General features: G+C 38.0%; 1 protein-coding gene across 2 annotated transcripts; it reads left to right on the forward strand.

Moving 5' to 3' along the window:
- Positions 1-12,954: 12,954 nt before the first annotated feature.
- KLHL1 (kelch like family member 1) lies at positions 12,955-241,842 on the forward strand (the record flags this gene model as incomplete). Of its 2 annotated transcripts, XM_080614309.1 has the most annotated exons (11): positions 12,955-13,451; positions 77,404-77,586; positions 92,325-92,461; positions 106,306-106,502; positions 153,996-154,208; positions 190,309-190,495; positions 209,758-209,982; positions 222,031-222,193; positions 235,521-235,733; positions 239,147-239,318; positions 241,783-241,842. In XM_080614309.1, the coding sequence occupies 11 exons, from the start codon at positions 12,955-12,957 to the stop codon at positions 241,840-241,842; spliced, it is 2,247 nt and encodes a 748-aa protein (XP_080470435.1). The 2 variants fall into 2 exon arrangements, with proteins under 2 accessions (XP_080470435.1, XP_080470436.1); XM_080614310.1 differs by lacking the exon at positions 77,404-77,586.
- Positions 241,843-288,358: the final 46,516 nt, after the last annotated feature.

Consider the following 288,358-nt stretch of genomic DNA (forward strand, 5'->3'; position numbering starts at 1 on the left):
ATGGTGATCAGTTCAGACCCAATCAGAAAATATTGTAACCTGGGTTGCATAGCTGAACAATAGTACAGGAAAGGAAAAGTCAAAGGGCTCAATTATACTCGTGTATGAAAGCAAACAAGGGAAAGATTCTTACTCCTAATAACCTACAATGCTTAGCTGCTAATTTACTATTGGCTCTTTTTCTTGCACATCTGTCATTAGTTATCTTAAAGACTAATCTGTCATTAAAATGGGTAAGTTTAAGCAATCTTTTTTTTTTCACTTGACCACTGGTCTAGTATTCATTCCCTTGCCTTTAGTAAATTAACAGTAGCCAGGATAGCCAAGGCACAGGAAAAAAATCTAACTAGGAAGGGAAAACATACTATCAGTTTATTGGAAGCAAAAGGATAGGCAAGAAAGAGCTGAGTTATTACCTAAAGAGCACAAAACACTATTGAGTAAGCTGAGAAGGATGAAGTCTTAATACTTTTCCTGCTTCAGTTTATATTAAGGATGTTATGCATGAATGGACATCACATCAAGACAGACTAAGAAAAAAAAATCTTAGATAAGTCAGGTGAAATTTCATCAGGTTGATCAAATTTTTTGCAGAGTATAAATGATATTCCAGAAGATTAGAAAAAATAACAAAAATATATTGTTTTAAAAAAGGAGAAAAGTGACCACAGTTATCAGGCTCCAGTTGATGAAAAATATTAGTACAAAAATATGGAAAATAAAAAGGTGTTTATTGCCAGCCAATAAATCATGTCATAACAAAGAAATTTCATTCAACAGGATACTTAATCTCATTAGTATGTTAGAAATACTACATGTTTCAGGTAGTGTCTAGTACTAATTTCTTAAATGAACTAGAATATAACAGTGAAGAAAAATCTGCTGCAAGGTGAGTGGAATGGTTGGAAAACTGTACTCAGCTGTTATTCATTGCTCACAGTAGAACAAGAAAAAAACGTTGAGTATGTTTACATATGCATTTTTCTTTACTTCAGTACTGTTCAATACAGTTATCATTTTATAACAGAAAATAGAGTACCCTATTCAATTTGCAGAACGCTTCAGGCTGGATTAGGCTTTCGAGACCACATTAAAATTCAAATGTTATTGAGAAACTGAAGTAGTTTATCTTAACAAAAAAAAAAAAAAAAAAAAAAAAAAAACCACACAAAAAAAAAAAACAACTCAAACAGAATGTTTAGTGAGAGTAATACAATTTTATCTTAAACGAGTACAAAAGATTGTTGTTATCTTCAATTAAAACCTACAGCCTGATTGTCAAACAGCATATGTGAATGTCTGGGGCAAATAAAAAACTTTATCAAAAGGTTACCAGAGTGATTCTATAAATTAGGATTTTCTTCAGTGTCTTCCTTTAGAGCACCAAAAATATTTTTTATTTTTTTGTATGTTTCTTCCTACTAAAGCATATCTAAAGATACTACTTTGTAACTGCTCATATAACTCCTGCTGAATAGATAACACATGTTCTGGCCATCACATCAGCCCAATTACTGACCTTTGTTAATTATGTCTCCTTATTAATTATACGCTGTAGCAATCCAACTGACTAATTCAAGTTATACCAAAATAAAATTATTTCAGTTCTTATTTCATATACTTGCAGCTACAAACAATATATCACACCTGAATTTTACATATACATTTAATTTATATGCAGCCTTAGGTAGCTGCTAAAAAGTATGGAATAAATTAGGGAAAAAGATAAATTTTCTATAATCAGCATTGTTTAAAAAACCTAAAATATCTGTCAGAGTTCACTCAGCTTTGAGGAGAAAGTTTAGATTAATTTCTTTACTTAAATTAATCATTATTTTTTTAGGTTCTGTCTCTAATTCTACAATGTAATTTATGTCTAGGCTTTTCTTGACAAACCAACTATGTCAAAACATGAAGTTACAACATATTTGCCATGTCAGCAGTTATAGTCCCATGACACTGAAACCTATGACATTCTATCAGTATAAAAAACTGTGGCCAAGGGACTAAATATATACTGTAGTTCATTAGTTAAAATCAGAGAAAACACTGTAGGAAAACAATTCTGCATAAAATAACAACTATGAGTATGTGAAATGTCAACTACATAAAACATGAAAAAAAAGTTGTTCATAGAGTCAAATCTTTCTGCTTTTGTACCATGTAGTTAAAAAGAGAAAATTTCAAGCAATCTGTAATCCTATATTGTGATGTTAACACTTACTACTGTAGGTGTCATGGTATTTGTCGTGGTTTAAGCCCCGGCTGTAAATTAGAACCACGCAGTCTGGTTGTCGCCTTGCTGGCAGCAGCACACACCGGAGCACCCGTGCCAGCCCCCATTGGAGGGGTGAGTCCAGCCCCTGCAGCCTCCTGTGCCTGCTGGGTGCCAACGCCGCTCACCAACCGGTACCTCACCCCCACCCTGCCATGATCCAGCCCTTCCGGGAACTCTCAGTTCTACATCCTGCGCATGACGTGCTATGGTATGGAATACCTCTTTGGCTAGTTTGGGTCAGGTGTCCTGTCCCTGCTTCCTCCTGGCTTCTCCTCCTCCCTGGCAGAGCATGAGACTCACAAAGTCCTTGGTCAGGGTAAACATTCTGACCAGCAACTGAAAACATCGGCTTTATCAATATTTTTCCCAGGCCAAAAGTCAAAACCACAGCACTGCACCAGCAGAAAAAAATGACTGCTACTGCTAAACCAGGACAGTATTTCTATGCAAAAATATCCTCTCAAATTGTTCAAGCAATTACAATAATATCATCTGAATTATAAAATATTTTCAAGTGGAAAAAAACCCCACCTTGTATACTCTTTGGGACACTCAGTTCAACTGAAAGGGTGAGTAAGTAGATTAAACAAAGCATTATCAGGTATTTGTTTTTTTAATTTGGCCCGACACTGCATATAAACAAATAAAAGAGCGTTTGTACACATAATCATAAACAAAGCTCCACTTTTACTTTTTGAAAGGAAAGACAAGTATACAAGAGCTCATTTTGTTGCCTTATTCTAAGTGCTGAAGAATTCTTTTACAGAAATAACACATTTCTGCAAGAAATACTGTAACTTCTTGCTGAAGTTTTGAAAGAGTTATTTGACTGTGATGTAAGACAGTGTCGTGGTTTAAGCCCAGGCAGTAAATTAGAACCACGCAGTCCACTTCCCCCCCACCTTTCTTCCCTCCACTCCTGGAGGGACAGGGAGGAGAATCGAAAGAATGTAACTCCCACGGGTTGAGATAAGAACAGTTTAGTAACTAAGGTATAACACAAATCACTACTGCTACCACTAATAGTAATAATGATAAAGGAAATAACAAGCAAGAGAATACAACCGCTCACCAACCGGTACCTCAACCCCACCCAGCAGTGATCTAGCCCTTCCAGGAACTCTCAGTTCTACATCCTGGGCATGACGTGCTGTGGCATGGAATACCTCTTTGCCTAGTTTGGGTCAGGTGTCCTGTCCCTGCTTCCTCCAGGCTTCTCCTCCTCCCTGGCAGAGCATGAGACTCACAAAGTCCTTGGTCAGGCTAAACATTCTGACCAGTAACTGAAAACATTGGCTTTATCAGTATTATTCCCAGGCCGAAAGTCAAAACCACAGCACTGCACCAGCTACTAAGAAGGAGAAAAACTGACTGCTGCTGCTGAACCCGGGACAGACAGGAAACAATAATATGCATAGTAAATGAAGATTTCAGTGTCATTAAAAGTTACTTTAAATATAAAAGTCTTCAGAGATTACTATGCGTGTATTTTCATATTAGATTTCCCAAAAAGGAAGATTCCTGTATATAACTTTGAAGCCAGAATCTGCCCAAACATTCACCATTTCCTGAGAACAACAGATGAAATGTCCATGTCTCTGCAGTGTAAAATTTTCAACTAAACTTAGTAATGTGATATTAAGGCAATTGGTAGCTGCAACAGGTATCTCAACTGCAAAATGAAAGTTGAATTTTCATGGGAAATAAAAAAGAACAAAAAAACAAAAAAATTGGAAGCATACATTTTTTTTCAGTCTTGGAATCTGTTCACTGAGACCAGAAAATATAGGAAGCATAAGGCAGCAGAAACACTAAAAATAACTTACGTGACAGAATACACATCTTTTAGGACTGGGGTCTTATATACCATGAGAAACACCTGAAAACAGGGAAATGCTTCTCCTGTAAGCACATGTATTCATAAGAAATTAAAGCAGTATGGACTGGAAGCTATATCCAAAGGGCAATTGAGACTGAGCTGGAGAAAATGTGAGAAGACATCAAGATCATCATATGTTACTCGTTTCAATATTCAGTGTCACTAACAGGCATTTAAAGAGCAGCAAGGTTTATGTCTTAAGTAATTGCATGCAAATGAGATGTAGAGAAATTTCTACATTATTTTATTTTATCTTGACTCAGTTTAATTGCAGAAGTTTTGCTTATACTTTTCAGTGGCAAAATAAAAAATGCAAGTTCATATATAACACTAACAGAAGTTAATTGCAGGTCTGTACTTAAAAATATTTAATTGTACACTGCAGGAGGAAAATATTTATTTAGAAATGCATGCAACACTTATTTCTGAAATAGTGAAAATTTAATATAAAATTTTAAGATTATTACACTTGTTACTAAACATAAACCTTAAAAGGTTTTAAGGATGAAATGCCCCTGAAATATATATTTTTTTATATATATATATTTACTTAAAAAGAGCCTATAAGCTGAAATATATGCATCATAAGGTCATGTTTTGAACAATAAACAAAATCTTTCAACGCCTATTCTCTTCTCTGTTCAGGCTCTGGGACTCAGGCCAAATGGCACAGCACAATTTACCTCAATATGGTTAAATGCTCTTATCATAAAATCATAGAATAATAGAATCATAGAATGGTTTGGGTTGGAAAGGACCTTAAAGATCATCTAGTTCCAACCCCACTGCCCTGAGCAGGGACATCTTCCACAAGACCAGGTTGCTCAAAGCCCCATCCAACCTTGGCCTTCAACACTTTCAGCTATGGAACATCAAACTTTTCTGGGCAACCTGGTCCAGTGTTTCATCACACTTACAGTAAACAATTTCTTCATGATAACTAATCTAAACCTATCTTCTTCCATTTAAAGCCATTCCCCATGTTCTATCACTACATGCCCCTGCAAGAAGATCCTCTCCATCTTGTAAACCCCTTTAAGGACTGAAAGGCTGCAACACGGTCTCCCTGGAGTCTTCTCCAGGCTAAATAACCCCAACTTTCTGTGCCTGTCTTCACAGAGAGGTGCCCCAGCCCCTGATCATCTTTGTGGCCTGGACTCAATCAAGCAGGCCCACATTGGAGGCCCCAGAGGTGAACACGGTACTTCAGATGGGGTTTCGCAACAGTGGAGTAGAGGGTGAGAATCGCCTACCTTGATCTGCTGGTCATGCTTCTTTTGATGCACCCCAGTATCAGAAAGGCTGACTTTCTGGGCTGCAAGCTCACATTGGTGGGTCATGCTGGGCTTCTCGTCAGTCAGTACTTCGGGATCCTTTTCCACAGAGCTGCTCTCAATAGTCTCCACCCAGCCTATAGCTGTATTTGGGATTGTCTCAACCCAGGTGCAGGGCCTTGCACTTAGCCTTGTTGAACTTCATGAGGTTGGTATTGGCCCATCTCTGAATGGCATTTCTTCCCTCCAGGGCATTGACTGCACCACCCAAATTGGTGGTGTCAGCAACCTTGCGGAGGGCGCACTCAATCCCGCTGTCCATGTCACTAACAAAGATTTTAAATAGTGCTAGTCCCAATATTGGCCCCTGAGGAATGCTGCTCGTCTCTGATCTCCATTTGGATATTGAGCCATTGACCACAACTCTTTGAGCGTAACCATTCAACCAATTCCTTATTCACCAAGAGGTCTATCCATCAAATCCATGTCTCGCCAGTTCAGAGAGAAAGATGTCATGTGGAACAGTGTCAAATGCTTTGCACAAGCCCAGGTAGATGACATCAGTCCTTAACTTGTCCACCAACGCTATCATCCTATCACAGAAGGCCACCAAATTTGCCAGGCATTGCTTAATGAAGTGATGTTGGCTGTCACAAATCATATCTTTATTGTCCATGTGCCTTAGCATACTTTCCAGGAGGATATGCTAGGCAATGCACTGCAGTTCACTGGCCTGCAGCTCCCCAGGTCTTCCTTTTTTTTCCATTTTTAAAATTTTAAAAACGGGTGTTAAAATTCCCATTTTCTAGTCAGTGGAAACTTCATTGGACTGCCATGACTTCTCAAAGATCATCTAAAACTTTAGCTATATCTAAAGTGCCTATTGAGAGTGTTTCCTGGCTTATGCTAATTCCTGAACTAATTTGAGAGATGATAGTTTATACAACCCAAAACCATTTTAATGATTGTGATAATGCCTTATCAGTATTGACCATCTTATGCCAGTTACATTGGCTCTGTTTAATTTAATAAATCAAATTTAATTCACTGGTATATATAGTGGTAAAATCCTAGATACTTCATTTTTATATAGTCTGTTTTGCAAACTATGTGTGTCTCCATTGTTGTGATTTGCTAATATATAATATTTGAAAGAATTTTTCACTTCATAGTGAAAAATAAATGTTAAATAAAAAATCAGCAGGAAATTGCATATTTTTTTTAACAGAATAGGAAAGTAAACCAATTCTAAGAAGGCACGGAAAAAAATGACAGCAACTATTATTGAATCTAACTAACAAAAATAATTCCTATTTTCTTTTCATCACCAGAATTTCCACTGAGAAGAGAGACTGATATGATATAATTCATAGAAGCACTGCTAAAAGTGATTGTTTTGTTTTGTTTTGCTTTGTCTAACACTTTTCTTATTGGTGATTTGAATGAGAAATTCGATAACCTAAAATAGATAGTAACAACTTTTGTGTGAATCAGCAAGTGGGAGACATGAGTGACTTTCAAATGTTAAGGTCTAGGAATACTATGTGGAACATGGCATAGGAGCTCAAAGGTGTGTGTGCTCTTTCTAGTGTGTACTAGATAGAGTTTAAGTGCTTCTTTCAACCATAACTTTGAAAGAAAGGTACTTTTTTTAGTTAAGTGTAATCTAACACCACCTTTGGAACTGCAAGTAAAAATTACATATTTCTCAAGAGAACTGACAACCATTGCAAAGAGAGAAACTATGGGAACTGATTTTAGAATTGAAGAACCTTAATAGTCTTTATTTTGCCTACTTTTCTAAATTTAATAATTACTTTTCTGGTTTAATAATTTTATGTTCTCTAGCCTTCATTTACTTATGAATCTTTATCCATGACAAATCATGTAGCATTTACTCTTCCTAAGTGAAAGTTTACACCCGTTTAAAAACTGCTTTAGGGTGTGTTTATACAACTGCTTGTGATCTTAATAAAACTGTATAAGAAGTGACTGTCCCTCAAGCTAATATAACTGACAGTGCTCTTCTAGGCTCCTGCAATGCAGAACAAAATATATCTGATCAAATCACCAGTGGGAGCAATTCATGTATCATTATTTTATCCAGCATTACTATGGAGGCAGTAACCAACAACTATGGAGAAGCAATTTTTGTTACTGTCTGAAATAAATGTAGCAGGGTTATGTCACCACACTTACAGAAATCTATCCTGTGCTGTGCTAGCTCACTGTTAAATTTGAGAAATAACGTTTAACCTTTTAACTTATTACAGGCATACTAATTCTCAGAATTTCAATCTCAGTTGAAAACTCACTACAAAAACACACACAAGATCTGACAAGTGAATCAGGTCTGGTTTACTGTCTGTCTGGTTTTGTTATTCTTTTCTTGCCATTAGAAAACAATCATTGTTAATAAATGTAGACATATTTATAGTATTTTAAGTATGTTTATATATACTATTATGGAAGGAAAATCAGCTCAAAAACTTGAAACTCCACTTCCTGACTCACAGCATTATTATGTATACATTACAAACAACCTAACAGTTTAGTTTCCCACTACTACCATCTTTTCCCTGTGTTTCACAGTTTACTTATCTAAACCAACTCAGAATATACGTGCATTTCACAAAGCTTGTTCAAATGCTTTGCACACAATAGAATTTTAAAGAACAAGTCTAATATATTATTTATTTGTATATCACTTAGCACACTGCCAGTTTCTTTTCAGTAAGTTTTGACCTCTCAATGGATGTCTAGTCCCATCAATTTCTTTCTCTACTCTCTTTAGCTTGAGTATTCTATAGATCTGTTTCACAGCACCTTTATAACCCCCTCAGATTCTTGCTTCTAAATGTCTAATTAACCGCCCACAAAACCAGCATCTTTACAGTTGAAGTGCATGTTCGTTCATTCATTCATTCATTCATTCATTCATTTATTCATTCATTTATTCATTCATTCATTCATGTGAGAATTCCCACATTCAAGTGAGACTTGGTTTAAAACCATTCATTCTAGTATTATCCTTATCCGAAGCATAGTGATTTATCTTGTGGTTTTTTTCTGCTTTTTTTCATAAAATTTTAGTGTCTTCTGGAATAAAAGGCCACACAGATTAAAATTCATCAACAGAATTACCCCTTATTCTTTTAATTTGCTGATAAGTATATATCTTCTCTTATTAATAACTATCATTCCATAGTAACACATATGCTCATCACCTTCAGACTCGTTGTTTATCTTTTGACTTTATGTAATGTGAAGACTCACACTGACTGTAGACTAGGACTATACATAACTGTAAGGGTACTGCTAGGAAATTACTTTGCATGATGGTTCCTTTGTTGTTTGTTTTAGCAATCACTAACTGCAACTATGACTTTATTCCTGATCCACCAGTTCTCCCTGGGGTACAGAGTACAACATGTAAATAGTTTAATGTAATATAGCTGAAACCTAAAAATAAACAATACTCCAAAGCTTTGAAATGGAAAGAAGGGAAAAAAAGGGTTAATAAAATCTGACCGGTTTGGATACCTACTTCAAGGTTCTTCTCTTTGGAAGTTCTTTTTTACTACTTGGAGGACTTATTAAAAGAAGATACATATCCCCGAGCTATTTCTCCTGAAAAAAAATGAGCATGATACTTCCTTAGAGACATGACTATATGAATTTAATTCTTTTGAAGAGCATCAGAAAGATAGAAACACAAAGAAAAAGTATCAGGAATCTGACTCATAACAGAGACATAAAGATTAATCACTTTCATCTGTTTGCCTAACTAACAGATAAAGAAAAAATAGCTATAAGTACTTTCAAACAAAGTATGCAAAAGTATTCAAGATTTCAGTGGCTATGTATAAAATGGGGAAACTACAACAGATGAGGAAGTTCAGAAACTTGCTGTTTAATAAACAGATATACAGTGTGACTCACTATGTTCCAATGTGCAACCAACAGACACAGGAAAGATTAAACGTGTTTATTATAACCTTGGAGACACTTCATGGAATGTCTGAGATACGGATGGAAGGCAGTTAGGCATCAAAATGTTTTCCTTCAACAACTTAGCTACATGTGTTCATGTTTGTATCAACCCCATACAAGTAGACTAAGACATATTTGAATAGTAATTATTTTGTTGTAATTCCTATGAGCAAGGTCCCTAGAACTCCAGCAGAGAATTTCTTTTTTTTTTTTTTTTCTCTCCTGATGGATAAGCAAGTCTGGCCAACCTATAGAGTTAAGTTACTCTTTCTATGTGTCAGAAGTTTCAACTGAAACTCAAAAGACATTTCTGTTCATCTTTTTGTGTGATAGCCTAGACTAGATTCTTTGCTTCACTGGCATATGTCAAATGTATTCACATTGAAACATAAAGACAAGAAACAATGGAAATCCAAGTAAACCAAACCTTTTCATTCTTTTAGTTTATGCTCAGGAAACCAACTTATTCATTAACTATATGTAGTGATATTGGCTACTTCTTCAGTGTAGCTTTTTTTTTGGGAGTAGCTCTGTTTTACTGTAAATTGAAAAAATAATTGTGACTGTGATATGAATGAAGAAAATCAAGAGACCTTTCCTGAGTTCATTTTATGATAGAGAAGTGCTCATATACCTTCATACATGAAAAATCAGGTATACATACCAAATGAATGGATCTCTTACTTAAAAAAACCTGGATATGTAATAAAAAGTGAAAGAATAAAGATAAAAAGTATATGGAAGCCAATACACAATATATTGAAGAGCTGAGATTTTAATTATTAAAAATAAATCCAAGAGTATTTATTTCAGTTACTGCCATAACTGAAGTAAAGAAGCATGAATAATAACCTTTTTTTTTTTTTTTTCTGTTATGATTGCTTGCAAGTGTATACAGGAAAGGTGATAAAAAAAAATAATCACTTTCTTGGATGATACTGTAATATACTTATTTAATACCATCCAACATATATTTACAGAAACATTTTTTTAATATACTGTAATTTATATTTATCTATGCAACAGAAATAAACCTAGAAAATCTAACTTGTCAACCGCTCACATCAAATGATCAACTAAAATATTAATGCAGATTTTGAAACATCTGGGATTTATAATATGGCAAGGAAATTACATAATTCTCAGCACGTTTCTGAATTTTCCTAATCAGTTAAGAGGTATTAAAACCAGAACAGATAGCATGCTATTGTCTGTTTATGTATTCCTTGATTAAATCTACTTTATATGTACATACCCACATCTCTTAGAGCTTGTAACTAGACATTAAGCAACCAGAATTCACACATATTTTCACAACAGATGCATTTCTTAAGTGTCTGAAAAGATGAATGCTTCCTTTGTCCAATTCTAGGTGAAGAGTTTTAGGTTTTTCTTCCTACTCCTCTCCCAAGCAGCATGCATTCTCTCAGATCACTTCCTGAATAAGAAAGAACTGTCTTTTCTGTTTGCTTAAGAATGTTTTTTGTCTTTTTTTTTTTTTTAATCACTGAATACTGAAAGCAAAATTGAAGCACTAGAGAGTTTGCTGTCCAGCTGTTGAGGCATAAATCAATATTTAAAATACACAGTGGCTATTTTTCTTCCTTTGAAAGTAGGACTTTAGGTCCTGAATTTCTTGTTCTTTTAAAACCAGAACTTTATTGATGTTAAACACAAACCCTAATATTGGTTTGTAGCCAGAAGCACTACTTCAGTAGTAAATAAAACAGTAATATACTTCAGTGATAAAGTAAACAAAACAGTAATAAAATTGTTAATTAATGTTTGACTTCTGTTTTTCTCTGGAGTAATTTTCAGGTTCTAGTGTTTTATCAATAAGGAGCTAATGCATTCCAGCTTCAGGGAAAGAATTCCTTCAACTTTATTTCTTGATTTCACAAAGAGTTAGTATAACAAACTTTTGTGATAGCTCACAAGTGCATGGATAAAGCTGGCCAATGCAAAGAGGAGTACCTGACGGAAAATACAGCCTTTTTAATAATTTTCCTAGAGATAAATCTTCTTCTAAAATACTACTTTCTAAGAGACAGGTGGATTGCAGGCATTCAGAATATCATCTTATTGCTGCCAACTTTTTATGCCTGGGGATTTATGAGCTAGCAGATGATGGTATACAGTTTTGCTTCTGTATCCCTCTCCTACTTTTCGCCGTGAAGCTCTTAACTCTGTAATTATGTCCCAGATGCACAGTGGACTTCGTCACACTCCTCCCCAGTGGGCAGATGTTTCTAAGTAGATCTCTCTGTTGTAAAGCAACCTCCCTTGGGTTTAACACCATCAAAGTGCATTAAGAGCACATATAAAAGGTAAGAAGCAGATGTGCAGTACTATTTCTGTTTGACACACTGTCCTATCCAGTGTTTTCTACTGGTACATCAACACTAAGCCAACAGAATAAATTGTTAACCTGTAACCTCACCCAGTCTGCATGAAGTCTATTAAGTCTGTACCCCTGTGATTCACACTCTCGTGTTTACTTTGCTGCTGCATTTGTTGTTTCACTTTATTTTGCTCCCAGTTTTACATTGTGCTCTCAGAACCAAAATACCAAGGTGAGGAGGCCTTCACTGGAGGGAGGGGAGGAGGAAGATGCAAGGGACGGTTAGTGACCTGACAACTTACTTGCACGAAGTAAACCAAAGCATTTCTTTTTCCCTCTGCCTCTTCACACTGACAGCCCCAGAGCACATCTGCGTCACATACAGGGGAGGGGGCGGCTTGGTGAGAGGCGCTGAGATGGATAGAAAATTGTACACTGAGAACCTTGACAGCCTCACGGAAGTGATTTTTTTTTTTTTTTCTCTTTCCCTTTCTTTCCTACGTACAGTGTATATAAAGAAGCCTCTCTTTCTCTCTGTGTGCCAGCTCTCAGCCTTTGCCACCCCAGATAACTGCAGGCATGGGACTCCCCTGAGAAACAGGATGGGAAGCCGGGAGGTGGAGACAGCCTTCCATACTACTTTTTCCCCTCTGGCTGCACTCGGTCACGGATCCCTGAGAGAGGGAGGAAGAGCCACCTGCCTCCCGCTGTGGCTGCTGCTGCTGCAGGTCCTCTCCGGGCTGTAGCTCTCTTCCCCGCTAATCAGATTAGCGCGTCTTCTCAGCCTCCCTCACCCGCTCTTCCCTCGCAAGTGCCTGTTTCCCCTGAGAGATGTCTCTCATTCCTGCCTTTCTCTCCTCCCCTTTCCGTTGATCACCGTGTAATTCTCGTCAGCTTTGGGCATCTTTGTCTATCCCCCTTTCCTGCTGGCTGTCTACCTCCTCTCGGCTCCGTGCATTGCTCCATCCATCCATCCCCTCTCTCTGCACGGCTGTGTGCTCGCATCTCTCTCCTCCCGCCGGCTGCCACTCCTCGCCCTACAGGCGCAGCGCTGCCCGGAGGAACCGCCGCCGCCGCCGGGAGCGGAGCCACACCGAGCTGCTGCTGCGACCGCCGCCGCCACGCGGCCCTGCCTGGCCGCCGTGAGTCCCGCCTCAGCCCGCGCCCGTACCCTGCCCGCCGCAGCACCATGTCCGGCTCCGGCAGGAAAGACTTCGACGTGAAGCACATCCTGCGCCTCCGCTGGAAACTGTTCAGCCACCCCTCGCCGGTGGGCGGCCCGGCGGGGGGCGGCTGCCTGCCGCCCGACAGCAGCTTCGAGCACTGGGGGCCCAGCCAGAGCCGCCTGTTGAAGAGCCAGGAGAGAGGCAACAGCATCTTCTGGAAGAAATCCGCCTCCTCCGCCTCCTCCTCCTCAGCTACCACCGCCAGCCCGGCCAACGGGACACTGCTGTCCGCCTCCAGCCGGCCCGGCGGGGGGCACGGGCTGGGGCACGGGCACGGGCCGGGGCCGCCGCCGCCCCGCACTGTCTTCTACGTGGAGTCCCTGGAGGAGGAGGCGGTGCCCGGCGAGATGGAGGTGGCCCGGGAGCCCGAGAAGCCCCTGGCGCCCCCGGAGCGGGAGGAGGCGCCGGGGGGATGCGCGGATGGATGCAGCCGGGCAACAGGTGATGGAGACGGACACAGGTAAGGGAACCGCGGCGGATCCGGCGCAATCTGCGCGGTGTCCAAAGGTCAGGGTACGTCGGAGAGTCCCTGCCCCGCGCCCGCAGCGGTGGGCTGTCAACCGCGGGTCCGCGAAGGGGTGGGGCACAGATGGGCTGGTATGCGGACATTTTTGAGGGAGGGTCGTGGGACTGGGGTTGGGAGGGCTTTTCCGTTTGAAATGGCAGGGTTTGGGGGCGGAAGGGCTCCCCGCCGCGCGGGAAGGGCGGGCGCCGGGCTGCCTGAGGGTCTCGGGAGAGACCGGGCATTCGCGGGGTCGGGGTGCTGCGGGCAGAGGATGCTGCCGTTGCCCCTGTCCTACTGCTGTCCTGCCCCTGCCTCTGCCCCTGTCCTGCTCTTTCTCTGCCTCAGCTCCTGCCCGCGGGGCTGGCCTGGGCATACTCATACCTCAAAGCCGGTGCTCCGCGCTGGGGATCGTCAGCACTCAACTTTCTCAGAAGCTCATTAAAATACTAGCGGGAAGCGATGTTCTGAGTATTGGGATGGCAGGTGAAAAGCTCAAAAGTAAAACCGTTCACTTTCAAGGAGCTCGGCGACTAAATCGTGTCAGAGCCTACCTCAGAGAAATTATTATTTTTACGAATCATCAACTGAGTGACTTCTGAGAAGATGTGAAAACAAGCAAGACACATCTAGGTGCTTGTGTCTCATATGAAAGTTCATATGAGTTGAATTGCTTTTCTTTCTCAGTCCTTGTCCCTTCTTCTTCCACTAGCCCAAACAGAAATTAAAATCCTTAGAAGGAAATGTAGCGAAGACAGAGCTATCAGAAATACTGTGACACAAATAATCCTGAGGATGAAATGCTTCATTGCTTTAACTCTGCTTGCCCCCACCTCCCCATGGTTAAAATAATTGCATTTTCATTTCCCTTGTAATTTACTACTTTTCCTATAGAAAAAAAGTATAGTTCTGTTTCTAAGCAGAAAAGAATTATTTGTGTTCTTTGTATTGACAGTAAAGCATATGGTATTAAATATTTTATTATATTTTATTTGATAAAGAGACATCACTGTGCATGTGTTTGATTTTAATGCAGTTGTAGATAAATATACATGTGCGCATAACTTTAAGCATGTTAAGCCTTTCAGACAGACCTAAAAGCATATATTCTGTATTTGAAACTCATAAATTGTTTTGTCAGCTATCATAGTTAATTTCATAGAAACTACATGATTTAAAGAAATGTGGAATCGTTGATGAATGAATTAGGTAACATTTTTAAAGAAAAAGCAATGCTGAAGTTTTCATGAACATTGGAAGTTATTCTGAGCAACATGATGCTTATTGTAGGATTCGATACAAATTGTTATTGAAATATACTACAGACAGGTAAAACAAGATAAAATTATCTTTTCAAGTTTTCTGAACTGAATAGAAGAGGTTAAAAACTGGCACAAATATAATCTCATTCTATAGATTTTACATTATGTGTGTCGCAGATCTGAGAAACTTCAGATATCTGCAATGCTGACAGAAGCTTACTGAGTTTTAATGGCACCGCTTAATTTGTCCATAAGAATTGTCTTGCTAGAATGAAGTTCCTCATCACATATGTATTCTGTGCTAATATATATATAATTTATTCTTACTGCTTTTTTTTTTTTTATAATCCATTTATTCCACGTTCTTCATTCTCTGCTACTGAAGCTACACACCAATCGTCAGTAGCTCCTCATCTTGTTGAAGAAATATGCTAAAATTGTTCAGATTTAGAATAACTAAGACAGGGAGATATCGTTTTATTATTAATGAAAATGCCACCTTTTTGATATTTAAATGAGATAGTGTTAGGGTCTGAGACTTTCTCTTTTTCTATCCAAGATTCTTTTATTTACCTATATGAATTTTGAACGCTGTGGCAAGAGATGGTCAAGTGATGCAAAAATGTCAGTGCTGTGCTTGAAAGCTCTGTGATCCAACAAACTTCTAATGCCCTTGCAAGTTATGTCTCACTGCTTCTGTAGAAATTAGTCTTTTTATAAATCCCATATGCCATGGGAAGGGACACTTTCCACTAGACCAGGTTGCTCAAAACCCTCTCCAACCTTGTCTTGAAAAATTCCATCTACTTCCAACCGCCTACCGGGGCAGGGACGCTTCACACTAGACCTGTCACTCAAGGCTTTGTCCAACCTGGCCTTGAACACTACCAGTGGAGCATTCACAACTTTCTTGGGCAACCCATTCCAGTGTCTCACCACCCTCACAGTAAAGAACTTCTTCCTTGTATCTAACCTGAACTTCCCCCGTTGAAGTTTGAACCCATTGCCTCTTGTCCTATCACTACAGTCTCTGATGAAGAATTCCTTTCTGGCATTCTTGTAGGCCCCTTCAGGTACTGGAAGGCTGCTATGAGGTCTCCACACAGCCTTCTCTTTTCCAGGCTGAACAGCCCCAACTTTCTCAGCCTGTCTTCATATGGGAGGTGCTTCAGTCTCCTGATCATCCTCACAGCCTCCTCTGGACTTGTTCCAACAGTTCCATGTCATTTTTTTGTTGAGGACACCAGAACTGTACGCAATACTCCAAGTGAGGTCTCATAAGAGCAGAGTAGAGGGGCAGGATCACCCCCTTCGACCTTCTGGTCACGCTCCTTTTGATGTAGCCTAGGATACGGTTGGCTTTCTGGGCTGCAGGCAACACGTTGCCGGCTTATGTTCAGTTTCTCGTTGACCAACTACCTCCAAGTCCTTCCCCGCAGGGCTGCCCATTGGCATTAAGTAGAATGAAGGGTTGGACTTCACGCATGACATAAAGTACTGACATAATGGTTCTACATTCCATTTTGCATTTGTAAAAGCAAAACAATTAATGTTTCAAAGTTAACGGTTAGTATTAAACCACTATTTGATTGCATGAAATTGCTTGAAAATTTGCATATCAAATTGTTTTATACCCTGTATGACAAATCTGACAATAACTATGTTAGATAGTTAAACATAGATTCTATTTTTATCTTAATTTTGTAAGAAAAAGCTGTTAGAAATAAAAATCTGTATGCTGAATTTACAATTAGTATTTATAAATCAATCACAAAAATGCTTGGAAAATAGCAGTGGCTAAGATTTTCTATGTAGCCACTCGCAAAGAGTTTATAATGGAGTTTATCATAATAGCTTTTTTCACGACACATTAATCATCCCTCAACATGAAAATTATTCACTTAATAAGCAAAGAGTCAGTATTTTCTTTCCTCATTCCTCAGGGAATGATAGTATGCTTTGCTTGGTTTACACTGTCTGAATCCTATGAAGATGTAATTACTCATGAGCCCTCAGCACCGTTCACCACTACACTCAGTATGTGCATCATAGAGTTCATGGGTTTATCTTTACAATTGTCCTGTTTTACAATGGCGTGGTAAGTCAGAGAGAGGTATAAAAGCAAAAAAAAGATTGAATTGCTTGTTTCAAAGCATATAGCTTTTTTGTCCTTCTACTTTCTGTGTTCTCAGTTGCACCCATAAGTAATGAGCCCTTCTGCAAACCAGCCCCAGACTCCTTTGGCTGCATGCAAGAGGAGTAAGGAGCACAGGATTCAATAAACATTTTGTTTAAGAGGCAACTCGAAGTAGATATGCCTAGTCCACACAAAACAAGCACTGACAGTGTGGAAGTCTTTCATAAAACATACAAGTGTTGAAAAATCAGCTTCTGAAATATGGCAAGTCCTCCCACCATTAGATGCTGTTTAATAGTATACTGTAAAGCAATAAGTGAAAGGACTGAGTACTGTGCCCTTCCTACACAGCAGTTTCACACTCAAATCTTGCTTTACTAGAAAAAGTCATGAGGAAGAAGCTTTTTCTACCATTCCTGCCAAATTTGTCAAGTGGGAAGCAAAAAAATTCAGTATTAATGGGAATCCAAAAGGTTAAAAAATAAGAGCATAATTTTGTAATTCAAACATTAACTGAGCAATTTAGTTTAGAAGTTTCTACACTCAGAAATTTTTATTTAAAGTAAATAATTATTTTATAAGAAACAATAATGATCAATGTAAAACCAGGAACATAAAAATGTGTATTTTTAAACTAGAAAATCAAAACAGTTGGATAAGCATTTCTTCAGTATTTTTCTGTTCTGATCCCACAAATATTGTATTTTATGTTTTTGATCATTAATCTCTCCCACTTTCAAGTCTTCCTCCTTTTCTCTTAGCAGCCTACCACCTTGTGGTTAACACAATGATATAGAAGGTTACGAGTTTGAAACCTGTCAGGATAAGCCAGAATTTCAATGCAGTTTTCTAATTTAATAAGAAAACATTCTGATAATTTTAGAAAATGTAGATAAAATTGCCATCAAAGTTTAGAACTTAAGTACTTAGTATACTGTTCTATGTGTACCTCACCTCAAGAGAGGATCCTGGGCTCTGTTTTCTAAGTAAAGGAAGTTCTCTGTTTGCAGCTGTGACCTTGGTACCTGAGCTTACAAAAAAAGGGCGATTAAGACAGTCTTCTCGTGTCTTAGTCTGTCCTGTAAACTCTCACATCTTTAAGTATTTTCTCAACTGAACATAGAGAATCTTCAACTCAATGCCTTTCTGTGGTGCTATCTTCTTTGTATTATTTAAATGTCAAAATATGAACTGTGGGTACTACTGTGATAGCCAGATGCTAAAATTAGATACTGTAGATGTCAAATTTATAGCTGTTTGCATTTCCCATTGACTTGGCTATCTCATATACACTGCTCTGTTAGCTGTGTTCTGTTAACTGTGCACTGTTAGGAATGTAATTTAATGCTAGAGGTGAAATATAGATCACACAACTCTGCATTTTTAGGTTATGGAATCAGAAGAGAATAATTAATTTTCCTTTACCATGAGCTGGCTTTTCCTCAGTTATAAAACTTTAAAAAATAGTTACATAACTTCTATGCTTTTATACTTATACTTTTGACTTTCATTAAAAAAAAAGAGGCAGGGTTCATACACAACACAGAACACAGACCTTTTTCTTCCAAAGTACTGGTTAATTCTCAGAGGATGCATGTTCTGTGCCTGGGATGCAAAAGAATGTTGTGATAAAAAAATAGTGCATGATCATAGCGAGACTGTAGGTACACATAGATGGAATTAAAGTTACAAGGAAAATCTAGTTCTAGAATTTCTTGTGTCATCTTCAGCTTTGCTATCTGTAGAACATAATTTCTAATGTGGGTTGTTTAGGGTTTTTTTGTTTTTAACAAAGGAAGAAGAGCAACACACATCATTTCATGTGCTGTTACTTTTTGCATCCACCACTTGGATGCAGGGCTGAAACTTGAGAATTCACTGTATATATCTCACTGCCACTTGAACTGACAGAATAACTAATGGCAAAAAGAAGTTGTTAATTTTTGTGTGGATAATTACACAAGTGATTGTATACTTTCTGTGCAGAAACATTGGAGTAGATGATAGCTGAAGGGATAGCAAGCCTTCAGTGTCTTCTGCTGCATTTGGGAACCTAGTAGTAAGGCCAGACTCATACACTTTTCTTCTTGGTGCTCCCAAAATTACTTCCTTTTGTTCCATCCTCTTTAAGCTTTTGTAGTCTTAATTATGTGTTCACTTTCTGGTTCTTATTCTAACTTTTTTTTCTCCTTTCCACAGTCTAAAACTATTCCTGACTGCACTGTTCAAATCGTAGGTTCCTCAACCAGTGTCGTGAAACTTAATGTTCCAGGTCACTAAAAGAATCACTGTCAGACATATTAGCAAAAGTAATTTTAATAGAAATTTATGAATGTGTGGTTCAGCAGAATTTGATGGCAAGGTTCACTCAATTACATTCAGAAAGAGTTTGTGTCAAAATTGGCAATGATTTATATGGGATTGGGTTAATGTGATTTTTACAGAATTGAAATAATGTGTATGGAAACCAAAAATACAAAGGAATAAGGGAGACCTTCCTGTTGAGTCATGAGGTTCAGACTAGACAATCCTTATAAATTGACAGAGCCTAGGTGCAGCTGGATTTAGTCCTAGTCTCAGACTTTGACACCACTTTATGTTTAAAGGAATTTAAAAGGAAATTGAGGTAGGAGTTTTGAAAGTGAAAAGTGTAAGGGAAACCCTCCCACTGAGTCACAAGTTTCAGATTTGAACTGCTTGCTTCCTAAACTTCCTCTCGGAGAAGAGCCTGAATGCAGCTGGACTCAATTTTAGTCTCAGAGTGTTCAATGGTTTATGTCTAATGAAAGAAATAAAGGGAATAAGGACATCCTCCTGTTAAGTCAGACTCAGCTGTCAAGGTTCAGACCAGACCCCCTTGCTTTGGAGAGCAGTCTAGGTGCAGCTGGATCAAGTCTAGTATCAGACTTGGACAATGGTTTATGTCTAGAAGATTCCAAGTGTAATTTAGGAGCAGTTTGTGTTAAAATGAATCATGAGATTTCTAACAACACTTGGCTATTGAAGCTAATATATATACATTTAAAATTAAGTATCTAAGCTAAAACAACATACCAACATGGAGATGTATGAATATATAGATGTATTATATATATACATGTACATATGTTAAAAATTTCCCTCTGGTGCAGTACAAGTAATTTCCCTCAGGTGCAGTGAAAAGTAATATACTCACATCACCTTTCTCAGCACTCCTCAATGGACAAAAGGTTGGGTGTCAGTGAGCAGCAATAACAGCCCAGGCAGATAATCCCCCTATTTCATAAACTGAGAATTTACTGACTCTGAGAGGTGTGCCACTTGGAGGGAGGTGACTGGTCCCAGCCCGCTTGGGTCTCAGAGAGCTCACTCTCTCTTGGACTACTATTTATAGGATCTTAAGATGATTTGCTTTAGTCAGTAAATTTTCATCTTGGCCTCAAAACTTTTCCAGGGAATGAGTTACCATCTCAAAAGAATTCCTGATATGATCAGGGAGTATGTGACCTTTCTAATATCTGCATGGCCCTTCCCACCTTTGTTAGGCAGTTGCAGTTAATGGTCAGGGGTGCCCAGCTGTCTAACTCCTTGCATTTGGGCAAAGTCTGTGGCCTAACAGTAGCTGCCTGGGGAAGCAGAGGTGTCCAGGAAAGAGGAAGGGAGGAGGGTGCACCATCACATTCACATAGTGTTACCTGATTTTACTGGCTTCTCTTAAGATCTGCCTCCTTGGTTTACTCAACAGGTTACTTACTGTAATGCAGAACTGTCTATTCTTTCCTGTATCTTGTCCTAGATACTTTCACAAATCAAGTGCAATTGTCCTATAGTTCCTTAACAGCTTGTCTGATCTCTCATTCTTCCGTTTCTCTGTCACTAATTTTTGAATTTCAGTATCATTTACATCTTCCTCCAACTCATTTGTCAGTTTTAATGGAATCTGAATAGAATTACCATTCCTGTATTTTCTCTCCAGCTCCTAGTTTTACTGTGTTTCTCTGACCTGTTTCCTCAGCCATTGCCAAGTTGATGATACCATTTGCTATGTTTAATGGGTCACTAAGACACCTAAGTTTGAGTATTTCATTCTGCCAATGATGAGGATTTATCTTATCTCTTTCTTAGATGCACATTTTTTAATAAGGTGAATTGTCTTCTGGACATGCCTATTCCTCTTCACTGAGTGTAAGAGTAGTCTAAAGTGGCTAGTTCAAATTTAAATGTTCAATTTAAATGTTTAATGTTCAATTAAGTTTGAGAAAATGAGCACCATCTGGAGTCTACATTGCAAATTTAACTTTTAAAAGGATAGAATTAAATTAATTAAATGCATTGTCATAGCATTAATAAACAGTGTATCTCTCATCCTAATAAATGTAGGGGTGCTGCTTTGAAACATTGACTCACTAAAATCACTAGAAATCAAGATCTGACAGTTAATTTTGTTGTTGTTATCCATGTACTTCAGATACTAGCTAAAACATCTTTTTTTCCAGACTAATTTTCAGAAATGCTTGCACTGTTTTCCTGGAATGTTTCCAAAAGGTTCAACATAAAGAAAACATTTGGCAATGAGAATATCAGCTGCACAGAGAGTGGCTAAATCAGTAAAATACTTTTGAAACTATGGTTGTCATACAGGTAACATCAAACAGCATTAGAAAAGGGAAATGCTGTTCAGTCTTTCTGTAATAAAAGCAAAAGCATATACAGAGAAGAACAGCTGGAAAATCTAATTGATGTTGAATCTGTAGATAAGCCTCCAGAAATAATGCTGGCTTGAATAGGTTGTTTTTTTTGTTTGTTTGGTTTTTTTTTTTTCCTGTTAAAAACCAGTTTTTTAATAATGGTAATATCAACACATATAGGTCTGTATGTGCACACAGACATCTAATCTGTATCATCAGTGTTTCTCTCCTAATATAAACATCATAATGCATATATATAAAAAATGGTATGTATGCATATTTTTTGTGCTTATGCATATACACATAGTTTTAATCTTTAGATTCCTACTCAGTTATTAATAAATAAATTTTAGTTGATTTTCCCATGCAATTTTTGTGAGCAATAAAGTTCACTTAAATGGTATAGATGAAGAAAAGATAGAGCATATTGGTGGAATCTCTGCTAGATTCAGAGGTATGGTGCTGCTACATATAAGTTTACATGTTCTTAACACATGAACATTGCTTTCTAATAGCTATTTCTTATCCTTGTGACACATTTTGGTTTTATACCCTGTTGCAAGTGGATTAAGAGATTGCTGTTTTATATCTCAAACTGCCATTTTTTAGGTGAAATCTGCTTCTTAAATATTATACTATGATGTCTTGGCAGAACTTTGGAGTAGACGTATTTCCTGCTGATGTTTGAACAATTTTTTTAAAATACCAGATTGGTGACCTAAAATAATCTGTTTGCACTAGGGAAATAGTTAGATGTGTCCCATTAAAAGCTTCAGAAAGGAAATCTGTCCTGTAAAAAGCTGAGAACTGCTGCAGCTTCCACAGTAAGGTAAGTGTGTAGTCATCCCTAGTAATACTGAATAAACCCCAAACTAAGTCCCCAATCCCAAACTTTACCAAACATGTAATCTCAGTAGTGCCTAAATTTTTAGATTTTTATTTCAAAAAGTCATAACTTACCAAGAATTTAACCCACAGATCCAATATATTAAAGTATTGTGATTTTACATTAAAATGTTCAACATTTTATAACATTTGGATTTGCATTTGTCACCTGTTTTTACCCTTGCTCTCACTCTAACCATATGGAAAAAGCAGCATCGTTTTGACCTTATGATATCTTTTTGCTGCTATTGTAGTGTTGCTTTGTGCAAAGCTCAGAGAGAAACCTCAAACCAAGTCAAATCAAAGAGCACAAAAGATCCTTCTATCTGAATGGGTATAATCACACATTTATACCTTCTTTTCTGAATGTAGCCCTAGAATTAATCCAGCTTTGGCTCCTAATTGTTTCTAGTGATTCTTAAACTATGTAAGTGCGTAGGTGATTCATATCTCTAAATAGGGTTCAATATACAACAATATGCAAAGAGGGAAAATACGGAATGTATATCTAATGCATTGTTTTCTTGTATTGTGTGGTTTTGTTGAAACTATCTGCTACTGGAATATCTTATAGTTTACCAATGAAGAAGTTCTTTCAGAGCATAGAAATTGTCTTGTGTTTCTTGGGCAAATGTTCTAAGTATGAAGAAAACATGCAGAAAGAACAGTCCAGCTATATTTGCAACAGTATGTGGCGCTTCAGATGTCAGCTTTCTGTTCTTAGACTTCTGACTCTCTGTGGAGATAGATAGCAGTTCTTTTTATGCATTAGACAAGTTAGGTGTATCACTAATTCAGGCCTTCAGGCCTGGGTCACTACTTTTTCTCAAATTCCATGTTATTTCTCTACGTATAAATTGCAATCTAGAATAATATTAGTATACCTCCATTCATTATTAATCTCCACATACAGTCATACATTTTTATGCATGCAATTGAATTATGATAATTTGGGTGTATCAGGAAGATTATTTTTATAAAGTTATTACATAATTTTATAGTACTAACCATCATGCTAAATGTGTGCCTTCTGTTTGTAATGTCTAGTGGCTTTATTTATGCAAGTTGATTTTTGTTTGCTGTTTCGACTTAATTTTTATTATTAATTTACCCACAATGATAACCTACTCTTTATGTCAATTATCTGAAGTTCAGATTAAAGCTACCCCAAAATAAATATGTGTCCCCACCTTCCCCCAGAAATATCTATAGTAAGCAAAACTTCAAAGTATGAGATTCAAGACAAGGAAGGCGGGAGGAGAAAGAAAAGGAGAGATAAGTAAATAATATAGAATAAACAATTCTTAGTATTTCAAATTAGTCTTCCATTGGCAGATATAAGGACTTCATATTGCTGCCACACTTCAGAAGATCTTTTTGATAGAAAAAACTTCAATAAATAGTTGTTTGTTAATCAAAAATACCTTCACAATATTTGATTATAATTAATTCTCCTGAATTGACATTTGTATATCTTGTCATTTTAATTTAGAAGAGCAATGACTTTGTTTTCCAAATGTAATATTCTTTAAGAGAATTGAAATTTAGATGAAAGTGAATGCTTCTGTGAACTGCTCATCTGCAGTGGAAGTGGAATTTATGAAAACTGCTATAAAAGGTATGCAACAGGAAAGCCTTGTTCACATGCAAAAGGTAGGGAAAATAGTTCTATCAGTTGCCCGTCATATATTTTTTCTGGGCCCAGTATTTTCACTGTAGTCACTAATGAGTAAATAATGAAATAAAGCATGGGCTTCTTAAAAATAAAGATGGAAACAGGCTTAGAGGTTTCAACAGTATGTTACAGAAGAGAAATAGAAAGAAAATAGTCTTGAAAAAACAGAATAATCAGCAGAGATAGCCAGTAGGTTCAAATGCCTAGATAGCAGTTCAGCAGAAGTTTTGCAGTTAGTGAAGAACAAATATGAGGCAACAATGCCATGCTGCTGCTAAAATGTAATCATGGGAATATATGAACAGATATATAGCCTGAAAAACAAATAATTCCTCTGGTCAGCTTTGGGAGAGCCTCAGCTGTACTATATTGTCCAGGACAGTCAAGACAAGTACTGGTTGTCTGAAGAAATTAAGAAATTCCAGGTAAAAAAAAAAAATAAAAATTACTAGAACTTTAGAAAACATGTTGTACCAAAAAAAAATTACAATAGAATATCTATATCTATCTATATCTATATCATCTATATCGATATCTATATCTATATATCTATATCTACCTCATCTATCATCTATATCTATATATCTATATCAATATGTATATATTTAGTGGGTCTGTAAGGATGCGGGGGATGGACTATTCATTAGGGACTGTAGTGATAGGACAAGGGGTAACGGGTTCAAACTTAAACAGGGGAAGTTTAGATTGGATATAAAGAAGAAATTCTCTGCTGTAAGGGTGGTGAGGCACTGGAATGGGTTGCCCAGGGAAGTTGCGAATGCTCCATCCATGGCAGTGTTCAAGGCCAGGCTGGACAGAGCCTTGGGTGACACAGCTTAGTGTGGGTTGTCCCTGCCCATGGCAGGGGGGTTGAAACTAGATGATCTTAAGGTCCTTTCCAACCTTAACTATTCTATGATTCTATATCTATCTATATCTACATCTACACATATAATTTTTTTGAAAAGATTTTTGCGATAACATTCTTCTGCTCTTCCTATGAAAGGAATGTAGGAAAAGACTTGACTTAAAAGATTTAAATTACCCAGGAGATGATCAGTAAGAAACTGATTCTACAGATATTGATGCACATGAACAGATTTCCTGGGAGTGGTGTGGACTATTTGACGTGTGAGCTTAGAAGGATAGGTTAGACCAGTGTTTGTTGATCATGACACATTTAAGCATGAAAGCCCTCCTGACTCGAAGAAGTAAGTGCATTAAATAATCTCTCACAGTTTCTATCAGTCAGTATCATTCTATGAAAAGGTTGGCTACAGATACTGACAAAGAGTTAAAAAAAAGGTCTAACTTTTCATATGGGGATTAAAAGTCGTTTGTTATCATCCCATTTTTACAGTATTCTTTGTATATAACTCTTATAATTTAAGTACTGCATCTCTTACATTTTATGGCCTCCTTGTTTAATTTGCTCTTCCACTAGAGTACTGTGGTGTGTCAAATCTCATGACTATGTATAACAAAGATCAGTTCCCACCATGTTAGGCATTTAACATGCACATATCTTAAAAAGCTTAGAGTTTAAAGAAATAGGACTAATTGGAAGTAAATGCCAGTATTATTATTTGTTTTGTTTTTTTAAAAAACATGAACTGAAACAAAAATAACTGAAATATATAGGGGAACTTTAAAAACTAAAGAAGCTGGTTTGAGCCTGAGTCCTTAAAGGCAAGACCCTTTATCTTTCTCAAATAGATGTTGTTGTAAAATAAATGCACCCACAGTACTCATAAAAATGAAGTTAAAGTGCATAATCAAAACTTGTGTGTTTTGTTCCTCAAACTCTATAATTTTAATTATGTGAAAATTTATATGTTCTTTTCTGCACAACATCTTTATTGATATGCCCCAAATAAGACAATTCAATATCATATTTCTCATTATATAATTTAAAAAGAGTGTAAAGAATATCATTAAGTCTTTTGCTTCTGGAATCAAACAGTGAATTAGATACAAAATAGACTTAAAAGTAGTTTTGAATAGTTTCCTAATAACACTAAGTATTCTCTAGTACCACTTGTCTCAAGCCCATCTAAATTGGTATGTTGATTTCTCTTCAGGTGACACTGTTTTCATGACAGGCTTCTGGCATTACTAAAGGAGTTGTAATAATACATTTTTATGTCCTAGGCTCTTAATCCTCTTGCAATAAGAGAGTACAAGCATTAAGAGTGTAATTCACAGAATCAAACATGGATGCATAATCAAGGAGATTGCTGTCCAAAGCGTCCCATTTCCTTTGTGGTGGTGTTTGGGAATTATGTATCAAAAACAAGGCAGAGAGTAATTAAGAAAGAAAGAAATTCGCCTTGTCTTATGAACTATCATTTAATAGGCTTCCTTCTAAAGGAGAAATTAGTTGGAAAGAGTCTTTCCAAATACTTACACTGTCCCACATGACATCCTTGTCTATGAACTGGAGAAGACATAAATTTGATGGATTGACCACTTGATGGATAAAGAATTGGCTGGATGGCTGCACACAGGTGCAGTCAACAGCTCAATTTCCAGCTGGAGAAAGGTAACCAGTGGGGTCCCTCAGGAGTTGGTGTTGGGGCTAATCCTGTTCAACATCTTTTTTGGCGACATGGATGGTGAAATTGAGTGTGCCCTCAGCAAGTTTGCCAATGACACCAAGCTCTGTGGTTTGGTTTATATGCTGGAGGGAAGGAATGACATCCAGAGGGACCTTGACACTCTTGTGAGGTGGCCTGATGCCAACCTTATGAAGTTTAACCATGCCAAGTACAATGTCCTACACCTGGGTTGGAGCAATCCGAGGCACAGCTACAGGTTGGGCAGAGAAGAGATTCAGAGCAGCCCTGCAGAGAAGGACTTGGAGGTGTTGGTCAATAAGAAACTGAACATGAGCCTGCTTCAGTGTGTGCTTGCAGCCCAGAAAGCCAACCATATCCTGGGCTGCATCAAGAGAAGCATGACCAGCAGGTCAAAGGAGGTGATCCTGCCTCTCTACTCTGCTCTCGTGAGACCTCACTTGGAGTATTGTATGCAGTTCTGATGTCTTTGACATAAAAAAGACATAGAACTGTTGGAACAAGTCCAGAGGAGGGCCATGAGGATCAGGAGGCTGGAGCGCCTCCTGTGTGAAGGTAGACTGAGAAAGTTGGGGCTGTTGAGCCTGGAAAAGAGAAGGCTGTGTGGAGACCTCATAGCAGCCTTCCAGTACCTGAAGGGGGCCTACAAGAATGCCAAACAGGGACTCTTCATCAGGGACTGTAGTGATAGAACAAGGGGTAATGGGTTCAAACTCCAACAGGGAAATTTCAGGTAGATATAAGGAAGAAGTTCTTTATTTTGAGGGTGGTGAAGCACTGGAATGGGTTGCCCAAGGAAGTTGTGAATGCTCCATCCCTGGCAGTGTTCAGGACCAGGTTGGACAGAGTCTTGGTTGATATGTTCTTGTGAGAGGTGTCCCTGCCCATGGCAGGGGATTGGATCTTAGGGTGATTTCCAACCCTAACCATTCTATGATTCTATGATTCAGTGATTAAGAGCTGATACATGTGTTTCTTAAATATTTTGTCAATTGTATGTCTATTACATTATATATTAATTCACTTGTGCATGACAAAAGAACATTTTGGAAAGATCAGTAAGAAAGTTCAAGATACAGAAAACTAAAAAAACCCTAAGATTAATTAATCTCAAGAATTAATCTTACAAAGATTTTTTTTCTTTTTTTTCTGCAGACTCATTGATATATTACAGCGGAGGCATATCTAGGCGTATGTTATTTTGCAAGTGAATTCAATAACTTCACTCTTCAGGGGTGTGTCTTTCTCTCTTGCCTGTTTGTGTAGTCTAAACAGAGCTAATCAAATGATTACTGTGCTGTAGGAAAAGCTCAAATATACCTCAGGATTGTTATTTTAATATTAGCATATGAAAACAGCAGTTGAAAAAAACCCACCCAACAGATCATTTGTGCATTCTATTACAAGCTGATAGGTGCTCTGACTAATATTATGTAGATAATATTGTCTGCTAAAAGTTTTGAAGAAAGCATGATTATGGCCTAAATTAAGCAGAAAAATATCAATGTCTTTTTTTTTATATATATTAAAAGGTGAAGAATCTGTGTATTTCAACATATGCACAGTTATATGTTTCTGTGTATATAAATATAGATAGGCAAGCCAGGAAATCAGGAACGCTATTCCAAAGTACTACTGCCTGTTTATTCAAATGTCATGTTTTGATCATATGTCCTGAACTCTGCTGTTGGGGCCACAACACTGTAATAAAACTTACATCTCTGCACATTTCAGCATATTGAAATGCCAAGTAGATGGGTCCCAGTTTCTTTTCTGATTTGTATTTCTTTTTATTTTTTATATTTTTTTTTTTTCTGGAAAAAATACAAATAATGGTATTGCCTTTTTGTCTTTTCATAATAATACTAAATTGGAGGAGACCCTGGTGCAACTCAGAAAAATACATTTCCCCTTTGCATGCAGGTGAAACTTAGTCTAAGATTCCTTACCATTACGATAACAGGCAATCTTTCTGCCAGAGCCTGAATTCCAGTATCATTTTAGAGGAAGCAGCAATTGTAATTACTTCTTTTCCACTTTCATAGCTGTTTTTCTCTTCAGGAACAGAACACTGTTAAAAACTTAAGTTAAAAAATTAACCAAACAACCACAAACCTCATGTCATATACAGTAGACAAATTTCAGAATATCAAAACTCAGTCTAAAGCTAATCTAATGTAAAGATAGCTATGTCTCAAACACAGCTATTACTAATGACTGTTTCTGTAAATTATATTGCATGCCTTGTGCTTGCTGTGCAAAAAATCCTGTAAAGTTAGGTGCATTTTTCTGAGTTCTCCTTTAAGTTTTGTTCCTCTGTAATAATAGTCTTCTTTTTTAAACTTCTGTACAGGGTTGGAGTCTGGAAAATTTCCAGATGGCAGTGTGGAATTTTCAGAACATTATTAGGAAACGCATACATGGATGCATTTGGAAAGCCAAAATGCAACATAATAGGAATTTGAAGCAAGAGCTTATAAAAAAAAAAAAAAAAACTTATAAAATTCTTTCTTTATTTTTAAGTCCCTGATTTGCTTTATCTTTCAAATTACTTTTCATATTGATTTGTGTAATTATGTCTTACCTTTAAGCATGCTTTTTAAATGAGTCCTTCTTATAGCAAGTTCCTTTAGGCTTGTTTGAAAATTAGTGGAAACTAAGATGTGTTAAAATGCGATCATTCAGTTCTAATTCAGTTCAATGTGAAAGGGTCATTCTAAAAAGAGTGTTAACAAAAACTAATAGTAAATGGTTCAAATAAATGTGTTGAATTTAGGTGGTTGAGGCTTCTTATTTACTAATTTATGAATTCTGGTTCATGGAATCATCAAGGTTTTGACTACATTGTCAGAGCCTTGGAAAACTATTAATCTCAAAATCGCATGAAATGATTGAGGGGATGGTTACAAGTCCAGTGGAAGACAGAAACTATATTTTGTCATTAATTCTGAGATCCTCTTTTAAAGAATTTTGCCATCATGTGAATATTTTTAAAATGTGTACGTTTTTGTTGATGTAAGTTCTTCCCCGTGTATAGTTATCTTACTTCATTAATTTTTTGTTATTCAGTCTTCTACATTTGTACAGGTTTGATATATTATTAAAACAGGCAAGGATTAAAATAGAAATAATCAGTTCTAGGTGGATAAACTTTGCAGTATTTGTAGCCTTTTTAACAAATATACTCAGTTGGTCTTATATTGTTGTTTATAGTTTACTATAAACATAATACCTCAACATTTTGTTTCCTATTACTGCTGATAAGTACTCAGTAAGATGTAGTGTCAAAGGGAAGTGAGCCATACCACTCTTATCAGAAATAACTATTTATCTTATAAGCTCAATAGGGGCAAAAAAAGCAGTGTCGTTCTTTTAAGCCTTTTGTTACATGTTGTGTATTGTCACTGCTTTATGACCTTTTCAAAATGACATTTCTTTTTGAATCTCTACATTGCATTAGAAATTAATTTCTGAGAATAAAAGAACAATTCTTAGGTAATATAATCAGAAAATTTTGGTGAAGTGGCATGCAAGGAAGAGTACCAAATTTCTTATAACCCTGTTTAGACTACCATAACTTTTCTTAATATTATTTTTGTGTGTTGGATTATCAGGTCCCAAAAAAATTAACAGCTTTGCTAAATTTTCTTTGCTAAAACTGCAGGCAGTCAGCATTGATGAAGCTATTTTAGCCTTGTTTTTACAATGACAATTAGTTTACTAATACGAGTTTCTCCAATCTAGTTTTACTCATCTAAAAGAAAGACATCTAGTCCGATATTCATCTGGCCAACCTAATGGACTCAACAGTTGAATATAGTTATTTGAACAAAAAAGATGTGACATATGCTGCACAAAATGAGTCCTCTGTCTGTGTTATAAAAGAACATGCATTAATTAAATAAGTGAAAGCAGAAATTCGTTATACAGTCCAAAGATAGCTTCAGATGTTTATACAAGTGCCAAAGTGTCTGGCATTCAACTATTTGGATGAACCTTGGATGCTAGTAGTCAAACAGTGCTACTGTTAACCTGTTGTGCACCACAGAATTGAAGGTGGCAAAATATGTTTGTGAACTAACAGTGTGTAAGCAAGCATAATACTTCAACCGCTGAATATTTGTGCATATTTTAAGTATGATTTCCTTTCAGATCAGATTTTATACCATCTCACTATAATTTTGTGTTTTACCTCTTGCATTTCAACCTTTTCTGTCTATCATGTCAGAAAAAAAATATGAATTACGGTAAGTACCCAAAATAATTATGTTCCTACAATTTTGTAAAACTCTATTATTTGAACATCGCAGCATTAACCAGCCTAAATACCATCACCAAAGTACTTTATGAAAAGGTAGAATATGTCTTTGAAGAGGTAACAGAAAATTTTGTAATTCAAACCAAACCCCAAAAATGCATAAGAAATCAAGACTCACTAGTCCTGGTGCTCACAGGATTGTTTGCTTTTATTACAGTGTGATTTTTCTCTATATGGAAAAGTTTTAACTTGAAATTAAAATGTTGACAACGAAGTCTTGGTTAAAAAATAACCTCCCTCTGGTTATTGTTAAGACTTCTAATTTGTAATTGTTTGTAAATCACTGTAATGATTTCTAAACTGAAAAAAATAGATTTTAGGAAGTATAAAACAGAACAATTGAAAAAAGCAGTTGTAAGGAGAATGTAAACTGATACTGTCATTATGGCAGTTTAATTCATTTTACTTTACAGCTGCATCAGTTTGGAAGCATTTTCAGGAACAGTTACTGTATGTCAGCTGAGAACAGAAATATCTTGAGAGAGGTCAACATGTTCATTTGCTACCTTCTTCCCATATCCTAAGACTGAAAATTTTAAATGTTAAGAGTTTTTCTTTATTCAATAAAATAGAAAAATGAAATATGTTAGTTGTCTTACATTATCCGATATTCTTGATTTATGTCTAGGTTAGTATATGCACACCTGAAAAGTTATGTGAAAGGAGATGGGCTTGGAAGAGATAAATGATTCACTTTGCTCCAAAACTTTTTGTGAAGGACTCCTCATTAGTGGAGCTTAGGATGAAACCAGGATAGTCTACAAAGGTTCATTATTTCATTGCTTAGAAATAATGTGGCAAGAAGAGGCATTTTTAGGTTTTTGTATTACAAGGGAAGCAGAATCACAATACTTGACTGAGATGATCATGATGATCTCAATTCACTTCAGCCATTTGCATTTAGTTTACCTATTTTGGTGTTTATCTACACTCTGTAGCCAATGGAGAGAAATATGTACTTTAAGCCATGGTTCAGCTGATGTATCAAATGTCTACAGTAATATGGAATTTTTATTCTTCAGAACTTATGCTTCAGAAGTACTTAGATTTTCATGGTGCCTGTCTGTCTTTCCATAAAGGTTCTTTATATATAGAATAATGTGGATTAAATTGGGGCAAGGCAGAATCTGAAATTTAGCCTTCTCATGTGCTTTCAGTACTAGGAAGGCAGCCCAAGCCTTTTTTCCCTGTTGTGTATTTACCAAAAATAAATTTGACATGAAGGGAAAAAAAAAAACAAAACAACAGAAAATCATCTCTGTAAAGCAGCAGTGTAATAAAATAAAATATGCATTTCTTTCCTTTCCTTTTTCATGGATATACTTGCTCTCTTTTAAACAGAACTTATCACAAACTCAATTCTTGTCTTAATATTTTATAACCTTAAACCTTATAAAACTTTAACTCTGATATAAAAGTTTAATACATCAGCAGAAGATAGTTGCTGAATAAGAATGTTTTGAAAGGGGTTCTTTAGCACAAAGAAGGAAGCAGTGAAGTAATTTGTGAATATTTCATGTTACAAGAACCAGCTTCAATGTCAGCCTTCATTTTTTTTTTTTTTAAAAATACCATCAAAAGGTTAGTTATAACCTTTAGAAAAGGTTACTTTAATAATAACAAGCATAGAAGTATATGAAATGTTTGCAAGCCTTTGGGTTTTTAGTATGCATGCTTCTGATATCAATTAAAAATGCCATCATTCAGGGATAAGTGAATTTTGAAATAGACATTGGTAAAAGCTTTACCCTCCAGAAAGTATTTTAAAGGAAAACAAATAAGAGGGAAATTATTGATATATATTTCAGATTAAAGTCTTTGTAAAACCCCATTTTATTCTGAGAGTTAGATAGTTGAACTAGTTTTCAGTTCCTTCCAACAGACTATACCATTTTGCTTCTCTGCACTGGTCCTACTAAAATTAAAACCAAAAATAACGAATGACAAGAACGACAAAAAACTTCTAGGAAAAGAGAGACTCGTCCCTGAGACCAAGGGTGTTTGGTCACAGATGGATCAGGTAGTCCAGTTACTGCAAATAGGCCGCTTCAAGCTATGTTTGATGGTTCTATATTGATAAAATCTTGCTTACCTAGTATGATTGCTGACTATCCAATGGTTTTGTGTCGAATCCTCAACTTACAAATAGAAATGAGGGACATCTTGTTTCAATCTGTGTTTTCTTTGCTTCCTCTCCATGTCTCAGTTGCTCTGGAGTTTACAGCAGTATGAAATACAGATCACTTTTCCACTGGCTACACAAGTTTTGGCAAGCATTAATGCTAAGGAGGGTTGTATGCAGAATAAAGGAAACAGCTTCCCAAGTTACTTTCCATCTTTCTTCCTTTCTCCCCAATTTTTTTTTCATTCCACAGCATTGAGCTGTATCGCTGTCATTGCCTCAAAAAAATGCTGCTTTATAAACTGCAAATGTAATAAAATTGCTTGTCATAACAAATGACTTAAGTCAGTGTTCCCTATTAAGACCATGTAATGGCTGCAGTACATACTGTGCTGTACTGAAAAACAAAAGAGCATAGCTTGTGCAGGTACTATACTACCAGTTTTTCCCACAAGTAAATCAGACAGCCATGAGTTGCTTTCCTCTTTAAGAGTATTCATAAAGTCTCTATGATGAGTTTTCTGTGGAGGCAAAAGTTGCCTAGAGTGCTGGAACCCTGCACAGCTTCTGTGTACCAGTTTTTCTCTTATTATTAGAAATGGTCTGGTTCTAATTTCTCTCAATAGAAATTTTCATGGGGACTTTGAGAAGGTTTGATTCAATTAAAAATAAAATTCGCTTTTCATTTTACATCTGGAAGGAGAGGAGTTGAAAGATATCACCGAAAACTGGCTTACTAAAGGAATACAAAGTGCAGGAAAGACGGAATGAGGGATAGGATGCTTGCAAAGGCATCTGCTCAGCATCATCTTAAATCTATGGCATGTGATTCAGAAGATGATTATAAGAAATACTTATTTCAAATATAATCAGTGTGGTGGTATGTTGCGCATATAAAACACACATAGACACATACACAAAGATTATTTTTTCATTCTCACAGAGTAAGAATATTGAAAAACTCTCAGAAAAAAACTGCCTGTAGTTTAAGTTTTTAAGAAAAGAATGATCTTTATTAAGAAAGTAAAATGGGAATGCTAAAATAAATAGGATTAAAATTAAATCACTATCACATTGCCTTTTCTGAGAAGTTAAGGACAAAAACCTGCTGCTAGATCAAAGATCCCAGCATCTGATTTAGGAAATAGCTGCTGACAAACATTAAGAAAAGAATATCAAATCCTTTACTGGACTTCTTAAGAAAAAAGTTGTCCACTATGAATCCAGAGTTCTTCTCAGTGGTAATAGACAATTTAGCCTGTTGTTTCTTTTGTCAGAATTATTTTCCAGCCTCCTTGAGTCTGCAGTTTTCAACACCGAATTTAATCTAATTTTGTTAACATTCATATGTATTGCTTAGTCATTCAGAAATGTGAGGTCTTTCTTATACCATTATGATTCGGTTAGATTTGATTATGATTAATAATTTAAATAAAAGATTTTGCATACTCATTTTTCTTGGGTAAATAATTAACAACAAACCCAGCAACAGATTGTTCAAGGATGCCTCTATAGCGGTCTCTTAATTATGCAAAATGGCCATTCATTCCAATCCTTTTTCTGTCTTTTAGCTGTTATTAATTCATTGAAGGTCTTCCTCTTCCTTTAAAACATGATAGGTTATTTCAGAGATTTTGATGGGAGAACTTATGAAAAGTTTTATTGGAAAAACAGAGTACATACTGCTCATATCTTATTCACATACTTGTGGATTCCTTCACATGACTCAACTAAAACTTATAAGGGCAAGATTTCTTCTATGGAAGACAGTTTGAGACTTCTGAATGCAACATATATTCAAGTGTGTAAAGAGTTATGTTCTTTGTAATAAAATTCAGACAATAGCTAGATCTCTTTTTAAAGTTGGTGTCTCACAAAGCTGATTTAAGTAATAGCTTATACTACAGAACAAAAACTTTAGCAGTTTCATATGTATTTCATAGAAAACTAGTCGATGAATAAAAAAATGTCCAGAAAATTTATTATTTTGAATTTAATAAATTTATACCAGACCGTTTCTTTCAGCGATTTCAGTTTGTGACTACTTATCAGGTTTTGTTTCCAGTAAAAAGAAGACATCTGGTCAGAGAACTTACATATGTTCCTCTGTGACTGAACTCTGCTGTAAATAGAAAATGAGATAGGATACATGAAAAAAAAAGAAACCCAAAAACTGAGTGAAGCGTGGGGTTTTCTATGTTTTTTTTTAAACCTTGATAAATGCAGTTTAAACCCTTGATTTTTACAAAGTTTTTTTTCAGACATGATTCATTCTTTCAGTGTGTGGTATTATAATATTTTTGCTATCAATTTCTTGTTCTTTGCTACAGATATTGTCTTTATTTCAAATGAGTCTCAAAAAAAAAAAAAGGAACAGGCATTCAAGCACATAAAACTAAAAGGTTGTTCCATTCTTGCCTTCATTCTATCAAACTTTTTTAAATGCATCAAAAAACGCATCGTAAAATGGAAAATAGTTGATTTTTTTTTTTTTAGTCCTTTTCTATTATAGTCAATATTCAAAGCAAAGGGAGAGATATGCTAAAAAACAGACTTGACTTTTAATAAGTAAATACAAAAAATTTTTTCATTTTTGGAAATGCAACATTATGAAATTAATTATATTTAATTTGTGTTATCAGATGTTTAATAATTTAGTTGTTGTATTTATTTAACTTCTAAGTTACTTAACAGAAAAACAAACAAAAAAAAATCTTTAATGCCAGAATTCTGATAGATATTACTATTTCTCAATATTGGCTCTGGAGTCTTCTGGAATTCTAACTTTTCTTACAAATGTAGGAAAATAGTGTGAGAGATTTTCCCTTTTGAACAGATCAGTTCAACTTCTTTGGTTGTTAATATTTTGATGTCATGTTTGTATCATGCGGTAGCCGATAAACAGTTGCAGAATTACAAGAATTTGTAATATGGTGGTGAGTTAAGCTGCTAATGAATTCTGTGACCAAATTTTTTCTGTATTAATTTTAGCCAAATTGAACTTAAAAGAAAATCTTAAATAAAAGAAGCAAGCCCTTACATTTGAATTTAATTTCTTATTTTAGGAAAGTTTGAGGGAATCTCAGAATTATTTGGGAAAATTTGCATTTGTTCTTTATAGTTTGTTTGGGTTTTTTTTGGTTTTTTTTTTTTTTTTTAATATTATTAGTGCTGACTAAAGTATTGTAAAGGTCTTCATAAATATAACAGCCCAGATTAAAAACAATTCTGAAAAAAAAAAAAAGTTGTGCCCAGGATAAACAAGCATACTTTGGATTGCTGAAGTGGATATAACTTGATTTTGTTTCTTAACTTCAAATTATTTAAAAAAAAGGAAAGTAATTTTTATAGTTGTCTGTAGTCTGTAGATGCTCTTGTGTTCTGGACAGACTCAGAAGCTGTGAATTCCAGTATGTAAACCCCACTTTTCTTCTCTCTCCCAAAGAATATTTGCTTTGTATTAAGATTGACCTATTGACCATACATACCTTTCAAATTCACCACTGAAAAGAAATCAGAAAACAGAAAAGTGCTGTTTGCCCTATTTCTGAAGTCTGAGGCTTCATTCAGGAAATAATACCATCCTGAAAACTTAATGTTTGAGTCCCACCAACTTACATAAGAATCTATTTGCTTTCTTTAATGAGCGCTTACGTTAATAATCTTAGTTTCAGTTGCTCTTCACCAATACACAGAAAAAAAATCACCCATCTATTACTCTTCCTAAGCAAGATCTTTACAAAACAGCAGTAATGTTTTTATTTTTGCCACAAGTGACAAGTAAAATTTTATTGCAACTTCTGATCACTGTATCAAACAGAATTGAAAAAAACAGTTCTCTTGCTTCAAGAAAGCTCTTGAAGCTGTAGTGTTAAAAAAGTGAACAAATAATCAATAGCTTAACTTTTTAAATATATATTAATGTTCAGAATGCTCTGTAGAAAAAACAAAATAAGGCTTTACCAGAGAGATTGCTTGTGAATATACAGCTTGAAGTCTAGGAGCTGTTAAAAGTTACTGGCTGTTTTACGTGTTGTCAATAAGTAAGATAAAATGTATGTATGAGTTTGGGAGGCCAGATTAGTGTTGCATTCCTCATTCTGCTAAATAAGGAAGTGTGGGCAAAAGATGTTTTCTGCCTATGTGCCTCCCCACTGTGTCCGCAAAGGAGTCTATATGTGGCTGTTAGCCTCAACTAAGCACTCCTAGCTTTAGGCATCTACTTCAGGTCCAAAGATGAGGAACATGACAGCTTCCCTTAATGGTAGTAGGAAAAAGAAAGTATTTCCAAGTAATCTGGCTTATTTTAGGTCCATTACATACAGCTAATTCAGTGTGATGAATTAAGCCTTTCCTTATAAGCATCTCCAGCATTCTGACTTCTTCAAAGGAAGTCAAGAGAAAAATAGGGGAACATATAGTAGTGTTCTAAAAGGTACACAGTTAGCCTCCATTCATGGAGATTTGGGAAAACTGAGAAATCACTCCCAGCAAACACTTCCAAGTCTGCTCCTGTCTAAGCCATTTATCTCAGATCACTATTAAGCGATGACATGGGGCACCACGTGGAATACTACTCGAAGGAAGTACACTTGCGTACTTCTGTGAGTCCAAGATTATTCCAGAAAATTTGGTCTGCTGTGGTAATAAATTTCTTGTATGCTTCTCTGCCCTCTGTTCTACCTCCATGAACAATAAAGGAAGATGAAAGAACATGAACATTAAAAAAGGTGCAAGTAAAATTCAGTATCAGGCAGATAAATGGCATGTGGGAACAGGTTTATTTTTATTATGGACAAAAAAACCCAAATAGGTATAGAATTTTTTCCTTCTAATTTAGAAGCACAAATCTGCTTACCTTCAGTGAGACTCCTAGTCTTAGGATTTCAAGTACCTCTTTTGAAAAATGTGTGAGATTTTAGAAATTCAGAAATTATCGTGTACTTTTTACTAATTCAACTGACTAAATCTGGTGTATCAGCCACATTTAACTGAGTGTTCTCCATGCATATGTGTTCAATGCTGCAAAGCTGTCATCCATTATGATGTTTATTCTTAGCATAATAGTAGAATAAACTGAGTGTGCCTGACATCAAAGAAACTATATATAAAAGCAAACTGATGTCCTTACACATGAGCATACGTAAAGCGTTCCACAGAGTAAAAATCTAAAAAGGCACTCTTTGGAGACATACTGAAATGTTGCAATGGCTATTTCTTGTATAAACATGGACTGGCAGAAAAAAAAAAAAGTGTTTTTAAACCAGAGAACAGATTTATGTAGACATAAATATTACAAGGTTAGTAATTCTAAACTAAGTAAACCTAAACTGCCATGTAGTGGAAACCCATGAATAAGGGTTATCTATTAATTTCTTAAAATTCGCTATTCATGGATTGAAGCAAATGAACTCTTCCATCTCTCCTGCTGTTTTGTTTGCCTTAGGGATTGTTAATCAATCAACAAGTATTGCAGATAACCTCCTTACAATAAAATTTGTAACTAAGTTCCTTATCCTCAAGCATTAAGTGAGAATCTCATGCTCTGGTACTTAACTAGCTACATGTTGACATGATTTGTGAGGCAGGCACTGATACACCTAAGTCTTTTCAAGCATCTCTACTAAGAGGCTTTAAAAAAGAGGCATCATGAATATTTCATTCAGCAGAATAAAATGCTAAAAATTTATTTCTATTCTTTAATTTCATGTTATTTTCAAGCAAGAGAAACAGCTTTGCAATTCTGATACAGAGGTTATACTTTTAAAATATTCATTTATGTATCACTCCCAGAAAGTGATGCATGGAAAATCATAATATTGCCATGTACTTGTTATGTGAGACAACTGATGGTTTGTGTCCCACTGTCTACCAGCTATATGCAAATAACTGTTGAGGGTGACAGTTGTGTTACTCCCACTTAGCAGCTTTGGTGGGACACTGTCAGCTTCAGCAGGGATTTGTCTTAAGAATATTCATGAGATATGAGCAGTTAAGAGAATATGTATCAATTGATTACCCTATATGTGGCTACTATAAACCCTGTACTCAGCAGTTTCCTTAGTTGATGAAATGTGGAATTCCTTTTTGAAGGCTTTACACAAATCCAAAGCTCTGAACGTGTATTTCATTATTTATAATTCCTATTGCATAGCTGAATGCATGTGTCAATCTCCTTCGATGCTGTTGTTGTTTGTTCTTGAGTAAGCTGAGGCCATGCAACTATCAAGCTCAAGGAATATAAAAACAAACAAATGTTTATTCTGCATTTAATGGTCAAAACATTACCTACTCCAAATCCTTTGTATGTATTTTTAAATCTTTCTACAGGCTTTTAAGAAGCAGACTTTATACTGGGATTTATTTTGCTTGACTTCACTGCCTGTAATGTTGATATTTGAATGTGGCCTAATAATTGAAGCACACATTGTTAGTTGAAAAAAAAACAAAACAAAACAAAACCAGAGCAAACCAACAAAACAAGGCATCCAGAGAGCTATTAATCTCATTGCTAAAGTAAATTTCTGTAAATGTCCATACGAATTGTTCTCTAGGCTATAGCAATAGCTTAGTGTCATGGTTTAAGCCCAGGCCGTACATCAGAACCACGCAGACCACTTCCCCCCCCCACCTTCCTTCCCCCCGCTTCTGGAGGGACGGGGAGGAGAATCGAAAGAATGCAACTCCCACGGGTTGAGATAAGAACAGTTTAATAACTAAGGTATAATACAAACCACTACTGCTACCACCAATAATAATGATAAAGGAAATAACAAGGGAATAGAATACAACCGCTCACCGACTGGTACCTTGCCCCCACCCTGCAGCGATCCAGCCCTTCCGGGAACTCTCAGTTCTACCTCCTGGGCATGACGTGCTGTGGTATGGAATACCTCTTTGCCTAGTTTAGGTCAGGTGTCCTGTCCCTGCTTCTACTGGCTTTTCCTCCTCCCTGGCAGAGCATGAGACTCACAAAGTCCTTGGTCAGGCTAAACATTCTGACCAGCAACTGAAAAAATCAGTTTTATCAGTATTATTCCCAGGTCAAAAGTCAAAACCACAGCGCTGCACCAGCTACTAAGAGGGAGAAAATCTAACTGCTGCTGCTGAACCCAGGACACTTAGTTCAGTTCCCTATGCATGCACATCTAGTGTTACTTGACATGCCCTAAGATGTCTAGATTTGGTTACAGGGTTGACAGATACTACATGGGATCCGGAGGAGACCATGCTTTATGTGCTGCCATCTGAAGACCAGACAAGATACATAAGAGCATATTAAATTGCTTAAAGATGACCATGTGTAGGCAGCTGAACTGGTATCTTATGGCATAAAGAATGCCATGAAGTGACATATTTATGTTCAAGACACAAAGGCTGTCATCAGTGAGGACTAATTTTAAATGTACAGATGTATCTTTTGTTTACTTAGTGAAAAAGTGCATTGTGGAAAAAATGATTCCATAATTCTCAGTGTAACATTACTTGTTTTACTACTGTCTCTATTTTAAAATAGCATCATTATAGGGTAGCATAATTGCCTTTGATACAGAATTCTCATTTCTTAGTTAATACACACATACAGCAGCCTCTGTTTCTAATTACAAAAAAAAAAAAAAAAGGCATATCAAAGAGAAGATGGAGTGTACTGTAATTTGGTTTTGACTATTGTAATTTCTTTTTGGGAAAAAAAAATGTTACAGACCACGTTATATTCTGATTTATGGCCACATAGCACAACTATAGCATGAAAATCCATTCTAACTACCAAAATTTGGTACAATGTTTCAAAGAGAAAGAAATTGCTTTCAATTATCTGAGGGAAATTGTATTACCCATTATTCACGCTATATATTCACTTAAGATGGCCTGAGATTGCAACTCTAAGAAAAACAGTTTTGGTAGGATCCTTTCACTTTTAACAGACACTGGACTATGAAGGCTTTTATAATGTGACATTTATAGAATCATAGAATAGTTAGGGTTGGAAAGGAACTTAAGATCATCTAGTTCCAACCCTCCTGCCATGGACAGGGACACCCCACACTAAACCATGTCACCCAAGGCTTCCTCCAACCTGGCCTTGAACACCGCCAGGGATGGAGCATTCACAACCTCCCTGGGCAACCCATCCCAGTGCCTCACCACCCTCTCAGTAAAGAATTTCTTTCTTAGATCCAATCTAAACTTCCCCTGTTTAAGTTTGAACCGGTTACCCCTTGTCCTGTCACTACAATCCCTGATGAATAGTCCCTCCCCAGCATCCTTGTAGTCGCCCTTCCGATACCGGAAGGCTGCTAGGAGGTTTCCACGCAGCCTTCTCTTCTCCAGGCTGAACAGCCCCAACTTTCTCAGCCTGTCTCCATACGGGAGGTGCTCCAGTCCCCTGGTCATCCCTGTGGCCCTCCTCTGGACTTGTTCCAACCGTTCCATGTCCTTTTTATGTTGAGGACACCAGAACTGCACACAATACTCCAAATGAGGTCTCACGAGAGCAGAGTAGAGAGGCAGGATCACCTCCTTCGACCTGCTGGTCACACTCCTTTTGATGCAGCCCAGGATACAGTTGGCTTTCTGGGCTGCGAGCGCACACTGCTGGCTCACGTTCATTTTTTTGGACCAGCACCCCCAAGTCCTTCTCTACAGGGCTGCTCTGAATCTGTTCTTTGCCTCACCTGTAGCTGTGCCTGGGATTGCTCCGACCCAGGTGTAGGACCTGGATTGCTTGAAAGGAGTGCTGTCTCCTACACTGGGAGTTCGAAAGCAGTGAAGAAGTGATGGATTTATGACAATTAAGTCCAGAAGGGACCATTACGTTGACTTAAGTCACATAGAGCACATACACAGAATTTCACTGAGGTACTCTTATGCTCAATAAATAAACACCAACCTTATAATACTGGGATCAAGAGATAAAACCCATCCTATCATCAGTAGGTGAAGAATTAATCGTGTCTAATAAATCTTTTTGTTAGATTGACTGTCCCAATGAATTAAACTTAGGAAAGATTTTGGTACTAAAGCTCACTTCTAAATAAATTAATGGCATATGATAGGGGCATAATCAGCCTCTGGTGAATGCTCAATTGCTTAAAAAATTGTTCATAGAACAGTTATTAAAGGCTGCTTGTTAAGCTGGAAGGACATTTAATACACTTATGTCCTGAAGTCAGTTTCATTCAATAGTTCGATTGCTTGAGTAACATAATAAAAACATAGGCATCCAATCTGCAGGTGAAAGGCAAGGTTCTTCCAAAACTGCTTGCAAACATAAGTCTGAGATTGTGTTGGTTTCTCATTTGGGAGAAAAAAGGAAAAAAAAAAAAGAAAAAAGAAAGCTAGATGTTGAAACACAAGGCTCAGACTCACAAGCAAATTACCCATGGGTACTACTTTAGTAATCACAGATACATATATCCCACAGCAAATGAAGATAATTTGAATTAACTTGTTCCTCTTACAACAAAATGGAAGTTATTTCAGATTTGTTGTGTCTGTGGCTAAGAATAGGAACTTTGACCACCTGATGTGTACTGCCTTTTGGGAACATGTTTAGCTATAGACATAGTTAAAACACTGAAAAAGATTATCATAAATATCTGTAAATCTCACTTCCTGAAGTGTTTTAAGTTCTGAGAATTAAGCAGACATTTTCCAGTGATCTTTAGGCACATTTAATTCCAACTAGGCAGATGGTTAAATAATTTTCCAATATTTGTTCAATTTTAATATTTACATCATTTTCTGGTTAGCTGTTCTTCCAGTTCTCTTGAATTTCCCTTAAGACGTTCCAGAGGAAAAGGAAGCACGAGAATACCGAGAGAGCTGGAGTCTCTCCCTTAGTATTCAGAGATTTTGCTTTGTGGCTCCAAGCAGATCACCTACTGCTGTAGCTGTACAGGTTCTCATGTGCTTTTTCCCACTGAACAATCTTTGTTTCTGGAGTGTCCTGGTTTAGCAGTAGCAGTCATTTTTTCTACTGGTGCAGTGCTGTGTTTTGACTTTTGGCCTGGGAATAATACTGATAAAGCCGATGTTTTCAGTTGCTGGTCAGAATGTTTACCCTGACCAAGGACTTTGTGAGTCTCATGCTCTGCCAGGGAGGAGGAGGGGCCGGGAGGAAGCAGGGACAGGACACCTGACCCAAACTAGCCAAAGAGGTATTCCATACCACAGCACGTCATGCCCAGGATGTAGAACTGAGAGCTCCCGAAAGGGCTGGATCACTGCTGGGTGGGGGCAAGGTACCGGTTGGTGAGCGGTTGTATTCTCTTGCTTGTTATTTCCTTTATCATTATTACTATTAGTGGTAGCAGTAGTGATTTGTGTTATACCTTAGTTATTAAACTGTTCTTATCTCAACCCGTGGGAGTTGCATTCTTTTGATTCTCCTCCCCGTCCCTCCAGAAGCGGAGGGAAGAAAGGCTGGGGGGGGAGAAGTGGACTGCGTGATTCTAATTTACGGCCTGGGCTTAAACCACGACACTGGAGCAATTGTATATAGGCTTCACAGAATGGTTGAGGTTGGAAGAGACCTCACAGGGACACTTTGAGCACGCTACCTAGGACCGTGCCCAGATGGCTTTTGAATATCTCCAGGGATGGAGACTCCAAACATAACCAGGGCAATCTGTGCCATGGCTCAATCACCCTCACAGTAAAACAGTGTGTCTTAATGTTTCTGCATTTCAGTTTGTGCCTCCTGCCTTCTGTTCCTGACACTGGGCATAACTCCACCCTCTGCACCATCCCTTCAGGTGTATCATCAGCATAGGCTTGCCAGTGCTGAAAATGGCTAGCTCCTTCTGGAACAAACTAGCTAAATTCACACTATAGAAACAATTTATCAGTGTTTGTCATAATCTCATGCCCCTTGCTTGGCCAAATGCATCCAGATGATGAACACTAGCACTGTTCACCAGAGCCCCCCTGAACCATTCCTGAGGAATGCTCTCTTTCACTCTCATGTAGTTCACAGTCACTGAATGCACCAGGAACACCAGAACAGGAGTGTCACCCCTTTCACCCCTGTTCTGAATTTGTCAGACTATTTAGTGTGCAGTTAAACTAGTCTGCTCTGTTCACAAATGACATCTGTGTACAAATACTGTCTTGATATCAATGTTATTTGAAAGATATCAAGTCTTCAGCTCCCTCCTGCAAGCAGATGTGAGATCACCTGAGAAACTTATATCCCAACTCACATTGCATGACAGTTCAGTTGGTACTGTGAACATTTCACAACTCATCCACAGGTGCCTAACTCACAGCTGTCATTATTTCTGTTAGCCACCTTGCCTTCTGACAAGTCAGCATCTGTCCTGCAGGCTCACCTTGCTCCTTGCCTTACAGTCTGCTTCTCAGAATAGCAAGCTGATGCTCAGTTGTCCCCTTCAGTAACACTGTGTATCTATGTGCACTTGCCATTAACTGCATGAAAAGGAGGAATAGCTCATTTTACTGAGCAGGCATTGGAACCATATGGGATAGAAAGAAGTGACAGAAAAATATGTGATATTGTTATTGTCAAGATAAGATACTTCCAGAAGCTCATGAAGGAAAATCACATTCTCCCTCAAAACTTGTACAGTTCTAAGATCATCCTTAATATTCTATCATCTCTCCCAATTTTATGTGCAGTTCTGTACAGAGATGACCTTTCAGTGCACATGCAGTGCAGACCATCTTGGCAAAAATTGCTACCTTCCTCTGGATGAAATCTGTTCTGTTACAGATTATTTCTAATGAAGGAGAAAAACACAGAATCACAGAATCCCAAGGGTTGGAAAGGACCTCAAAAGATCATCTAGTCCAACCCCCCTGCAAGAGCAGGGTAACCTAGAGTACATCACACAGGAACTTGTCCAGGCGGGCCTTGAATATCTCCAACGTAGGAGACTCCACAATTCCCCTGGGCAACCTGTTCCAGTGCTCTGTCACTCTCACAGTAAAGAAGTTTTTCCTGATGTTCACATGGAACCTCCTGTGCTCCAGTTTACACCCATTGCCCCTTGTCCTATCACTGGACATCACTGAAAAAAACCTAGCTCCATCATCTTGACACTCACCCTTTACATATTGGTAAACATTGATGAGGTCACCGCTCAGTGTCCTCTTCTCCAATCTAAAGAGACCCAGCTCCCTCAGCCTCTCCTCATAAGGGAGATGTTCCACTCCCTTAATCATCTTTGTGGGTCTGCGCTGGACTCTTTCAAGCAATTCCCTGTCCTTCTTGAACTGAGGGGCCCAGAACTGGACACAATATTCCAGATGCGGCCTCACCAAGGCAGAGTAGAGGGGGAGGAGAACCTCTCTTGACCTACTAACCACACCCTTTCTAATGCACCCTAAGATGTCATTGGCCTTCTTGGCCACAAGGGCACATTGCTGGCTCATGGTCATCCTCCTGTCCACCAGGACCCCCAGGTCCCTTTCCCCTTCACTACTTTCCAGCAGGTCAACCCCCAGCCTGTATTGGTACATGGGGTTGTTCTTCCCCAGATGCAAGACTCTACACTTGCCCTTGTTGAATTTCATCAAGTTTCTCCCTGCCCAACTCTCCAGCTTGTCCAGGTCTTGCTGAATGGCAACACAGCCTTCTGGTGTGTCAGCCACTACTCCCAGTTTATTGTCATCAGCGAACTTGCTGAGGGTACATTCAGTTCCCTCATCCAGGTCGTTGATGAAAATATTAAACAGCACTGATCTCAGCACCGACCCCTGAGGGACTCCACTAGTCACAGACCTCCAGCTAGATTCTGCCCCATTGACCACAACTCTCTGCCTTCTTCCTTTCAACCAGTTCTTGATCCACCTCACTACCTGATCATCAAGCCCACACTTCCTTAGCTTATCTATGAGGATGCTGTGGGAGACAGTATCAAATGCCTTACTGAAATCCAAAAAAAACACATGTACTGCTCTACCATCATCCATCCACCTAGTTACTTCCTCATAGAAGGCTATAAAGTTGGTCAAACATGACTTCCCCTTGGTAAAACCATGTTGGCTACTCTTAATGACCCCCTCATCCTTGATATGTCTAGAGATGGTGTCAAGAATAAGTTGTTCCATCACCTTTCCAGGGATGGAGGTAAGGATGAACGGTCTATAATTATCTGGATCCTCCTTCTTTCCCTTCTTATAGACTGGCGTGATATTTGCAGTCCTCCAATCCTCAGGCATCTCTCCTGCTTCCCACAACTTACCAAAGATGATGAAGAGTGGCCTAGCAATGACCTCCGCCAGCTCCCTCAGCACCTGTGGGTGTATTCCATCCGGACCCATCGGTTTATAGTTTTCCAGATTGCTTAACTGATCCCAAACCCAATCCTCATCTACCAAAGCAAACTCCTCCTTTATCCTGACTCCTTCTGGGGCTATAGGAGCCTGGGGCCCCCGGGGAGAGTCTGCAGGAGTAAAGACAGAGGCAAAGAAGGCATTCAGCACCTCTGCCTTCTTTATATCCTCTGTCTCCAGGGCACCCACCTCATTCACCAGTGGGTCTATATTGCCTTTTGTATTAGTTTTATCCGCAACGTATTTGAAGAAGCACTTTCTGTTGTCCTTAACCCGACTTGCAAGATTAAGTTCCAAGGAGGCCTTAGCTGTCCTAATTGCTTCCCTGCATCCTCCAAAAACTGTCCTATATTCCTCCCAAGTGGCCAGCCCCTCCTTCCATAATCCATAGATTCTCTTTTTCCACGAGTTTGCCCAGCAGTTCATTGTTTAACCATGCTGGTCTCCTGGCTCCCTTACTTGATTTCCTGCCCATTGGGACGCTGTGATCCTGAGCTTGGAAGAAGTGGTCCTTGAATGCTGACCAACTATCTTGAGACCTTTTACCACCTAGTACCCTTTCCCTTGAGACTTCCCTTAGGAATTGATTGAAGAGGCCAAAGTTGGCCCTTCGGAAATCCAGAATTGTGGCCTTGCTAGGTATTCTATTCCTCCCACACAGGATCCTAAACTCCACCATCTGATGGTCACTGCAGCCAAGGCTGCCACTGACCATCACCACTTCAACCAGACCCTCCTTGTTGGTGAGTACTAGATCCAGCAGCGCTCCTCTCCTAGTTGGTTTGTCCACCATTTGCATTAAGAAGTTATCATCAATGCACTGGAGGAACCACCTAGACTGTGAATGATTGGCTGTGTGAGTCTTCCAGCAAATATCGGGGTAGTTAAAATCCCCCATGAGGACCAAGGCATGTAGCCCTTCTATGTATTGTTTTTTTGGCCACTGGTAAGTAGGCCATTGCAACTAACACTTAACTGTGGCCAAATCTATCAGAAGGAAAAAAGTCCATATAGTTATATGTAGCCAGAAATGAATTTTACAGAAGCTTAAAATCTTTTTTTGGAAGCACCAATTGCAGTTGACAAAAAAAATAGACAAATTATCAGAAAAGGCCCTTCTCATATCTCTTCCCTTCCCAACCACCACCGGTGATATTTTCCTGTAGAAAAAGTGTCATGGCTTAAGCCAGTCGGCAAGTCAGTCGCGCAGTTTCTACTCCCCCCCCACCTCCCGAGGGATGGGGAGGAGAATCGAAAGAATGTAACTCCCACGGGTTGAGATCAAAACAGTCCAGTAACTGAGGTATAACACAAATCACTACTGCTACCACCAATAATAATAATGATAAGAGAAATAAAAAGGGAAGAGAATATGATACCATTAGCCGAAAAACAAGCCCCACAGAGCAGAGAGCGTGCCCTTCCGGGGAACTCCCAGTTACACCCCGGGCATGATGTGCCGTGGTATGGAATACCTCTTTGGCTAGTTTGGGTCAGGTGTCCTGTCCCTGCTTCCTCCCGGCTTTCCCTCCTCCCTGGCAGAGCATGAGACTCACAAAGTCCTTGGTCAGGGAAAACATTCTGACCAGCAACTGAAAACATCAGCTTTATCAGTATTATTCCCAGGCCGAAAGTCAAAACTACAGCACTGCACCAGCTACTAAGAAGGAGAAAAACTGACTGCTGCTGCTGAACCCAGGACAAAAAGTAATGAGAATAAGCTCACAGGATGTGATCAGAACAAGCTCTGGAGAACAAGCTTCAGTTCTGAGTTGCCATTACATTCAGAGTAATTTCTCATGGTCAAACTTAATGTAAGTGTATGAAGTTCCCACTGAAATAGCAACAGAGAACAGGCTAAAGGAAATGAAAATAACCTTTACAGAACATATTTATAGAGCAATCACAAACTCAAACAGAAAATGTCCAGTGGGTTATGTTAAAATTCTCACCGTATGTAACTTCAAGAATGGGTTTTCAGAAAGGATCTTACTTTGAAAGTGTATCTCATATTTTTGGGAGAAGGAAGATCAGGGACTGCTCTCCATGGGAAGATGAACAGGAAGCCAAGGGTGAGCACAGCATGGAAAATGCCCCCACGGATGTGGTGCAGTCCTAGAGTATCTGAGCACGGCAGGCAGAGCCCAGGACTGGTAACTGGTACTGATGACATCCTCAACATCCAGGACTGGTAATGGTATGAACTGTGAGGTGCATTAATAGTGTCTGATTCTGCCTTGTCTCCAGACAAACAAAGGAATATTGAAAGGGGGGAAAAGAAAAATAGAGAGGACAATTTATACTTATCTCTGATTCTTGTTATTCATTTACTGGGAGACCACAATTCTAATGAAAAACATGGGTCTCAGGCCACTGTACTTGAAAGGGTTTTGCTTCAGTAACTTTAGAAAAAATATTTAGATAAGCTTATTTATTCTTAGTTATAGTTAGCTTTGTAAAATAGAAGATCTAGGTTAAAAGATGGTTCTGTCACTGAAACATTGGATTAATACGCAAGAGATTTAAGTCCAGTTTTTGGCTTTAACTCAGCGTAATTTTGTGGACAAGTCATTTAAACCTCAAAGCTTCCATGTGTTCTGTAATGTAAGAGGGAGACCTTGAGTCCACTGGATGGTGTCACCATGATTGTGAAATACTGGTGAAAGTGTTAATTATTCTGATAAAAGACTAAACAATGAGAAATATAATTATGCAGCCAAAACCAATTTCTCACCTTAAAGTTATCAGTTTAAATTGCATTTGGTTATCTTTTTATATTTAAATTTGTCATTATATAACATATAAACAAATCAGCAAAATACAGTAATTATCAAGTATGACAAAGATATGTCTGCTACCAGTGAAACTGAAGTCAGTGCATAACTGAAAAATACTCTGCCATAATTTTGAAGTACTGCACAGTGACCTGCTTTTTACTGTGCATTATAAGAATTTGTCTAATTAAGGTTTGTCCCAAAGAAAAGCAAGCAAGAAAATGGTAAAACTGATGCAACATAAACTGCTTCCTTGCTCACATTGGAGATACAGAATCATAGAATCATAGAACAGTTAGGGTTGGAAAGGACCTTGAGATCATCTAGTTCCAACCCCCATGCCATGGGCAGGGACACCCCACACTAAACCATGTCACCCAAGGCCTCATCCAACTTGGCCTTGAACACCGCCAAGGATGGAGCATTCACAACCTCCCTGGGCAACCCATTCCAGTGCCTCATCACCCTCTCAGTAAAGAATTTCTTCCTTATATCCAATCTAAACTTCCCCTGTTTAAGTTTTAACCTGTTACCCCTTGTCCTGTCACTACAGTCCCTGATGAAGAGCCCATCGCCAGCATCCTTGTAGGCCCCCTTCAGATACTGGAAGGCTGCTATGAGGTCTCCACGCAGCCTTCTCTTCTCCAGGCTGAACAGCCCCAACTTCCTCAGCCTGTCTCCATACGGGAGGTGCTCCAGTCCCCTGATCATCCTCGTGGCCCTCCTCTGGACTTGTTCCAACAATTCCATGTCCTTTTTATGTTGAGGACACCAGAACTGCACACAATACTACAAGTGAGGTCTCACGAGAGCAGAGTAGAGAGGCAGGATCATCTCCTTCGACCTGCTGGTCGCGCTCCTTTTGATGCAGCCCAGGATATGGTTGGCTTTCTGGGCTGCGAGCACACACTGCCGGCTCACGTTCATTTTTTCATCGACCAACACCAATTTAAGACCCACCAAAAGGTACTGGAATGATACTGGGGAAGGGGGCAGGGAGGAATTATTGAGTAATAATCTGCTTGTATTGAGAGAGATGCTTGCTCAAACCTCACCTCCTCCAATTTGCAGTGTTTAACTCAATCTAGAGATCAGCCCTTCATAAAGGTAAGAAGTCAGACACCCTGAGGGGTGTATCCAAAGAGATCATGAATAGGAGAGATACAGCTTTTATGCTGAAGTATGTCAATCAACATTAAAGCCAAAACATAATTGTCTAATTTTTTTCTAGTGTTTCCTCCCCTCATGTATGAAAACAGAACTTTTAATTATTTGTATTCTGTCAAGGAAACTTAAGATTTCAAAATAGTTAATTCTACAGTAGTAAGCAAGTAATTTGAGGTAGTTAAAAATAAAAAAAAAGAAAAAATTAAAAAGAAAGGTGTTTCACCTGTGCTAAAAAGTAAATTCTAAAGCAATATCTGCTGAAGGACAGATAGCTTTGAAGAAAAATAATGAGGAAAAAGTGTCTATGGTTAAAGGGATTAAAATACATATAAATATGTGCTGTGTATTAAACAATAAATGTCTCTTTCCAGCATTCGTTAAAGAAGTTGCATTAATTGTTTCTGCCAAAGATATGTTTGCTATTGACAGGATGGTATGGAACAGCTTTGAAGAGGTTTCAGAGATTAATTGTGAATACAAGCTTGAATCCTTTAGTCTATACAGCTCATCAATATACATAAAATGACTGCATAAAACAAACATCTGTTAAAAACATAAAAATCTTGGGGAAAATTAACCCAGTCATCTGATGGCTGTCTTTATTTCTACAAAGCATAAAAGTAGTGCGGAAGGGGAGGGCACACTGTTTCAGGTCTTGAAATGAAGCGTCCCTAAAACCATGTTATTGATGTGTTTGGTTTTGTGGTTTTGGTTTTTTTTTTTTTGTCTGCCAATAGTAAGCTTGGCATTATATACATTAAAATATAAAGACCAAATGTAAAGGTAGAGTTGGTGAAAATGCACTGTAGTAATAGTTTCATTTAGAAACCTTCAACAATATGTTTAGGAAGGAGAATTTATGTTGACTTAAGACAGTTTGGAAATGTATAATGAAGAAATGTGTGAAGTACACTGAAATAGGCTTTATGCTTTTTGTCCATTTATAAAGAGGAGAATTATGAATGGACAGCAGTATAAGATCATTCCATGAACAGATGCTGTTGTGATTTTATTCAGATAGATATAACACTTATGCATAATGCTAAATTTCAAGCTTAAGAAAGTACCGAACCACTAACTGAAATTCTTTTCTCCTACCTGATCCTCTCTAAAGCCATAAATGATACGTTTAGATTGCATGATAAGGCAGTTGATGTTTAGAGAGGGCTTCCAGGTCAGGGTAGTATATAATCAAATGAATTAAAAGCTTTCCTGGGCCAGACTGGTACAGAACCCAGGGTTTTCGGTACAGGACCTGGGTCTTTCACTCTTCGAACAGATTTGTCTTACCCTGAGCCATTAAGGACTGTTGATCTTCCCAAAGGCAGGTAGATTAATAACTCCAGAATGGATATGTCTTTATTTCTGTTTTATATTTGTGCTAGTCTGCAGTTGTGAGGGAAGCTTTTCCAGTCATACACTGTAAGGAAATCCAGTCTCAGTCCTTTCACCGGCATTCCCTGCTGGCTTCATTAGGTGTCCCAGCTTCTGGTACCTTAGCTGTTATGAATCAAACAAGTTATTTTGTCATTTACCACTCCATAGAATTATAGAATACCAGATTGGAAGGAACCTCAATGATCATCTGGTCCAACCTATAGAGGAAAATTACAAGCACTGTATTAATATAATTTCTGGAATTAATAGGCATTCTGTTAGGCATCTCATAATACCTATGGCTATAATGAAGTCTAACTTAGGCTTATATCCCTTGGATTTTGTTCACCCTCAGGCAGATTTTACCTGGCATTATTTTCTTCCCAGCTGGCCTTGTTGTACATATTTACAAAATTTAAATAAGAGGTAAGTCACTGCTGTGGCAGTATTGCCAGGGGTCAAAAACGGTAAATTTATGATTCTCTCAGCAGTTGCCAAGGCATGGCAACAAACAGCTATTAAGATCATTAGGGGTCATTTCATGTACCATGTTGTCATGGTTTAAGCCCAGCTGGCAACCCAGACACCACGCAGCCCTTCACTCCCTCCCCTATCCTTTCCTCCCCCTTCACTCCCTCCCCTCTCCTTTCCTCCCCCTGCTCCCAGAGGGATGGAGAGGAGAATCGAAAGAATGTAACTCCCACAGGTTGAGATATAAACCATCCAGTAACTAAGGTATAACACAAAACCACTACTGCTGCCACCAATAATAATAATGATAAAGGAAACAACAAGGAAAGAGAATACAACACCTCACCACCTGCCGACCGATAACTCCCCCACCCAGCAGTGATCTAGCCCTTCTGGGAACTCTCAGTTCTACATCCTGGGCATGACGTGCTGTGGTATGGAATACCTCTTTGGCTAGTTTGGGTCAGGTGTCCTGTCCCTGCTTCCTCCTGGCTTCCCCTCCTCCCTGGCAGAGCATGAGACTCAGGAAGTCCTTGGTCAGACTAAACATTACTGAGCAGCAACTAAAAACATCGGTGTTATCAGCGCTGTTCCCAGGCTGAAAGTCAAAACACAGCATTGCACCAGCTATTAAGAAGGAGAAAAATGACTGCTACTTCTGAACCCAGGACACACGTCATCTGTGAATTACTGTCTATTTGGACAGCATAATAGAGGTTGATGAGAAGGCTGTATTGGCTTTGTTTCTGTGTCTGTAGGGTTTAAAGGGTTTAAAGCTCAAAGCTAGAGAGCAATATAATTTGGGGTTAGGAATTTATCAGTGTGAACTGGAATTGAGTTAAGGTGAAAAGCTAATCTTAAAATGTAACCTAAGTGTGCTCTTCTGTTGCTTTTGGTTACAGCAGCACAGTAGCTGATTGGCTTGGTATGTAAACATAAGTACTATGCCATGATTAATGTTTGTATGTATTAAAAATGTTGTTAGGACATAAGCAACTTTTCATAGTAGGCAGTTTTGGGTTGGTTTCTTTACTTGGAAAAGACAAGGATTTCCTTTTGTTCAAGATTTCTGTTTTGTTTTGTTTATTTTTTTCCCCCGTTTATTTTTTTTCTTTCTTTCTTTTTGGTGTGTGTGTGGTTTTTGTTTGGTTGGGTGTTTTTGCTTTGTTGCTTTTGTTTGTTTTTTTTTTTTTTCCTAAAAACAATGGCTAATATTTCCAAGCATTATTTTCTTTTTGTTAGCATGAAAGCCATCAGCATTTGAATGCGCACTTGTTTTATCTGAGAGTAGAAATGTTATGTGTATAATTTTTTTCATGCCAGACCCTTTAAATAGATTAAATACATCTAAAATCCTTTTAAAATTAAGTCTAATCATTTTCCAAAGATGCAAAGTGAAGTAATTTTAAACGTAGAATGTACTTCACAGTACAAAAGTCTACATACCCCACAAATTATCTTGCTGGATTTGCAATGCTGACAAATTGCAATTTTGTTTGTGTATTGGTAATAGTTATGCAAAAATCTTTTCTGAGTCTGCCTTTTTAAAATTATTCCAGGAATCTACATGTAAATTATACCTGTGCTAATGGGGATAGGCTGTCAGTGAAAAGCGCATATTGGATTGTAAAGGAAAACCTTGCTAGGTGGATTAATATTATGGGCTCTGGGAAGATGAGAGCCCTTTCTTTCCCCTTGCTAAAAACTCTAGCCTCTCCCTTTGTCCCTTTTCTTCTTGGAGAGGATCCGGGGGTGAAGAATAACCATCAGCCTCTAAAGAAGTGTGAACACTCTATCAGGCTATTTTTACCTAGGACAAAGTAAATAAATGAACATAAGTCTTTTAATGTAATTTAAATGCTCTGACTTTTTAAATTTTATTTTCCATACATTGTTTGTATTATTGTCCTTTAAATTAGCTCCTTGGCTTAATGGACTTAAGCTATTAAAAGTTTGCTTATAGGCTTTGAAGCTAGTTTGTCTGTAGCTCAGAATAATCTGCCAATATGCCTGAACACATGGGCTGTCAAGAGTACACAACATGACAGTTCAGACAAATCCTGTTTATTTCAGCAAAATGCCCTCAAAGAACTTTAAAACATACAGTCCATCCTGCTGTCAAAAAAGCAAATCCTATCGCTTCTCACCTCATCTCATGCTGAAACACGGAGTCAATGTTTTAACTGTTACAAGGCTTTGCAAGACAAGACAAATGTGTTGTTCCAAACATAATTTAATACATATAAAAATTTAATACTATAATTATTAAATTTCTTCATCGAAATTATGGTAAGAAAAACAGGGTGCCAGTAAAAGAAACAGCACTAGCTTATCTTATTTGAATCTTTTTTCAAAAGCATCACATGCTAATAATGAGATAATTGCTTTTGGGATCTTTCATTAAACAAGTTATTTGAAAATTGCATTAAAATATAAAGTCCGGTTTAGTAGATACCTTTTCACTTTTGGTGTGATGAACTTAGGGTTCAGTGGGAAATAACAGCATCTGGCTAAGTCTGTACTGTAAACAACACAGACGAAGATGCTCAGGCAGCCTTCTAACACCTATGCCATTTAGCTGCTAGTGAATTTGATGATGTAGGTTTTCTCCCAGTGTCTAGGCATGAGCCCAGACATGGTTCTCAATAGGGAAAATGATCATGCTTTGGGGTGGGAAGATTTTAGCACAGTGGGTATCACGTATGCCAAGGACGGGTTTTGATACATTTTGTTTACTAGTGTGGATGAAGGTATTGTAATTTATTACATTTGATTACCTAAATTAGATTATTTACAGAAAAAACAGCATTGTGCTAAACTCCAACATTAACTGGCTCATTCTGGAATTTATTGCTTCAGCTTTTATTGGCTAGCTAGTGTTTTTTTGCAAATGCCACTTCATATATTGATGACAGTTTTCCCATTACTAATAGACAGTTAATAATGACAGCATCCTTCTAAGAGTAGGGATGCTGAATGTGAAAAATATGTTTAGTTAATATTTGAGTTTAATGGAAATATTGGTTTGGTAAGCTAATAAGAAGAGTAATATAAAGCCATGATGTGCTGTACTAGCATTAACCTTTTAATCCATTTTAGTTTCAAGTGTAAGAAAATGAAAGCAGTCAGTTTCTTACATATTTATATCCTTCCTAAATGTATCATATGAAGATACATAATATGAAATCATATGGTTTATTTTTCACTACTAGGTCAGCAAACATCTCTGGTTGAGAATAGCCTGACATAAAATCCAATCTAGGCAATGCTAGCGTAAATTCATTAGCTGAACTTGGATAAACTGATATATGGTGGATTACTGGTATCTTTTGAAGCTGATGTCCTAATCATACAATCCTTGAGATCCATAATGGCATTTTGAACTGTACCAGGAATTCAATAGGTAGATGATGCAGTTCACAGTGCAGTAGAGTCACAATGAACTGTGCATCCTTGAAATATTTTCTTTCCTTTCAAAGCATCATTAAAATTAACTAATTACAGCTATCCAGTCTAGAGAAGGTCACAAGGCCATGCTCTAATTTGACAGCTGTGGTCGTAATTATTGTGCAACTGCATGTCAAATAGGTGAACTTAACCCTGAATCACTTGAAATTTCACAGATGATCACTGACCTTATTGAATTCCTCCTGCAGTGTTAGCAGTAATAACAGTACTTGATAAAATTTTACTTTCATGCCTTCTTTTTAATTGCACTGATCATATTTTGTCTTAAATTTAAACTTAACAAAATAATATGCAATACTAGTGACAATTAGAAAACAAAAACCTAATATGCAAAAACCTCTGCTGGGTGAATTGTACATATGTGTCTGTATATGTATGTGTGTGTACACATATATACATACATGCAAGTGTATATATAAACATGAAAACACACCCCTTACAAAAAATATATGTATTATACATACACAAAAATATAAATATTGACGTTAACAACATATATAAAATTAACAACAAATGCCTAATGAATTAGAGTCAATGGAAAACACCAGAAGAAAAAGTGTTCAGGCTCACAAGGTATGATCTCTGTCCATTCAAGTCTGTCACAAGTGTGGAAAATGAAAAGCTAGGTTTCTACCTTTTAAGAAAATGCAGCCTGTAGCTTCCATGTCTCAAGACACCACCAAAGGACTATAAGAATGATGTTAATGCTATATTGTTAGATCTTTTCCTCTATTGCATGAGGGAATTCATTAAGTATACTATGAGGAAATCTGTTTTAGTGTGATAATTAATGCATTTGTCTCCAGGGGACAAGCACTCTTTTATGCTCGTTCCTCTACTAAGAGTTGTTGATATATTTCTTTCAGTAACTTTTGGTGTGTTTTCCATTAAGAATCTCTGGTCTGGGAACAAAATCAAGTTTCTGTTTCTCTGTGTGTGTGTGTGTGTGTGTGAGAGAGAGAGAGAGAGAGAGAGAATGAAAGGCTCCGTAGCAGCAAATGCAGTAGGCTGTGACCTAGGTATGTCCAGGTGTCAGCAACTGGGCAGATGGAGTGTCTGAGTCCAGCTGCTGGAGACATCCACCTTGTACATATTGACTGCCATCCTGCCCAGCTGGAGAGGGCACACTTTAGTGCTATTTCCTGTGAATGCTCCACTAAGACTGCATTACAACTTAATAAAAACAATTTAATCAAAACAATTTTTGAAATTTCTGAGCAGCAGTCTGGTCTTCCAGAGAGTTTTGACTGGCATTACCATTACCTTATAGTTAATTAGCTGCCTCTTGTGGACAAATAACATTTTGATGATTTTAATTGCTGTCAAGATTTTGTTGCTCTGAAAGCTAAATTTTTTCATTCAAATCTCTTTAAACATTAGGATTTTTCCTAATGATGCTTGTTTGTTTGCATCTTGGTAATTTCTCAAGTTTCATGGTTGAAGTGATGAAATAACTCTCTAGTCTTCTGTGCAATATCCCACATGAATATTATGGTTAACAAAATATGTTTTCCCATTCTTCAAATAAACATATGCCCTCTTGCTTTCTGTTTTTTTGCATTCTGTGTAGTAGGATTATTTTTTTTTTTAATTCCAGTCTAGAATTTAAAACATGTTTTAGTATTAGAACCAAAGTAAGTTCAGATACTGCAGTTGTATCCTAAGTGTAACAACACAGCATAATTGACAAGCACTTCACTGAAAGCATTTAAGGATCAAGTAAATTTGTAATGTGCGATTTGTAATATAAGAACACGGACTAGTTACACTTTCGTGTTCATTGTTTAGTTTAAACTGCTCTGCTTTTCAGCAGTAATGCAGTCAGCGTACCACAGAATTAAGAGTTCTGTCATACATGAGGGTGAGTTCATGCTAAATATGTGGATTAAATGATTTCCTGAATATTTTTAAAGGCTGAAATGCATGTGAAATTGTACACTAAATTGATTTTTCTGATTTTCTGTTGCAGTAGTTTTCTAAATAATCAGAAAGGTATTCTCAGGGATAAAATGAACAAATACCCTAAACAAGTCACCTTTTAGTCCTTTTTACTGTAAACTGAATAATATTGCACGTGCAGTTATTTTAGTTATGTAGTTGTGCATATCCACATACATATATAACATAATAATACATTTGCATTAAATGAAACATATAATGGAAAAAAAAACACTAATCACTTAAAGAAGGTCACCAAACTATTTTAAAAGTAAGGAAAAGTGCTAATTAAAAGTCATTTTAAGAAAATTAAATTTGACACAGTGACTGCATATAATGGTAAACATAACTATTGTAAGTTGGGCTTTTTTTTTTTTTTAGAGTTTAGGTGTTCTGATGGTCTTTTAGGGGTGAGATTCTTCCAAACAAGCTCAAGTAGAATAAGCTTGAATAAGCACAATTTTGTAAGGAGCTCAGACTCACAGACTGGACAAGGTTTTTCATTTGGTTGTTGCCTGTTTTATTTTTTATTCCCAGCATTACATGTACCTTAGAGATAATCTTTGTTGATGTCTTGTCAATGGTGGTGGTTTAAATAGGAAAGGCCTGTCCAAAGGGTATTCTTAATATTTTGCAGTCTTTTACAACTGCATGTTATGATTGAGAGATTTCATATCAATGCATGATAAATTAATTCTTCTTTTTGACAGTGAGAAAAATTATTATGTCAAGCATGGAAAAGATTCAATGAAATATGATTTCTTGGACATCTATGGCCAGTCAATAGCATAATGCATACTTGACAGATGTCCAAATACAACAGCAGAGAAACCCAGAAATTTGTGTGCATGCACATGCTAATATTTTTAATTGATTACTCCATCATAGCAAAGGCTTGGCAGAAATGAAAATTGTTAACAGGTGTAGTTCATTAATATGAGTCAGTCTCGTACATAACTGAACATAATTTCATGATATGTAACAATTGTGATGATCCAAGAATTATTTGCTACTGACTGCTTTATTATGGTCACACAGAGTCTACAGAGAAGATATACAGGTTCATTGCCCTGTTTACTAGTAGCTTTTGATTTAGTTTCTGGCTACTGAAATGTAGTGTTAATTAATATTAGGATTGTCACAAGATGTGGAAATAGAGGCATTGTACTCCACTTTGACATAAATCAAAAAAGTACAGGTGTACTGCCTCAATCTTTCATTAGCAAGGAGTTAATGGTCTACCTCAATGAAGGAAAAAAGGGTCTAGTTTGGAATTTAATGATGTGGGGTAAAGGTTCTTGATTCTTCATGGAAGTGTCAGTGGTTTATTGAGAGGCCATGAAAAAAGTATTCTCAAGTAATTATTGTTAACATGGCTTCTTGTTGGAAAAAGTATTCCATGGTGTGAAGTGTTAAACAATTTATCTTCGGAATAAGATTGGAGGAAACCTTTGTTTGTTTTACAGCACTCCTAATGAAACCCAAAGCATGCTCATACATATTGATTTATCTGCTAATCTTGTCTATGTAAGTTGCTCAGGTGTAGGAAAAAAGCTGACAATAGAACTCTTTTAGCCTACAGGTATCTTTGACCAAGAGACTAAACTATAACATCGGCTAATTGTCACATTCTTCCATGAAGCATGTGTAGGATAATTTGATGTATTCCAGTTATAAAACCTTTTTATACAAGTTAGATTTTTAAGTGACAACTAAATTAAATTAATTCCACAATTAAGGTCTCTGTAACTACACAGTGTGTAAACTACTCATTTCAGGCAGCAATTTCACTAGTGAAAAACTCTCACATCTATAGCATTCTTAGAGATAGGCTAGTAATTATGGCCTTAATGCCTTCTCTTTGTCTAATAGATGCCAAAAATATGGAAAAATTCAGTCATGACCAGAAATGGCTTTTCGCCAGAATAATCTCAAATTATTTAAATACATGAGATAATACAGCAGATAATGCTTGCCATGGATAATGAATATTAGCTGTTGAATTGAATAAACAATAAACCTACCAAAGCAAAGCACAGGTATGGAAACCCATCTATACCATTGATAGAGCTATTTAAACTATTTCAGAATGGAACAGTTACATATAGATTGGGCTGTGTTTTTTTCTTTTATTCCCTCCCCCCCCCCCCCCCCCCCATTTTTTTTAAATTTTTTTAACTAGTGCAGAGCTTTCTTCTTTATCCAGCCTGACTTCCAAACCCAACTTCTGCTGTGGAGGAATACTCTGGTGGCAAAAATTGTACCATACAGCAATAAACCCTGAGTGGCTAAACACACAATTTCAGGTTTGCTGAGGTCAGATTGCACTAGAGCTATTCAAATTGAAGTCCAAAAGTAAACAGTCCCAATGACCTTACAGATTAAAAGATTTCTCAGACATACCGTATGCTAACACACTCTTTATAAAACATGGTGAGGCCAGGCATGAAATTATGACTGGTTTTGTTGCTCACACATTGCAATTAATGCAGTTTTATAGTACTATTATGTCTGTGGCTTGACTAGGTTTAAATTGATTGAAGAAGAATCTTATTTGAGCTGCAGATTACCAAGTTTCATTTGTTGAAAAAGCAATTTTTTTGTGTAGTACTGTGTATCTGGTATATGTAGAACTGGTCTTCATCACCACTTTGACAGTTTAGAAGTTGTATTAGAAACCACACTAGTATCTACTCGTTTGTGTTCTTCCTGAGATTTGGCTGTTTAAGCCCAAAAGGAAGTTGTGAGTAGCTTCCTCAAGAAAGTCTGAAGAGTAGAAGATGTGCTTTTTGCAGTAGGCAAGGTTTTGAATACTTTCTGATTATGTGAAGTACAAATAATATATAGTTGCAGAACTTCATGTAAGATTATTTCCAACTATCTAGGCTTTAAAATGACATTTTCCTTTTAACTCAGATATTTCCTTTAATTTTTAGTTTATAAGATAATTTAAATTGCATTTACACATTTTTTCTTTTAAATGGACTCAGGTGTTTGCAGTTGTATCTGCATTTTATACAAAAAATGGCAAAGAAATTGATAAAAATCTTTTTGTAATTTGGTAGTACGTTTCTAGTCTCTATTTTTACATTAGTCTTCACCTTTCCAAAGAATGTTAGATTGATCAAGAACGACTTAGTTAAAATATTTGAATGTGCTGTTATCTCTTATAACATTATTAGAATATAAGATAATTAATGTAATATGCATTAATATCTTTTATTGTGGTAAGAACATTAATGACTAAAAATTGTATGAGATTACTGTACATTTTCAGATCTTTTTCTTTCAATAACTTGTACAACTAAAGAAGTAAAAAAACATACCAAGTTTCCTTAATTGTTTAATGCAAAAGGCTAAGTACCACAAAATGAAGATCCCTAAAAGCCATCATACAGAGTGAGAGTCCTTATAAACTAGCCAGTGTTGGGCAAGTTAAAATTTTGCTTTTCTTCATATGTATTCCTGCAAGTACCTTCATCTGTGTGGGAGTCACAGGCAAGAGTGTCTCATCCCTGTGTCCTTTGAAGAAATTAAATTTTCATATCTGTTGTATTACCTTTTGTCGTGGTTTCAACCCAGCCACGCAGCTTGTTCACTCACTCCCACCCTTCCTCCCCTCACTCCGGGAGAGGTGGGGAGGAGAATCAAAAGAATGTAACTCCCACAGGTTGAGATAAGAACAGTTTAGTAACTAAAGTATAAAACAAACCACTACTGCTACCACCAATAATAATAATGATAAGGGAAATAAAAAGGAAAGAGAATACAACACCTCATGACCCGCTGACCGATACCTCGCCCCCACCCAGCAGTGAACCAGCTCTTCCAGGTATCTCCCAGTTACATGCTCCTTATTCCCGGGGCATGATGTGCTGTGGTATGGAATACCTCTTTGGCTAGTTTGGGTCAGGCGTCCTGTCTCTGCTTCCTTCCGGCTTCCCCTTCTCCCTGGCAGAGCATGAGGCTCAGAAAGTCCTCGGTCAGGGTAAACATTTGAGCAGTAACTAAAAACATTGGTGTTATCAGCTCTGTTCCCAGGCTGAAAGTCAAAAACACAGGGCTGCACTAGCTACTAAGAAGGAGAAAAAATGACTGCTACTGCTGAACCCAGGACAGTATCCACCCCTTATTCCGTGCCATTCACGTCATGCTCAGACCCCACATTTTCAATATACCATCACTCTTATTTCAGATATATATACATATATATGCATACACAGAGAGAGAGAGAGAGATCATTCCTTAATGCATGGACCAATCCCTATAAGCCTGCTGAGTCCATTGAGTCCATGATGTCAGGTTCCATCTCTTATAGCAGTCTTTCAGAGCAGGAGAGGCTGTGTGCAGTGTTCACACTCGTGAATAACCTGGGCAATAATGTTCATTGCTAAGTCCACCCCTCGATCATGAGTCCATCTTTATGTTGCATCTCTGCCCTGATGGCCTGAAGTGTCATGGGCCCACCAAGCTCAAAATAATTCACCCTCCCATTCAGCAGTCTCTGCAACTTGTTGCTAGGGGCTCCATACAGGAGTATGGGAGATGGGCCTTCCATCTCCGACACTTCCAAAGCACTGGAGGGGCGTAGTGGACTAGATACTCGCCCATACTGTCCCACACACCGTGCCACTCATGACTGTCCAGCCCTGGGGAAAATCTCTTGGTCCTCATATATTGTTGTCTAACCCTAGACAAGACTCAAACCCACCTCTGCTTAACTTTTGAGATCAGGCGAAATGGTCATGGGTAAAACACACTCTGTATGTGTGCCAACATGGTGATCCCCATCACAACCAGCAGGCAGGTCCCAAGGGTACCCAAAGGCCATTCAAAACCTTCAGAACTCTCAAATGATGCTGCTGTACTCGTCACTGGGGCTGGTGTATCTGCTGTGCTTGCCAGCTCTCCCATCACCAGCTTATCTTTTTCTGAGTCCAGATCTTCCTCCTCTGCCTTGCTGGGAAATGCTGCGTGGTCTCCTGCATCCTCCTGGGGCTCAGGCTCGTGGGGCTCGGTGGGCGGTTGCTGGGGAATGCTCTCGGCCACTGCAGGGCTCGGCTCCTTCGCCTCCTCCGCCATCTGCTTGGCAGCCACCTCCTTCCTCTCCTTGACTGCCCCGACCTCTTCCACTGGCAGCCACTCCGTCCCGGCCTCTGGCCCCACTCCTGCCGCCGCTTGGTCCCCGGGGCAGCTCTCCCGGGCCTCTCCCCCTTGTCTCCCCGCAGCCTCACGAAGACGGAGGTGAGGATGAGGGCCAGTACGGTGAAGAGCAGTGGGACGGCCAGGTACAAGTCCACAGCCACGTCCATCCCACCCTGCTGCCAGAGCCCACCCGTATTGCAAGTCATTACCATGAAGTACAATGAAACAAGAACCTTAGCTGAAGGTCCCCAGCCGATAAACACTAACACAGCAAATATTGGCTCTAAGTAAGGTACAACATATTGAAACTGTGAGATCTGGAGAAACAACTTTGAGAGCCAATAAATCAGCATTGTGATGAGTGACTATTAATCCGAAACAATGAATACTTATTACAAATACGATTAGATACACTCCAGTCAGATCTGCCATTATCTCAACCCTTCGTGCCCCACATTGGGTGCCAAAAAGAGCTGTCGTGGTTTAAACCCAGCCACGCAGCTCGTTCACTCACTCCGCCCCCTTCTTCCCCCCACTCCTGGAGAGATGGGGAAGAGAATGAAAAGAATGTAACTCCCATGGGCTGAGATAAGAACAGTTTAGTAGCTAAGGTATAACACAAACCACTACTGCTACCACCAATAATAATAATAATAATAAGGGAAATAACAAAGGAAGAGAATGCAACACCTCACGACCCCTTGACTGATACCTCGCCCCCACCCAGCAGTGAACCAGCCCTTCTGGGTAACTCCCAGTTACATCCTGGGCATGACGTGCTGTTTGGCTAGTTTGGGTCAGGTGTCCTGTCTCTGCTTCCTCCCAGCTTCCCCTCCTCCCTGGCAGAGCATGAGACTCACAAAGTCCTTGCTCAGACCAAACATCAGCTTTATCAGTATTATTCCCAGGCCGAAAGTCAAAACCACAGCGCTGCACCAGCTACTAAGAAGGAAAAAAATAACTGCTACTGGTGAACCCAGGACACCTTTCCATATGCCCTGTGCAAAATGCCTGAATACAAAGGCCAGGCTTCTCCATGCTTTTTGCAGTTAGCTCTCTGGTCGGAGCACTCATGCTCTGAACTTGATTCTTTCTCTGCCTGTGGAGGGGAAGGTCTTACCTACTTTGTTGTCTACAGAATAATCTGTGGACTAGAAAGAGAGAAAGGAGAAAAAAGGCATAGGCAGAAGGGTGCAAAGAATTAACTCCTTTAATGGAAAAAAAAATCTGAATTCTAAGTTTTGCTTTTAAGTTTGTATCACACGTTGGATAAAATATGTAAAAAATCTTTAAATCACAAACAGTAACACTGAAAAATTCTTTTTTTTTCTGTTCTGTAAGGAAAGCTCTAATTATGCCACAGGCTACCCTGCAGCTCTCTGTAACTGTACCTGATATTATGGCTTTGGCTGGAGATCCCATACCTACAAATTTGCAAATTAAGAGGAGTATTTAATTTGGATGTGTGTGTACCTACCTTTTTAATTCATATAATTCTTATTGCCTGATTTCAGCTTCTATAGATAATAATTTTACAAATAGTGTGTTAAACCAAAACAATATTAATGGCTAGATTTTTGCGCTACCATGCACGTGTATAAAAAATTCAGTAGACTTTTTTCATATTGGACTTGCTATGAAGAACATAGCTTGGGTATGTGCAGGGTTAATGAGTGGTAGCTGTTATGGAATATGCAGTCCTTAATTGCTTGCAAGTTAAGTTTCCAGGGTTGTAGCAATCCCAGGGTTGTAGTGTTGAAAATGAATCTGTCAAATTCACCTTAAACAGGATTCACAAATTGTCAATTTTAATTGCTGGTTTTGAGATTAGCAATGTACTGATGTTTCAAAACAGTGTGGCAAAATTATATATTATTTGTTCCTTTATTTCAGACATGTGTTTCCTACAGTTTGCAGATGCAGGCAGGCATGTCAGGACAATGAAATTTGTGAGCATCACTGAAACATATGTGATGCTCAATAAGTCTGTAACAAATAGCAGGAAGAACGTGTATGCTGTTTGGTATTGAATGCTGTGTAAACTCCCACAAAGCTTATTTTGCAACAGGACATGGGTAAAAGCATTATTCAGGCAGTCTACTGAATGGGCACGTGGTGGGATGGGTGTGCATGTATGCATGCTGCCATCTCCCACCTCACCAAGTGCAGTGCATAGCTGAACCAAAATTTTAAGTTGAGATCTCTAAAGATTCAACTTCCCATAGTATGTGACGTTATTTCTACTGCAGTCAGTCATAGGCTGAGCTCTGACATGCTAGTTGGAATATCAGTGCACAACTTAGTAACTCACTGAAATTTTGACATATATGCTAAACGCAGTAGTAGTAAAATGCTTGCCCTTTTTTGTATGCCATTGCCATCATTCACATATATGATTTCTGTTTATATAAAGTGCCTATATCATAAATTAAATCTGGAAGAAAATGTCTTTTAATAAAGGAGAGATCTGCATCCTTGTATATATTTGTGCACACACTATAAACGAGTAACCGTATCAGCTAATTTACTTAGTTTATCCATATAGATATGGCCATTTGTCATGACAATATAGTTAACACATGACAGTAGCATCTCTCTTAGGCATAATGCAAGTCATGTATTCAGAAAATACAGCACTGTTGTAAGGAAGGAAGTGAAAGCAGCTGTAAAGGGATCAGCTGGGGTTGGACTGGAAAAGTCTTTCTCCTGTCCCAAAACAGGGAGCACGTCCTGCACCTCCTCCACCTCCTCTCTCTCTTTTTCTTTTCCTTTTCCTTTTTTCTCTGGTTTTTTTTTTTTTCTTTCTTTTTCTTTTCAGCACTGTCTTTTGTAACCTGAAGTTGCATTATTCCCATCGTAGTTATGGGACTAACATAGAAGAGGGCTGCTATGTCAGTGACACTGACACTGGTCTTATGAAGTTTATGAAGTGCCAGTTGTTGGAGAACTACACAACATTGATAGTAGCTGCAAACAGATTTGCAGGCAGAACTACCAGAAAGATATGAGACCTTTCCCTCCATAGTATATTAGAGGAGCCTCCCGTGTGGTGTTTGCTTCTGCACAGTTTTCAGTGCTGACATTTGTAAAAGTCTCATTTTGCGTGGCAGTATATGCATAAAGGTTGAAACGTGATAAAATCACAAGTTATTTTATGTGTATTGCTTCTGAATTCAAGTACTATCTGGTGTCAGGGCCTTGTTATACTTAAGTCTGAAACCATCTTCTTTAATTGCTTTGCCTAAGATAAAGTGAGTTCAGAATTGTGCTGTTCTGTTTTTATTGTATATCTGTATAGTATAGGGGATTAGACTATTTAATATTTGCTATTTTAATGATAGAAATCAGAAAATCATGTGAATACAATACAGTTTAATTTATTTCAAATTGTGAAAATATTATAATACTAAACCTGTCAGTAAATGTTATTTTGTATGTTCAGTAAATATTGTTAAGGTCCTATTACCAAAACCCAGTGTATTTTAATTTTTAGCCTTTCACTGTGTTATTCTTTTGTATTTTCTCTATTCACTTACTTGACTTAGTCACTTAGTGAAACTCTAAATCTTACCTATAGGCAATAATTTTGAATAATATTTGAAAAATGATAAAATCAGTGAATAAAGGTTATTAGAATTATTCTAAAATGCTCAGCAGAATTTCTCATTTATTAAATGAACCAAAGTTAGCCTATCCCCATTAATTTTAATGCTGCTAGTTTTTCTCTGAGAAATAGTTTTTATCATCCATTGAGATATCAGTTGCTAAAACCACATACTTTGAATTGTTAATAGCCTCACCATAAGTTTATTTTTATTTGTGAGAAGCACATCTGGTACCAGCCATATGATGTGAGGCTTTTATTAGAAGATACTAAGGATAGTTTTTCCAGCTGTTCACATTTCCCCCCCCCCCTCTAGAAAGGGTACTAAGACAGACTGTGCTTAAAAATATCTGTTCACACTTAATCTGCATGCTCAAACTCAGTCCAGTTTTTATAACTGAGTTATAATGTGCCAACACGCTTGGCATTTGCCACCCGGTAAAAAGCAGCACCAGGGGTAAGTGCATTATTTTAATGGTGTAGGAGAACTATTTTGGTATCTTAAGTTTGAGCACTTAAGTAATTCAAAAGGGCTCAGTGCAGAGCATCATCTGGAACAAGGCATTTTAACAACTAGACATTAAGGAAACAGTGAAACCCTGTCCTTTCTGAGAGTGTGGAGTCTGTGTCTTTGCTGGTGCTGCTTAGCTGTCAGTGCACAGCAGTACCCAAGACATTGTCATGAATTTCTTGAGCTATTAAGAAAGGAAAAGGAATCACCTCTCTCTCATTTTCACTATGGCACTTCCTTATGGGTTTCTTCCTATGCCTGTCTGCTTATTACTATTTCTTATCCAGAGGAATGAGTAGTCGTCATGAGCTCTTCACATCTGCAAGAAGATGGGAAAATACATCTCCAACCTGTCACATTTAATTCCTCAGGCCGGTAACATTAGCCTCCTTCACAATGGTCTCTACCTTTTGTCTCAGACTTGCCAGCTAATAACTCCCACTGTAAATGCCACAACAGAAACAAAGTTCTTTCTCATCCCAACTTAAACCTCACTGGTGGCTTTGTCTGTCATGATCAGCTACCTCACGAGCATTTGTTATTTGCTTACATTCATTAATGGGTAGAATCAAAGAAAGTGGAGAATCTATTTTAAAGGAATTCGTGTAAATTATTATTATGTAACAAAAAACCCCCATGAAACTTACAGAAAATCGTGCATATATCACAAAGAAATAGACATAGTTTTGCTGTTACGTTTTAGAAATGAGAGGACTTCAATTTTTGTGGAGAAGTAGAGGCTACATTAAAACTGCAGTTTTTAATTTCTGAGTCATAATAATATTTTTTCAATTTTTGGTTGGTAGAAATGTGGACTCATTATATACTAGAAAATATTTAGCCAGAGTATTAACAAAGTTTTATGATAACAATCTGTCTTCATAATGGAGAGGGTGTTTCCCCATTGCGTTGCCACTTAAGTCATTAAAGTATGAATGCACTGTGAATGCATTACAAATGCCTGATTCCTGTGACGAATGCAGGCCGTCTTCCTTTTATGTATAGAATCATAGAATCATAGAATAGTTAGGGTTGGAAAGGACCTTAAGATCATCTAGTTCCAACACCCATGCCATAGGCAGGGACACCCCACACTAAACCATGTCACCCAAGGCCTCATCCAACCTGGCCTTGAACACCGCCAAGGATGGAGCATTCACAACCTCCCTGGGCAACCCATTCCAGTGCCTCACCACCCTCTCAGTAAAGAATTTCTTCCTTATATCCAATCTAAACTTCCCCTGTTTAAGTTTTAACCTGTTACCCCTTGTCCTGTCACTACAGTCCCTGATGAAGAGCCCATCGCCAGCATCCTTGTAGGCCCCCTTCAGATACTGGAAGGCTGCTATGAGGTCTCCACACAGCCTTCTCTTCTCCAGGCTGAACAGCCCCAACTTCCTCAGCCTGTCTCCATACGGGAGGTGCTCCAGTCCCCTGATCATCCTCGTGGCCCTCCTCTGGACTTGTTCCAACAGTTCCATGTCCTTTTTATGTTGAGGACACCAGAACTGCACACAATACTCCAAGTGAGGTCTCACAAGAGCAGAGTAGAGAGGCAGGATCTCCTCCTTCGATCTGCTGGTCACGCTGCTCTTGATGCATCCCAGGATATGGTTGGCTTTCTGGGCTGCGAGCGCACACTGCCGGCTCATGTTCATTTTTTCATCGACCAACACCCCCAAGTCCTTCTCTGCAGGGCTGCTCTGAATCTCTTCTCTGCCCCACCTGTAGCTGTGCCTGGGATTGCTCCGACCCAGGTGTAGGACCTTGCACTTGGCATGGTTAAACTTCATAAGGTTGGCATTAGCCCACCTCACAAGTGAGGTGCAATAAACATCTGCAATAAAGACTTGGGAGACTGTAAAGCAATTTTTTTTTTTTTTAAACAATGGGAAGGAAGCAGCCTTGCAAATATAAGAGATCTAATTTGCGCAGTGGCGCAGTTTTAGTTATTTATTATTCCTACATGCAGTCAAAATATTCATTAACTGAAAATGCGTGGGGAATGAGGGCCATGATTTTGGTCAGGTTGATGAAGGGAGAGGAAAGAATGCCGATCAGAAGAAGACATAACATTACCCCTTGTCTGAGGTTATAAGCTTATTCGTTGAAGTAGGAATTTTGTCTACTTCTCTGATAGTAACAGGAAGAGGGAAGGAAAGCAATGCAGATCGCTTATACTTTAATGAAGGAGATTCCCTTGAGTCTAGAGATAGAAGTAGAAATAGGAAAGTACTGACAGTAACTGAAGGAAAAGTGGTTGTGGTTCTTGGTTGTTCTCCAGTGGCATATGTATTTAAAAATTGAGATCTCCTGCGACATCTTTCCCACTATCTGTTTTCAAGAAGAATGTCTTGCCTCCTTCCCTCCTTCCAGAAGGCTGTTTCATAGTGTAGGTATACATGCACCTAGTATCTGCTTGCAGGGCTTTGTATTTATAAGCTGTCTGTTTCTTATATCCTCCAAGACACAAAAAAAATTCACTGTGACATAAAGTTCTGTTAGCAACATGAATGTGGAAAATATATCAGTTAGTTTCCAAGCCATTAAAATATGTCTACATATAGCTAGAAAAACTGTATTTTCTTGTAAGTTAATAATTCTCTTTTCCAAGAACAACTGGAACAAACTGTTCCTTCTATGCGGTCATGCAAAGGTGAAAAAGTGGTGGATGCACTATTAGCTGTGGGTGGGAAAGGGCAGTCCAGCTAGCATCTTTTCTCTGTTGCTTAGCAAAACTGTTTAGAGGCAGAGTAGGACAAAAATAGAGAAAATAAGTGTAATTTGTTAGGTAAGTATGAAGGCTGTTAATTTGTGACATTGAGTTGTAGTGGTACAATTAATAGTGTAGTTGTCAGGAGCCTGGTGTGACTAGGATGATGAAACTTGAAAAATCAGACCTCTATCAAAAGTTTTTTCTACATTTAAAGAAATGATGGGAACTGGAAATAGGAGGAATATATTTATTTTGAAATTGGTTTTGAAAAGCATAATGAGACTGATTTTAGATATGTCAAACAACAGCATTACAATGCTGCATTTTTGTCTTTATAGGGGAACCCCCCCTCCCCAAAATTGACAGAAGGTGAGGCACAATATCGGTAAGCAGCTACTGGAAATACTAGTGAGGGATAAACAAAAACTTAAGTAGTTTTTTAAGACTGGACACTGCACTGTGGAGAAAAAGATGAAGAAATAGGAAAAGTCTGAAGTAATTGTTTAGAAGACTGTAGAGGATAAAAGGTGAGAAAGTGAAAAAAATTAAAGGAACAATTGAACACGATACTTAATAAAATAATAATAATTATACAAAAACCAACCAAAACTACCCAACAGTTTAAATGGCTCTTAGGGCATAGGACATAGGTGAAACTCATGTCATTAATAACAGTAATGAATTCTGGAAAAATTCATAGACTAAAGGGAAGATAAAGCATTTGTTAATAATTTAACTGAATTCAGTAACTTTCTTGCAAAATTATGAGATTTTTCATTAATTGAATTAGCTTTATTTAAACTTTTATTTAGAAAATAAAAAAAATAAAAAAAATAAAAAAAATAAAAAAAAAAAAAGATCTAAAACCTAAAAAGTATTTCAGGAGGCTGTGGAATCGTTATATATGAAAATAGGCTGAGAAAGTTGGGGCTGTTCCGCCTGGAGAAGAGAAGGCTGTGTGGAGACCTCATAGTAGCCTTCCAGTATCTGAAGGGGGCCTACAAAGATGCTGGCGATGGATTATTCATCAGGGACTGTAGTGACAGGACAAGGGGTAACGGGTTCAAACTTAAACAGGGGAAGTTTAGATTGGATATGAGGAAGAAATTCTTTACTGAGAGGGTGGTGAGGCACTGGAATGGGTTGCCCAGGGAGGTTGTGAATGCTCCGTCCCTGGCGGTGTTCAAGGCCAGGTTGGATGAAGCCTTGGGTGACATGGTTTAGTGTGAGGTGTCCCTGCCCATGGCATGGGGGTTGGAACTAGATGATCTTAAGTTCCTTTCCAACCCTAACTGTTCTATGATTCTATGATTCTATGTTGGTTTCTTACTACTGGCAGTATAGAGGTCTATGCTTGTAGCTTAGGTTAGACAATTATCAGATGAAGGGTTCTAGATAAAAATTCCAACTGAGAGTATTTTGAACTGAACCAAACAAAAGCCTTACTTTGTATATTTTTTGGTAACCTGGAAAAAACATGATTTGAACAAATTGTCTCTAACTCTTTTTTTCCTGTCATCTACTGAACAAGAAAAATATTTCTTGTCTACAGAAGTACAGCAATCCCTTCTTACTGTCCTTTGTATTTTTCTGAAGGGTTGATCAAACAATATGCCTGATATCATGCAATAAATTGATAGCTAATACTTTGTTTCTTGAGGCTAGGAATATTCTTAATATGCACAGACACATGGAACACCAGAGGAATAATGCCTATTTTTGCTAGGCACACAGGTGTTCTGGTGACTGAGTTTTGCCTTATGGTGTCCAAAGAATGAGTTAAGTTACAAATAGTTTGATACACAAATTACATTTAGGATGGAACAACATTGTAAATTATACATTATGCAAATTTATCTATAGAACAAGAACAATGAGTTTATAATGTGCACTGGACTCTGTAATTTTCTTTTTTATACATAGAAAAAGGATCTCTGAGACAGAAATAATGCATCTCTGAGATGAACTGGTGTCATTAAAAAGTCCTGTTTAATATTCAGATTTTTTTTTTTTTATCTGGCACTTCTACATAAAAAAAAAATTATGAAAACCTGCTGAAACTCTGGGCAGAGCCTTTAGTTGCAGATATAATTGCTGGTAGCGGAGCACAACTTTTGATCACAAACAGAATCTCACCCCTGCTGTCACTATAAGAAAAGTTTAAAGTCTTTATAAAACCCTCTCTCTTGGATTTTTGCATGTGGTTGCTAATGAAAGCCATGACTTTTCAAAGTCCATCTTAATTTGATAAGTGCAATTTCACAGGTTATTGATTTCTAAGCATTCAATAAGCAATTGTGTAAAGACTTTTTCCATTTTTACATATGGAATATTTCTTATATGCTTTTGCAAGTTATAGGTAGCAAAACAATAGTTTTTTCACTGACAAAGTGGGCATATTTTGTTTCTTGACTATATGCTGTAGATATATAGCCAGTAATATACACTAAATTACATTGAACGGATTTTGGATTATTTTGCATAATTAATCTTGGATAAGTGAGAGGTGAAAAAAAGTTGAACACAACAGGATTTACTATTCGAGTAACAATGACAAGATATGACATTTTCTGATTAAAGTGTTATTTATTTGGAGCCAGGGCTTCAGTGGAATGTAGGAGAAATGTATTTCAATTGAGTATGTAAAATACCTATGTGCTCTATAAAGTACTCTGCTTTCTACAGTGATACAATTCTGCTATTTTCTGCATCTCTATGAATACCATTTCCAGAATGGAGAAATTTCTAAGTCTAAGCCTCTGTTTAGCCAGAGAAATGCAGTGTAGTTTCAAGTCATATAAATTCTCTCAACTCTATTACAAAATAAGTTCTTTTTTCCTTTTGAAACTTATTTAAGATATAGTTTTACCTACCTTTTTTTGCTATTGCTGTTTTCAAACCTTTGCAGCTCAAGAATGGCAGTTTTACTAATTACTTTACCATTTTCTAAGAAAAGAGATACAAGTGGCTAAACCTGTATGTCAGGTCCCTCTTTTCCTGGCATTTTCCCTTTAACTGTCCAACAGCATTACAATAAGCTAAGGCATTTCATTTCTTTACACTTTATATTAAAGCTTATTAGAGTGTAAAGTCAATGAGCAAAAATCAAGTCTGAGTAGTATGGTCTTACTGGTAATAAATGTGAACAACTGTACAAGGTACAGGGCATGGCAAATCAGATACCTACATAATCATAGGGTACTAGCTAGTCTGTCCAAAATACATTCTGAGGATTAATCTGTGTTTGTCTTGCCACAAAAACCCCATTCATACCTAAATAAATCTTATCTTGGGTGAAAAGTTTGAAGGTCTTTAAGGTGTCCCTAGGAGACCATTGGTCAGAGTGCCTTTTCCTTATAATTTTCTGTGTACAGCTGCCATTACTTACAGTGACCTAATGTAAGTACTTAAAGGGTTGTTAAATTGTGGGAAGAATCAGAACACTTTACTGGGATTTTTTTGCTGCTGTTTTACCTTTTCTTTTTTCAAAGAAGTTTGGGGCAAGTAAAAGGTGATTAGAAAATGACACCCTTGTTCAAATCAAAGTGCTTTTTCTAGGAAAGGAGAAGCACCATGGAATCAGATGCTGTAGATCCTAAGAGTTAAGCTTTTATTTCTGTTTACACTGCTTTAAGATCCATAAAGGCTCAAAGTCTGAATTTTCTCATCAACACCTTTGGGCTCTTGTTAAAACATTTTCTTTGAGTTCTTAAAACTGAAAATTAGTCTGCATAATGTTGCTGAAGTGGATTTCTTTCCTCTTTTTTTTTTTTTTTTTTTTTTTTTTAGGGTGCTATGCACCCGGGTTTGCCATTTAATAAGGAAACACTTGAGATTATTGGTTATTTTCAATGCTGATAATTTCTGTGAGCCTTTTAGTTTTCTTATTTTGTAGTATCACCCTTCAGTGTCATTATTGTAATCTTGTGAAAGGTTTGGTTTCCTTATTTCTGTACTATTTATTGAGTCATTTAAAGATAAAAAAGGTCTAGTCTGCACAGCTCCTGAATGTTTCAAATTCCCACACTAAGCTCAGCTTTTTTGCACATGCCAACTGAGAAAGATTATGGAAAAAAACCATCTGAAATCTGTCCTGTACAATGATTACAGGATTTTGAGGTGCACAAGTGCTAAAAAAAGGGTTTTGAAAGAATCAGGGAATCTTCAGGTGAATTTGTGCTGGAATTCCTGCAGAATACAATCAACAATATATGCAAAGAGAAAGGTTTATTTTCATATCACTGATTTGCCATAAGTACTTATACATGGCTTTAATGAACTGTTAGAAAGTATGTGGCATTTGCTGGCTGATTCTTTTTAACTAATTCCTACTTTAACAAGCTGCTGACTGAATTTAAAGCATTGATTATGCAGACAGCATTTGTAGTGAAAAAAAGGTGCCTCCTGAAGAGGATAAGTAGCAGGTTTTTTATCTGGGCTTTCTTAGAAAATAAATAAAAGATTAACTTATTGTCTTCTACTAAGCTTATTGCTTGCTAGTTTTCAGGGTAATAATTTAAATGTGCTGGGCCTTGGGTCTTGCTTTTGAGTAGTCATTTAATGACTTGCTAATACAGATATACTGCTGAGTTTGAGGGTGGAAAGTGTTTGTAAATGGCAAACAGAAAAGAGGGCCAAAATTTGTGGCAAACACTGTCTAATGACTCAAGAACAAAATAGACTAAGCTCATTCCAGCCCAATCTAACATAATAGAACTGACATAAATTCAGTCAGGGTACATCTCTTTTTCTGACCTGAAAAGGGCAGCATGTTTTGAATAGCCAAGAAGAGGCAGGATTAGTACCCTATCTGTTCAAATGTAAACTGACTTAGGCCTAAATTCTGAATTAACAAACAATATGAATTCATTCAGATCTGCTCATTGCTGTTATTTTTCGTTTTGAGAATTGCTGTTGTTGTCACTTCTAAACTCCCTGGAGGAAGGGAAGAAATGAGTCTGTTTGACCCTAGAAGCCTCATTTATTAGGCACTGATTTATTTCTTGTAAATTACTTGTCATTCTAATTCTTCAGTAATAAAACTAAAGAAGTCTGCATAGGGCTGTCATCAAAGTGAGGAAAAAAAAATGAAAAAAAAAGCCTGAAATATCTACCCACTACCCATACTAATGAGCTTAGCTCCATCATCACAGTTTTTTGTGAAAGCATTTGTTGATCATCCAAAGATACCAAAATAAACTTGGATTTTTGATCAACATGGTTCGTACTCCAAACTGGATAGGAACATATGAGCAGATTATGTTTGTTTTATCCTTTAGGAGAAGTTTGCAAGAGACACCTAGCATAAAGTACTTAATTATGTAATAAGATCGAGTATAACAGGATTAGAGAAATGTTCTTTCCTAAATCAGTAATACATAACTATTTGTGTTGAGGAATCATGGTTAATAAAGTTTTGTCAGTTTAATTTCCCGCAGACAGTTTCACAGTATTGTATTACCAACATACAAATGGCAATATTGATCAATATAAGCCAGCTGATGATATTTCAGAATCCAATTTAATGCTATGCAAGTGAAGTTACTGTAGGTAATAATTTTAATAGGTAACTCATTCTCTTAAAAAATTAGTGCCAGCATGTGGCACAGAATAGATGGTGGGGTGGGATACAAAGGTAACTCTGTTGGTTCCCTGTAAAATTTTCTGCAGGCCATATTTTATTTTGCAGGCTTCCAGCTACTTTAAAGGAATTCTATGAAGCCTAGTAGTTACTGTGACAGAAAGATGGGCCAGCCTTTTGTTCTTAAACCTGTAGACCTTTGTACAATGACTGTAGGAGAGCATGGGGAATACTTTTGGACAAAAACTAATTCAAAAGTAAACCGCTAGCATATATCAGAAAGAAATACTGTTTTCTGAATTGTACTATAATCTACCAAGAGTTAATATAATACTATTTTTTTTATTTTTAATAACTGATATTTAAAATTATTATTGATTATCTAATTAATTATTTTAATTATTTATTATATTAATGCACTTTACAATTTTTCTACCACCAGGAGTGCAGACTGGGTCTATTATAGGTCTATTGATATCATTCTTACAATATAATATCTACTGAATGTAATGAACCTCATGCAATGAAACTGTTATATTATTACCATAAAGTATAAAAATTTCTTATGTGCTCCTTTATATTTTGATAGAATATATAAAATAATCACATTGGTTTGAATTCATTTATGATATTGTTTCATATGTTGGACTAATATATGTTCTCCTTTGCTCTTTCATTGATTATGTAAGCTGTTTCATATCTATCTAGTTGAAGTAAAAAAATAATCAGCTTCATATAAGAAATTCTTAATCTTTTAGCACTAAAAGATATATAAAATCTTATGGCTTTCGTTTGAAATAATCTTATGACATGTTTGTAAAGAAGAGGTTATCATCTGTGTTGTGAATTATTTGGAAATACTAGCATTAGTTTCCTCAAGGGCTAGTACTTGCTGACACGTTTTCTTATTTTCAGTAAAAGTCTGAACTTGAAACACTGAATTAAGTAAATTTTAACTAAGAACATATGGCTATATGATGAGGAAATAATTAAATTTTTCTTGTGTTTCTATTTCTTTTCCGCCTTTTTTTTTTTTTTTTTGCATCGCAGACATCATTCTCTTTGTAGGCTAAATTTATTTTGTACTAATGCGCCTGTTGGTTAAAAGTATGCAATTTATCATTGAGAATACATTCCCAAATTATTACAAATTAAGTCAGTTAGAGTTTCATTTTTCTTTTCCAGGTGGTGTAAAATGAATGTGAATTTGAAGAAGTGAATGACACTAGGCACTCTTAGAATCAGTGGGAACATACGATTGCTTTCTCTATTATTTCATAAAATCATAGAATCATGGAATAGTTTGGGTTGTGTCCTGGTTTCAGCAGTAGCAGTCATTTTTCTCCTTCTTGGTAGCTGGTGCAGTGCTGTGTTTTTGACTTTCAGCCTGGGAACAGCGCTGATAACACCGATGGTTTTAGTTGCTGCTCAGTAATGTTTAGACTGACCAAGGACTTTCTGAATCTCATGCTTTGCCAGGGAGGAGGGGAAGCTGGGAGGAAGCAGAGACAGAACACCTGACCCGAACTAGCCAAAGAGGTATTCCATACCACAGCACGTCATGCCCTGTATATAAACTGGGGGCAGTTACCTGGAAGGGCTAGATCACTGCTTGGGTTGGGCTGGGTGTCAGTCGGCAGGTGGTGAGCGGTTGTATTCTCTTCCCTTTTTATTTCCCTTATCATTATTATTATTGGTGTTAGCAGTAGTGGTTTTGTGTTATACCTTAGTTACTGGACTGTTCTTATCTCAACCCGTGGGAGTTACATTCTTTTGATTCTCCTCCCCATCCCTCCGGGAGCAGGGAGACGAAGGGGGGAGGGAGGGAGCAAGTGGCTGCATGGTTCTGGGTTGCCGGCTGGGCAAACCATGACAGGTTGGAAGGGACTTTAAAGACTGTCTAATTCCAACCACTGAGCCACGGACAGGGACACCTTCCACTAGATTAGGTGGCTCATGTTTATATTTTGAATAACTTTATCAAAGAATAAAGAAATTGCTTACTTCCATGTCAATGCTAAAAAAAAAAGCCAACATTTCAGTGTTAACAGACTTACAACTTCAGTTGTCCCTCCTAATGCAGTAAGATTTTTCTATCTTGTACTTCTAGTGGTGAAAAGTGGGAAGAATGCATTGTTTACATATATCAGATCCTGGAAGCCTGTAGTGAAGTCTGGTCACATCTTATCAACGTGGAGTTTCTCTTGTGGTTTACAGGCTGTCAGGATCCAGCCACCCCTTGCCACCCCATTGTGACATGGATTCATGTAGCTCTGAGGAATTCTACCAAGCTGTTCACCATGCGGAGCAAACCTTCAGAAAGATGGAGAGCTACCTGAAGCAGCAGCAACTCTGTGATGTCATTCTGATTGCTGGGAATCGCAAGATACCTGCACATAGGTAGGGCATAAGCATAAGATATTGAAACTACGAAAGTAAATGTTTTGGGTTTGCTTATATCTTACAACAGTGTTTTCTGTGGCCTCTTATGCCTGCTTTCTTCTTGCTTTAAAACCCACAAATTTAAGTGGCTGCACAAGGTGATATTTGAAGGTTGGGCCTCTAAAGTTGGTTCTTTTTTTTCTGTACAGATTTCAAAAATTCGAGAAGCATGCAGCTATCAAACTTACCATGAGTGTGCCAAACATTTCTTCCTGCAGTGATGCTATTCATGTGTGAGGAGAATGGAAATTTCTGAAATGAGATGCTGTGAAGCTACACTTGATCACAGCGTCATTTTAGCTTAAGATCATAATACTCTGAGCAAGCATAGTCTCTCAGACAGTTAGACTAGAATGATACCAAATACAGACTTCCTATGACCTGTACCTTTGTATCGACTAAAAAAATAGCGTAATTACTTTCATGATAATTATTAGTATAAAAATTATTATGACATTTTAATTTTTTAAATTCTATAAGATTACCTGGTATTAAAGAAGTCACTGTATATATGAAAATATGCTTGGTTTAGGATTGTAAGTAGAGCTTAAAATAGTTATTCTTCATTGAGATTTTTGTCTTAGCTATAGACTTTGCTTTAGTGCATGCAAATAAAAATCCAATCCTAGAGTTTAGATTAAAACAGAGATTACTTCTGAGTTCCCAGGTGAGCAGGTTTTTTTGCATTTGAACTCTACATAATGCTGCAAAGTAAGGGTGACCTATTGCTGCTTGTGCCCTGGTTTCTCTGCTGAGCTAATAAATTCAGAGCAGACTATGGTTCCCCAGCACGGAAACCAAAAAAAAAGCTAACGTATTTCTACACTCAGAAATTAACTTTTTGATGTAGAGAAACACTATAAAGTCATCCCAGCAACTTGGACCTTACAAAGTTCTTTCTGGCATAAGTGAAGATGGACACAGAGACTATTTTTCTGTTTTACAGAAAAGTTGACTATTTTATATTCCAACTCCCATAATAATAATTAAAAAGATGCAATATGCAAGACTGCAAATCCAAAGCTGTTGTTCAAATACTAAAAAGTAAAACCAGATAGAAACCTTCATTAAAATATTTAAATTGCCCCAGTGATTATAATAAATGAGAAAATAATCCCACTTTACAGGTAGTAACAGATTGATCTTGGTAGTTTGCAGAACACATGAAACAGTGTGGTTTTAGATTAATAGCTGTAATAAATGTAGAAGTCCTTGTCCTCTTCTTTCAACATTTTTTATTTTTAAGACTTTGTTTCTACTTCCTTTGTTTTCTAAGAGTTGCCATTCCTTTTTCTTCCTTGCGTTCACATACTCAGATGATAAGTATACTTAGATGCCAGCTAAGTCCCTGGTAGCTTCTACCCACTGTCTTGGCAACTGACACTATTCCTGTGTTCAAGACTTTTTCTACTGTTAAATGTATCATGCATCTGGCACTTTATGCACCCCTGATAATTGTGGTCTGATGCCATTTTTATCTAAATCACCAACATCTTTCCTTTATGTGTATAACAAGTACAGAGGGAATAATATTAAGCTACAGTCCTTCTGTCCATCTGCATTTTCAGTGTTCCAGAGCTGCAAGATATGCCTTAAAGTGCCTCCCATCAAAAAGAAAACTGGAGGGATAATAACCTACGGCTTTGTAATTGGTGTCCAATTTTACATGCCAGTATATTACTGCCAGTTTATGTCATCCATATTAAACAGGGGAAATGATACCAATTGTGGAATATTTGTATGTTTCTAAGAAGTTTTTTTTTCTGAGTGTAGTTTAAGAATGTAGATTCAGACATTGACATTTTATTCTTTTTTTTAACTGTGTTGAAAAATGTGAAAAGCAAAAATAGGCCAAGTAAATGTCAAGAAGGAACAACAATATTCTTATTCTTTTTGAAAAAATTATAATATACAAACAGTCTGTAGTTACCCATATATTCCTTCTTAAGAATGACACAGAAACTGATCTTTCCAGTCTTCAGAAATCTTCTATAATTTTCATGATCTGTCAAAGACAGAGTGGTCTTTCAATAACATTGCTGAGCTCCCTCAACCATTGCTCCTTGACCATATCCTCTCTGATCCCAAAGACCTGTGTATGTCCAGTTCACTTAACTGCAGCCTAAGTAAATCTTCTATTATGAGTGACACCCCACAGATCCTGCTGCTAGGCACAGGGACCTAAAAGACCTGAAGGCAAACCATGCTAAAAAAAAAAAATAAATTAAAAAATAGAAAAAAATGTCATTGCTGATAGCATTTGCTCCTTTTTTCCCTTCTTCTCTAATCACATATCTTGATTATGCCCTTTGGTATCTGTTTAGGTAACTTATTCTCTAGAGGAGAAGTTACTGCTGTGCCATAACTCTAATTTTAAAATATTATGAACATGGCATTTATAGTTTCTCCACTCACATTGGAGATGCATTCTATATATATTTTTCTCATTTTCTGTACTTCTCATTTAGACTATAACCTCTTTCAGACATTGCAACTTTACAGTGCCTGGAATAGAAGGAACTCAGGCATTGCTGTTACAAAACAAGGAAATTAATAAAGCCAACACACTATAATTGACACTTCTTTCTTTTATGCAAGATACAATCAGTAAAATGCAGTTGTATCGAGAAATCCAGCTAGACTGCAGCTAATAGATGTCATCTGAAACAGAAAACCACTGGGAAGTAAATGTTATTCAGAACATGATCAGAGCAGTAATTATTTCCAAGGTAAAAAAAAATTCTTAATCAAGCAATAATCCATAGGTCAACATGAAATTAAAAGTACATATATAGACCTCACTTGGAGTATTGTGTGCAGTTCTGGTGTCCTCAACATAAAAAGGACATGGAACTGTTGGAACAAGTCCAGAGGAGGGCCACGAGGATGATCAGGGGACTGGAGCACCTCCCATATGGAGACAGGCTGAGAAAGTTGGAGCTGTTCAGCCTGGAGAAGAGAAGGCTGTGTGAAGACCTCATAGCAGCCTTCCAGTATCTGAAAGGGGCCTACAAGGATGCTGGCGATGGGCTCTTCATCAGGGACTGTAGTGACAGGACAAGGGGTAACGGGTTCAAACTTAAACAGGGGAAGTTTAGATTGGATCTAAGGAAGAAATTCTTTACTGGGAGGGTGGTGAGGCACTGGGATGGGTTGCCCAGGGAGGTTGCGAATGCTCCATCCTTGGTGGTGTTCAAGGCCAGATTGGACAAAACCTTGGGTGATATGGTTTAGTGTGAGGTGTCCCTGCCCATGGCATGGGGGTTGGAACTAGATGATCTCAAGGTCCTTTCCAACCCTAACTATTCTATGATTCTATGATTTGCCACATATAATTTGGTTCTTTTGCTTGAAGGAAACTAGCTTGAATTGCATTGGTTTTAAATACTGTATTTGAAATACTATATTCTACGCTTCTGAATAAACATCAACAATGCCAAAACCAGCCTAAGTCAATACAAATGATAGATAGACCTTTAAGATTTACACTAGAGAGTTCATTAAAACTTCCAGCCAAGAAGTAAATATTATAGGCAACGATAGACTAAGGTTTAATCCATAAGTTGTTGACTAGGCATGGTGCATAAAGCAATACAGGAACTCAATTATGTAAGAGAAAAAAAAAAGATATAAGCATAGAATTTACCTATCCCTATTCAATTAAAACAAAACGCTTCCATATAACAGAGACAGAATTGCAATAAAACAGAAAACTCAATAAAACCACAAAATGCAAAAAATATAAGTGGAGAGTTACATCCTCAGCTTGTGATTCTAATTTTCATTGCACTTACTGAGAGCTCAAGATTGTGAATGAAAAGTAACCAAGAAACGTACTGTTGTTGATGTTTCAATATTGTCAAGTATAATTGAGATTATAATGAGAAATGAGAGTTCCTTCATTTTCTAATTTATCTCACTATCAAAGATTGTCGTGGTTTAAGCCCAGCCACGCAGGTCGTTCACTCACTCCTCCCCCTTTCTCCCCCTTCCCCCTGGCTCCCAGAGGGATGGGGAGGAGAATCGAAAGAATATAATTCCCACAGGTTGAGATAAGAACAGTCCAGTAACTAAGGTATAGCACAGATCACTGCTGCTACCACCATTAATAATAATGATAAGGGAAATAATAAGGGAAGAAAATACAATGCTACCCACTGATACCCAGCACGATCTAGTGATCTAGCCTTTCCGGGTAGCTCTTGGTTTCATCCCGGTCATGACGTGCTGTGGTATGGAATACCTCTTTGGCTAGTTTGGGTCAGGTGTTCTGTCTCTGCTTCCTCCCAGCTTCCCCTTCTCCCTGGCAGAGCATGAGACTCACAAAGTCCTTGGTCAGACTAAACATCTGAGCAGTAACTAAAAACATTGGTGTTATCAGCGCTGTTCCCAGGCCGAAAGTCAAAGACATAGCGCTGAACCAGCTACTAAGAAGGAGGAAAATGACTGCTATTTCTGAACCCAGGACAAAGATACATAGGCATTTGTGTTCTTTCTGATACCCAGGGATCAGAAGGGATTCCTACTGTGATAGAAAAGGTAGCACAGATTGATAAGAAAATTATCATTTATATATAGAGCAAATAAATGCTTTAGAGTGGCTAATCTTTCTAAAAATGTTTGTATGAAAAGTGAAAAACTGTCTTTCAACACAAAATTTAAATTTTTCATCATAAATTCAGCTGATGCCTTTTTTTGATGCTCAGCTCTAAAGTAGTACAGTTTTTTTTACTATAATCCAGATAAATTTAATAAAACTTTTTCCACAAACTATTTTATGGTCTCCTTTTTAGTTCTGTAGGGGGAAGGGCCATCTTTTACAGTGCTACTGTAGAGAGAAGATGTTTAAGAAAAAAACCCTGGTATCAATAAAGTGGAAAAAATGAATGTAGGAAGTTAAGCTGAAAGGAGAGATAAAAGGATTAAGAACCAGGTAGAGAAAGAAAGACAGTTTAAAGGCAGTGGGTAAAAAAGGTAAAATGCACAGTGTACAGTCCTAAGATTCCGCTTGTTTTCTTGCATTAATCAGTAACAGATGCACATGGAAAGCACACAGTAGAAGCAGTATAGCTGCCCTATGTATCACTCCCAGATATCTGTAATTAAGGTTTGAGGAACTTCCCGTTTCAAACGTTGCGTCTAAACTGTGATGTTTAGCACAACCTACCATCCATGAGTTTAAAACGAAATTGTTCAAGTAATATGGTTGGGACAGAATGGCAACAACAGAAATTCCTGCTATCAGAGGGAAAGCAGAGATGCAATTTAGATAAACTTTTAATATTAACCTTGATGCATAACTTCTGTTTTTACTTTTTTTTTAAGAAGAAGGAGTAATAGATAAAGAATATTTCCTGATACTGAAAATGCCATTAATGTTTTCAGAGGAATTTCTGTGATCTCCACAAGGAACTCTTCTGGTTTTATTTGTACCTTTTTCAGACATAACAGATCTTAAGTTCACATCATTGAGTATGTACCAGTTCAAGATTTTGCTCATGCAGAAATGGACCTTGAGTTTTCATAATTTCTGAGATTTTAAGGTTAGTTATCCAAGTAAGTTTTGGTTTTGATATGGCCATGTGTCTAACCTCATTGTAATCAATGGAGATCTATAGCTTAAGTTACCTGAACACTTGTGTCTGATTGTGGTGTGTTGACCTTGGCTAGTCGCCAGGTGTCTGCCAAGCCTCTCCATCACTCAGCCTCCTCAGCAGGACAAAGGGATGGAAATAAGATGGAAAAGCTCGTTGGTTGAGATAAGGACAGGGAGACGGCTTAGCATCAAGTGCAGAGCAGACTTGGGGGAAATTAATTTAATGTAATGCCAGTTAACAGCAGAGTAAGATAGTTAGAAACTATAAACACCCCTCTTTTCTTCTCAGGCTCATCTTCTGTCCCAACTTGTCTACCTCCTCTTCATGAGCAGTGCAGAAGGGTGGAGAACAGGGGTTATGGTAATTTTGTCACATGTTGTCTCTGCCGCTTCTTCCTCCTCACATTCTTCCCCTGGTCATAGCATAGCTTAGACAGTTGAGGGAAGGGATTGTCCCACCCTATACTATACTGGTGCAACCTCACTTTGAGTACTGTGCAGTTTTGGGTGCCTTAATATAAGAAGGACATCAAACTATTGGAGTGTGTGCAGAGGGGGACTAAGATGGTGATTTTTTTTTTTTTTTTTTTACTCTTTTAAGAGAGGAGAAGGAGACAAGTGATATAGGATATAAACATAGACCAAACAAGACCAGGTAGATGACAAAATGACAAAGGAGGCCATCCAAGAATAATTTGGGTCATGATGACCTGGCAGGCTGCCATTAAAAAAAGGGGTTAAAGATAACACACAAGGATTGCACCAAACTGATCTCTATGGAGGAATAAGTTGTGAAGATAAATTAAGAAGTCTGCTTTATTGTATCATTTTGTATAAAGGGGTTTCAGAATAAAATGATGACAAGCAGACCTCAAAAAGATCTACATACTTAAGCAGTCACTTATTCTTATGACTTCACAGATCTCTACTTTCATCAAATCTAATCCCTGTGTTTCTAACATTTCTCCTTATAGTTCAAATGAGCTAAAATTTAATTTTTCCTTCTCCTGCAAGCTTTGTTTCCTCTTTTCCTTGTGGAGTTACAGTGAATAAATAAAATCATTAACCCCGCAAACAGTGATGGGAGACATTACTGTGGGGATTTGTTACAGACCGCCTGATCAAGAGGAATCTGTGGATAAAGGACTCTACAGACAGATAGGAAAAGCCTCACGCTCACAGGCCCTTGTTCTCATGGGGGACTTCAACCACCCTGACATCTGTTGGAGTGACGGTACAACCCAGAATAAGCAATCCAAGAGGTTCCTCGATTGTGTGGAAGACAACTTCCTTCTGCAAGTAATAGAGGAGCCAACAAGGAGAGGTGCCATGCCTGACCTCGTGCTCACCAACAGGGAAGGGCTCATTGGAAATGTGACATTATTGTGCCCTATTATTATATATCTTTATATATATTATATATAATATATATTATTGTATATAATATATTATTGTATATAATATATTAAATAGTATATGTTATTATTAATGTGCCCTATTCCAGGGCAGCCTTGGTTGCAGTGATCATAAGATGGTCGAGTTTGAGATCCTCAGGACAGTGAGAAGAGCGTGCAGCGAACTCACTGCCCTGGACTTCAAGAGAGCAAACTTTGGCCTCTTCAAGAACCTGCTTAGTAAGGTTCCATGGAATACAGCCCTAGAGGACAGGGGGGCCCAAGACTGTTGGTTGATATTCAAGGATCACCTGCTACAAGCTCAGGAGTGTTGCATCCCAACTAGAAGGAAGTGCAGCAAGGGGGCCAGGAGACTTCCTTGGATGGATAAGGAGCTGCTCAGAAAAAGTCAAAGGAAAAAAGAGGCTTATAAAAGGTGGAAGCAAGGGCAGGCGGCCTGGGAAGAATACAGAGATGTTGTGTGGGAAGCTAGGGACCAGATGAGGAAGGCGAAGGTTCAGTTAGAACTAAACTTGGCTAGGGATGTTAAGGAAAACAGGAAGGGATTCTATAGGTACGTAGCGAATAAAAGACAGATAAGGAACAATGTAGGCCCCCTCTGGAAGGTTGATACGCTGGAGGGAAGGAATGCCATCCAGAGGGACCTCAACATGCTTGTGAGCTTGGCTGATGCCAACCTCATGAAGCTTAACCATGCCAAGTGCAAGGTCCTACACCTGGGTCGGAGCAATCCCAAGCACAGCTACAGGTTTTGACAGAGAAGAGATTCAGAGCAGCCCTGCGGAGAAGGACTTGGAGGTGTTGGTTGATGAGAAAATGAACATGAGCCATCTTCAGTGTGCGCTCACAGCCCAGAAAGCGAATCGTGCCCTGGGCTGCGTCAAAAGGAGCATGATCAGCAGGTCGAAGGTGATCCTGCCCCTCTACTCTGCTCTTGTGAGACCTCACTTGGAGTATTGTGTGCAGTTCTGGTGTCCTCAACATAAAAAGGACATGGAACTGTTGGAACAAGTCAAGAGGAGGGCCACGAGGATGATCAGGGGACTGGAGCACCTCCCGTATGGAGACAGGCTGAGGAAGTTGGGGCTGTTCAGCCTGGAGAAGAGAAGGCTGCGTGGAGATCTCATAGCAGCCTTCCGGTATCTGAAGGGGGCCTACAAGGATGCTGGGGATGGACTATTTATTAGGGACTATAGTGACAGGACAAGGGGTAACGGGTTCAAACTTAAACAGGGGGAGTTTAGATTGGATATAAGGAGGAAATTCTTTACTGTTAGAGTAGTGAGGCACTGGGATGGGCTGCCCAGGGAGGCTGTGAATGCTCCATCCCTGGCGGTGTTCAAGGCCAGGTTGGACAAAGCCTTGGGTGACATGGTTTAGTGTGAGGTGTCCCTGCCCATGGCATGGGGGTTGGAACTAGATGATCTTAAGGTCCTTTCCAACCATACCTATTCTATGATTCTATAATAGGGGATTGCAGTTGATGGTGTTGTCTTTCTACATTCAAGTGTATATGCTATGCCTGAATACGTTGGATTTCTTGTGGATAAAAATATTGAGCTCTGCTTTGTATTTGTAACACCTTCATCAGCTTTCATCTTCATCACTTTTTGGTAGTCCTCAGGATTTTTGCTCATTCCCAAATATTGAAAAATTGCCTGGATTCATATGTTTGTCTTTTTTTTTTTTTTTTTTACCCTTCCATCTTTCTGCTGATTCAAAAGAGCATAGGGTTCAACATACAGCTTGCAGAAGTAGATAGCTTCAAAACTGACACATTGACACATGGAGAAAAAGTGACACTGCCACAGTGTTTTGGAAAATGGACTTTGTTATCAATTCTGGTAGCTATGATGCATGTATTACTTGTGGTCTCTGGGAAAAACTGAAGCTGTGGTAGATATTGTGTGTTTGGTGGAAATAATGTCGGATCTGTGCAATGTTCCTAAAAACACTGTGGCAATTTAAGAGATGTAATGACATGTACGTTTGTGTTTCATTTTGTACTATTGAAACAATAAAGAGCCACTTACTTTATTTATACTTAAAGGTCTGGGAGACAGTGAAAGAATTAAAAGAAAATTAAAAAAAAAAGAAAAAAATGAACAAAGAAGAGAATGTAAACACAAAAGGCATGGTCTTCAGGGCAAAAAAGGAACATCGCTTAGTGAAGATTGGTGGTACCACATACTCTCAGCTATGCATTATATAATAGATTAAAATGGAAGAAAACTTTGTTCAAGTAAAGACCCAAAGGAAACTTGCTTGTTTCAGGCTTAATCAGCTCTTCAAAATTCTATCTGCCTGTCCGTGGGCTTGGGGGGGCGGTTTGTTGGTTTCTTATTTTGCGATTCTTTGTTGTTGATGTTGTTATTGTTATTATGTGGTTGCTCTAGACCCGTTTTCCTTTACAAATAGGTTAGTTTATAAATACTGCTCAGATGGTCAGAGAAAAAAACCCAACTTTATTGTGTAATTCTGTTCAGTTTTTCTCCAAGATGAGGTAAGCATACAGGACAGACCATCAATATTGAGAGTTACAGATGGAAAGTATGAGACAATTCTTATTAACTGTTATATACTCACTAACAAGAATGGACAAGAATAATTCATGATATATTTCATGGCTTTCTTTACATACTTATAAATGCAGATGATGGAGGCAGTTACAGCAGTAACAAGCCCAAATTAACTCTTCAGTGTCATGACTGCAAAGGAAGAAAGGTAGATGGCAGAGAATTCTATGTGTGAAATGCTGGCTAGATGACAGGTGGAAGTGGAATGTACCTCTTGTAGCAAATTCTTCAATACAGAATGAATGTTACGCATTCAGCTTGATCTTAATTAAAATGAAATGACTCTAAAGAACAGAATTAACAGATTAAGAAAAATAAAAAAAAATGTTGCAAAACAAATACATTACCATGGATAAAAAACTGAGTGGAGATCTCAACAAGAAAAATTCCCCAAAGAACCAATAACTTTACAGCAAACACACTTTACTTAGTTTTACACAGTCTGTTAGTAAGTACAGAACAGGAAGATTTGGGTTTGTGCTGTCATTTAGTACAAATGATATTGTGATGTAATTTGTTCTAAAATTACACCATTTTCTACTTTGTGTGTATTAAAGCCAATTGTAATAGTGTGTGTAAGAAAGACTGAATTAAAAAAAAAAAAAAAGGCATCTGATTCCAAATTATAGGCATCATAAAAGTGAGTGATCCCAATCAGCTACTGATCAGAATTCTGAGATAGGAGATGCCAATTTAAAGTTTGTGGGCAATAGTTGGTTTCAAAAAAATTTATTGGTGTCTAGACACAGTTTTTTTCTAATGATCTTTGATACAGAGCAGGTAATAGTCTATGTACTGAATTAAATTCACCGTATATTTTTACAAGGCTGTTATAGCTTTTTCTGTATTGATTAAACTGGTGAGGGATGAGTGCCACAGTCATCAGGAAAGGTAATCACTACCTGGTGTAATCACAGTTGATCTGTTTTACAGCTTACTTCTTCGATGTATTTTACTCAGGAAAGATGTCAGTTTTGTTTGTACTGCCAAAATTGTTCTGTAAGTGGCAACCAGTATTTACTTCCTTTTTCCTCTTATTTCTTTTTTCAAGTCCATGCGTGGCTATACCATAGTATATGTTTTGCTAATAGGAAATCATGCGTTCTATATACAGTAAATGCTTGCCTCCTGTAGGAAGATCTGTAGAGCACCACTATTAGTAAAGACACCCAGTGTTAGCTGGTGTCCTCTACAGAACAACAAATTGCATTTAAAAGCAATGAATGTTCAGCTTCTATATGAGCTGGCATAATATCTTTGGAAAAAAGTTGTGTTATGCCTATGAGTTTTCAGTCCAAGTAACATCTGAGATTCTACTAGGTGGTAAAATACTGTTAAAAGCTTGCTTAAAAAAGTGATCAAGATTTGCTTCTTTTGTTTGCTTCTTTTAATTAATAAATGCACTAACAACATTAAGAGAGTTCTGTGTCAAAGGTGTATGAGAATGTCGTGGTTTAAGCCCAGCCGGCAATCCAGAACCATGCAGCTGCTCGCTCACTCTGGGAGCGGGGAGAGACAGAGAAAAAAGTTGTGAAAAATGCGAGGAGATATACTGTAACAAAAAAAAAAAAAAAAAAAAAAGGTATCATAGGATAAAAAAAGTCACAACAGGAATCACTTATATTCTGTATTATAAAAGAAATCAGAAATACATCAGGCTGAATTCAGCTTTATTAAAGATGAAGAAGTCCCTTAATCTGGAGAAAAATCTTTCTGAGACCACAAGCGCATTTTAAGCCAGGAGTTACATACTATAATTCTCAAGGCTGAAAGAGTTTATTATTTATTCGCAGTAGTTGAGGACGGTGACATCCTGGGACACCTGACCTTTCTTGACGAATAGGTCAGCATGCCTTTAAACCAAGATTTAGAGCTTTTTTGAGCCTTCTTAGCTACGAAAAAACCAGAAGATCATTACAAATTAAATGATTGCTTTGATTTCTCACTTTTCACTTTCTATCTCAACACTGGAACACAATTAAGATTTACAAAAGGTATCACCTTTCAGAATTAAGTGTAATTAGCAAGTTCCTTTCCCTTCAGTTCAGCCTGTGAAGCACTTCCTAAGGTAAAAGTTTGTCTTGAAATGAGTTAACTTCTTGGCTATATTCCCTTGATGAAATGGCTAATTTGTCATCACCCATCATTTGCACCAGAGTAAAGATCACACATACACTTTCAAGCTGCTCTGCTTGCAGATAAAATATAGTAGCTTAAAGCACTATAAAATTGTGCAGCCAATTCTAACTTTCATATTTACTTTGCTATTGGATGAGCTAAGGGAGCAAAAACTATTAATTACCACACTGGCTGATAAGTGGTAACTTGTACCACATATCTAGCTGAAGATCATCTGTGAATATTCACTCCTAACAAAACCATAATATTGCTATGGATGGTATTTAGAAGAATGTCTTATCTTAGGGCCCCAGTAATGACAATCATACTTGGTACTTGCTGTGATTTTGATTTATCTAAATCAGATCCCTGAACAAGTCATGCACTTTTTTAAGCATTGTGAAATTATTTTCCTTTGGAAAAGTTTCTTAACAAAAACACTGCATTACACAGTGGTGAGGATTTTGTCTGTTCTTTTGACGCCCAACGTGGGGCACGAAGGGTTGAGATAACAACAGATCTGACTGGAGTGTGTCTAAACGTATTTGTAATAAGTATTCATTTTTTTGATTAATAAACACTCGTCACAATGCTGATTTATTGGCTCTCAAAGTTGTTGTTTTTGATATCACAGTTTCAGCATGTCATACCTTACTTATTTGCTGTGTTAGTGTTTATTGGCTGGGGGCCTTGGGCTAAGGTTCTTGTTTCATTGTACTTAATGGTAATGACTTGTAATACTGGCGGGTTCTGGCAGCAGGGTGGGATGGACGTAGCCGTGGACTTGTACCTGGCTGTCCCACTGCTCTTCACCGTCCTGGCCCTCGTCCTCGCTTCTGTCTTCATGAGGCTGTGGGGAGCTGAGGGGGAGTGGCCCTGGGAGTCAAAGGCGGCTGAAGCAGCCCGGGAGAGCAGCCCTGGGGACCAAGTGGTGGCGGGAGCAGGGCCGGAGGCAGCTGCCAAGCAGCAGGAGGAGGTGGCGGAGGAGCCGAGCCCTGCTGCCAAGCCCAGCACCATGGTGCCGAGAGCATCCTCTGGCAGCCGCCCCTGGAGCCCCGTGAGCCTGAGCCCCAGGAGGATGCAGAGAGCAAGATACTACCTTTGGGAGCCTCAGCTGGGTCCAGCCTCGGGCACCCGGAACAAGTGGAGGATTCAGGAGACCACGCAGCATTTCCCAGCAAGGCAGAGGAGGAAGATCTGCACTCAGAAAAAGAGAAGCTGGTGGTGGGAGAGCACAGCAGCTACACCAGCCCCAGTGACAAGGACAGCAGCATCATTTGAGAGTTCTGAAGGTTTTGAATGGCCTTTGGGTACCCTTGGGACCTGCCTTCTGATTGTGATGGGGATCACCATGTTGGCACACATACAGAGTGTGTTTTACCCACGGCCATTTCGCCTGATCTCAAAAGTTAAGCAGAGGTGGGTTTGAGTCTTGTCTAGAGTTAGATGACAATATAAGAGTTTTTCCCCAAGGCTGGACAGTCATGAGTGGCAGGGTGTGTGGGACAGTATGGGCAAGTATCTAGTCCACTACGCCCCTCCAGTGCTTTGGAAGTGTCGGAGATGGAAGGCCCATCTCCCATACTCCTGTATGGAGCCCCTAGCAACAAGTTGCAGAAACTGCTGAATGGGAGGGTGAATTATTTTGAGCCTGGTGGGCCCATGACACTTCAGGCCATCAGGGCAGAGATGCAACATAGAGATGGACTCATGATCGAGGGGTAGACTTACAAACGGACACTATTGCCCAGGTTATTCACGAGTGTGAACACTGCACACAGCCTCTCCTGCTCTGAAAGACTGCTACAAGAGATGGAGCCCGACATCATGGACTGGATGGACTCAGCAGCTTTATAGGGATTGGTCCATGTACTAAAATAAGAGTGCACTGAGATGAGAGCGATGGTATATTGAAAATGTGGGATCTGAGCATGACGTGAATGGTATGGAATAAGGGGTGGATTACTGTCCTGGGTTCAGCAGTAGCAGTCATTTTTGCTCCTTCTTAGTAGCTGGTGCAATGCTGTGTTTTTGACTTTCAGCCTGGGAACAGCGCTGATAACACCAATGTTTTTTAGTTACTGCTCAAATGTTTACCCTGACCAAGGACTTTGTGAGTCTCTTGCTCTGCCAGGGAGGAGGGGAAGCCGGGAGGAGGCAGAGACAGGACGCCTGACCCAAACTAGCCAAAGAGGTGTTCCATACCACAGCATGTCATGTCCAGGATGTAACTAGGAGTTACCCAGAGGGGCTGGTTTGCTGCTGGGGTGGGAGGAGGTATCAGTCAACGGGTCGTGAGCGGTTGTATTCTCTTCCCTTGTTATTTCCTTTATTATTATTATTATTGGTGGTAGCAGTAGTGATTTGTGTTATACCTTAGTTACTAAGCTGTTCTTATCTCAACCCATGGGAGTTACATTCTTTGGATTCTCCTCCCCATCCCTCCACGAGTGGGGGGGAGTAAGGGGGGGTGTGAGTGAACGAGCTGCGTGGCTGGGTTTAAACCACGACAATGTTTTAATGAATGACATGTTAAGTTACAAAACAGTTTTACTGAAGGCTAAAGACTTGAGCAAAGTCACGTACTGTTAATAATTTTTTTTATAAACAAGCCTTTAAGAACAATGCTGAGTACTTCTGGAGCACAAAATGTTTTTCAGCAATACGATGAGATTATCTTGTTAACAATTAGGACATTTGCATGATTGGAAAATTATCAGAAAGACTGAACACTATTTTCTGTGTCTGTTTTATAGTCATAAGCTAATATGCCACTTGGTTCATATCACAGGAAGCAAAAACAAATTAGAATTAAATGTCATGCTGTATTTTGCTGCCTACATACATTAATAATATGTTGCTCTTGGTAATTTGTAATTAACATGAAAATATGTTTTCTTTTTTTTTTAAAGTTGAGGGCTTTTTTGAATAGATGAGATTTTTAATACACATGTCAATGTAAATGACAACCAGTTTCTAATGTTTTTGCAGACTTGTCCTTAGTTCTGTCTCTGACTACTTTGCTGCCATGTTTACAAGTGATGTTTGTGAAGCCAAGCAAGAAGAGATCAAAATGGAAGGCATAGACCCTAATGCACTGTGGGATCTTGTCCAGTTTGCATATACAGGTATTGTGCTGCATATATTATACTTCTTATAGAGAAAGTTGTTTACTTGAATTATATATACATATATTATATACTGAATTATATTTATGTTCTAAATATTTTTTTTCTTTTTAATCTCAATCAATCAGAACATTTACCATTTCTAGGGTAGAATTTGGATTTTTTATCTTTTACCTGCAAACTGTTAAATATGTCAGGTTTGGTAAGTATAAGAAGACAGTCTAGAAAATGATGCATTTTAATTTGTTTGCAAATACTTAGAGTACAGTGGTATTTTTTTGAAGAATAGCCCTATATTACTATTTCAGGGGTTTTTTTCAGTTTAAAAAATTACATAAATATTTTAAAATAATGAAACATTTTTAAATGTTTTATTATGAGTTGGATGTTGTCACTTTAATTTCCTGTTACAATCTGGTACTCTGTTGTGCAATGTAAACTTATGAATAACTCATAACTCAGCATTAATAACTCATAGCTTCCTTCTGAATAGTTATTACATTTTAATGAATAATAGATTTTGGTTTTATCCTTCTTAAACAATCTGTTATATACAATGTGTCTGAAGTGCATTAATATGGAAGAGTACTGAAGTTACAAAATAAAGTAATTAAAGAAGAGGAAATGTCAGCAATAAGATTTGTAGTCTGAAGTTTCCTCCCCTTGCCTATAAATCACATAAGTATAAAATATATGCTGTTTTTTAATTTTTTCCTGAAATGCATCCACAAACTATTTAAATTAACAAAATTAATGCATTTATTGGATATTTGATTTCAGCTTCAATTTTAAATGGCTTTGCCATATCCTGCAGTTTTAATCCTCTCTAAATACACATAAATTAATCATAAGTTGAGTTTGCTTAGAAATATTTAATCAGGCTATGTGATGTTTATTTTATGACATTGATAACTTTACCATTTTAAACTGCAAATAAACATAGTTTAAGTTAAAAAAGCTCATTTTGAGAATCATGTCTGAGAAATTCAGTTTCCAGAAGTGTCAGACCATCTTCATTTATATAGTATCCTACATGTTCAAAGGGTAGTGTCTACTCCTTCAATTGTGGTTTTGCTATTTGGGAATGTACATCATCCAGAGGGTTTAAAATTAGGGATCCATGATTTGAAGAATTTTTTTTTTTTTTTTTAATCTAGCACGAGAAGGATACAATATCATTGCTAGGTGTGAGTATAAAATTAATAGCACAGGAATACCGGGGCAGAAATCACGAATACCTTGGCGCAGAATAGCAGAAGACCTTACTGCTAATGTTAAATCGTTCTGTAAGAGGAAGGTAAAAGGCAGAGGAGGCATGAGGAAGATGAGGGACAGTGTTGGAACAAAACTGTGGAAATACATAAGTACTGTCTGGTTCTTTTGCTTCAGTTTTCACTAAAAGATCACATGCAAACACACAGCACAGTTAATATTGACAACAAAAAGCTAGCATGTTAGTGTAGATTAAGAAATGAAGGAGATACAGAAGGAAGCAAAAAATACCTAATTATTTTCAATATGAATGAAGCTGTCTCAGAACTTTACTGGTCATCAGAGAAATTTGGAGACCGGATGAGGTAATGAAAATCTAGAAAAAGCAAACTTCCTCCTTTTCTGCAAAAGATTAGGATTTTCAGGTGCTTGACGCTCCTTAATATTTGACTGTATCATGTACTCTGTTTATTATATGAGGAGGAATTCTTGGAGGCTCCTTCTTGGTGTTAGCTAAATAAGATCCAGCCTTCATGAATGGGTGAAAAGAGAACCACACAGGTCATATAATTCCAGTGTTTCTAATTTACCTTGTGCATTTGCACATGTTCTTTCATTTAAACTGTCACATAAAGTCCAAACCTTAAAAATGGCCACATTTATGTGCTATCATAATGGCACCCTGAAGAATCAGAAACTAAAATGTTAACAAAGGTCTTCTAATTTCTGTCACTTGGAGTGACAATACACCATTATCCTTTTATTTCTGACCCATTTTGGAGACCAAATAAGACTTTAAAAGTGTCTTAAGCTTGCACTTGAAATTTCACAGATACTTGCTAACAAGAGAAGAGTGATGAGATTCAGGAAACATGAGTCCATTTTGCATGCTGAAAGAGAACACGTATTGGGTGCCATGGGCCATTCTGGTGTTTATACTCTGTTCTGCAATTCTGCTCCATCTGGTTCTTTGTCCAGACTTATTCTGATTTATTCTGATTTATTCTCAGCTTGTGTCCTTATCTTTGGGAATTAATGTTAGATTATTTCTTTCTCTGTTAGACTATTCCTTTCTCTATTCCTTTTCTCTGCATCAATTTTTTTTAGCAAACTCCTAAATTTCCTAGCTACGGTTATGCTAGTAAATTTAACAGGGCTAGGGAATATTTGCAGGCATTGCAACACAATTATCTGTATTAGTCCTGGGAGTTTTAGCCAAATCCAACTAACAATCTCTCTAACAAACCTTGGGTATAGCCTGGATGCATGGGCTCGTCATGAATGTAGCCATCCTTGTACAGAAGGCAAGAGCATTCAGAAGTGCTACAATTCAGTAATAACTCACAGGTGATAAGGGAATTCCTAGAATATGGTCCCAAGCTTCTTCAGTTTACTGAAATTAAAGACTGTTGCTGCTCATGGGTTAATAATTGTTTTCCCATGTTCTTTGCTGGATTAAAACCTATCCCCTGAAACATTTTTTCCATTCTCTTTCCACCGTCCCTCATGATTTATCTGTCTTCATAGTTTCTTATCTCTTTTCTTGCCCTCTGATTCCTTATTTACCACCAGACTAGTTCATGTCCCCTTTCTTTCGAGTCAGTTCACTTTCTTCTTTGTGATACATTGATGTGGGCAAGGGGAACACTGAAAAGTGATGGAAATATCCACTGTTCTGATACCCTGCAGTGTAACAGCTAACAGAAATTCCCATTCAGCCTTTTAATCTGTAATCTGGAGCCTACATAGTCTGGACAGAATATCAGGAGAATTCAGCTGCCGCATTCCAATTCCTGACTGCACAGTGTGTGAAAAAGGTTTCAGCAACTCATGTGTGTGACCAGTTTAGCTCTTCATTCTTTTACCCCAGGAATAGCAAACCATTTTGACAGATGGACAGTTATTCACTCTTCTTCTATTTAATTTTTTTTTGTCACTACTTTCTTAACTCAAGGAGATAAAAAAAGTAAATTAATTTCACATATAGTTGCTGCTGTTAGAAGTTTTTCCCTGGGGAAAATGTCTTAGGTGTGATTTAAAAAAGGGAACCATTTTCTCATTATAATAACTGTAATTCAGTCAGGTTTATATTTTTTTTAATCTAGTGAAATTATTTCATGTGTATGAGCCATAGAAAAAATGAAATCATAGTTAAAGAAGTGTAAAATATCTATGAAACATCTCACTAGAGATGAAAGCATCCTGCACCAACACCAGACCTTTCAGTTCCAGCAATAAAATAAAATATTGCTGCAAAATAATCAGAATGAAAGTTCAGCAAAGGGAATGTTTTGTACATCACAAAGACCTGAAGAGAGATAAGTATCTTTTATCTGAAAGGAGAGTTGTTAACTTCTGCTATATCCGTCAGTACAAAAAAAGGGAATATTATTAGTTTTGTAATTAGTTGCACATTGCTTTGTGTATCTTCAATTTTTTCTTTTAACTCCTGTTAATTAAAATAGTCCTTACTTATTCTTCCAGAAACATCCATACACTTCTGAAAGGACATGATTTTTCTAGACAGAATTTCTGAAGGTGCTGTTTAGGGCCATTATCTCTAAATCACAGAAATATGTGATAACTCTGGTTTGTTCAAAACAACAAAATTATATTGCCGACTTTTTAAAATCATGAGTAAATTCTTCCTCTTGCCTCTTTCTAAACACATTCTGTGACTGTGAGTAGGTGAGCCTCTTATATCAGACCAGATCATAAATGCATTAACTCAGAGACTTGCCAGTAATATATGATAGTAGGTATTTGGTAGAATGATATGAATAGTCATGATTTGTCTGGCAGAGCATCAAGCCCTGTGCAGAGTTGGTAAGAGCTGCCACTAAGTGAAGGCAGCTGTCCATCTAAGAGTAGTAACAGGAAGGCAGAAAATTAGACTGCCAAATCTCACTGATTTAAAGATAGTAAAAGGTGTTAAAGTTTCTGGGAAGATTCAATGTGACTAATTGTAAAGTTAATGTGATGGATGTACTTTTAAAACACAATTTGTTTAAAGCTGGAAAAAATGAGATGTGTTAAAATATGTACTATAAACTATGTTGGGATTTTTTTTTGTGAATTTATCTATTTGTGTAAGGAATATAACTGAAGAACTTAATTTTGTAAATAAAACTGAAAAGGTAGTGGCTGCATCTTGTTTTATCTGAAATAATCATAAAGTTTTCTAATTAAATAAGCTAAATTCTAAAGTAATTAAAAGTTGTATAATTCAAATTATAGCTATATATATAAATGTGATGTAAGGTTATTACTAAAATGCTACATCAAAATTATGTGCTGTTTTATACTTTGCATACATTCACAGGGTAAACCCAAAGGTTTTTGTGAAGGATATGTTTGATAAAAAATGTGCCACTTCAATACAAGGTACAGCTTTAATTTGTTCACACTTTGCTTCATTTGATTGCTTTATTCAAATAAACAATGTATGTTTCATCTGTGTTTGAACTATAGCTTAACAGGAAAAAAAGCTTCCTCTTTTGTATGTCTATTAAATGTTTCATGTGAACCAGCTGAGGAACTCTGAAGCCAAAACTTACATACAAAAGCTATGCACAAAGTATATTTCATTTTTCAAGCAGCAAGATGAGTGATAGCAGAAAATCTAGGACTGAGATTCCAGTGCCCTGGGATACGTGGATATTTATTCTTTGATCTTTGCAGAGTTCAAGATAACCTCATTTTCTTAGGTAATGCTTCTTTCTTGATCCTAAAACTTGGATTTTCATTATTTGCAATTATGCTTTAATGTTTTAGATAGAACTGGAACTAGAGATTGAGTTTCTGGCCTTTCCTGCCATTGGTGACTCTGGGAGCCTTCCTTTGAAGTTACAAAAGAGCTGTGAAGTTACTATAGATTTTCTCATACTGCATTAGGTTATCTAATTAGTATGCATTCAGAACAGTGATCAGAAGAATAGCCTTGTGCTTTCATGCTGTTAATGAAACTGAAAAAGCAAAAGTCAGTTACTAATAGAAAATAAAGAGTCCTTGATTTATTTATGCACATCTGGGATAAAAAACAGGAAAAAGAATGTGGATCATACATGGAAGAGTTCCAAGCCCTCTGTATAGCTTTTAATTAGATTTTATTTGGGAGATTCTTTAATTAAAGTACTGTCAAGTACCTTCTCTGTCAGTGTTATACCTGATACCACACACAGGGCAGACAGCAGGCATATAGCAAGAAAGGAAATGCCTTTAAGCACAAGGACATTTAGGGTCCTTCAGAACAGAAATTTTATTAATGAACTATCCCAGGGAGGTTTGTTTTTAAGTTTTGGGTTGGTTTTGGTTTGTTTTTTTCATTGCTGAAACTTGGTTGCCTATACAAATAAACAGTGAGAATGATTCTTAGCATAGTTTTAGCCTGTGCAAATCCATAGTGTTCATACAGTCCACGGGTTGTCACAGCCACAGAACCATTCTTCGGTGTGCAGTTTGGGTGTGACTACTGTGGTTTGGAGGATGACAGAATTTAGAGTATATCAGAAAATTTCAGTGCAGTTAGTCTCCATGTTAGAGGGAAGCCCCAGGCAAGCTTAACTTTATAGATGAAAGGTTTTATGCACATTATTGAAGGCATCAGCTCAAACAGTCAATCCCTGGCTCTTAGGTGATTGTAGCTGATTTACAGTGTTTCTGGCTACTCCCTCCCCTCTAGGAGATACTGATCACATTGAGAACTGGAGTGAGCCCTAACACTCTGCATATCATGGAGGTCTTTGCCTCCACCTCGTGATAAGTTGAGTAAGTTCAGGAGTTGTTTGTTCTGTGGTATCATGTTAGAAACCCCTATGACCATCTCTATCTAGCATTGTTTGAAGGGGACTATTGCCTGCTGCTGTCCCATGTACTTGACGGATAACTTTGGAATTTCACAGAATAAGCCCTTGTGAACTACCATTCACTTCAAATGGGAGAACAGTTGTTCCAGGAACTTTGAGATGACCGATAAAAGGACAAGTTAAGGTAATTTAATTGACCTGGAAGACTTTGTTAGCCATTGTGTAACGGAGAGTACAGAAAAATGGTCATAAGTCATACCAAATCAATGTAGACTTTGAATAACTTAACTTCCAGATATGGAAGATCCTCTGTGAAGTTCTCTACCAGAAGCAGATACTTGTCATAAACTCCTCTTTAGGAGTCAATACAGTTGCAGTTATCCAGATAAGCTTTTTTTTATATCAGGGTTGCTCCAATTTAGCAAGTAGGAAGGTGGTAGTGATCTCATGATCTGTCCACAGATGTTCTGCATTGACTACACTTCCATCGTCACATGTACCTTTGCTCAGGTTACATTTGTTACTAGTGCTGGAGCAATTGACAAGATTCATATTGTATTCCTCATTAAATTTTTATTTATGTATCAGCTAAACCTTAGTGCAACACCAGGGATTATTCCTGGATTAAATTATCAGATATACTGTCCATGTGTACAATGCAAGAATCTTCCAAGTTTCCTCACTTTAACTGTAGACTGTCATCCTCCATCTGTGGATATCAGCCTGCTTGGAATCAGATACCTTCCTACACCAAATGTCTTTCTGATCCTAAAACAAGCTGTGGGATTTTATGTAATTCAGGTCTGTGTGAAACATCTTTATAGACTCATTTAGCTTAACAAACTGCAAAGACTGTCTGTTTCTCTTTTTTGAGCAGTCCCTGCTCCAAGGAGCTTGGGTCCAGCTGGAGTAGGTGTTTTCCATTCCTGTCACTGAAATGTTAAGTCCTTGTTCGTTTCTGGAGTCACACAATAAAACAAACTGTTACTGCTCTTACTTCTACCCAGAATACTCTATTAAGAGGCAGAATTTGCAATTATGTATTAGGATCCAGCTGTTTTCTCATCCTTTTGGTGCACTATATGAGAATTGCTTGGCAAATAGCTCTGAACTGGATATCTATGGATTCTGAGTATTCAGAATGATCTAGACTGTTATGGGAACATAGCTAGTGTCTCCCTCTTTAATGTGCTTTCTTCTGGAGTTCCTTCAGTGGAGACATGTACCCATATCCACTCTGCTGAGCAGGCAGCTGCTGTGTATCTACAATTCCAAAAGAAAGCAAAAAATTCAGGAGAATCACCATGGCAGTTTGTGAAAGAGGTCCTCATCTTTCACACATTGCTCTGCTCTTGTTCTTGCATTGTAAAACATACCTTCATTCCCTTTCTGTTCTGTGACTGTGGCACAGCAACTGTAATGAAATGTACCCACTTAACAGAATGTGACTGTAGTATTCACTTCCACCAGGAGAGCAATCCAGCCCAAAGGAAAGCAGATTTCATTAGGCTGTAAGGTGGAATCATAAGCAAAAATCTTTTGTGAGCAATCAACATCTCTTTGTAACCTTTTGTTCTTTAAGCGTGAATAAGAACTTCTCAGTGCTACCCTAGTACAAGCTGCCAAATCATCACCTGAGAAGCTGAGAAGCTTGTTCTGGCAGAGGTGAGTATTCCTGCTTCTGAGCTAGCTTCAGATGTGGAGAATAAAATACTTCTCCTTCAGACCTGAAAGCTGAGCTCCTTTGTCCTTGGGATGGTTCATTTTAAGTTCCCTATGTGAAAAGGAGTTAAAATAGGTTGTCCTTTTCAACTGATTTTTATCCACAGGGATTAAAAAAGAGATGCTGAATGAACAGAAAATCAGTCTGTTCTGATCAGATGACTTGGTTTAGAGTTGAGGGGGATTGAAGTTGGGGAAAAAAGATTCCACTGGGAAAAAGATAGTTTTCCTAGTTAAGTCATATGGTTTAACTTTCTTTTATTTTGGTGGCTGATACCAAAATGGCTGCCAAAAAATCAAGTGATTCATCAATATCCTCAAGTAAACATGTCTCTCGGTCATACATACTTTTGGGGTTAGTTTGTGTTTGGTTTAGGTTTTGGCTGCTAGTATGTAAGATGAGTAGTCTGGTGATAGGGAATGGGCTGATCCTAAGTTTCTCCCTGAATTTAAATTGCATTATCTGTTTGTGTAAGAGACTACTCCTTTTAAGAGGTAGCATTTTTTTGTTTATCTGAATATCCTGGCATTACCTGGAGTTGACAGTATCAGAGAGAATTATCATCAGAATTGGACCCAAAGAGTATTTTAAGGATGTGAAGCATTTCCAGTGATTTCATTACCTGATACCTGATGATTCCGATGATTCCAGTTCTGCATGTTTGGGAGCAGATGGACGGAATTCTTATCAGCAAATATAAATATTGAGAGTGTCTCAGTCGGTCAAATGAAGGTGCTACTTTTATATTTAAACGCAAGAAATAGCCGCTCTTAGGGAGTGAGTAATCTCATTCTAAAATAGATACAAGGCAGATATTAACTGCTCTAATACCTCATATTGTTCTCCATTAACTGTAAATCTCAGATCGTTAGCTCAGATTTGGCAAGATACTAATAAGCAATGTGAAAAAGGTCTATTATAGCAATATGAAGCATAGCAACTTTTTTATAAGCTTTTTCTAGTTTTCACTGGAATTTGATGCAGTTTATTCTTGTAAACTTAATTGCAAGCAATTAATTCACTGTGCAAAATTTGAATAAATATTATCTTGATACTACTTACTGCTTTTATTTAAAAAAAAAAAAAAAAAAGAACTAATAGAGAAGCTGTGTTCCTACAACCAGTTAGCCTATGGAAATAACTCCATTCAGAAACTCCTCAGAACTGCAACACAAGATCATGTGTCATGTGTCATGATTGAGACACATGAAATAGAAAGATTAAAAACATAAATATCTGATCAAAATGAATTCTGATTTTTGTTTCTAATTCCTTGACAATTCCCATGATGTCACTGATGCACCCTTATTCACAACTGTCTTAAGAATGTTAAAGAATCCTGCTATAAATTGGTAAATGTGTATTTACAAGGCAGAAAAAAAGATTACTGTTCACGTAAGGTAAAATGATATTATCATATCTTATGGATCTGGGTTAAAAATTGTTGCTTATGCACAGAGCAAGTGAGTGGTCCCACCATATTTGTAATGATACCTATTAGTCAATAGCTGTGGAAAGCTGATTACTGTGATGCACACTGAACTTAATAACATTATGCAAAGGTGGTCAAAGATGCAGTGACTCTCCATAGACAAAATTAGTTGTAAGAGTGTAGCCTAAGGAGTATAAGAAAGAATAAAATCAAAAGATAAGTTTAAAAATAAATAAATAAAAAGAATCCCCAAATTGTCCCTTGACTTGGAAAAAAGACTTAGCAGAAAAGTAAAGATATCAGAGAATTTTTATACAATATACCTGTTTCAGATTTTGTAATGCGGTAATAAAATTTATATATTCTTTATAAGGATGTATCCTAAAGACAGGAATTTTAGTTTCTGCATAAGCAATTGTCCTGGTTTAGCAGTAGCAGTCATTTTTTCTACTGGTGCAGTGCTGTGTTTTGACTTTCGACCTGGGAATAATACTGATAAAGCCGATGTTTTCAGTTGTGGGTCAGAATGTTTACCCTGACCAAGGACTTTGTGAGTCTGATGCTCTGCCAGGGAGGAGGAGAAGCCAGGAGGAAGCAGGGACAGGACACCTGACCCAAACTAGCCAAAGAGGTATTCCATACCATAGCACGTCATGCCCAGGATGTAGAATGGAGAGTCCCCGGAAGGGCTGGATCATGGCAGGGTGGGGGTGAGGTACCGGTTGGTGAGCGGTTGTATTCTCTTCCTTGTTATTTCCTTTATCATTATTACTATTGGTGGTAGCAGTAGTGATTTGTGTTATACCTTAGTTATTAAACTGTTCTTATCTCAACCTGTGGGAGCTGCATTCTTTTGATTCTCCTCCCCGTTCCTCCAGGAGCGGAGGGAAGAAAGGTGGGGGGGGGAAGTGGACTTCGTGGTTCTGATTTACAGCCTGGGCTTAAACCACGACAGCAATGCACATAAAATTTATCACAAGTAGAACTATAATTTAGAATAATAATTAGAATCCATTAAAGTTCTTTTCATTGTGGGTTTGGTTTTTTTTTTTTTCATCCCAGTTAATGTAATACAAAATGAGATTTTAAGCTTTAGTTAATTTGTTTTGCTAAGACTGAAGTACTTGTGTAAGATCCTTATTGCATAAAAATGTGAGGAGGAGGTGAATTGAAGAAGCAGTAGTATCAGTGTCTCCTTGGATATGCTATTAAACATTTTTAAGTGGGTGCCTGGACATTCTAATTGTCAATATGAAACTGTCTGATGAGTTGACACTGTAAATACTGAGCCTGTTAACGTATTTTTACTTTTTTTTAAACTTTGACCCTGATAAACACTGGATATCCCAGAGGAATTTACGTTAAAATGTCATAGCACTCTATTGAAAAAGCAAATACAGACCTTGTGAAGAAATTTACAAAGGTGTCTTGATGTTTAAAAATGGAGATAAGTAAGACCTGCAAGCCATTTGGATGGATTAGATACTTACCTATGATTGAAGCTAATACTTTGTAAAAACAGGATCTTTGAAAGTGATATCTTCTTATGTTTATGCAGACAAAAGAAGGAAAAAAACAACCAACTAACCAACCAAAGAAAAACATTAAACAACACAACAAAAAAAGCAGGATAAGACAGTACTGAAAGAAAGAAGCACAGTACACTTTAACTCAAGCTAAGTGTAATTTTCTAGCTCTTATGCTAGATATAATAAGTAGTAAATTAGTGCTTCTGAATTTAGTTAAAAATAAGTCAAGTTACAATGTATTTATAGCCCAAATATCCCAGACACCATTGTATGTTTACTCAATTAATATGTAAGATGCAAACTTGTTCACACTCTTCCATAAAAATATGAAGGATCTCCTTCAAAATGGTCATGTTGGTTACGTAAAGAAATACATAATTTATAAAACAGATAATAATTTTTATTGATTTAAAGTTATTTTAATCCTACTAGTTCCCAACTTGTACCCTTCTAGTAGTAGTTTTCCTTAAAGTTAACAGAAAATATCTTCAATTTGAAAATAAATAGATTGATGTGGCTTCAACTGTTTCCTTTGGGTTTTCCTGAAAGGCTACATTTAGCGATAAAAAGCCACACTGTGACACTGTCACCTTTCCTCATAAAGGGTGGTGATTCTTGCAGTGTTTATGTCATTATGCAAATGTTATCTGGATCAGGTTGTAGGTCCAGAGGCTTCTTTCAGCTTGTTGAAAAATAAGAATGCAAGAATAATAAAAATATAAACATATAAGAAAAGGAGATTTTAAACTTCATTTTTCAAATTTTGTTTTTATCAGCACATTTCTCAGTCCATCTACTTTTCATAGCTGTTCTGCAGATTTTTCAGTTTTCTTCCTTCTAGTACTGGGATGGTCAGTTTTAACCTGAAAACATCTTTTGGTAGCTTCCACATGACACAGTGGATCTGTATTCTCGATAATGAGAAGTTGTTACCTGCAAGCATGTAGCACATGTGGGAACATCATTCATAAATATATGGATCAGCCAAGAATCAACTGCTGAGTGTGCCCTCTGACCATATTACATAAACACGTGATGGACAGAAATGAAGAGAAAAAGTCAGATAATGTGAAAAGAAACACATGTGACATTAATAGAAACATAAAAATAAGCAGAGGGAAGCCACTGAAATTATACTGTGTACTTGATCTGATGCTCTCACCTTTGCAAATGGATGTTGCATAACTAAATCCAGTAAAGTATAACTTCCCAGCTTCCACCTTCTACTAAAAGCCCCAGATACAGTGAAAGAAGGAGAAAAGGTCAGATCTTCAGTGTTATGGTTATTGTATTTTGGGCTGGTATTGCAGTATTAAGCAGCTTTTCTTTTCAATGACATTCTATTGTAATGCTGAGGATTTCAGAACTCCTCAGTGCCATGTAGTAGAACTATTAAGATTTGTAGATTTCTCTTTCTGTGACAATAAATAAAAAAAAAAAAAACGGGTGAGTGGGGAAAAGAGTGACTTTATCTAACTGTTGAACTATATTACTTTGAACAGAAAGATCAATATGTACTTAATCCTTCTGTAGACTGAAATTATTTCTTTCCAAGCACAGCAAAATAAAATCATGTTAGTTTCTTACAATTTGCATTATGTTTCCACATTTTAATTTCTTATTTTTTTCCAGTTCTCCAAGATGTCTTTGTGATGTCTAATTTAGTTTCTTAAATTATTAATGTAAGAAAGTTATAAAAGATACTAATGTAATGTGTGATACTAATGTAATGTGTGGTTTGGCTGAGAAGCTGGAGGGAAGGAATGCCATCCAGAGGGACTTTGACATGCTTCTGAGGTGGGCTGATGCCAACCTTATGAAGTTTAACCATGCCAAGTACAAGGTTCTACACCTGGGTCGAAGCAATCCCAGGCACAGCTACAGGTTGGGCAAATTCAGAGCAGCCCTGCGGAGAAGGATTTGGGGGTGTTGGTTTGTCCTGGGTTCAGCAGCAGCAGTCACTTTTTCTCCTTCTTAGTAGCTGGTGCAGAGCTGTGGTTTTGACTGTTGGCCTGGGGATAATATTGATAAAACCGATGTTGCTGGTCAGAATGTTTAGCCTGACCAAGGACTTTGTGAGTCTCATGCTCTGCCAGGGAGGAGGGGAAGCTGGGAGGAAGCAGGGACAGGACACCTGACCCAAACTAGCCAAAGAGGTATTCCATACCACAGCACGTCATGCCCAGGATGTAACTGGGAGTTACCCGGAAGGGCACATGCTCTGCTCTGCCAGGCTCATTTCCGGCAGGTGGTATCGTGTTCTCTTCCCTTGTTATTTCTCTTATCATTATTATTATTGGTGGTAGCAGTAGTGACTATTCTATGATTCTAAAACCCCACATTTAAAAATAATTGTTGAGAGGGGAGCATGATGGCAAAATGACACTTATTTCTCACTAAACAAAATATTTTTTAATTTGATCTATTTTACCTTTTATTCATTTAAATGTCTATCAGTCTGCAAGATAAAAAGAATGTCTTGTGAAATTGTAAAATTAAGTTAAATATGAATATTAAAGCAAGATAGACATTATGCATCCATATATGTTCTTTTATCTAATATAGTCTTTTAGAAGAGCTATATACTATGAAAGGCCTACCATATGTTACTCAGATAAAATTAATCCCAAAGTTACAAATAATCAATACAAAATTTGAAGATTTTTAACCTATTTTGAAGATATTTTTATGGTTTTACTCATACTAAGATAGGCAGTTATTTAGTTCTTTGCGAAGAGATGGTTGTTGATTTTGCTGTCTACCACCAAAGAGAATGCCAGTTTTATCACCAGTTTCAGTGTGTGTGTGGAGAAGAAATCACAGCCTGGTTGATACTGAGATACTTACTTGGATGTTAGTCTGAGTTAAAAAATACAGTATTCCTAAGTCTTCTTTTCCTTTCCACACTTTACAGTCTCTTTTTGTATCCTTATACAGTTGAATTAATAGTAGTTTAAAAGGAAATGTTTCTAATACTGTAATGTTCAGGTTCCTGAAGTGTCCAGTCAGAGAGACTAATCCTCCTTCTTTTCACTTTTTCTGTAGAGTTTTGTAAATAAAGCTCAGATTATTTATAAAAGATCTTTTCATATTGCATGTTTTGTAAATACCAAGTAAATAAGTTTGCATCCTTTTTTTTTCAGGCTGCCTGGAATTGAAAGAAGACACCATTGAAAATCTTCTAGCAGCTGCCTGCCTACTCCAGCTCCCACAAGTAGTAGAGGTTTGCTGCCATTTTCTAATGAAGCTTTTGCACCCATCCAACTGTTTGGGAATACGAGCATTTGCTGATGCACAAGGATGTACAGAACTTATGAAGGTGGCTCACAATTACACCATGGTAAGGCAGTGATCTTGTGAATCCGCTGTGTCTTCTGTAAGTAAAAATACATTGTTAGTTTTTGGCTTGAAATCATTCTATATTGTATGGAACTTTATTTCGAAAGTGGTCCTTTTTAAACCATAGTAGTGGGGATTCCTTTTAACGTCAGTGAAATTATGAAGAGTTGTAATTAATAAGCGCCAGTGTAACTGCAGTTACATTTGCAAGCAGGCACAATATCCATGCTTTCTCATTGCTAGTAATAAAGATAATCACATCTATTCAGTTATGCCATTACAGTATTCTTTTTGTACATGGTTAAACTTCCAACCCCGCCTTAACATAATCCCAAAAATTAAGCCTTGTAGTGAGTGATATTTAGGCATAGGCATTGTGTTATTGCATTTAGGTGTGAAGCACTTCACATCTATTTGGTCTACTGCTTGTGTTAAAGGGTGTGGATGACCAGTTGTGAGTGGGGGAGGGGCACCTTATTGCCTTTCTTGACTGCAACGCTCTGAACCAAAAGGAATCTACATAAGAGAAAAGTGATTATTTCTTCTACGTGCATGCATAATCAATAAAAACTTCTGCAGTGCAAGGAAGATATTCTGAAGAATGTGATAGAAGACTCACAGGCAGAGACCTTGTAATTTGAAGAAAGGGTAGGCAGGTATTGAGCAGAGCAAAGAGCAGATGCATAGTCTCTGGGATGACAGAAAGCATTTTTTTCCTTCTGGAAAATAGTATGCACTATGACAACAGCAAATGTAAAGCAGGGTAAGGGGGAATTTGTTAACAAAGTTCTCCTGTCTTATGCAAAGACTTTGAGGGTAAGTCCTGTTTAAAAAGCAGAATGGAGAAATCTTTTTTTTTTTAAAAGTTGTCATGCTTTCAAGAGCACTTCAAGGCCCCTGCTTTAAAGCTTTTCAGGGTGCTTTCTTTAAGAGTTGCAATTTACGTATCTCGAATTTTGGCTTTGTGAATCCTCTTCCAAGGTGTCATTGCAAAAGGTTGTTTGTTGTGCTAAGGTAATTATGTTGCTCCCTTAAGTCTGGCATATTATGTGGCATTTATTGGGAGAAAACTTGGGAGTGGAGGGAAGTTTTGAGAGAGCTCTAATGGCTTTTGAAGAGTAAAACAGTATTATGATTTCTTTCTACACTTTTTCAAATGTTGAGAAACATTTCTTTTTGGATATTTAGTACTACATTAGAAGAGTATTTTAATATAGTTCAGGTAATACGGAATTATAGCTGACTATCTGAATAGTGAGTTCTAGGATGCTAATCATCATAATACATTTTTTTAATAGAATATAAAGAAGCAAACTAAATGGAATAGATACACGTCCCCATAGAAAAGAAAAACTGAGGGTAGTGACTGAAATTATATACTTTTCATCTTGTTCTTTGCATCTTCAAAAATATCTACTGTGCATTAAGCACAAGAAATACTTTTTGGCCCCATTTTATGTCTCTTAAATACTGTAGGCAAGTATTGTCAAAACAATAATAATAATGATTATGATAATATCTTATATTTTTTATTATTGCTGTTATTATTATTATTCTAACCATAATGCTATAGAGAAATACAGCGAGGCCTGACCAGAAATAATAGTGCTGTACCATAATTTTTTTTCTATATAAAACATCTCAAAGAAACAGTAATTCTGCATTGGTGGGAACGGAGAGCAAGCCATAGTTTTTCAAATAATTTTGCAAAAATAAATTTATAGATATGTTAAATGCTACAGAATGTACAATAATTCTGAGATGTGACTCAAGTTCAGTGTCATCTTGGAATAATTTTGCTTCTTAGTTAATTACATAGGTGAAATTAAATATTAATTGATTCCTAAAAAGCAAGGCTAATTTTCAGTTGAGGTACTGCAACCATAGGATAAGTCTCTGATTGTACCTAGGAAATGTCTTACAGCTTCTCTCCACCAATTATTTTTATGTCTTCAAAACAGCATTTTAATGTCAGTCAATATATTTTTATGAAAATGGTTTGCTTCATTGGATCTCCATGAATGTTTTAATCTTAATTTCCAAAAGCATTTTCCTTGCCTAGTGTCAGACTTGATATTTTACAAGTTGTAAAGTTCATTAAAAATGAATAAATATTATACATAAAAATACATATACAGAATCAGTTTGCTTTGTGATTTCACATAACCTGTTATGAGGGGAACACATTTGAGCTTGGCAATTTGGTTATATTGAAGAAGAAGTAACTGCTAAAGGGCAAACCACTTAGTTCAAGAATCCTGTTGACTTCGGGAGATAGTTCATTTCCAATGCATTTTCTGTCACATTAAATAACTTCAAGTTCCCACAACCATGAAATCTGTGGAAGCCATGAATACAAATTTTCATTTGCCTAGTTGACACAGGTATGAACAGATTTAACTCAAATGTGACAAACTTATTTCAAAATGCAGAATCATTGCTGAGCGTGGAAAAAGTTCCTAATGGAAGTGAAATTCATTAACTGTATTAACTGTTGAAATTCATAAACTGTGAAATTCATTAACTGTATTAACTGTTGAACTAACTGTTGAACTTCATTAACTATATATTCCTTTCCATGAGCAGAGGTATAATATCTTTGGTATTTACAGAGATATTTTGTCTTCAGTGTCAAATACGAAATTGCTCTTTTGAAATGCAAATTTTAAATAAGGAAAATAAAATGTGTACATGGAGAAGGGGAGGCAGTGAGGAAGATAAGAAAAGCAGTGAAGGAAAGCCAAAAAACATTTGAAAAATCTTTTGGAAACACGTTTGCCAAATAGCGAGTTATGGGGTTGGTGCAGCAAGAGAGGAAAGTAGACTTCGTAAAAGTTAGTGAACAATGAATACTAGAGATTTCTATGTTTGCATTCCCTGTATTTTTTATAAATGGAACCTGGCCTGGATAGTAACATTTTACAGCATTAGAATCAGAAAGTTAAAAATAAGAGCAAAAATTAAGTTTCATTGGTTTCCTTTTTTTAGGCACATCAGATTCAGTGTGTGTTATCTCTGAGGTATGAAATTTTCCTGCCAGTGTTTTATAGTGTGATTTTTGTCATTTTTTTGGTTGTTTAGGGATGTGTGTGTGGTTTTGGGGGTTTTTTTTGTTTGTTTGTTTTTTAATGAATCTGCTAATTTAAATGGCTGTGCAAATATTTATATCTCTCTTGAGTTAAGACTGCTGTACTTCTTAATTGCAATCTGGGGTTTTACTAGTCTGTCAATTTCTAAAAATTTTCAATCTGATAAGATATATGTGCAATAACTTTAAATTCTTAATTTATTGTCAGTTATATGATAGTACACTAAAGTGCATATGTGATATATTTTAAAAAAATAAAAGCAAAAAAATGGTACGTACCAATAAGCTAAAGCAAATGCATTTTTCTAACAAGCATTTTTAATGACAGTTCTTTATTCTTCTAATTGCCAAGGGTGTCATATGTAGGGAAGCTAACTTTTAAAGTCAGCAATTCATCAGCTTGTCATACTTCTCAGAAATTAGAGTGACAGTGCTTGGTCTTATCCGTCTCTTTATGAAACAGAGTAAAGTCTAATTCAGAACTGTGGTGGCAACTTTGTTGGAATGCAACTCATTTTGCAATATATGACTTTTTTATAATATACCTTATTTTTGAATCATTCTATGTTTATAATAACCAGAGAAGGTTTTTCATAATAGACCATGATAGTTTAATGAACTCTGTGGCCTTGATGTACCTTTAGCCCTTCTCATAATAGCTACTTTTCTACATTAGTAAATATCAAGAGAGAAAAAGTATGTAATATTTTTCCTTAGAAAGATAATTGCAGTTTGGTTTTAGACCATGGGAAATTCTTTTAAATTTTTTTTGTATTTGGTAAAGTTTTGAACACAACCGTAGTTTGCTTTCTCTTTCCCAGTGAAGAACATGGTTCTGCTTGTGTTATATCATATAGATAATGCTTAGAAATTTAGTGTGGCATTCGAAGTTATGCTGTCAGTTTCTTCATCTCAGTGTCATGCAATTTGATGGAAGCCCAATTGTTTCAAATTGAAAATTGAAATGTCTGAAAAATATTTAATCCTTCAGTGCTTTAGCTTTCAAGAAATTGCACTTCGGTGATCATTTTGAATCTAGAAACTATTGTTTCACTATTGAGATATTAGAGCTTGTTCCATATTTTTGTTTCACCAAGATGAATAGCTAAACATAAACTTGGAAAATATCTTCAAATTACCTTGATGCTGTGAGTAGGAGGATGGCCATAAGTAAAATTTCCAAAATGGAAGAATGTGTATGAATAAAGTGATTGATGTGCTTGTAACCCAGAATTTTAGCAATATAAAGAACCCTAACATATGTTACAGTTCCAAGCCTGGAAGATGCAGCATGTTTCCAAGTGCCTTTGAATAGAGTGGTAGAAGGTGTTTAGTCTCTCATAGATGCAGTTCTTTGCTTCATACTGCAAGGGTCATTAGTCCCAGCACAGCAAAATATTATTCAAACCTAATTATAAGCACATAAGTAATCTCAGTGACATTTGCTTACGCTATATAGACCTTTTAACTTACTGAGAATTCTGATTAGACTGCAGATGAAGCAACCATTTCATTTATGTGAAGTGTGTGCCTTATGCAAAATTTTTAGTGATCTTTTATGTTGAAGAGCTTCAGTGATCATGTTATTGGTTATGTTTATTATCTAAGCCACAATCTTTTCCATTTAAGACTTGGTGGAGTGGATTGGGGGACTAGTGAATATGTAAAACCTTTCCTATTCAATTCATCCAGCTCATCCTGAAGCATATTGAGATATTGTAACAATACTCACCACATTGGTGACACGTGGATAAATAGACAATGCGATGGGTGGACAGACAGGCTCAGGGAATTTTGATCTGTAGTAAAAAAAGCAACTGGTGATCAGTAAATAGAGATGTCCCTCATGGATCACTTCTGAGTCCAGTACTGTTTAACAATGTTATTCATGATCTAGATGATAGGATGGAGTTCTCCCTCAGAAAATTTTCAGATGTCACCAAACTAGCAGGGGGAGATATCAATATGTTTCAGGACAAGGCTTATATTTAGAGGGCAGGCTGAGGCAATGGGCTGACAAGAACATCACAAAGTTCAGCAAAGGGAAGTACAAAGTCCTGCAGTCTGGGAGTGAATAACCCCATGTACCAGTAAAGGCTGGAGAGAAACTGTCTAGGAAGCAGCTCTGCAAGAAAGGACCTGGTCATGAAGGATACCAAGCTGAACGTTAGCCAGCAAAGTACTCTTGCAGCAAGAAGGCCAACAATATCTTGGGATGTATTAGTGACAGTGAGCAACTTGAAGAAGGTGATGCTTCCCTGTTTAGCTATTTAGCACCCATGAAAGCATGAAAGTGATGTATCTACTTTGGTGTTCCTAAGTGCAAGATATATATACATATATGTACACTTAAGTGAGCTCAAGCAGTTTGGTTGCTGCAGGATACTTCATATGAGTAAAATCTGGGAGAACTGGGTCTGTTGAACCCAGGTAAGAGAGGGCTAAGTGAAACGTTACTGCTCTCTGCATATACCTGATGGGAGGAAATGGAGAAGATGGTGCCAGGGTGTTGGAAATGCAGAGTGACAGCCAACAGACACAAATTGGAACATAGGAAATCCCAATTAAGATATCAAGTTATTTATGTCTTTATTTTTAAACCGTGGAGATAGTCAAATACTAGAAAAGCAATAACCAGAGGACATTTTTTTAATCTGTTCTTGAAGGTATTCAAGGCTTGACTGAAAATGTTGCTGAATAACCTAACCTCATTAAATGTGCACTTACGGAGTTTCACTAGATGTACTCCAAAGGTCACTTTGAAACAAAATTATTCTACGAGGTTGTCAAATATATCTCCTGCACATTTTTGATGATTTTAGATATAAGCTATGTATTGAGGGAAAACCTGGAGAAAAAATTCAGATTTTTTTTTTTAATTTTCTTTCATTTTTTTAAACAATGTGAAACAGATGGGATTACCAGAGCTAACATTTAATTGACTTTTATTAGCAACAAGCTATTGTTATTTGTAAAAACAAGCATTTTGCGATATTCTGTTTCTTGTGCTCTGACGCATACATTTCCCAAATATTTTATTGTACAAAATGCCCTACTTGCGCCGTAAATAGCAAATATAAACCTGAAAGAAGACCTGTGCAGGTTGTGCAAGCTGTATTCAGACTTTATGACATCCTACACTTAATGGAAAATCTAAAACATTTGTTTTCTTAGGATAGTGTTCATAGATGATGATGTGATAAATTACAGTACTATAGCTACTATGGAAAGAGACTGTGTCACACACTGGAAGGTGACATTGTTACTCAAATTGCTGAACATTTATTTGTCAAAAAGTTGGAATATATTATGTTCTTAACACTTGGAGGGGAATAAAAAAGGGAATTGTTTTGAAGAAAATACTTTAAGAAAAACCTTTTGAAATAGGATATTTCCATCCATAGTAACATGTTTTTAACATTGAACAACTTATGGTTTATGCAACAAGAAATATTGCAGATACTGCAGTGTAATGAGAACATTTAGTGTACTTAGTATACCCATTTTAAAGTGAATTTGTGTGGTAAGAACTGTGTAAGAAATTTTCTTGGGACATGATAGGGAAAAATAAAATCAGTGTTATTTAATTGGAACATAAACTAACTCTATATACCTATGACTAAAATGGACATATGAATCCATGAAATACATTTTTCAAAGGGAGAGAGTATAGGAACCAGACTATAGAAAATTGTAATTGCTTTGATTTATGCTTTTTACCTTGTAGATTCTAATAATAAATTTGGAATGCTCATTGTATAGAAAATCATGCAACTGTGAGAGCTTATACTTACTACTTAAAACTTGCATAGTTGTACACATATAGAATTTACTATTTATTCCTGCAATACTAACAACAGAAGTCAGAAGATGCTGTGTCAAAACCTTGCTGAAATATCACTGATCATTGAGTCTATGGGACTCTTTCCAAGTCAGTAATTTTTTTCTTACACATGGCAGGTTGGTCCTGGAAAAAAATGTTATGCATCTTGTACATTTTGACATATGGACATGGAAAAGTATGGCTTGTTACGTTGAAATTGTTTATATATTTTCTGTTCAGATGAGTTAATTTTTCAATACACTATCTTGGGAGTAAAAAAATTAATTATGTCTCTACTTAAAATGCTTCTTAGGTCTACACAGAATGACAATTAAAGATACTGGATCCCTTCACTTATCTAGTTGAATTCAACTGTTAAAGTTGTTATTTTGACATTGCAACTGTTTGGGGTTTTTTTTAAAGATCCTTTCTCTTTTTAGCATCCTTTAGACTAGTAAATTAAGATGAAAACATTCCAAAGAAACCAGGTGAGTTGGAACAAATAATGAAACTAGAGATGCAGAGATGGAAAACAACATTTTGGAGCTCACTGTATTACTTATGCTTAACTTGGAAGTATATCTTTTGGGATTTAGAATTTTCTCAATTTTACAACTTTAAAGCCACACTAGCAACATGGAAAAGTGAAAAAGAATGAAACAGTGCAAATACACGTTTCAAAATACTTGTGACTTTCAACCAAAACACAAACTTTGATCTTTACATACAAAACTAAGCTTAGACTAGTTTATTTCTCGTGATAGTATGACTTTCCAAAAATATTACAGTAGCATTCTTTTTTTAATTGTGACATCAAGGTATTATTATGATTATTATTATGACTCTTGCTTCCAATTTCTCTTTTCTTTTTCTTCTTCAAGAAGAAAAGAGTTATCTACTTCTTAGATAACTTTTCACACTTTGTGGTTTTTTTAAGGTTCTTGTTTGAAAGTAATAATCAGCACTTGACGATGTTCTCCTTATTACAGCTGTGACATGGCGCATTACAGTACCACTCCATCAAGACACAGTAGGAGAAGAGGAAAGTAAGAGCATTTCAAGAACTAGCATACGAACAACAAGATAATTGATAGGAATAGAAAAGACAACTGCTGGTAGTAAAATGCTGTGAAATCTACAGGAAAATAGTTAAGCAAATAGTCTATAGTGCATTAATCACATTTTGATGGCTTCTTTATCATCAGGAACTTAAGTTTTATTGCCTAAATGCCATATTAAAAAAGTTTAGTGTGGCAAAATGCTGTATTATTTCTAGAGAGTGCTGGTATGAAAAGTAGCACTCTCATCTGAACTATTTTTTTACATTATTTGTAGGACTTAACAGTTCCTATGGTTTTAATTTGTTTTTGAAGTTTATTTTAGTTCCAGAAAACTGAATATTCAGCAGTATGGTTAGTATCCCATTGAACTAATACTTACTATGAATCAGAGTGCTAGCAGAAATACAATTTCATATTGAGGGTACCCTGATGTGTCTCTTCTTTCTTCGCTGGCTCTGGTGATGGTTTATCTGTCAGGTCAGCAGATCTACATCTCAATCTCTCGAGTGAAAAATATATCAATTTCTAAATCCTGCTTCATCTCACTGAACTGTAGGAATAGATAAATTATTGTCCATAGATATAGTTCAGGGAAAGCAGACTCTTAACCTAAAAAGCATTGGTGGATGCCCAAAATCAGTTAGCATGAATCTGTGTCAGCACATGCAGAACTGCAAATATCACACTAAAAAAGCACTCCAAAGACAGTGAATTTTATAGGATTCTCTTGGCATTCATGCAAAACAGTGAAGATGAGAATCAAGACAGCTGACTTTATGGCTGCAAATTCAAAGCCTTTGAATCTGCAAACCAGTGTGAAACCAAATACTTGATATTCGTACATGTCTTTGGCAAGATTGAAGGATGTGTCCCAGTACTGGGGATAAACATTCTTTGATTTCACAAAGGGTATCCAAGGATGGCTAAATACAAAAGCCCTCAGGAATACTCAGATTGTGTGTGTAGTGGAAAACTAGAAGTTGAGGGCTAAATTCTGTGAAATGTATATGTATTGAAGTTCCAATTCAGAGGTACCAATAAAACATGACATAACCTGTAAGTGCATTTTATGTCTTCAATTCCCTACACTTTAGGATTGAGAAGAGATCCTTTAGGGTAGGAAGAAGACCCACTAGTACTTTCTGTGGGCTTCTTGGAAAACAGAGAAGAAATAGCCTAACTGGAATACATAGCTGTCAGTGGTGGGGACAAGGAATTAACACTGGACAGAATGATTGAATTGAAAATAGCATGGGGAGCTCTGGAAGGAAAAACAGAGAAAGGGAAGATACAGGAATGGGACAAGATATAAAAGTGAATCTTAGGCTTCAGGCTATGATTGAGAAAGTAAACAGAAGAGTATATGACCAGTAGATATATTACTCTGTTGAAACTCCATCACCAAGATTCTTGCCCCTAGTCATTGCTTTTCTTTCTGCAATTATCAGTGACTCACATTCTTAAAATGATGCATCCTTAGAGCTTAAAACTTAGTTTTAATATTTTTTTCATTAAACTTTGATATGCGACACATACAACCATGTATGAGATTCTCTCTTAAGCACCGAGTGGTACCTAAGGATTATCAGTTGCAGTCAAGAGGAGACTGATTTCTTTCAAAAGCAAGAAGACATATTGAGTTACTGATTCAGAGATGTTGCTCCTTCTTTTTAAGGGTTAAGACATACCAGATGCTTAATATTTGGTGATAATAGCAAAGACTTGGAAGTATTGTCTGATTATAATATTCTCAGTATAGTACAGGGCAGGCAGCTTATTTCTCTGTTGACTAAGTCAGGAAGAATTTGTGCTCATGCAAAAATAAAGACAAAATCTCAAAGAGTGAGATCTCTTGATCCCTTCAGTATTGAAAAAAAAAAAAAAAGAAAAAAAAGAGAATGTTTTGGAATAAAGGTTAGCCCTGCTCTTCCCTGAAGCAATATCAGAAAGTGAGGCTTTACGGTGCCCTGTCAATGTACAGGTGCCCTTCAATGCAATACTAACAGTTGTTAGACAATCATAATACAGAGATACTGGAAAAAAACCAAAACATCATCTGCAAATATTTCTTCCTAATGGGAGCCAGGGAAACAGAAAATTATATGTTTTTACTTACTTCATTTATATTAAAAACCTCCCTAACAATTATTATAAATAGAAAAGACTTGGGTCTTTCTGTGTCATTGTCTTGTTACTCCATCCTGAGACTTAAAATTGTGGTGAATGCTGGTTCATGAAATGCATTATTCACATTTAGAACATTTCTTATAGTACTGAAAGCTTCTAGAAAGTTTTTTGCTCTGGATGCATCATAACCTTGCATTAATAAGGCATTGGGTGACTGAATATAATGAGCCAGGGCTAACAATACAATGCAAACAAAGTGTGATAAGCCTTGGTACAGGCTGTGGGCCAGCAAGCAGAAGAGAATAAAACATGGAAGTGCCAGGAAGATATATAATACACTCACAAAGTGATTTTGTTGATGGCCTGTGTGATACCTCCCCAGCAAGAAGTTGGTATACCAGAAGGACAGGGAAAGAAGAATATTGTTGTGCAGGCATACAACATTGAGTTGGAGAAACTGTTGCGTTTCCCCAGGCTCCACTGTGCCAACTCACAATTTAGGGCCAGCTTCAGTGACTAGAACTGTGTGTGGGTTGTATGTGTGGGAGTGTGAATTTTTTTTCTGACACAGCTTATCTGCTGCTTTGGTTCTGTTATTAAATTGAACTTTGCAGCATCACACTGTCTGGTGCTCTTTCTCCCTGTCTTCTCTCCCTTGACAGCTGTTCATCATGCTTTTTGTCTTGGCACTAAGAAATACCATATCGTCTAATGTTGACTGGAAGTCTTCTTTACCAGAAATATTTTTTTTCCTGCCTGTCTCACTCTCCCTCTTCTTCATTTTTATTTCCCCTTTTTTTACTGGCTTTCCATATATCCTATATGGATGTTTAACCTCTTGCTCGTCTAAAGTAGTTACACGCATTAATAGTTGTGTGTAGTAATTGTGTGTTACACAGAGAATATGTAGCTGAAACCTTAAAAAATAGCTGTAAAAACATAAAATACAGAAGAATCAATAAGGATTACTGGAAATGACAACATATGTTAGCTTCACTGTTTGGATATTGTGTTAATTTTTTCCTTCCTCTTCTTTTTGTCTGCTTTCCAAGGTATTATTTTCATTGCCACCATCAATTGCATGGGGACTCCAGGAGAAATCAGTGGGATTTTTCAAGTATTGCTCAACAGCAGTGATGGATTATTTGTAGATTTTTCTGGGCAACTATTGATCTTCATCATGGTTTTCAATTTGTTCTCTAAATATAAATTGTATTATGAGCAAGTGTTAAAATACTGCATCTCCCTGTTATAATTGAAGTCTATTACTTTACCCTTAATAATATTTAGTGAAAATCCCAATGAGTTCATCTAAATACAATTGGATATTTTATCTCCAACTTAGTGAATATAATATATTATATATATAATATATATAATATATATAATATATTATATATATAAATAATATATAAATAAATAAATAAAATAAATATATAAAAATATATATAAATAATATATAATATAAATATAATATATATAATATACAATATATATAATATATTATATATATAAAATATAATATATTATAATATAATATATAGTGAATATACCAAGGTATAAGTAATTAAAATTACTTGACCTAATCTGATCAGATAGTATGAAATTAAAATCTTCTTTCTATTGAAGTCCCACACATTTTAACAGATATATGTTTGGTTTTATGAAAATCCTCTAATTCTACTGTGATTATATTCACCTATTGTCATTTAACTCAGGTAGGCAGCTCAGCCCCACAAAGCCACTTATTTACCCTTCACCAGTGGGACAGGAGAGAGAATTGGAAGGGTAACAGTGAGAAAACTCGTGGGTTGAGATAAAGACAGTTTAATCGATAAAGCAAAAAACTGTGCACACAAGCAAAGCAAAGCCAGGGATTCATTCACCACTTCCCATTAGCAGGCAGGTGTTCAGCCATGTCCAGGAAAGCAGGGTTCCATCATGCTAATAGTTACCTGGGAAAACAAGCACCATCACTCCAAACGTTCTTCCATTCCTTCTTCTTCCCCAAGCTTTACATACTGAGCATGATTTCATATGGCATAGGATATCCCTTGGATGAGCTGTCTCTGCTGTCCCCTCCCAACTTCTTCTGCTCCTTACACCATACCCCCAGCCTACTCCCTGGTGTGGTGGGGTGAGGAGCAAAAAAGGCCTTGACAGTGTAAGCACTGCTCAGCAGTAAGTAAAACACCCCTGTGTTATCAGCAGTGTTTTTAGCACAAATCCAAAACAGCCCCGTACTAAGTAGTATGAAGAATATTAACTCTATCCCCACCACAACCAGGACAACCAAAAAGTGTGTTAGTTTCTAAATATATGTGAGAAACTGGTTAACCTCACTGCTTAAAATGCACATAAAAATGTTTTTCACATTTTCTGAAAATATGACCAAATTTAAGAACACCTTCCCTCCACCTCTCCCTTCTTCACAGGCTCAACTTCTCTACCTCCTCCCCCTCCGCAGCACAGAGGGATGGGGAATGGGGATTGCTGTCTGCTCATCACATGCTGTCTGTGCCATCCCTTGCTCCTCAGGGAAGGGCTTCTCAAACTCTTCCCCTGCTCCAACACGGGTTCTCTCCCATGGGAGACCATCCTCCACAAACTTCTCCAGTATGGGTCCTTTCCATGGGGTGCAGTCCTTCAGGAATAGGCTGCTGCAGTTTAGGTCCCCCATGGGGTCACAAGTCCTGTAGCAAACCTGCTCCAGTGTGGGCCACTCTCTCTATGGGGCCATGGGTCCTGCCAGGAGCCTGCTCTAGTGCAAGCTTCCCAAGGGGTCACAGCCTCCTTCGGTCATCCCCCTGCTCCTGTGTGGGGTCCTCCAGGAGGCAGGAGCAAGACAGCCTCTCTCACCATGGGCTGCACCACGGACTGCAGTGGAATCTCTTTGGAGAACCTTCTCCCCTCCTTTTTCACTGACACTGGTGTCCGCAGAGTTATTTTTCTCACATATTCACACTCCTTTCTCTCTACAGTTGCACTGCAGTTTTTCCTTTCTTAAATATGTTATCCAAGAGACTCTACTACCACCACTTATGGGCTCAGACTTAGCCAGCAGTGGGGCAGTTTTGGATCTGTCTGGCATTGGCTATATTGGATGCAGAGGAAGCTTCTCACTGAAGCCACCCTCGTGGTCACCCGCTACTACCAAAACCTTTGTTACTCAAACCTGATATGGTATGTGACCCCACTTCTGTAACACCCAGTGGACTTGCAGCCTGGCATCGAAGAACAGCTGTTCTATAGCGTAAGAGTAACTAAAAAAAAAAAAAAAATAAATAAAAAAAGGAAAGAAGGAAAAAATCTTTTTATTTGATACTTTGAAATAATTTCTAATCTTTCAGAATTGCTTTTCCAAAAGTCTGTTTGAAGATGGCTGCTTCTGAATTACTTCAGAAATTAAAATGCTCTTAAAGAAAAAGAATCAGTTGCTTCTTCGAAGGAAATAGCCTTGCTTTATTTTGAGATCATTATGACATTAGCTTCTAAAAAAGTAACTAGAGAAGCAAAGTATAATCTAATTTAAACTGACATAATTTCATTAAAGTCATTAGATGTATGCTGGTTTATGCCAGCTGGCAAACATGTATACTTCTAGAATCACTCTGTTAAGACTTTATCATCTTAACTGTGTGTCATGTATTCCTTCATAACTGTTAATATCTTTTATCCTAATTTGTAACCTTTAGAGTAAGTCGTTCAACATTGTGCCCTAACATCATGTTTAGTGTTAGCTTATTTAGCTAGTGTTTTACAGTGTTGAATATATTGATATAATTTGAGTGTCTTTCATAAGGAAAACATCACCAAGAGCAAGATATAGAGAATTATGTGGATATTTCTTGGGGCTTTTCTGTGGGACGAAAATGTTTGAGAAATCTGTCATTTAACACTTATGGCACTAAAACTTGTGAGGGCATTCTGTACCACTGAAGTGCCCATGATAAAGGACTGGCAACTGACTCATGTTTAAATTTAGTTTACTTCAGTAATTACTAAAAAATACTCATGCCACCAAAGATTAGAGTCACTATCAAATAGCTGCATTGCATTCTTGCCTATATGGGTGTTTTGGAACACTGAAAATTTCAATTTCAAGATAAGATCATAGTTACTAAACTCTCATTTTCTTGACATAAGCTTGACAAGAGGTTTTAGTGCCCAATACAAAGCAGAAGTTATGGCAGTTGTGTATTTAAACTGTTTTTCCAAGGGTTCATGTTTGTTATCAGTATTTCTATTTTATTCATAGAACTCCCTCTGGTGGATTATTTAAAACATGAACATACTTGGGTCATTGTTTAACAATAACAAAAAAAAATATCCGAAGAATATGATGCTAGAGACTAATTATATGACTTTAAGTACTAAGAAGATTCCAGTTAGCATTTTATATATATGTTATTTATCTTGATAGTAATTCTCAGTTTTCTCTTCTTTTTTTTTTTTTTATTTTTGCATATGTATAATGTTGGTATCTTTTACCATGCGAAGGAGAGTTTATAAAAAGAAAAAAAAAAACAAAGCAAACAAACACCAAAACCAAACAAAAGATAGTTCTAATAAATTTAATAGTCTAAAGTCAATGGATGATACAAGATTGGCAGGTCAATAAATTGTCATTAGGAACAGCAACCATGGAGAACTGCATAGATTGATCACTTAACATTAACTTGTTATTCTTTAATATGCTTGCAAGTGATTTAGTTATTTACCTTAGAGCAGAAAGATGAAGGATGAAGGGTCTGAATGTGAAATGAAGCTGTAGGTAAGGCGGACCAAGAGAAGGCAGCTGGAACACAGGGAATTGTAATGGACAAGAAACTCAAATTGTAGTACTATGTAATTATTTATGTACTAACATTAAGACAGAACACCTAATTAGGAAAAGTTTTATTAGTTCATGTGTGAAACTAGATCTTACACAGGTACCGACAACTTGATTATTGTGTGCATCTTACACACGTGTGAGAAAATTTAGCTTATTCATCAAAGAAAGGAAGTGAGGCATAAAAGTGATAAATAGAGTGACAGGTGTGGAAATAATAAAGGACAACACATAAAAAGCACGTTCTGATAAGCTGAAAGGGAAGAATATCAAAATAGAAAAAAGTGTCTATTAGAGATTAGCAGAACTAGATTTGCAATGGATGCCATTGTCTGTTAAGTTATAAAAGTAAGAGATATTACTAGGGATTGTCATTATAGAAAATTTATACTTCAGTAATGTCAAATCTTGCTAATAAAAGTAGGAGCCAGTCATTTTTTTGATGTAGTATCTGCAAGGTTTCTTCACCAAATAGTTACTAAGCCAAAGTAAATTCATAAACTTGTGATGCAAGAGTATCATTGACTGTTGAAGATATTATTGATTCATGTGATGATGGGCAAACTTTACTTAAAATGATGGACAATGAAAGGATGGGTGGCACTTAGCGTTTTTGATTGAAACAGTTAAGAAAACACGTTATTATAATAAATTAGTAATAAACTAGTCAACCAGACTCAGCAAATTATGGACTAAGATCATGAGAGTTAAATCTTTAAGCCAAAGGTATAAAATAAACTTAAATATAAGACTACCTGGATATTTTATTCCCAGAATGAGGAAAAACAGCTTGTAGAGAGAGTTCTAACCAAATAAATAATTGCCTTAAAAACAAACCCACAAAACCAACTTAGAAATAAGTTGAGAAAATACAAGTAATATGATTAAAAAACAGTGCAGAAAAAGTAAAAATCTCTAAATACAGGCATAATGTGGGAAGCAGCAAAAGCAGATTTAAATTATTTCTCTTTAATTTGTAGGGAAAAAAAGGAAGGATTCTAATTGCTAAGTTGAGAAAATATCGATGTTACTTGCAGTGAGATATTGAGGGAGTTTAGCAATACTTATAATAAATACCATGAAACCTAACAGAAGCTTGAACTTGCTTCTCATAATTAACCTGATTTTGAACATATGGGCCAAGATGTGATGTGCTTCCATGAAAATGGAAGTTCTTGAAAGGAAATCATAAGGAAAGTTATCACAATGAAAATGAAGGTAAAATTCAGAGTTCAAAATATATTAGTTATACATATGTGTGTATATGTCTTTGTAAATATATATACACACACATACCATATACAGTTATTGATGTGTATGTGTTTATACCTGTGTAAAATATCTACATGTATATATAAATTACAATCACCAACACATGGGACTTACTAAAGTAAGATTATGTCAGACTTATCCAACTTCTTTAATAAGAGGATTGAAATTTCTCAGAAAAAGGAAAAAGAATGGAGCTAATATATTTGCAACAGTGGATTTTGGAATACTTTGTGTAGTTCTCATGTCACCATTTTTAAATAGTGCTTGATATTTGGAGGGTGTGAAGAAAAGGGACAAGATTATAGGACAAGATAAAATGTCTTGCAATAAATGTCTTAGAATGCTCGGGTTATTTCAGCTTATTAAAAAGCTTACTAAAAGTACGTTGTACCTGATTATAGTGTATCTCCACAGGGAGAAACTACTGTGAAATAAATAGCTGTCCTGGGTTCAGCAGTAGCAGTCAGTTTTTCTCATTCTTGGTGGCTGGTGCAGCGCTGTGTTTTTGACTTTTGGCCTGGGAAGAGCTGATAACAACTGATGTTTAGACTGACCAAGGACTTTGTGAGTCTCATGCTCTGCCAGGGAGGAGGGGGGGCCGGGAGGAAGCGGGGACAGGGCGCCTGACCCAAACTAGCCAAAGAGGTATTCCATACCACAGCGCGTCATGCCCGGGGATGTAGCTGGGAGCTACCCGGAAGGGCACGTCCTCCTTTCGGTCGGGCTCTTTTCCGGCGAGCGGTATCATATTTTCTTCCCTTGTTATTTCTCTTATCGTTATTATTATTGGTGGTAGCAGTAGTGATTTGTGTTATACCTGAGTTACTGGACTGTTCTTATCTCAACCCGTGGGAGTTACATTCTTTCGATTCTCCTCCCCATCCCTCTGGGGAGTGGGGGGGGGGGGGAAGTAGACTGCGTGGTTCTAATTTACAGCCGGGGCTTAAACCACGACAGTTCTTTTTGGCGCCCAACGTGGGGCACGAAGGGTTGAGATAACGACATAGTAAAATCAGAACAAACGGTTTTGAAGGCAAAAGGAGAGAGCAGCCAGGACTGGAAGGAAATGGCAAAAGCACCCCATTGTGACTGGTCCAGAGGCTCCATGCATCCTCGGCATAGATTACCTCAGGAGAGGGTACTTCAAAGACCCAAAAGGGTACCGATGGGCTTTTGGTATTGCTGCTTTGGAGACTGAGGAAAATGAGCAGCTGTCCACCTTGCCTGGTCTCTCAGAGGATCCTTCTGTTGTGGGGTTGCTGAAGGTCGAAGAACAACAAGTGCCAATCGCAACCACAACAGTGCACCGGCGGCAATATCGCACCAACCGAGACTCCCTGATTCCCATCCATAAGCTGATCCGTAGTCTGGAGAGTCAGGGAGTGATCAGCAGGACCCGCTCACCCTTTAATAGCCCCATATGGCCAGTGCGAAAGTCTAACGGAGAGTGGAGACTAACAGTAGACTATCGTGGCCTGAATGAAGTCACACCACCATTGAGTGCTGCCGTACCGGACATGCTAGACCTTCAGTATGAACTAGAGTCAAAGGCAGCCAAGTGGTATGCCACGATTGATATTGCCAATGCATTCTTCTCAATTCCTTTGGCAGCAGAGTGCAGGCCACAGTTTGCTTTTACTTGGAGGGGCGTCCAGTACACTTGGAACCGACTGCCCCAGGGGTGGAAACACAGCCCTACCATTTGCCATGGACTGATCCAGAATGCACTGGAACAGGGGCAAGCTCCAGAACACCTGCAGTACATTGATGACATTATTGTGTGGGGTGATACAGCGGAAGAAGTCTTTGAGAAAGGGAGGCAAATAATCCAAATCCTGCTGAAAGCTGGTTTTGCCATAAAACGGAGTAAGGTCAAGGGACCTGCACAGGAGATTCAATTTTTGGGAATAAAATGGCAAGATGGACGTCGCCAGATCCCTACAGATGTGATCAACAAAATAACAGCAATGTCTCCACCAACTAATAAGAAAGAAACACAAGCTTTCTTGGGTGCTGTGGGGTTCTGGAGAATGCACATCCCAAATTACAGTTCGATTGTAAGCCCTCTCTATCATGTGACCCGGAAGAAGAACGATTTTAAATGGGGCCCTGAGCAACAACAAGCCTTTGAGCAAATTAAACGTGAGATAGTTCATGCAGTAGCCCTTGGACCAGTCCGGACTGGGCCAGATGTAAAAAATGTACTGTACACCGCAGCTGGGGAGAATGGTCCTACCTGGAGCCTCTGGCAGAAAGCTCCAGGGGAGACTCGAGGTCGACCCCTCGGCTTTTGGAGTCGGGGATACAAAGGATCTGAGGGCAGCTATACCCCAACTGAGAAAGAGATACTGGCAGCCTATGAAGGGGTTCGAGCTGTTTCAGAGGTGATTGGCACTGAAGCACAGCTCCTCCTGGCACCCCGGTTGCCCCTGCTGGGCTGGATGTTCAAAGGCAGGGTCTCCTCTACACATCATGCAACCAATGCGACATGGAGTAAATGGGCTGCACTAATTACACAACGAGCTCGAATAGGAAATCCCGGTCGTCCAGGCATTCTAGAAGTCATCATGGACTGGCCAGAGGGCAAAGATTTGGAATGTCACCAGAGGAGGAGGTGATGCATGCTGAAGAGGCCCCACCATATAATAAACTGTCAGAAAGTGAAAAGCAGTATGCCTTTTTTACTGATGGGTCCTGCCGTATTGTGGGAAAACATCGGAGATGGAAAGCAGCCGTATGGAGTCCTCAACGACAAGTTGCAGAAACTGCTGCAGGGGAGGGTGAATCGAGTCAGTTTGCCGAGGTGAAAGCCATCCAGCTGGCCCTGGACATTGCTGAACGAGAAAAGTGGCCAGTACTTTATCTCTATACTGACTCATGGATGGTGGCAAATGCCCTGTGGGGGTGGTTGCAGCAATGGAAGCAGAGCAACTGGCAACGCAGAGGTAAACCCATCTGGGCTGCTGCACTGTGGCAAGATATCGCTGCCCGGGTGCAGAACCTGGTGGTGAAGGTACGCCATGTAGACACCCATGTACCCAAGAGTCGGGCCACTGAGGAACACCAGAACAACCAACAAGTGGATAAAGCTGCTAAGATTGAAGTGGCTCAGATGGACTTAGATTGGCAACATAAAGGTGAATTATTTTTGGCTCGGTGGGCCCATGACACTTCAGGCCATCAGGGCAGAGATGCAACATACAGATGGGCCCGTGATCGAGGGGTGGACTTAACAATGGACACTATTGCCCAGGTTATTCATGAGTGTGAAACATGTGCTGCAATTAAACAAGCCAAACGGTTAAAGCCTCTTTGGTATGGAGGACGATGGCTGAAGTGCAAATATGGGGAGGCCTGGCAGATTGATTATATCACACTCCCACCAACCCGCCAAGGCAAGCGCCATGTGCTTACCATGGTGGAAGCAACCACCGGATGGCTGGAAACATACGCTGTGCCCCATGCCACTGCCAGGAACACTATCCTGGGCCTTGAGAACCAGATTTTGTGGCGACATGGCACCCCAGAAAGAATTGAATCAGACAATGGGACTCATTTCCGGAATAACCTTATAGACACTTGGGCCAAAGAGCATGGCATTGAGTGGGTATATCACATCCCCTACCATGCACCAGCCTCTGGGAAAATCGAACGGTACAATGGGCTGTTAAAAACTACACTGAGAGCAATGGGTGGGGGAACTTTCAAGCATTGGGATACACACTTACCAAAGGCCACCTGGTTGGTCAACACCAGAGGATCTGCCAACAGGGCTGGCCCAGCACAGTCAGAACTTTTACATATTGTAGAGGGGGACAAAGTTCCTGTGGTGCACATGAAGAATTTGCTGGGGAAGACAGTCTGGGTTATTCCTGCTTCAGGTAAAGGCAAACCCACTCGTGGGATTGCTTTTGCTCAGGGACCTGGATATACTTGGTGGGTAATGCGGGAAGATGGGGAAGTCCGATGCGTACCTCAAGGGGATTTGATTTTAGGGGAAAACAGACAATGAACTCAATTGTACGCTGTTGCCTGCTATAGCCATCAACTAGAAGTCTGCAGGGCACCAGCGACTGGCCCTGACTTCCCTTCGACCATCATCCCAACAGGAAATGAACTTTGATAGAACCGGATGAGTTCTACAGTAAAGGAATGATCAGCATCAGCAGACAACGATCCAACACTGCACACAGCCTCTCCTGCCCTGAAAGACTGTTACAAGAGATGGAGCCCAACATCATGAACCGAACGGACTCAGTAGCTTTATAGGAATTGGTCCGTGCACTAAGATAACAGTGCACTGAGATGAGAGTGAGGGTATATGGAAAATGTGGGATCTGAGCATGACGTGAATGGTATGGAATAAGGGGTGGATACTGTCCTGGGTTCAGGAGTAGCAGTCAGTTTTTCTCATTCTTGGCTGGTGCAGCGCTGTGTTTTTGACTTTCGGCCTGGGAAGAGCTGATAACAACTGATGTTTAGACTGACCAAGGACTTTGTGAGTCTCATGCTCTGCCAGGGAGGAGGGGGGGCCGGGAGGAAGCGGGGACAGGGCGCCTGACCCAAACTAGCCAAAGAGGTATTCCATACCACAGCGCGTCATGCCCGGGGATGTAGCTGGGAGCTACCCGGAAGGGCACGTCCTCCTTTCGGTCGGGCTCTTTTCCGGCGAGCGGTATCATATTTTCTTCCCTTGTTATTTCTCTTATCATTATTATTATTGGTGGTAGCAGTAGTGATTTGTGTTATACCTGAGTTACTGGACTGTTCTTATCTCAACCCGTGGGAGTTACATTCTTTCGATTCTCCTCCCCATCCCTCTGGGGAGTGGGGGGGGGGAAGTAGACTGCGTGGTTCTAATTTACAGCCGGGGCTTAAACCACGACAATAGCTCTTTAGTTGAGAAATCTTAGCAATTAAGTTTAGACAGACTGGAAATAAGGTACTTTTCCTCAAGAAGAATGCTTAAAAACTCAAATAAACAGGGATAGCTGCAGAGAAAATTGTTGAATTTTTCACCTCTTGATTTTATCCTCTCAAGATTGAATGCATTTGAGTAAAATCCAGGCAAAGGAGAAATTATTCTTAGTCCCAGGGTAACTGGTGACATGTATGCGGAGAACATATTTACTACGCAATAAATTATATTAATGGTCTAACCAGTCTTCTTGGCTTTAATTCTAAATAATTGTGACATGATAATATTTGTTTCCTTGTTAGTACTTGGTATAGCTTATGCCCTGTTAAAAAAGAGCAGCAGAGAAACAGGCTGCTTTTCTTGTTAATCACAAATACTGGAAACTGAGTAAAGTAGAACTGTGTGAAAAGAGGGATAAACTCTCCTTAGAGGAAGCTCAGCAATGGGAACATTTTGGAGTTCAGGATGTCATTGGAGAGATTTAGCTAAACAAGGAATACACAGTATCAAAGACAAAAAAAATCCTTAGCCAATTAGGAAACAGATAGTCAGCTGAAACTTAGAAGCAATGGATAGACTTTTTCAAAGGACATAAGTTGAATTTGTTGTAGCACAGCAGTATATTGCAGTTCAGTCAACAGGAGGATAATTTGTTTTGGTGTTAAGGGAAAGATGCAAGGAATTTATCTCAATGGTCTGTTGATTCTGTAACCTTTCTTAGTATCTTAACCATTCTTTTGAAGCCCTGATTGTCCAGCTTTCAGTACACTGACAGTATGACTCACACATATTTTACGTAGCATTAAATAAACTGAATATCTTACTTAGTTTAAAGAATAGTTTAAAGAATAATTTAATATATGGAATAAAAACCTTCTGTGTAGTATGTAAATTCATATTTTAAAAAGTATGTAAATTGATATAAATCCACATAAGGATACTAGGTCTTCAGACAATAAAGGATTAAATTATATAAATATAGCATCTGCATTTCTGATAATGGAGAAAAGAACTACTTAGATGTTACGCATTAAAAACTATTCAAGTCTAAATTCAGATGGTGAGCAGTTTACCTGAGCTGCAATACTTGTGGCTGCTGCCATTATACCACGGTGATAATAAAGAATAGTTTCCTTTTCACAAAAAGAGTTGCAGGGTTTGTTTATAGCTCAAATGTTTCTAAAGCATATTTATAGAAACCAGTGCTACTGAGTGGTTTGCTCTAAGAATGATAAGCCTGAAACTTATTTTCTTGCATACTTGAGAATTTATCTTTCCATCCACAAATACAAAGCCATGTAAAATGTGTACAATATGCAGCATCATTTAAACAGAACTTCAATCCAGTCACAGAATTTGGTGGTAAATTTAGCTTATTATTATACTAATAGAAACAATGATGATTCTTTTTTTGTATTCTACTTTATTTAATGGCTTTAGAATACTGTATCTGGAGCTGAAAACCACTCTAGAACACGATACAACTTTAGACCAGCAAAATTTACTGCTATTTATAATATGTTTAAATAAATGACTTAGCACTGAAGAAAAAAATCCATACAGCATGCGCCTAATTTTCAGTTTTCATTGCAAATATTATTATCAGTAATGAATAGCTTCCTCCCAATAAAATAAATATTAGTTCATTCATGAATTCATACTTAAACCAGTGCAAACTTCATATTCACCTTTTAAAATTTAGTATATAAAAAAGAGTGACAGTTAGTTTGCATGACTTGATCGTAGTGATGTTAGTTGCCTATTCTAACCTTGGTGTCCAGGTGTCCTCTCCACTTGTCATCAGTGGAGAAATAGAAGCTTCTTCAAAGGACATTTAAATGCCGTCTATCTTCAATCTCAGGACATAAATAGAATCATAGAATGGCTTGGGTTAGAAGGGATCTTAAGGGTCACCTAGTTCCAACCCCCCTGCCATGGGCAGGGACACCTCCCGCTAGACCACGTTGCTCAAAGCCTCATTCAACTTGGCCTCTACTCAGAGATAGAATGTGAAAAATTTATTTTTCATGTTTAAGAAATAAAGTGCAATTTCTCACTCATTTATTCACATTTTTAATTAACATTACACTAAATTCATCTAGGTTTGTGTTTTCACATTCTAAAGTTTTGGAACATTCAGGTAGTATAATATCTTCAAAGCCAGGCATCTGTCTTATGCACCTTTTTTTTTTTTTTTTCTTTCTGGAAACATGACTACAAAAATAGTTCAGATATTTCTAAGGATAAATATAAGGAATTCTTTTTTTTTTGCTGAATTTTTGAACAGACAATGCTATGTAAATTAATATGTTTAAAAATATTGTAATACAGAATTCAGTATTCAGATGCCAAAATCAAAGCTTTGTGTGCAGCCTGAATTTGGAGTACTTGTACATATAAATTATGGTGCAATCTTTATTTACAGGATCATATATAATATTTTCCATTAAATCTTTTTCTTGCAACACTCAAGATAAATAGAAGCAATTTTGTGTAACACAGGACTGACATCTCACTCCTAATAAGCAATTTGTAGGTACTTACGGAAACTGAATATTGCCTTTATTTAGATACACTCATTTTTTATCACATTTCTTCCTCTATCATGTTAAATAAACTAAACTTTTTTTTTTTTTTTCTACAAAGGTTCCCTCAAATAATATTTCTCATTTTATAGTTAATTTGCTTGAGATCTTGGAAGAGAAATCATTATATGGGAAAAGTAAAAGCCTTTATTTTTGGATACTTGAAGTGTCAGTAATGCTCAACTGGTCCCAAACTTTTCAAACTGAACTTTTTGGAAAGTTGTAGCTTTTTTCCCATTATAAATTCTCAGAGTTTTTTTCTGATTTATACGTTGGAGGTAATGAAAATCCTTAATCTCCAAAAGAAAGTGTGAAGAAAAGTAAAAGTTGAGAAAGAACGACTAGAAAGCTGCCCAGCGGAAAAGGACTACAGGGTGCTGATTGATGGCGAGCTGAACATGCCCCAGCTTGTGCCCAGGCAGCAGAAGGCCAATGACATTCTGGCCTGTACCAAAAATAGTGTGGTCAGCAGAACCAGGGAAATAATAAAGCCCTCTGTACTTGGCACAAACAAGGCCACACCCCAAATACTGTGTTCAGTTCTGGGCCCTCACTGCAAGAGAGATATTGAAATGCTAAGGTGGGTCCAGAAAAGGGCAACAAAGCTGGTGAAGGATCTGGAGAGCAAGTCCTGTGAGAAAAATCTGAGAGAACTGGGGTTACTTAGTCTGGAGAAGAGAAGGCTTGGGGGGGACTTTATTGCTTTCTACAACTACTTGAAAGGAGGATGGAGTGTGGAAGTGGTTGGTCTCTTCTCCCAAGTAACAAGTGATAGGACAAGAGGTAATGACCTCAGGCTGTGCCAGGGGAGTTTTAGACTGGATATTAGGAAATATTTTTTCACCAAAAGGGTTGTCAGGCATTGGAAGAAGATCCCCAGTGAAGTGGTGGAATCAACATCCCTGGAAATTTCAAAAACCATGTACATGAGGCCCTTAGTGATATGGTTTACTGGTGGACTTGCCAGTCCTGAGGTAAAGGTTGGACCTGATGATCTTAAGGGTCTTTTCAAACCTAGCTGATTCTATGATTCTGTTAAATACTCATACATGGATGAATAACACCACAGAAAAGCCAGTTAGGTGACTATTTATTTCTAACAATTGCTTTGCTTGGAGAAAATTTTGCTTACAGACATGTGTTTCATAACAGGAATAAAACAGAACATTAAAAAGTTCTTTATTAATCATTACTGAAAATTATTATTTAAGTTTTGAGGTTTTATTAGAATCATAGAATCATAGAATAGTTAGGGTTGGAAAGGACCATAAGATCATCTAGTTCCAACCCCCTGCCGTGGGCAGGGACACCTCACACTTAACCATGTCACTCAAGGCTCTGTCCAACTCGGCCTTGAACACAGCCAGAGATGGAGCATTCACAACTTCCTTGCGCAACCCATTCCAGTGCCTCACCACCCTCACAGTAAAGAATTTCTCCTTATATCCAATCTAAACTTCTCCTGTTTAAGATTGAACCCGTTACCCCTTGTCCTATCACTGCAGTCCCTGATGAATAGTCCATCCCCACCATTCTTGTAGGCACCCTTCAGATGCTCAAGGCTGCTATGAGGTCTCCACGCAGCCTTCTCTTCTCCAGGCTGAACAGCCCCAACTTTCTCAGCCTGTCTCCATACGGGAGGTGATCCACTCCCTTGATCATCCTTGTGGCCCTCCTCTGGACTTGTTCCAACAGTTCCATGTCCTTTTTATGTTGAGGACACCAGAACTGCACACAATACTCCAAGTGAGGTCTCACGAGAGCAGAGTAGAAGGGCAGGATCACCTCCTTCGACCTGCTGGTCACGCTCCTTTTGATGCAGCACAGGATACGGTTGGCTTTCTGGGCTGCGAGCGCACACTGAAGATGGCTCATGTTCATTTTTTCATCGACCAACACCCCCAAGTCCTTCTCTGCAGGGCTGCTCTGAATCTCTTCTCTGTCAAAACCTGTAGCTGTGCCTGGGATTGCTCCGACCCAGGTGTAGGACCTTGCACTTGGCTTGGTTAAACTTCATCAGGTTGGCATCAGCCCACCTCACAAGCATGTCAAGGTCCTTCTGGATGGCATCCCTTCCCTCTGGCATATCAACTGAACCACACAGCTTGGTGTCATCGGCAAACGTGTTGAGAGTGCACTCAATCCCACTATCCATGTCACCAACAAAGATGCTGAACAAGACTGGTCCCAACACCGATCCCTGAGGGACACCACTCGTTACTGGTCTCCAGGTGGACATTGAGCCATTGAGCACAACTCTTTGCGTGCGGCCATCCAGCCAGTTCTTTATCCACCGAGTGGTCCACCCATCAAATTGATGTCTCTCCAACTTAGAGACAAGGATGTCTTGTGGGACAGTGTTGAATACTTTGCAGTCCGGGTAGATGATGTCAACTGCTCTGCCCCTGTCCATCAGTTCTGTAGCCCCATCATAGAAGGCCACCAAATCGGTCAGGCAGGATTTCCCCTTAGTGAAGCCATGCTGACTGTCACCAACCACCTCCTTGTTTTTCATGTGCCTTAGCATGTCTTTCAGGAGAATCTGCTCCATGAGTTTGCCAGGCACAGAGGTGATACTGACTGGTAATTTCCTCGGTTATCCATTTTCCCCTTCTTGAAAATGGGGATTACTTCACATGACTGCCATGATTTTTCAAATATGATGGCCAGTGGCTTAGCAACTTCATTCGCCAGCTCCTTCAAGCCCCGCGGATAGATTTCATCAGGTCCCTTGGACTTGTGTACATTTAGGCTTTTAAGATGGTCTTGAACCAGAATCTCTCCTACAGTGTGTCTAGGGTCTTCATTCTCACAGTCCCTGCGACTGCCTTCCAAGACTTGGGTGGTGCAGTCAGAGCCTTTGCCAGTGAAGACCGAGTCAAAGAAGTCATTAAGAACCTCAGCCTTCTCCAAATCCTGGGTAGCCAGTTTTCCCTATATCTTCTGGAGGGGGCCTACGTTGTCCCCAGTCTCTCTTTTATTCCCTACATACCTACAGAATCCCTTCCTGCTACCCTTAACATCCCTAGCCAAGTTCAATTCTAACCGGGCCTTAGCTTTCCTCACCTGGTCCCTAGCTTCCCTGACAACATCCCTGTATTCTTCCCAGGCCGCCTGTCCTTGCTTCCACCTTTTATAAGCCTCTTTTTTCCTTTGAATTTTCCTGAGCAGCTCCTTATCCATCCAAGGAGGTCTCCTGGCCTTCCTGCTGCACTTCCTTCTAGTTGGGCTGCAACACTCCTGAGCTTGGAGCAGGTGATCCTTGAATAGCAACCAAGAGTCTTGGGCTCCCCTGCCCTCTAGGGCTATATCCCATGGAACCTTACTAAGCAGGTTCCTGAAGCAGGTTCTCTTGAAGTCCAGGGCAGTGAGCTTGCTGCACGCTCTTCTCACTGTCCCGAGGACCTCGAATACAACCATCTTATGATCACTGCAACCAAGGCTGCCCTGGAGTGTCACATTTCCAACGAGCCCTTCCCTGTTGGTGAGCACGAGGTCAAGCATGGCACCTCTCCTTGTCAGCTCCTCTATTACTTGCAGAAGGAAGTTGTCTTCCACACAATCGAGGAACCTCCTGGACTGCTTTTGCAGGGCCATACCTTCACTCCAGCAGATGTCTGGGTGGTTGAAATCTCCCATGAGAACAAGGGCCTGCGAGCGTGAGGCTGTTCCTATCTGCCAATAGAGCACTTCATCCACAGATTCCTCTTGATCAGGTGGTCTGTAACAGATCTCCACAGTAATGTCCACCATCGCTGTTCTCCCCTTAACCCTGACCCACAAACTCTCTGTCGACTACTCACCCGTCCCCAGCCAGAGTTCCATACTCTCCAGCCTATCCCTAACATAAATAGCAACTCCCCCTCCCAATCTGCCATGCCTGTCTTTCTAAAGAGCCTGTAACCTTCCATTCCAACACTCTAGTCACAGGAGCCATCCCATCATGTTTCTGTGATGCCAATTATATCATACTCCTGTAGTCGTGCACACATCTCTAATTCCTCTTGCTTGTTCCCCATGCTACGGGTGTTTGTATAGAAGCATCTGAGTCAAGACCCAAATGAAGCTGGCTCATTGGCTGAAGTGTCTGGGATATCTCTACATTGCTCTGAGCATTTATTATAGGTGCTGGCAACTGACTGGGTGTGTTGGGATGGAATGATGTCCCCTCCCCCAACACATCTAGTTTAAAGCAACCTTGACCAGTCTGGCAAGCCTCCTACCAAAACCCGTCTTCCCCTTCTTTGTCAGACCAGCTCCATTGTTATGGAATGTAATAGCAATACATAGCCATAATGCTAGAGCATGAGCACACACATCAAGTGAAAAAAAACAATGCTTAATCCGATTCTTTTAAGCACTTAAGCAAAATGTAATGTTCTGCAACTTATTTTGCATAATTTAACCATTTAGGCAAAATCTTCAAATGCCAAATGGCATCAAGTATATTTGGAATTTTTTTATTTTTCTTCAGCTGGCTAGGGTGTAGTCCTAAAATTTGGTAGATGTGAAAAGCACAATTAAAGTGAGTCTCTGAGATCATCAATGAATAAGCTAATGATAATATAAAAAAGTGCCATCTATATCCTCATCTGTGGATGTCGTGGTTTAAGCCCAGCCGGCAACCCAGAATTATGCAGCTGCCCACTCACTGTCCCCCCTTCCTCCCCCCACTCCTGGAGGGTTGGGGAGGAGAATCAAAAGAATGTACTTCCCACGGGTTGAGATAAGAACAGTCCAGTTAATAAGCTATAACACAAACCCACTACTGCTGCCACCAATAATAGTAATGATAAGGGAAATAACAAGAGAAAATAATACAATCGCTCACCACCCACCAACCGATACCCAGCCAGACCCGAGCCATGATCTAGCCCTTCCGGGTAACTGCTCCCAGTTTATATACTGAGCATGACATGCTGTGGTATGGAATACCTCTTTGGCTAGTTTGGGTCAGGTTTCCTGTCTCTGCTTCCTCCCAGCTTCGCCTCCTCCCTGGCAGAGCATGAGACTCAGAAAGTCAGAGTAAACATTACTTAGCAACAACTAAAAACATCGGTATTATCAGCATTGTTTTCAGGCTGAAATCCAAAACCACAACACTACACCAGCTACTAAGAAGGAGAAAAAATGACTGCTACTGCTGAACCCAGGACAATGGAGAGTAAACACTGATTGTTTCTTTCAAAGTGTGATACTCTGCTAAGTAGTTCATTCAACACCTGCACTCAGATCGTTGACAAAATTATTGAACAGAACTGGTCCTAGGTTTGAGCCCTAAGGAACATCACTGGTGACTGGTCACTAGCCAATGTAACCCCATCACTACAAGTGTTCGGATTTCCCTGTTTAGATTACTTTTTACATGTAGAAATCCTAAACACCAAACACAGCCTTCTGGATTGTGTTCTAGGGCTCAGATTTTTAAGAAGCTGCCAAAGTATTTAAATTCATTTCAGTGGTTTCAGATTTCAGTGGAAAAGGTCTTCTTTGAAACAAAGATATTAAATTCTAGTGGTGCACGTAGTTCTACATAAACAAACATAGTTTCTCCATTTTTGTTTAGTTGAGTAAGCAGTGATTTCTTATTTGCTATTGTGATTTAGTATTTATTCAGTGCATTTAAAGAAGCAGGTTATAATTCCATTCATTCATTTCTTTTATAATAGAAAATCTGTTGTGGATTGATTTAAGAAAAGTGAGGTATAAATGCATTTATACCTCATGTATAATAAATTTTCACTTGTCAAGGGCTGTGTGTAAAGACTGTACCTGGATTTAGCTTAGAACAAAAAATAGCCTTTTCAATTACATTATATATCTCTATATCACATACTCTAAACAAACACAAATGTTAGCCAATACCTAGAATACAGTGAACCTGGAAAACATAAACCAATTTTGTTTCTTCTTAATAACAATCTTATTTTTTCAGTACTGCATGCTTTATAATTATGCAAATTTTGTCTGATAGGTTTCTAGCATGCTAAGATCAGAGATGCCTAGAATGAGAAAGCTTTAGGAAGGAGGCTTATGGGTGTATTTAAATAATGAATGGAAGATACCAAACATTCTGCATTTGTTCATGTTAATGTAGAGTTAATAGATAAATATAAACACGATCTTATTTTCTAGCTGGTCATTGTCATGACTCTCTTTCTTATCTTTTAGACTGTGATCTGTTTAAGGCGGTGTTGCTTCAATGTGATTGCACTATCAAAATATTTTACTTTTACATTGTCCAGTGTTTATTTAATTCTGATTTCTGAACTGAACCCAAATAGAATTTTAATTTAAGCAGATTTGTTTCTGACCAAGATTAAGGGTTTTATTTTTTAAATAGCAGAATTCTGTTTAAATTTTTTCATTTAATTAATTGCACTTATTGTGGATCCAGTCTGGAGAACTGTAAGCTTTTGTGTCCACTAGAATATTTTAATTATCGTTAGAGTAAATAGGGAAAAAACACTCTGCCACCTTATTCTGTGACTATATCTTCATTTGTCGTGGTTTAAGCCCCGGCTGTAAATTAGAACCACGCAGTCTACTTCCCCTCCACCCCCCCAGAGGGATGGGGAGGAGAATCGAAAGAATGTAACTCCCACGGGTTGAGATAAAAACAGTCCAGTAACTAAGGTATAACACAAATCATTACTGCTGCCACCAATAATAATAATGATAAGAGAAATAACAAGGGAAGAGAATACGATACCGCCCGCAGGAAAAGAGAGCCCGACGGAAAAGAGGACGTGCCCTTCCGGGTAGCTCCCAGTTACATCCCTGGGCATGACGTGCTGGGGTATGGAATGCCTCTTTGGCTAGTTTGGGTCAGGCGTCCTGTCCCTGCTTCCTCCCGGCTTCCCCTCCTCCCTGGCAGAGCATGAGACTCACAAAGTCCTTGGTCAGTCTAAACATCGGTGTTATCAGCTCCGTTCCCAGGCCGAAAGTCAAAAACACAGTGCTGCAACAGCTACTAAGAAGGAGAAAAACTGACTGCTGCTGCTGAACCCAGGACATCATTAAATTATTATTTTTGACAAGCACTTTTTTTGAGGTCTCAATTTATTTTTTTTATTTCAGTTCAACAATGGTTTACTTAATTAAGTCTGTATCTGTTTTCAAAGTTAATCATAAAAATGTGTATCAAACTCAAATAATGTTTCTGTACCTTCTCGGAGTAGTGTGTTTCAATCAATGTTTGTTGTATTTTATTTTCGTACATCTGAGGTATAAATTGTGAAAATAAGGCACATCTGGCCCTTTTTATATATCACTTCCTATTGCAATAAAGAGTTGAGGTGTGATTTCTGTTTACATTAGTTAACTTCAAAATATAAAAAAAAAAAAAAGAAATTGGAGTGATGTAAATTGACAGAATGAATGTTTAATTCTGCATTTTTGTAAAAAGGAGTTGTATCAGTGGCTCTGATGGATTACTGTAGCCTAGTGCAATGTCTTCAGTAGGTCTATACCTGTTAGGTATTTTTATTGTTGTAAGAACAACGTTTTGTGCTTTACAGCAATATAACTGTTGAGAAAGTGTGGTACTGTGCACCGCTAACAAAAAAAAAAAAAATAAAAAAATCCCACCCTTCAACCTTTTTCAGTGGAGTTGTGTCTAGTCAGTGTAACTGCTGTTTGTAGTAGGGTTAAACAAAGTAGAACAAAGCATTATCACAACCAGTTCGGGTAAGGAAATTTCTTTTCCCCATAATACAAAGGTTAAAGAGAATTAATAGTTTCAATTGTGCTTCAATTAAAGAATTCCTTACAGGCAGTATAGTCCAATCCCCTTCTTCTGTGTCTTACCAAGAATTAGGTTTTTAAGATTTTCAGTTGAAAGTTCAAAGCAGCATAAGCTGTTGCAGTAGGCCACATTCAATTGTTTGCATAACCGTATTTCTTTATTTTTTAAAATAGCAGCAATCTAGGATTCAGGTAATACAGATACATATTTAAATTAGATTAGTTTCTGTACATAAAAGATTGGGGACTGCTCCCCATGCTGTAGATAACATTCACAAAAGAGCTGTGTATTAGTTACTGATATGGATCTTTCTACAAGCGTAATTTTCTGAAAGTATTCTAAGTCCACTGAAATAGTAGAAATAGTAGCAAGTGATTGGAAAATATATTAACTTATCAGGATAAGATGCCTTCACTGAACACATCAGAACTTCTTTAAAAGGAATGAGAAAATATTGGAAAAGAAAATGAAAGAAAATTATAATGGTGTTATCAATGGCAAGACTATCATTTAAGCAGCCATATGAATGAGATCTGAGATCAGTCTGATGGCCTGATGTTAATTTGGCATCTGAGATCTTCCACACACAGTTTCTTTAACTGTGCTCATTTTAAGAGAAGGTTAGAAGAAAGAAAAGACTGACAAGTTCTATTTAAAATTCCTTTGCAACAATTCTATGATTCATAGAATCATAAAATAGTTAGGGTCGGAAAGGACCTTAAGATCATGCATTTCCAACCCCCCTGCCATGTGCAGGGACACCTCGCACTAAACCATGTCACCCAAGGCTTTGTCCAACCTGGCCTTGAACACCACCAGGGATGGAGCATTCACAACTTCCTTGGGCAACCCATTCCCGTGCCTCACACCCTCACAGTAAAGAACTTCTTCCTTATATGTAACCTTCAATGATTCTATGATTTTAAACATGAACGTGGAATAAAAACATAAGTAGAGAAATTCTGTCTGTACGATACTTGGCATAATGAGCTTATTTGGCTCATATCCATTTTTCAACCATGCAGGTCAATTATTTTGTCCTACTGTTTTGCAGTAGTAATAATTTTGGTGGTTTTACCTTCAAAAATTTCTATCGAAAATTTTATTCACACACACACACACACAAAAGTGTTCAGGTTATTCTTTTAAAGTTTTTGGTATTTGTTTCCTTACGTGAATGTGTGAAGACTGAAGATGTTACTAAAAAGAATTTAAAATTAAACAAAAATCAAATATGTGGAAAAAAACACAAGATTTTTTTTTTCTTACCATTTTTTGCTCCTTTATCTGGAATTTACCATTTTATGTTTTGTTTTAAAGATATTTGTTTTTATGAGAATAGCAGAAAAGCCAAAAGACAATTTAGTAATTATATTAATTATATTAGTATAACTTTACTGTAACAAATATGGATTAAGTAAATGAATTGAAAATATTTAGAATTTTTCTTCTGATGAAATTCTGTGCTGCATCTCTATGAAGACTAACTGTATACTCAGCTGAATTAACCAGCCCATTGACAGAAATTATTCACTTGTACCCAAGACTGCATTTTCCAGCTGGTGACATTTCAATTCAAGAGTAAATTGAACCAGCTATGAGGATGAAGCAGGAAGCACATACTATATGAAAAGAACCTGAGAGGATATTCATGGAGAAAAGAAAGCTAAGGGGGACTCAGTATTTTCAGTGATCAGGGCTTATAGAAAAGATAAGATCATTATCTTCCTGAAGATGAACAATGAGAGGACATGGAGTAACGGTCCCCAGTTGAAATTTTGAAATGAAAGCATTTCTTTACAATGATAGTAGTAGTCATTTTATCAGTTTTCCCAGAGAGGCTGTAGAATCTCTGTGCTTTGAAATATTCCAAGCTAGACTCAACAAGGCTGTGAACATCCTGACCTATGTTTGAAATTAGCCTTGATTTGAACAAGGGTTGGACTACATGACCTCCAGAGGTTTCTTTGTACCTGAATTATTTTATGATTCTGTTTCATTAGAAAATTTGTTGCATTAAGTCTAAATTTACTACATTTAATTGCTTTCTAATCAAGGAAAAATGTAATATTAACAAAATAATAGCATTCTGAAGATCAGTATTATCTACTCCCCCTAAGAAACTGTATCCCAAAGAACTAGCTTAGATAGGGTTCTAAATCAAACGAAAATAAAAAAAATTAAAATTTGAAAATTTTAATATCCCGTTAATTGTCTTGATTGAATAGTCAGTCCAATATCTATGACAAAAACGTTGATGCACAGAACCATGTTCAAAATCAGCTTTGGTGGGAAGGCACTGATAATGTTGTGTTCATGAATACTAAAGAGATTTTCTTGAGAGCTGATGAAATGGATTCATTCAGAGTGAGGGTTGACTTGTTCCCTAAAATTTCTCAGATAGATACTTGAATTGTTAAACTGCTTGAAACATAGACATCGTACTACTAGTACCACATATTTCGTAAAGATTTTGTGACTTGCCTTCCAGAGAGGATTTGTACTCAATAATCTGTGTATCTTCACTGCAGAAAGAAGATGGAATTAAAAAAATGTCACTAGATGTATTGTTTCATTTTAGCAGGTTCAAAATAGCATCCCCTTTATTGTACATAAGGCATTCTGTTGTACTCTAAACACATACAGCTCTTTTTATATTCTATGAGCACTTAAATACCAATTAACATTTAGGTACCTAAATTCTGTGCAAAGACTGTGTCAGCTATCAAGAAACTTATCCAAATAAATACCTTTTTTTTTTTTTTTTTGATGTAATGTGTGTCTTCTAGAGCATTAGGGTATCAGGAGTGGTACTGCTAAAAATCTAGCAAATCCACATGTTGTTTGAAATTTTTTATCTTAAAAAAACCCCATTCTGCTTTAAAGTCAAGTGTGTTAGGCAGCATAATTTTGGGTACAAATCTGTAGTGGTTTAAGTGCAGTCAGTAACTTAGACCCATGCAGTCCGCTCGCTCACTCCTCCCCCTTCCTCCCTCCCCTACTTCCGGAGAGATGGGGAGGAGAATCGAAAGAATGTAACTCCCATGGGTTGAGATAAAAACAGTCCAGTAACTAAGGTATAACACAAGCCACTGCTGCTACCACCAATAATAATGATAAGAGAAATAACAAGGAAGAGAATACAATACCACACATCGATACCCCTCCTGACTGAGCAGTGAACTAGCCCTTCTGGGTAACTCTCAGTTTACATCCTAGGCATGATGTGCTGTGGTATGGAATACCACTTTGGCTAGTTTGGGTCAGGTGTCCTGTCCCTGCTTCCTCCAGGCTTCTCCTCCTCCCTGGCAGAGCATGAGACTCACAAAGTCCTTGGTCAGGGTAAACATTTGAGCAGTAACTAAAAACATTGGTGTTATCAGTGCTGTTCCCAGGCCGAAAGTCAAAAACACAGCACTGCACCAGCTACTAAGAAAGAGAAAAAAATGACTGCTGCTGCTGAACCCAGGACAAAATCTCATCTAAGAGTGTTCTGGTTATTTTTCTGAAGAAGTTAGGTGTTTAACTGTGTTGATAAATTAAAATGACAAGAAAAAGATTATTGTGACATGTGATAAGGCTTCTCAAAATCTGTTTTTTGTGTTTTTTAGGAAAGATTTAATTATGTAAGGAACCCCTGGCTTTGTAGTAAATTGCTGAGGAAGTTGAGTTTGGGTGAAATTTGCCCAAATGATTCTTTTAAAAAGTGCAGATTATTTTTTAAGCATTGTGCTTTAAAAAGCCTAGAATGATAACAAATTATGTGATAACTTGAACCCAAGCTAATGAAAAACACCTCAACAACCAACCAACTGCAAGACACAGCTATAAAGTGCTCTTCACCTCCTCCCCCTTCCCAATAAAAAACTGACACCAAGAAATTACTGCGTATTATAGTTAGTTGGCAGCATGAGATTATTTGACAGTAACATGCAGTCTTGGGGGAAATGAAACATAATGTCTGTTCCTTCCAAAATTGTAATTTCCCAAGCACCAATAAAACAAGAGTAACTGTCAGTTTAATCAATATTATGTGCAGGGTGACAAATGTACAATTTCACTTCAATCTGAAATTTCCCTTTTGGGATTCACACAGTAGGTTAATATATTTTCAGCAGGTTAATATATTTTCAGCATTCATTTAACAGTTTTTGTAAGTTTTCTATTACAAACAACAACTTAATGTGACAAGTTTTTAGCAGCCATGTATCTTGACAAACCACATAAGATCTAAATACAGTGGTTATTTTATATTATAATATATACCATTATTTTGTTGGAAAGAGTATGAAAATCACTGTTGTTAGTGATCAGACATCTTTTGTGAATTATGCTATTTTCTGAAATGCTGTGGAGTGCAGAAAGTTCTGCTTATCATAGAATCATAGAATGGTTTGGGTTGGAAGGGACCTTAAAGATCACCTAATTACAGCCCCTCTGCCATGGGCAAGGACACCTTCCACCAGACAAGGTTGCTCAAAGCCCTGTCAAACCTGGCTTTGAACACTTCCAAGGATGGGAAATTCAGAATTTGTCTATGCAATCCATTACAGTGTCTCACCACCCTCATAATAAAGAATTTCTTCGTAATGTTTAATCTAAATCTGACTTCTTTTGGTTTGAAACCATTCCCACTTGTCCTGTCACTGTATGTCCTTGTAAAAAGTCCCTCTCCATCTTTCTTGTAGGCCCCCTTTAGCTATTGGAATACTGCTCTAAGGTCTCCCTGGATCCTTCTCTTCTTCAGGCTGAACAATTCCAACTTTCTCAGCCTGTCTCCATAGGAGGGGTGCTCCAGCCCTCTGATCATCTTTGTGGCCCTCTTCTGGACTTGCTCAAGGAGGTCCATGTCCCTCTTCTGCTGGAGGACCCAGAGCTGAGCATAGTACTGCAGCTGGGGTCTCATGAGAGCAGAAGAGGGGAGAATCACCTCCCTCGGTCTGCTGGTCATGTTCCTTTTGTTGCAGCTCAGGATATGATATCCCCATGTGTATTTACCCATATCTAGGGGAGGGGTATGTGTGATTATTTTAATGAATTTTGTACCAAAACACTGTGTCTTATGAATTAATCTGGATTTAATAATGTGCTTGAAGGCTATAAGTGCTATTAGAAAGTAATTACCATATGACTTTCTTCAAACTTCTTACAGAGTGGAAGTCCTTGAAAGTCCGCTTCAGATACAGAGGTAGGTCTCTCTCACAATCCTCTTCAGGTTCCAATGTTTTTCTAATTGGTAGTGTATTCTCCTCTTTCATATTAATTAAGACTCAGGAATGCTTCAAAGTATGCTAGATGATAGTTGAAGGGTAGATCAGATTCTGACAATAAAAAACAATGTGTGAGAGAATGATTGAGTCACATGATTTGGGCATTTCCTGAACTTTGTATTTTCTGTATGAGGGGCTGTTTGTTTTTTAAAATGCTTTTGGAAGGCATATACTTCTTCAATATACTGATTACTATAAATTAATCAGAAATGCTGAAGTCTTCGTATGTCTCTGCTGTAACTTTTAAAAATTTGGTTTCAGTTAAAATGACTACTAAATCTGAAATATTAACATCAACTACCACTTTTTAAACATTTCATTCCTCAAACAAAACTGTGACTAAAGTTTTCTTCATCACCAGCTTATATCACATGATGCAGAACACATATGCTTTGAGATAGCTAATAAAGACATAAGAAACAATATAGTAGCAAATATTTAGTTTGTGGAAAGGAGAGTAATAGAGCAAGGCATTTTTTCTCCATGATCATGCAATTCCCCATGGTTAGATGCATTTTCATTTTAATGGCTACTTATTTTTAAATAAAGTTTGGAGTACAGAAATATTAGAAAAGATTTAACGCTGATGCACTGACTGAGGTTTCAATTGCTTTTTTGGAATATTATCTTAATTACAGCATTTATTAATCATTTATGAAAGTAGAAGCTTTCACATGATCTCACATATGCCTTCAGCCTTTGCTTTGTGCTGTATTCCATCACATTTCACAGGCTAAGTAGGGTCAGGTTAGGCCAGTGAGTGATTATGAGATTACCAGTGAATTTGAAGGTTCTACCACAAGAAACGTTGTTAATGAACAAGTATTTTGTTTTCAGTCCTGAACATTACAACGTGGTGTTACAGGACATAGTACTGTGAATGAATTGTAAAAGAAAGGCCATAACCACTCAACTCGAAGGAGGTGATCCTGCCCCTCTACTCTGCTCTCATGAGACCTCACTTTTTTTCTGTATTGTGTGCAGTTCTGGTGTCCTCAACATAAAAAGGACATGGAACTGTTGGAACAAGTCCAGAGGAGGGCCACGAGGATGATCAGGGGACTGGAGCACCTCCCGTATGAAGAGAGGCTGAGAAAGTTGGGGCTGTTCAGCCTGGAGAAGAGAAGGCTGTGTGAAGACCTCATAGCAGCCTTCCAGCATCTGAAGGGGGCCTACAAGAATGGTGGGCATGGACTATTCATCAGGGACTGTAGTGACAGGAGAAGGGGTAATGGATTCAAACTTAAACAGGGGAAGTTTAGATTGGATATAAGGAAGAAATTTTTTACTGTGAGGGTGGTGAGGCACTGGAATGTGTTGTGCAAGAAAGTTGTGAATGCTCCATCTCTGGCTGTGTTCAAGGCCGAGTTGGATGAGGCCTTGGGTGGCATGGTTTAGTGTGAAGTGTCCCTGTCCATGGCAGGGGGGTTGGAACTAGATGATCTTAAGGTCCTTTTCAACCCCAACTATTCTATGATTCTATGATTCTAAGTCCTTTGAGTTATTGAAGACCCAAGAGATTATTTTGAGGTTTTTAAGTTTTGGTGCTAATGGGCTCTTTAATCAGGTGAGAAATTCATAATAAGCAGCAGTATCCAGTATGTATGAGTGGAAGAGAGATGAGTTTGAATGGGAAATTAGATGCCCATGTTGAGGATGATTACTTCTGAAATCTACTGCAAAGTGACAAATTATCCATCTCCAGATGTCTTTAAGATGATGCCTTTATAGAAAGCAATCTTCAGTGGATCTGATGTTATTAGGTTCAATAGAAGGGTAACTGGGTTAAAGCAAAACTGAAATGAATTCCAAAACAGTTCACTTCTGTCTGGGAAAACCACCTCATGTAATCCCTTTTGTAAACTGCATCCTAAATTATTATACTGCTCTTAATAAACCTTTTCCCTGCTCATCCACTGGCAATATGTTTTAGAGCTTGATGCTTTAACAGCAAGAAATACTTTTTTTCTTGTTTCCAGCTTTCTTTTAATCATATTTGCTTTGGGTTAGGTTCCTGTTAGCTTTTTACCCTCCATTTTCCTTGTTTTCATTTTCTAAGCCTGCAATAAGAATAAACAGGACAGGGCCTCCATTAGGACATAAAAATATGTACTTACCTTGACATAAATTTTGAAAGGTTGCACTGTGCTTTTCTGCTTCCAAACTCTGTTTGTGATACAGTTCACAGGCCAGATTACACAGATTGCCATGTGCCTCTGTAACAGACTGTCCTGGGTTCAGCAGCAGCAGTCACTTTTTCTCCTTCTTAGCAGTTGGTGCAGCGCTGTGGTTTTGACTTTCGGCCTGGGAATAATACTGATAAAGCCAATGTTTTCAGTTACTGGTCAGAATGTTTACCCTGACCAAGGACTTTGTGAGTCTCATGCTCTGCCAGGGAGGAGGAGAAGCCTGGAGGAAGCAGGGACAGGACACCTGACCCAAACTTGCCAAAGAGGTATTCCATACCACAGCACGTCATGCCCAGGGATGTAACTGGGAGTTACCCAGAAGGGCACGTCCCTTTTCTCATCGGGCTCATTTCTGGCAGGTGGTATCATATTCTCTTCCCTTGTTATTTCCCTTATCATTATTACTAGTGGTGGTAGCAGTAGTGATTTGTGTTATACCTTAGTTACTGGACTGTTTTTATCTCAACCCGTGGGAGTTACATTCTTTCGATTCTCCTCCCCATCCCTCGGGGGGGGGGGGAGGAGTAGACTGCATGGTTCTGATTTACGGCCTGGGCTTAAACCACGACACAGACTATCAACATCCTCCCTAATTGTGGATTCTGCATTATGAGTGGAGTAAAATGTGGCACAGTAAGCTACATTAAATTTCCAGAGATACTTGTAACCTTTGCTGAACAACTGGATGCCTAACAGTGCTGCTTCTGAGACTTTTAACACTAATTTTGTCTTTACTCATCCTGCTTAACATGCCATAAACCACAATTCTAACTCTTGGCTGCAGTCATGAGTTATCCAATATGGTGTGCTACCAGGGCTGATTTGATCAAGACTTCCTGTACCTGTGTTGTGGTTTAACCCCATCCAGCAACTAAACACCACTCATCTCTCCTGTTGGAATGGGAGACAAAATTGGAAGTGTAGCACTGAGAAAAGTTGTGGGTTGAGGTAAAGACAGTCTAATAGGTAAAGAAAAAGCTTCACATGCAAGCAAAGCAAAGAATTCATTCACCACTTCACATCAGCAGGCAGGTGTTCAGCCATCTCCAGGAAAGCAGGGCTCCATCATGAGTAATGGTTCCTTGGGAAGACAAATACCATCACTCTGAACGTCCTCCCCTTCCTTTTTCTTCCCCCAGCTTTATATGCTGAACATGATGTCATATGGTATGGGATATAACTTTGTTTAGCTGTCACTGCTGTGTCCCTTCCCATCGTATTGTGCATCACCAGCCTACTCGCTGGTAGCAGAAAAGGCCTTGACTCTGCCTAAGCACTGCTCAGCAGTAAGGAAAACATCTGTGTTATCAACATTGTTTCCTGCAAAAATCCCAAATATAGTCCCACACCAGCTACTGTGAAGACAATTAACTCTATCCCAGCCGAAACCAGCACAACTTGCTACAGAATGTGTGGGTGCATGTACCCATCCTGAATGAATTTTAATCTATAATGGATAGAGTATTCCAGCAATAGCCACAAGCTGTGGGGAATGTTGCTGTGGCTCTTCATGGAAATTATCCTCTTTCCTATGGTCATGATTTCACCCTGGTATTATCCTGCACTGTGTGACACTGTAAGTGATGGTCCTTATGTCCTATTCTATGAAATGGTTCTGTTCTTCATGGAACAGAACTTCATGGGGAAGTTATGGAGTGGTTTATCTCTGGTGGTTGCTTGAAGGCTGCTTGAGCATTTTTCATATTGGGAGAGGCTGAGACAGTTGTGACTCTTTAGCCTGGAGAAGAGAAAGCTCAGGACAAATCCTGTCAATGTGTATAAATTCCTGATTAAAGGGACTGAAGATGAGAGAGGCAGACTTTTCTCAGTAGCACCCAGTGACAGGACAAGAGGGAATGGACACTTATTAAAAATCATAAAATTCCATCAGAACATGAGAAAACACTTCTTTGCTGTGAGTGTGGTCAAACACTGGAATACATTGTGAAGAGAGGTTGTGGAGTGACCTTCTGTGGCGATACTCAAAACCCAACTAGACAGTCTTGCACAACCTGTTATATCTGATCTTGCTTGAACAAGGGCATTGGACTAGGTGATCTCAAGAGTTCCTGTCTAATCTAAATGATTCTGTGAGCTACAGGCTAGGGAAACCACTGTGGCCAGATCATAAATTGGATGATAGTGCTGGACTGGGGTAGCAAACTTGTACCAAAGTATTATTACAGGAACAGGGTAGGGAAGAAAGAAAAGTTGTGCTAGGAGAGTAAGAACATGACTGTCATGATGACTACTTCCCTGGAGAGTTTTAATGTAAACCCATAAAATTGTCATTCTGTTACCTATGTGAGAAGTGTTGTATCCTTGCTGTGCAAACAGCACAATTAAAAAAGCTAGCACAACTCATATTTTCTGGTTTTGGGAAATGCTAAGGGTACATCTTATGGAAGTAAAAGCAAAACAAGGCAGTCACCAGTCAGTACAAGTGTGTATCTGCACTTTACAGTACTGCACCATTGTGACAGTTTGCACTTTGAGTCTATTTTTGTCACTTATGGCCTTTTCAGTCCAAAACACCACCTCTAGAGGATTCACAATGCTCATCTCTTGCTGTATTCTTGAAACTCTGCTGAGAATACTTCCAATGCCAAATATATCAGTCTGGGTCAATTCAGGTTGTGGAGCACAAACATTCCAGATTTTAGGTCCCCAAGTTGTTCTCCTGGGGCCTATTTAATTTATTATGGAAGGGTAAGCTAATATTAAGAGAGACCTAAATAAAGGGAGGGAAAAACAAAATTAAAAAAAAAAAAAAAAAGAGAAAGTGGAGTAATAGCAAGAGGACTCATTTACAGGCTACTAGACTTCTGTTTTTCCTGGATACCATGCTAGGAAGATCATGTTATGCATGACTAGGGCTTAGCACCCAGAAGTTCCAAGGTTTATGGGATACAGAACCTTCCAGAACAGTGTTGAAAGGCTGTTTCAGTTGGAGGAAGCAAGATGTGTAGATGTACTCATCTGCAGTCACTTAGAACACCCAAATTTTTTTGGGAAAAAAAAAAAATTGTAAATAAAAATGAAAATGTTTAGATCGTGGCAGTCTAACTTTGAAATCTAGAAGTCCCTATTAATATTTCAGTGTGCTGTGTGAGATGGTATCCATAGTCACAACCTCTTCTATCTTCAACTTGCTGTCTGCTCTCCCCAGAAAGCAGCAGCTGCTGATCTCCAACTGACAAAGTTCAGAGTAGCTTACACTGACTTGATCTCTTTCCACTAGCTGCCTATCCACTGAATGTCCCAGCCTTTATATCCCTTCCATAAGAGTGACATCAGGTTGGCATCTGGTACTGGAAGAAACATGCAGCTCTTTATATTGCATAAGACAGGTGGAATTCACTCTCAAATAAAATCTAAGGTTTAGCTGAAGAACCAGAGCGTAAGCATGTTAATAAGTACTGGTCCTTTGTCTAATGGGAGTTCAGAAAGTTGAAAAGCCCATTGTCCTTAGGAAAGAAGATACATGATAGGACAATTTTTGAAAAGGGGATGTAGTCTTATATGATGCCCAGCTGACAGGGAAAACTTGGTCTATGAAAAACAGGCGTTGAATTCAATGTAGCTCAGAGGGAATAATTCCAGACCAAAATAATTCAGGGCTTGATCAAAATCAGAATTGGTTTTCAAGTCTTTTGCATTTCTGAAAGTATACTGTATGATTTAATACAGAAATCAGATGCAATATTTATTAATTTATTTAAATATTCTCATGAAAACTTAGGTTCTAAACTAAAAAGCAGCATGGACTTAAAATATAAGATTAGTCATATACTATTTATGTGAAAGGCTAATGTACAGATAGTATTTTTTCAGCATTTTTTTATGTATTTCTCATTTTTGTACCAGAAAGATCACAGCATCAAGATTATTAAAATGTTGAACTTCTTAAATAAGACCCCTACATCCAAACAAAAAAAAAATCCTTCTAAACATTTTGCTGCCATGGCAACTCTGAAGTAACAGATTCTAAGCAGCAGTCTTGGAACATGACATTAGTTTTCAAAGTCCAAAAGTATTTAATATTTTTCATAATACCCAAGAAATTACTCTCAGTTTCTTCCATATAGAGGATACATGCTGATTAGTGAAATCAATGACATAAACATCAATACGAACTAACTTTTGCAAGATAATTTGATTCCGTGTGAAATAATGATTATTACAAGTAGCCTTGTTTTTTTTAAAAGGTAATCAAATTAATTGGTATTGATAGCATCATTGTAAATATATATGTACTAGGATTTCTTTTTATTAAGTTCTATTTGACAATAGTTTAATTTCATTTAAGCATCTATTTTCTTATAATACGCAATCTGTTATACTCAGATACTTAGGCCCTTGCTTATCTACCTTTAAATACAGATATATTTTGTTTGCATGACCTGTACTTCATGGCTATGTAATTCTAACTCTGTGTGCTGCTGAAAAGGTTTAAAAGTGAAACAGCTCCACTGTGGAAATGCTTGACCCCACAGCAATGATTATTGCATGATCATTTTGAGAAATTGAAAGGGCAACCAAAGGAGACATAACTTTCTCCAAGTGGGTTCAGAGACTTTCTATTCTAAGTTACCTTTTCTGATTTAAAAACAAAACTCACTATTCCACTTAATTAGAACATTACTATTCTTGCTGAAGGGAAGGGCTAAGTGAATGACCCATGCAGGAGAGGCATTAGGCACAGTCCAGTTGATCTTACGAGACTTATGAGACAGTGAAGACCAGATCTACAAAGCTTCTTAAGTATCAGGAACTCATAGATCTCTGTAACATAATCCTGAATATGCTTAAATGCGTAGTACCTTTATTCTGAAAATTGAGTTTGTCAGCCTTGAAGACTTAAGCATTTCTGAAGGAACTTCACTAGAACAGGACTGAGTAGCTCGATTCTCATCTTGTACCTTAATTTCAGGATAATTTAAAATTTGTTTCATTTATCCTGAAAAATTTAACCAGTAGATGACAGACATCTTTTGTATCCTGTTCTCTAAGGTGCAAAATAAGGATCAATAATATTTTAAAAGAAAGGTAGGTGTTTTTACACAATAAGCATTTAATAAATAATTCTGTTACAATAAAACAGCAAGCCAATGAAATATGCTTTGCTGCTGTAAATCAAATGAGTCTCAAGAAAAATAAAATGTGACCTAGAAAGTTTTAAACCTTAAATAGTCAGTCTATGAAATGCTGAACATATGAAGGAGAGAGTTTTATCTCTGAAGCCCAAGAACCTGGATTTTATTTGCTGGTATATATATATATATGTATATGCTATATATATATGTGTGTGTTTATATGTAAGTTATAAGCCTATATAAAGAATTTTTATTAAATAGCATTTTTTGCAATACTCAGCCGTGGGTAACATGAAACTAGTGTTAAGTCCAGATGTTTAGAAGCACAGATCTGAGCTCATATATTTTGTCTGAAAACTTTGTTGTGCTCTACTTTCAGTCAATGGTAAATCAGTAAAAAGGCTGGAATAAGTTGTCCTTAAGCATATATCCAAATGAAAAGAAAATTAAAATGAGACAAAATCTTAATCAAACCTAAAATTATTATTTTTAATTTAGACTCCCTTCTTTGAATGTTATTAAAAATTAATTCAATTATGTGAGCTCGTAAAATGTATTCTACCATCACAATACTTTTCAGTAATATTAGGTATTTGGATTAATATGCTTTTGCAAAGTTTGATGTTGGCTTCTATTAAGAAGTAGGGTTGTATGTTTGTCATAATGGGATTTAGTGTCAGTTTAACCAGTCTTAATTAAACTTTGGCTTACAAATCATTTTATTGAGAAACACAATGAAATTTTCTGAGTTTTATGGCTTTTTAATTAAAATTAAATAAGCCAACTTGCAGTTAAGTGCCTGAAAACTAGTTCTATTAAATTTCCAAGCCATTGTACAAAGCTGTAGTTGCACAATTTAAACTTTATGAGGAGTCAACAGATTAAAACCCTAGAGCATAAAAATCTAGGTTTTGAGGTACCTGTTGACATTAAATCAAGCAATTTAAAAACAAACAAAAAACCCAAACCTGAGTCATGTTTTGATTTCATTATCAGTTATGTAAATGTCTTGGGTTTTGCTGCAATAAGAGTTAATTTTCTTCCTAGTAGGTGGAACAGTGCAGTGTTTTGGCTTTAGTCTGAGAATCATGCTGATAACACACTGATGTTTCAGTTGTTCCTGAGTAGCACTTATCCTGATTCAGGACTTTTCAGTCTCTCATGCTCTGCCAAGGAGTTGGGGCACAAGAAGCTGGGAGGGAGCAGAGGCAGGACAGCTGACCTGAACTAGCCAAAGGGGTATTTGATACTATAAAACGTCATGCGCAGTACAGAAATCGGGGGCAGTTGGCTGGAAGGAATCAATCACTGCATGGGGATGGGCTTTGCATTGGTCAGCGGGTGGCAAGAAGTTGTATTTTACACTACTTGTGTTTCTTGAATTTTATTCCTCCTTCTCTCCTCTTTGTTGCCTGATTATTATGATTACTACTATTACTATTATTACTATTATTGTCATTGTCATTATTTATATAGTTATTATATTTTACTTCATTTCAATTATTAAACTGTTCTTATCTCAACCCGTGGAGTTTACATTCTTCAGATTCTTTTCGCATCCTACCCAGGGGTGAGAGGAGTGGGCGAGTGGCTGTGTGGTATTTAGTAACCTCCAGGGATTGCAGGGGGTTCATCACACATTGTCTCTTCTACCTCATAAGAAATAATATGAAGTTAATTTTTAATAGATTCTCTTAAGCAGTAACTTTCAAGAACTAGGATGTTGAAGAATTAAAATAATAGTTTCTTTATATTGTATGGAATGGACAAAGGGCAACATGTGACTTATGAGGGCCAGAGTTTAATTCGTATGTTTTAAGTCAAGTCTTGCACCATTTTTATTTTTTTTTATTATTATTACATGTCAGTAATACTATGTTACTTCTGTTTCAGTTCCTAATGACCAGTCAGTCTTTCCCCAGGCCCAGACCCAAGGAAATGATTATAAGAAGTATTAATTTAAATTTTGATATGCTGAGAACTGAATTGAGTGTAGAAATGTAATTATCCATCCATCTGATGTCTTTACAGCTAAGTCCTTAACTGATGTTTTGTCATTCCATCCCTGCTTCTCATCTTACTCTATCCAAAATAGCCTGGGAAGCTTGCCATATGAGGAAAGACTGAGATAACTGGATTTGTTCAGGCTTGAGAGAAGAACCTGGTCACCATGTTCCAGTATTTAAAGGGTGGCTACAAAGAAGACAGAAAGTTCCTTTTTACAGGTCACTTTTTACAAGTCACATGGAAAAGACAAGGGGTAATGGGTACAGGTTACTCCTGGAAAGATTCTGGTTGGACACTAGAGGAAAATTTTTCACAATGAGACAATCAGCATTGGAATAATCTCCTGAGGGAAATGGTGGATTCCCCAGCGCTGGATATTTTTAAGACTCAGCTGGACAGTGTGATGGGCCATCTTGTTTAGACCAGGGTTTTGCCAAGAAAGGTTGGACTAGATGACCTTTGAGGCCCCTTCCAAGCTGGTATACTATGATTCTGTGATTGATTTTCAAAAAATTATGAAAGTCACAATTATCTTTTAAATATCAGATATTGTAATTTCTTTCTCCAACATTTTTTGCGTATTTGGTTTATAGATTTTTTTTTTTTCCCCCGTATATGCCTCCAGTATATACCTACTTCACTTTCTTCTTACAGTTATCTATGAATCAAGAATATGAGAACACATGTGCAGTTCCTCCACAAAAATCAAGCACACTTGGACAAAGATACCTTACAGAACTGTGGTTCTGTTTTGTTAAGTTAATGTAGAGTAAGTGGTTCAGAGGGCGCTTAATTAAGTCCTTAGGATTCAGTCAATTAAATGAAACATTTCTCTTTAGTTGATATTGATATGTTTTATATAGTTTATATATTTTTTAATTTTTTATAGTTATTCATCTACGTGTTATAAATGTCCATACTGTGAGATTTTAATTGCTGTACACAGTTTGCATGCTAGCAGGATGTTAATAATCAGTTCCAAACAAGGTCAAGAAATAATGCTAATTTCATGGTGTTGATCTTCCTCTTAGCCTTGTATATGTATATATATAGATAGCCATCATCTGAATATTGATAATATAACTGTATATGACTGAGAAGTTATTTAGGAAAAAGATCAGAGAGTGAAAAAATACAGGAAAATGTAGTATGAACATGTCAAGATTGACAATATATTGCATGCAGTCAATTACATATTAGTTTAGAAAAATTCCAATGTGCAGATCTGTTAATTGCCTTTAACAATTTTAGCAATTTTTAATTAAGTATTACCATATAAGCTTTATATTATTTTCTGAATATATTCATATATGAATTACAAGTACAGTTTTTTAATTCTAATCATCATGGATTTGTATTCCTCATGAGCTGTAAGAGGGCTGGGTATGGTAGGGATTGCTTATGGGTTTATTAGCTTTGGCAGCTGTTTTTATTTTCTTCCAGTATTACTTAATCTGAAATACTTTCTTCTTCTCAGGATAACATAATGGAAGTTATAAGAAATCAAGAATTTTTGCTTTTACCAGCTGAAGAGCTCCATAAACTTCTTGCTAGTGATGATGTGAATGTTCCTGACGAAGAGACTATTTTCCATGCCTTAATGATGTGGGTGAAGTATGATACGCAGAGGCGATGCAATGACCTAAGTATGCTACTTGCTTATATCAGATTACCACTGCTTCCACCTCAGGTATTTTTTAAATTATTATTCTATAACTAATAATAATATCATTGTTACTGAAGAAATTCTCATTAATTTATAATCTGCAATTGCTGAATACTCTGTTTAAATTTTTGTTTAATTCTGTTCAGAATTAGAAAAAATGAATGATAGCCCTTCATCCATAGTGACCTCAATAAATTTAAAGACTGGGCCAATAGATAGCCAAGAAGTGCGCAGTTGTATCACTGAAGAGGAATAACCACAGATATAGCATGCTAAGAAGGACAGGTAGAATAGTAAATATTCTCAGAAAAAAGGCCCTGGAGTTTATGACAGGTATTGAGCTGAGTATGAGCCAACAGTATGAATGAGGAATACTGCATGTTGATCTACATCAGGAAAAATTTCCTCAGCAGGCCATATGAAGTTATTCCCATAGTACGTGGTGCTACTAATGCTGCAGCTGGAATACTGTTTCCAATTTTGCAATCCACAGTTTGAAAGGCATATGAAGAAACTGGAGAAGGTCCACTGATGGGCTATCAATATTCTATGTCAGCTATGAAAGGAAAGGCTGAGGAAGTGGGCTTGTTTAATCTGGTGAAGAGGAGGCTAAGTGGTGATGTGGTGATGTAGTAGCAAATTAAGACTTCTTGAAGAGAAGGTCATGGAATCAAATTCTTCTTAGAAGAGGGTAACGCCCCAAATCATAGTGTGGACTGTCCAGGTTGGAAATTGGGTGGGGCAGGGAATCCCTTGGAAAGCAGTGCACCATTACAGCAAAGTTTTTCAGAGGCTAACCAATCTTCTTCATTGAAGATTTTCCTAAATTAGCTAGACCAGATGATCACCAAATCCAGTGTTTGTGTTAGCCCTCATTTAAGTGAGAGCTTGAACTAGTTGATTGCTGGAAGTTTGGAGCTCCCTTCCTATGAATGCTTATATGATTCTGTGATTCAGGCATTAGTTTCTTTTTCTTTTTTTTTTTTTTTTTTTTTTTTTTTTTTCTTTCGTTTCACAGAGGTAAATAGCAATTTTCTTCTGTTTGGTACCTCCAGATCATCATTCACCTTTCGGCTAGTGTATTGGGTTAACTTTCTTCATGGCAGCCTGTATGGTGCCGTGCTTTGCACTTGTGGCTAAAACAGTGCTGTGTAACACACCAATGTTTTGGCTATTGCTGAACAGTGCTTACACAATACCAAAGCTTCCTCTCTTCACTACTCCACTACCCCTCCAAAAGCCAGTATGTCAGCAGTGGGCAGGAAGCTGGGAAGAGACACAGATGAGACCCCAAATGACTAACGGCGTCTTCCATACTGTATGACATCATGACAGTGTTCTTCATGTTTATTTGAGCACAATTACTGTTCCTTAGAGATCAAATCCTGAGCTGACAATTCAAAGAATGAACAACGGAGTCACTGAAAGATCAAGATAGGCTAAGACTGGAGCTCACTACATGATCACATAATAAAATTGTAATGTCTATGATGTATAAAAAATATACTCACTCTGAAAGGGATCAAGAAAGGAATGCTGGGAAGGAGATGACTAAAACAAGAACTATCATGAATCATGATACTAAGATTTACAATCACTTTGTGTCACACTGAGATCTTAGGGAGTTGGGTGGGTTTTCTAGTTTACTTCCCAATATAAAATGTGCTACGAAGGAAACCGTCAAAAATGACAAAGCTAAAGGTTTGTTTGTCAGAAATATGAGCTCTTTATTTTTCAACATCTACACCAACTGAGAAGCTAGCACACAATACTGTGCATTATTGCAATCTTCAAAGTGTTGATTTTAATCACTTACAAAAGGTAACTTAAAACTGTTCACACACCAGCCTCACCTCTACCTCTTATTGGGTAGAAAGAGATCACGCAGGCTTTGTTGATTAATGGTCACTGCTCTAGTTCTTAGTGATAATCTTCATTATAATTAATATCTGCAAGATCTACTACTACAGAGTAAGATGTAAGATTGACCTACACAAACCAGGCAAAATGAATACAACTATTTTGTTTGCTGAAAATGGTGAAAAGTGGAAAATACCAGGTTATGTATATGTATGTATGTGTGTAAAATATGTAATGGTCTCATTCTCATCTATATTCCCTTCCCCATGAAAGGCTGGACCAGAAGATCTTTCAAAGTTGCCTCCAACCTGGTTTGTTTTATTATTCTATTATATATAAAGTATCAGCTGAAATAATTTAGAGGTGAGATTTCAAACTACTTTTGTGTTCAGATGTTTCAAATCCCACTACAAATTCTAAATGTATGGCTCATAATTTTTACTACATTCTTCCAGTCAATAAGGACTTTAACTCTCTGTGTTTCCTCTGGTGTCTCTGTGTCCCTAACACATAAGGATACCTTGGGGCACTGCCAACAGTACTGAAGTCCCTCCTTTATGCAACTGAATTGTGTCCACTTTGTTACATATATTCTCATTCTCAAGAGAACATCCCAGACACCTTAAGTTAAGTATCACTATCTCCCATGTTTAACAACTAAATTAAATCCTAGATTTCCACTGCCTATCATAGATAAGCATAACAAATGTAAAAGCATCATTGTTCTCTCACATCACTGACACCTACCTGTAAACTACTAAACCACTTGTGTTTACCTCAAGCCTAGTTCCACTGTGTATCTTTAAAAAAAATTTCTCATAAAACTTTCTTCAGATTCAAGTCCAACTTTTAGAGATAACACGTTTCTTTCTGAACAGCCAGGAGGCACGTGATCAGAGAGTAGGATATAATGAAAAAAATATAACAACAGTTTCAAAACCATTTGTAAGGCATTTATAAAAGAATTTAAAGTTATGTACTTCTGGAAGTTCTCTGTATTGTTTGTTCAATTTAATCTGAAAATTAACTCTTATGCAGTGGTGCTTGACAACAATTGAATACTGCATCATATAAATATTTGCTGTAATGCTAATATGTATTTAAAATTGTTTACAAGTTAAAATTAAGATATAACAGTTTCAACAGAAAATTATTGAGAGCTGGCAGTGAAAATTTACTTTTATTAGCAAAAGGTGAAATTTTCCCTACTATAGTGTATACTTAAGTATAAATCTAGTAGAACACTATCATTTCCATTGCACTGAAAATTAACTGAAGAGCTCTGAAGAGAACTGAGGTCAAAATTAAAAGCTAATCATTAGACCTTTGAGAAAAAAAATTGCTCCTTACTTTTAAATTCACTAAAAAAAATAAAGTCATAGACTGCAAAGGTTAACAAATTGGGAAGACTGTACTGAGGTTCTCCTAAAATGAGGGCTTAAATTTATAGCCTGAGTTTTTATGATACCTCATTTCACTTTCAAGGTGCAGTAATTATATTGGCAATGAAGTCAGCCTTGAGTAATAGGATATCAAACAATGTAATTCAAAATTCAATAGAAGAATTTAGGAGAAGCCAATCATGAAGCTGAAAATGAAATAACAGAACCTTCAAAGTTGCAGGTTTTGCTCCCTTGATTTCCCTGAAGCCATCTGCTAAACTATTTCATATTTATTCACTCAAGTCAAACTAGAAAGATTAGTGGCTTGACCAATATAAAACAAAATATTTCATGTTATAGTAAGTAATATATATGTACTTTTTTTCAGTAGGTCTTCCAAATATTTTGTATTGCTCTGTACAGAAGAGTTTCCTCCTTTCCCTAAAAATTTAATTTACATTCATTTTTACTCTTAAAGGATTCATAGAGAGTAAAAGTTTGTGGGAGCCTTAAACCTTATTAATGAAGTATTTTAGATTATTTACTTGAAATGTTAAATTCCAAGCATATAATAAATATTTTTTTCTGTGATTTTTGATAACATTCTTCACTAAGAGTAAGATAACAAACCAGGTAAGAAGCAATCAAAAATATTTTTAAGCTTCCAAGTTTTCAGTTCTTCAACAATTCAGAAGCTATTTTAGTAGCTAAAAGTCATCACAGCTGTCCTCAATTTTCAGCAGTATTTTTGAATGAAATTTAAAAAAAAATTCAAACATAATTAGTACATGTAGAAAGAAGAAAAAACCACTAAAAACAGTTTGTGGATATGTCTTTTTTAACATGGCATGATAAACGTATGCGTAATCACAAAATCACAGAACAGTTGAGGTTGGAGGGGACCTCTGGAGGTCATCTGCTCGAACAGCACTGTTTAAGCAGGGGCACCAAGAGCCAGTTGCCCTGGACTATGTCCAAATGACTTTACCTCCAAGGACTGTGCCAGAGTTCAGTCACCCCCACAGTGTGTTTCCTAGTGTTCAGATAAAACCTCTTGTGTTTGAGTTTCTGCCCATTGCCTGTGGACTTCCCGCTGGAAGCCCCTGAAAAGAGCCTGAATCAGGCATCTATGCACCCTCCCTTCAGATATTTCTATATATTGATGAGACCTCTGAACCTTTTCTTCTCCAGGCTGAAATAACCCAGTTCTCTTGTCCTTTATTCATAGGAGAGATTCTCCAATCCCTTTATCATCTTTGTGACCCTTCATTGAATTTTCTGCAGTATGTCTGTGTATCTCTTGTACTGAGGAATCTAAAACTGAACACAGCATTCCAGGTTTAGCCTCACCAGGGCTGAATAGAGGGGAATTATCACCTTCCTTGACCTGCTGAAAATACTTTGTCTAATGCAGCTGAGAACATTTTTAGCCTTCTTTGCAGCAAGGGCACACATCTGGTTCCTGTTCTGCCAAGCTGCATTCCAGATGGGTGGCCCACAGCATATTTTTGTGCATGGATATACGTATACATGCACATACACGTGCACATTTACTTCATTCTTTTATAATACAATGTTCTTGTGAACCTTTGAGATAGAGGTGAAAAGCTATAACTGTGGAAAGATACATCCATTAAGGCCTGGCTATAGTAGAATCATAGAAACATAGAATAGTTAGGGTTGGAAAGGACCATAAGATCATCTAGTTCCAACCCCCCTGCCGTGGGCAGGGACACCCCACACTTAACCATGTCACTCAAGGCTCTGTCCAACTCGGCCTTGAACACAGCCAGAGATGGAGCATTCACAACTTCCTTGCACAATCCATTCCAGTGCCTCACCACCCTCACAGTAAAAAATTTCTTCCTTATATCCAATCTAAACTTCCCCTGTTTAAGTTTGAATCCATTACCCCTTCTCCTGTCACTACAGTCCCTGATGAATAGTCCATGTCCACCATTCTTGTAGGCCCCCTTCAGATGCTGGAAGGCTACTATGAGGTCTCCACGCAGCCTTCTCTTCTCCAGGCTGAACAGCCCCAACTTTCTCAGCCTCTCTTCATACGGGAGGTGCTCCAGTCCCCTGATCATCCTCGTGGCTCTCCTCTGGACTTGTTCCAACACTTCTATGTCCTTTTTATGTTGAGGACACCAGAACTGCACACAATACAGAAAAAAAGTGAGGTCTCACGAGAGCAGAGTAGAGGGGCAGGATCACCTCCTACGACCTGCTGGTCATGCTTCTTTTGATGCAGCCCAGGATAGATGATGTCAGCTGCTCTACCCCTGTGCATCAGTTCCGTAGCCCCATCCTAGAAGGCCACCAAATTGGTCAGGCAGGATTTGCCCTTAGTGAAGCCATGCTGGCTGTCACCAGCCACCTCCTTGTTTTTATTGTGCCTCAGCATGCCTTCCAGGAGAATCTGCTCCAAGAGTTTGCCAGGCACGGAGGTGAGACTGACTGGTCTGTAATTTCCCAGGTCATCCATTTTCCCCTTCTTGAAAATGGGGGTTATATTTCCCTTTTTCTAGTCATTGGGAACTTCATCTGACTGCCATGATTTTTCAAATATGATGGCCGGTGGCTTAGCAGCTTCATTCACCAGCTCCTTCAGGACCTGCAGATGGATGTCATCAGGTCCCATGGACTTGTGTATGTTTAGGCTTTTAAGATGGTCTCGAACCAGGTCCTCTCCTACAGTGGGCCGAGGGTCTTCATTCTTACAGTCCCTGCGTCCACCTTCCAAGACTTGGGTGGTGCAGTCAGAGCCTTTGCCAGTGAAGACTGAGGCAAAGAAGTCATTAAGAACCTCAGCCTTCTCCAAATCCAGGGTAGCCAGTTCTCTCGATAGCTTCCGGGGGGGGCCTGCATTGTCCCTGGTCTGTCTTTTATTCGCTACGTACCTATAGAATCCCTTCCTGCTATCCTTAGCATCCCTAGCCAAGTTCAATTCTAACCGGGCCTTAGCTTTCCTAACCTGGTCCCTTCCTTCCTGGACAACATCCCTGTATTCTTCCCAAGCTAAAGATAGCTAAAGATGTTCTCACCTTGTTTCCTGATGACGCATCATCTTATGATTGCCTTCCCCGTGACACATGATATAGTGATTACCACCTCCACAGCAGGGAGCAAAATAGTTCTTCTGAATCCTTACTAGGTCTGTGTAGGCAGGTATAGATGTCATCTGTGGTTGAAACTAGAACATTAACTTCAGGCCCTGAAGGCAAACAGTATAGATGAGTTTATACCTCTATTATCAAATTCTCCTTATCTTTTCTTCTCCTTTCCCAGAAAAACAGAATGGTTTCTTCTGTGCTTTTATTTCCTGTTTCCTGACTCAGAGTGTACCTGGAAACATCCAGTATGATTTATCAGCATGTCTGAGGTGCTACCTAGCCTTATTTTGTTTACTAGTGATGTAATTGCATTTACTAAGATGAAAAGCTTGATTTTGCTGGTTGTCTGTACACAGTGTAATGTAATCGTTAATGCTGAGGCTATAGCATGAGCCAAGAATATGTAACATACTTGACAAAACATTTTTATAGTGTTAGAAGTTACTAATGACAATTGGGCTGCTGAAGGAATTTACAAGCAAAACTTAGGAGTCAACACAATACTGACTGTCTGCAGTAGCATAACTAGTAAAGAATGAGGATATTGTACTTATGCTTTAATGTTTCTCAGCAAAGATGTACATGATAAAAAGAGCAAAAATATTTGCTTGCAGAGATGGTTAAATTAAAGATAACTATACTGCACCAGTGTACTGTGTTTATAACGAATGCTTTTTGCAGCTGCTTGTAATAGTAGCTCATTGGTTAACTATGAAAGCAAAAAAAAATAGCATAGGATAAAGAGTAGATATTATTGGCTTTCTCTCTGCAACACTTAATACCACTTTCAAAGGCTTACAAATCACATCAGTAGGATAGTGCATAGTCTTTGATTATTAAATACAATGTGGCTCAGATCCAGGGAAATTAATATAGGCATCTAAATTAGGTTTCTTGCCTAGAGGCACAAACAATCCAGCCCTTAGAAAATGAAGTACTTAAACACCCTGTAAAGCACAGGAGAGAAAGTGAACTGATCCACCTGCGTTCTGTTCTTATTTATGCAGAGATATTGTAGGGAATCCGCAGGAAATGCTAAGCCTCTAAATCCTCTCAGAATGCCCACATTACATCTGGCCGTACATGATTTTAATAGTGTATATGAATTTGCTTGTAATAATAGAGTAGAAAGCCTCTAAATCCTAGCTTGGATAACTGGCTTTGTGAGGCTGTCGTAGTTTAAGCCCAGGCCGTAAATTAGAACCACGCAGTCTACTTCCCCCCACACCTTTCTTCCCTCCGCTCCTGGAGGGACGGGGAGGAGAATTGAAAGAATGTAACTCCCACGATACGGCAGGACCCATCAGGAAACAAGGCATACTGCTTTTCACTTTCTGACAGTTTATTATATGGTGGGGCCTCTTCAGCATGCATCACCTCCTCCTCTGGTGACATTCCAAATCTTTGCCCTCTGGCCAGTCCATGATGACTTCTAGAATGCCTGGATGACTGGGATTTCCTATTCGAGCTCATTGTATAATTACTGCAGCCCATTTACTCCATGTCTCATCGGTTGCATGATGTGTAGAGGAGACCCTGCCTTTGAACATCCAGCCCAGCAGGGGCAACCGGGGTGCCAGGAGGAGCTGTGCTTCAGTGCCAATCACCTCTGAAACAGCTCGAACCCCTTCATAGGCTGCCAGTATCTTTTTCTCAGTTGGGGTATAGCTGGCCTCAGATCCTTTGTATCCCCGACTCCCAAAAGCCGAGGGGTCGACCTCGAGTCTCCCCTGGAGCTTTCTGCCAGAGGCTCCAGGTAGGACCATTCTCCCCAGCTGCGGTGTACAGTACATTTTTTACATCTGGCCCAGTCCGGACTGGTCCAAGGGCTACTGCATGAACTATCTCACGTTTAATTTGCTCAAAGGCTTGTTGTTGCTCAGGGCCCCATTTAAAATCGTTCTTCTTCCGGGTCACATGATAGAGAGGGCTTACAATCGAACTGTAATTTGGGATGTGCATTCTCCAGAACCCCATAGCACCCAAGAAAGCTTGTATTTCTTTCTTATTAGTTGGTGGAGACATTGCTGTTATTTTGTTGATCACATCTGTGGGGATCTGGCGACGTCCATCTTGCCATTTTATTCCCAAAAATTGAATCTCCTGTGCAGGTCCCTTGACCTTACTCCGTTTTATGGCAAAACCAGCTTTCAGCAGGATTTGGATTATTTGCCTCCCTTTCTCAAAGACTTCTTCCGCTGTATCACCCCACACAATAATGTCATCAATGTACTGCAGGTGTTCTGGAGCTTGCCCCTGTTCCAGTGCATTCTGGATCAGTTCATGGCAGATGGTAGGGCTGTGTTTCCACCCCTGGGGCAGTCAGTTCCAAGTGTACTGGAAGCCCCTCCAAGTAAAAGCAAACTGTGGCCTGCATTCTGCTGCCAAAGGAATTGAGAAGAATGCATTGGCAATATCAGTCGTGGCATACCACTTGGCTGCCTTTGACTCCAGTTCATACTGAAGTTCTAGCATGTCCGGTACGGCAGCACTCAATGGTGGTGTGACTTCATTCAGGCCACGATAGTCTACTGTTAGTCTCCACTCTCCGTTAGACTTTCGCACTGGCCATATGGGGCTATTAAAGGGTGAGCGGGTCCTGCTGATCACACCCTGAGTCCCCAGTCTACAGATCAGCTTATGGACTGGAATCAGGGAGTCTCGGTTGGTGCGATACTGCCGCCGGTGCACTGTTGTGGTTGCGATTGGCACTTGTTGTTCTTCGACCTTCAGCAACCCCACAACAGAAGGATCCTCTGAGAGACCAGGCAAGGTGGACAGCTGCTCAATTTCCTCAGTCTCCAAAGCAGCAATACCAAAAGCCCATCGGTACCCTTTTGGGTCTTTGAAGTACCCTCTCCTGAGGTAATCTATGCCGAGGATGCATGGAGCCTCTGGATCAGTCACAATGGGGTGCTTTTGCCATTTCCTCCCAGTCAGGCTGATCTCAGCCTCCAGTACAGTCAACTCTTGGGATCCTCCTGTCACTCCAGAGATATAGATGGGTTCCACTGCTTGACAGCTTGATGGTATCAGGGTTCACTCTGCACCGGTATCTACTAGAGCTTTATACTTCTGTGAGACTGATGTGCCAGGCCATCTGACCCACACGGTCCAGTAAATCCGCTTGTCCCCTAACTCCACCTGGCTGGAGGCAGGGCCCCTCTAACAGTCATCACAACGTTGGACACCTAAGTCGTGTTGAAAAGGATTATTTTACGTTATCATAGGAGCTGGAGTAAAATCAGCTCTTCCACTCCATCTGGGAACCTGCTCACCAGAGACTGAAGCCGCAGCTCTCATGGGATGATCAGCCTTGACCCTTGCTCCTATTTTCAATTCATGCACCCGTTCCTCCAAAGCTGAAGTAGGTTTTCCATCCCACTTCGTCATGTGTTCTCCATGATCCCGCAGGTAAAACCATAGGGTGGCCCGTGGTGTATGCCTTCTATATCTTCTGTCTCGAACAATAGGACGTCTTTTGTTAACAGCTGAGACGTGTGTTGGTACACGTGAGGAGCTGGATAAATCAGATAGATCGTCCCTCAATTGTTTGAGATCCTGGGACAGTTTTTCCACAGCTGAGATGATGGAAGGGGTGAGATTGTCTTCGAACTCTCGGAGTTTATGAATCATTTCATCCACTGTTAGTGGTATTATGTCATTCCTGGTTACTGTTGCCAGTGAATGGGCATATGATGATGATGCATTCCGTGTAAGTTTTTGCCACATGGGTCGTGTACATTCGACTTCATCTGGGTCTATGGGTGTATCTCCGTTATTTGGTTTGATGTGATAGATCATCTCTACGATGGCTGATTCCCTCAGAGACTGGATGTCTTTGTCTAAAGTAGTCCACTTGGCCGAACGACTCTTAACATTGTCCTTGTATGGAAACCTTTCTTTCACAGCTGCCAAGAGCCGCCTCCAAAGACTGAGGGACTTTTTCTCTCTTGCAATTGCTTTGTCAATTCCCCCTTCTCTAGCAAGTGATCCCAGCTGCTTGGCTTCCGTACCTCCTAGTTCGTGACCATCGGCCCCATTGTCCCAGCATCGGAGCAACAAGGTGATGATGTGCTCTCCTGGTTGATGAGTAAAATCTTTTTGCATATTCCGTAGCTCGGTTGAGGTCTGAGGTCAAGAAGTCACCTCTTCTTCTTCTTCATCATGTGATGATGACTCCTGATCAGATGGTGGCCCGGGTGGTGAATACATTGTTTCTTCATCTTGCTTCACCCTTCTTGCCTCTTTTTTGCTTTTTCTCTTGCGTACAGGGGCAATCGATATTGGTACGAATTGGTCCTCTGGTTTAGCTGCAGTCATTATCACTGTGGTTTGAGCAGCAACTGTACTTGTCGCTGAGGGTGGTGTAGCTGCTGTGCTTGGAGCTGGGGTAGCTTCGCCGTCCGTTGCAGTCGAAGTTTGAGTAGCGGCTGTACTTGTTGCTGGGGTAGCTGCACTGTCTGTTGCAGTCGAAGTTTGAGTAGTGGCTGTTCCTGTTGCTGGAGGTGATGTAGCTGCTGTGCTCGGAGCTGGAGTAGCTGCGCTGTCCGTTGCTTTGCCCTCAGATCCAGGGACATTTCTTTCCTTTGAAGGTGCTGGATAGTGTTGAACAAGGCCCTGTAAGCGTAGGCACGTTGACATGATTTGTACCTCTCTGGTATGACCAGGATGACAACACACCTCATTTAAGTGTTTTACTAATTCTTCTGGATTTTGCACTTGTTCAGTGGTGAAATTCCAAAGCACTGGAGGGGCCCACTGACCTAGATACTTGCCCATACTATCCCACACACCCTGCCACTCATGGCTGTCCAGCCTCGGGGAAAATCTCTCGGTCCCCCTATATCATCGTCTAACCCCAGACAAGACTCAAACCCGACTCTGCTTAACTCTTGAGATCAGACATAATGGTTGTGGACAAAACACACTCTGTATGCGTGCCAACATGGTGATCCCCATCACAATCAGCAAACAGGTCTCAACAATATTAAAAGGCCACTCAAAAACTTCAAAACTCTCAAACAATGCTGCAAACAGTCTGGGAGGGGCAGTGGGAGGGTAAGAGAATGTCTCCTTCATAGGTTGACCACCCAGGAAGGAGAAAAAAGATGTGTAATTGCTAAGCACTTGTATTATATACTTCCCAAAGTATAAAGGTGGTGACCACACTGGGAACATAAGCCAGATCAGTTTCATGATCAATTTTTCTATTGTATTACAAATCATTACCATAAAATACAATGAGACAATAACCTTAGCCCAAGCCCCACACTTGAAAAACACTAACACAGCAAATACCGGCTGTAAGTAAGTTACAGCATATTGAAACTGTGAGATCAAAACCAACAACCTTGAGAGCCAATAAATCAGCATTGTGATGAGTGACTATTAATCCAAAACACTGAATGCTTATCACAAATACGATTAGGCACACTCCGATCAGATGGTCGTTATCTCAACCCTTCATGCCCCACGTTGGGATCCAAAAAGAACTGTTGTGGTTTAAGCCCAGGCCGTAAATTAGAACCACACAGTTTCTACTTCCCCCCACCCCCCCAGAGGGATGGGGAGGAGAATCGAAAGACTGTAACTCCCACAGGTTGAGATAAAAACAGTCCAGTAACTAAGGTATAACACAAATCACTACTGCTACCACCACTGGTAATAATGATAAGAGAAATAACAAGGCAAGAGAATACGATATTGCCTGCCAGAAAAGAGCCCGACAGAGAAGAGAGCGTGCCTTTCTGCGTAACTCCCAGTTATATCCAGGGCATGACGTGCTGTGGTATGGAATACCTCTTTGGCTAGTTTGGGTCAGGTGTCCTGTCCCTGCTTCCTCCCGGCTTTCCCTCCTCCCTGGCAGAGCATGAGACTCACAAAGTCCTTGGTCAGGCTAAACATTCTGACCAGTAACTGAAAACATCAGCTTTATCAGTATTATTCCCAGGCCGTTAAGTCAAAACCACAGCATTACACCAGCTACTAAGAAGGAGAAAAAGTGACTGCCTGCTGCTGAACCCAGGACACTGCCACAGCTCAGCTGGCATTTGGCCAAGAGTTATTTCTCCAGATTGCTAAAAAAACAATTAACCAGGCAGTTGAATCAATGTTCATCGACCTTTTCAATATATATTGAGCTAGATAAAACAATGGAATGATCCTTTGCCTAGCAAAAAAAAGAGAAAATCACTCTATGTTAGTCAGTCTTGAGCTTTCTCCCTCAAAGCAATGTGACTGATAGTATGAAACGATAACCTTTTTTCATTCTCTAGCATCACTAAAGTGAGGTTAAAGTGATGTTAAAGTTCTCTAGGATCACTAAAGATGTGTAGCTTATATGAATTCAAACCTGACTGGAGTTCTAGGGATTTTAAAGTGGTTCCCACCTGCTGTCCTAGAGTAAATGCTAAGTATACTAAGACATCCTCAATAAAATTTTGCAATTTCTTTCAATCATTTCTAAATTAAATGGCTGCCAGGAGATTATAACTTGCATCTGAAAGAATTGAAGGTATGATCCAGTTTCTACAGACCTATGTGTGTAGGCTTCTCCACATCAGCTATGTTCCGGGCCTCACACAGTAGACGATGAAGATCTAGTGCAGTTCCCAGCACAAGAAGAAACTGATGTACTGCTTTGAGAGGTGCCATGGATTATCATGCTGCCTGGCTCCCAACAAATATTCTAGAAGCGTTCCCTCATAAATCCAGTGCCATATTTACTGGCCTTATGTGGATTCTTAGGCACCATGCGGCACCTGAAATGGTGCTAAATGCTTCAATTTATGTAAGGGAATTATGTAATCACTTGATTTGAACATCAGCCTGTATCAGGATAATATAAATCTGAGAATGTGAGGAAGTTTGACAGTATTTAAAATAATATTTAAGTAATTATTTATGTTAACTTCAAGTAAATTAAACCAAATACATTATGCTAAGAATTAGTAACTTCTCAGCCCACAAAAAAAAGGAGCTTCTAGAATGATCTCCATATTCTTCTATTAGCTTATCAATGTATGAGAAATTTGGGTGTGAAATTCCATTTTCCTGTGAAATGGCAATTAATTTATTATAGTCAGTACAGACAAAATATCGTATTTCTTTACTTTTCTTATGTAGGTCATGCAGTAAAGCTAACTTTTTTATAACAACTTCTATGGCTGTGGAGGTATCTTGTGAGCTGGTATTTTACCTGAGGAAAGACATAATAGTTCAAAGATGTTCAGAAGTTCTGTCAATGTCTGGCTTTTCTTATTTAGGTTAAGTGACTGAAAATTTGTAAATAGTGAAAATGATAACCATTAAATGCAGGTATGTATTATATACATTTCCAAATACAGTTTTCTATCAGTAAAGTTTAGTAAAGTATCAGTAAATGCTTTGTAGCTGTCATGAGATGCTGTTCAAATAAAAAGTTGTGGCAGCATAATACTGTTTCTTTATCCTGCATACAAACAATTTACTTGACTTTTTAGTCAGTGTCTCATGATATTCTGAGAATATAATTTGCTACTAAATATGTTCGGGTAAATTTACTTAGTGGAAGAGTTGACCTTCACTAAGCAAATCCCTTTTACAAGTGGTCATAAAATTTTTGGTGGATGACAATGATGAATAGAAAATACAAACTTTGCCTCTCTTTGTATTATTTCTGTATTGCCAGTGGTTCAGAACAATGTTTTGGTAAAAGTATTCTACTTTTGTTGTTTATCCTATGGTAAACATTTATTCTCTTAAATGTCCTCATTAGAATTCATAGAGTGTGACCATGTGAAAACATGTATTTATTGATGCGTTAGATTATATTAACTGTCCAAATCAATTATAAGCACTGGTCATCGCAACAAGTAGATACCCTTCCTTGACCTTCAAAATAGCTTCACCCTAGGTGGAGGTGCACTTGTTCTCATTTGAACTTCACGAGGCTCCTGTCAGCCCGTTTCTACAGTTTGTTGAGGTTCCTCTGGGTGGCAGCACGACCCTTCCCAGTCACTGTCAGCCACTCCTTCCAGTTTGGTGTCATCAGCAAACTTGCTGAGGGTACACTCTGCCCTGTTATCCAGATCCATAATGATTTCTGCAGTTTAGTGTGGAGGTATCTAAGCTAGTTTTAGCATAACTAACTGATCAGGATCATAACAGAGTAAGATATCCTTGTCTCTAAATTGGAGAGACATCAATTTGATGGGTGGACCACTCGGTGGATAAAGAACTGGCTGGATGGCCGCACGCAAAGAGTTGTGCTCAATGGCTCAATGTCCACCTGGAGACCAGTAATGAGTGGTGTCCCTCAGGGATCGGTGTTGGGACCGGTCTTGTTCAACATCTTTGTTGGTGACATGGACAGTGGGCTTGAGTGCGCCCTCAGGAAGTTTGCTGATGACACCAAGCTGTGTGGTTCAGTTGATATGCCTGAGGGAAGTGATGCCATTCAGAGGGACCTCGACACACTTGTGAGGTGGGCTGATGCCAACCTTATGAAGTTTAACCAAGCCAAGTGCAAGGTCCTACACCTGGGTCAGAGCAATCCCCATCACAGCTACAGGTGGGGCAGAGAAGAGATTCAGAGCAGCCCTGTAGAGAAGGACTTGGGGGTGCTGGTCGATGAAAAAACGAACATGAACCAGCAGTGTGCGCTCGCAGCCCAGAAAGCCAACTGTATACTGGGCTGTGTCAAAAGGAACGTGACCAGCAGGTCGAAGGGGGTGATCCTGCCCCTCTACTCTGCTCTCGTGAGACCTCACTTGGAGTATTGTGTACAGTTCTGGTGTCCTCAACATAAAAAGGACATGGAAGTGTTGGAACAAGTCCAGAGGAGGGCCACGAGGATGATCAGGGGACTGGAGCACCTCCCGTATGGAGACAGGCTGAGAAAGTTGGGGCTGTTCAGCCTGGAGAAGAGAAGGCTGCGTGGAGACCTCATAGCAGCCTTCCAGTATCTGAAGGGGGCCTACAAGGATGCTGGGGAGGGACTGTTCATCAGGGACTGTAGTGACAGGAGAAGGGGTAATGGATTCAAACTTAAACAGGGGAAGTTTAGATTGGATATAAGGAAGAAATTCTTTACTGAGTGTTGACGCGGGAGTCACGGACAACGCAGAGACGACCAATGTGATCAAGCGATTGCCAAATTTATTCACACACATCGAGAACTTTTATAGTTTACAGAACTAGCTGAAGCATCCAATACAGATTCTAATTGGCTCAAAAGTGCAATCCACACATTTTTTCTAAAGCAGATAACAAGCTAGCTAAAAGTGAAGCAGAAATAATAAGCAAGCTAAAATTATCCATTCGCTACCTTTACCACATAACTTGCAGTTTCACCATTTCTCTCCCACAACCTGTTAACCTTGAGCGAATGCCAAGCTCCTTATTCTACTGCACATAACTGTCCTTTAGTAGCCTAAGGCTAGGCCTTGCAGCCTGGATAACTTAAGTTCAGGCCTTGCAACTTAATTCAGAGTCTGGCTAAAACCAAACAGCTGGGATTGCTCACATGTCCATAGTTCAGCTGTATTCTTCATGTCCACTGTCTCCTAAGGCTAAGATGTCTAGGTCGGTCACAAAATGTCCACCGTCCCTTAGCCAATCCACAACTGAGAGGGTGGTGAGGCACTGGAATGGGTTGCCCAGGGAGGTTGTAAATGCTCCATCCTTGGTGGTGTTCAAGGCCAGGTTGGACAGAGCCTTGGGTGACATGGTTTAGTGTGAGATGTCCCTGCCCATGGCAGGGGGGTTGGAACTAGATTATGTTAAGGTTCTTTCCAACCCTAACTATTCTATGATTCTAAGAGTTGACCCTAGAAAAGATTAAATTATCCTTCTTTATGGCAAGTTTTGCTGCTAGTTGTTAGTGCTACATAAATCATGCTTCCAGAGATCATGTAAACATAACTCGTTGAAAGCGGTGAAGGCAAAGAACAATCACTATTCTCAACAGTTATTAACAGCAAGTACTTTTATAAATAGAAACCTATCTTACTCTTGATGTCATCAACATTTTAGAGGTTATGTATGTACTAGAAGAATTTTTTGTATTAGACATTCGTAACATTTAGCCTTGAAGTATGCTATATCAAAAAGGTGTTTATATTGACATTTCCCCTTCTATATGAGGTTTTCTTATTCACCCTTTTTTGCCTGTTTCTAAGACCTGAGGATTGTATTTGAAACAGAAGAACATTATTTAGGGAAAAGATGCTTCTTTTGTATTCCATTTCTATGTACTTATTCTCTTATAGGGATTTTATGAAAATGATATAAATATTGGTATAGTTAACTACAGTCAACAGATGACTACAGTTAAAAAAAAGGAAAAAAAACCCCAGTAATATTCAAATGTAAGCTATGACTTGCTATTGGCTGAATAACATTTGTGTTCTGTTCATTGGCATCTGTCATGCTTTTACTTAATCTTCTATTAAACATCACTTACACAAGAAAAAACAAGAATTTGATTCAGAAGAGCTTCAGATAAAGCAATCTGGCTTTAAACCAAGTGAGACTAGGTGATAACATTTTATCATAGCCCAACCTTATTGTTACTTCTAGAACTGGGGTATATTTTTTTTAAATATATTTATTTTTTAATGTGATTTTTTTTAATTTGTCCTCCTTATGAATGCAATTTGACCTCTAGAAGATTAATTATTTCACATATAGTACTTTAACACTATTGTAATATATACATGGGTCTTCGAATTATCTTACTTTTTTCCTCAAGGATTAGAGAAGAAAAATACAATGTACTCTAAGAAAGATTCATCTCACCTAACTTTAGAAATCTAGAAAGTAAATATGTAACGTATGAGATAGATATTTACTTAAAAAGGGATTTATCTTAAAAGCAATATATTTTTTTTTTCTTCATTTACTGGAGAGCAAGCCTATGACAATGAGGTTAAGTGTAGATCTCTGCATCAGTATAATTAAGTGTGTAGAAATCTTGCATCTTAGATTTTTGCACTCCTTATTTTGGTCACTATGTAATTGCATAGATTAATAAAATCTTTGTGAAAAGACATCACTAGAGGCAGGAGCTGGGAGAAGGAGAGTAAAATAATTACCGTTTTCCTAAACTGAATAATATTTGAATCAGAAACACATCCTCAGGGTGATAAGTAAATTGGCCAAATTAGTATCAGTTTCAAAGACAGAGCCAATAGTACTGATAGTCCAACAAAAGTAAATATGTGTGCCAAAAACCTGTGCTGATATTTACAAATTAAGCTAAAATTAAAGTGTGATAAAAGATAGCAAATGACCACTTATATAAAACAATTTTGAAGATTTTAATCAATGGGCTTATAAAATCATAAGCTTTGGGGAAGTATCACAGTCACAGTATGTTAGAGATTGGAAGGGACCTCAAAAGATCATCTAGTCCAATCCCCCTGCCAGAGCAGGAACACCTAGATAAGGTTACATAGGAATGTGTCCAGGCGGGTTTTGAATGTCTCCAGAGAAGGAGACTCCACAACCTCCCTGGGCAGCCTGTTCCAGTGTTCTGTCACCCTCACTGAGAAGAAGTTTCTTCTCAAGTTTAAGTGGAACCTCTTGTGTTCCAGTTTATACCCATTACCCCTTGTCCTATCATTGTTTGCCACGGAGAGCAGCCTGGCTCCATCCTCGTCACACTCCCCCTTTATATATTTATATACACTAATAAGGTCCCCCCGCAGTCTCCTCTTCTCCAAACTATAGAGACCCAGCTCCCTCAGCCTTTCCTCATAAGGGAGATGCTCCACTCCCTTAATCATCTTTGTTGCCCTGCGCTGGACTCTCTCCAGCAGGTCCCTGTCCTTCTTGAACTGAGGGGCCCAGAACTGGACACAATATTCCAGATGCGGTCTCACCAGGGCCGAGTAGAGGGGAAGGAGGACCTCTCTCGACCTACTGACCACCCCCCTTCTAATACACCCCAGGATGCCATTGGCCTTCTTGGCCACAAGGGCACAGTGTTGGCTCATGGTCATCCTGCCATCCACTAGGACCCCCAGGTCCCTCTCCCCTACACTGCTCTCTAACAGGTCGTTCCCCAACCTATATTGGAACCTGAGGTTGTTCCTGCCCAGATGCAGGACTCTACACTTTCCCTTGTTATATTTCATCAAGTTTCTCCCTGCCCAACTCTCCAGCCAGTCCAGGTCACGCTGGGTGGCAGCACAGCCTTCTGGCGTGTCAGCCACTCCTCCCAGCTTAGTGTCATCAGCAAACTTGCTGACAGTACACTCAATTCCCTCATCTAAATCATTGATGAATATATTAAATAATACTGGTCCCAGTACTGACCCTTGAGGCACTCCACTAGATACAGGCCTCCAACTGGACTCCGCCCCATAGACTACAACTCTCTGGCTTCTGTCCTTCAGCCAGTTCGCAGTCCATCTCACTACCTGATCATCCAGACCACACTTTCTCAATTTAGCTATGAGGATGCTGTGGGAGACTGTGTCAAATGCTTTGCTGAAGTCAAGGTAGACCACATCCACCGCTCTGCCATCATCCATCCACAATGTTATTTCCTCATAAAAGGCTATGAGGTTGGACATGCATGACTTCCCCTTCGTAAAGACATGTTGACTGCCCCTCATAACCCTCTTATCCTTGACATGCCTTAAGATGGCATCAAGGATAAGGTGCTCCATCACTTTCCCAGGGATGGAGGTGAGGCTGACCGGTCTATAGTTACCCGGGTCCTCCTTCTTGCCCTTTTTGAAGATTGGAGTGACATTTGCTTTCCTCCAGTCCTCAGGCACCTCTCCCGTTTCCCAAGACTTGGTAAAGATGATGGAGAGTGGTCTAGCAATGACTTCCACCAGTTCCCTCAGCACCCGCGGGTGCATCCCATCTGGACCCATGGATTTATGGATGTCCAGATTGGTCAACTGGTCTCTAACCCATTCCTCATCGACTAAGGCAAACTGCTCCAGTGACCTGACTTCATCTGAGGTCTCAGGAGTACAGGGCTCTTCAGGACTGCCTCCGGCAGAGTAGACTGAGACAAAGAAGGCATTCAATAACTCTGCCATCTCAGTATCTTCTGTCACCAGGGCACCCATCCCATTCACCAGTGGGCCAACCTTGCCTCTGGTGTTAAAGTGTTCCTGTTGTGAAAGTGGTTTCAACATCACAGATGCTATCAATGAATATTGCAATTCCATTACTTTGTTTAGTCAAGAGAGCGGTGAAAAAAAATAATCAGTCTCTTAATTTTTATATCAAATGGAAAACTTCAGAGAATGTGTGTGTGGTCATTTGTTTATCTAATATATTCATTTTGGAAATGTAATGATAGGTTAAGGAAAACAGACTTCAACTATGCCTTATTTTTGTTTGTTTTGTGTTTTGTACCCTGACGTGGGGGATGGATAGGGAGCACTCAGGATTATAACTGAAGGGTAGAAAGCCAGTTTAGATTTTCTTCTGAATATGAAATTATTTTTAATGTGTGGGGAAAGTTGGAATTACAAATTTAACACTGAATGCATTTCCTTTGCTGATGACTAAGAGCACCAAAAATATCAGCTTAGCAGATGTCAGGGGTCAGTTGTTAGACAGAAAACACAACCAGGATTCTTTCCAAAATTCCAGTCCAAGACTGTTCACTATTACTGCTATGTGACTGATCTTTTTGCAATATATTATCACCTGCATGCATGCACAGGTCACAGACTTCCGGACAGACAAATGAATGTCTTCTGTCTCTAAGCAATAAATCTCAGTGTAGATTATTTGTAACAGAAATTATTAGCTGTATGTTTCAAGAAAGAACTGGTCTATAGTTTCTTAAATATCTTAAATGTACTGTGCATTACTGCTGAGGAGAAAACATTTTTTTGAGAATACAGAAATCTGAGGGATTTAATATAGTCTCTTTCTGGTTTGATGGAGCAGCTGGCTTTACTAAATCACATGTTATGAATAATTTAGTCCATGAGCAACACAAGTATTGAATTTTATGTACTGAATATTTGTGTTACTACAGAGAAATGCCTGGAAACCATCTCTGGGCTAAAACAGGTTTACTGAAATCATTAATTAAATGTGAATAAGAAGAAGAGAATTCCAAACAGTTGCAGAATTTTCAATGAACTGAAAGTAAATGATAGAAAATAAAAGAAAAGAAGACATGCTAAATTATAGAAATTATTAATTGCAAATATATTTAGCTATTTTATTTCTAAGACAATGTATAGAAACGGTTGTTCTAAAAACAAGTAAAAACTTAAAAAGATAAATTAGGTATAAACTTTTTTTTAAAATATCAATTTAAGGACTCTAATTACAAAACAATCAAGTGAGTAAAGCAGATGATTATGTTGGATTTAGCTCAATTTATTCAATTTCTAGCAAAAAAACCTGCAGCCAATAAATAATAGCTAAGTTTCAGTTGGATAAAATGGGACTTACTTAGAAATGGAGTTTAAACTCCATTTCCATACATTATCAATTTGTGACCATGTAATCTCTACATTTAGGAGTCCAGAAAAGATAATTACATTTGTACTTTTTAGAAGACTTCAAGGGGAAAGTGAGGTAATTTTTAGGTGTTTTAATCTACTTTAACATTCTTGCTAGTGTAGTGGGTTGAGATACAGAGAAGAGCTTTACTCTGTGTAAGCACTGCTCAGCAATAATGAAAACATCCTTGTATTAGTGTTTTCATCACAAATGCAAAATGCAGTCCCATACCAGCTACTGTGAAGAAAATTATCACAGCCATGACAGCAAAGTGGTCATAAAATGGGCTGTAAATTTTATACAAAAACAGGAGAAGTAAGAAAAGTTATAAGGAACTGGGATATATTTTCTGCAGAAAACAAACAAACAAACATGTTATTTTTTTTTTTTTTTTTTTTTTGAAGATGTCAGTCTAATACTTAGAAAACATTAATTTGTAAAGTCTGGGTTTTTTACATGGAAAATGTCTTTTGTCTTGGAGAAGAAAAAAATTAACTATTACTTCTCTTTTTACAGTTTATAGAGCATTATGTATGTGATTTCAGGGCTTTGTGGCTTTGTCTGTGGAAGAGATCATAAAAAAAAAAGAAAATAGCATTTCATTTTGACATACAAAGGAAATTAGGCAGGCAGAGTTTGATATTTTGATATTTTGGCCCTACAAAGACTGTTTGCATGTACACTTTTGTTCCTAGGTATATGACAGGGAGTCAAATAATTAAATTTAATTTCCTTGTAATACCTGATAAATAATCACTGTAAGTGTGAAAAACTTACACAGTCTCCTGAAAAAATGCCTGTTTGTGAAGACTAGTTATTAATCAGCTAACTCAAAACTACTTGTAACATCATACTTTCAAGTAGTAAGTGCTAAGTCCTAGTGTCCTCTGTCCATATTATATTAATTTTCATAATTTTAATATGATTTTTCATACTGTGCTTTGTGAGACTAAGTAGATAGAATCATTTATATTGTGAGGTTTGGAAATCATCTGGAAAGTGTTAATCTGAATTAAAATTTAGCACTCTGCATTGGAAAATTAGCTGATTTGAGCAAAGTCTATCATGCCTTCCAGAAAAAACGTAACATCATTGGTATGCTGTTTCAACTCTCAACTTTCTTGGACTTAAAAAAAAAAAAATAAAATCTTCCATCACATCAAGAAAAGAAAGCTAGTTAAAGTACACATGAAAAGCAGCATTCATTCTTTTCTATTTAAGTGGCAACAAGATTTATTATGATATGAAATCAGAATTTAAGTGAAATCCTATTATTCCTGATTTAAAACTTCTTAGTGAGATTAGCATTTAAATTATATGCCATCAGTTTTATTTAAATTTTTAATAATGCCTGATGCCTATTGAATACCTCTAGACTAAACCAAAGATCTTGTTCATATCAACCATCATTTTAATCCCAGAGAAGACAGGGATATATTCATTCAGACAGAATCCTGAATTAATTGATGCATGACCAAGTAGATCCATTTGGCGTGCTATTAATAATATTAGCTCAGTAGGCTGCTGTTTCTACCTATAAACTCTAGTTTAAGTGGAAATAATTAAGTTTGACATCAGGCTATTCTTGGAAAAAGAAGTAACAATACTATTTGCAAGCATTGCAAAATTTATGAAAAACGTAGCATCTCCAAAATCAATATACCTATGAAAAATGTAAGCTACAACTGCTGATCAGCTGCCAGTTACAGAACCTAAGTTCAGCTCTCTAAAGGAAGTCTGCATAAAGGTTTTGAAAATGGAGCATTTCAACAAACTCTTAAGACGAAACAAAAAATATGAAAGCAATTAATTCACTATTTTGTTTATCACATAGGTTCAAAAGTTTTTAAATAAGGATATGAAGTTTAAGCATAATTAAACAACTAGTCTTCACAAGAGGGTTTGCATCCAACAGAAGTAGCTCAGAGATTGTTTTGTCAAAAAGTATCACTTCTTGGGGAACTTTTTTTTTTTTCCCCTTCAGATTTACAGTGGAGCATAAATAACCTAACCGATATTTCTTAATATAGTTAAATACAGTTTTAATCTGAGTATCAATGAATAAATTGAAATCTGCAGTTACAATAGTATTTACAGGCATTCTTGCAGTTAACTTATAGATAGAAAATACAAAGTGTCAATTTATTCTTTCCACCAGATTAAGCAGCTTAAATACTTCCATTTATATACCAATACAATTATGTAAGAACAATGACTTCTTCTTCTACCAGCTTTATACAGGTAAAAAATTCTTCTAATTGGAATTTTGTCCAAAGATGAACAGTGTTTCCTAAAAGCTAGAGCAACGTAACCATGGTAAGGCTTCGAAAGTGGACTGAGAACTTGTTTTAAGGAAAATTTTAAAACAGTATTTTTATACTTTCAAGGAATTCAGACAAAACCTTTTTTTTTTTTTTCACTTTTCATTTTAATCTGCACAAAGAATAATCATGACCTTACATTTCAAAAGCCTCTATTCTTTCCTGGTAGCTGCATTACTGTGATCATCAACAACCACCAGCCACAACAAATTTGTGCATGGAAGAAGATGCATAAAAGGACAATGATGGCTAATCAAACATCTCTCTTGAAAACTGTTCAATGTGCAAACTTTAGGTCATTTCTTCTTCAGATTTTTGCTTCGTATTGTAATGTGTTTCTCTGACTCAAGGCTGTCAAGTGACTTCAGGATCAAGAAGGAGACTCAAGGGCTTTGTTAAACAAAATGTGCCATGAAAATCACATTTCATTTATTCAGTTAATTTAAAGGATTTTAAGCTTTTTGTTCTTCTGTTATGATTATTAATACCAGCAAGATAAGGCTAATCCTGTGTTCCACATAACATTGGCATATAAGTTTCTGAAGGCACTTCAGGGTTTTTTTACAGGGAGAATGCATCTAAACACTGAGATAATTTTTAGAGAACTGGAAGTTACTTTCTGTCATAACATTGGGTATAAAATACGTAACATTGTATATGTGTACATAACATGTACATGTACATAACATGTAACATGTGCATAACATTGGGTGTAAAATTTAATTTTGTTCAGAGTATAGAGGTAAAGATTTGATAGATGGACCATTTGGTGGATAAAGAACTGGCTGGATGGCCGCACACAAAGAATTATTGTCAATGGCTCATTGTCCAGCTGGAGACCAGTAACAAGTGGTGTCCCTCAGGGATCGGTGTTGGGACCAATCCTGTTCAACATCTTTCTTGGCAACATGGACCGTGGAATTGAGTGCACCCTCAGCAAGTTTGCTGATGACACCAAGCTGTGTAGTTCAGTTGATACACTGGAGGGAAGGAACGCCATCCAGAGGGACCTTGACATGCTTGTGAGGTGGGCTGATGCCAACCTGATGAAGTTTAACCATGCCAAATACAAAGTCCTACACCGGGGTTGGGGCAATCCCCGTCACAGCTACAGGTTGGGCAGAGAAGAGATTCAGAGAAGTCCTGTGGAGAAGGACTTGGGGGTGTTGGTCAATGAGAAACTTAACATGAGGCGTCAGTGTGCACTCGCAGCCCAGAAAGCCAACCGTATCCCGGGCCGCATCAAAAGGAGAGTGACCAGCAGGTCGAAGGAGGTGATCCTGCCCTTCTACTCTGCTCTCGTGAGACTCTTCGTTAAGGACTGTAGTGATAGGTAATGGGTTCAAACTTAAACAGGAGAAGTTCAGATTGGATATAAGGAAGAAGTTCTTTACTGTAAGGATGGTGAGGCACTGGAATGGGTTGCCCAGGGAAGTTGTGAATGCTCCATCCCTGGTAGTGTTCAAGGCCAGGTTGAATAAGGCCTTGGGTGACATGGTTTAGTGTGAGGTGTCCCTGCCCATGGCAGGGGGGTTGGAACTACATGATCTTAAGGTCCTTTCCAACCTTAACTATTCTGTGATTTTTGATTCTAATTATGTGTTGTTAAGGACTGTTCAAGATTCTAATCAAGTAGATATGAGCAGATAGAGACCACATAAACCATATGAATAATACTGTGCCCCTTTTAGCAGCAGCTATCACGTGGAAAAAAGAAGATAAAAGCTCTGTATGTGCTTAGTATCTTACTTTGGCATGCAGGGAGCACCTTCCTACTTTGTTCGGTTTTATGGACCTGACTCTTGTCCTGGACAAAATATCCAGTTTTTTTTCTTTTTAATGGTAGGAATCCTGTGGTATTTCCTCATCTCCCCTTTTGGGTAATTACTGTGTCTGAAGAACGTATCAAGGTGGTAAAATTTGAGATCTAGCTCTCCCTGACCAAGCAAATGTTGTCACATTTCACCCTTTTCACAAGGTAGGAGGAAGCTTTACCTAAATAACGGCGGCATGTTTTGTGCCTCTTCAAAAGGATGAGGACACTATAAAAGTTTTGATGAGGCAGTTCTCTGGCACTTCAATTGTCTTGTCTTCCAAAAGTGGGTTGCAGGAGAAGAGAGGGTGATTGCTTCTTTCCCAGGACAGCTAGCATCATCTCTTTGCCTAATAGTGGCTGAATATCATCCTAGGTGCCACATTTTCAAAAAGATAAGTGGAACTTACCCCATCTCTCAGATGATCATTTATGTAGAAAATGTCAGATTTACCTTAATATCATTCAAATCAATTAATCAAATCACTGATACTCTCACCTGGCTTGTACCTGCAAAATCAAAAGGCTGAAAGAGATGCTGGAGGAGATCTGTCAGGGAGCAGCAGGGGAGATGCTCCCCAAAGAAGGAAGGTGGGAACTAAGGGTAACGGCAAGGCAGGCAGCAAAAAGGGCACAGTCCAGTGGTCTGTGCACTGTCAAGTCACTGTGCAAGTACCAAACTCCTCCTTTTGTGCTTGTTAAACTTGACTTTTCTTTTGTCAGTAATTAAATACTTTTCACTCCAGATATCAAAGTGAGTGCACTTCATTGAGTTGAAGAATGCCTGCTCTCTGCAGAATTGTACTGAAAGTATAGAAGCATAGAATCAAGTAGGTTGGAAAAGACATGTAAGATCATCAAGTCCAAAGTAATTTAGAAGTACAATTGAGAAAGGACCTGGTGGGTGTTTTAACTAGGAAAAAATGAGAAGCATGATGACACAAACTTACAAAATAATCTCAGGATATCCCTAGCCTGAGAAGTTCTAGCAACGCTAGAAGTAGCTATGCTGAAGTAGCACTGCAATGAGGGTTCTGAAAAGTGGCAGCCCTGTGAGTTTCCAAGTGTTACAAAACCCAGAAATATTCCTTCAGTGTTAAATGCAATTCTGTCTTTAATGTTATATGTCATAGCCATGGAAGAGCAAGCTGAAAATACGGTTTCCAAGGAAAAATCCTTGTTTACTGAATTTCCTGATTCAGTGCATCCTGATTTAATAAAAATATATTGATTATTTTGATGTAATAAGGAAAGATAACTATAGAGTAGAAAGACATTAAAGCAAATTATTGAAATTTAGACAGCATGAAACAGCTTTATAAATATTTGCCTTAAGAGCCTAGGTAGATATTGGAACATCAGAATAAAGAAGTAGCTGTCTGATAGGAAGTCATCAAATATGATTGTTAGACTTGGATTCTTACTGATATAATAATCTTGCTCTGAAAAAACCTTGTCATCAATTCCACTAATTCCATTAAGCATTAGAAAATATACAGAACTTAATATATCGCCTCAAATTTGTGCAGAGGAAACTCATAATTTGATTTCTCAGCTTTCTAGTGCCTGTATTCTGTTAAATTAATTGTTGTCAGAGTACACTGGGTTAGTAGTCCTAGATGTATTTTAAATCATTTTACAAGAGAAGAGATTATCTTGCTTAAAATCTGAACGTGATTTGTCTTCAGATCTTTGATTTTTGATCTACTGAGTAGTGTGTTGAGCACTTCAATGGAGAAGAAAAAAATCACAAAACGATATATTAAAAAAAATCTTGATATTATAAAATATAAATTAGCATGGCGTTATGACATATACTTAATGCTGCTGCTTATTAGCACACTTCAATATTTAATCCTTATCACATCTAGCTTATAAAATGCTTGCTTTTAATTTCTTGGTACTCCAAAGTTTCTGAACCCTTCCACTGATATTGTGGGTGTCAAGATTATAAGGATAAACCCTTTGGAAAGTTATTAAAAAGAATAGCTAATATACTTTTCTGGGAACTGTATTTTTTCTACACACTAGGGAAGGTAAATAAATTTGAAAATAAATTGGACTTTAACCACAGACTCAGTTTTCTTGGTGTTCAACTTAGATTAAGAAATATAGTAAAAACCCCAGTGATTATTCTACTATTCTTTTACTGAGACAATCAATTAAATGTAAAAACATTTAGAAATGTTGTATTTTAGGTAATACCTTTACAGTCACTATGAAAGCATTCACCAGCTATGATGGAAGAGAGTGGAATATTGATATTCAAATTCATGAAGTTAAACATGAAGGTAGCATTATGTTAGGTCATAATACAGTTTGACAGATGTGTTAGAGTGATATACATTTTAATGCACTTCCTGATAAAATTTTAAGGGGCTGCCATTTTGATTAAAAATAGCAGACTTTGAGAGCTGTCCGTTTTAATGTTAAAAAAAAAAAAAAAAAAAAGTCAATATCAAAGTTTAAGGATATTTTCATGTCTAATGTTTTTCACACAAAATTTATTTACAAACATTTATATCGAGCTATTAACCTCAACCATGTATAGTGACCCCTTTTAAAAATACTGCCATCAAAGAACACTGCTTGGTTTTGCACGTGTTTATTTCATTTCTGCCTGTGCCTCATACCATTTTAGTAAGACTTGTGACAACCCAGCATCTTGAGCCTTTAGCCAAAAAGCACTTAGAGATGTAAGTACAAATTGTAATCTGACCATAGTCTTAATGGCTGTTTACTGAATGTGTTTTTCCAAAATAAGCTTTTTCTTGTTAACATTATCTTAAATCTAGACACAGGCAGGTGTATTTCTGAGGAGTAATCCTTCAACATAAGATAATTATGTATGTGATATTAGCTCCCTTCTACTGAATTTCTGTGGCCAAAGGAATATGGGCTCAGAGATGAGCAGAAACTAATTAGTTTGAAACATACTTACATGCAAGGGAGATTCCACAACGGGAGTCTGTGACAAATTTAAAAGAGCAGCAGATTTAATTTCGAATCTTTTCTGTAACATTTCTCTCAGGCTTAATTCATATTACCCAATCTCAATATTTTTCTTGTTTTTTTCAATCAGTTATTATTAAAATAGTTATTAAAACTATTTGTCTGGACCATGTTTAGTGACATTCTCTGAAAACATTATCATCAAAGAACTTAGCCATCTTTTTGCTTTCACATTTTCATTCTTTTGCCTTTCTTGTATTTTAAGTGATAAAACAACACCTTTGTGTTCAGTCCACAGATTTAGTGATAAAAAAGAAAGACACAGTTATTTGGTTTAGCCTTCTTAGTTGTACATTTGTTATATAGCATATATTCATTATAGCATTTACTTTCTGTCATGATTTAAGCCCAGCTGGTAAGTCAGAAACATGCAGCAGCTTGCTCACTCCTCCTCTTTTCTTGCCCCCACCCTGCCCTCCTTCCAGCAGGATGGGGAGAAGAATCAAAAGAATGCAAACCCCACAGGCTGAGATAAGATCAGTTCAATAACTAAGGTATAATACAAAACTACTGCTGTTACCACCAATACTAATAATGATAAGGGAAATAACAAGAGAAGAGAATATAAAACTCACAAAGGGAAGGGGAAAAAAACCCAACAATAAAGACAAGTGATGCACAGTACAATTTCTTATCACCCACTGACTGATACCCAGCCCGACCCGAGCAGCAACCTAGGCTTCTGGGTGACTCCCACCAGTTTATATACTGGGCATAACGTGGTGTGCTATGGAATACCCCTTTGGCTATTTTGGGTCAGGTGTCCTGTCTTTGCTCCTTTTCAGCTCCTTGTGCCACTCCTCACTGGCAGAGCAGGAGAGATTGAAAAGTACTTGATCAGGGTAAGCATTACTTAGCAACAACTAAAACACTGGTGTGTTACCAGCTTTGTTCTCAGACTAAAGCTGAAACAAAGCACTGTACCAGCTACTAGTAAGGAGAAAAATAACTGTTACAGCTGACCCCAAGACACTTTTACATCCTAAGGAGAACATATGGATATGAAGATTGCTTCATTTAAGATACTGTAAGTGTATTATTTATGCAGTCATTATGCAAACTAATAAATCCCATGGTTTTCTTTGTGTTACTTATTCCCCCTGCAAGATCAAGAACAGAACAGAATAGAATAGAATAATTTCAGATGGGAGGGGCCTACAGTGACCAACTAGTCCAACTGCCTGATCACTTCAGGGCAGACAGAAAGTTCAAGCATATTATTAACTGCATTGTTCAAATGCCTCTTTAACACTGACAGGCACAGGGCATTGACCAGCTCTAAGAAACCTGCTCCAGTGGCTCACCACCCTCATAGTGAAGAAGATGATATTAAAAGTGATATTCTAATTTGCAAGATGTGAGTAGCATTTAACCCACTCAGAATCTTTAACAACTTTATTTCTACAATTTCCCTGCAAATAAATTAAATATGATGTGCCTGGAAAACAAAGAATAATAATAAATAAAGAAGAAAATCATAATAATTAAAAACCCCAAACAACCCTTAATTTAAAATTTAAAATCATAGGTTTTGGCTTGGCCACTTCTATTCAGGAGTGAAATTTTGGGTGTTCAAAATACAAATTTCTGGAGAAGTCAACTCCTAGATCTGTAACAGTCAAAGAGAAATTCAAAAGTTATAAATTATTAGAAAAGAAAAATAAAGCAGAGCACATCATTATGCCACCACAAAAATTTGTGGTTTGACAGTATCTTTAATAATGTGTGCAGGTCTGCTCTGTTCACAAAAAGAATCTAACGAAACTGAGAAGTTCAAAAAAACCATCAAGTGTAAAAAAAGACATGAATTTTCTTTCATATAAGCAATGATTAACTAAGCTAAGGTTCCTCGGTCTAGAGAACAGTCAACTAATATAGAAGATGACTAAAGTCTAGAATATTATAAAGAACTCGGTATGGCAGGGTTCAGTCGTTTGTTTTCTCTTTTAATGGAAGAACTAAAGGGGCACTGGTAGGAGAAATGTATGAAAAAAATTGAAAGCAAATGAAGCAACAGGAGCCAGGTTTGAAATCTTCATATGCAGCGAGTGATAGGCTGAATTTGTTGTGAAAACATTGTGGATGCAACAAATTTACACAAGTTCAGACAAAGGTTGAATTAGTTCATGGAAGATAAGGCCCCTGAGAATTGCAAAATGCATGGAAAAGACATTCACTTCAGAATGTGCCTGATCTGAAAGTTGGATATTGGGGGAATATTAAGGGAAATTACTATATACTTTACAACTGTCCTATGGTTTGCTCCCTAGACATTGACTTATGGCCACAGCTGGAGACTCATTTTCTATAGGCTACATGGACCTCCCTACTCATTTCTTTTAATAAGCAGGTCTATTGTCTGTTAGGTCATCAGCCATGTAAAATAAGAGTTCTGGATAACCAGTCAAGATATTGCAGTATGTAATGCCTTTCTTTGGACCTGAATAGATTCATTCTGTGACTGACACTTAAGATCAGAAGCAGGAGTCTACTGCCTACATGTACAAGCTATTAATATTTTAGATGTCACAGAACATGTTATCTGCATAAGGCCGACAGATTGGCAAAGGACATTCATTCATTCTTCAGCAGCCACTGAAGTACAGATAAAATAGCTGACAGTCCTTAAAAGGAATCTGGCTGCCTGTGTATAGGTAACTGCAAAGCAATTTGCGTACTTTTGTATATATGTGTCTCTCAGGAAGATACCACCCCATAGACTCTGGAAACTAAATTTTCCTGCTTCCCGGGCTTCATCTGCTTCTCTGAAAATGATTTGGTTTCCCAGGTAGATTTTCTATGAGATACAGAAATCTACCAGACTCTACATATATGCTGCCATATTCAATTAAAACAAACTCTAATCTGATAGTAAGCAGAATACAGTGATCAGCATCTAGAGGTAATATGTCGTCGTGCACATATGATTTATGATCATCATATCACACATTTATGACATAAAATCATATTTTATCAATATGATTGATGAAAGTGATCCGTTTATTGTGCTCAAATAGTGGGTATATATAGTGTCAAACTGCCACGTACACACAGCTTCCCGTAGTGATTGGTTGGCATATACAGCATTGGGTACATTCCAGGTGCATTTCGGTGATTTTCCCCTGCTCATATACACATCCTCCCCTCAAGGTCTCTGCTCCTAGTTCACAGACAATTTTTAGCTACAAGGTAGGCCGGCTGGTCTTCTATCTCTATTGGTTAACTTCCAGGGTTTTTCCACTGCTGGCAACTGTACACAACTGGTGTTTTTTCTCACTTTCACAGAATCTGTGCTTTATTAAGCTCAGACATGGGAACATGACCTTTGCTTGCTAACCATGCCTCCACAATTCCCCCTTTTTCTTTTTGAGCAAGCCAGACGGACGCTACACTTTTCTTAAGCATTGATATCACACATCACAGCATACAACTTGCTATTAATACGAATAAGACTACTGCACATAATATAGTTGCACCTTGCATAAGCAAATCTTTAAGCCATCCAGAAATTCCCCATCCTCTAAAGAGTTTTGTCAACCAATCCAATCCATCATCTCTTATTAGTCGCTTGACCCCTTCTCTTAATTGTTGTATACTTTTATAAATTGACTCCGAATGATCTGACAAATTCATACAGCACATCCCTTCAAACTCTGCGCAACCATGTCCTTGTGCCAACAACAAAAAATCTATTGCTGCTCTATTCTGTAAGGTGGCATGACGAATACTATCGACATCAGTTAAAAGTCCGCTCATAGCAAGTGAAGTAGCATTTGTCTGTCTTGCAAGCCAACAACCTAGTTTATTTAATGTTGCTAAAGCTTGAGCTCTAGCTACTTTGGGAGCTAAAAATGAGGCAGCTATTATTTCACCCAGGTTCCAAAAATTTACTTTGTCATCACAGCTCAAATAAAAAAACATGCTTTGACCTTCAAGAACACAATCCTCTTTTGTATATTATCATAGTGCTATTAGGGATAAACATGCCTAAGATATCTACTGTACATGGGCAATTATATGGGACTTTACATGGGACGGCACCCCCTGCCAGGCCCGATCCTGTGGCAACTAAGGCACAGACTCTGTTTCTGGCTACAAACAAAATCCCTTATTGAGTGAACTTACAGGCTTTTATAGTATTCTGCCTAGCGGTTAGTAGTGGTTAGTTCCTTTGGTACTTTTCCATCATGAAACAATCATAGTTCTTTGCCATCACTACTCATTATATCGAAACTTTCACTTCCCCTTGACTACACATTCTTTATCATGTCTTAAGCATCCTCCTGTGTTTAAATTTACAGTCCTCAGAAATTATCTTGCTGTTCTCTCTTCGGTTCCACCCGATGTTCTTTCTCCGGTTCTTCCCAACTTGTCCCTTTCACTTCTTTCAAGGTTTATGGTTGATAAGAGTCCAAATGTTCAGGCTCTCGTCCAGGTCTACTGGTGCAGCTTCTTGTGCAGCATGTTGAAGACTGCTTTTTTTTTTTTTTTTTTTCACCCTCTACACTACCATTGTATTACAATCTTTCTAGTTTTTGTCTTAGCATTTTCTAGTAGCTGCTGCAAATTTGCATGCTCTAACATCTCTTTTACAAGTAACAAATCCACACAGTACAAGGTATAGATTCTCGCTAGTAACTGGCTAGTAAATACAGGTGGCTTTATACACAAAATCACAGCCTCTAATAATAGCTACATTACAAGCACACATATTCAAGTTGTTACTTTTCAGTTACCCCCAACTGATGTCCTGCAATCATTTATTTTTCTCTTCCTCTATCTCATTCTGCTTGGGGTATTTACTGTCAGCTCCTATAGCTGAGGTATCAGGTTTCTCCACTTGTCTGTCCAGCTTATGGTAAGGGTTAACAAACTTTGCAGGTAGCCACCATGGATCTGTAGGTAGGAGGATACAAACATACCCCCTCTCAGCTCCTGAGAAGGAGCTGGGTTAGAGTGATTCAAAGGCATTCTGATGGGAAAAGAATGTGAAGCTACAGCTGCCTGCCTGCTTAGCAGCAGCCATAAATACCTGCCAGCAACCACACTTTTGCATTAACCCTTTCTTGTCCAAAATGTTAATCTGTTACCCATTAAAACTTTTACACAAACCCAACAACAAAAAATACATAGAACACTGTCTGTCCCCAACACACACACACAGACACACACACATGCATGGGATCCCACAAGCACACTCCATACAATTACAATATTTGAAACACAAAACCCAGACAATCATTATTCCCACTATACGGTCCCTCATACAGAACGTAGCATAAGGACCCTGTGAAGACAATCAAAAATCAGCTCCAAGCAGCATCACTGCAGTGTGAGGTGGCATGCTCACTTTAGCGGGCAGCCCCGCAGAGGCTCTGCCTCCCCACATCGCATGAGCCTTGGGCTTTTACACTGATCAAAATGCACACTCATTCCGATGCAGGTGGCCAGCCTACATTGGAAGAAGTGGTCAGCAATATCCTTAAAAAGTCTCCAAGGGCTAATAGAAACACAAATATACATGGATATATATTTCCCAACTTCTAATACATGTGGATAACAAAGAGACTATCAAATGAGCTTTATACTCATATAACATGTTCAAAAGGCCATAAAGGTACTTTTTTTTTTCTTTTTTTTTTTTTTCTTTTTTTTTCTTTTTTTTTTCAATAGGGGCCAATTTGTCGTCAGCAGGGAGGATTCCCCCAGGGTAGGCTTTGAGTGTTGCTGTCACTCGTTGTGGGGAACCCCCCTGTCCCTCGCCCTGTCGCACAAAGGGGAGTGTTACCAGGACTTCACTTCCCGTTTTCCTGCGGCTGCCGTTGTTGCTGTTGCCGCGGCTGCGGTTGCTGGCAGTTGCGCTGCAGCTCCAGCGCTGCCCTCTCGGCCGCGCGGCCCAAGAGCTCCGGCCGCGCCTCCCGGAGCACCTTCCTCCACAGCTCCCGCGCAAAGGTCTGCACCCGCGGCTCCTCCATTCGCAGCACTCCAGCAGCTCCTGTCCTGGAGACAACTTTCTCGATAGCACCCCACATCTCCTTCCATAATCAAAGAGGGCAGTAAGCCCTTTTCCTAGATCCCGCTTCTCTAAGAAGCACTTAAATAAATCAAAGGCCGCTTGTCTTTCCATTATTCACTACTCTCTCTTTTTTAAGTTTTGGTACCAATGCAGCTCACCAGCAAGCAGGCCAACTTAGCGGGCGGCGGAGGCTCCCTCTTCGTCCTCCAGGCTCAGAGGCTCCTATTCTCTTTCAGGATTGACCTCTGTCTCTTCTCCGGGCTTTACCTTAGGACTACTTAGTAGTCCGATTCTTTTTTTTTTTATCATAGGCTCCTCTTCTCTTTCAGGATTGGCCTCTTTTTTCTTAGGCTCCTCTTCTCTTTCAGGATTGGCCTCTTTTTTCTTCTTTCACTGCCCGTTCTCTGCCCGGCATCTTCGACCAGCAAAACCGAGCATTTTTTCTTCTTTCAGCCCTCCGGATGCTGCTTCTCCGGTGCTTTCCCGCTCCGTGCGCAATTCTCCCAGCCACTACGGGTACCCGGGTTCCTCTGTTGGTTGCTGTTCAGGCGCCAATATGTCGTTGCGCACGGAGGGAACACCAGCACAATCAATATGATTGATAAAAGTGATCCGTTTATTGTGCTCAAATAGTGGGTATATATAGTGTCAAACTGCCACGTACACACAGCTTCCCGTAGTGATTGGTTGGCATATACAGCATTGGGTACATTCCAGGTGCATTTCGGTGATTTTCCCCTGCTCATATACACATCCTCCCCTCAAGGTCTCTGCTCCTAGTTCACAGACAATTTTTAGCTACAAAGTAGGCCGGCTGGTCTTCTATCTCTATTGGTTAACTTCCAGGGTTTTTCCACTGCTGGCAACTGTACACAACTGGTGTTTTTTCTCACTTTCACAGAATCTGTGCTTAATTAAGCTCAGACATGGGAACATGACCTTTGCTTGCTAACCATGCCTCCACAGTAATACTCAATTGCCTAAACATAAACACTGAGTCTCATAGAATTCTGATTCCTTAAGGTATCCAAGATATCCATATGGGTCTGGCAGATATGGCACAAAATCTGCATAAGCATTGCACTCTTGTGATCTGATATCAGTGAGGTCACAGGATCATTTAGGTGGGAGGAGACCACAGGAGGTCTGTAGTCCAACATCCTACTGAAAGTTGGGTCACTATGAGGTTAGACCAAGTTGCTTAGTCCAATGAAATCTTGTATAGCATCTCAAAAGCCAGTAGAAATGTACATACAAACAAGTGAATCAAATACTCAAAATTTACAACTAAAAGCCTTCTTCCTTGGAAACATGATAGAATATTCTTTCTGCTCTATGCACTGAGCATCCGTTTTGGTAATTATTGGTTATAAGGTTTTATGTCAATTGTAATAGTTACATTATCTAGATTATTAATCCTTAAATTTGCCAGTAATGCAGAAACCATAGATCCAAAACTTGCACAAGCAAGTTCTTTCAGTTTTTTTGGTTGGTTGGTTGGTTGTTTTTTTGTTTCCTTTTTGTTTGGTTTGATTTGGTTTTTAGTTGTTGTTGTTGTGGGGGTTTTTGTGCCATTATTATTATTATTATTATTATAATTATCATCATGATTGTCATCATCATAATTTATTTTGGGCTCTTGTTGTTATTAGGGCTTCTGGGTTTGTTTGCTGGTGGTGATTTTTTGGTTTAGTTTTAGTTTAGAAATAAAGGGTGCACCTGGAAATATTACATAAAATACTATAGAAGGTTGCTACATTACATGACTGCACATTCAAGATGCTTGCAAAGAGATGCCTTCTGGATCCTTTCAGAGTTATGTTGGAAAACACTGAAGTAAGTCAGGCTGTAGCCTACAAGAGAATACTTAATTTTCTTCAGTGTCTTCAGTAAAAGAGTAGTAAGATTGCAGTCTTAAGGTATTGTGAAACAGTGATCTAAATGTTGCTTTCAGTCTTTTAAAAATCAACTAAATATTTACTTTCCTGATCTTCCAAGAAAAATAGCCATGCAAATCTCTGTATTCTACAGTCAAGTGATGATGTCCATTTTGTGATGTTCTCGCATTGCATGGTATTGCTTTTCTAGGAATTTCTAGCATTTTTGATTCATGATCATGTCATTTACAGATATTGGCTGACCTAGAAAACCATGTGCTTTTTAAGGATGACCTAGAATGCCAGAAGCTTATTCTGGAAGCCATGAAATACCATCTTTTACCAGAGAGAAGAACTCTGATGCAAAGTCCAAGAACTAAACCTAGAAAATCTACAGTTGGGACACTTTATGCTGTTGGAGGAATGGATAACAACAAAGGTATTAGAGGATATCTGTTACTTTATAAAAATTATATTTTGCATTTTCTTCAGTAGAAAATAGTGAAATAACTTTCTATTTCAAGGCTGGGGTGAGGGTATCTAAATCGGTCAAGAAATGCTGCCAAGACTTTTGGTCCAATGAAGAGCTGCTAATATATAAGGAAAAGTATAATATTGTTCATTCTTTGTTCAAAATTATTATAGTTTCAAGAAAGAATTTTAACAAAATATCTAGAGTTACATTCATTTAACTTATTTTTAGCTTTCTAGAAATTATGTTTCATTTATAACTTAGCCAAATATGTACACACTTTTTCTAATCAATGAAAAAGTTTTGTATGCAGTGTATTATATCCTTAAGTAGCTGTCTGAAATATTATGGTCTTCAATGCAGAAATTTGTTAATATTTTAGAGAAAAAAACTAGAGAACTAGCTTAAACTAAGTTGCTACTTAGTTAGTAGGTAAAGGAAAGTGAAATTATCCCTATCTTACTGTAAAGAAAAGCAGGAAGAAGTGGAAATTTTATAAAAGTATTTTGTTGTTACTTGTGGTATTATGATGATGTGCCTTTATTGGTGTAAGAAGTCTAATCCACTGATTCCTTCGATGGTGTCGTGGTTTAAGCCCAGGCCGTAAATTAGAACCATGCAGTCTACTCCCCCCACACACCCTTTCTTCCCCCTGCTCCTGGAGGGACAGGGAGGAGAATCGAAAGAATGTAACTCCTACCGGTTGAGATAAGAACAATCCAGTAACTAAGGTATAACACAATCCTAGTGGACAGCAGGATGACCATGAGCCAACACTGTGCCCTTGTGGCCAAGAAGGCCAATGGCATCCTGGGGTGTATTAGAAGGGGGGTGGTCAGTAGGTCGAGAGAGGTCCTCCTTCCCCTCTACTCGGCCCTGGTGAGACCGCATCTGGAATATTGTGTCCAGTTCTGGGCCCCTCAGTTCAAGAAGGACAGGGACCTGCTGGAGAGAGTCCAGCGCAGGGCGACAAAGATGATTAAGGGAGTGGAGCATCTCCCTTATGAGGAAAGGCTGAGGGAGCTGGGTCTCTATAGTTTGGAGAAGAGGAGACTGCGGGGGGACCTTATTAGTGTATATAAATATATAAAGGGGGAGTGTCATGAGGATGGAGCCAGGCTCTTCTCAATGGCAAACTATGATAAGACAAGGGGTAATGGGTATAAACTGGAACACAAGAGGTTCCACTTAAACTTGAGAAGAAACTTCTTCTCAGTGAGGGTGACAGAACACTGGAACAGGCTGCCCAGGGAGGTTGTGGAGTCTCCTTCTCTGGAGACATTCAAAATCCGCCTGGACACATTCCTGTGTAACCTTATCTAGGTGTTCCTGCTCTGGCAGGGGGATTGGACTAGATGATCTTTTGAGGTCCCTTCCAATCTCTAACATACTGTGATACTGTGATACTGTGATACAAACCACTGCTGCTACCACCAATAATAATAATGATAAGGGAAATAACAAGGGAAGAGAATACAACTCCTCACCACCCGCCGACTGATACCAATACCTCGCCCCCCACCCAGCAGAGTTCCAGCACTTTGGGGTAACTCCCAGTTACATCCTGGGCATGATGTGCTGTGGTATGGAATGCCTCTTTGGCAAGTTTGGGTCAGTCGTCCTGTCCCTGCTTCCTCCCAGCTTCCCCTCCTCCCTGGCAGAGCATGAAACTCACAAAGTTCTTGGTCAGAGTGAACATTCTGACCAGCAACTGAAAACATCGGTTTTATCAGTATTATCCCCAGGCTGAAAGTCAAAACCACAGCACTGCACCAGCTACTAAGAAGGAGAAAAAGTGACTGCTGCTGCTGAACCCAGGACAGATGGAATGAAGCAAAACACTTGAATTAAAAGCCAGCTGTGTTATAAGCCTGTATACTCAGGCAGGCTTTACTTTTTCTTTTTTCCCCTTAAAATTCACTAGCACTTCCACAGTACCTTACATTTTGATGTTTATATTTATACTGAAGAATATGCCTTCAGAAACATCAGTTCAAATATAAAAGAAACTGTACATTAAAAACAAAATAAAATTAGATCAGTATTTGAGAATTCTGTTTCTAGGTGTAGTTACTGCAGTTCTTTTACTAAATAGCTGTGTCAGCATCATCTGAAAAGGACATTGCATGTTTTTCAAATGAAGGTACAGCAATGAGAAAGATGTATGACATCTGTGCTGTTTGAAAATTAAATTTTGAAAGAATAGGAAAATGCTGAGGAAAGAACAACATGCATATCTTATTGTAAATGCATATTTTATTTGTCCTTTAAACGTTTCTAAATGTTTGTGTAGCTAGATGTTAGGTATGGATTTGCAAAGAATAGTTCATAAGATACTAGAAATACAAATTTCTTCTTAGGACAAATGACAACAAACACTTTAAGTATTCAGGCAGTGGACATGACCATAAACCCAATTTAGGTGCAGCTGTATTTGTTCTAGTTTACTCTACAGATCTGTTCCTTGTTCATACAGTAAAATAAAAATAGAAATATGTAGGAAGACAGCACAGAGCATAGCACTTTTGCAGCAACACCACACAGTCTGTTTTGCAGATTCAGGTCAGGCAGAAGCAGTTTTTCTGTACCAACAGGAGAGAACAGAGTGTGACAGAGGTTCAGCCCTCTGTGGATGAGACTGAAAAGAAAAGAATCAGGGCTTATAAACATTTACAGCAGATAAAAACTGCTTTGAGATAGGGCCTGGCATGGCACAGCAGTATGTATGCAGTAGGAGCTTTGTTACAGCCAATGTAATGTGTATTTCTAATAACTGAGGATCTGCCTCAACTGAGGATCATGTGACCTCAACTTGCATCTGCTCATCTCATCCCTCTTGTGATGCTGCTGTGTCCTTGACTATCATCTGTGTCCAACGAATCTTGCTTCCACATGTCAATGCAGGAGACCTGAGTGCTAGTCACGTGTTTTGAAGAGACACTGAGTTCATAAAGCACCCCTCAATATTTGGTCTGTGAGATGATGCTGACACTGTATTATCTCTCCTCAATAATTTTTATTTTTTTTTCCACACAACTTTCTCCACTGAAATGCTGACATGAATGATTTCAATTCACAATGATGTATTTTGATTGTGATTCACAATGATCACATCCTACCAAATATGAAGCATTTACATATAGAACTAGATGAGCTAAGCAAGTTAGCAGTTTATTAGCTAGCATACAAAACAGGGGGTAAGTGCTAGTATTATGAAAATATTGTAAGGTTATGTGGCCCATCGTGTAAAAAGTATCCTAGCATGCTAAATCAAGCTTGTTTTGAAATCTGTTCTATAGTTATCTCCTTTTCCATAAAAAAATAGGAGATAAACTCCAGCAGCCAGTGACTGGAATTATGCATGACGTGAAAAGTTAATGCAGCACAGTACTAACTGGATAGAATTAAAAGGAATAAAGTTAGAATATTTTGTAATTTTTATTTCCTAAAGGTACAAACCCACTTTTAAGTCTCTGTTTCCACACGCCTTTGTTTATTTATTAATTTAATTTGAAAGGCACATATAAGAAACAGATTTTTTTTTTTCTGTATATTTACACTGATAGAATGAGATGTGTGAGATTAGAAGTATATGCTTCTAACAATGTTCCATGCACCTTACCGATTCATAACATCACACTGACTTCTGTAATTTGGATTAGCAGGATTTAATCGTCTGGTACTGTGCAAAAGCTAACTAAGTGCACATTCTGAGGAGAATCCTAGACTGAAATAAGTGAGCAAATGTAAGTAATGGACATACAGCAGTTTCTAAGAATGTTAAAACACTGATTTCTTGCAGCCATCTTGGAATCTCAAATGTAGAATAAAAGCCATATGATAGAACGTGGTGTATATGGTCTATGTTAGATAGTGATATGGAAAATTATGAGGAAAATTTACTTTCACAGAAAGAAATGATTGGTATAAATAATTAAGTAATGTTATATTGATGGCAAAGTACCGACTGGTCTCTCATGAAGCGTTCTGACCTTTCTCACTACTTAGCAGATAATATAATAAGGGACAAGGAGAATCTACAGAAACAGAAAGCAAGAGAAAATTTATGTGTCAGAGTAACCATGATCCAAAAGCACTGGTATGTATATATTACTTTTAGAATAGCCCTAGATTAGTTCATCAATGTCCAAGATTAGTTCATTATTTACTGAATCACAGTCTTCAAGAAAATACAAGTTAAAAAAGAATTGAAAAATTACATGAGCAAAAAGTTCTTCCATAAAATTGTGACAGATCATTACAAAGAGGGGGAACTGTTGATTTACAGAAACGCTGATATTAAATGTGTGTTTTTTCATTAACCTTGTAACTAGATATAGAACCTATCGCAAAAATTGTTCTGATAGCAAATTGGTGAGGTGCATCATTGGTCTATACCAAGCAATACTGAAAGTTCTGTCATTGCTATTTAGATATTTTGTTAGAAAGATATTCCAATTCTCTCACCCCATAGGAATGGGGTGAGAAGTGGAAGAATAGAAGTGAGAAAACTCATGAGTTGGGATAAACCAGTTTAATTGATAAAGCTAAAGCTGCACACACACAAGCAAAGCAAAACAAGCAATGCATTCACTACTTCCCATTGGCAGGCAAATGTTCAGCCATCTCCAGGAAAGCAGAACTCCATCACAATTACCTGGGAAGGCAAACACCATCACTTCAAACATCTCCCAGTTTATATTATGACACTCTGTGGTATGGAATATCCCTTTGGCTAGTTCAGGTCAGGTGTCTTGTCTCTTCTCCCTCCTGATCCCTCTTCACTGGCAGATCCTTCCTTCCTACTCAGCACCGATGAGGCCACACCTGGAGTGATGTGTGCAGTTCTAAGAGAGATAAGGAGCATGAACTGCAGGAAAAGGTTTTTCCTTCAAACATCAGGAAGCACTTTTTACTGTGAGGTTGACTGAGCCTGTGACCCTGCACATAGAGGTTGTGGAGTCTCTGACCTTGGAGATATTAAAAAACTGTCTAGACAAGATCCTGGACAACTAAATGTCCAGATGTCCCTGTTTGAGCATGGGGTTGGACCAGATAACATCAGGAAGTCCCTTCCAACCTCAGCTGTTCTGTGATTCTGTAACATATAGCATAATTATAGGTGGAGCTTGGTTAGTTGCTTCACCAGAGGAATATAAAATAAACTGGCTAATGACTAATGAGATAATTAGATGTAGAAATCACACTAAAAATCTCTTCTTATCCAATCCTTATAAGTAGTATTATTTGTTTCTTTTCGCTCCTGTGATTTTCAATATGTTCCAGATCACAGCCTCGTAGACCAGTATGCAGTTATAGTACTTTGATTTACCTGGGTGTTTCTGAATAGAAAAAAATGAGAATCCAGATTGTAATGTCATCTGGTAATTTTTCAGTACTTATTTTACTTCACTTTATTTCTGGCATTTTTTCAGTGCAGTTAACTTGTGAAATTGCTGATTCACTTATGGTTTGAAATAAAGAGAAGATCCTGAAGTGATCTATTCTGAGGCCTCCACAGCTTCAATATAATGGAAAAGCCAAAGTTATCAGACAGAGGATAAATTTCATCATCGCACAAACTACCCACACTGCTAATCTATTGTCCTTGTATTCACAGCTGTTGGTACAACCTATGGGGTCAAGCAGAAATGAAAGAGGTTGCTGCCTTCATGGAAATATTGGGAAGATTATTCCCCCAAGAACATCCCTGTGTCCCTCCTCATTACTTCATTGCTGCTCATTCTATTTTCTGATATTTCCAGTGGAGGTATTTTATCACTGATTAAAGTATACACACACACACAAGAAAAAGGAAGCCTTGTATATGATCTAGAGAAGATACATGCATGGAACCTCTACATTGTCTTAGCTTTATCCATACACTAATTTATGTTCTCTGATTGCCCAAGTTTTATTGATAGTTTTTACTACTGGGACTGGCTTTGGAATAAACTAAATAGTTTATTCCAGCACAAATCCTGGATGTTCTGGAGACAGTTCACTGCTGGAACCACCCTCAATTGTCAGTGTGAATAGGACTTCAAATGTTTGCACCTCCTACCCTGTGCAGTCCTCCAGCTCTGTCTTGCACTTTCAGCCACCTAATAAATCTTCATGCCAAATTCTAGGAGATGCTCCAGAAGACTGTAGTTTCAGTCATAAGAACATCTAAGTAAGTTTCAGTACAGCTCTTGCCTTATTTTTAACAGTCTGAATTGGAAAATCAAACAAACACACATATCACTTTGGACTACAGAAGGCACCATATAGACAGCTCAGTGGATACAGGGCATTAGCTGGCTCTTATCCATTGAAGTTATGGTTAGCACCCTTTAGAACAGGTTTACTTTAGAGGGTAGTAATTGCAGCAAAACAGAATCTCCAAGGAACTGAGCCAACAGGCAAGCAGTGTGGATAAGCGTCTGCGTAGCTATAATGATACAAAATAAAAAGCTAATAAATAATGGGGAATTGGTGCTGTTGCAGGGCCAAACAGCCCAGTTTACGTTTTTAAACCAAATTATGATCAAAGCAGCTTATTGATTTACTTATGATACATAATCAACTGACAATCAGACAAACTGTGTTTAGGATAATATCAGTCATGCAATAGATAAACCGCAATACTAGACACTAATATCAATTAGCTTCTTCAAATTTCTGAACAACTTTCTTGAGAAAATTCCCAAAGAGTTCTAGTCACAGGCACACACACGCACACACATGCTCACACACACCCCCAGATACATGCACCCATTCCTTCACGGATCATGCAGGTCACCATCATCACCTCCCCAGTGATGGAAACTCCACTGGGTGTACACCCATCCTGCAGGAGATGCAGTTGCTCCAGCATTTACTGTTGTCCACACATAGAACTTCTTTTTATTGTTAACACCTTATTTACACAATTTCCAGTGGGAACAGAACTGCTTTTAAAGAAGAAACATGTGTGTTGTTGATGAGCAAAGGTAGACTAGCATATTGCATGACATACTAATACTAAAAGGGACTTTTGTCAATTTTAGACTAGAAAAAAACATACAATAAAACATGAATGTTTTATGTTGTAAAACATAACGCTATATTGTAAAACAAAACACCTAACACTACTGTCATTACCTAAAATCACTGTCAAAAATCTGTCATTTCTGATACTCTTTGAAATATAAATATTATTACAAAAACTTGTAGCAGGTTTTAGAGAATTCTGATCCCACTGAATAACTGAAAATTTGTTCATGTCACTTTATAGCAGATCCTAATGTTTTTGGTTATTGGGGTTTTTTTACTAAAATTTTTTTGTGTGTACAATTTTTGGAGTGCTTAAAGGAATTTCTTGCATTCTAAGTGAAGAATAGTGAACTGCTCCCCTGTTTTCTGTATAGCTCTTTCTTTACCAAGAGATTATCCTAGGTAGATGCATCAGCACCGTGTTTAGGTCACATTCATTCCACTTGAATAACCATCTTTTCATTTCAAAATGTAATGTTGCAGATCACAAGATCAAGGTCATCATTTTGCACCTACTCACAGCAGCATCTCTAAATCTTAAACAAAATGGTCAGAGTACACATCAGCAACAGCTTCAGTATAGCAAAATCAGCAGAAAACCTTACAGGGGAAAAAAAAAGGGAGAACTTTTGTCATGATAAATGTAGAACTTGCTACCGCTTCTTCATGGGTTTAAGTATTGAATCATTCTAGCTATGAGAAAAAAAAGTTCCTTTAGGGTGGAAATGTCTACACTGAATACAAAGGTGGTGTCTGGGGCAAGGGGAGATGTTAATGCATTTGTGTCTGTTTCTGAAGCAATTTTCACTTTGTTTATACCAGAGTTCCTGCATTTATACTTAACTGAAGTGAATACATTGTTCTTATAGTCTCAGACATTCTTCGTGAAGTTTATTTGACTTAATGTGGCCTGCATTTACTTGATAACATCTTTGGAAGACAGGTTCTAGATATTTCTGCATTTGACTTAAAACATTCAGTTACAAGCAGTATTTTAATACATTTACTCTTTTTCATTATATATAGATATATAATGACCTTGCTATATATATCACAGTATCCCAGTATCACAGTATGTTAGAGATTGGAAGGGACCTCAAAAGATCATCCAGTCCAATCCCCCTGCCAAAGCAGGAACACCTAAATAAGGTTACATAGGAATGTGTCCAGGCGGATTTTGAATGTCTCCAGAGAAGGAGACTCCACAACCTCCCTGGGCAGCCTGTTCCAGTGTTCTGTCACCCTCACTGAGAAGAAGTTTCTTCTCAAGTTTAAGTGGAACCTCTTGTGTTCCAGTTTATACCCATTACCCCTTGTCCTATCATTGTTTGCCACGGAGAGCAGCCTGGCTCCATCCTCATGACACTCCCCCTTTATATATTTATATACACTAATAAGGTCCCCCCGCAGTCTCCTCTTCTCCAAACTATAGAGACCCAGCTCCCTCAGCCTTTCCTCATAAGGGAGATGCTCCACTCCCTTAATCATCTTTGTCGCCCTGCGCTGGACTCTCTCCAGCAGGTCCCTGTCCTTCTTGAACTGAGGGGCCCAGAACTGGACACAATATTCCAGATGCGGTCTCACCAGGGCAGAGTAGAGGGGAAGGAGGACCTCTCTAGACCTACTGACCACCCCCCTTCTAATACACCCTAGGATGCCATTGGCCTTCTTGGCCACAAGGGCACAGTGTTGGCTCATGGTCATCCTGCCATCCACTACGACCCCCAGGTCCCTCTCCCCTACACTACTCTCTAACAGGTCGTTCCCCAACCTATATTGGAACCTGAGGTTGTTCCTGCCCAGATGCAGGACTCTACACTTTCCCTTGTTATATTTCATCAAGTTTCTCCCTGCCCGACTCTCCAGCCTGTCCAGGTCCCGCTGGATGGCAGCACAGCCTTCTGGCGTGTCAGCCACTCCTCCCAGCTTAGTGTCATCAGCAAACTTGCTGACAGTACACTCAATTCCCTCATCCAAATCATTGATGAATATATTTAGTTTTCAATCAACTATGAAAAAATAATGTGAATGGCAATCTGTTTTATGCTAAATTATTGATTTAAAAATCATTAGCAAGGAAATGTAATATGCTTAACTTCAGAAAAAAGAGTTAGTATAACAGAAAGATAACTAAAAGTTCACTTGAAAAGGTCTCACCAAAACAATTTCATAATTTCACAGGCTTACAAAATAAAACTAAACCAAAAAATAGATATTTTGCAATGGCGTACAGATTTGTAGGTGAAGGTAAACTTACTAGATCTAGTACTGCACTGTTTCATCAGAAATGTTGGATGGCAGAAACACAAACACCCTGTTGCATTCATACCGGAGCTGTCAGCAGCAGTTGGACTGTCATGCAAAACTACCCTGATCATTCTAAAGTTTTCTTTATAGGTCTCTCATTATCACATAAACCTATATTAATGACTTCTTTGCCTCAGTCTTCACTGGCAAAGGCTCTGACTGCACCACCCAAGTCTTGGAAGGTGGACGCAGGGACTGTAAGAATGAAGACCCTCGGCCCACTGTAGGAGAGGACCTGGTTCGAGACCATCTTAAAAGCCTAAACATACACAAGTCCATGGGACCTGATGACATCCATCTGCAGGTCCTGAAGGAGCTGGTGAATGAAGCTGCTAAGCCACCGGCCATCATATTTGAAAAATCATGGCAGTCAGATGAAGTTCCCAATGACTAGAAAAAGGGAAATATAACCCCCATTTTCAAGAAGGGGAAAATGGATGACCTGGGAAATTACAGACCAGTCAGTCTCACCTCCGTGCCTGGCAAACTCTTGGAGCAGATTCTCCTGGAAGGCATGCTGAGGCACAATAAAAACAAGGAGGTGGCTGGTGACAGCCAGCATGGTTTCACCAAGGGGAAATCCTGCCTGACCAATTTGGTGGCCTTCTAGGATGAGGCTACGAAACTGATGGACAGGGGCAGAAGAGTTGACGTCATCTACCTGGACTTGTGCAAAGCCTTTGACACTGTCCCACATAACATCCTTGTCTCTAAATTGGAGAGACATCAATTTGATGGGTGAACCACTCGGTGGATAAAGAACTGGCTGGATGACCGCACGCAAAGAGTTGTGCTCAATGGCTTGATGTCCATTTGGAGGCCGGTAACGAGTGGTGTCCCTCAGGGATCGGTGTTGGGACTGGTCTCGTTCAACATCTTTGTTGGTGACATGGACAGCGGGACTGAGTGTGCCCTCGGGAAGTTTGCCGATGACACCAAGCTGTGTGATTCAGTTGATACGCCAGAGGGAAGGGATGCCATCCAGTGGGAGCTCGACATGCTTGTGAAATGGGCTGATGCCAACCTTATGAAGTTTAACCATGCCAAGTGCAAGGTCTTCAGTGAGTGCTCGCAGCCCAGAAAGCCAACCGTATCCTGGGCCGCATCAAAAGGAGAGTGACCAGCAGGTTGAAGGAGGTGATCCTGCCCCTCTGCTCTCGTGAGACCTCACTTGGAGTATCGTCTGCAGTTTTGGTGTCCTCAACATAAAAAGGACATGGAACTGTTGGAACAAGTCCAGAGGAAGGCCACGAAGATGATCAGGGGACTGGAGCACCTCCCGTATGGAGACAGGCTGAGGAAGTTGGAGCTGTTCAGCCTGGAGAAGAGAAGGCTGCGTGGAGACCTCATAGCAGTCTTCCAGTATCTGAAGGGAGCCTTCAAGGATACTGTGGATGGACTATTCATCAGGGACTGTAGTGACAGGACAAGGAGTAATGGGTTAAAACTTAAGCAGAGGAAGTTTAGATTGGATATAAGGAAGAAATTCTTTACTGTGAGGGTGGTGAGGCACTGTAATGGGTTGCGCAAGGAAGTTGTGAATGCTCCATCTCTGGCTGTATTCAAGGCCGAGTTGGATGAGGCCTTGGGTGGCATGGTTTAGTGTGAGGTGTCCCTGCCTATGGCAGGGGGGTTGGAACTGGATGATCTTAAGGTCCTTTCCAACCCTAACTATTCTATGACTTTATAATCAGGGCTTATAATGCCCATGATAGAACACACAATATGCAGAGCTAATCTAATCCAGTACCTCATTAGATAATAATTAGAATTTCAGTTAGAAAAAAAAAATAAATATCCAGAATATCAAGAATAATCCTTCACTTCTAATCGGAGATAATTTGTACTGCCACAGTCATAATATAGGTTTTAAATTTACCATGCAAATAGCTATTAAATGAATACCATTTCAGCTCTCAATGTTTTCTTTCTTACACTCTGTCTTCAGTACTACTCATTGAAATAACTCAGACATTTTTAGAGATCTGTCCATCTGAAAGATAGGGGTTTGTGCATGCATTTGCAAATAGGAGAATTGCCTGAGTGCATAGCATCTTTATTATAAGATCCTCAATATTCTATGTATTCGCTTTTCTTTAATCTTACAGATCCATATCCAAAATCTTAAAAAGCGTCTAATAAGTAATGTTTTTCCTTTTCATCATTAATGACTAAAAAACACTGGAGTGATACATGACTGAAATAAATTATAATACAATACATTTTAATGTAATTTAATGTAATTTTTAATTAAGTTAGCAGTATTTTAATTTGGGCTTAGTGTGCTTTACTTATACTGTGGCATCCCATCTGTTTTGTTTTATAGGTAAATATGTCTATCTCTGCACAATCAGCACATACACTGCACCCAAAAAATGAATGTTTTTTTGCTAAATTTATTTCATTTGTATTTTCATATTAAACCTGTATCTCCTGTTTCCCTAAGAAAATATACCATTGTATCTTTTCTACTTCCTTCCATCCTCCTATTCTTGGGAAATTATATTTTTTCCATTTTTCTGAAATATGTAACCAGAATTACTTTATTTTGGCCATGGAGACTAGGAAAAAGTAGTCGTCTACAGATTTCTAACATTGGTAAGTCATCCTATCACAGCCTGGGGTAGGCAGCATTAACCAAAATTGGTCATTTCTTCGAATTTGTACAGTTTGGAAGTTGCTTCAGTTAGGAGCTGGCTCTGCTGGCTGCCATCTACAAGTGATGGCAGAGAGAAGAAAGCTTCCTGAGCTCAGCTGGCATGTGATGCTGTCACCTTTTGCTTGTCACTGCAACCGGCATCTCGCTGCCTGTTCTTCCACAGCGCCACACCGTGGTAGTTTAAAATAAGTTGTTTGACTCTAGTGACTGATCTCACCTTAGAAGTAGCACAAATTAATGAGAAGAGGGTTTCTTCCCTTTTTCTGCTAGATGCATATGTCCAGGGAATATTCTAGAGTCTCTCCAGACCTGGTGGCAAAGAGTGACTTGTGGAACAATCTAACTTGTTCAGAATTAATGAAATAATGTGAGGCGTATGTCATAGACGCAGTGTTTTCATATCGCAGTTTAGATGCTTAGAATTGTATAGAGGTGCTTGAGCTTAGAAAGCCTGCTAAAATCCTTCTCAAAGTAACTGCGGGATAGAAGGAAATGCAGGATGGCCACCAGCCTGCCAGTGAGGAGTGGACCCTGAAGTGACTGCTGCAACCAGGTGTTTCTTCCATTTTTGTTTTACTGCTCCCACTAGAATCCAGTAAGGAACAAATATGTGTGAAATATAAGCATTCAGGACTGTCATCTTCATCTGATCATCTCACCTTTATTTTACTATCTGCTTTATCATTTTCCTTTCTTTTGTCCTCCCACCCACCTCACCCTCCCTATTCCCCCCTGTTTACCTCTCTAGTTAAATACAGCAAATAAACATATGGCCATAGAACTAACCAATATTTGCTGTTACCAAATTGTTTATTTTTGTATGCCTTCTTCAGCCTAAGTCTGGTTTTCAGTCTGTAGTACATTTAGTTGATTTTTTTTTTTTTCAGTGTCTAACTAAATGGGACCTATTTGTGAGTAGTTCCATACATACTAACACAGTAAACATAAGGTAGATTTTTCTGGCCCTGAAATCTACAGTGTGTTTAAATCCTGAATTTATATGGTTTTATTTACTTAAATAAAAATTAATAAATTTATAATTATTCACAATTCTAAGTGCACCACTACATTATTATTAATACAATAAAAATCACATCATTACAGTAAATCATTACATCAAAAACATTACAGTAAATTCAACAGTAGGGTCTTCATTGAGCATTTTGGTTTCTGGCAGCTTTAATTAAGTTTAAGATCTCTTTTTTCTCTTACATGTATAGCTAAATATATTTGTGTCTGTTTTTTCTTTCTGCTATGTTTTTTTCCTATGCTTCTGACAGTTTTCAGTGGCACCTGAGAATATAATAACTTCCTGCATCTGTGGAACAGAGACTTAATCTAAGGCAATGGGGCCTCCTATAGAACTATCACTGTTATGCGTGCCCACGTTATTTGGCTGTACCATGAAAAGACTCCTATGAAATTATAGACCCTTCATGACCTGTAGACAAGTTGAACCATGTATGGTTTCTCTCTATCAGCTGTTTCCAGCTTCCTGCTTTCTTTCTGATGTCATGCTAATTTAATAAGGGACTTGCCTATTTCTTCTTTTTCCAATCACTTAAATATTCTGTAAGTTTATAGAGAACAAGTGTGGTATAGAGAACAAGTGTTGATATGACAACTGAGAAAAGGACATGATTTCTGCTAAAACCAAAAACAAGCAAGGAACATATTTAAAGATGAATGAGGGAATAAAATTCCATCAGCTTTCTACTGACAAGTAGAAAGACAGAACATCAATAAAAAATTGAAGTACATACAACGGTTAAGTTTAATGTGACTCATAATTTACTGTTGATTGCTCAGTGATTACTTTCTGTGAAGGCAGATATCCATCATAATCACTTTGACCCACATAATCCCTTAATACTTGTATCACTGACCACCTAAATTCTGTGGGTGTTCCTTATTGAAGATATGTATATCAAAAAATGTCCGTTACAGAAAATACCTGCCATATTTCATATATATCTGAAATTCTTATATTGTTTTATTCATATAAGTACAGTTGTGATCTGTGGTTACCGCCTCACTACCCTTTTAAGTGAAAAACTTGTTTTATAAACATCCATTAGTTTGTTATTATCCAAAGTTTTTTGGAAAGCAAGTTTCACTCACATTCATGATGGCAAAGACTGTAACTTGGCATGTTATTACATGTTTAAGGATGTATTTATGACTAGTATACTTTTCTAGAATTTTGTGCAGTGAGATTTTGTTGCAATTTTCTGGTGCATTTTTGACAAGTCAGTTGGATTGATGAGTCACTCCTTTTCTGACTGTTCATCTTGTTTCGATTGCTCTAGTCACTCCAGTATATCAGGGACTAGACACTAACACCCACTATCAATTTTAGAAGAAAAAAATTGGAACTCTTATAGTCCCTGTTATTATCATCTCTAGAATAGATACTTAAAAATAGACAAATACTCTATTCTGCTTCCCCTGTTTTATTTACAGATGAAAAATTGACATGCATGTTAAAAAAATATATGCATGTAGCTCTATATAAAATGCATGCATTTTATATATATATAAACATATGTGTGTGTACATATATATAATATTAATTAAAGTCATGCTTACATTGAAGTTCTCACCTGCCTGCATGTTTACACCTGATAAGAAAATGTAGTGATGCTAGCCAGTGATGCTAACTGATGGATTTAAATGGTATACCTCTATTTTGATGTTGCATTTCACCTCAACATCACTTCCTTACTTTCAGGCTCTACCTGGACAAATGTCTGGTGTCCTACTACAGTGGAGTGCATACTGCAGTTCACAAAGTGGCTCTCATTTCTTTGAAATTGTTTCCTGACAGTATTGCAGGACTATTGCAGGGCACAAGCTTGCTGTCCTTACAGCAGCTGGTGGATGCTGTGGCCATAGTTCAAAGGATCTGCTATTAAAGGCTGAGTTGGACAATCTTATGGCTTTATTCCAGTCTGTAACCTAAATTTCTTACCTTTAGAAAGAAAGGTTTCTGGAAAAGGTTGTGGATAAGGAAGAACCTGGTGCTTATTCAGTTCTAATCCAAGCAGGGGACGGGACCATGAAGAGAGATGAGGGATATATCATATAATCATAGAATTATAGAATCATAGAATAGCTAGGGTTGGAAAGGACCTTAAGATCATCTAGTTCCAACCCCCCTGCCACAGACATGGACTCCTCACACTAAACCATGCAACCCAAAGCTCTGTCCAACCTGGCCTTGAACGCTACTAGGGATGGAGCATTTACAACTTCCTTGGGCAGCCCATTCCAGTGCCTCACCATTCTTACAGTAAAGAACTTCTTCTTTATATCCAAACTTCCCCTGTTTAAGTTTGAATCCATTACCCCTTGACCTGTCACTACAGTCCCTGATGAAGAGCCCATCCCCAGCATCCTTGTAGGCCCCCTTCAGATACTGGAAGGCTGCTAGGAGGTCTCCATGCAGCCTTCTCTTCTCCAGGCTGAACAGCCCAACTTTCTCAGCCTGTCTCCATACGGGAGGTGCTCCAGTCCCCTGATCATCCTCGTGGCCCTCCTCTGGACTTGTTCCAACAGTTCCATGTCCTTTTTATGTTGAGGACACCAGAACTGCACACAATACTACAAGTGAGGTCTCACGAGAGCAGAGTAGAGGGGTAAGATCACCTCCTTTGCCCTGCTGGTCACTCTCCTTTTGATGCAGCCTAGGATACAGTTGGCTTTCTGGGCTGCGAGCGCACACTGCCAGCTCTTGTTCATTTTCTCATCAACCAACACCCCCAAGTCCTTCTCCGCAGGGCTGCTCTGCATCTCTTCTCTAATATTGATATAGATACAACTAAAGAAGCAGTTTGGTTGATCAGTGTCAGGAAGAAGATTTGCAAGACAGAGTCCAGGCTTATGCAGAAAATGAATGCTGAAGTCTGGCAGTTGGCCAAATTTAATGTTAAGAAAGAGGCCAACTAGTGTGAGGACAAGGTTAAGATGAGAAACAACCTATCCTAAAACTAAATGTGGCCTTCTGCAGCATTAAGGCAAAAACCCCTGTAATAGGATTTTCAAGATGTCTCTGAAGATCAAGCCTCTGGAAAATCTCCGACTGTCACTGTGCGTTACAGGAACTCACACATCTTTTCTCACCAAAGCAGCATACTATGTAACCTACTTAGGAGGTGAATGTGAGCTCCTGGAGCTTTTTTTGCATCTTAAGGTATCCTCTGCAGACAAGCATGCCTGTGACAGGAATCAAAATGCCGTGAATGTTTCTCTGTATACTTTGAAGAGAGGACAATGATCTCTGCATAAATCTCCAACCATCTCTCCACAAATCATGCCCCTTATTTCCCATCCTCCAGGGGACCAAGTGGTGTCAGTTCCAAACTGCTGAGGCTGACACGCAGAAGATATAAAATGTAGATCAGGATCAAAAAGGCTGCAAGAGTGCTGTGTATTGTGAAGTGAAAAAATGCCTGCTGACATACTTTTTCACTTCCACTCAGTTCACCTGGGGTTTTGCTAGTAAAGCACTGTTTACTTGTAAAATTCCTAGTCCCTGTAATTTTTGACACCTCATCAGCCTCGTTGTCTTCTGAAAGCTTTGTTTCTAAAATATAATCACACTCTTCAAAATAAAATAAACTTTGGAGAGGTTTCTCTGTTATGTTAAACTTAATCCTCTGTATGCTACAGTCAAGGAACAGCCAACCACAACAGAGGATATGGAATGAATAGATTTTTGCAGAAATTTTGGCCAGTCTTCATCCCCAATCTGCAGGTCAAGAGGCAGTTGAATATAAGCCAGCTGTGTGCTCTGGTCACTTGTATTAGCAGAACTAGGGAAGTATAGGAAAGCCTCACCTGTACCTGGCACTGGTGAGGCTGCATCTGGAATACCATATTCACTTCTGGGCCCCTCACTACAAGGAAGAAACTGGGTTCCTGGAGCGTGTCCAAAGAAGAGCAGCAAACCTGGTGAAGTGTTTTCCTATTTTTTTAGCTGGAAGAGAGTTAACTTTCTTCCCAGTAGCTGGTGCAGTGCTGTGTTTTGGCTTTAGTCTGAGAAAAATGTTCATAACACACTGATGTCTTAGTTGTTGCTAAGTAGCACTTACCCTAATTCAAGGACTTTTCAGTATTTTATGCTCTGCCAGTGAGTAGGAGCATAAGAATCTGGGAGGGAACACAGCTAGGACAGATGATCTGAACTAACCAAAAGGATTCCATACTATAGTGTGTCATGCTTAGTATATAAGGTGGGGGGAATTTGCCAGAAGGTGCTGATCACTACTTGAGGATGATCTGGGCATCAGTCAGCTGATGGTGAGCAATTTTATTGTGCATCACTTGGGTTTTGAGGGGCTTATTCCTGTCTCTGATGATTATTATTATTATTGTTATTATCATCATCACCATCACCATCACCATTATCATTATTATTTTACTTTACTTCAATTCTTATACTATTCTTATCTCAACCCATGTATTTTTTATTGTTCTTTTCTGATTCTTCTCCCCATCCTGGGGAGGGACTATTCATCAGGGACTGTAGTGACAGGACAAGGGGTAACGGGTTCAAACTTAAACAGGGGAAGTTTAGATTGGATATAAGGAAGAAATTCTTTACTGTTAGGGTGGTGAGGCACTGGAACGGGTTGCCCAGGGAGGTTGTGAATGCTCCATCCTTGGCGGTGTTCAGCGCCAGGTTGGATGAGGCCTTGGGTGACATGGTTTAGCGTGGGTTGTCCCTGCCCATGGCAGGGGGGTTGGAATTAGATGATCTCAAGGTCCTTTCTAACCCTAACTATTCTATGATTCTATGAGTCTATGCTCCCACCAGGTGCAGGGAGTGAGCAAGCAGCTGCATGGCTGCAACCCTAGTTGCTGGCTAGGGTTATCTGTAACAAGGGTCTAGAAAGTAAGTCGTATGAGGAGTGGCTGAGAAAACTGGTGTTGTTTAGCCTGGAGAAAAGGAGGCTCAGAGGAGGCCTGCAGCTACCTGAAAGGTAGAGGTGGGTGTCGATATTTTAAATAAGGGGCAAAAAGAGAAATAAATATGTCTCCTAATTGAATGCAAAAATTGCTTCATGTATCTTATGGCTTCATGAAGCTAGCAGGGGATTTAAGACATCCAGTTGAATTGTACGTTATTGCTGCTCTGCTATGCTTATATACAAATTGAATTTAAATTAAAACTTTTCTAAGTTCAATTAACAAAAGTATTGCTTTCATGATATTTGTTTGCACTTGATTCATTGCTTTCCTATTCCAAAGAGTAAATGAATCCTAAAAGAATTATTTCCCATGGAATTCTAACCTTACATTATAATCCAAATAGTTAACTGTTAAAGCTTAATAATTTTGTTGGTTCTTTCTTTAGGGATATTTAAACTTTGAAAATGAAACACTCCTATGTTTATGTAGAAATAAAATGTTGGTTACATTGCAGATGAATTATCAAGTCTTGCTTTTAAGGATTAACTTAAAATCATCTGCATTTAAGTATTTGTGCTTTTGCTTTAACTTTTCCTACATTCATATTGCAATTAATGGAATGCATTACGTTTTCACTTTTTCAAATTTAGTTAATTATGCTTCATTTGTCCCTTGTTTTTGATAATAAACTCTTCATTTTGTATCTCATCTTTGTATATTTCATACAAGTGGTTTTTTTAACAGCAGAGGCTTCTTAATGGCTTTTTCATGATTAACTGGTAAGTTATTTTATACATAATGCTCTTTATAGCTTTTGAGTTCTTCTGTGAGAGTAATTCAAATAACTAAGTTCAGAAGTAAATGTTTTTGATGTATGGAAGCATTCTTTAAATATTTTTCTTGAGATTGTTAATACATTCTGTACTTCCAGCAGAAACATGTCTGAAAAAGCCTACATATAAGTACTTAAAATAAGAAAGAAAATATGGACCCAAATTAAAATGCAACTTCTAATTCTTGATGAAAATATCATGTAATCTTACAGGATTTTTTTTACACTTTATGTAAGATCAGAAACAAGTGTAACAAGATTAGTTATCTTAGATATGCCACTGAACTGTAAAAAAAGTTATACATATATACACACACACGCACACATATATGCACACATTCCAGGGACTACTTTGTCTAAAGAAACAAATATTTTCAAAGATGTTGGAAGCACTCAGAAATTAATATTAAAATTTTGACACTTTTAGGAAAAAAAAAAGCTAATGACAATTTTGTATGCATTTGGTATACATTATCCTATTATTCTATTATGTCTCAACAGGTGCTACAACTATTGAAAAGTACGATCTCAGAACAAACATCTGGATTCAGGCTGGAGTGATGAATGGCAGGAGGCTTCAGTTTGGTGTTGCTGTCATTGATGACAAGCTGTTTGTCATTGGAGGCCGTGATGGTTTAAAGACATTAAACACTGTTGAATGTTATAATCCAAAGACTAAGACTTGGACTGTGTTACCACCAATGTCAACACATAGGCATGGCTTAGGTAAGGAAAAAAAAAATATGAAAAAGATACCACATTCTTCAGATACGTAATTTGTAATGGAAAACTCAGCACTTTCAAGCTATTATAGCACTCTGAACAGTAGCAATAAGTGATTACATTGTTAATTTTTCTTGTTAGATTGCTAAGAATATATACAAGGTTAAAATACTTTTATATTATTTGCAAAAATAATATTGGGAAAAATAAAAAAAAAAAACACAACTGCAACAAATGAAAGGTAGAAGAACAAGGAAAAAGAAACCCTAACAAAACAATGAAATTTTAGATAGTCTAGGCCAGAAAGAAAATTCAAGTTTATATGCACTGATTTCAAAAATGGACATGTTTATCAAGCAGTCAAGGTATTACTTATTTTTATTCAAATCGTATGTTTTCATTTATGTAGTATGCTAGGAAATAAAGGCTATAAACACTCTACCAGTGATGGATTTATTTACTTTACAAAATATTTGTAACAATAGTTTTATCGTGACTGAGGGCATATTTTCCCATAGCCTGTTCTCAGATAAGTTGGAGTTTTTCTTTGTTTTATTTTGGTTTTGGATTTTTGGGTTGGTTTGGATTGGTTTGGGTTTTAGCAATATTATCCATAGCACTGTCAGCATTGATCAAACCACACTGTATTCCTATTCTCAAACAAATATACATTTAGTGGTGTTTTTAAAATTATTTTTTAAATTAAGCAGAAGACATTTATAAGGTTTTCTATTGTATATATCATATATAAGCTCCAATTTATTTGATTACATAAATAATTGTGATGTTTCAAAATATTCTTTTTTATTCTTAAATGTAAAATTATGAGGTTTTTTTTTTTTTTTTTTTCTTAAAGAAAGGAGTTTAGAATCTATAGGACATACCGACCAGAATATAACTTCTATAAGGTACAGAAATCAGTAGAAATGTGCTCACTAGCTGTTCTGCTAAAGTCACTTGGGTGTGACAGAATCATTACATCACAAAAAATAGAAATGGAAAAAATGTGCTAGGTTATAATGTCCATTCCCCTGAATGACAAACAGCAGCAAGTCCTTTAATGTACTACTGTGTCAATATCTCACAAAATGAAGATGCTCCCCTTTCCCCACCATTTTACGTTTATAATATGGATTTGTACAGTGGCTGGCACAATGCATTTTTGCTATTAAACATGTCTTTCTCACAATAAAAAGTAGTGATGAGAATGTATGTCATTAGCATCATGGCACTAAATAGCTCTGTGATTTAAAATTGTTTCCTAAGATTAAATTTAGTAACAATGCTGTAGAAATACATATAATGTCTCTTTTATCAGTGTTCCACAATTTTTGCAGAGTCTGTTGTTAGTTTCAATGCTGTTCCTGCTGTTCCCAGTGGTGGTGAAAAGGCAACAAGTTCAGCAATAACAGAGGAAAGTATTAATAAATCATTAGGGAATACTTGATAAAGAAAAAAAATTCCAAACTTTTCCTAGTTTCTGTAGAGCCTTGATCAAAACCCCTTTGTGATCAGTTCAAAAATATGTATCATTTGGGATCAATAATTCTATAGATGCTTTTGGTCAGTAAACTTAAAAAAATAACAGTAAAGCTGTTCAGGAATGACAAGGTTAGGACTGAAGAAAAACTTATATGTTTTCTACAGCAGTAAAAATGGAACATAAGGCATTTGGCCACTTGAGGGTTTTTTTTTGATTTGTGTGGAAACACTTCTGAATTTTATATCCCAGAAATTAGGGCTTTTTGTAAGCAACATGTGAAAGGAGGAAAGAAGTATGAACTGGGATTTTATTGGTGAAGATGAAAATAGTTAAATGCAGTTGTTTGGGAAGCAGTAGAGATGTGCTTTTGTTCTTTATTTGGAATTGCATAAATTGTGATATGTTATTTTCTGAGAAGCTTGGCTACTAATAGAATTTAATTGCTGCTTTTGTTTTGGTTTCTTTTTTTTTCCCAGGAATTCCATAAAATTATTATTTCAGTAAATTCTCTTTGTAATAAGAAAATAATCGCAGTATTTTTTCTTTTTTCTAAAATATGTATCGTTACATCCATGTAGTGATAGTGCAAGAGCTGTATTAATTAGATGTTGTATACAAGACTAGAAGTAGGAATCCATCCTTTAGACTGATGTCTTTTCTGTTGACACCAGCAAACCTGAGAAACAGAAGACAAAATCAAAACCCATATAGCAAAGGCAGAAAGAGACTGAAAAAATGAGGAAGGGAAAAAATATAAAGCAGATTGGGGATTACAAATTCAGACAAAAAAAGTGGAAAAGTGGGTGCAAAATTGCTTCACAAAAAGACTTGATCGGCTACAAAAAAGAGGAGGAGGGGAGAGGAAATACGGAATCAATTTGAACTTAAAATTTCAAATACAGTAGGACCATGTTTGTTTTGTTGTTTGCTTTTTGGTTGGGTTTTGTTTTGTTTTTTTTTAAGAAACTAAAGATTGGTACACACCTTGTCTTTCCAAAGCAATTTTGCCTCAGTGAGAAAATTAGGCTTCCAGTATAGTGCAGGAAAAATGGCATTCTTTTCAGATAGGTGCCCTAAATTTTCTTGCCCTTTCCATGAATTACAAAAAGAGTGTCTAAGCTCCTATTTTAGGCTAGATTTATACTGTTTGTTAAGCCTAGACTTGATCTGTAGATTTTTGGCTTTGTATATACACTGATTTCACTATTTATATTCAAACATATATTTGCAAGATAATCAGCATGGGAAGAAGGATAACCATGGCATTACCTAACAAACTCATGTGCAGCTTACAGGGCAGGCAGGTTACATATTTTTCCTTCTTCCTTCTTCGAGAAGAATATTTTGCCAGTTAAAATTGTCCAAGTGAAAATGCTAGAAAGTCTATGAGAATATTCACTGCTGATTGGAAAGCCTTAGATTTATTTATATAGCATATTGGCCTAGAGTGAATGGTCCCAGAGGACATAAAGAGTTTTTGTATCTCAGTTTACACAGTGGATTATGGCTTCAACCCATTATTCTGAGCCAGCTAAATATGTAATGTAAATGTATTCTTAAGGACTTAAGGGCTATGCTTAAAGTTAGATGGCATGAATACCTGCCTATGTTATGATTGTAATGAACTGACATGTACAGGAATGAATATCTAAAAGGCTAAATTCAAGAATCATAAGTGGAAAGAAAACACAGAAAGTTAGGGAATTGTAGGGTAAGATATCTCAGAACATCTTTGATGATGAAAATAAGAAATGGGATTATGTGTTTTCACAAAGGTCTATTTCTGTATTTCATTGGAGAAAAATGACCCACCTGGTTTTTTAGACCCAGCTTGATTTTCCACTTCCATGTGTAGTTGTCCTGGGTTCAGCAGTAGCACTAATTTTTCTCTTTCTTAGTAGCTGGTGCAGTGCTGTGGTTTTGACTTTCAACCTGGGAACAGTGCTGATAACACCGATGGTTTTAGTTGCTGCTCAGTAATGTTTACTCTGAGCAAGGACTTTCTGAGTCTCATGCTCTGCCAAGGAGGAGGGAAGCCAGAAGGAAGCAGAGATAGGACAGCTGACCCAAACTAACCAAAGAAGTATTCCATACCACAGCACGTCACGCCCAGTATATAAACTGGGGGGCAGTTACCCGAGAGGGCAAGATCACTGCTCGGTCGGGCTGGGTATCGGTTGGCAGGTGGTGAGCGGTTGTATTCTCTTCCCTTGTTATTTCCTTGATCTTTATTATTATTGGTGGTAGCAGTAGTGGTTTGTGTTATGCCTTAGTTACTGGACTGTTCTTATCTCAACCCATGGGAGTTACATTCTTTCGATTCTCCTCCCCATCCCTTCTGGAGCAGTGGGAGGAAGGGGGGGGAGTGAGTGAACGGCTGCGTGTTTTCTTGGTTGCCGGCTGGACTTAAACCACAACAATTCTTTTTGATGCTGAACATGGGGCCAAAAAGAGGGGAAGAGAATACAACTGCTCACCACCCGCTGACCAATACCCAGCACGACCCAAGCAGTGATCTCGCCCTTCCAGGTGACTGCCCTCCAGTTTGTATACTGGGCATGATGTGCTGTGGTATGGAATACCTCTTTTGTTAGTTTGGTTAGCTTAAAGTCAATGCTTCTATCCACTGAAATTTTCTCCTCTGCACTTCTAAGTACAAGACTTGATAAAGTAATATTTCCTAAATTATGAGGTTCAATCAACTTTTTATAGATTTAAATTTACGTTAAATGCTGGGGAAAAAATTATAATCCAGAACACAGACACCAGTCGAGATGGAAATTTGCAATATAGGCATGGGACTTTACAAAACCATTGTGATTCTTTAAGATGTCTATACATATTAAAAGTTACAGAGAATATAAATGTAGTTAAATGTCTTATGAGTATTAAGAATAACAAATGTTATCTAAACTTTATTAAAGTGGACAGCTTACAACAACAGTTGGTTGTTGTTTTTTTTTTAAAAGGAAGGTTATTTTGCTTTTTCCCAACGTAGAGAACTAACCACCATGCACTATTGAATAATGATAATTTAATGTGCCTATTCAAAGAGAAATTTTGAAGCTTTCTTGAACTTTGAAGAAAATCATGTTCTATTCATTCAGAAAAAAATGGAGAAATGCTAGGCCAAATATTCATCATATTACTCAGATCATTTCTAGTGATTTTCTGTATCCCAGAGAAAAAACTGTTAGATTCATAAGCAGACTTGCACGACAGAGTTGTGTCATGAAACCACTATTAATGGAATGATAGTGGAAAAAATCTGAAGATATTTTTATTATTTATGACATTTGAAATTTTTGAGATTAAAACCTTTTGTTAATAGAAAAAAAAAATCAATTGAAGAGCTTGTTCACCAGGAGAAATGCATGATCCTTATCGTCAGTCAGTCATGACCCTTACTGTTGAGTCAAGGGAAGAAGCTAATATAAATAAAGAAAATCAGGACTGAAGTGCAAACTGATATAAATTTAATGTTATTTATGCAAAATGTCACAAAAATTCAGGTTTGCATAAATAATTTACCCTGGCTTTGGTTTGATTCTTTCTACATGGTAAATCTCAGAAGGAAAATACATGTAAAAAGACATTAATCAATCTAAGTCTATACATTTTTAAATTCATTCAGTTATGACTTATACAGTATTTTAACTACTTTTAAAAATATTTCATTGTTGTCTCTTTCAGTGATTGAAAATTAATGAGATGCTTTCCAAAGAATTTTAAGATTTTCAAAACGTAATTTTTGTTTAACAAATATTTTTTAGCGTGTGCGATAGTTTAAGACATATTTACAGACTACAGTTCTAGAGACCTAAAGATTAGGGTACGATTCATCCCCCCAAGTAGGCATATATACAATGGAATAGAACAGATGAGGTGACAGTCCCATTTCCACAGAAAAAAAAAGAAATGTTTAGTATTAAATAATTTGTGGCTTGGAGCAGTTCCTGCCTCTCAAGGTACAACTAAGATTATCGAGTAGACTGCAAACTGGAAATCTGCTTCCTGAATCTCTCTGTTTTCATGAATGATGGCACTCTTTAGACCTAGATTGAAAGTTAATTTTCAAGTCAGTGAGAGTTTAACTTTCATCTTTTATTTTGAAAACTGTTGCCATGGCAGTTAAACAATGATGTTATTTTAGATTGAACTTGAGTCCCAATAAATGCATGTTTGTCTATAGAGTTACAATCTATCAAGAAAGCATTTAGGGCATAGTAGAAACCATTGAATAGACTAGGAATATAAATAAAAGCTTAATACAATCATAACAGTTACATTCTTGGTAACTGGAAAAGAAACAATAAAAATGTGAATAATAAAGGGGATTATTTTTTCTTCTTTATCTGCTCACTTGCAGAGTAACATTTTTTTTTTCTGTATCACCATTAATGGGTTACAGAGGAGGCAAAAATGACCAATTTACATCTTCTGTTAAGAGACAGACAAAGATAAGTAAGAATTTGTTTTGTCTTGGTGTTTTGGTTTTCTTTTTAAAGTTTTACAGCAAAATATTCCCAAAGTTTACATATGTTGTTGTACGTAAAAGAAACCACTATGTGGAGAGAAAAAAAAATACAGAGGTGAATAAACAGATATGAGATTCTGAGATTCAGTTTTACACATCAGGGTAGATAGAAACCTTCAGTGTCCTTATGGACAGGAGGCTTAAGATGAAAGGCAGGAAGAAAGAGCTGTCAGCAAAATGAGGACAATTGTATTACCTTTGAAACCAACAGACCAATCTTATAGTAGCTTATACCCTAATGGTATGATAAAACTATTATTATTTATGATTAATTACTTTTCTCAAAAAGTGCTGCAAGCACAGTAACTACTTATAAAGAATTCTGGAAAGATATAATCAATTTTTTTGCAGAATATTTGCTACAGTGACATAAGCTAGAACAATACTTTCAGTCATGACAAACATAGTCCTATATTGTGTATGTGCTTCCATGAGTATAAACAAAAATGTCCACCACTTTGTTATTTGTGTAAGAAGAAGAAACAGTTTCCTCCTCGTTGTAGTTTAACCCCAGCCAGCAATTAAGCACCACACACATATTAGCTCACTCCCCCCAGGTGGAAAGGGGAAGAGAATCAGAAGATTACCAGTAAGATGATCTGGTAATCAGAAGATTGCCAGAAGATTACCAGTAAGAATGGTTGTGGGTTGAGGTAAAGACAGTTTAATAGGTAATGCAAAGCAAAACAAGGAAATTAATTCACTCTTCCCATCATCAGGCAGGTGTTCAGCCATCTCCAGGAAAGCAGGCCTCCATCACACCTAACAGTTACTTGGAAAGACAAACACCATCACTCGAAATGTCCCTCCTTTCCTTCCCCCCCCCCCCCCCCCCCCCCCCAGCTTTATACACTGGGCATGATGTCATATGGTATGGGATATCCCTTTGGTCAGTTAGGGTCAGCTGTCACTGCTATGTCCCCTCCCAACTACTTGTACATCCCCAGCCACTCACTGGAGGGGTGGGGTGAGAAGCAGAAAAGGCTCTGACTCTCTGTAAGCACTGCTTAGCAGTAACTAAAACATCGCTGTGTTATCAACAGTGTTACCTGCACAAATTCTGAAAATAGACTCACACCAGCTACTATGACAAAAATTAATTATCCCAACCAAAGCCAATGCACAACATTAATCTGCTTCTTTTTCTTTTACATTCTTGTACAAAAGATTATTCACTGGCATTAATTTAACAATATGTCTGGAATGGAAAACAAGAGAAAAACTCATGTCCCAAAAAGGTTCCTTGGGTCAAAATCCTATAGGAAATATCTTGCTTTTCTACAATGGTAAGTTTTGCAGGTATATCAGCATCTCACAAAGCAGTGCTGTGCTGGATATCTATGTTCCCTCTCTCTATGTGGTGATTTCTGTGCACATACCCCCGGGTCCTTCCCCCAAAAAAAAATCAAAAAAAAAGCCCTAAAAACAAACAAAAAAAACTAACCAAAAAACAACCCCCAAACCTATAATCGTCCAAGCATTAAGTATAGTGAATAGTTCTTCAGCAGATCAGCTTACCAGAGCACAACATGCTCTTACACAGCTGTATTGTTTACCCCTTCAGAAGCAACTGTTCTAGAGATTAGACTTTCTTTTATGTTGTTTTGACCAGTACCATGTGCCTCTATGTAGTTAAATTATTGTTATTTTTTAATGCTGAAATCTCAGGGGAAATATGTCATTCTAGCTGCTTTCACTGTTTGTTGACAGAAGACCTGAGTCTTTTAAAGTATTTTCTCTCCAATACTGATTTGCGTGTATTAGATTTTTGCTTTGGAGTTTTCTCTTATTCGTTGGGAACATTACAGTGATATTTTTTTCTGAATCATTAAGTACCTTATCATTGTACTTTGCACCCTTTGTAAGTAGTAGATCATGACCCAATTCACTAAAGAGATGCAAATCATAATGGCAACACTTATAATAATTTCTGAGTCATGTTCTCAGGATAATAGTGTGGCAAAGTTGAGAATCTGGTGTCGCATCTAGAAAACCAAATGTAAATAAAAAGGCAGAAGGCCAATATTTACTTCTATAAATTTGCATTATATTAACATTTCTATATCGTATCTTCTGGCCCAAGAGGGCAGGGGTACTTTGTAATTCTTTTAATGAGCCTTGATACTTGCCTGTGAATAAACATAGGAAGAGGTATTTTCAACAGTGTATCTCTGAATATTCACTAAGGAAGGTAGGTCAGGTCTAATTCTCAGTTTTATCATATACTAAATTCTCAGCTTGGCTTATGGCAGTGATACTTGCATTTCACACCCAGTTAAGATTATGGTTGTGAAAATTCAATACCAAGTTTAATTAATTGATGAATAATTTAAAACAAATTGGACTTTGCTATCATTACATTTCTTTATGTTGACAGCAGTAATATGGAAAAAAAATGGTTTAAGACATAAAGAGGGCAAGAACAGAGTAAGGAAAAGTAGCAATGTTAGTTGCAATTAATACAGAATTATCTAGGTATCCTTCTGTAGATGTAGGTGAGAAAGGAGATTATTAGAGATTTACAGCTACCTGGAAACTAAATAAATTCAAAGCTTAAAATAGTGGTGACTGGTTGTTACTTAATCAGGTTTAATACTTTGACAACAAGTCTCTGATATATTTGTCTCCTCACCTTTAGTGTCATTCTACAGCATATGTCTGCTCTCTTAAAAAAAATTTTCTTATTAAAAAATTTAGTTGTTGGATACAAGTTTATCATTTGCAGTTAAAATTCTATCTCTGCAAATACCAAAATGCAGACACTACAGAAAGCTAATACCATTTTTACTTTTCCATTTCATATCCAAAAGTGTCAATATGAAATTATATTTCCTGTTATTTTGTAAAAACTGACACTTTTTAAAATTTTACTGTGTGAAACAGTCTACCACCCAGATAAGAAAAGGCAGAGTTCTAAATATGATAGGCAGTGTTCAGTTATTTTGTAACATCACAGAAAAACAATTTACAATCCCATTCCAATCTCCAAGTATAAATAATTTAAACTGTGCAGATCTCAACACCTAATTAGACATAATAGGTTTTTTGCTACATAGCTTTGGGAAGGCAATCAAAAGGAAAATGCTTGCTATTGCACACTGGACAACATTCACTTTTAGATCATTTAGCTAAAAAATAACACAGTTTGCTTTCATAAATCCGTAAGTCTAAATGCTTAGAAGAATTATTTTTCAGGTAGGAAAAATTGTTCTTCCCAGTATATAGTAACATCATGGTAGTGCTACTTCCTTTGTTTGTTCAATTCAACTGCAAATTTTTTTTAGTGTTTTCAAAAAATTTTTTCAGTTTCAGATTGTACTGATGAGAAGCAATGTGTTGACACCATTTATCTGGGACACTTTTTAATCAAGACTACACATATTGCCCAAAAGCATCTTTATTGCAGTAAATAAAGTTTAATAGGTAGTGAGTTCTGTATGACAATAAATAACAAATGCTTATTTTAGAGAAGTCAGTGAAGACTATTTTTTGTATAAAGCCCAGTCAAAGAGTAAAACAAGAAATGCAGAGAGAAATCCATAACATTGATACAATGACTTTATCATTCTTTAGTCATTAAAAAAAAAAAAAAAAAAAAAAAAAAACCGAAAAGCTAAAAATCCATGAAAATGAGGGAAGAACAGTATTTTGATTAAGGGGAAAGCAGATTTTCTACAAAAAAGTGACTGAAATAATTGAGATGTCTTAACCTGGCGGGTTATCCATCCCTGGCGGTGTTCAAGGCCAGGTTGGACAGAGCCTTGGGTGGCATGGTTTAGTGGGAGGTGTCCCTGCCCATGGCAGGGGGATTGGAACTAGGTGATCTTAAGGTCCTTTCCAACTCTAACTATTCTATGATTCTATGATAACCTGCAGCAGGAAAAAAGATGACAAAGAAACTCAAGTATGAAAGGAAATGACAAAAAGTATGAAATGGTGAATGAGATTAAAAAAACGTAAATTGAGGACAATGCTTTATTTCCTAATGAAGGCACAAATAAGCTATTCAAGGAAGTAAAAGGTCTGAATTTCAAAACTAGTGAGGTATGTTTCACTGTGAAAGTCATAATAATAAAACTCTGCTTATGTGTGGTGAGAGAGGGTTTGTGTGTTTATCTGGACACAAAGATGTACGTGTACGGAAACATTCACACACCTAAACTTTCCTTGAATATGATTATTTCTTCTACTCCAGCAAGAATCTGATTTTCCCTTTAACTTTGCAATAAGTAAAGATTGCATACATAAAAAGCTAAAGAGCACAGTGTTGTTATAACAAATTGTAGCAAATACTTCTTTTGACAATGTAAAACTGTTCAGGATTTAAGAATATTTATACGTAATCTAATATCAGATATTAGAGTAAAAAAAAAACAACAACAAAAACCAACCAACCAAAAAGACCTCCTGCAAAACATAATAAAAAGAAAAGGAACAACAGGCAAAAATAAAAACCCACATAATATCAGCATATTACCTCCTGATTCTTTATGTGAATACTGGCACATCTTCCCACATGTTTGCTACTGATTGCTTTCCGAGGTAAGATATTGATTATGAGTTCAATTTAGTACTCAATATTCTGGAAAAATTATAGGTGAAACATGACTGAATAAAAAGCAACTATAAGCAAGATTCTTCATACCAGAAGAAATTGGAGAATGAATTCACAGAAGGTTCTATAAAGAAAGATGAGGCTCAGACTTTATAGGAAGAAAAATTTCAGTAAGGATTAGCAGGATTTTTAAATTCTTTCTTTAGCATTAAAAAAAACCCAAAACCAAAACCAAAACACTACCACACCCTCCCAAAAAATAAATAAAAAACCCAAACAAACAAAAAAGCCCACCAAAACCAACACACAAAGTTCAGGAATACTTTCTGTGAGCATCAAGATGAGACTTGTTCAAAATCCTCAATTATTATAGTTTTAAACTCAAATTATGCCTTGGATGAATTACTTTTCTGAAATAAAACAAGACAGTTCTAGTGTCAACTTTACATTGGTTTAAATCAAGGATAGTTTTCTGTAAAAATATAAATAACCACGTTCCCTGAAATTTTAATGTTCGACTGTTTTTTGACTTTGATGGGTTCAGATCATGTGAAATGGAGTGTAAAAAAAAAAAAACCCACACTGACACTGACTTAGGAATAAGATTCAATTTAGCCTAAGATTTTTTTCAGAACAATACTTATTTGGAACCATGGATTCATAGAATGGAATTGCTGAGCTCATTGTATTTTAACAAATTGTGCTTAACTATTACTTAATCTTCCAGAGCCTTCTAAGCTTAACTGAAGGTACTATGAGATAGAGGATTCATCAGTTCCTTTGAATGGGCACTTAAAAACCCTCATAGTTAAAAGTTTGGTTCTTATTCAAATTATTCCTACTTCAAATTTCATATTCGACTTTTTTTTTTACTTTTCTTCACTAGATAAAAGAATTGTTATATATCCAACATTACTTTCCTGTGAAGATACCTGTTCTCTTTTTATTTCCTTTCTTGAAAAGGTAAATTGATGAGCCAGCTAAAGTTTCTCACTCTAAGTGACTTGCTGAAGCCTTTGAATATATTGTTTTGGTTCCACATTTTTTCTCTTCCGGAACTCTGTTATAAGCAATTCCATTAGATTGCAAAAATTTGAGATCTATTTGGTATCCAGTCCTTGATTTATTTATTTTGTGCTTTAGCGATATTCTAAAGAGATAATTCATGATGTAGTAATTTAAACACTATGTAGAAATCTAAGACTATCACATCATTGGCAGGTTATTCTATGAAACTAACGATCCTTTTAAGGAATCAAATTAGATTTCTTTGACAAGGCCTATTTTTCATAAAGTCATGTGGAATGGCATTAATTTTATTCACGTTTGTTAATCATTAATTAATCAATCTCAAATCTGTGCATCCATTTTCACTTTGAATATGCCAGTTCATTTGTTATCTGTGTTTTGGAAAACTTTGGGTTTTTACTATTAATAAAGAAAGCATACTTTTATCCTCTCTCTCCTCCATTTTAGGAGTTACAGTGCTTGAAGGGCCTATATATGCAGTGGGAGGACATGATGGTTGGAGTTATTTGAATACGGTTGAGAGGTGGGATCCTCAGAGTCAGCAGTGGACATTTGTGGCAAGTATGTCAATTGCCAGAAGCACTGTTGGAGTTGCAGCATTAAATGGCAAGTGAGTAGGGTGTTCTTACATGGTTGAAACACATTTCATAGAGGGATGAAAGTCTGTTACACGTAATAGAAAATAAATTTTAGCATATTGCAACAGAAAGTGTCTTTTAAAATAAATGTAGCGCAGTTGTGTGTACCCTCCTATATCTCAGCTCTTACATTTACTTGAAAAATTATACGTATTTTGTGTATTATTTTTTTTTAAATTAATATCAAATGCTTAAGGATATAGACCTGAAATTTCAGTGTGTATGCTATAAATCAATTCAGGACAAATTGTCAGTTGACTCCTCTGACTTTCATATGTTTTATATGTTAGTTCTAGTTAACTAACTGAATTTATCCATCTAATATAGTCATGTACCGAGTTGTATAGGCATTTTACACCTTGGTTCAGCCAAACATTGATCCATGAAACCTTCTTTTTTTTTTAAGCAACTACTTTCACAGAGCAAGTAAACAGAAATTTTACTAATAGAATCATAGAATAGTTAGGATTGGAAAGAACCTTAAGATCATTTAGTTTTAACCCCCCTATCATAGGCAGGGACACCTCATGCTAAACCATGCCACCCAAGGCCTCATCCAACCTGGCCTTGAACACTGCCAGGGATGGAGCATTCACAACCTCCCTGGGCAACCCATTCCAGTGCCTCACCACCCTCACAGTAAAGAATTTCTTCCTTATATCCAATCTAAACTTCCCCTGTTTAAGTTTGAACCCATTACCCCTTGTCCTGTCACTACAGTCCCTGATGAATAGTCCATCCCCAGCATTTTGACTCATGTCAAAACAGTAAAACTACCTCATTCCTGTAATTCTAATTGTGTTCAGATTCTAAGTTTCTTTTTTATAACTTTCACTTTTAAAAATTTTAATGTGACATTTACTAAAACTCATTTTATAGTAACATGATATTATGTGTGTCTTATCATTTTTAAAGTACTTGCTTTTAGCAATGTAGCTAAAACAAATATAGTGTGAACTGTAATAATTTAGAGATAGAGAGAAATTCATCACATCTAACTTCAAATATTTTTGTATAGACATCTACAGCTGAGCCAATCATTCTAAGCTCACCTTATGGTCAATGGAAGAAATATCTACTTTTGGAAAGCATTTGTCTTACTTATTTTAGACATTTATGTTAAGACAGCATGAATTGTGCTCTCTAAGTGCCCATTTTTCTCTCCTAAATATATAGGAAAACTAAGGACTCTGTCCCAGATTCTGGTTTCTGTGTTTTTGATATTTAAGAGGGGAATATGAATCCCACTGTGGACAGCTGAACATAAATAAAGGGTAGTCAGTGAAGAATCCTTTGGCAAATTTCTGGAATAGCATTTTCCTCATACTGTATTCGTTTTGAACAGCAAGGAGGAATGGATCAGAAAAAGCCACAGATGTGGGATGGAATGATAGACTAAATGTTGAGGACATTAAAAAAATATTTGATAAAACTTAATATAAAAAAATATATAGTGAAACAAGGAGTCAATAACGCTGTAGGGTTTCCTGGTAGAATATGTTATGCAATTCAACAACCCACTAAATTTTGCCCACCCCATGTCTTCCAGTTTCAGATCATCCAGTTTTCATTATACAGTTGGTTAAAAGAAAAAAAAATAATCCTTTCTATTAGGTGATGCTTATCACTCCTAAGATACAGGCTTGAGATAAATAGGCAGAATTGATTTCTGGGATTGTCAGATTCTTTCCACTGGCCATAAGAATCACTGAATATAAAAGTCAAGCAAGGAGCTTAATGTAGCCCACAAATAACTGTTACTAGACCTAGGTACTACGAGATTGTGTACCTTTCTGTAGCAGCAGCAGGAGGCCTGATAAAGTGCCCATAATCCCGTTGTTACAACAATATGCTGATATCTTTTTTTAAAATTGAATCTGAAATTAATTAAAACTACAGGCTATAAAAGTGCTAACTAATTTTGCAACTTTGTCATAGCATAGTTGTGTCCTATTTGCAGAGTAACTCTGGATTAAATAAGCTTTATTGGATGCATTCATTATTAATATTGCATTATTTAATTCATGGTATCATATACTCAGATGATCTACTTCTCATCCATGACATTAGGAGTTAGTTTTATCTTGTGAAATCGTCTGCAAACCACTGAAGCTTAATTTCCATTGCTTTTTCTTACTAAGTCACAGTGGCATTGAAATATTCCAAGGTAGATGAAATGGACTAAGATGCTTTAATAACCCTGTTACTCTAAAAGAATCTTGTTTCAATAGTGCATGAGCCATGCAGCAAACTAGCAGAGACAAGATCTAGAGAAATAATCCTGCAAATATAGATCTAAAATTATGAGGAGCTGCATATGATTATGTATATACATTCCAGGTATGTTTCTTTTGCTCAGTTGATCATGTATTTATCAATGCTTCTTGGTTAATAGATGTACAATTGAATTTTGCATGACTTACATGAACACTTTTAAATTAAAGGAGATGTTAACTCCATCTCAGAAAGGCAGAACTGACACCACTAAAACCTGAAAAGTAGGGGTCTCAATGAAGCAAATAGCAAAGATATTACTGGTTTTTATTCTTTTTAATCCAAATAACCATATTTTTAAAATGTCCCATATACCAAGGACTGAAACTTGAAAACATATGTAGAGAGTGAAACTTTCAACTCTGGTGCTATACTTACTACACTGCTGTTCCACAGAGCTGACACATGCTGCATTCCTCATCTGAGCTTTTTGCTTTGAAATAGGCAAGAAATTATGGATTTATTTTTTAAATAAATTTGAAGGGTATTAGAAATGGATGTCTCAAAGAGAAACAAGATGTTGGCTTTAACATTCAGGTATGGAGAAACTACTTTAGTATGGAAGTTCTGAGGAGTTTTTTCCTGGTTATTCCATGTTTCTTCTGCACTGAATTAGATAATTAAATCAATAAATTGCATCAGGGTTGAACTATATTTGAAGCGATAGAGTTAGAAAATATTATATGTGTGTATCTCCCACACGCTTTTGGCACTTCACATAAAACAGATACTGTATGCTAAATATCTCAAATGGCAGCTTCTTTAATACTTGAAATAATACAGTCTTTCTTTTATTTTTTTAACACTGAAAACTATTCCGTTTGTGATCTTCCATACCTCTATGTTTTGCTTCATTGGTTTTCCAGTTAAAACAATTTTAATCAGAAAAAAATAATCATACCTTTTCCCATAAATTCGGATGAAAATGGTATTTTTTCTAGAAGCTTATGGTGGAAATAAAAACAACTTTTAGATTCTGATCTCTTTTGGCTCTGAGTTTATTAATTTGCAAGTAACTTCTTATTAGTTCTTAATGTATTGTTCGTTTATATGCTTACTCATGTTTTTAAAGCTCACTCATATTCCTTTTCTTAGAAGAAAACAAATGGTAGAAAGTGGTAAAAGAGAGGAAAAAAGGCTGTTTATCTTGGTAATACAGACAAAAACACTAGAAGAAACCTGTGAAAAAATGAAATGCAACTGAAGAATAAATAAAGTTTTATTCATTGTGGAAATATTTATGAACACTGTGTTTAATTCTGGCCATGCATATTGAAGAAAGTTTAACCGGAAGTTCAGAGTTCGAATAAGGGGTCACATGACTATCAAAAATGCCTGTCATACCAAAGAAAAGCAACAGAAATTATTTATTATCAATTGGTATCAGATTTTGTCTATCACTTGACTAGATAAAATTTAGAATGGCTTCCACATTCTACCAATTCTACTTAAGAATTCATAGAAACAGATTGTACCAATGATTGTTTTTTAGATACGTATGTATATACATATTTAGCATTTTGTCCCTTCACACCCATGCAAATTCATTTGTTTCATTTTCAATTTCATTTGTTAGGTGGAGAGGCTTTAATAACATCTATATTAAAAAATGTATTTTTATGTGTTTATGTTCAGTTATATTCATTCAGTTACACCAGTTTTGTAACAGCTGCATTCATTTAGGAATAGATTTCCATAAACTAGATTACTGTTTTAGCAGTAATTTTGCAGCTATTCTCTTTTTCTTTTTGAATGGGAAACACAGAGACCTGGTCAATAAAGATGCTGACATATGTGCAGGGGAATGTTTTGTTTTCAGGTCATTTAATGAGATTAAGCTGGGATGAAACTTGTGTTATTTAGATGAATATGCCTGTGTTAAAAAGTGATTGCTTTAGTTTAATATGTCCCTTGTGACTATCATGGATTATTGCAAAGTGAACATCAGAAAATTTGGGTTGTTTCAGGAAAACAGCAAAATTCAAACCAAATTTGTGCATGCACACAAAAGGGTCTCAGAATCGTCTTGTAGTTAGTCACTCAGGAATATATTTGCGGTGTACTGACCTCAGAGAGGCATGGATTAATAATTCCATAAAGTCCTTAATAGCAATTCAATGTTTGGCACAAGAGAATTAGCAATGTATTACATTCATATAACCACTTACAAAACTCAATTGCATGGCTGATTACAACCTCCTTCAGGAGTTCTGCTTCTTTGCCTTTCATGCATCATATAATAAACTATCTCTGGCATTTTCTTTTAGCAGAATCATTAAAGCTTATTACTAATTCAGTGCCCTATCTGATCTTTTGTACTTTTGCACACAAATTCGTATTTCCTACTTGGGGATCCCATGAAGCTAGGTGAATGTGCAATTCAATTCAATATGTATCATATTCCTTCTTTCAAGCAAGACTTAACTTGATATTCTAAATCCAGCCTGTAAAACAGGAGTCTCTGTACAGTTTTACTTAATTTTATGTGGCTAGGCTAGACTTAAAAATGGCTAGAACAGATACAGTTTAAGTAAATATATGTGACTTTTCTAAGATAACAATAAAAAAATCACAAAACTTTACAGTAAATGCAGTATTTTTCCTACAGTCTAAGGCAAAGGCAGATTCAGCTAGGATGTATTGCTCTTTAGAACCCAAGTGAAAGTAAACGTGGAGATGCTAAACACATTGCTGCATTGCAGGGTAGGAACTCGATGAGCCTATTTTATCTTGATACACCATGGTCAGACTCCCAGATGCTTAGGCCACATTTCTGTTTCACATGTGTACAGCACATCTGCAACTTTTAGTGTGTTAGCTCTGCCATGCTCTTCTCTTCATTCATCATCCACACAAAAAGGCTGTTGGACTAGCTGACTGTTGACTGGTATAGAGCTAGCATTTACTGTAAGGTCTGACATTTACTTTTTATAATAAGAAACATTTTCTCCGTATTACATTTTTCTTTGTTTCGAATTTTTGTAATGAACTACAAATTCTGTGTAGATAATGAACATAACATGGTATGGTATGCAGTAATGTGGGCATGTAAGGGTACTTCAGACCAAGCAAACATAATGAATTACCTTACTTGGTCTTAATACCTGACAGGCAAAGGCAATCGGGTCACTCCATCTAACTTAAATTTTTAAATGTAACATGTACCAATCTAGACAGTGGGAGGCAGTGTGGATAACACCTAGAAAGATTCACAGCCAATTTTTAAATAATTCAGCTTCCTGAATTAATCAGAGACTTTTTTAAAAAACATTCATGTATCACTGTCTAATCTCTGATGTTTTGCAGTCAAAACAGCAAAAGATATTAGCATCCCACATTCTGAATTATTCTGAAATCCTGGGTTTTAATTACTATATTTAGTGTGAGATGAAATATAAGAATCCCAGCATGTCTCAAAGAGTATTTAGTACTTATATGCTGGGACCTGAAGGAAGCCATTTTCACTGTTAACTGGTATTTCTATTTTCCTAATTTGAAACTTGATTACCTTCTTAATAACTAATATTGAGGTAAAAGGAAATGTCTTTTGACTCAGTGGACCAACTTCAGCTGAATATTTCATTATTGGTTGAAATCATTGAATTGAGAAGGATTTGTTCATTGTGAAGGTCACAGACTAAATGATCTGATCTAAGACTTCTTTTCAAGTCATCCATATAATTGCAATGCACTGATAATTTTCATCCTTGAGTAAAAACTAGGGAACTGTCTCAGTATTATTAGATAAATGAAGTATTAATATGCTGTAATTGTGATTTTTTTAAGCTAAAGTAACACTTCAAAATTTCATGCCAGGCTAACTAGATAAGAAAGTATGCCTGAAACAATAATATTTCCCATCAGAGCAGTTTTTTTCATGACTTTTTTTGCTTGAGGGTTTTTTGCTCTTGTGATTTATTGATGATTCAATTATTCTTTTACCAATCCATTTGAACTAAGAAAAATATGATACTTGGCATACATAATTATAGTCATGTAAAGAGAGAGACTATCTTTCATACCTCTTGGTTTCTGCCCACAATACTCTCACTGACTACAAACAAATACTTATAAATTGGTATTGATATGATAAGGCGGCTAGAGCAACTCCTATAGGAAGCCAGGCTAAGAAAATTGGGGCTGTTAAACCTGGAGAAGAGAAGGCTGCTTGGAGACCTCATAGCAGCCTTCCAGTATCTGAAAGGGACCTACAAGGATGCCGGAGAGGAACTCTTCATCAGGGACTGTAGTGATAGGAGAAGGGGCAATGGGTTCAAACTTAAACAGGAGATTTAGGTTAGATATAAGGAAGAAATTCTTTACTGTGAGGGTGGTGAAGCACTGGAAGAGTGTCCTGGGTTCAGCAGTAGCAGTCAGTTCAGCAATAGCAGTTGCTCAGAGAAGTAAATGCTCCATCCCTGGAAGTGTTCAAGGCCAGGTTGAACAGAGCCTTGGGTGGCACGGTGAGGCATGCTTGACTCATGGCAGGAGGGTTGGAACTAGGTCATCTTACCATCCTTTCCAACCCTAACCGTTCTGTGATTCTATGATTTTCTGAATGATACAGGTATTTTGTCTGATACTGAAATACAGCAGTGTTTTTGCTTGTAATGAAAATTCACGGTTTCCCATGTCTGTTTAAATAACAGATCTTTCATTATCTACCCAACTAGAGAGTAAAATGAAATTTGAATCATTATTATATTAATTACTTATTAGATATTTTATAACTGTAACTAATTTTATAAAACCCTTTGGCAACGAGAAGAATGACAAACTTATTTCAAAGACTAGCTCACAAGTTATTAGCCTTAGAATGTTTTTGTAGAAAATTTTTAAATCTTGTCTCTGTTCTTACTATATGTTACTCTATATGTAATTTGTCCTATAAATAAACTTACAGCTTAATTTAAATCCTGTAGAAGCTATTTCAGGTTCTTTCAGGACAGTTTTGACACTGCTGATGTTTTATACATGTGCTGTTTATTAACTGCTGCTTTTGATCAAACTCTTTTCTTACAAAGGCAATTATTATGCCTCCTGTTATAGGAAAAAAGGGACAAATGTTGAGAATATTCTTCCTTAACTTTAGAAACTCAAAAAAGTGTCACTTTTTTTAACATTTTAGGTAGAATTTTTTAATAAATTGATACTGAGACAGAACAAAATGGAACATTTGTATGGTCTAAAATTATTAAACTTAAAAAAGATGAATATGTAAACACATTAGCTCAGTGTAGCACAAAGTAATTTTGTGCTTTTCTTGGGTGACATGGTTTAGTGTGAGGTGTCCCTGCCCATGACAGGAGGGTTGGAACTAGATGATCTTAAAGTCCTTTCCAACCCTAACTATTCTATGATTGTATGAATTCAATAAATTCTCATTTCCTGACAGTCAATGTATCTTTTTTAATAAATAAGAAATGAAACAAAGGGCCTTAAACACATGCTGTAGTAAATGATTAACATACAAAGACTATTTTGCCTTAACAAAATTATAACCTGATAAAGTCATGAACATTTTTAACTGGTGAAGTCTGCATTCAGTCACTGGTCTTGCAGGGGTGAAGTAGCCCATATAATTTTGATTAGATTAGATATTTTTGATTTGAAACAGGTTATTAATATTAGGAAACTATACTTTCTAATGTAGGAAGTAGAACTCTGCGATAAAAATATCAAATATCCATGCAAAAGGTGCTTCCTCCCCCCTCCTCCTCTCCCCCCCCCCCCCCCCCCCCCGATATTTTCTGTCAGTGGTTACTCTTTCTTTAATTGCAGGAACTTACTCTATGATTTGTTTTATCTTTACTTTTTTTTTTTTTTTTTTTCCAGAATGTATATATTTTTAACTTAGCTACTGAACCAAATACATGAAATACCATTCAAAATCTACACACAGGAACAGGATATCATTAATGCTTTCCATTCAGAAAATTATTCTTTTTTTAACTTTTACCAGTGAACATGGATTGTTATCTTTCCTGTCCTATAATCTGATTCCTAGATCAGGAGTGGACTGATTGAGCAGTACAGAAGTCCAGCGCTGATGAAATTGCCTTCCCCTCACTTCTACCAGGGAGATATTCTTTGTGCTAGAGTAATTCTAATGCCCTTTCAGGCATACTGAAAGGGCAGAAAAAGGTACAAAGGGTCCTAAGCAAAAGACTGGATATAGTCTTTGATATTCACATTGAAAGAATTTTGAAAGGTAAAACCTCGTTAAGAAATTCAGTAAAGACACAATTCAAGCAATACTACCTCACATCGAAGCTAGCCTGGTCTTTTGAGATTGACTTGTCAAACTGAATTTAAAAATGGCTTTTCTGGTTAGTTATCAAAGGTTTGTAGTGATAGAACTGAGAAAAATGCTTTTGGATCTGGTCATTTTGGATCAGATTTCTCCTAACATCTCCTACTTTGTAACCGCTACTGCATTTTTTAGCCATTTTATACATACACTTGCATGTGTATATATATATATATATAAATGTTTAGGAATATTTATCCATCTTAATACAAAAAGAAGTGATGAAAGCCTGCAAATTTCCAGCTCAGAGGAGACTGAGTTTGGTCTAAATTCACATCTGCACTCAGTGGCTGAATAAGCTGAAGTATAGACCACTGGGGAATAGAAATCTATAACATCTCCATAGGCAAATTTTTCACTGTGATCAGTGGAGATAAAAGTACTCAGTACTGGATTTTTTCTTCTTGTCAATCTTCCACTCTAAATAGAGAGTGATAATTATAATAGAAATCCCAACAGTTTTGGTGGGATACATGATGAGGTTCAATTCAGTTAAAAGGATATTCCCAACTAAGAAATAAGACTGTTACACGATCATGATTGTGATTATTTCTCAAGCTTTCTTTTTAATCATGCAGTGCTGAAAATAAGTCTTACACAGCTGTAGGTACTCAAAAACTATTAAGAGATATTACAAGAAGTCTACAGACACCAATAATCTGGAAGAAATAGAAAAAAAATGAGCTGTTTTTGATGCTAAATGAAGTACTACCTAAGGTAATGTAAAATTACTAAGATAGCCTTATGAATTAAAAAATGTGAAATTAACAAAGAAAACTTTGAGGGACTTGATTTTGCTTGATTCAAACTCACTGGATTATCCTTCATCTCTGAATTCTGAAAGCACTTGCAAATAAGGTGAAAGCTTACTTACAAGTATTTTTAACAAATCATCCAGACCAGAGGTGGCATCTGGTAACTGCAGTGATGGAACTTAATATAGTTAAGAGGCATAAGTGTAGCCCTTGCAATTGGTGGGCTGATATCTGTAATCAGTAATGACAGGTCTTCAGGCTTTTTCTAAGAGATATACATTATACTTCTCCTTATAGAAAATTTTACTATAAACTGTTACCAAGAAAAGCTAAGCTGCAAAAAATTATTCATTTGAAGTCATCTAATAAAATAGGACCCTGAGCACTAAGGAGGAAGCAAGACTTATAAATATCTTTCATTATAAGTATTTTCAAGGTTTTGATTAGCTGAACAGTACCCTGAATATTCAGTAGTGGTTGTAGAGTTGTTCTGCATTTTGGACCTTTGGGTCTATGGATTAGGAAATTAGGAAATTTGACTGGAAAGGGGAAGCAATTCCTGTCAGAGGTGCTCAGGCTTATCCACAACCAGAGCTTTAAAGCAAGTACTCAATTTCTAACTTCTTTTTGTCTACATTAGACCTTTGTGAAATTAAATTTTAGCATTTGTCTTATGATCTATTCCTTGCTCAGATATAAACATAAACTCTAAAATGATAGTTCCAAAATGTGTTATAGGGAATTAATTTTAGTTTGCTCTCAATAACATGGATTGTTTTAACAAAAACTAGGTGATCCCAATTGCTGACTGGAATTTTTATCATTTTTAAGCAGCAATTGCTGTCTCTTTATCAGCATCTCATGAATGCCTTTAGCTGTATTTTACAAGCTGTCTCAATTGAAATAGAGGAATAGAGGAAAAAATGAACAACATGGTGGGCATTTGGACTAGGGAAAACACATAGAAACATAGAATACCAGGTTGAAATGGACCTCAAAGAACATCTGGTCCAACTTTTCCGGGAAAAGCATTACATAGTCTAGATGTCCCAGCACTCTGTTCAGCTGAACCTTGTGTCCAGCACTGGGGAATCCACCATTTCCCTGGGGAGATTAATCCAGTGGCTGATTGTTAACATTGTGAAAATATACCTCTAGCATCCAAACAGAATCTCCCAGGAGTAATTTGTATCCATTATTCCTCATCTTTCCCATGTGACTCCTTGCAAAAAGGAAATCATCTTCTTTGTAGGCACTCTTTAAATACTGGAACACAGTGATAAGGTCTCCATAAAGCCTTCTTTACTCAAGACTGAACAAATCCCGTTCTCTCAGCCTTTCCACATAAGGCAGGCTTCCCAGTCCTTGGATCATCTTTGTAGCCCGTCTCTGGATACTCTTCAGCCTGTCCATGTCTTTTCTGCGTGGTGGGGACCAAAACTGAACACAATACTCCAGATGTGGCCTTACAAGTGCAGAGTAGAGTGGGATAATGGCTTCTTTATCCCTGCAGATGACAGCCTTGTTGACATAAGCCAGAAACCTGTTGGCTTTTTTTGCTGCAGCTGCATGCTTCTCGCTCACGCTGAGCTTGCTGTCCACCAGGGCCCCCAGGTCCCTTTCCGGGTAGATCCCAGGCTGTGCTGCACTCTTGGATTGTGTGTACCCATGTGCAAGGCCTTACTCTTGTGCTTGTTGCATATCCTATTTCTTGTTAGCCCACTCTTCCAACCTATCCAGATCTTCCTGCAGGGTGGCTTTCCAAAGTGTCCACTTCCCCACTCAGCTAGTATTGTCATGATTACGATTATTCACACTGAACTCTGCAGCAGTGTTGCTTTCATTTTGCATTTTTTAAAATTGTGTGAAGTGTTTAGGTGTTTGATTTCTATCTGGGAATCTTAGGGTTGTTAACCATGATATTAATTTTTCGGGATCATTTCTCTTATCTACAAGTAATAGACTACTGACATTTGAATTGCCTCAGGATAACCTCTAGCAATTATGCATGTTCCTCCTGTGTAGTCTTTGTCAAATATGCCAGCCTACAGAGAATGCCACTGTACTCTTGATATCACAAATAACTTTTAATCACTGTCTGTGGGCAGCTGAACCAAGTCCCATCTTTGAAAATAAAGGTAGCATCCTTCAAAAAAAATACATGTAAAAGCTTATATTTATGTTTATATTAAAGTAAATACTTTTGCATCACAAGTTTAATTTTTTTTAGTACTGTTCTGCAGTTCTAATTCTCTGCTGAAGTAAAAGTTATGGTTGTTCTTTAGACTCGGCTGACTACCCCGAGCATAACAGCAATTTAGACACAGCAGACGCCCACATATTAACACTTACATGTAGGTTTCTTAATCTCAAATTGAATCTTGTCCATGGATATCTGATAATCATACAGAAAGGTAAATATCTTAGGGCTGTATCCACAGAAATAGTTGCAAAAAAAGCATATTTACTTGAGCACCTCTCATGGGGGAGCATGGGTTCTCTTGGCTGCTTTAGTCAGAGCACTAGTATGTCTGTCAGGTAGTACCAAAATGCTCTACAGCTTCAGTGACATATTTAGTGGTAGTACAGTACTTCATTATTCATCAGCATCCATGCCAGTGAAACTTAATGGCAAATGCACACTTAAATAGCTGTGAATAGGACAGTAAAAGCTTCTGAGTGAATAATTGTTTCACACAGACAGGTTTTGCGTCCTAAATTGCTCAGTGGTTGGATTTTAAAATAACCTGTGCTTTTCTTAGTTAATTTCCAGGCTCTGTAGAAAAGGTAGCAGACTGCAAAAGGATTCGCCTATGAAATGAATGTAGCATGGTAATAGTGGGAAAGAACAGTCAGAATTATTTCCTCCTGGGAACCATTATAAGGGGAGGAAGAAAACAAATTTCTTACCTGCAGATAATTACAAACACAACAGGTTTTTTGTTACACCGCAGTTTAGCCATTTTGAATTTAAAATAGTCTCAGAAGTTTTCCTTGACTTCCCTACAGAACTCAATACTCATAATATATGCAGTTCGTCTCAGGGAGAGGGTATCATTTTCTTACTTTCTGAGTAGGCATGTTAATGTTAGAGTAAGAAAGATTTTTCTTCTATGTAACTAAGATCCTTGAAACCAAGGTTTAAAAATAACCCCCATGTTTAAAAGATAATTCAATGTCCTTTTCTGCAATGCACTGTGCATTTGATCTGTACTGTATTTTAAGTGTAAAATTAATTCTGGACACGAGTGTTCCATTCATAGTCTTCTATGTGGAATAGGCTGAATTCTAGATCAAACTCTGAGTACAGTTATCCATATGGGTTTTACTTCAGCATACAAAGCTAAATTGCATACAAAGAAGCGTTTCTTTATTTTTCTTTTCTTTTTTTTTTTTTTTTTTTTTTTAAGAAGGGACAATTTGGAGCCTGTGTATGTGTTCAGCATTAAGGAATTACACAAGATAAGCAGGAGTTGTTAGAATAATTCCCGCTGCTTTGATGCATGATAAAAACAGAGAAACAATAATAAATGGATTGCATATTTCTTGTTTGTCTGGATTACCCGTTATAAATTAGCATTTACACTTCCTCCTCACAGATGATGAGCAGTTAGGATGCAACCCTGCTTGCATGATCTATAGACACAAATACATATGTCACTTATGGGATTCTTGGCCATATATGTTGTAATCAAAGAATGAAAATATCCAGTACCAGAAAGAATACATCTTCCTTTCTAGTCATGTGGGCTAAGGACAAAGTAGTATGTGAATGTGTGAATAATTTAAAAATCATCTATGCTTGCTGATTATATGAAATTCATATGATTTTTGAGAGATTATGTTTTTTTATTTTTCCTGTTTGCTGATGTAAGATAAAAATCCAGATGCTTCTTGGTTTTATTTCTACAGTTCTGAGTTCTTGTTTCATTAACGTTTTGTTTGTGTGGACTTTCTTAGGCTATATTCAGTTGGAGGTCGGGATGGAAGTTCGTGTTTGAGTTCAATGGAATATTATGACCCTCACACAAATAAGTGGAATATGTGTGCTCCTATGTGTAAGAGAAGAGGAGGGGTAGGAGTAGCAACATGCGATGGCTTTCTTTATGCAGTTGGAGGCCATGATGCTCCTGCTTCTAACCATTGTTCCCGACTGCTGGACTATGTAGAAAGGTACCCAATTATACATGCATTTTTAAAAATACAAAATAATGTCCAGTAACATCACTCTCTTAGCCAAATGACAGTAAAATTAAACAGATGTTTTTACTCAAGAAATGCCAAATTATTATATATTTGAAAGATTCCACAGATGTTTGTAGAAGACTATTTCTTCGAAGGTTATTTATTTTTTCCTTTTTTCACAGTAGCATTAGATATTATCATGGACACAAAAATCTGCTCTTCTCACGCCTCATTTAAGAAATTTTGGTTTTAAAGCATGATGCAGAGCCACAAACTAAACTGCAGAGATAAAAAAATCAGCATTGGATTAATTTTATAGTACAAAATTTTGTCCAGTTGTATTTTGTAACTCTAAAAACATAGCTGAGCAAGGAAGTAATACAGAACTGCTTAAGTGATTTATATTTAAGATACATGAGATTGCTTCCTTTAGCAATGCTGCCACTTCCTGATGTGTTGATATAAGCCTTAACACACTGTATTTACAGTATCCTGAATTTTGCAGGTGGATATTCTGCAAATTCAAGAATATCTGTTAAGGCAGTAGGGCACAGTTGGAGTGCTTATAGCGTTCAGTTTGAAGGTACTCTTCAAATGCTTAATTAAGGTTTGACTCTTTTCTATTTCTGTATGCTTTAAAATAGAAAAAGGAAAATACAGTCTCCAAATATATACAGGTTGGAAAATTTAAAGTAGATATGTTTGAGTAGTTGGTTTATCTTTACGTACAAGTAAAAATGGGTGCTAGGAGAGATATGTATTTTTTTTTCTGAAGGGTTTAATCTTTAAATGTCTGGCTTGGCATTTACCATTTGCCCAGTATGTAATCCAAAATTCATATGTGATTTTGCTCAGTCTTAAACTCATTCCCATCTATTCTTTATGTACGCAAAGATCGCATACTGCTAAGTACTTTACTTCTCACCTCCAACAGATGGAAAACTCATCAGAAAAATCCCATGGTGCCTGTACTTCAGGGCCTATTCTCATGCGCTTCTATTTACAAGGAACAATGACCAGAATTTTCAATGAAATAAATTTATATTACAACTACTAGATACAATATTAATAAGTATGAAATCTTTCCAACTACTTTTGATTATTGATATTTGTAAGGAAGCTTTTCTTTCCTTTTTTTGGTCTCTGAGCAGAAAAGCCTTCTGGTGTTAAAGACAAACCACAACCTATCACATTTGGGTTTCTCAGGGATGACTGTAACAGTGAAATACACCACTCATTCTTAAGCTATTTCATGCACTGATATCTGAATGTCATTATATATTCTTCCTTGTTTAGGAATTTTTGCACTGATAGCAAAAAATGTGGATAATGTACTTTGTGGACAGTTAGCTTCCAGACTAAAATCTGGGACTAACAAATCAGAACTTGTAAGGCTAGTATCTTGTATAGAGTGGATGTGAATTAATTGGCAGACTCCACTAAAACATGAAAAAAACTCTTATGTCTCTCCCAGTGATTGATAAATTTATAAGGTGGCTGGGATGTGATTTAGTTTGTCCATTTTTACATTCAAAATTAATGCATCATATTCAAAAAATAAAATAATTTGAAGAATTTAGGAAACCAGACACTAGCAAGTGATAATGAGGTCTATCACAGTTAACTATTTTACATATCTCTGGAAGTTTTACTTTATGTAAATGTCTAAGTTGCTTTTCTTCTTCAGAAATGAGTTTCTGCTTCAGTGATTTTGTCATTCTAATACAGCCTGATAAGATGTACTTTTTTTTTTTGCTCCTTGAAGATTTTCAAACCAGACATAATGTTTTAAAACTTATTTTTGAGATTATGTAAATCTAAGGAGACCAGATATGTGGGTTTTAAATGCTACTGCTAGAATCTTGCTCAGTAGTAATTAGCACTCCTAATTTAATGTCTTCTAAGATTGATCCAAGTGTATATTTCCTATAGATTCAAGCATTCTAAAATGAAATGTTTGTCTGCTCTTCACAAGCTGGGAAACTACAAGGTTGTATAGCTTTTTTAAAGGTAAAATAACTAGTTCCTTTTTAAGAATTATAAAATTTTGGAGATATTTTGAAATATTTTATAAAACATTTTTCTTTTCCAGATGTTGCTCAGAACACCTATTAAAACCCTAAGCAAGTTCTTTCCCTTCTTCTCATCTTGATTTCAGATTGATTCTTTCCACTTTCAAGAACCTCTATCATAACCCTTCTGACCTTAGGGCGTACCTAGCTATCATAGAGATGAAATGTACAGCTGTTTTTAGCAGAAGAAAAGATATAAGAAATCTCAGACATTTCCCTGGCAATTACAAAAAAAACCAAGTTCTTGTGCAGTTCAATTTTGCTGACAGAATTGAGTTATAAGAATTCTGTTTAGCCTTGCATACCTCTTTCTTAGAAAAATATGAAGCCCAAATATGTCAATTGTATTTATTTTCCCTGCTTTAGTACATCTTCACCACAGTCTTTCTGTAATAATGTATTAAAGAGTCTATCAAAAGCCTAGAGTTTTCCTTTTTTTTTTTGCAAAGCATATGTATATGTCCTGGATTCAGCTGTAACAGTTATTTCTTTCCTTTTTAGTAGCTGGTGCAGTGTTATGTTTTTAACTTTAATCTGAGAACAATGCTGATGATACACCAATGTTTTAGTTGTTGCTAAGTAATGCTTACTGTGATCAAGGACTTTTCGTGCTCTGCCAGTGAGGAGGGGCACAAGAAGCTGGGAGGAAACAGAGACAAGGCACCAGACCCAAACTGTCCAAAGGGGTATTCCATAGCATAGCACAACATGTCCAACATATAAACTGGGGAGAATTACCCAGAAGACCCAGATTGCTGCTCTGATTGGGCTGGGTATCAGTTGGCAGGTGGTGAACAATTGTATTGTGCATCACTTGTGTTTGTTGTTGGGGTTTTTTTCCCCTCTTTTTTTAGTTTTATATTTTCTCCCTTATAATTGTTATTATTGGTGGTAGTAGTAATAGTTTTGTATTATACCTTAGTTACTGGACTGCTTTTATCTCAACCCATGGGATTTATGTTCTTTCAGTTCCCCACCCCATCCCACTGGGAGCCAGGGAGAAGAAGAGGAGGAGTGAGTGAGCGGCTGCATGGTTCCGAGTTACCGGCTGGATTTAAACCACAACAGTATATACAACTTTCTGTAGTATTATCAACTTCTAGTTAATAAAGTTTAGACTACAAGAAAATCTGTTGAAGGAAGTTGACTCTTTCCAAAAAAACGAACTTATATCTAATGCTGTCTCTTAAAGGTGCAGGAGAAAGTGGTCTGATGCCTAATTTTGTATAGGGTGCTAAAAGATTTTCATTTTCCAGAGAAAAAGGACTATATTCAGGTCAAAGTTAGCATGAACTGACACTTATCTGGACATTCTTTCCCTTTCCTCAGGTATGATCCAAAAACTGATACATGGACAATGGTGACTCCACTGAGTATGCCTCGAGATGCTGTTGGTGTCTGTCTCCTTGGTGACAAATTATATGCAGTAGGTGGCTACGATGGTCAAACATACCTGAACACTATGGAAGCCTATGACCCTCAAACTAATGAATGGACACAGGTAATCATAGAATCATAGAATAGTTAGGGTTGGAAAGGACCTTGAGATCATCTAGTTCCAACCCCCCGCCAAGGGCAGGGACAACCCATACTAAACCATGCCACCCAAGGCCTCATCCAACCTGGCCTTGAACACTACTAGGGATGGAGCATTCACAACCTCCCTGGGCAACCCATTCCAGTGCCTCACCATTCTTACAGTAAAGAACTTCTTCCTTATATCCAAACTTCCCCTGTTTAAGTTTGAATCCATTACCCCTTGACCTGTCACTACAGTCCCTGATGAATAATCCATCACCAGCATCCTTGTAGGCACCTTTCAGACACTGGAAGGCTGCTGTGAGGTCTCCACGCAGCCTTCTCTTCTCCAGGCTGAACAGCCCCAACTTTCTCAGCCTCTCTTCATACGAGAGGTGCTCCAGTCCCCTGATCATCCTCGTGAGCCTCCTCTGGACTTGTTCCAACAGTTCCATGTCCTTTTTATGTTGAGGACACCAGAACTGCACACAATACTCCAAGTGAGGTCTCACGAGAGCAGAGTAGAGGGGTAGGATCACCCCCTTCGACCTGCTGGTCACGCTCCTTTTGATGCAGCCCAGGATACAGTTGGCTTTCTGGGCTGCGAGCGCACACTGCTGGCTCATGTTAAGCTTCTCATTGATCAACACCCCCAAATCCTTCTTCACAGGGCTGCTCTGAATCTCTTCTCTGCCCAACCTGTAGCTGTGCCTGGGATTGCTCTGACCCAGGTGTAGGAAAATCATAAAGTCTTATTTTTTTTTTTTTTCATCTGTAACGTATTTTGATTGTTGTATACAAAAACATTTCTGAAAAAGAAGTATGGTATCTGCGGTTGCCATTGCTGTAGAACTAGTCTTAGTATTTTACCAGCTATTATGTCAGGAGATTCCTCTGAAGACAGAAAAGAGATACTTAGTTCCTAAAAAATTGGTCAAAGACAGAATAAGCAGTCACTATAAATACTGTTTTGTCACCTGTTAGACAAAATTCTTTTTCTGTTTAACTTCTATAGCAAATTATTCTTTTCCAACTTACTTCATGCAGAAGAAGCATTATAAAAAGTAGCAAAATGGATTTAGACTTTTCATTGGTACTGAGCGTGTCCTGAATATCCTTCACAGGAAAATTCTTATATTATATAGAGACCCAAGTTTCCATTTCATTCTTCAGTTCCATTTTCTTCTGTACAATAGATATTTTCATAGAATCATGGAATGGTTAGGGTTGGAAAGGAAAGTAAAATTACCTAGTTCCAACCTCCCTGCCATGGGCAGGGACACCTCTCACTAGACCAGGTTGCTCAAGGCCCTGTCCAACCTGGCCTTGAGCACTGCCATTTTTTAAATGTTTTGAAGTTTTGAAATGTTGAATTGCATGCATTGTCCTAATTTTTAACTACATAAGAATTAATAGGTATAATATTAAGTTGGTTGTAGGACATAATTATTACATCACAGTAGTGCTTGGATCCATAGCAAAGACAAAAAGAAACAAAGCATTGTTTCAACACTTTCTGTTACTAGTTCTAAGACTTCCTGAAGAAGTAATTTGCTCCGCCAGTGTAGATGTTTACATCTGAATTATTCACCTTAAGTTCCCTTTAAAGTTGGTGAAAAGTACATACTTTGAAAACATGATCTTATCCTCATATAGGCATTTTAAATATGTTAGATGTATTACATCCAAAATGCTTATATGTTTTTTATGATTCTAAAGGGTTGCTTCTGTTGTCAAGCTTAAATGTAGACATATATGGTCTAAAAATAATGCAGATCATTTTAATCTAATATTAATTAAATTATAAGAGCATTTTTATGACTTTCTGTAGCAGATAAGAAATAAATTTGGAAAGATTCTTTTGCTAAACCCACCAGTCCACATAAAAAAACCCAAAACAACCCATGAATAACCACATTTGGACAGATAGTTAGGAAACGTATATCATTAATAATAGTGTATTATCTTTACTATTATTATTGCATATCATATAAGCTGACTCTGCTGTGTTACTTTCATCAAGATCCAGTCCCCTAAAGGTATTCATCCTTGTGTTATCTTGAATAGTGTCTAAATCTGCCAAACTTCTTCCAGCACTTGAACCTGTTTAAGAATACTGGAACCATACAATCTTGGTATTGGTAGTCTTGACCTTGTCTCAGGGACTACATTATAGAAAGCCCTTGCATATCAACAGTTCACAAAACTAATCTTAACTCTAAAATCACTTCTTTTTTTCTGTTCTCACATTTTCAAGTGAAAGGTTTCAGATGTAAGTAACTTTAGAACTACAATACTAGGATATTGTGGGTTGTATGTTTGGAGTTTTTTCAGTGGTTTATAGTCCCATTAGTTTTGACCATTAAAGAATAATGCTGACACAGCACTTTGGCAATCCCTTGCATGGCTTGTTCCTGTTTGGTTAATTTGTGTCTTTTTTCCTGCAGATGGCTTCCCTAAATATTGGAAGAGCTGGTGCCTGTGTTGTAGTCATCAAACAGCCATGACTTTGATCAGCACTGCTTAGGGCTTTACAGACTGTGAAATGATTATTTTTCTATCAGAAAACAAGAATGATTACTTCATGAGAACAAGAATTCACACAGTGGATACTCTGTTGATCACAAACTTGGAAAAGTTTGGAAGTGAGAAAGATTAAGTATTTATGCCCTATAAAATCATAAAAACTGTTCACAGTCAGTGAACAAGAAAAAAAATCAGGCTGTTGTAGGCATAAATATGTGAGCACGGGGTAGTAAGTTCAGGTACTGTTCTCATGAATGTGTCCTGGAGAACTGGATAACCAAGGGGCAGCCCTATGCAAGGAGCATGAGGGAATATGAGAACAGTTTTCATGGCTGCAAGAGTTTTAACTGGAGAAACATTAAAGTACACTTAATCACTTTTAAACTGTGTTTTTTAAAAGAGGAAAGTAGATAGTAACTTAAAAAAGGAATCTGTTTAGGTCTTGTCTTCAAATGGATTATGGTGTTCTCCTTTAAACAGGTGGTTTGGTTCTCACTGAAGTGAAGAGGTAGAAAAGTCTAGATATTCAAGTTTCACAGTGACTGAACTGTTACTTTACTGTAGGAAGAAAAATAAAACTAAAAGTAACCCTCCAAGATAATTTTTTGTTATAACTTTGAATTGTATGTTCTTGCCAGTGTTAACACATCTCATGAGTCTATTAAAGGGAAGCCTGTGTGTTTAGTCTAATCAAACACAAAGCAATGCTTTGGCTGCGCTGGGGCTTTGTTGCAAATATGGGAGCCAAAAGAACAGTTTCCCAATTCTTTCTTAATCTTGTATTCATTTTAAGCATGTGGGCTCTGATCTCATTGCTTAATACATCTTCTGCATGTTGGAAGCTCATGAAAAGCTGGAAAATAGATACTGTTCCTTCACTGCTTCTTGTAACAGATGAACCATGACCAGAACAGTTTGCATACAGCCACTTCTAACATTTCAAGAGGGATAAAAATACTACATCTTACTTCTTTCTGACACTTGTACATACACAACTTTGCCTGATTAGAGCTGCCGATTTATGACTTTCCACATAGGATGGAATAACTGCAACTAGGGAATTCAAAATAAATGCAGGTGGAATAAGGAAAATTAGACCATTTAATCTAATAATGTTCATATGGTAAATATACTAGTGTCATTTGTACTTCCCTTTAGGGCTGATAATTTCTGGTAGTAATGATATGTTGAGCTTTTGCCTTGGCAGTAGATTTAACATTGATGCTTTCTATCTGCTCAGCTTTATCAGTTAGAATCTTAAGACCCCTAATGGAAAGTGAAATTCTGCTATTCAGGCATAGTTTCTGGGAACAGGACTACCAAGTATGTATTGTCTTTAAACCCTTGCTGATCCTTTAGGAAATATTTCATGGCCCAAAATCTGAAAACTCACAGTCCTTTGTCACTAACAATTCAGAAGGAATTCTGGTTGTGGTTACAAGAGATTTCCTAGAGGAAACATTTGAAACTATTTGAGATGAAAAAATACGTGCAGCCTCCTACTTCGAGCATTTGATTTGTAGATGTGTCTTTCCTTCTAAAAAGCATCAGCATGCATGGAGATCTTGTTTCCTGGCAAACTGAACTTCAGTTCTTAAGCCAAAGTATATTTGTTTAAAACTTTTAAATGCTTCTCTGTCCTGAATAGAAACCAGTTGCAAAAGTTTCAATTTTAGTTTTCCATAGTCATTTGGCTTTTGAACTGCAATTAGTCTTCCACAGACAAGCATGTCCTTTTTTTCCAGAACTATAACAATTTGTTGAATAAAAGATGTCACTTCTATACAAATTTTACTTCACATAAAGATAAGCTGCTGAGACCAAAAAAAGAAGATTTTAGAATTATAACTGCAACTAGACATTAGCATTCAGTTCTCATACACAGATACCTAATGAATTTAGAAGTAAAATTTTTAATTCTATTCCCAGAACTTCCTTTTGATTACAGTATATCCATACACAATAGCGGTATGATTACCTATGTACTGATGTTCAAAAAAGGATTATGTCTGTTAATTGCAATTCATTTTTAGCCTCAAGTTGCACTCAATTTTATTTTTTATTCTTAATTTACATTTTCACATTTCCATTTGCCTTTTTTTAATTTGTTTCTACCAATAGAGTAGCATAAAAATTAATTTTGAAAAAAAAAAGATTAATCTTGTGATCCTCTTTTGTTTATGGACTTGTTGTTTACTTTGCCATTTTGGACCTCTCCTTTTAGTTATTTTTTAAAGTTTTTATTATTGACAATGAGGAATGCTAGAAACTTAATCATTGTTAGCAAAAGTCTTCATAGAAAAATATCATTTAAAATTCATTATTTAGTAGAGGTTTTTATTATTGACATTTTGTGGTCCAATTTTACTGACATTTTTTTGAAATCAAAGCCACTGAAATCAAAGCCACAAATAAGGCAATAAAATTATCTGAAGGTAAGAATACTGTTACTTTGGCTTTAATTATAATTGTTCAGTGCATATTTGTGTTAAGTGTTCTTGCAATAGAAATACTAATATTGTTTAAAAGCAATAGCAAATTTTAAAAAATCCTTTTGCATATAGAACAGACTTTTAATCATATGAAACTTGTTACATTATTAAAGTAATTTAAGGATGCCTGCCTCATAATGTTACTTTGTTAAGCTACTGTTAATTTATTTAAGGGAACCATTTTGGCATAGACAAAGGATGATTTCCTTGAGTATAATTCTCTTCTACAGAAAACTGCCATCAATTGACCAATATTTGAAGAATATTTATGTTAAAATATATCTAGAAAGCTCTATCTATTATTCAGATTGGTTTATATGTTTAGAAAACCCCAATTAATTCCCTTGAATATATTTTTCAATTACTTAAACACTTTTCAATTACTTCAGTAAAAATAACTCACAGAAGAATTTGAAGCTATACAGGTTTTAATGGCTCAGACATTGATATCCACTAGCAAATACCAGAAACACTTATCATGAACAAAATACAGTTTTTCCACAGTGGAATTCACATTCTAGAAACCTTTCTTTATTACTGTGCTCTAAATGGACTGGACATAACAAAGTGTTCCTATGTTATCTATGACTTTGAATTAGCTGTTTCATGAAGAATAAATAGAAAAGGCATTTCTGCAAAGGCTTAAAAAACCTCCTCTTGTAACTATTATCAAATAGCAGGAATAAATTACATGAACAATTCTTTAATTTTGTGGGAAACTCTTTTCCTGTAGGAAATTCACAATCTGAAACAGGACACTGTGTTTTTTTTCTATTAGCATCCCCTATTCATACACCTGTGTTTAGTTTTATATGCTCGCAATCCAGCTGTACATAGGCTGCTTGTACAGTTACTGCTTTCTCACTTTTCTCCCCTTCCTATATCCAGTTTTCCAGTTTCTGTTTATATTGCAGAGGCTTTTTACCATTAGGCATATTTTGCCACAGAATCATTTCTGATGAAAGCAGCAAGTATAATAGTACACCATACCGGTAACCAGTTTCTTACCACTCTATATGCAAAGTGGGTATGCATCACATAAAAACCCAAAGGTTTATTTTTTTTTGCCATAATAAATTTTTTTGCTATGTCATCAGTCTTTTAAAGATCTATACATTGAAAAAACAAACGTAAACTTTCAAAAACTGTAAACATTTTTAATAGATGCTGTCCTGGTTTAGCAGTAGCAGTCATTTTTTCTACTGGTGCAGCGCTGTGTTTTGACTTTTGGCCTGGGAATACTGGGAATTACTCCAACCTTAAAAAATTGTGTTTAGCCATGCGTGATTTTTGACGATCTCAGCACTGGCATCCAGATCTCTTGTAGATGTTAGTGTCTGTGAATGTGTCTCATTATCTCCAGATTTTTTTTAATCCAAAGGACATCTCCAGTTGAGGGAATAGAATACCAAATGTAATATTTACAACTCACATTTGAAACTTCCATGTGGTATGCACAAACTAGAAAATCAGTGCCCCAGACTGCTCACAGTGCATGCTTCCAAATTTCATAGAAGTTTGATTCAAAGTTATAAAAGGATCAGAGTAGCAAATATTTGTGCAAAGGATAATAGAATAGAATAACCTAATCTCAAAAATATAAAAAGAATATTAGGGAAAAAGATTTCTGTTACTTGCAATCCACAGGAGTACTATATTGTATTCCCACCACAAACAATTTGATTTCAGGGAAATAACTATGCAACCAATCTACTGGCTCATAAATTGAAATACTATTTGAAAGCAGCATTTCTTACATTGCTTCATGTAAAATAAGGACTTGACTTTAAAAGATGAAAAATTATTTATCTCAAAGTAATACTCAAAATATCAATATTGAAAAGCAGTTGCACAGATATACCTCAGAAATCAGCAACTAATTACATACTTTAAATTCCAAGAATATCAAGTTCTTGGACATTTTTGTGTCTCTTGTATCAAAATAGATGTGCATACACTAGGTAATACAGGCTCGTTACCAACTCAAAAGAGAATCTCAAAGTGTAAAAGTAATTCCAGAAATATTTATGTTTAAAAATAGATTATCCATGCAATATATTTGTTCTAACTTAAATGAGAATGTATAAAATATTTGACAGGATAATTATTCTTCAGCCTTACTCTAAATCCAGCATAAAGCTGCTCAAACTGGAATAACCTTACATTTCATTGCAAATTTCCTCATTATAGTCCTGCTTCATTGTACATGGGGATTAGGTACACTCAGGGGCAGAGAGACTGCTCAAAATACTTAAATCAGCAAAGTTTTGATTTCCCTGTGCAGAGCTGCAACTGTTGGAAATTAAACTATAAAAAAAAAATTACTACCAAAGGTAAGAAATGCAGTGGCAGGGAACAATACAGCCTGTATTCACTGGCTATCCACAGCTTCCTGAAGGGATCAATGGAGCTACCAAACCCATTACCTTCTAAAGGCTGTGTATAAAGACTGGCATCCTTAGTGAACTATTTCTAATCTAGAGATTGTCCCCACAAATACTCATTGGAGGGGCTGCGTTTGAAGGCCTCCAGGAAAAAGGTATTGCTCCAAAAGTGAGGTGTTTAGGTAAATGAGCTTTCACTGTAGTTGCCTACATGTAAGTGTCTAATATCATCTGAGATTTAAGACATCCACGTTGGGCGGGCAGGTATGACATAGATAAAATTTTGGAGTGGCAACAGAAGTTTAGATGGAAGATATAATGTTTCCAGGTGAAATAAGGTGCCTACGTGTAAGCGAAGGGAATCCATGATCCCTTATATCCTATATATATATATATGCCCCCAGCACCATTAGACATTTGAAGGTGGCATCTTGCGACCCACCTGGGTTTTAAGAAAGGCTGAATTTAAAAATATTCAACTTTAGGTCTCTTAACCATGAAAATATTATCTTTAGGTGTGAGAGCACAGTCAATTAATGCTCACTAATACTGACATGAGATGTTTAAATATGCTAAATGCTAACTCAGAGAGAACCTTTTTTACCATGAAAATTAGCTTTTTTGCATCACTTCAGTCAGAAATTTGTTCTGTAAGCAAGTAATGAGTAAGTCACCCTTATTCAGCAGGGTTATTAAAATATTACCTATAGTAGTTGCTGTTGCCTAATGTAGAGTTCCTGGTTCTGCTTTTGTATTTAATGCTGAAATGTTTCCATGTGCTATTCTGTAAAGATTTGGATAGCATATTTCAGTCACATAGTGGAAAAATCTCACATGTAGGCATAGTATGGAAATGGAGTGTACCAAGGGTTTTTTGTTTTGTTTTGTTTTGTTTTTTTCCTACACCTGTATATTTTCCAGGACAACAATAAATTAAAAATATCATTTCTCCCTTGTGAAAGGAAAAAAAGAAAGACCTGCAATAGCAGGCTGAATGAATAAATACCGAGTTCTTAATTTCATTAATATAAAGTGCTCTTGAATATATAGATTGTTCTTGAATATAGATATCTACTGTGTAAATCTCCACATCAGAGTCATATATCCTAGGTTTTTTTCTTATAGCTAGAATAGCGAAATCAGTATTTCTAGGACATGAATCATGTCATTCTAAAGATGAAATAAATCACATTTTAAAAGTGTTTTTCTCTCCACTGACTGCAAAAGATGCCTAGTGCTAAAATGACCAGCTCAGATGCAGACATTCACACTGTGGACACAGGCATTTCTTAAGATAAATATTAAAGTTGGGTGAGATGAATCTCTAAAATCTGATAAAAGTCTAGAAGGAGCCAGCCACACAAATATTTATTTCAAATAACTATGATCATGATCTTCAGAAAGTGGTAATTTTGAGCTTCCAAATGATATTAAAGAAGTAAAAGATATCCCTTAATTAGCCTAAAAGGAGAAAATTTTATCTGCAGGTCCTGGTTACCTATAATATTTAGATATCTAGATTTCAGGGAGAAGGGACAAATATCATATGGTAAGCTGCAAAACATGTCTATATAATTAAAGTTTAGAAGCCTTCAGAACATGAAATAGTATTATTTGAGTACTGGATACATTAGATTGATGTAATGAATGGGTAAGAGTTATGCCAGGCGCTTGTGTAGGAAGAGAAAAACTGGGGAAAACCAGACAGCTTTCACTGGACTTTTCATTTCATCCAAATACAGGCATGCAAAATAGTCACCCACTTGAGATGCATGGTTTCCTTCTGGTTTATAAAGGTACTAATATGACTAACCCAGATTTAGGCACGTAAATTAGTAAAAATCCCAACAATGAAATGTAGAAAAATACCAAAGGGTATGAGCTGTCTAAAATTGAGAATCTGCTTGACCTTCTGTTTTGCTGACAGACAGGGTATGTCACAAAGTGACCACACACTGACTGTATAATATGCAGATTTTGTTAAACAAGCACAATAAAGCCAAGAAGCACACTAAAAGCAAGCACACTAAATGTGAATCAGGTAAATATCTCTCTATATACATAGTGAATAAGTACAATAAGACAAATCAGAGATATAGGCATATGAGTAAAGTACCAAAGAAAGTTAGCAATGCATTAGATCATTACTGTACAGAGAGAACAGAGATTAAGAAGAAATACATTACCAATTACCACAGTATCATAATTCAGGCCCACACTTCTAGCTGAGAAGCCCTGTTGCTGCTGATGACAGAAGTATCAAGTAATTGGGAAAACTCTTATGTGGGACATCCACCCATAGGTGAGGCTTCTGCCATGGCTGCAAGAGGGTCCCGCTTTTATACCCTTATTAAAACACCTGGCTTTATGTCAGATCTCTACTCGCTTACTCGTGGGACTGTGCAGTTTCTCATGATCTCACTGTTGTCCAATCTGAGAGCGTTGGCCAGGAGCCCCAGTGCGGCCAAGTATAAAGGTCATAGAACAGCTGCACACCTATGTTTTCCTGCTTCTTTCAGACAAACAGTCACGATGAACACAAACAAATATAGTCTGTCTAATACACTGTGGCAAACAACATCCTTTGGTACTGTTCTCCGTCATGAGAGGGAGTCAACTCTCAGCTAGGTTCCCATCCATTACACTTTCTCGTAGATTTATCCAAATTATAATTTACTTTGGAAATAGTTTATACCATACTACATATTCTTTACCAGCTCTGTATACATAGACTTCAGAAATGTATTTTTTGTGATTAAAAGAAATCTTTGAAATAATGCAGCCATTGTGCTGCTATTTTAGGTAAAAAGCTTTTTTCTTATGTGAGTTCCCGATCTTTATGCAGTTCTGAACAATCAATGGATTCATTGTTAAATGAATTGTAAAATGTGAATATTTAGCACTTCCTAAAATCACAAACCATTTTGATCAGACCAAAATGAGGGATTAGATGCTTATTTTTAATTTCAATTTTTCACAGTTATAGCTGTATTTTATTTGTTTATGTAGCAATATTTATGTGTGTGGAACCTTGCAGAAAAATACATGGAAGGATTCTGCTGAGATCATATTAAAGAACACATAATCTTTCTATGTCAGGAAGGCAAGTTATTTTTGATTAGTGACTTAAAGTCATTAATAAAAATTATGACAAAAATGAAACCAAGGTTTTCAATGAACTTCACTTTGACTTCAGTCTTTCCCTTGTTCCCTCCTAAAAAAAACATTAAAAAAACTCAACCAAAAACTGCTCCAGACAATAAGCAGATAAGATCTATGTCCTTAATTCCAACATATGTTCGCAAACTTTTATTGTCATAAATAATTAATCACAACATTAAAATTAGAAGAAAAGCTGCAACTAAAATATCACAGAAGTAACTGTTATGAACAGAACAGAGGACTTCATTAACTATGGTAAAAAAAAATTAACAAAAAATTAGTAGTAATTTTTCTAGAATGGTCAAATGAGCATACCCTGACAGCAGATTTATGCTAGTGGATGACTTGTTCTGTAACTAAAAAGCTTCTGCCCTCACCTTGTATACCAAAAGAGCTTGTATCTGATTATGGCTGCTGTAACAGACCGAAACCCCAGGGCTGAGTCTTCCCTGTTAGTGGGACATAGTTGATGATGTGTTTAGCAGTATGTCATAAATATGAACTTTCCAGTGCTGTCATATGAGAGTGCAACTGTTTGCAGATGTATTATATGACTTTTGCATCAAACTAGTCCAGTCAGAAGTTTTGAAATTTTAGTTGAAAACAAAACTAGTATTTAAGAAGTATCTTGGGATGCTGATATGAATATATTTAGTATGATAAGGGACCACAGAGCAAAATAAGTGTACAATGGTTTGGAATGTAAGAGAATAAATACATTAAGAAAATGTACAGATATGGTTGTAAACACATTCAATTAAGCTGTACTAAATTTTGCAATATTTGCAGAGCAGTTTACTGAATGTTATGCTTTTACCATGATTCCATTAGATCTTGGACATGTGTGTATAGAATGCAAGTGAAGACACAGAGCACAATTTTAAACTTGTAAGCTGGCTTTGTTTGACACAACTTGTTTTTAAGGAATTTGAATCCTGAAAATGTCACTGTGAAAAAATAAATATGCTTGGTTTTATGTGTTGCAGAGGTGATTCTTTAAGTGAATACAGTAACACAATTAAGATTTTAGCTTGTGTGTTTTTAACTTTGCCATATCTAGTTTTCCTTATGCAAATACAAAGGGCAAGAACCTTAAGACCCTGATAAATATTAATATTTAAGTAATTTATCCTTTTCTTAAGTCAGACTAGCAAGACTATAGTGGAATGACACATAACATCATCAACAATTCAGACTTTCAACTTTTTTCATCTTTTATTAGAAACGTAACAAAAGAACTCCTCCCTCTCAAAAATGAAAAAATAAAAATCTATATCCACAGCTACGTGGTTCAGGATTTAATTACAGTAAGAGATGTGAACTGCAAGTGAGTCTGGATGTCACTTAATAAGATGATCAATAAGAAAATAATTTTTCAGTAGCAAAAAAATAAACCTGTTTAGGCAAAACTGTGTTGGCTTGAATCAAACATATTTGGAATGGTTTAGCATCTGAAATGTTCACCTGGGATAAAAAGCAAATCTGTATTGTAGGATCTAGGAGTACCTCATATTTCTTGGGTACTCTTGTACATTCTAGATTTATTCTGACTTCATCCTACAGTGAGATCCGGCTGAGCTCTTTACTGTGTGGGTGGACAGTTCATATGGGTGGGCAATTCAGACTGACCTAGATTTGAAACACTTTTTTCCTCAGTTTTCATGTATAACCTGGGAGAATCGCATATTCCTTGTTCTTAAAGTCCTCCCAAGAATCATGGATCATACTCTATACTTAACATAAATAGGATTTCTGAGAAGATATGCTAAAATATGTTGATGAAGATATGTGAGGGATGCAGGACAGGCAGGTTAAAAGTTCTGCTAAAGTAAAATTTGAACAGAGAGTCTTGAAGCGTAAAGAATGCATGTACTGGAATTCACATTAAGTGATTTCAAGCTCCTTGGAGAGACAAATACTTTAGACATGACTGCATCAGTAAGCATGAATTTTGAATAACCGTTGTTAGACTTTCTAAGGTGGACAGTTTAAATGCAGAAACTTTGCTGAGAACATACTTCTCTAACCTTTATCTTAACATATTTTGGATGAAAACTGAAGTTTCAAAAATCTTTTATAAGAGATATTAGAATTTTTTTATGCAAGAAATTCTGTTTGTGTCAGCTGAGTTTAACTTTTGACACAATAAATTCTTGCCATAGAAACCACTTTTCTCATAGTCTCAACTTTTATTTTAAGTAATATACAGTTAAGCAATGGGTAATTGTTTGTAATTCAAATTAATGCAAAGGAGGCTGAAAAGGTGGCCATAAATTGCATTCTATGTCCTGCTAATTCATGCAATTTTAAATCTGCCAATAAAATATATGGTCAAACCTGTCTGGCATGCTAACATAACTTTCAAAAAGTAATATGCTGGGTTTTGAGCCCTGATCACTCTTGCAGGTTATAACTATGATCATTTACCAAGCATCTTAGAATAAAAAATCACTCTGTAAAAATCACACTGTTATAGTAAGAGGGGTTTATTTATTAAATTGAAATGCTAGATTATGTAATACTTCGTGGTTTAAGATTCAGGTTTGAGTCCTTCCATGCAAATTTAACACCTGGAAAGAAAGTATACTCTCTTAACTATTTGATATTTTATGCATCTTTCCCCCCCTTTTCTGTATCTGTTTCATCCTACTCTCACTTTCAGTTTTCTGTTGCATTCATATGATAATTTTCTTCCTGCCAATAAGTTATACTTGTTTCCATTTTAATCTTTTTTCCAATTTGCTTAATACTGTTGCATTCTACCTATCCTGCATGAACCCAAATTTTCTGTTTCCTTTTCATGGTGGGTTGAAAGGTGTCCTTTATGTCACATTTAGCAGAAGCTCATAATTTTCTTCTTCCTCTCAGAACATTTCCTTCAACTTCCTCTTGTTTGTGTACACAGACTTCTTCAAGAAGTCCTGATTATGCTGTATCTGACATGGCTATATTACAGCTATCTATCATTTAAAAGCCTTTCCTTTTGTCCTATTATAAGCATTAAAAAATGGTATTTATCTTGATAAGGATTAATTATTATTAGTCTTGACACCCCAAATACGAAAATAATTGCTCAATATACTAACATAAAGGTTGTTTTTTAAGCTTATGCTCTCCAGAGATCAAGAACCCATATCACACAACACATTGCATAATTTCCCTGTCTGAAAGATTTTATATATGTAAAAACCAATCAGTTATTACTGTCTCTGTGCATTTCCCTACCATCATTTGTGTTCAAAGAAGCATTATTTCATGCTGAATCAGTTGCAAGGGAATGGATAGGAGGATTCATAATCTACATGGGGTCATTTCTGAGTACAGTGAGATAGATTGTGACCACTGACTGCAATGTAAAATTAAGAAAAATTGATAACAAAGAGAAATAATTATTTACAGGATGATACTAGGCAGGGGAAAATACATATAAAGTAGTTAAATATAAACTGCATAAAGAAATTAAAATAAGATTTTTAAGTAGAGGAAGGCTAAAGACATGGAACTACATTCCAAAAAGCTCAGAAGCTAACTGAAAAATTGATTAATAAACTCCTGAGTTCATAGTCTTTTCTCAGATCTCCTTAGTCCTGGTACCACTTAGATATTTCTCTCCACATTTTGGCCAGTTGTCCCGAGAAGACTCTAATCACCTTGCAACTTTGAAAAGTAATGGATGATGATGGGAGGTACCTAAAATTGGTGTCATTCTTAGCAAATTGTAAAATTAAATCAAGATTCTTAAATTAATATAATTGCAATTTTGTAGCAATCTCCACAAAGTTCCCTGTTGTCCTCTTTTCTTCTCACAGCAACATATTAATGCTGCTTGAAAAAAACAGACATAAAACACATTGACATTTTGATTCACAATTTCTTGTGGCTCAAGGACTGAAAAAAGTGTCACTTTGTGAATTCATGATGTTGTATTCTTTCTGCAACTTCATGCTTAAATTTTATATTTACTATACTCATCAACCTCGCAGTTGGCACCCAAACTATTATTAGGCAATTTCACAGAACGTATTCTCTACATTGCTGCAAATGCGTCATTAGGCAGCAAAGAATGAAAGGTTCATTGGGCTGGAGAAAGAGAGCATGAGAACAAGTATGAGAAAGAATATGACTTTCTAATCTATTAATGGGGGCATTCGCCATACAAGGTTTCTCAGTTTTGGCTCTGCATGAGATGTTGTATAAGTTACATTTTGTCATTTATGATCCTTTAACATTAAAATTATATTAGGCAAAATAGCCATCAATAAAATGAAGTCCTCGATCTTTCAATTTTCAGCATTTCCTCACAGCTAATTTAGGTAGTTCCCACTTGCATACTGATTGGTTTTGTATACTGCATTTGTAGCTTAGATTCCTGATCCTGAACAATTGCAGGTGCATGAGCTTATATTTGCACTTATTTGGGCACATATGCTTTTTCTGTACCTTATCTACAAATTATTTAAAGCAAATTGATGAACCTAAACCCAAATATAAACCCACAGACCTCTACTTGGTCAGAGTAAGTTAATGTACACACAATGCATATTACAAGTCTATTTTTAGCAAATGACATCAAAAAATTAAGCATGACCCTAGGTGACTCAAAGGGCTAAATGGCTGCAGAGGGTTTTTTTTGTTGTTGTTGTGTTCTATGTAACCTAACTACCTATATTCCTCACTTATGCAGGTGTTATTGGTGATGGTTTTAAAGCATGACTAGTTCTTCTAATTCAGAGCATTAAATAACAGAAAATTGGTGTGGGTTTCTTCTGATTTATTTTGTGTGTGTGTGTGTGGTTTTTTTGTTGTTTGTCAAGGATCTTCGTCAAACAGTAAAGCATGAATGAGAGTCTGACCACAGGCAAATGAATGCTCCAGAGCTTGACATATGCCTTCAGCTGATGCCTGGAACTATCGTTCCAAAATAACTTTGTGGGATAAGTTACAAAAGCAGTCAAAGTTCAGGATGCCTGAAATTGCTTTGGAAGGGTTTGAGGAATCCTACACTTGTAGAGCATTGACAAAACAGTTATTGCTATAGTATGTCAAATTGCTCAGTATGAAGGTAGGAAGGTGTCTAGACCTTTACAAAGTAGCACAGGCCTGTCTCAAACATTTCACAGTAAACTTCAGCTACTGGTGATACGACATCTGTATTATTGGCAAATAAAGGAACAACAAAATTTCCTTTACAATGACTCCAGGGTATAAGGAAGAATGAAATATAAGGTTTCCTGTTGTTTCAGGAGAAAAATATAGCTTTTATGTGTTGAGAATTAGTTGGAACCATATCACCACAGTCCTTCAGTGGTTTTGAATGTTTCAAAAAGGAGCAATAAAAGCTACCTGCAAGAATACAGACATTCCTGCACCAGTTCTGATGAAAAATCCATTGAACTTCAAATTTTACCTTTCACTGGTGGCCACCAGCAGCAGCTTCAGAAAAAAAGTTTATAGGATTGTATTCTCACCTACTCCTTCCTAACTTCTACTACTGCCTGACGGCTTCAGTGGGCAACCCAAATCCTTGTATTGTCATGAAGAAAGAATTCCTGTGTTGTAATGAACAATCTTTCTTTTTCTTCTCAATCTTTTTTCATTTTACAGTGCTCATTATTTTACTATTTTACATTATTTTAATTCACTCCCTTTCATCCCTGGTATCATTTTATTAGCTAAAGAGAGATATTTTCTTTGCGTTGTACAGTTGCTATTCTGTAACTTCGGTTATCTTTGTCAGCTTTTTACTACTTTTTCTAAGGTTGTTTTACTATGTTATGCTAGATGTCATAATTCATCAACTGTATTCAGTATTAAAAATTTAAGTATGTCCCAGAGGTTCACACTAGCATCAGAATATTTACTATTTTCTTGTTTATTTTAGTAGTTGTAGCTGTAACATATTTACCTCTTGCATATGGCTGCACATTATCACAATATTACTACAAGAACTCTTCCTTAACAATAGCTAATTTTGAAACATCTTTTGGTTTTGTACAATTAAGGATATTTTCTTTACAGGCATTATATGTATTGATCATTATATGTATTGACCCATTCTTGGCTGACATAGTTAATATTTGGTGTCCCTTCCCGTGTCAGGGGGATTGACCTTGATGATCTTAAGGTCCTTTCCAACCCTCACTATTCTATGATTCTATGATTAATTTTAGCTGTCATTTTATCAATTTATTAGAGCTCTCAATAGTTAGGATTTGGTTTTACTGCCCAGAATTATTTTTTTATCAGTTTCAAACATAATCGTCATTCACCCTCCCTCTGTCTGTTTATCCCTGTCAGGATCTTGGTTTTATCTCATGACGGCTTAGTTTCTTTAGTAAGTTTTATGAGATAACCTTAAAAAGTTTTAGAAATCTAGGTACATTTTATTAAATAAAGCTTTCAAAGTTTTAGAATTGATTTGTCTGGTGTGATTTCTTTAAAAAAAAAAAAAAAAAAAAAAGCCATGTTGAATTTTTTATCTAAGAATTTTATTCTTTAGCACAATTTTTAACAATCGCAGTTATGTAAACTCATTTCTAATGATGTGCAGATACTCATATGCCTCCAAATCTTCTTATTAACTCATGGTTTATTTTACACCTATCATTCACCAAGGTCAATTAGACCCACTCTTAATATTTCAACAATTTTATTTTGTATCTGACTTCCTTTAGCACTGTTTGGTAAATACCACTTGCTTCTGGAAATCTGAGTATTTTATCCTATTGCTTAGCACGTAGTCTATTCTGATGACACTTATCTTTAACAACAGATCCTTCCCAGTAAAGAAACAACTAATGTGTCAAATTTTCAGAACTCATCCACAGCAAATGTAAAACACTAAAATAGTTTTGTTTTCCACAAGTCTGTTGTTTCTCTTTTCACATTCTTGTATGATTTCTTTCATATCATGATCGCCTGTGTACCCAGTAAATTCCTTTTAACCCTTTTGTCGTTTTCTTCCTGATTCTGACATGTTTGAATTTGTTTCTAATAATAGTTCAATAGTTTTCAGCAAGAACTTACTCAAAACTTCTTTTGGACAGTTTCATTAAGGCTTTAAATTTAATTGCCTCTTCTGTTTTCTTTCTTCCACCCTATTATGCACCTGCTGATGATTTATTTTACTTTACACATACATTTTATTCTTTACTTTCAGTAGTTTATATTTTTGATGGTAGCAAACATTTCCATTGAGATGCCAGTGTAGTGTCTCTCACAATATGTTTCACTTTCCAATTTTTATTCTTTTGGTTGCTCCATTGCATTTCCTTTCATTAAGCTTTACTAATTTTTTTATTTTTTTATTTTTAGCATGGGATTTTTCTTTCCTTTCAAAGGTGTTCACTTTGGGTTCAAAGTGGTCATAGTTATATAGCTGTTTCTTGCTAATAATATTCTATTAGGTCACTGCAAAGTCATTTATGAAAGTAATTTTTTTTCATTCTGCCACAAAGGGATGATGAATGCCAAGACTAGTGAATGCTCCTTCATATGACCTATGAGTTGCTTACGAAATGTCAACAGAAATTAGATAAAAATGTGATTTGTATTTTAATTTCCTAAGATTTAATTGGTATGAGGTAAATCGTGTAGTCATATAATAGGGTATTTATGTCCATGACTGTGCTTTTCCTTTTCTTTGCAGTTGTGTGAAATTCTCCATCAGCATTAAGAAGATAATACTTGTTTCAAGTGGGTTGAAAATCTTCTATAGCTTCAATTATGTCACTTTTTATACTTTAGTCATATAGTCTTTTACATTTATGCTTTACTTTCAAAAATGTGTAAAACTTTTACCGCTTAACATATGTAGAATCATAGAATCAAAAATCATAGAATAGTTAGGGTTGGAAAGGACCTTGAGATCATCTAGTTCCAACCCCCCTGCCATGGACAGGGACAACCCACACTAAACCATGCCACCCAAGGCCTCATCCAACCTGGCCTTGAACACCGCCAAGGATGGAGCATTCACAACCTCCCTGGGCAACCCATTCCAGTGCCTCACCACCCTCTCAGTAAAGAATTTCTTCCTTATATCCAATCTAAACTTCCCCTGTTTAAGTTTGAATCCGTTACCCCTTGTCCCGTCACTACAGTCCCTGATGAAGAGTCCCTCCCCAGCATCCTTGTAGGCCCCCTTCAGATACTGGGAAGCTGCTAGGAGGTCTCCACGCAACCTTCTCTTCTCCAGGCTGAACAGCCCCAACTTTCTCAGCCTCTCTTCATACGGGAGGTGCTCCAGTCCCCTGATCATCCTCGTGGCCCTCCTCTGGACTTCCAACACTTCCATGTCCTTTTTATGTTGAGGACACCAGAACTGCACAAAATACTCCAAGTGAGGTCTCATGAGAGCAGAGTAGAGGGCAGGATCACCTCCTTTGACCTGCTGGTCACGTTCCTTTTTATGCAGCCCAGGATACGGTTGGCTTTCTGGGCTGCGAGCGCACACTGCTGGCTCATGTTCATTTTCTCATCAACCAACACTCCCAAGTCCTTCTCTGCAGGGCTGCTCTGAATCTCTTCTCTGCCCAACCTGTAGCTGTGCCTGGGATTGCTCTGACCCAGGGGCAGGACATTAATGCTAGCAATAGCATGCATCATTTCAAAGTGAAAAATGAATTTTCAGTATCAGGTAAAGTGCATATTATTTTCAAGGGACAGAACACTGCAATGTTCACAATGTTTTTATAAAACTAATCAAAAAGAAGAAAGTATTGCATTTCACTTAAGCAGAAATTATTAAAAATATTAAAATAATGTAAGAAAAAATAACTGAAGGCTTTTAAACTCAGAAAAATATTTTATTTTCTACACAGTATTTTTCTTAAGGTTTCTGAGTCTTCCTGAAACATTGTATTGAGTACAGAGAGTAGAGGAGGTATTATAGGAACTGCAGTGGACCATCAGGAAATGAGGATATTTTAAGTAGTTATATATTAAACAAATTTTAGACCTTTTAGACATGTTGGCCATGGAGTTCTGATTTTTACAGACAAAAAAATATTTAAGAAATTACTATATTATGTATTTTAAAATGTAAATGAAAAGTTGCATTGCTATGTGTGCTTGCCAGTTTTAAAATTCTATGATGAGATTCCTATTGAAGAACAAAAAGGAAAATAAGCATGCAAACAAATTAATTTAAATTATTTTATTCAATTGCTGTCTTTCTTTCCACCTCCTACCCAACCCTCTGCAGACCACCCCTTTTCACAGTCCTTTTTGAACTCATGTTCATTGTCTCTGTCTTTCACTCCCTTAGGTCTTCAGCCTTCCATTCCTTCATTCCCTCTTACCACTAAAGGTAAACTTCATATATTTAAATTTCTCCTACTTATATTTTCCTCTGACACACTGGTTCTACAATAGTTCTCCTTCCTTTTTCTCTTTCTTTCTCTGTAACTCTTCTCAGTCACATTTTAGTTCATTAACGTTAAGCCATGGAGAGAAACTATATCATTCAAAGCAAACTACTATTTTAGGCTGAAAAGGAAGAACTAATAAGAATATTTCATATGGTCTAGCCATGTCTGAAGCCTGCCTGATGGTGATTTGTTGCATTAGGTGAATTCATTTAGATAATAAGGGAAAGAAGAATAATGCAAGAATTCTTCCTTCCTCTTTAATGTTCATAAAGGAAGACTAATTAAATAGCTGAGGTACACATTGCTGTGCTGTAGACAACTAAACTTAAGTGAGATGAATACTGCATGAAATGTCAACTTTTATCCTAAGGTTCAAATGTAAAAACAATATAGTGGCTATCTTTAGTAATTAAATCTGTTAAATTTGATAGCCATGTTTTGATTCAGAGCAGCTTCAGATTTCAGAGTAATTTACAGTAATGAAAGCTGACAGTCATAAAATTAGTCTCCAGAAACATTCATACAGTAAGATAATCACAACTGGAAATTTCTGTGCAATAATTTGTAAACCCATGTCTTTATGAGTTGTACCCAGTGTTGCTCTGTTTCTGATGTTAATTCCACTTCCAACTAATAAATGGCTCAGCTACTCCACTTGGAGGGCAAAAGTTCTTGATGAAAAATTTTGTCATAGAAATTAAGTTTATTACACGAAAATGGAGTATTTAGGATAATAGGCATATACATTAAAAAAGAACTAGAAATTAATATTATTGCATTTCTATAATAAGGGCATTGTGTTGCACCTCTATGTTAGAGACAGGATTAAAACCGGTCCTTTTTTCTTATTGTAAGAGAAACAGACTTCTTTATGGAGAAACTCTGCATTGGTTGACACACTCATGCAAGGAACATAAATCAATCCCATTGTGAAGAAAAAGCAAGGAAATTACGATGACTAGGACTTACAAGTAAAAACCTAGAAGATGAAGACATGTAAGACTGCCCTGGTTTCAGCTGTAACAGAGTTATTTTTCTTCCTAGTAGCTGGTACAGTGCTGTGTCTTGGCTTTAGTCTCAGAACAGTGCTGATAACACACCCATTGTTTAGTTGTTTCTCAGTAGCACTTACCTTGATCAAAGACTTTTCAGTATCATACTCTGCCAGGGAGAAGGGGCACAAGAAGCCAAGAGGAAGCAGAGGCAGGATACCTGACCCAAACTAGCCAAAGGGATATTCCATCGTACAGCACGTCATGCCCAGTATATCAACTGGGGCAGTCATCCAGTTGGGCTTGGACTGAGTCTCTGTCAGAGAGTGGTGAGCAATTGTATTGTGCATTACTTGTGCTTTCTGAACTTTCATTTCTTTTTCTTTTTGTTGTTGTTCCATATTATTATTACTGTTATTGTTATTGTTGGTATTATTTCTCTTAAAAATATATTTGGCTTTATTTTAATCATTAAACCGTTCTTATCTCCACCCACAGGTTTTGTATTTTTTCAATTCTTCTCACCCCACCTGGGGAGTGGGGAAAGTGAGGGGTCTGAGTGAGAGGCTGCATGGTACTTAGTTGCCAGCTGGGTTATCGTTACCACAGATTAAGTTTTCACTTGTAGAATTAAGATGACAACCAGCAGGGGAGGATTTAAAGCATGGCTGCTCATCCATAATTGAGAGATTATAAACTTGTTATGTGAAGCTGTCTGAAAAGCAGACATGTAACTTCTGTACTGCTCCTGTAAGTCTCAGGCATTCTCCCCACTGCTGTAATATCATGGAGCCTCACAAGACCAGGACCCTGAAAATCTTGTGCAACGTAATACAGAAAATTCTCCTTTCTATGCCTTTGATAGGACCTTGATTTATTGGTCAGACAAACATGCTCTGAAAAGGCTAAAAGGTCAGAAATTGTGTTAATTAAAATACTGGTCTGGAATTATTTGGGGTTTTTAATATTCCTTGTAATCCAGCCTAACAATCAAATGATTAAAAAAACCCCAAACAAACAAACAAACAAAACAACTAAACAAACAAGGAAAAAAAAACAAACGAAAAAACAAGCAAAAAAAAACCAAACCAAAACAAAAACAAAACCCCAAAACACCCCAAACACACACACACACACAAACCCAACAAAAAAAACACCACAACCTCCACCACCACACCAACATACACACTCCAAAACATATAATGTAATTTGTTTGCATTTTCAGAATTCAAATGCACAGGTATATGAGAAACAAACATGTTTATATTTGCCTACACTTTTGATCAATGTCAAGTATTTCAAATTTCATGCATAGTTTTTTCCTAGTTAAATTTTGATGAGATGAATCTCACTTTCATTATATAGAATTACAAAATATTTAAATGCATTTCTTACAGATGTGTTTTTGTTTGGCATACAACTACTCTTTATAGACGTACATAAAAAAGAATATGGATGACACTTATTTCAAGTAGCTGAATGAAACTTGAACGGTTGCAGATGTAGTTCTAAGATGACCTCAAATGACTTCTTGTGTGAGCTTTGACGGACACCATGCCTTAGCATACACTACATGAGTATGGCCATAAAACTGTCCTGATTAATTTGTCATAGTTGCTAATAGGCATCTTCATAAAATCTACCACAGAAGTTGTAAGGTTTAAAGATGGATGCACTATGTCCCTTCCTTACACAAATTTCTTACACACATCAAGTCTTGGCAGTCATGGCAGTCAGGTGAAGTTCCCGACAACTGGAAAAAGGGAAATATAACCCCCATTTTCAAGAAGGGGAAAATGGATGACCTGGGAAATTACAGACCAGTCAGTCTCACCTCTGTGCCTGGCAAACTCTTGGAGCAGATTTTCCTGGAAGACATGCTAAGGCACATGAAAAACAAGGAGGTGGTTGGTAACAGCCAGCATGGCTTCACTAAGGGGAAATCCTGCCTGACCAATTTGGTGGCCTTCTATGATGGGGCTACAAAACTGATGGACAGGGGCAGAGCAGTTGACATCATCTATCTGAACTTGTGCAAAGCCTTTGACACTGTCCCATATGACATCCTTGTCTCTACATTGGAGAGACATCAATTTGATGGGTGGACCACTCGGTGGATAAAGAACTGGCTGCATGGCTGCACGCAAAGAGTTGTGCTCAATGGCTCAATGTCCGGCTGGAGAATGGTAACGAGTGGTGTCCCTCAGGGATCGGTGTTGGGACCGGTCTTGTTCAACATCTTTGTTGGTGACATGGACTGTGGGCTTGAGTGCGCCCTCAGCAAGTTTGTCGATGACACCAAGCTGTGTGATTCGGTTCGGTTGATACGCCAGAGGGAAGGGATGCCATCCAGAGGGACCTCGACATGCTTGTGAGGTGGGCTGATGCCAACCTTATGAAGTTTAACCATGCCAAGTGCAAGGTCCTACACCTGGGTCAGAGCAATCCCAGGCACAGCTACAGGTTGGGCAAAGAAGAGATTCAGAGCAGCCCTGCAGAGAAGGACTTGGGGGTGTTGATCGATGAGAAGCTTAACATGAGCCGGCAGTGTGCGCTCGCAGCCCAGAAAGTCAACTGTATCCTGGGCTGCATCAAAAGGAGCGTGACCAGCAGGTCAAAGGAGGTGATCCTACCCCTCTACTCTGCCCTCGTGAGACCTCACTTGTAGTATTGTGTGCAGTTCTGGTGTCCTCAACATAAAAAGGACATGGAACTGTTGGAACAAGTCCAGAGGAGAGCCACGAGGATGACCAGGGGACTGGAGCACCTCCTGTATGAAGAGGGGCTGAGAAAGTTGGGGCTGTTCAGCCTGGAGAAGAGAAGGCTGTGTGGAGACCTCATAGCAGCCTCCCAGTAACTGAAGGGGGCCTGTAAGGATGCTGGCAATGGATTATTCATCAGGGACTGTACTGACAGGTGAAGGGGTAACAGGTTCAAACTTAAACAGGGGAAGTTTAGATTGGATATAAGGAAGAAATTCTTTACTGAGAGGGTGGTGAGGCACTGGAATGGGTTGCCCAGGGAGGTTGTGAATGCTCCATCCTTGGCGGTGTTCAAGGCCAGGTTGGATGAGGCCTTGGGTGACATGGTTTAGTGTGGGTTGTCCCTGTCCATGGCAGGGGGGTTGGAACTAGATGATCTCAAGGTCCTTTCTAACCCTAACTATTCTATGATTCTATGATTCTATGTTTCTTCTGGGTTCACATATTCAGAACACATACTAGTTTGATTAACTTGACAACAGCTGTGCAAATTCGAGAGCCTCTGAACTCAGAATTAAGGTGAATAAAACTTGTAAACATCTGGGGGGTTGTTGGTTTTCTTCTCTAACTGCGTGAGATGTTTTTAGTACATCACATAGTATCTGAAGACTAATGAAGTCAGGAAGGGCACACACAAAAAATAAAAAACTTGACAATGTCAGATAGGAATACTGCAATTCTGTGTGACTCTGGCTGTGAACAGTGCCCACGTCATTCAAAAGTTGCATTGAATCAAATAAGGCAACTGATAGATCAATATATTTCTCAATATGAATACTTGATATTCAGTTACAATGTCTTTTATTTTGTGGATTTCCCTGTCCCTTCTTTATTGTGCTTAGCAAGTGCTCATTTGCTCGCTGCACTCCATAGGAGAATAGCTCACAAACAGACCATACTTTCAAATTGAAAAACAGTGAAACCAGTCCAGTAAAAAAACAGTGAAACCAGTGGAAGAGCTCCCTGCAGCTCTGACCTCGTCTTCCTGGAGCTCTGACCTCATCTCCCTTCATTTGCTGGCACATAAATATTCGTAGCTTTACATTTTATTACCTTTGCCCTTCAGACCCTTCATCTTTGTAGAGAAGCACATTCTCCTTTAATAAGGAGTAAAAATTGAATATAGTCTATGTAAGCTCCTGATCATCCTGGACATAGCCCTACATATAAATGTAGATTTAATTCTGCTGTAGTTCACTGAACATCTGAAAAGATAAATGTTCTCTGCATAGAGTATTGTGGTGACTTTGACATTGGTGGACATACATTTACCCACTAGTGACATTCACTGAGGAGACAAAAAAAGGATTAAATATTATAATTCACTTTGACAAGAACATACGACTTCTGGGATGTATTAATACTCCTGCAGAGGATTTTTCTATTATATTTGACAATACGTCCTCACAAACTTTTATTCTGTGTGCCCTTTTTCTTTAGCAGTAAAATGACACATGGAGTGCTCTGAACAAACATTTATTTCTATTCCAGGTGAAATATACTGTAAGTTCATGAAAGGTTATCCAGACTTTTTCACTGCTCAGCAGAATTTCATCATCTCAGCTGACCTTACAGCAGGTCTTCGATTCTTACTTTTTACACTGGGTGGCCTCTTCGTCTGACTATCACTTGAGTAACTGAAACCTATCTGTTTTTACTGCTCTATTGCAGAAATCCTGATAGTGTCCATTTAGGTGAGTGGGCCATCTATGGTTAAGCAAAGTATTTCTGGGCATTATAATCATCTTTCTTCTGAACCTTTCCAGGTGGCATGACTCATATTATCCAGAGTAGCAAGACTGTCTTGATTGATTTGAATGGGACCGTTATTTAGCTGGAACTTTGAAATAGATCTGTCTAGCCTTTTTTTCTTGTAGAAGTACTCTAAAATTATCAAAATGGCTTTTACACTAAATAGTAATAATAATAATAGTAATATCCAACCCAAAAAAACCCCACAAACAAACAAAACCCACAAACAAACAAACAAAAATCCCAAACAAAACAGAAAGTTGAAAACCATTTTCTTTTCACTGTATCATGGGAAGGTAAATCTCTGTTTCCAGACTAGTTTGGTATTAGGGTTAGTCTCTAAATGGCTTCTTCAATGGAAACAAGCTCTACACTCTCTCAGTTCCCTTGAAACGGTCTTCTGTTTGTCTTCTGTTTTTCTCCAAAGCCCAGTTCTCTGCTTTCTTCTTCCTTATTGGTGTCTCACACCGTGTAGGATGGGCAAACTTCTTGTTCTATGCTAAAATTTCCCCATTTCTTCTTGCACTGTCCCAGGAAACACATTTTCCCCAAGCAAGCTAAAATGGCTGCAGAAACACATCAGGTTCCCTACATGGAGACAGGTCCACCTGAACACATCATTGTTTTCTTAAAGGAACACAACACTTTATTTGCTCTCCTGGAGCAAATAAAGAAATAATTTCTCCTACTGATAGTGCAAGAGTGCTTGTCTATCTAAAAAGGTGCATAAAGAAGTAGCAGTAAGATTTAAGTGGGCTGAATTTGAGATTATTTTATCTATTCAGCTCTAATCCCATGCATTTTTTGTGCAGCCATGCAGTCATGTCTCATTGGAGAGGCTATGCAGCATTTCATGAGTGGCTGTAGCTTCAACAGTGTGCCAGAATTAAAAAAATACCTTTATCCACTGAATTTAATGCACTCATAAAATTGCTAGAAATGAACTTTTACAAATAAGAAATTTGCCAGTAAAGCACCTTACAGTGTTTACTGATCAGCTTATTATACATTTTTTGCCTTTACGTATATATGCTCTATTACATTTAAACAGCAACTTCAATAGTTTCTGCTTTTAGCAATAGGTTTTCAAAATATTATAGGTTGGGGCTATTCTTAAAACATCAACACTTACTTGATATTTCCTAGTAAAAAATGCTGAATTTGTACCAGCAGTTCTAGATAATAAATCCGTGGTAAAGCTTGCCAGAAGTTTCCAAAAATCTGAGTGTACTGACTCACTGTCAGATTAATTATTTAATCTTGAAACTATTATTTTTTACATTATTTCAGTGCTACTCTTTAACCTCATTGCCTTTTTTAGAGCAAATATACTACTGATAAATGGATACATTTTTTTAATTCACCATTATCTCATTTTTTTAAGGCTCTTTAATACTCTTTTATGTGTATCTTCATGTCTTTATTCTTTGAACTGAAATTTATTCTGTGATACTGATGGACATGCTTTCACTTCACTGCAAAGAAGAATATAATCTTGCTCAGTACCCTTTTTGGGGGGTTGTACAGCTGGAAAAGGAGAGACATTCTTTGGCCTGAGTAAAAGATAAAGCTGATCCAGCCTTGCTTACTTCTGTGTTTCTCTGAGGATGACATAATTCCTTCTTTGTTCCCCATTATCCCCACCATTTACCAACAGAGAGAAAATGAACCAACATACATTGTGCACTAGTAGCAAGGCATGCTGGGCCAAGCTTGCAGCGCATACGTTGCTGCATTTTAGCTTTTGCTAGCTTTTGCTGAATGCATTTGGACAGCATCAAGTCCTTCTCTGTTTCCCACTCTGCCCACTCAGTGAGTAAATTGAGGGGTACGTAATAGGCTGCCAGGGCATACAATGAGACAGATGACCTGAACTAAGCAAAGACATGTTCCATACTATGTAACAACATGCTCAGCAATACAAGTGAAAACAGGAGATTTTAGGAGGGGTGGCCATCTTTTTCTCAGGAACTTGCTAAGCATTGGAATACCCATGGGAGATGGTGAGTAATAGCTTTTGCATCACTTGTTTTATTTTCTTCTCTCCCCTTCTACTTATCCTTCACATAATAACTTTTCGTTTGTTTGTTTAATCTTATCTTGACCCCCAAGATTTCTTGGTTTAATTCTTACTTTTCCCTTGTCACACCAGGATTTGGGGAGGAAGTGAGCAAGTAGCTGTTTGGTGGCTAGCTGCCCACTAGGATTAACTCACAACATAAGGCTTTAATGGGTACTGAACATTTCAGGTCTGATAAACAGGTACACTGTGGGTACTTACTAGTCTATTAGGGACTCTTTTGAACTCCTAATTTACATTAATGCTTCAGGTTTGTGTCAGATATGGCTGATGACTTATTTTTTTTTTTCCTTTTAATAGTGAGAACTGAATTAGATTAATAAAATTGGGATACAAAATCCTAGTTTCTTCCAGGACTCAACAAAATTACAAGCAAAGTAGCCAGTTCTGTTCTGTCAGGGGGCTGGGCAGGATGATGGACTGTCAATTAAATGATCTCCGTTTTCCTTGATACATTATGGGAGTAAAATTGACTGAATTTATAATCCATGGTTTGATTTCCACTGCTGGTGTTTGATGACTTGTGCAGCATTAATACATCTCGTGTTTTCACAGTATCACAGTATCACAGTATGTTAGAGATTGGAAGGGACCTCAAAAGATCATCTAGTCCAATCCCCCTGCCAGAGCAGGAATACCTAGATAAGGTTACACAGGAATGCGTCCAGGCAGGTTTTGAATGTCTCCAGAGAAGCAGACTCCACAACCCCCCTGGGCAGCCTGTTCCAGTGTTCCGTCACCCTCACTGAGAAGAAGTTTCTTCTCAAGTTTAAGTGGAGCCTCTTGTGTTCCAGTTTGTACTTGTCATGGTTTAAGCCCAGGCCGTAAATCAGAACCATGCAGTCCACTTCCCCCCCACCTTGCTTCCCCCCGCTCCTGGAGGGACAGGGAGGAGAATCAAAAGAATGCAACTCTCACGGGTTGAGATAAGAACAATTTAGTAACTAAGGTATAACACAAATCACTACTGCTACCACTAATAGTAATAATGATAAAGGAAATAACAAGCAAGAGAATACAACCGCTCACCAACCTGTACCTCACCCCTACCCTGCCATGATCCAGCCCTTCCGGGAACTCTCAGTTCTACCTCCTGGGCATGACGTGCTGTGGTATGGAATACCTCTTTGGCTAGTTTGGGTCAGGTGTCCTGTCCCTGCTTCCTCCCAGCTTCTACTCCTCCCTGGCAGAGCATGAGACTCACAAAGTCCTTGGTCAGGGTAAACATTCTGACCCGCAACTGAAAACATCGGCTTTATCAGTATTATTCCCAGGCCAAAAGTCAAAACACAGCACTGCACCGGTAGAAAAAATGACTGCTACTGCTAAACCAGGACAGTACCCATTACCCCTTGTCCTGTCATTGTTTGCCACTGAGAAGAGCCTGGCTCCATCCTCGTGACACTCCCCCTTTATATATTTATATACACTAATAAGGTCACCCCTCAGTCTCCTCTTCTCCAAACTATAGAGACCCAGCTCCCTCAGCCTTTCGTCATAAGAGAGATGCTCCACTCCCTTAATCATCTTAGTTGCCCTGCGCTGGACTCTCTCCAGCAGGTCCCTGTCCTTCTTGAACTGAGGGGCCCAGAACTGGACACAATATTCCAGATGCGGTCTCACCAGGGCCGAGTAGAGGGGAAGGAGGACCTCTCTCGACCTACTGACCACCCCCCTTCTAATACACCCTAGGATGCCATTGGCCTTCTTGGCCACAAAGGCACAGTGTTGGCTCGTGGTCATCCTGCCGTCCACCAGGACCCCCAGGTCCCTCTCCCCTACACTACTCTCTAACAGGTCGTTCCCCAACCTATATTGGAACCTGAGGTTGTTCCTGCCCAGATGCAGGACTCTACACTTTCCCTTGTTATATTTCATCAAGTTTCTCCCTGCCCAACTCTCCAGCCTGTCCAGGTCTCGCTGGATGGCAGCACAGCCTTCTGGCGTGTCAGCTACTCCTCCCAGCTTAGTGTCATCAGCAAACTTGCTGATAGTACACTCAATTCCCTCATCTAAATCATTGATGAATATATTAAATAATACTGGTCCCAGTACTGACCCTTGAGGCACTCCACTAGATACAGGCCTCCAACTGGACTCCACCCCATAGACTACAACTCTCTGGCTTCTCTCCTTCAGCCAGTTCGCAGTCCATCTCACTACCTGATCATCCAGGCCACACTTCCTCAATTTAGCTATGAGGATGCTGTGGGAGACTGCATCAAATGCTTTGCTGAAGTCAAGGTAGACCACATCCACAGCTCTGCCATCATCCATCCACAATGTTATTTCCTCATAAAAGGCTATGAGGTTGGTCAAGCATGACTTCCCCCTGGTAAAGCCACGTTGACTGCCCCTCATAACCCTCTTATCCTTGACATGCCTTAAGGTGGCACCAAGGATAAAGTATTCCATCACTTTCCCAGGGATGGAGGTGAGGCTGACCGGTCTATAGTTACCTCTATATAGGTATAGGCCCTCCTTCTTGCCCTTTTTGAAGATTGGAGTGACATTTGCTTTCCTCCAGTCCTCAGGCACCTTTCCCGTTTCCCAAGACTTGGTAAAGATGATGGAGAGTGGTCTAGCAATGACTTCCACCAGTTCCCTCAGCACCTGCTGGTGCATCCCATCTGGACCCATGGATTTATGGATGTCCAGATTGCTCAACTGGTCCCTAACCCATTCCTCATCGACTAAGGCAAACTGCTCCAGTGACCTGACTTCATCTGAGGTCTCAGGAGTACAGGGCTCTTCAGGACTGCCTCCGGCAGAGTAGACAGAGACAAAGGTGTTCAATAACACTGCCATCTCTGTATCTTCTGTCACCAGGGCACCCATCCCGTTCACCAGTGGGCCAACCTTGCCTCTGGTGTTAGTTTTATCAGCTATGTATTTGAAAAAGCTCTTTCTGCTGTCCTTGACCCCTCTCGCCAGATTTAATTCTAAGGAGGCCTTAGCCATCTTAGCTGCCTTCCTACATCCTCTAGCAGCAGCCTTATATTCCTCCCGAGTGGCCAGCCCCTCCTTCCATGACCTGTAAACTCTCCTCTTCCACTTGAGCATACCCAGCAGTTCCTTATTTAGCCACGCAGGTCTCCTGGCCCTCTTCCTTGACTTCCTACGTGTCGGGATGCTCTGCTCTTGAGCTCGGAATAAGCAATTCTTGAATGTCAACCAACTATCTTGGGCCCCTTTACCTTCAAGCAGCCTTGCCCATGGGATTTCCCTTAGCAATTGCTTGAAAAGGCCAAAGTTTGCCCTGCTAAAGTCCAGGGTTGCAATTCTACTTGCTCTTGTACTGGTCCTACCACAGAAGATCCTGAATTCCACCATCTCGTGGTCGCTGCAACCAAGGCAGCCCTCAACCTTTACTGCTTCAACCAGACCCTCCTTGTTAGTGAGGATGAGATCCAGCAGCGCTCCTCTCCTGGTTGGCTCATCCACCATTTGCATGAGGAAGTTATCATCCGTACACTGGAGGAACCTCCTGGACTGTGGCTGGGTTGCTGAGTAGTCCTTCCAGCAAACATCAGGGAAATTAAAATCCCCCACGACAACCACGGCCTGTGACTGTGAGGCCACTCTCAGCTGCCTGTAGAAGGCCTCGTCAACTTCCTCACCCTGATCTGGCGGCCTGTAACAGACACCCACAACAGTATCGCCCCTGCCAGCCTGCCCCTTAATTCTCACCCACAGACTCTCAACTCGCTTGTCCTCTGTCCCTGGACAGAACTCAGTACATTGTAGCTGCTCTTGCACATAAAGAGCAACTCCACCACCCTGCCTGGCTGGCCTGTCTTTCCTGAAAAGGACATAGCCCTCCATGACTATATTCCAGTCATGTGAGCTGTCCCACCATGTCTCTGTAATTGGCACCAGATCATAATCTCCTGACTTAACACAGGTCTCCAACTCCTCCTGCTTATTTCCCATGCTGCACACATTGGTGTATAGGCATTTCAAGGAGGGAGCTGAGCTCACCGATTTCACCCTAGGATTATAGGAGGCCTACCAGTCTTCATCAATTCTAGAGTGCTGCCCCACTGGGGCAAGCCCAGTTACAACCCCATCCCCCTTCAAATCTAGTTTAAAGCTCTCCAAATGAGCCCTGCTAATTCATGCCCCAGCATCCTTTTGCCTCTGTGAGATAAACCTTTCCCATGTGCCATCATCCGGACTGGAGCCTTATAAAACCAGCTGTTATCAAAGAACCCAAAGCCCTGCCTAAAGCACCAGTCTCGTAGCCAATTGTTTATGGACTGAATTTTCCCATTCAGTCCCACATCATCACCGGAAGATGGAAGAAGTGAGGAGAAGATCACTTGAGCCCCAGACTCTTTCACCATCCACCCCAAGGCCCTGTAGTCTTTCTTCATCCCCCTCAGACTGCGGGAAGCAGCTTCCCCCCCACCTGTCTGGAAGACCAGCAGCGGGTAGTAGTCTGTCGGGTGCACCAGGCTGGGGAGCACCCTGGTGATATCCCTGATCCGGGCTCTAGGCAGACTACACACTTCCCTATGATGAGGGTCAACTCTGCATATCGGGCCCTCTGTTTCTCTCAGAAGGGAATCGCCTACGACAATGACCTTTCTTTCTTTCTTATCAGAGGCAGTTTGAGGTGCAAAGTCGACCGCCTTTTCCTATGTGACCTTGTAGTCTGGCCTTGCACCACATCCTGACTTACCTCTCCATCAAGATCCAGGGCCTCAAACCTATTATGGAAGGGCACCTGGGGAAGCAGGGCAGGAAGGGAGGAGGGTTGCCCACGACTTTGAACTGGAACTTGCTTCCAGCCCTCATCGTCTTTTTGGTCCCTTGCCTCTGCGCGACAGCTACAGGGCAGGGGCTGTCTCAGGCCATCCCCCTCTGTCTGAGAGGGCAGGGGGTCCATCCCCTTTTGGGGGGTATCTCCCTGGAACCGTTCCGACTGGCATGCCAGGGAGTTACTCCACCAGTCGATCTCCCTTTCACACTCCCTGATGGTTCTCAGCGTCTCGACCTCCTCTTTAAGTTCTGCCACCAAGCTAAGCAGATCTTCTACCTGCTCACACCTCACGCAGGTGGAATGCTGGCCTCCCTCCCTCAGCAGCAGCAGGCTCTGGCACTCCTTGCAGCCAGAGACCTGAACAGCCACGGTTTGGGACGGGATCTCTGTCTGAGTTGCTACAGTCTCCTTATTGCAAACTTTCCTTCTGGAGGCGACCATATTGGTCAGCAGTCTGGGACACCAGCAACAGAGTCCGCAACACGACCTGCTTGTTCCTCCCTGTGCCTGGTGGGCAGAGACCGGTCGCTGCCCTCTCAGAGGCTCTTTCAAGGCAAGGGGCAAGGGTGGGGTCGCCGTTACCGCGGGAACGCCCTCTGCCAAGTCAGCCGCTCTCTCGCAAGGGCTGCTGGGGCTTCAGGGATCGGGAGATGTCGGGAATCGTGATGTCTCTGCGCTATCCCCTCTGATTTTCCTAATCTCTTGTGAACCTCGCAGTCGCTGAAGCGTGTCGCCTCCGGCTCTAGCTGTGCTAGCTCCGATCAGCTGACTGACTGCTAGGATCGAGTTTCAGCCGCTTTTAAATCTCCCGCCGTCACCGTGGGAACGCCCCCTGCCACTCAGCCGCTTTCTCGCAAGGGCTGCTGGGGCTTCGGGGATCGGGAGATGTCGGGAATCGCGATGTCTCTGCTCTATCCCCTCTGATTTTCCTAGTCTCTTCTGAACATCGTGGTGGCCGAAGCGTGTCGGCTCCGGCTCTAGCTCCGATCAGCTGACTGACTCAGTTTTCATGACTGACTCATTTTCATGGATGTCTTTATTTTTCATCACATTCTGTTGCTGAGGATACAAATCAATATCTATGGAAAGGTCTGGATGATTTACTGCAGTGAACCTATAATAAAGTCATGTGGGTCTGATCTTATTTGATTTAATACCAGGTTCTCCACTGGCAGTCGAATGAGGCAAATTATTTTTGTCCAAACTGTTATCGAAGTTTTAATTTTAATACTGTTATAGTGACTTAGAGATATGTTAATCACAGACTAGTGAATGCAATAGTTAAATAATTGTTTCAAATTTCTTTAAAAAGAAAATTAAAAAAATATAAGTTGTAATTACAGAAATTTTGATTCATCTTTTTGGACAATGAGCCACTAAAACCAGTATGGCCATATAACATAACCATAAGCCTTACTCTTGACATTAAAAAGTAACAAGGCTCCAGTCCTGGCCTATTAGGTTTTCTATGAGCTCGTTGTGAGAAAATACTGCTGAGTCAGACCTTGGTATTGCATGGTTTTTTTTCTACAAATTGCGGAAGGGTAGCTGCATCATTCTCTGAGGATACTTGCCTCCTTCCTTTGCTGATAAGAAGTACTGAGTGATTAGTTCAAACTTGATTTATGTTTAGAGGGCTAAAGCTTAGTGAGTCTCCCACCTATATAATGCATAGATTAGATTAATCACTGAGCCACAGAAGATATTTCACCAGTTTCCTGCTTTTATTATTGTAAGCATGAACCCAGATCCTGGATGAGTGAAACCCAAACAAATTCAGAAATGCAAATGAAAATTTTAATGTTTCTATGCACAAACCTGTAAAAATCATAACCTTCTTAGGTGAATATCAATACTGATATAGAAACATTATCGCCAATTGATTAAAAATTCCTTAATATGGGAAATATTTTCATGTTTTTCATGACTCCATACAAAATATGGATGCAGGAGTTTAATGCACTATTAGCAAGTTTGCTGATGATACTAAACTGGGAGGTGCTGTTGACTTTCTTGAGGGACAATGGTCTTGCTGAAGGATATAGATAGATTGGAGCATTGGGCTATGATTAAAGGGATGAAATTAACAAGCCAAAATGCCATATTCTGCATCTAGAATAGAGTAAAGCTGAGCTGAAGTATAAGCTGGGAGAAGAATGGCAGGAGAGCAGCTCTGCAGAGAGGGATCTGGGGGTACTGGCTGACAGCAGGCTCAGCAGGAGTCAGCAGTGTGCCCTAGCAGCCAAGAGGGCAAACCTCATCTTGGGGTGCACCAAACATAGCATAACCAGACAGTCAAAAGAGGTAATTATCCCAATGTATTCAGCATTGGTCAGCTGCAACTTGAGTATTGTGGGCGGTTCTGGGCCCTACAATTTTGGAAGGATATGTCTCTGAGTGTGTCCAGAGGAGGGCAACAAAACTGCTGAAAAGGCTGGAACGAATATCCTATGAGAAGCAGCTAAGGATTTTGAGCTTGTCTAGTTTGGAGAAAAGGAGGCTTTCTACAGCTTCCTGAGATGTGAAGTGGAGAGGAAGGTGCTTATTTATTCTCCCTGGCAACCAGCGATAGGATACATACTGCCTAGGCTCAAACCTGTGTCAGGGCAGGTTTAGACTGGACATATGAAGCATTTGTTTATCAAGAGGGTGATAAAACACAGGCTTCCTGGAGAGGCAACCAACGTCTCAATCCTGTCAGTGTTTAGAAGGCATTTTGACACTGCCCTTATGTTGTGGTTTAACCCAGCAGTCAGCTAAACACCACACAGACATTCACTCACTCCCCGCCAGTGGGATGGGAGAATCAGGAAAAAAAAAAAAAAAAAAGTAAAACTTGTGAGTTGAGATAAAGACAGTTTATTAGGACAAAAAAGGCTGTCACTCCCTGGCCAACTCCCACTAGTTTTATCCTTCAGCATGATGTCATATAGTATGGGATATACTTTTGGCCAGCTAGGATCATCTGTCCAGGCTGTGACCCTTTCAGGTTCTTGTGCGCCATCAGCCTCCTCCCTGGCAGAGCAGTGCGAGATACTGAAAAGTCCTTGACTTGGTGTTAATGCTGCTCAGCAACAACTAAAACATTGGGGTGTTATCAGCATTATTTTTATCCTAAGTCAAAGCACAGCACTACACCAGCTACCAGAAAAAAAATTAATTCTATCTCAGCTAAACCCAGAATACTATAACAACATGCTTTAACTTGGTTAGCCCTGAATTGGTGAGGTAGTTGGACTAGATGATTGCTGTAGGTCCCTTCCAAATGAAATAATTCTGTTCCATTATGTTCTGTTCTATTTTATATATGGCACTACTTTTCTTGAGTCATCAGTGGACTGGACTGGTGGTTTTGGGTACTGGGAGAGGGTTCCGTTTTGTTTTGTTTTGTTTTGCTTTTTTCTTGATGGTTGGCCTCACAGAATAAAGGTGGCTGTTGTCCATGGGATCCTGACATTACTTTTAGCATGTAGTGATAAACAAGGGGCAATGGTTTTAAACTAAAAAAGCATAGATTTAGATTTGACATAAAGAAGGAACTCTTTACTATGAGAGTGGTGAGGCATCGGAACAACCGTCTCATATGACATCCTTGTCTCTAAATTGGAGAGACATCAATATGATGGGTGGACCACTCGGTGGATAAAGAACTGGCTGGATGGCAGCACACAATGCTCAATGGCTCGATGTCTGGCTGGAGACCGGTAACGAATGCTGTCCCTCAGGGATTGGTGTTGGGACCAGTCTTGTTCAACATCTTTGTCAGTGATGTGGACAGTGGGACTGAGTGTGCCCTCACCAAGTTTGTCGATGACACCAAGCTGTGCTTTTCGGTCGATATGCTGGAGGAAAGGGATGCCATCCAGAGGGACCTTGACACGCTTGTGAGGTGGGCTGATGCCAACCTTATGAAGTTTAAGCAAGCCAAGTGCAAGGTCCTACACCTGGGTCAGAGCAATCCCAGGCACAGCTACAGGTTGGGCAGAGAAGAGATTCAGAGCAGCCCTGCAGAGAAGGACTTGGGGGTGTTGATTGATGAGAAGCTTAACATGAGCCGGCAGTGTGTGCTCACAGCCCAGAAAGCCAACCGTATCCTGTGCTGCATCAAAAGGAGCGTGACCAGCAGGTCAAAGGAGGTGATCCTACCCCTCTACTCTGCCCTCGTGAGACCTCATTTGGAGTATTGTGTGCAGTTCTGGTGTCCTCAACATAAAAAGGATATGGAAGTGTTGGAACAAGTCCAGAGGAAGGCCACGAGGATGACCAGGGGACTGGAGCACCTCCCATATTAAGATAGCCTGAGAAAGTTGGGGCTGTTCAGCCTGGAGAAGAGAAGACTGCATGGAGACCTCCTAGCAGCCTTCCAGTATCTGAAGAGGGCCTGTAAGGATGCTGACGATGGACTATTTATTAGGGACTGTAGTGACAGGACAAGGGGTAACGGGTTCAAACTTAAACAGGGGAAGTTTAGATTGGATATAAGGAAGAAATTCTTTACTGTGAGGGTGGTGAGGCACTGGAATGGGTTGCCCAGGGAGGTTGTGAATGCTCCATCCTTGGCGGTGTTCAAGGCCAGGTTGGATGAGGCTTTGGGTGACATGGTTTAGTGTGGGGCGTCCCTGCCCATGGAGGGGGCATTGGAACTAGATGATCTCAAGGTCCTTTCCAACCCTAACTATTCTATGATTCTGATTCTAAGTTGCTGAGTGAACTTGTGGATGCCCCATCCCTGGAAGTATTGAGGACCTGACTGGATGGCGTTTATAGTGACCTGGTCTAGTGAAAAGTGTCCCTGCCCATGGCAGGAGGAGTTGCACTAGGTGAGATGTTTCTAAGATGATAATCCTTCTTTCATTGTTAACGTTATTCAAACTCTTATTAATCAAACACAAAATAAAATAAGTCAGCATTCCAGAGTGCAGTTTTATTAGCCTGAGGATTTTCCAAGAGATGATGCATCAGAGCTTTCAGACATAGCAACTGGAAAAGAAATCTCAGATCACCAAGGAATATACCCACACCTATGCTTCAGATCTGTTTGAAGGAGATGACAGTCATATACCAAAAGAAATAAAATTGTTTCAGCTGTACAACTTCAAAGTTTCTCTAATATAAATCAGATCTTCACAAATGCTAAAGCCCCAAAAGGCAGAAAATGTCCATTTAAAAGAGAACTTTTATCTTCATCTTGACAGATGCAACTGGAAATAATAAAGTTCTATTTGTTAAGCAGAAATATTATTTTAGTGTCCCCTCTATATACTTTCTGTAGTGTTGTTAAAATTCAAGACAATTCTCAGCATGTTCAAAGTCCACTTAAAACACTGAAAGATTGCTGTGTGGTTCACTATGTTACAGACTATTAATAGTAAAACACCTTATTTTTCTATCCATGCAGACTGAAGGAAACAGGAAAGGCTGCAAGATGCTAACCCAATTTTGAAGCAAAGACAAATGAAGTTGAGAATCATATACTCATGTTTTGTTCATGCTACAAAGGGAGCAATTGAATTGAAGTTACGTATTTTCTTAAGGTTATATAAGTACATATGTTGTCAGCAATGCCTTTGCAACACACAAGACCAATAGCATCCTGGGCTGCACAAGGAAAAGCATTACCAAGAGAATGAGAGAGGTGATCCTTCTGCCCTAGTGAGAGAAATCTGGAGTGCTGGGTTCAGGTTTGGGGTCCCCACTGCAAGGGAGACATGGACATACTTGAAGCAGATCAAGCAAAGAGACCCTAAAATCCTTTGGGATTGGAGCACTTGTCATATGAAGAGTGGCTGAGAGACCTATAACTGTTTATCCCAGAGAAGAGAAAGCTCAGGCCAGTGTTATCAATGTGTATGAATAGCTGATGAAAGGAACTAAAGAAGACAGAGCCAAGCTGTTCTCAGTGGTACCCAGTGGAATGACAAAACACAAGGTGCATAAATGAAGTATAAGAGATTCCATTTAAATATATGAAAAAACTTTCTTACTTTAAGGATGATCAAACATTGGAAGAGGCTGCCCAGAGAAGTTGAGTATGTCCACGAATTACCATCGGTAATATTTTGCTGCCTTAGTGATTTGTATTCTCTCTTGCCTACACATGAAGAAAGCTACTCCAGACATTTTGTAATCAATTGTCAATTGGTATAGTGTCTTCTTTTCTGGAAGAGTCTTTCAGGTCTGAATCCCAACCATTCACTGCTATAATCGCTGAAAGCTGCAGCATTGATGCATTCACCACTAAATAATCACAAATGTGCTGAAAAAAGTGTCTTGTTTGTATCAAAACTCACCCAAAATGAGTGGAAACTCAGGAATTTAATCTATCTACAACTCAGGCAGATTACTCAGTTTCCATAGTGTAAAATAAGAATAATGTTATTAAAAAAGGATGCATGAGTTTTGTTAAGATATGTTAATAGATTCTAATCATATGGTGAGCAAGGTCACAGAAAAATTCAAAACAAAATTAGAAGTTTAGTTTTTGAACAATTTTTATGGGAAATCAGTACTAGAAAAATTCTATGAAATTATGTTAAACGTTAATCTGTGTGACAAAAAGAAAATAAGAATTATTTTTTAAGTCAATACTACACTTTCATCTGCTCTGAATATTTAGGGATCTGTGTGAAAAAAAAGGATAGTCAAGTAAGCAAAGACTGCATTTTAATGCAAAACCACAAGGATACTAAAATAGTGAATTGAAGATTCACATTTAACATTATTTTTTTAATTTCAAGTTTATTAAGCACTTGAGTCTACAAAGTAATTTAATGTTAATTTAATGTGCTTCTAAAACCTTCTATACAATCTGCTACAAATCCACTTCCTTATGTTATTTCTTGCAAAATGGCTTGTAACCATTTTAAAACTAGAGTGAATTTCTATATCTTGTTTTAATACCAGCCCTTTATTAAAATTTATTTTTGGCTAGGCATTTTTGTTTCTTTTCTTGTTTGTTCATTTTTCCATATATCATGTGTATATCTCAGAATAGTTCTTGGTTAATCTGTGCATCTATGCATCTGCAGTAAACTGGAAATGCATATAAGCAAGTTATCACATGTTAAAATAAGATTTTATTTTCTCAAATATTTTGAATTTTATAAAATACTTAGGAAAATAAATATTAACAATTTCAAGATTTCTTCCTAGACTTGGAAAATTAGTGTTTAAATTCACAGAACTCTTTCTTCCATTGTCAGAATTAATTTCCATGCCTAAATACTTCTGGTTTGGCTTTTATCTTCATTTAATAATGGAGTTCTTACTTTTTGAAATAATAGTAATAATAGATGCTGTTATTACTGTTCTTAAAATACAAAGAGTAAACAGAAATTGAAGGTATACCTTATCTATATGTGTATAAAGATATAGGTGTATACAAATCACATATGTATCACATTTTTAGAAATGCTCAGCAAACTAGTAAAGCTATGATACTTTTGTTTGTGTGGAAATCAATACTCTTTCAGGGAAAACCAGTGATGCATGCAGCCATGCAGCAAGAAAGTCTGAGGATAGAAGAAATTTGCTATACTAGCCCATATTAAAGTGTGGTATAAAAGGATATGGTATTTCATTTCAAACATCTGTGCAGAGGGCAGAGGCTTACAAACTTGGGACTGTGGACTTTCAGGGGTTTATAAACAACTTCTCAAAGGCCTGTGAACATTATTGAGACAGACAAGTCTACCACAGGCTGGCTTAAATTCTGTAAGGTCTGCATTGCCTAAGTTTTTTTTTTCTAGAGGTTTTGAAAAGTAAGATTATTCTGAAGTGAAGAATTTAGCAGGTTTTCAGTACATTTGGTCTTTCTGGATAATTTTTCTTTTAATTTTCATCTTCATTCATCTCTCTTTTCATCTTTATATACTTATTGATAGAATTTTTAATTAAATAGTCACTAAGATAGTCAAGCTCATAAAAGTTCAGCAGGTTTCACTATCATGACTGCAAGTTTTCTCTTTCATCTCCTCATCAAAATTTATCTGTAAAAGTAGTGGGTAAAAAACTGAACAAGATATATTGCAATCCAGGTCTCAAAAGGCTAGGTTTTTATTTCTTATATCACTTAATCTTACTATTTCCATGCAAACATTCTGTAAAACATTGAAATTAAATGTAATGCACATTTCACAGTATTTTTTTTGATTATATTGATTTAAATATATTTCATAAGGTATTATCTGGCAAAGCTACTCTTTTCTAGTTAGTACTTCAAACTAAAACAGAATATAACATTCTATCTTGTGTATTCTATACCATTATTTTTAATTCACCAGTTGAATCATGTTGTTTCAGTATATAATTGTTCACTTCGTATGATGCAAGTGACCTATGGTGAGGCTGATAAACCATGCACATCAGTAAGGCAAAAAGTGCTGAGAAAACCATTATTTCCTCTTACAGCAGTGATCAGAAATTGCTGCTACAAAAGGAATCGTGAAGATACCAAGTCAAAAAACCTGTCATATAAAGATTTTTCTGATACATGTTAAATGAAGTTGTGGTATGAACAACATGGAGAGAAAGGATCATAAGCAGGCATACTGTAGGCAGTCAAGACAAGCAGAGACATCTAAAAAGTATGCTTCCATTAGGAGCTCAGGCTTATATGAAATAGATTAGGTGTCTCTCTTCTCCTGTAGAAATAGAAAGATGTTGTATGAAGTCCCAGTTGAGGGAAAATCTGAAGACTGGACATACAGTCTTCTAACCTCTGTCACATGCATTTGAAGTTTCCATTCTTTGAGCGGTCAAGAAGACTGAAATTTCTATCTACTGTTTTAAAGACAATCACAAGTGACAAAAGAATTGTTACATCCAATCTGGCCTTAAACACTTCCAAGGGTAGGGCATCCACAACTTTTCCAGGCAACCTGTTCCAGTGTCTCACCACTCTCACAGTAAAGAATTTCTTCCTAGTATCTAACCTAAATCTACCCTCTTCCAGTTGAAAGCCATTCCTTCTTGTCTTATCCCTACATGCCCTTGTAAAAAGTACTCATCTAGCTTTCTTGTAGGCCCCCTTTGGCTATTGGAAGGTTGCTCTAAAGTCCCTCCAGAGCCTTCTCTTTTCCAGGCTGAACAACCGTAAATCTCTCAATCTATCTCTATGGAGAGAATCAGTTATCTTATTTTCAGATACAAAGGTTAATCTTAAAGATAAACCATCCATATTATTTTTAAACTGCATATATTAAAGGAAAATAGAATCATAGAATCATAGAATCATTCAGGTTGGAAAAGACTTTTGAGTCCAACCGTTAACCTAGCACTGCCAAGTCCATCAGAAAATCATGTCCTTAAGCACTATGTCTACATATCTTTAAATACCTCTAGGGATGGTGTCGTGGTTTAAGCCCAGGCCGTAAATCAGAACCACGAAGTCCACTTCCCCCCCCACCTTTCTTCCCTCCGCTCCTGGAGGGACGGGGAGGAGAATCAAAAGAATGCAACTCCCACGGGTTGAGATAAGAACAGTTTAATAACTAAGGTATAACACAAATCACTACTGCTACCACTAATAGTAATAATGATAAAGGAAATAACAAGCAAGAGAATACAACCGCTCACCAACCAGTACCTCACCCCCACCCTGCCATGATCCAGCCCTTCCGGGAACTCTCAGTTCTACATCCTGGGCATGACGTGCTGTGGTATGGAATACCTCTTTGGCTAGTTTGGGTCAGGTGTCCTGTCCCTGCTTCCTCCCGGCTTCTCCTCCTCCCTGGCAGAGCATGAGACTCACAAAGTCCTTGGTCAGGATAAACATTCTGACCAGCAACTGAAAACATCGGCTTTATCAATATTTTCCCAGGCCGAAAGTCAAAACCACAGCGCTGGACCAGCTACTAAGAAGAAGAAAAACTGACTGCTGCTGCTGCTGAACCCAGGACAGTATCCACCCCTTATTCCATACCATTCACGTCATGCTCAGATCCCACATTTTCAATATACCATCACTTGTAACAGTCTTTCAGAGCAGGAGAGGCCCATTGCAAAGTCCACCCCTCGATCATGAGTCCATCTCTATGTTGCATCTCCGCCCTGATGGCCTGAAGTGTCATGGGCCCATCAGGCTCAAAATAATTCACCCTCCCCTTCAGCAGTTTCTGCAACTTGTTCTCAGGGACTCCACAGAGCTGCCTTCCATCTCCGACGCTTCCAAAGCACTGGAGGGGCCCAGTGGATTAGATACTCGCCCATACTGTCCCACACACCGTGACACTCATGGCTGTCCAGCCTTGGGGAAAACCTCTCGGTCCCCCTGTATTGTCTAAACCCAGACACGACCCAAACCTGACTCTGCTTAACTCTTGGGATCAGACAAAATGGTCGTGGGTAGAACTCACTCTGTGTGTGTGCCAACATGGTGATCCCCATCACAATCAGCAGGCAGGTCCCAAGGGTACCCAAAGGCCATTCAAAACCTTCAAAACTCTCAAATGCTGCTGCTGTACTTGTCACTGGGGCAGGTGTAGCTGTTGTGCTTGAAGGCTCTCTCACCACCAGCTCTACTTTTTCCGAGTCCAGATCTTCCTCCTCTGCCTTGCTGAAAAGTGCTGCGGGGTCTCCTGCATCCTTCTGTGGCTCAGGCTCCCGGGGCTTGGTGGGCAGGTGCTGGGGGATGCTCTCGGCCGCCGCGGGGCTGGGCTCGGCCGCGGGGCTCGGCTCCTCCGCCGCCTCCTCCCGCTGCTCGGCAGCCGCCTCCTTCCATTCCTCGGCAGCTGCCTCCTTCCCGGCCTCCGGCCCCGCTCCCGCCGCCGCTTGGTCCCCGGGGCCGCTCTCCCGGGCCGCTTCGGCCGCCGCCGGCTCCCGGGGCCGCTCCCCCTCAGCTCCCCGCAGCCTCACAAAGACGGAGGCGAGGACGAGGGCCAGGACGGTGAAGAGCAGCGGGACGGCCAGGTACAAGTCCACGGCCACGTCCATCCCGCCCTGCTGCCAGAGCCCGCCCGCATTACAAGCCATTACCATAAAGTACAATGAAACAAGAACCTTAGCCCAAGGCCCACACTTGATAAACACTAACACAGCAAATACCGGCCCTAAGTAAGCTGCAGCATACTGAAACTGTGGCATCAAGAGAAACAACTTTGAGAGCCAATAAATCAGCATTGTGCCTCGGTCAGATCTGTCGTTATCTCAACCCTTCGATCCCCACGTTGGGCGCCAAAAAGAACTGTCGTGGTTTAAGCCCAGGCCGTAAATCAGAACCACGAAGTCCACTTCCCCCCCCACCTTTCTTCCCTCCGCTCCTGGAGGGACGGGGAGGAGAATCAAAAGAATGCAACTCCCACGGGTTGAGATAAGAACAGTTTAATAACTAAGGTATAACACAAATCACTACTGCTACCACTAATAGTAATAATGATAAAGGAAATAACAAGCAAGAGAATACAACCGCTCACCAACCAGTACCTCACCCCTACCCTGCCATGATCCAGCCCTTCCGGGAACTCTCAGTTCTACATCCTGGGCATGACGTGCTGTGGTATGGAATACCTCTTTGGCTAGTTTGGGTAAGGTGTCCTGCCCCTGCTTCCTCCCGGCTTCTCCTCCTCCCTGGCAGAGCATGAGACTCACAAAGTCCTTGGTCAGGATAAACATTCTGACCAGCAACTGAAAACATCGGCTTTATCAATATTTTCCCAGGCCGAAAGTCAAAACCACAGCGCTGGACCAGCTACTAAGAAGAAGAAAAACTGACTGCTGCTGCTGAACCCAGGACAGATGGGAACTCAACAGCTTCCCTGGGCAGTCTGTTCCAATGCTTGACAACCCTTTCAGTGAAGAATTTGTTGCTAATATTGAATCTAAACCTCCCCTGGAACTTTTGCAGATGATCTTTCCCAGGCCAGCAGTGTTTCATGGAGTTTTTGTGACCCAAATTCAGAATCCAGCAGTGAGCCTTCTTGAAATTCATACAGCTGGTCTCGGCCCATCAATCTGACCTGTCCAGATCCCTCTGGAACGTTCTACAGCAGATCAGCATGCCTGCCCAGCTTGATACACCTGATTCCCTTGTCCAGATCATTAAATATATTAAACAGAACAGACCCCACTACTGAGCCCTGAGGAACACCAAATGTGACTGGACACCAACTGGATTTAACTCTTCAACACTCTTTGGACTTGGCCATTCAGCCAGTTTGTCACCCAGTGAGGAGTATACTCATCAAAACCATAAGCAGCCAGCATCAAATGACACAAAAGAATGCCAAAATCTCACAATGCTGTGATTTTCAGTATCCCTCCACGCTCAAAGCCCTGCCTTATCCTAAGCTTTTTCATTTGTAATTGGAATTCTCCATTCACATAAGATTTCTAAAATTTGATTCACATTTGTAGTTATCCACCTGAAACTTGGTTAATTAAAATGATACAATGACCTGAATAAATTCCACACTTCTGAAAATGTCACCAATATTTTCATGTCATGTCACCATGCTAATCTATACACTCCTTGTTCACCAGCCACTTTTTTTGCACTTACTGTGTTAAAAATGGCACTACAAATTATATTATCTATAATTCACATGGGAAATGCCTCCTGCATAACAAAGTTGGGTTTTTTTTTCATTTTAGTAAGTCTCCTTAGTGTCTCTTAATATAGACTAAATTTCACAACCATGTTCCATAATTCTTTTTGTAGTGAAGACTGATATTCCCTTCACTGTCTGAGGCTGCCATTGAGCAGTACTACATCTTGCCATACCCATGTTGTGAGTTAAACCTCAGTTTTCATTGTATTCCACAATTTGGGGATAAACTTCTCCAAAACCAATGGATGAGTCAAAAATATTACTTGTAACATCCTGAATCTCTTTGGAAGTATATGTTAACATTTACTTTGTTCCTGGAAAAATTAAAAATCACACTCACATTATATCTTGCCGCACTCTCAGCTTAGCTGAATGCAAATGCATATATATATGCATATATATGAATGTCTTTGCTTTTCTGAAAATAACTTGAATGTTGTCGGCTTCACTGGAACTTTAGTCTTGAAACACAAAATAGCATTTAAATTAAAAAAGGAACATATATGATAAAGATGTCATGGAACCACAAAATCGCAGAACAGTTGAGGTTGGATGGGACCTCTGGAGGTCATCTGGTCCAGCCCTCCACTCAAGCAGGGCCACCTAGAGCCAGTTACTAAGGACTATGTCCAGACAGCTTACAAATATGTCGAAGGAGGGAGACTCCACAACATGTCTGGGCAACCTTTGTTTGGTGCCATTGTTTGGTCATTGTCAGAGTGAAAAAGTGATTCCTGATGTTCAGACAGCACTTTCTGTGTTTCAGTTTGTGCCCATTGCCTCTAGTCCTGTCACTGGGTACCACTGAAAAGAGCCTTTCTCAATCCTCTTTCCAGTCTCCCTTTAGGTATTTATATATATTGATGAGATACCCCCCAGAGGTTCTCTTCTCCAGGCCAAACAGTTCCAGATCTCTCAACCTTTCCTCATAGCAGAGGTGATCCAGTCCCTTCACCATATTTGTCACCATTTATTGGACTCTCTACAAGTATATCCGTGTATCTCCTGTAGTGAAGAGCACAGAACTGCACACAGCAGTCCAGGTGTGGCCTCACCAGTGCTGATTAGAGGGGAAGAATCACCTCCCTCAACCCGCTGGTGATACTTTATCTAGTGCAGTCAAAGACACTATTAGCCTCCTTTACAGCTTGGTGTCCATCAGGACCTTCAGGTCTTTTTCTGCTTTCCAGCTGGGTGGCGGCGTTTAGCACATACTGGTACCAGGGGTTGTTCCTTCTCAGGTATACTACATTGCACTTCTCCTTATAGCACTGTCATAAACTGTCATCAGTAATTCTCACTAGTAATATGTACCTAATGCCATAGAAATTCAAAATGTTGAACAGTATACGAACTGAAAATAGAAATTAATTCACAAAGAAATTAAAACATTAAATGATACTTGGCACAGCATGGAATAATTATACTGAAGCATATTTTGAAAAAAAAATTACAGAATATGAAAGATTTATTTGTAATAAGACATTTACTTGGTATAATACTAGTGAATTACAAACTGCTGAACCCCTACAAGTGGATTCATGTTGCTTTTGAGACAAACTTGACTAAAATTTATCTTCATTTTTTAATATTATGTTATGAATTTATTTCTTCTAGTATTTCTGTTTAAGGCATAAACCATATATTTCTGTATTGAGACACAATTCTATAATGACAGAGATTGCAATTTAAGTACCTACAGCTATATATATATACACACATATATGTGCATATGTATACCTATAAATAGAGCATTTTAATAATGCAAAGAAAAGCCTGACACAGGACATGCCTCCAGAGATTCTTCTTTTCTTCAAATCCTTTTTTCTTTCTTTGTTATTTTATAAAATTGAACACCCTTCCACGACTCTTCATCTAGCAAAAAAAGAAAAAAAAAAAACAAACCAAAACAAAAAAAAACCCAAACAAAGCAGAAAAAAATCCTTTGTAATCAATGTTTCAGGTCTTTATCAGCCTCAGTTAATTAAAACTTAATTCCCAGCTTAACTTGCATTGGAAATCAAGCCTAAATTATAAGCGGGTTAAGCCCTTTAAAGATATCTTGTATTCCACACAAGGGTGAGGATTTACTATGCATTTAAAATATTTATTTGCTGTAAGGTTTGTTGCAAAGAAACTTAAGCTCCAGGTGGACAAAGATAAACTGAGAATTTTTTCTTCTGTAGAAATAGAAAAATTTTAGACTGCATAATCACATGATAATTAGTATGGAAGATTATGATTTTTTTTCCTGCTACTTAAGTAGAATTATTAGAGTCTAAATGTTAACAGACTAAATCCAAAATAAATTACTTCTTTATTTCTTTGTATTCTTTTTTGAAGTGCACCCTCATTATTTCTTCCAAGAATATGTGGTTTTGTGCATCGGCCCTGTATCATTTTTTGAAAAGAACCAGTTCAGAGCGATCACTACAGAAGCTGACAGTTACACTACAGAAGGGAACCTAGGCTTATTTTGAAGGTTATCAAATCCAAACAGAAGGCAATATAATCCACAGAAAGAGTGGAGCTGTGTTCATAAGCTTGCCTCAGGCAAACCAAATGTTCTATTCACATTTACTCCTTATTTGCCACAGAAAGGAACTGTGAAGGCTAGAAAGAAATCTTTGATCATATTTTATTCCTACAGGACCTCCCTGTATCTGAAGTAATATGATCTCTACTATTTGCAAACCTCCTGAAGTGAAATTTTGGAATGAAGAATTTTGAAGATACATCTCCACTGGAAATACCGATCCCCTAGGGTACAGTTAAGATTTAGCTGTAGGTAGAATGGTAGCTGACTTTAATATACTTCACCTGCCACTGGCAGTGGGCAAAACATATTTTTATTAGCAGTCTTCAGACGTGCTCTCCCTGAGTCCTGAGAGAAGTTAGAACCAGATAACCCCTTAGCAAGTATCAGTTATGTTGGCTGAAGTACAGAGCAGTTAGGAAAAGAACCAGCCGCAAACAACGCCCTCTTTTTTTGCAAGCCTACTCAAAAGCAAGTCTCAAAATAACAAAGTTGCATGCTTTGAAACAAGCAATAAACGGACGTGGATTATTTGTGCAGTCAACCTTACTACAATTTTCCCCATCATGTGTGCACTGCAGGCAGATGGAGAAAGAGCTCAAGTGCACAGTCTGCATTGAACCTCTTCTATGGTCCATTCTGCCAGAGAGACAGCTGATTATAACAAGTAGCAAATGAAATGGAAAAGGAAGCGAAAAGGAAGCAAAAAGGATATGGCAAGTGAAGATAATAGAGGTAGTATGACTGCATAGATGTTAAATGAAAGCATGCCCTGTGAGAGATTCTGAAAGAATGAAGCATGATGAAATTGCATATTGCCACAGACAACAACTCCTACAGCCCTAGACCCTCTAGCAACCTTGCATATAAGCCAGGCTTTAGCTGACCAGTTCAGGGAGTATGTCCCAGGTTCAGCATCTGGAGCAATGCTGACAGAAAAGCATATGATAACCAAGTCTGAATAGCCAATAGGGCAGCCAAGTGGATTTCTAGTGAGATACTTGTATCTACAAGCTTGTGTATGTGCCTTAGGGGGTGGTGAGATCTGCTAGCAGGCTTTGACCAGGCAATAAGTAGGAGCAGAATCAGGTAATTTCTGTTGTTCACACTTATGTCAGTGGTGTTTGGGTGTAACATGATGTCAGCCACTGCTATTTGCTCATCTGTGGGCAGTTGACTGTCTGTAGAGGCATATGCGTCGGCACGTATGTACATCATAGCACAACAAGAAGGACAACTCCCTCAGGTCCTGAAGTCCACTGGATCCAGTCAGAACTTAAGGATTTACACAAACATTGCTTTCTCCATCTGCAAAATTAGTCTAATGAGTCAGAAGTGATGCCAAGCTGGTTAGCAATGACTTACTGCAACCCCCAGAGACAAATAGATCGTTTAGATAGTACAACAGTATTTCAAAAGTATTTTGATAGAGTGAAAAAGCCATAAATTAAGGATAAAATTGTTTTTGGAGTTAGTATTGTATTTCCTGCAACAGACACTTATATCCCCAAGTGCAGCAGTGCAGATGAGATCTTGTGACAAAACACTTTCATTGGATTAATACATAATGAAGTAAGTATAAATGTTAACATTTCTACTGGGCATTCATTTTTCATTTACAGTGATCCAATATAGAATTAGATCATGTAGAAATAT

This window comes from Psittacula echo (genome assembly GCF_963264785.1).
Source record: "Psittacula echo genome assembly, chromosome: 3".
Taxonomy (NCBI): Eukaryota; Metazoa; Chordata; class Aves; order Psittaciformes; family Psittacidae; genus Psittacula; species Psittacula echo.